This window comes from Cucurbita maxima, unplaced genomic scaffold, assembly GCF_002738345.1.
Source record: "Cucurbita maxima cultivar Rimu unplaced genomic scaffold, Cmax_1.0 Cma_Scf00001, whole genome shotgun sequence".
In the NCBI taxonomy this organism is placed as follows: Eukaryota; Viridiplantae; Streptophyta; class Magnoliopsida; order Cucurbitales; family Cucurbitaceae; genus Cucurbita; species Cucurbita maxima.
This window is the reverse complement of record NW_019272017.1, coordinates 2,237,265-2,505,868: the sequence shown is the minus strand read 5'-3', so window position 1 is coordinate 2,505,868 and position 268,604 is coordinate 2,237,265. Positions and strand designations below refer to the sequence as shown.

The window sequence follows — 268,604 nt, the reverse complement described above, 5'->3', positions numbered from 1 at the left end:
GAGCAATTAAAAGATGAATTTAGCTGGCTTTGTGACTACAACATACAATTCAACAATATTCAAGAAATGTGAAAGAAATCATTTGGCGGAGGAAGGGAATAGAATTTTATTCGAAAAAGGTCAGCAAAGGATTTGAAATTACTTGAGTGTAGTTTGAGACAAGGACAATGCGGTCATCAGTTCTCTGGCGTAAATGGCCTAGTAACCTAGCTAGAACGTGCATTTTCCCTGACAACTCAACCCAAGCCCCATCTCCACCAGTCCATGCACCCGATCTAACAAGATTAGAAACTACTCAGTCAGTGATAACACTTTGAAACCTAAGTCAGCATCTAATATATTTGTACGCATACAGTAGAGAGAGAGATAGTGAAACATAGCTTACCTTCCAGAGAACATCTCTGGAGGGAAAAAGCGAATACAACTCTCTAATCCTGAAGTTCCGGGACTTCCACTTTTTATAGTATCGTATATAAGCTGCAATAACAGATCATCCACTGAGGTTGATAATTATTTTATTTATAATGAAATAAAATGGAAGACGAGGAGAGAAGATTGGATAAGATACTCTCAATCCAAAACATATCTAAGTAAATAGCTTATGGTATCAAACCCGAAGACCTTTTACAAGTTTAATTTGCCAAACCGCCTCCTCAATCTCGAGAATGAAAAAGGTGAAAGTCTTAGAGAAATGAACAGGATTATCATCTAATTAACCAACCAGAAAGATCTACCGTGTACCAGAGTCTGATAAAAGAAATCTCTCTTAGAACTCAAGTACATCATACCTTTGGATGATTACAAAGTTTCTTAAGTGCAGTTATATAGGCCAAAATCTTAGATTGCTTTAGTTCTTCGGTAATTGCTCGCTTAACCTGTATTGACGCCACAAAATATAACCCTAGTATAGTTAGACGCAACAACCAATAAGAATAACTACTTCGATAAATAAATAAACAAAACAGGCGCTGAGCTGACATTTTTTGACTGTACAAAATGGTTATATAGGTCTGCTTGGAGAGGAGTCAATTTGCAGCAAATGACTTCAACAATCTGCAGAAAAAAGTAAAAGCTTACATAACACAGCTTTTGGTTTACCAAATGAAGGTAAGTTCATTTAATAAGAAACAAATATTTCGTCAATAGAAGTGAAATGTAAAACTTCCAAGGGACTACCAACAGAAGAAGAACTCCAAAGGAGAAACCAAAAGAAACATAGCCCTGAACAACTTCCTAATCTCTAGTTTCCTTGTGGAAAACTCTTCTACTCCTTTCCAACCAAAAATACCACGAATAACAGCTTTGATTGCATCCAAACAAAGAACCATAGCATCCCATTTTTCTCTAAACAGAAACCAACACTTTCATTAATGAGAGAACTTTTCCTAGAGACAATGATAAAGTTGATAGCAATTAACACCAATCACTAATAATCTATGATACATTACAGAAAAGAATGGTCTTCCTATTCATAAATATGTTTAAATAATGAATACACATGGATCTCTTTAATAGAAAAGAAATTAAACAAGCTTTTGTAGTGAGCTTTGCTTCTTTTTTATAAATACAAGGAACTCTAGACCAATCAGACTAGATAAAGATTGTTCAGATGAAGAAAATTATAAATTAGAAGGAAAAGATCAAAATAAGCAATACCAAGATTCACCTTGGTTATAGATAATATTATGGCGTACCTTTGGTGGCAAGTGATTTGATAAAAGTGCATTGGTCCTCCGTAGTATAAACTGCCAAGAATATTTTGGAATGCAATTAAGTGAACACGAAGTGTGTAAAAGTCAAGTGAACAAGTATGTGTATATCTAATTGCTTAGATTTTCGCATGGCTCCTCTGACAAAGGAGATTACCTGATTAACTTTTTCACTTAGTTCGGTAGAGCGTTGAGCACCCAGCATTTTCTCGTCCTCTGTAGCGGTAGGTTCTCTTCCACAAATAATTGGTGCCTTCACAAAATGTCGGTGAAAGTTTTTTACCATAAAAAATTATAAGCTTCAAGAGAGTAAACATCAAGAACGCCTCCATTACAAGAAGAAATTCCAACACTGGACTCATATGAATTGGCCTAGCAAAACTTGATATTTATCCTCGTTAAAAGGAGCTTTCCACTTCTGTCATCCTTAAAGTTCACAATGTCATATTGAAACAAGTACACGCACTTGATTGGCTAATTTATTGTTTTTTTTTTTTCTCGCTTGTCACTTCAACGAAAGGATTAACTCATAAAAATAAAAAGACCACATAAATCAGGATTCACAAGTCCCATTGCTTAACCCTCAAACCCATCCACCCCCCCCCCCCCCCCCCCCCCCCCCCCCCCCCCCCCCCCCCCCCCCCCCCCCCCCCCCCCCCCCCCCCCCCCCCCCCCCCCCCCCCCCCCCCCNAAAAAAAAAAAAAAAAAAAAAGTAAGCTCACCTCATAATATCGACGGAAATATGTAACATCACCCAAAATTCCTGGGTTGGTAAAGTTAACCATGGCAAAGAACTCTTCTAGATCATTCTGTAGATGAGAGAAGGGCATATTAAAAAAATGAAAAAGTTTAAAGCCTTAGAAGAAGAACAGTACATAAAATTAAGGATTCAAAAGGATTTGAGGCAAATGAGTATTGCCTATATTGCCTACATAAGGAAATTGGTTTCTTAATTCTTTTGGAAAGAAGAAAAAAAATACCTGCATTGGAGTTCCTGATAACAAAATCCTACGCCTGCACAACAAAGAAGCCAGTGCCTAAAGAGGAGATATAGAAACAATTCTAAGTAAAAAAGAACTGAATAGAATAATGAGGGCACACATGTTATACCCGATTTGTCAATGTTTGATCATTCTTCAATCGGTGAGCTTCATCACATATGATTAAATCACATGATTCACTTTGGCTGAACTTCGATGAATGCATACGAAATTTCTCATATGAAATAATCAGCACCTACGAATGTATGAATCATAATTTATTTTAACGAGTCCAGCTAAAACATTGTTTGTAGATATCCCAGAATAAGCACATAAATATACCTGTGAAGTACTCTTGGGATGTACAAAATTGTCGATGCTAGTGACAACATCCTCTCTGGAACTTTCACAGAGAGCAATAAGGTGAACCCTTTCTCCAACCCACTTCTTAATTTCAGCCTCCCAATTACTCACAAGACTGGTAGGTGTAACAATGATAGCCTTTTTAACCATTGGCTTTCCATCGAACCCTTGACAAAGAAGGGTATAAAGTAAGGTGATCGACTGCAATGTCTTTCCCAAACTGCAGAATCATTACGGACACGCCTTTAAAGATGTGAGAGAAAATGATTGCAGATAATTGATTTTGTGTTTTGATCATATGTTTGAGAGAGAGGAAGACTAACCCCATATCATCTGCCAGAATGCACCCAAATATGTCTGTCCCCTTATGTAGCCCTGAAACACATTCAAACATGAACTGTACACCTTCTCTGCAAAAAGAGTTAAATATGTTCATCCCGTCAATACAGTCAATAAAACTGCATGATACATTTTCCAAGAAATTTCTAGGTTCAATTCATCTTTTCTTTCTATTTAATTGTTTTGGTTGCTTTACGCGATTAAAGACTGAACCACAATGAGAAAGACAGATGGCGTCCTGCTCGACTAGATCTGTGTTTTGGTCGTGAGAATTTTAAACACTATTGATTAGGACCATCTACTGAAACATACTGCAAAATAAATCAGAAATGATACCTCTGATGAGGGCGGAGGAAACGAACTAGCACTGGATCTACTATGATTGATGTTAAATTAGTGACATCGAGCTCGGAGTCTTCAGGTTGCCACAAGATCAAAGGATCGATCCCAGGTGGTAGGGTCACATTCTCCTCCACTACATCTTTCTCAGCAATTTTTGGGACAAATAAGTTATAAGAAATTACAGGTGACACTGGTCTTGACGAGCCCCAAGGGACAAATCGTTTTCGTGCCCACAGTCGATGTGCAAGCTGGTTGTTTCTTTCATCATAGCCACTTGAGCATGGAGGCTTAAAAGGTTTTCTACAGACTGCTGCGCCTTCTGCCACTGAGAGAACTCTTGGGAGTAGCGATTGTCTTCTCACGACCAGGTTACCTCTGGTAGGATATAATCACAAGACTGATTTGTAATTTTCAAATTAATAGAAGTTCAAAATGGAAAAGAGCCACTAAATGTGTGGCCAGTGTCCAAGAACCCTAACCCAAAAATAAAAAGGCAATAAAAGTGCAGTACTGAATCTGTAGAAATAGAAGTTGTTAGATGGAGCCTTATTTTTTGCTCTATCATACTTCATCCTGAAGAACTCTGCAGCTTAGAACTCAGCTCCTCGAATATTTCATTATTGAAGTTTTCATCTAATGTAATAAGAAGTTTAATATTTAGAATCATTGATTTCCAAATATCGAAATTTCATAATTCAGGAGACAGCATACCGGGGAACAAAGAAATTAGACATTGGGTATATCATGATCGACCACTATGTGAATGTGGAAACAAAATCAACCAGTTTCCGAGAGCAAAAACTCTCAAGTTCTTTTCTCTTTCCCTTCTTCTGAAACCAATTAATCTAGTTCAATCGGAGCCCTGCAGGCTAATTATTTAGCTTACTTTGAACCATAAGGAATCTTTAGCATTCGCAGTAACTTAAAATCAATAGTTGAAAGGGGGGGGGNGGGGAAGCGCCCTAGAATTCTAAAAAGATGGATTAGGGAGTTATACCTCAAGAGAGCATCGACGTTTTTCGATTTTAGATCCTCATCGGATGAAGGAGAAAGGCTGGAAGATTGTTCCTCTTCCTCTTCGCCGTCCTCGTTCCCGTCTTCAGACCCTTCATCATTCATGTCGGTGTAGTCATCGCCTGAATCGCTAATATCAGAGGCTGGGACAATCTCATCTTCGTCTTCCATGAGAAAAAATTCCTCAATTAGTTTGCTCAACAAACCAACGCCGAGATTGTACTTCACAATCTCGAAATGTAGAAAGTTTCTCCCGGCGACGGAGCAGCAATTGGTATCGGTTCAAAATCCTGATTTTGGCGCCAAAAGGCGGCGGCTTTATATTGCAGTCGAGCTTGATTTGACTCAAGGAATTACCGAATATATCCCTGAACTGCGGTCAATTGTCTGGATTACCCTTTTGATGCTTTCTTTCTTTCTTTAAGGTTAAAACAATAGAGGGGTGAATGATTGAAATGATCAACATTGATAAGGGACAAAATAGGAAAGATATTCCATTTGGTGATTCCAGCAAAGTTGTCGAAAACATCACTCGAACACACCTATATCTTATCCAATTAGTTTTGTTCAAATTCGAAACTAAGGTGTTTCACTCCGATCTCAAAGAAGATTGTACATATTAATTATTGCTCAGTTATATTCATTTTGACCTGTACACATATATTCTCGTAGTTACAAGTGTCTCGTAGAATCAACCAAACTCAATTCTAAATTCGGTCTGAAAATAGATTATTTTGAAAAAATAGTTGTCAATAGAACATGTAAGAGTATCTTTTACCTACAAAAGGAATAATTACCGATTATTCACTTATAACTTCTAAGTAACTTCAAAGATTAAAAGTAAAAACCAACTTGAGTTTGACCGTTAAAGCATTAGTAACCTTCTCTCGAGGTTGAATCTCTAACCGTAACATACATAAATATAAGTTCACTTGAAAAATAGTATCTAGAACAAACTCTTTGCAGGATTGTAACAGAGAATCAAGACTTAACAATGCTAAAGATAGTGAAGAACAAGGCCGAAGCTCACTGCCAAATTTGCAGTACTTTTATTTCGCCAGTGTTTGCTTAGCAGTCCAACATTCTCTCAGTTGTGTATGTTGCCTATTATCAATACAAAGGATAATCTGTGTGTGAAAAATTACAACTCCTCAGGGGTGAAGAAGTTAGAGAGGTACTATTTTCCAAAAAAGAGAGTAAATAATGCAATGAATCACATCACAATGGTTTTCCATTATCCAAATCCTCCATTAGTTCAATGTCCTTTCGAGCTGTTATCTTCTGCACATACCCTGCAGAATTGCAAACAACCAGAAGAGGCAAATTTGAACCAAGATTTAGGTTCTGAAAATCAGCACGAATAACCGAACTTTTAACGAGCAAAAATGAAAGAACACAAGGACATATAAAAGGAGCGAGCGCCCACAAAAATGGGAGAACTATCCATTAGGTCCATTTCTTTTGATTGGAAAGGCAGCCATCATGTCATGTCCTCAAAGTTACTACACAACATTGTCAAGATGTTGTTTTGGTAAGCATCAAGAGGTTGGAGAAATTGTATTGATATAAGGGGAGAAAATGCATTGAAATGAAAAACAAGAATCAGCATACAATGAAAACTTGTTGGAAGTATCAGTGAATCCGACATTAGTTACGAGGAAAATGTTTTTGTGTTGTAAAAAACATGAACTTTTCATTAGAAGTGTAAAAGAGTTTCTAGTTGGTGAAGAAGAAGCATCATTTGTAACAGAAGTTCCTATTGTCTGAGACAAATTTAAAACCAGAATGATAAAAGCCCTTGATCGATACAGAAAGTAGACCATTGAAGCTACCTATTTATCAAAGAAATTCAATGATGAGCAGAAATTCCTAGGATTTTCATTTGTACTCCTTCCTACCCGTCATTCTCATAGTTTTCAATGCCAAAAGTACGTCATTGAAGATAACAAGTCATAACAGTTGATTGACAAAACGTGACATTAGCGTCAACCTGAGCCTAACTCAGACTGATTAGGGTATATCATTCTCATAATTATCGATACCAAAAGTACGTCAATGAAGATAGCAAGCAATAATGGTTGGTTGACAAATAAGGACTCAACTGATTAGGGTATATCATGCTCATAGTTGTCAATGTCAAAAGCACGTCAGTGAAGATAGCAAGCAATAACTATTGATAGACAAAATGCCGATTTAAATAAGAACATTAGCATCAACCTAAGCATAACTCAACTGATTAGGGTATATCATGCTCATAGTTGTCAATGCTAAAAGCACGTCAATGAAGATAGCAAGCAATAACTAATGATTGACAAAACGCCGATTTAAATAAGAACATTAACATCAATCTAAGCATAACTCAACTGGTTAGGGTATATCATGCTCATAGTTGACAATGCCAAAAGCACATCAATGAAGATAGCAAACAATAACTATTGATCGACAAAACACCGATTTAAATAAGGACATTAGCATCAACTTAAGCATAACTCAACTGATTAGGGTATATCATGCTCATAGCTGTCAATGCCAAAAGCACATCAATGAAGATAGCAAGCAATAACTCTTGATTAACAAAACGCCAATCTAAATAAGAACGTTAGCATAACTCAAATGGTTAGGATATATATCCTCGATCCAGAGATTAGAGGATCCAATCTCTCACCCTACATGTGGTTGAACTCGAGAAGAATATTAACAAGTGTTTCGTTTTCATGATAAGAAGCAGTAAAACTCCAACAATACAATATTGCAAGACACTAATATTTGCATTATGTGTTCGTTCCCTTAGGAAAAATGGAACATGAAGAAGAAGAAGAAGAAGAAGAAGAAGGAATACCAACTCCAAGGCAAGGAATACATTTGCAAGTGATCTCTCTTCCCCTTTTGCTATAATAGCTAACAAATCCAGACCCCTGGCAACTGCGACACTTCCCGGTCCATTCATACACCACTTCTTTACAATCCTACAATTTACAAGAATGGCTTCAAATCCAAAACTCCAAAACGGAGATAACTGGCATATTTGTGAGGTTGGAAAGGGCATTAAACCCACCAATGCAGCCTAATTTTGAGGAGATAAACTCAGCTAAAGCATGCTAGGGTCGTTGATAATATCAATGCTTTAACTGTAACAAGTAAATCTCCAGTTTCCAGATAATTGAATCAATGAACAAGTCGTTTTCTAAAGCAATTCAAAGTAACCTCTCAAATGAGTCAAGAACATACGTTTTAGGGCACATAACAGGGAAGCCACTGCAAATCGCTTTCCACGATATGCAGAATTAGGAAAAGTAAAAGCACCAGAAGCGCAAGTTCGAATTCAGAAGAACTATATCAAAAGTTATGATGCGAATTACTGACCTCCACTTGGGGATCGCACTGAAGCCGTCGATCAATCTCCTCAGGCGGGACAGGGGAAGAATCCGGATAAGTCATAGGAAGAGGAAGAACCTCGCTACTATCGACCAAGTAACTCTCTCTATCCCGCGACCATTTTTTCTCCATGGCGTTTGCTTTGACGCGACCATTTCCGCTACCCGACCTCCCCACTCCATCAACAGTGCCGGAGGAAGCTCCGCCGTCGTACTCTTGTCCGAGTCGAAAGCCGCCGGTTGCGTCGGTGGCAGAAACAGACGGAAAATTGAACAGCCGAGAAAATGAAGGGCCGACCGAGGCGTCTCCAGCAGTGGCACAGCTGCGGCGGAAGGAGGGGGAGAGAGAGATGGATTGTTGACGTGTAGCGGTGGGATTGGAAGGGAAGAAAAGGGAAGTGGGGTTTACGGCGAACATTACCCGAACGTTGAAGTCAATCGGATAGTTTAGCTTTATCAATGAACGGAACTGTCTGACGGCGGAGGGAAATTATGGAATGTGGCCACCGGCGTGTTCATAGGCAGTGAAGTGGGCAGGTGGTGATGGAGGATTGCATTCGAGGTGAAGACCAACTGGGGACCACAAACCAGAGGTTTTATTGGCTTTGATAAACCTTCCACCTTCGCTAATACTCTTCCATTTTTTAAAATTGTTAAAATTTTTAAAAATACTTTTAATTTTTTTTATAAAAAAAATAAAACAGGCCTCTAATTCTTTTTTTTTTTTTTTATCAAAATAAAAAAAATATGTTGATTCACATTTTAAAAAAATATTTATGAATTTTTAAAAATACTTTTTAATATATAACCCTCAAATGAGGGGATAAATAGTTTTGTCCATANAATTTTTTTTAATTTTTATTATTAGACGATTAAATATACTTTTAAAATTTTATACATACTTAAAAGAATATTTTTGAATTTTTTTAAAAAATTGAAGAATATTAATAAAAAAAATATTATTTTGAAATATTGAAAATAAGTTTACTCATATTTTTATTAATTTAGCCGAATTTTAATTAAAGATAGGGTCGAACAAAATTTTGGTCGGTCTTAATTTTCTTTTTTTTTTTAAAAAAAAAAAGCCCAAAATCCCGGATCCAAATTACCGGGTCGGTTATTGAATCGGATCAAAAGAAGTATTTGTTTCTTCTCCGCCCTTCTGTGCTGATTCGAGTTCCTCCGGTCAGAATTGCGCACGCCACAATCAGCCACTGCTGCATCGTCGCTGCAGCCTCTTCTTTTTTTCTCTCGACTTTCGATTTCTTCATCATCATCGATTTGTGAGCTTATTTCTCCGAACTTTATATCTAGCTTCTTCGTCAACATTGCCTTCCAGCTTCCAGTTTGCTGCGGTAACCATTTCCCTCGTTCATCCTTACTTCATTTGTAATTTTGTATGCCTACGTACTCGTTTGCTACGGAGATTTCCACCGCCTCATAGTATCACCGATTCACTGTTTTTAACGAAAGATTTCGTGGCTTACATTATTCTAGTCTGGAGCTTTTTCCCCCTTTCCTTTTGGAATTCACTTTTTTTTTGGGGGGGATGCAGGTGGTGGGTTATGGTTATGGGCATATTATCGTTCATATATCCAGGGTTTAGATAGGCAAAATTAATCATCTAATTTTTTTTATTTGTTCTTAGCACGAGCTTCGTTTTAATTTTGAATTCAGTCTGTTTCTCTTCTCATATTTAACAATTGGAAGTTGGAACTCTTGCTCATTCTTTACTTGCTTGAACTGATGCCTAATGCTTTCCTAAATTTAGCTTTAGTGGTTGACATAGTTTGCTCCAATTATCTATTCTGTATATCATCTTTCCGTATAACTTATTCTTTTTAGGTGTTAACTGAGATTTAGAGGCAAGCTATTAAATAATTGCAAATGGACGCGGATGGATCATCTGTACCTGAACATGATGAGAGAAATGGTCATGAGGCAAGAGATCGTGGGGAAGGACAGGATGACTTTGGTTATAGTGGAGCAGAAAAGTCAAGCAAGCATCGGAGTGAGGATCATCGGAAGAGTAGTCGAGGGGAGGAAAAAGACCATAGAAGTAAAGATCGAGATCGATCTAAGAGACGTAGTGATGATGCATCAAAGGAAAAGGAGAAAGAGGTAAAAGATTCAGAAAGGGATCGAGTTCATATTCGTGAAAGGAGGAAGGAAGACAGGGATGAGCATGATAAAGAAAGGACTAGGGAGAAGAAAGTTAAAGACAAAGATTATGACAGAGAGGTTTACAAGGAGAAAGAATATGACAGAGAGAGAGATAGAAAAGATCGAGGAAAGGATAAAGAGCGGGGGAGGGAGAGAGAATTGGAGAAGGATAATGTTCGAGGACAAGACAAAGAGAGGGGAAAGGAGAAAGACAGGGATAGGGAAAGGGAAAGGGAAAGAGATAGGGATAGGAAGAAGAAAGAGAAGGACAAGGACCGATCAAATGAAAATGAAAGGGAGAAGGGGAGAGAGAAACGCAGAGATCAAGAGGAGAAAGAAAGCTATCGGAACATTGATAAGGACAGAGGAAAAGAGAAAAATTTGGTGGATGATAAGAAAGGAGATCAAAACAAGGAGAAATTACGAGATAAAGAAGGAATTGGAGGCAAAAATGATGAAGAAAGAATTGATTGGCTTGCACATGGGGAAAGTGATGGTGAGGATAACAGGGACAGAGGTGTTGATCAAGGGAATGCAGTCCAGCATTTGGGAGGTGAAGATAATTCTGATGGGTTGAAAGTTGGAGCTCAGTCTTCTTCAGCTATGCTTGAGGAGCGCATTCGGACGTGAGTAGATACTCACCCTTTTGTTTTCTATAAATATGTTTTTTTTTTGTGTATATGTATTTGAATATGAAGCATGTGCATAGATTAGGTTATAATGAATCATGAAGTGTGTTCCTGCAAAATTTGATTGTGATACCTTCTGGATTTCACTCAGTTTTTCTTTATTTCTTTATAATCTGATAATAATATTTTCCTTAGGTTGCTTAAACTTATACTCACCTTTTTTTTTTTTTTTTTGCTACGAATATGATTTTTTTGTGTAAATGTATTTGAATATCAATTGTGTACACGAGTAGGTAATAACAAAAATGAAGTGGGCTCCTGCAAAATTTGACTGTGATGCCTTCTAGATTTCACTCAGTTATTGTAATCTGATAATAATATTTTCCTTGGGTAGATTAAACTTGAATGTATGCTATTGTATTTGATATTTGTTTTATTCGATTTAGAGAAATCTTTACCTTAGCTTGAAAAGTGTTTATGATGTAGTTACATTGCTTGTTGATTTGTTTGTAAGTAATGTCGATGGCCCAAGGCTTTTACTTCCTTCTACACTTTTGAGCCGGACCAAAATCATTTATTATTGAAAAGATGACCATAGGTAGTTATTTTAAAAGAAAATAAATGGCAAAGCTAGTGATGTAAATTCAGGCGGGGAAGACAAATCCCTCACCAAGGATATATATGAAATAGTCAGTCGTGGTTAATCTAGAATAGATTGTGAATACCAAAAAGGTCTTGTGATGGGCACACCAAAATACATATTGAGTTCAGGCATCTTCCATGATTAAATTCTAGCACATGTCAGCTTGAATCAAATTCTGGAGACAAGGGACATAAGTTATGGGTTTTTATGGTTTTGATCGGTTATTACACAACCTCCTATATAAAATAAAAGACCATGACACAACCAAACTTTTGTAATATTGCTGAATACAATTGAATGTATGTTGTACTTTATTTCATATATGATATATCAACTAATAAATCAAACACCACATATGGAAGGTGCATGTAACAATATGTATCCATTTATCAAGATTATCATATCACATTAGGCATATATATTGTTTCTGTAAAAGGCATCCTCTTCAAGAGAATAGTTTTTTTTTTTTTGGAGAGAAAAGGATAAACCGTTATATTATCAGCACATGGCCATTATTTCCAGTGTCATGTGTTTAAAACGATGGGCGAGTTGGCCATTTATCAAGAAATTAGCTTTCTAAGAGTTTTTCAGTGCCAAATTATGTAGGAGCAGGCAATGGTCATATGAGATTGATGAGTCGATTTCATTCCATTCTTATAGGTACCTACTTAAAAGGAAAGGATTCCTTTCAATGATTATGATATTCACTTTATGAATCTAGTAAAAAAGAATCAGTCCTGTTGANTTTAGTGACTGGCAGACTTTTTTGGTGTAGTTTTTTTTTTTTTTTTTTTTTTTTTTTTTGGAGGGTACTCTCTATCCAGGCTCAGGCCCTTAGTTTATTCTTGTTTGTTTTGTAGAATAAATTTCCTTGATGTTTCTTATAAAAAAGAATCCAGCCAAAAAATGTAACTGATTCCATTCATATCCTGTTTCTGTCCCATTTTGATTCCACACCCTATTCTCTCTTGAAACCAATGGGACACTACCTTTGCGTATTTTTTTTATAATTACCGCTTGCTCAATTTCACATCACTCTGATGTTTGCGATGTATGTTGTTTTCCTTGCAAATTCATAGTTTTCTGTCCCCATTCAGTTGGTGAAGTTCAAGAATTCAAGAATTGGATCTCTCTTCCTAATCCTTCAAGGACATGCAGTTCTGTTGTTTCATTCTGTTCTGGGTACCTCGTCCTTGCATTGATCATTGTGATTGCATCTAGCAAACTGGCCACATACTATGCTCACTTGGACATAGGGTTGTATGATTATCTTAGATGCTATGATGCTCTGTGGATATTTCTTTCCTTATAAATTTATAATGTGTGGTTTAGAGTTTTTTTTTTTTTTTTTTTCCTCTCTTTTTTCTGCTACAAGTGAAAACTTCTGACCTTATGTTGTGACTGTCAATTTGCATGTATATGTACTTTCTGTTTTACTGATATGTCGATAGATTTAAAAGTTCGTTATCAATCAAATTCTTGATGCAGCATGAAAGAAGACAGGCTAAAGAAGCAAACTGAAGAATCAGAGGTTTTAGACTGGGTTAAAAGGAGTCGTAAACTTGAGGAGAAGAAACTTACTGAAAAAGAGAAAGCCTTGCAGCTCTCAAAGATTTTTGAGGAACAGGTTAGTTAACTGCATAATCCAGTGTCATTTGCAATTGTAGTCCTTTCATAACGACAACTTTCATGTGTGATTGTGATCGTGGCATTTTGGAATTTTTCAGGACAATATTGATCAAGGTGCAAGCGATGATGATATTGCAGCTGAAGATATAACTAGTATGGGTTCATACTTTGTGTTTCTTCTTATAAGTTATGAGTTATATTTTTAAATTTTTTTTTGCACGACTATATTTTGTGGTTACATAGGTGTTGGAATAAGAATATAAGAGAATTTGTATCCAGTATTTCACTTAATATGTTTGTACAATAACGATGGTTAGGATGCAATTAATGTATACAATGGACTGAGACATATGAGACGTCCTTTACTTCTAGAGCATGGAAGCACAGTGATATGCGACTTTAAAGCAGCAGTTTTTTTATTCCTCCTTTTCTTGAGCTTTTTCTTTTCTTTTTATACCTCTTCTATGTCTGATTAAAACCCAACATTGTTTTAAAATTTCGAGGACACATGTATGCTTCTAGGCAGCAAGGGAGGATGTCTAGAAGTGAGAGAGATATCACTTGATGTTTCTGTATGGGCAGCTTATTTAATTCTGTATGCAATTTTTAGGTAATTTAGCTGGAGTTAAAGTACTTCATGGCATAGACAAAGTACTAGGAGGTGGTGCAGTTGTGCTAACCCTTAAAGATCAGAATATCTTAGCTGATGGTGACGTTAATGAAGGTAAAATACGTTGGTTCTTTTCCTTTAATTTCAGGGCCGAAGTTCTGAAGTACTTATATATTTTAATGCATCAGATATGGATGTACTTGAGAATGTGGAAATTGGAGAACAGAAGCAGAGAGACATGGCCTATAAAGCAGCAAAAAAGAAAACCGGGATTTATGATGACAAGTAAGTCACTTATTTAAGTGCTCTATGAACTGTTTTATAGGCTGCCTCAGTTCTCATCCATTCTTCTATTATAGGTTTAATGATGAAAATGATGGTGAGAAGAAGATGCTGCCACAGTATGATGATCCAGCAGCTGCAGACGAGGTGGGCTTCTTTCCTTTTGAGCTTCTGTTTCTGTAATCTTATATAAGGAGCTCTATATCTTATTCATGTTCTTTACTTGAATCATTTCTAAACTTGGAGCATAAGCATTCTCTGAGGACAATTTGTGTTGTAGGGCCTAACTCTAGATGGAACTGGACGCTTTAGTAATGACGCAGAAAAGAAGCTTGAGGAGGTAATTGTATTCTACGTTCTACCCTACCCATGAAGATCGGTAATGGTTCAGTATATTATAGTGCTTCTTTTTGAGCTTCCTACTGTAAACTTTTTGCTCTTTGCCAGCTTCGGAAAAGATTACAGGGAGCTTCTTCAGTCAAACACTTTGAAGATCTTAATGCATCAGTGAAAGTCTCGCATGATTATTACACTCAAGATGAAATGCTTCGATTTAAGAAGCCCAAGAAAAAGAAATCTCTTCGAAAGAAGGAAAAGCTAGATATTGATGCCCTTGAAGCAGAAGCAATCTCCTCTGGATTGGGTGTTGGAGATCTTGGTTCCCGAAATGATTCTAGCAGGCAAGCACGAAAAACAGAACAAGAGAGATCTGAAGCAGAAATGCGACAAAATGCGTACCAGTCAGCCTATGCTAAAGCAGACGAGGCATCAAGATCTCTACAATTAGTTCAAAGCTCAGTCAGATTAGATGGCAATGAAGATACTCTCATTGAAGATGATGATGAAGACCTCTATAAGTCGCTGGAGAGAGCAAGAAAATTAGCTCTTAAGAAGCAGGAGGCAGCATCTGGACCCGAAGCAGTTGCTCTTCTTGCTACAACAACAACCAGCGGGCAGACAACTGATGATCAAAACACAAAAGCAGGAGAGTTGCAGGAAAATAAGGTTGTTTTTACAGAAATGGAAGAATTTGTCTGGGGTCTCCAGCTTGATGAAGGTATCATCTTCCTTATTCTCTCTTTTTGGTGTACCATTTATTGCTATTCACATTGACTGCCCCTATAAGTCCCTAGTCAATCTTGAGCACGGTGTACTTGTTGGTCTTTATTCTCTCTCTCTCTCCCCCCCCCCCCCCCCCCCCCCCCCCCCCCCCCCCCCCCCCCCCCCCCCCCCCCCCCCCCCCCCCCCCCCCCCCCCCCCCCCCCCCCCCCCCCCCCCCCCCCCCCCCCCCCCCCCCCCCCCCCCCCCCCCCCCCCCCCCCCCCCCCTCCCGCCTCATTGGGCTTTGTTAGCGGTTCTCACAGGCTTCCTGTCGACCCATCAAACTGTGCTGATCTTTAGGATTTTCAATGAACACTAATCATCTATAAGACCTGTTTTTTCGTGTGCTTGCTAAATCTGAACTACGACGTCTATTTGCTTGACTCAAGTAAAACAGAAATTCTGGCATGCTATTTTCTGTTCTAAATGGATATGTCATAATTAAAAGCTTTATAATCGCGAATAGAAGGTTTAAAAATGAGATAAATGAGGAAAACCAGGGAGAGTGAACTGGTTTTTTTTTTCTTTTTCTTTCAGAATCTCATAAACCTGAAGAAGAAGATGTCTTTATGGATGACGATGAAGCACCAAAAGAAGAATATCATGAAGATGAGAAGGATAAAGATGGTGGGTGGACTGAGGTCAAAGATACTGCCAAAGAAGAACCCGCTCCTGAGGATAATGAAACTATAGCTCCGGATGAAACAATCCATGAAGTTCCTGTTGGAAAGGGATTATCCAGTGTACTGAAGCTGCTTAAGGATCGTGGGACTCTGAAGGAAAGCATTGAATGGGGTGGCAGAAACATGGACAAGAGAAAGAGCAAACTTGTTGGTATAATAGATGAAGATGAACCGAAGGAAGCTAAGTCAAAGGATTCCCGTTTATCTTCTTTGGTGGATTACAAAAAGGAGATTCACATTGAGAGGACTGATGAATTTGGGCGAATTGTAAGTTAGCTTCGACTCTATAATTTACTTAGCCAAGTAGTTCATATCTAGTTTACTTGCACCACATATTCACTTACTGGTTTTTAAATGCCTACTGGTAGTGTATTGAGGAGCTAGGTGCCAAGTTAAAGTAGGATTTCTTTTTTAAATGCGTAAAATTACATTTAGGAAATTGTGTTCGTTTACTTCTCAAATTGCCATACTTTAAGTCATGTTTGCTCTTCTTCTTTGTATTTTATTCCAACAATGAAATGCACTCACTACCAGAAGACAAATAATACACAGACATTCAAGTTGCGCTAAATATGAGTCTCTCATCTCTGAATTGTTGGCAGTCCTACATGTTTATGCCAACTGCACAGGGCTTTTGCTTAGAGGTGTCAATTTTGTTCTCTTGTTCCAAGGGAGTTTGATTATAATTTCTGGTCTATCTTGTCTATGGGCATGATATTACTCCTATGCTTACCATTAAGGAGTTTTCTATTCTCACTTGTGCCTTTCTACTGTACCAGATGACTCCAAAGGAGTCATTTCGCCAACTTTCTCACAAGTTCCATGGCAAGGGACCTGGGAAAATGAAACAAGAAAAGCGCATGAAGCAATACCAAGAAGAGTTGAAGTTGAAGCAGATGAAGAATGCAGACACACCTTCGTTATCAGTGGAGAGAATGAGGGAAGCTCAAGCACAATTAAAAACACCTTACCTTGTTCTCAGCGGTCACGTTAAACCTGGGTATGCTTGGTTTTCATTGGAACAAGTATTTTGCCTCTTGTTTTTGCATTTAGCCATTCAGTTTCAAACTGTTTTCTGGTTGTCTTTAATGTTTGTAGCCAAACAAGTGATCCAAGAAGTGGTTTTGCTACCGTCGAAAAGGATCTCCCCGGCGGCTTGACACCCATGCTTGGTGACAGAAAAGTGAGTATTCTTTCCTTGTTCTTCTAAGTATTTATTACTCAACGAGATTATAGTATCGAGGAAGTTCTTTAAGAATTGGTGGCAGCTATAGATAAGTTAGGAACATATGCAATACGGGAGATTTCTAGTAATATGCGTACCCGAATTTCATTTTTGTACACACTAAGCATATAGTCATTCACATTTTCATTTTTGTTTCAATGTAAGTTCAATTTTTAAATCAATAAATCAACTGCCTTATTACCAAACTTCTCATTTTCAGACTCTCAGCATATAGAATTCGTCATTTCGAGACTTGCTGTTAATTTATATAATTTGGTCATCTTATTTTCAGGTCGAGCATTTCTTGGGGATAAAGCGTAAAGGTGATCCATTGAATACAGGCACAAAGAAGCCAAAAATTTGAGATATGCAACTTTTTACCAGAATTAGTACCAAGAAATAGAAACCCATGATTAGTTTAGTTTAGTTTATTTTTCTTCACCAACAAGATGAACTTCGTATATTCAATTTCACATCCTCATCAAATAACAGTGTGCTTGAATTGTTTGTTTGTTGTATGATAATCGACAACTGATGAGGGATTACTCTTATAAATTATGGAAATTCATATTACAAAAATACATTATAATATTGGATAGCTTAGGTAGTCGCCTCGTTAGAACAGTCGTAGTAACGTGTCAATTGGTTTAACTATTCTGTCCTTTCCGTCACTTTGGCATGTATAAAAAAAATATTGTGTCATTTTAGTTCTAACAGCATTTTCTAATCTGTTATTTTTTATATATCGAAGTGGACGATTCCATCGTTTATAGTCGAAAAGAATAGTCACAAGAGGTTTTTCAAACCATAACATATCTTTTTCGTCTGTATCTAAATCTAACAGCATTTTGTAATTTTCTTTATTTCCATCTGGAGGGTAAAAAGTTTCATAAACAGGTCTTTTTATCTTTTGATAGCGTGTCCTTTTAAAGTGGAATTCATCATTTGTTTTTTCCTTTCCATTCACTTGGATCTCTTCCATTTCATCGATTTTGTCCAGATCCTCCTTTTCTTCCGAAAAAAGGGATACTAATTGGTGTAAATATATATTTATTATTATTAGAGTTACATATTTTGTAAATATAAATAATATAACTCATTATTTATAGACAGATGAAATAATAAATCATGGGTTCTAAAAATTTTAAAAATGATATTTATTTTCATTTTTTTAATGATAGTTTATCATGATATTTTAATTACTAAATTTCTTGAAATTAAACTATAAATTTATATTAAAGAATTTTGATAATTTGTGTTTAAATTTTGTAAATATAGACTAAATTGAATCTAGCAGGTTAGCTACCTGTACATGATCTTTGAATAGGCTAACATAATACTAAATATTTCAATCCTTTCAAGAATTTTGGTTTGGCACAAACCATCAATGTGGAAATGAAAGAAGTTCCAATCTCTCTGTTCTCTTTTAAATTTTTGTTTTCTAAAACAATTGATCTGTGACAGAGAAAATATTGGGAGGAGATTGTGGTGAACCGGTTTCAAGCAAAAAGCTTCTACTACAATATGACTTTGTTGTGCTTGATGAAGATGCAAGATACCTTCCTTCTCCACTGTGAAAAATCACATCACTTCTATGCCCTTTTCTCCTGCTGCTCATGCTCTGCCTTCCTTCACTCCCTCCATATTCTTCTTCTTCATCAACAGCTTCCACCAGCTCTTGATGCACCGGGTCCGAACTCTCGTACAATACTCGAAGCACCTGTTTAATTGACGGCCTTACCCTGCCTTCTCCCTCGGTGCACCATCTCACAATTGACACGACTGTGTGGAGTTGTTCTAAGTCGAAACAACTCTTGATCCTTGGATCTACTAGTTCCGATATCCTTGAATCTGGAACCATGTACACCTGAGACCATTCTACTAAATTCTTACCATCTTGTATAGCACGCCTGCCCGTAACTATTTCCAGGAGCAGCACGCCATAGCTGTATATATCACTTTTCTCGGTAAGCTCTTGCGTGATAACATACTCGGGATCCATATAACCTGAAATTCATTAGCATTGAGATATTGCTAGCATAAGAATCGACGATATTCAAACATAAGTTGAAGAACTCATCTTCTTCCAAACCTGGCGTTCCACAGATGTCGGTGTTTACGGGTTCAAAGAAAATAGAACCGCCCTCTGAAGCATGCGCAAGGCCGAAATCTGCAATCTGAAAGAAGAAACAGAATAACAAGAAGTTAAGGGCATTTGTGTCTGCAGTTTGTTACCAAATGAACTTGCCAAGTTACCTTAGCAACAAAGTTCTCATCCAGCAAAATGTTGCTGGACTTAATGTCTCTATGGCATAATGGGGGATCACAATAATAATGAAGGTACTCCTGCAGAGGACAAGTTCAAGTCACTAAAAAAGTTGCAAAAAGACAGCTTTTGATGGTTAAGCTAGTAGTTCATTAGCTCTTGATGGGAACAAGAGTATCAGCACACTACCAGAGCATTGGCGACGTCGATGGCAATTTGTATTCTCGTCTGCCAACTTAGAGGTGTCTTGCCAGGACCTGCACGAGCGTAAGAATGCGTTTACTTATACACTGATTCAAGGGAAGATGATAAAAAGAAGCTCTTTCATTTAACCCAAAAACTTGACTGAGCATAAAGGGCTATAAAAATCATATTAACCCAAAATTTCTCTGTAAGAGCTTCTAAATGTTTTAAGTTTCCACCGCTTCTTTCCAACACTTTGAAACAAAAAATGGCCGGGGAGCCGGGGAGCATATAAGTATCAATACACTCGAATCCAAAAGTTAGTGAAGTATAAGGGGGGAAAAGTGTAACAGCCCAAGCCCACTGCTAGCAGATATTGTCCGCTTTAGCCCATTACATATCACCGTCAACTTTACGATTTTAAAACGCATCTGCTAGGGAGAGGTTTCCACACCCTTATAAATGAAGAGTTTCTCTAGCAAATATGGTCCTTATAAGGGTGTGAAAACCTCTCCCTAGCATACGTGTTTTAAAACTGTGAGGTTGATGACGATATATAACAGGTTAAAGCAGACAATATCTACTAGCGGTGAGCTTGAGTTGTTACAAATGATATCAGAACCAGACACCGAGGAGTGTGTCAGCGAGGATGTTGGGCTCCTAAGAGGGTGGACTACAAGATCTCATATTGGTTGGAGAGGAGAACGAAACATTCCTTATAACGGTGTAGAAACCTCTTCCTAGTAGACACGTTTTAAAACCGTGAAGTTCACTGCGATACGTAACAGGCTAAAGTAGACAATATTAGCAAGAAGTGGGCTTGAGTGAAATGAAGAAACTAACATACCATGAAGATGATCCTTCAAGCTTCCATTAGTCATATACTCGTACACAAGAAACCTGCCAAGGAAAAAACAAGTAGCATTTCATGTTGTTGGCACATGATCTTAAACGCCCGGAAAAAAGTTACACTTCGTGAATTACCGTTCATGCTTATCAACACAAAAGCCTCTTAAAGCAACCAGGTGTCTGTGATGTAATCTTGCGAGCAGCTCGATTTCTCGACCAAATTCATCCTCCCCCTGCTCGGAGACTTTGTTCATCCTCTTCACAGCTACCACTAAGTCATCACTGAATTGAGCTTTATAAACCGTTCCATATCCTCCTTGTCCAATTGTTGTACTAAATCCATCTGTTGCCTTCTTGATCTCTTTATAGCTGAACTTTTTAAACGTAGAAGGTCCTGCACGAGATGTCAAGTGCAACAAAGGGCATAAAATACAAAAGAGAAAGAACAGGAAGATTATTTGAACATGTATAAGCAAAGAACTTGAAAAACCTATAGAACTGCAGACAAATCACCCCACCTTCCTGATACTTTTTGATGGGACGAGAAGGCAAGAATTTCGATGATTTTCCATCTGCCATATCAGAATCCTTTAGCTCTCTGTTTTTCCTTCGAATCAGCACGATCAAGACGACCAGAATCAATATGGAAGACACGGTCACCGCAATGCCAATACCCGCCACTAATGTTAGATGGTAGGAATGACGTTTATGACTTTTATCGTCGGAAACACCTGGTATCGTTGGCCCCGGACTTGCAGCAGCTGATGGACTTGGGGCAATATCTGGGGGAGCAAAAGAAGGGGATGGAGCTGAAGAGAGCATGAAGTTTAAATCACTCTATAATCTAAGTTGGAGAAGAGGAACTTGAGAAAAAATAATTATTCATTCCATCTTCAGAGGTTGCTAAAAATATATGCTTACATAAACTTTAGAACTAACTGGTGCACAATCGTATCCCCATAACATTAGCAGATGGCATAGAATAACATACATTGTGCAAATGATAGTGTAATGGCCCAAGCCTAATGCTAACAGATACAGTCCTCTTTGAACTTTCCCTCCCGGGCTTCCCCTCAAGATTTTAAAACGTGTCTGCTAGGGAGAGGTTTCTACACCTTTGTAAGGAATGTTTCATTCCCCTCTCCAACCAATGTGGGATCTCACAATCCACCCCTTTTGGAGGCACACACTTATAAGGAATGTTTCGTTCCCCTCTCCAACCAACGTGGGATCTCACAATCCACCTTTTTTGGGGCCTAGCGTCCCTACTGGCTCATCATTCAATGTCTGGCTCTGATACCATTTGTAATGGTTGAAACCCACCGCTAGTAGATATTGTACTCTTTGGGTTTTCCCTTCCGTGCTTCCCCTCAAGGTTTTAAATCGCACCTTCTAGGGGGAGGTTTCCACACACCCTTATAAGGAATGTTTCGTTCCCCTTTCCAACCAATGTCGGATCTCACAATTCACCCCTCTTGGAGGCCAGTGTCCCCGTAGGCACACCATTTGGTGCTTGGCTCTGATATCATTCGTAATGGTCCAAGCCCACCACTAGCAGATATTGTCCTCTTTGGGCTTTCCCTTTCGAGCAACCTCTCAAGGTTTTAAAACGCGTCTTCTATGGAGAGGTTTCTACACCCTTATACGGAATATTTCGTTCCCCTCTCCAATCAATGTGGGATCTCACAGATCGTAAGAAATAGCAAAAAGAAACACCTAGCTGTGCAAACGAAGAAGTTTGACCCTTGCCTATGAGGCTCTACAAAAAGAAACTAATCCAATTTCCCATTTGCATTTTTTGTACATCCATACCTGGAGGCTTGTCAAGACCTTGAACTCCAAAGAAGCATGTTGCAAGATCAACGACTGAAGCAGTATCAAGATGGCTAGCAAGTGCAACAAACGTCGCGTCGCGACAAGTATTTAACGTTATATTGTCTTCTCTTCCAATCAGATTACGTAGATACAAAATCCCAGCATTGATACACTTCCTGCAAACACTTTCCTCCAAGAGAGGCAATTCACAATTGTCACTAACATTTGAGAAACTTGGAGATTCCAGCATTTGTTCGACAGTTTCTCGACCTCTACACGTGTAATTCACTGTAATCTTTGTCCCAACCCCACAGAAACCAGTGGCATTTCTAGGAACTCCATACAGTTCCATAGTTTCAAACAATGATTGCAGGCAAATGTTAGACAAGTTTGAAGAAACTCCTAGTTCACCAGTCACATTAGCAAGCTGAGCAACAGAAACTGCAACAAATGCATTGATATAGCGGCAGCATTTCCCTCTTTCATTGGGGTTAGAACAAATAGAAGCAGCTAAAGTAAAGTTTGATCCACTCAAGTTCAAGGGACAATCTGTGAAAGTTTCAGAACATTAAGGAATTATAATCCAACCATTTGAACATAACATTTGCTCCTGAAAAATCCTGAAATATGTTCATCTTAACACAAAGATCAACAAGAGAACCAAATCAAGCTCAGGCTCCAGCAAAGACAGTGGCGCATTTAAGAAGCAAAACGAGACCTACCCATTTAACCCTGAATCATTTTATCGCTGTTCATAGTGTTCTAAGAAGACTAAAAACCCATTTCCACAAACACCATTTCCACCAAAAACTCCCACTAGATCAGAGAAATAAACTCCAGAAAAGAAATCATAGAGAAAATGGAAGATCAATCAACAGAGACAGAGACGAGTTTCGTTTGAATATTCAATCAAATGCGACAAAGAGACTAACCCGCCATTGTTTCTTGAAGAAACAGAAGAAACCCCATTAGAAACAAAGCTCTACTCACTGCGATTGCCGCCATGGTGAAGGCAGAGATTCTTTGTCGTCGTCGGAGCTAGCGAAGAAGCCAATGGCGCCAAGGAACGGCGGCCGTTTTAGCACATTTTTAAGAAGCTTTAAAAGGGGAGAGAGTGAGGAACTAAGCAATGGTTCAAGCGCGTGGGCAAATGCCACTAACAATTATAAAAAGCAAAAGAAAAAAAATGGAAACCAAAATTTGGGTATAGCAAAAACAAGATTAGAGAAGCAAAGTTGAGTCAAAAAGACTGCGTTGAGTACCAAATTCATCATAGTTTGTTCAATTTATGATTGTTAACTTCAAAAGTCGCCAATTTAAGAACAATGACGCCAAAAAAACGCCAACCAAACAATCTTCTGAGTGCATTTATTAGCAAAATACGAAACTGTAGACATTATTTCGGTTTCATATTCAATTATTGAAACTTTACATTCAATTAGTGGCTTTAATAATCGTATGAAACTGTAGTTTAAAACCCAGATTTAGAATAATTAGAATCTTAAACATTCCAAGAGAAAAGTAGATAAAGACAAATTATCCTAAAGTTCTTTTTCTTCTTTTCTTTTCTTTTTTACACTCATGAATGTAAAGGAAAATCTAGAATTCTTAAAATCTTATCCGAAGAATCTCTTCAAAAAGGCTACTGTTAATTATTAAGTTCATCATTATTAATTATTGCGTCAAATTATTGGTTAATGCTTGATGTTGAAGTTAGAAGCTCAAAACATAAACACCTGAGAAGAAGAAGATAGAATAATTGAGGAACAGAGTATGCAGCACACAGACAAATCAAATGGGTCAAAAATAGTTTGATGATGTAAGACAAGAGAGAAAAAGAACCAACTTTGTATATCCCTTTCCTCTTTTCTCTCTCTCTCCTCATTATTCAACAACATTACCACAATCTTGTTCTTTCTCCAATTTGAAATTTAAAATTTTAAAAATTTGCCTAAACCTTAACCACTCTGGGATACAAAAACTAATTAGGTTAATAATTCAGGTGTGAGCAACTAAGTATATGCTAAAGAAGGGTATAGAAACTTTAAATTAGTACACACGTTTTAAAAAGTAATATGTAACGGGCTAAACTAGATAAAATCTACTAACAGTGGACTTGAACTATTACAAATAGTATCAGAGCCAGACACCAAACGATGTGTCAGCGGGGTAGATTGTGAGATCTCACATCGATTGAAGAGGGGAACAAAGTATTCCTAATAATGGTGTGGAAACCTCACTCTAATAGAAGCATTTTAAAATCGTGAGACTGATAGCGATACATAGCAATTAAAACAAACAATATTTAAAATCTTGTCTTGGCGAGAGTAAACCAAATATCAAACTAAAACATAAACTTCGCTCCTCAGTCTCTTAAATCTTATTCTGTTCCACTAGAGCATCCTAACAACTTTATATTGATTTATAATTAGAGATAGAACAAGTAAAATCAAATTGACAGAAAATTATTAGATTTCTTGTATAGATGTATTAATCGACAAATTTATATGCATTCTTGGACCTCGTAATATCTAATATTTTTGTAATATTTTTTTAAAAATGTTTAAATCGTCTGAGTGAATGGCCCAAACTTATGAGGCCCAGTAAACAAAAAGCCGAACTTACAAAGCCAATTAACAGAATTTCTACTTAAGGCCCATCAACTATAACTTAGCTAGAAACAGAAATCTTTCCCAATAACTCCAATCCAATAACTCAGATTGGTCGACGAGGATAATCTTGACTCCTAAAAGCGAGAAATAAGTACTAGCAAGAAATGGGTGCTCTTACCATGTTGCACGGGAATGACAGGGGTATTAGCTGCCGAATCTAAATTATGAATCTTAATCCAAATCATAAACATAGTAAGATATTCGAATATTTGTTAAATGAAAAAAAAAATGTATATAAAAAATAAACTTAAGTAGAATTAGGTAAAGAAATTAATAAATAAAATACTAATTATCATTTCAATAATTTAAAAAACAATAATCTAACAAACAATAGACAAACTCCAATAATTCATAAACAGAGTGCCGTTTGCTTACGGATAACAATTAATATTTCTTCCAAGGAAACTCTTTTAGTTTCATTTTCGGACATGAAATATATTGTTTTTAATAACTTTTTTCTGTTCTTTTCTATGGCCATATCTTTTTAGACTAAATGCACCGAATGTTTTTAAAATCCAAACCATTTAAAAACTCAAAAAGTTATTGAAATGCTTATTTTCATTTTTTGAATTTAACTCAAAAATTAAATATTTCTTTAATATATATGAAAACTGTTATAAACAAAGTAGGAGAAACTTATCATAATTAAAAAAAAAAAATCAAATAATTATCAAACGCACTATAAATAATTTATTAAAAAAACAAAAAACTTAACTACCGGCATTAAATATATATATATATATATATATATATATAGAATTTTAGTGTGTTAAGAAGTTCAATATTATTAGTTGGCACTACCACTCAACAAGGAAACATTTTATTTAAGGAATTATTTTTAAAAAGAAAATTAAATAAGGAAGTATTTTTCAATTTTTTAAAAAAATACTACGATAAATAAATTTCTTTATTAAAAAAAAATTGCAGGTAAGGCGTGACAGCGAGTGGAGTAAATACCTGTAAGCCTCTGCGCGCCATATTGAGTCCATTACATCGCAGCCTCAGCGTCCTCTGTTTACAGGAACTCGCCTTCCATCGCTCCAAACACCGGCCCCTGGCTCGCCTCCACCAAATGGCTCGTCCTGATTTCTCCCGGAGATTACTTCTGGCGGCGACTCTGTTTCTCTTTCTCTTTCTCTTCCACTCTTCTTCAGCTCGCAAGGTTCGAACACCCATTTCGTTTCTTTTCCTTTTTTCGAGACTCTGGGATTTTCAGCTGCAATTGTTTGGGTTTCTCTGTTTTTGCAGGAGGGTGGGACGTGTCTTTATAATGGTAACTGCGACGCCGGCTTGCATTGCCAGACTTGCATTGCCAACGGCAATATCCGGCCGCGTTGCACTCGAATCCAGCCAATCAGTCCAATTTCAAAGGTCTGTGTTAAAAATGAAAAGCTCTGATAACACGTTCTAAAGACTTTTATCCAACTTATGTTTCTCATTCTTAACACGATATCAAAGCTTATCACAGCTTTTCATTCTTAAACGTAGGTAGCTATAATGATTCCTTGGTTTTGGAATTGTGGGTTATTTTTTAACTTTTGGAGCAGGTGAATGATCTTCCATTTAATAAGTACACATGGTTGACGACCCACAATTCATTCGCCATATTAGGGGCGAAGTCTGAAACTGGGACTCCGATTCTTGCTCCTACCAATCAACAGGGCTCCATTACTAGCCAGCTCAATGTCCGTTACTGCCTTTCCGTTTCTGCTTATTGATTATTCATAACTTCTAAACCTCTATACAACGAAACCTTTTCATTTTGCAGAATGGAGTAAGAGGATTTATGCTTGATACGTATGACTTTCGAAATGATATATGGTTATGTCACTCATTCGAAGGCCAATGTCACGACTTTACAGCTTTCGTAAGTGTCCAATTTGTAGACTGCCATTCTGTGTTCTGAATATTGCCTCAATATGCCATTCTTTCTCCTTGTTTATGATATCTTGAACAAGTTCATGCAAAACTTTGAATGCCCAGCAACCAGCCATTGATGTTCTGAAAGAGTTCCAAGCATTTCTTGGAGCAAACCCTTCTGAAATCGTCACCATTATCATCGAAGACTATGTCACGACGCCAAACGGACTGACTAATGTGTTTGCTGCTGCTGGTCTGCAACAATTCTGGTTCCCAGTATCAAGTATGCCCAAGAATGGTGGAGATTGGCCCACTGTTAGTGACATGATCCAGAAAAACAAACGCTTGCTTGTTTTTACTTCCAAAGCGGCAAAAGAAGCCTCTGAAGGAATTGCATACGTATGGAATTACATGGTAGAGAACCAATGTAAGGTCATTTCTTAATTCACCAAACCGAATAAAGCTTCCTGAATCCAATAGTTTTTCTTATAGATTCAATCCTTATACAGATGGCGATGAAGGAATGAAAGCAGGTTCATGCCCAAACCGAGGAGAATCAACACCGATGAACACGACTTCAAGGTCACTCGTAATCGTAAATTTCTTCAGAAGTGCTTCAAATTTCCCTGCAGCTTGCAGGGACAACTCAGCACCATTACTCAACATGGTGAACACTTGCTATAATGCAGCAGGAAAAAGATGGCCTAACTTCATTGCTGTTGACTTCTACAAGGTAATCAAGCACAAAACTAAGCCAACAAAATCAGTTGCTTCAAATTCCTTTGAAACTTATCAATGATATAGACTAAACATAGTTCAATTTGGAATGTATATCTCAGAGAAGTGACGGGGGAGGAGCTCCAGAAGCCGTTGATGTATCAAACGGTCAGTCTATTTGTGGATGTCCAACCATTTCCAATTGCAAGGTTAGCCATTACTACTGAAAATCAGTATAGGAACTCATTCTTGCCATCGTAAGAGTATCTCTTTGACACAATCTATGAGCACATGCTGAAAGTGACTCTTTGTTTACTTCAACATCTACCCAATTCTTGCATATCCTATAAGAACAAAAGCCAAGATTCTGACAGATTAGATTGAATCTAAAATGGAAACAATGGCAATTATGACTAAAAAAATGGTCTGCATAACCAGAATGGGTGAGAAGAATTTATTTCTTTAGCACAGAAGCTGTCTAAAATTTTGATGAATGAACGATGCAGGGAAATATGACATTTGGGGCTTGTGAGTAACCTGAGGCGATTGGTGCAGCCGTAGAAATGGAAACAGTTGTGGTGAATCAAATTGCAGATGAGCTCAATTGTTTGGTTTGATAGGCGCACTACTTGCAGCATGAGCAGTCATTCTCCTCTCACTCAGGAATTTCATGAGTAGCATCTCTATTTAAGTCAGTATTGTACTTGATTGTGTTTTAAAGTGTGTAAATCCCAACTCCTTATACTAGGGCTGTAAGGAATCTCAGCGAACAAGAGAATTTGGTTCGTAACCTAATTTAAGGGATCTTTCAATCACTTTTTCTTTTCCATCAAGAACAGTTTATGAAACTTATAGAATCCCGAATTTAGAGTATCCTACTTTCATGCAATTTACAGGATTGAACAAGAAATCAATATTTCAGTACTATTTCTTGTAATGATCTTATATATCATATTAACAATCCATTCAGGTTGTTTTCAAACTTATCTCAGAGGATTTGAACCTATCGAAAAGGAAAGCTGGCCATAGTCGAGCCGAGGCATACCAGGAACATTTATAACTATCTTACCTTGCAGGATTTCGGCAATTCTGAGCGGTTCGAACCTGCCGACTGGTTCTCCATCTCTTCCTCCTCCTTGCAATGATCTACATTGTCGCCGGAAACTACACCGTTCTGAAGATCTGGAACGCCAGGAGCTACTCCATCGCACAAATTTCGAACGCCGGCAAACATTCCCCGCGTCCACAACAACCACTAGATTCCTTGCGCAGATCTAGAGCGACGATAGCATCTCCTCCCTCCAACAAATAATTTTTTTTCCCTTCAATTTTCGAAATACCACGTAAGATAATCATAACATAAAATTATTTATTATTATTATTATTATTTGCGTATAAATTAATTTTAAATTACAATCTCTATAAATTAATTTTTTTCTTTTATTTGCTACTCAATTAAATTGGTTTCGTGGCTTGACTAGCAGATATTGTTTTCTTTGGGCTTTCTTTTCGAGTTTCACCTCAATGCTCTAAAACGCGTCTAGTAGGAGAAGGTTTCCACACCTTTATAAATGGTGGTTTGTTTTCCTCTCCAACTAATATGGGACATCACAGAGATCGACCCTATTATGCAAACTTACTCTTCCGGTGTTTATTCAACAATCAAAAATGCATGAAAGCATCAAATAATTCAGCACCCATCCAAGCAATAAATTGGTCAATTGACAACCAAATCAAGCAAAATCGTGATCTCTTCATTATTGTTATTATTATTATAAATGAATCAAATTTCAAATAAATATTTATTTAGGATCTCGACATTAGAACAATTTGCTCCATAGCTTTATCAATGCTCCCATCATACGCCTTGTAAGTTCAAGTACCATATGAACAGAAAACAAATGTAGTATCATACTAGCAATGATATTTGTTTGTGTCAATCTTGTAAAACGAAACGTCTTGCAGTCCTCCAAGAACTAAAGTTTATCCCTATGAAAAACATTTCCGAACATTAATAATGATGCCTATGCATATCATTCCTAATATGATCAAGCAGTATCAAAAGTTAGCTAACAACTCTCTAGTATAGCTAAACATTCCCGTTAAAACTGAACCAATTATAATGTTAATATGGATCAATCCTACAAGACAACAACCTCGAACAAAACTAAGTCAATGCCACACGGGAAAAGATAAATGCCACGAGAATAAAACTTTCATTTGAATTTATGACATTAAACGTAAAAGCAGTGCCTTAATATTTTTAAGTTATGTTCATAGTAGCACGTTTCAAAAAATAAAAAACGTAAAAGTTATAATTTTTATTCATAGTTAAAATTTACAATAGAGAATAACGGAGTCTTTTTATTGCTTACCGAAATAGAAATAAAAACGTCACGGTATTTTAGTTGTGAATTCAATTTTTTTTTGGTATTTTTTCTTTTCTTCAAATAATACGACACGTCAATTATTTACTTTATTCGTAGCTACAAAATCGAACGAGTGGTAGGTGAAAGTAAAAATAGATTAAATAAAAAAAAATAAACCAATTAATTTGTGTTTAGCCCTCCATTGTTGACTTAATTTTTAATTAGTGCACAGCTCAAGAAACCTAAAAATGTAATTTTATTTCCCTCATAGTAATTAATTTTTATATTTTTATCTTATTTTATTTTACTAGGTTCAAAAGTGACTTAGGGAGGAATTATTTTTAGGACTATTTTAACCTTGTATTAAAATTTAAATTTACAAAGCATGCCACTAATAATTATGAATTTTAAATTTGTAATAGAATATATTTAAAACACATTTTGTCATATGTTTTAATAAATATTCATAAATTAATTAATATATATATTAATTTATGAAATATTGAATTAATGGATGAGGTGTCACCGCCAACTTTGGCGATGACAAAGATTGTCAAATCAAGTCAAACTATAATAATTTCTATAATAATTTAAAAGTGTGTTTTTTGTATTATTTAATATATTTTTAATTGTAAGGAATTGACGCCGACGTGTCGTCTTTCCGCCTCAGGGCCCCACCAAACTCTTTTATGATAAAAATCAAATCACCTTTTTTTTAAATAAATAAATAAATATTTATTTATTTATATTTAAATGTGTGCATGCCATCAATAATTTTGCAAGGCCAAAGCCACCTTTTTCCATTTTTATTTTTTACAAATAATAATAATAATAATAATAATATGAAAGGGAAAAAGTCGACGTGGACAACCCAAACTGCCAATAGAAAAATTCCAGCTGTTTTCTTGTAGATATTTGGACTTTAGCAAGGGACCACATGTACACGTGGTGCACATACGATGTCCCACGTGGAAAGTCAATTTCAATAATTGAAATTTGAATGAACAATTTTTTTTTTTCTTTTTTATGTGTTTTAAAAAATAATTCCTTCCATTTAAAAAAATTTAATGGGTTTTTTTTTCTCAATCATCCTAATTTAAATTATAATTTATAGATATTTGTGAATAATAATTATTTATAACGTCGATAAATTAGATTTGAAATAAAATTATTAAGTGAAAGTATGAATCACAGAGTCGAATGAGAATTTCTTCCTTTACGATCGCTTAAAAAAAAACTTTTAAAATTAAATTATTTAAGAAAATATCTTTAGAAGATTGATCTTTTTTGGACAATGGAAAGCAAACTAGATATCCAATTATAAAAGTCATTAATATATATAAATAATTTTATATATATATTAATATAATTAATTTAACGTTTCATGTCTAGGATTTGAATTGCACGTAATTTAACAGAATATATATATATATATATATATATATATATATATATATAAAAAGTGGGATATTTTTTTATTCACTATATGGTCTATTTGAATTAAATTTATTTAATGTGCAAAAGTGGAAGCTTATTCAAAAGAGGTGCACTCACCACTCAGAGAGATAAAGTTAACTAGAAAATTGATTGTTCTAATTTTAAATTTCATATTAAAATAAATCAATAATATTTTCAAATTAATAATTAATAATAATAATAATAATGTAATAGCCACCAATGGAATCTCAAAAAGAATTCATAAAAGATTATGTTAAAGATTAATATAATTATTTTTTTAAATGTGAATGAGTTGTGTCCGCTTGTGCCATTCACATGAAACCAATTTTTTAAGGTTGTAATTAAAATAACAAATATTTTAAGTTTTTCTCCTTAAAAAAAATTAAAAAATTAAATTGTTTATGAGAATAGGGCTTTTGGGGATAGAAAGAGAATGTATAAGAATATACGAAGGGTGTGGAAACCTCTTTTTAATAGATGCGTTTTAAAATCATGCGATACATAACGGGTCATAGCGAACAATATGTGCTAGTAAAGCCAGACATTGAGTGGTATGCCAGCGAGGACGGTGGCTTCAAAGAGGGGTGGATAGTGAATGTGAAACTATTTATAAAAGTGTAGAAACCTCTCCGGGGTTTTAAAACTTTGAGAGGAAGTCCAATAAGAAAAGTCTAAAGAGAATACTATCAATTAGGGGTTGACTTGAGTTATTAGAGTGAGATCTCACACTAATTTGAGAGGAAAACGAAACATTATTTATAAAAGTGTAAAAATATAATCTTAAGAGACGTGTTTTAAAATCGTGAGACGGAGGACAATATATAAATATTTAAACAATTTGGTAGCATTAAAAAAATATTTGAAGTTAGAGAATATTAGAGAGACATAAATGGGTGGGAGATGAGAAGTTAAATAAATGGAGGGAGGGGGAGAAATAAATGGAAGGAATAAAGTGGGGGCACACGTGTGAAGTGGGGAGGAACGAAAATTGGGGGAAGAGCAGGAGCACGTGCGGAAGTGGGGATTTTAGTGTAAGAGCTGTAGAACCAAATACTGCCGGGTTGACCGGAGACAACCGGGTCACGCTCAAGCGTGGCTCCTGCCGCCTCACGCTCTCAAACTAAATCCTCACGCCTTCTCCTTCTTATCACTTTCCTTTCAATTCTCCATTTTCCTCTTTTTTTTCCTATTCCTTTCTTTATTCCCAATTATATATATATATATATATATATATATATATATATATATATATATATATATATATATATATATATAATTTTCATCGTTAATAATTTGATTTTGATTACTAATACTATGAAGATTGGATTAGATTTTATCACAAAAGTTTTACTCTGCCTCTTTATCATTCTCGACAATGCTTCACTCACAAGTAAACCCTAAAGCGTAAGTTACCTCCTATCCCATTTTTATAAATCACCCACTTAAGAAATTAAAAACCCACGATATAACTTTAGTTAAGTCGATAATTTTACCTGAAAGAAAAATCGAAAACATAACTATTAGACTTTTAGTTCGAGAATTCAACCTCTAGTCTTGTAATCGATGGGTATATAGTTGAGTTAAATTCTGTTGGACGCCTCAAATTCATAAATGAATGATTAAAAGCTTTGAAAAGAAGGGAGTAAGTAGTGTTGGATAAGGAAGGTGGTTGATTATGTGGGGAGAGGGACCCAAGAAATTGAAGTGGTAAGCAAGCATTGAATAATATTGTTACCCACATGAGAAATAAATAAATAAATAAAGAAATAAATAAATAAATAAATAAATAAATAAAATGATGATAAATGATAGATAATAATGAAAATAAAAGATGGAAGAATTTAAAGGCGGTGTGAGACAAAGGTAGACCCCACATATTCTGTTCACTCTTTGACCTTTGACTGTCCTCTACTTTCACTCTAATAATAGCAAACACAATTCCCTTCACCTAAACAAAATCATGGTTTGCCCTACTTGCCTATAACTATTTTCTTTCCACAAAGCCCCCTCATATTTCCTTTATTTACCTTCTTATCCCTCTCTTCCTTCTTTTGCTACAAATATTGTCGGCTACCATATCAATGTTAGTCTTACAATTTTAAAATTATCTGTTAGATAGAGGTTTTCACGCTTTTACAAGAAATGTTTAATTATCATTTTCAACTAAGGTAAGATCTCACCATCCACTCCTTAAGTCGAGGGTTCTTGCTGACACTTAGGTCTAGGGTTCTTGCTGGTACCACCAATGTAGAATCTCACAATCCACTCCTTAGGTCTAGGGCTTTTGCTGGCACAAGGAATGTAGGATTTCACAATCCATCCGTTAGGTTTAGGGTCATTACTAGCACAACCAATATAAGATTTCACAATCTACCCTTAAGTCTAGGGTCCTTACTAGCACACCGTTCGATGTTCAGCTTTGATACCATTAGTAATAATTCAAACCCATCGCTTTGACCCATTATATATTGTTCGTCAATCTCACAGTTTTAAAATGCGTCTACTAGGGATAAGTTTTTACACTTTTGTAAAGAATGCTCTGTTTCCCTCCTCTCCCACCTCGAATGCTCCGTTTCCCTCTCCCACCGATGTAAGATCTTACATCTTTAGTAACAAATTTAATATTAGAGAAACTATTCTTTGTAATCGATTTTTGTTTTTATTTTCATATATTCTAAGTTATTCGAAAAGATATAGAGCTAGTCAATCTACAACTCATAAAGAGAAACTAATGCTTATCACTTAAGCTTTGGTGATGTAGACAATATAAATGGTTGAAGCATCTCCACTCTTTCAAAAAGATAGAAGGTTTGAATTCTTTGCTACATACGGTGATGTAATAATCTAAAAGAAAGATCATCAATTTATTAAGAAAAATATCATCCGTCAAAGATAACCCATTTATTCATATCCCTCTAAAAGGTCTCCCGTTTGAATTCCCTACTTCATGTGATGTAATATTCTTTTTAAAAAATGATCCGTCAAAGATAAGCATTTAATTCGGCATATAAATCTAACATGAACGAGAGGATTTTAATTACTGCTAAAAAGAGTAAACACGATAGAAACAAACCCGCTAGGAAATAGTTGGATTAAAGGAGGCAAAAAAAACTGGTAAATTTTCCCAAAGATGAAGAAATATGGATTGAAGAACCTATAAAAGGAAAGGAAATGAATGTTAGATGAACACGACTCTCCACACTGGTATAATATTGTCCACTTTGAGCATAAGCTCTCACGACTTTGCTTTGGACTTCTCCAAAAGGCCTAGTACCAATACCAATGGAGAGAGAGTATTCTTTGTTTATAAACCCATGATCATTCCCTAAATCAGCCGACGTGGACTTTCATCATCCAACCGTGTGAAATGCACCATTAATGAGAAGAGAAGAGCAGGATTGATGTAAACAGGGAGAAGAATATGATCTTCCAAGGACAGGGAAATGGTGGAACCCACATCCAAACACTCCTACTTCTTTCACTTTTGACCAAAATTGCTACACACACCCACCGGTCTATCTAACTAAACCCAGAACTAACCATGGTTAGGTCAGAGGGGAAAAAAAAAAAGAAAAAGAAATTCCTGCACCACACGTGTGGGGGCGAAGTCAGATAAGGGGCAAGTCGCAGAAGGGGCAGAAGAACAGAGTACGCAGAAAGCAGTCTTTGTTTCTCTCTAAACTCTCTCTTTCTTTTACCTGTTGGGCATGTCTCTCTGTTCCATTCAATTCTAGAGAGAAGAAGAACAAACACAGAGAGAAAAAAAGGAAAAAAGGGAGTGTAAAGGAAAAGCTAACACTGAAAATTTGCAGAGCGCTCAGATTTGTTAGTATTAGTATTTGTGGTTTCTGTGTTTGTTTGTGTACCGTCGTCCCCCACCTGTTTGTTTGTTTTTGACGAATTTTCTCTTTGAGTTAAAGAATCGAAGCAGAGAGTTTAGGAAAACATGCCTGGAAGTGTTGTTGTTGAGCCCTTGGATTTGAGCGTGCAGATTCCTTACCATTTCAGGTGCCCGATTTCTCTCGAGCTTATGCGCGATCCGGTTACGGTTAGCACTGGCCAGACCTATGACCGTTCTAGTATTGAGTCATGGGTGGCCACCGGCAACACTACGTGTCCGGTCACTAGGGCTCCGCTTACGGAGTTTACGCTCATCCCTAACCATACGTTGCGACGCCTCATCCAGGAGTGGTGTGTTGCGAATCGGTCTTATGGTGTTGAGCGGATTCCGACACCGAAGCAACCAGCGGATCCGTCTTTGGTTCGGTCTCTGCTTGGCCAAGCTTCGTCGAAATCGAGTGGTTCGAGTTCGAGAATCTCGGCTGTGCGGCGGTTGAAAGGACTTGCTCGTGACTCGGAGAAGAATCGGTCGTTGATTTCTTCTCTGAATGCTCGTGAAATTCTTATTGATGTTGTGTTTTCGAATTCGGATTCGGATTCGGTTTCTCCTGATTTGAGCCGCGAATCGCTCGCGTTGCTTGTGATGTTGCCGCTCACGGAATCTGAGTGCGTTCTCGTTGCGTCTGATCCGCAACGGATTGGTTACCTGTCACATCTTCTTTTTGATTCTTCGATTGAAGTCCGAATCAATGCCGCTGCGTTGATTGAAATCGTGATTGCAGGAACTCGAGCGTCCGAGCTTCGAGGACAAATTTGCGCTATCGACGAATTATTCGAAGGCGTGGTCGAAATTCTCAGAGATCCAACGGCGTATCCGCGAGCTGTGAAGGTCGGAGTTAAGGCCTTGTTCGCTCTCTGTTTAGTGAAACAAACCAGGCACAAGGCGGTTTCCGCCGGCGCCGCCGAGATTCTCATCGACCGGTTCCCCGATTTGGAGAAGTACGACGCAGAGAGAGCCCTAGCAACAATCGAACTCATTTGCAGAATTCCAACTGGTTACGACGCGTTTGCCGCTCACGCGCTCACGGTTCCGCTTTTGGTGAAAGTCATTCTGAAGATCTCAGACCGAGCGACGGAATCAGCAGTCGGAGCTCTGGTGTCGCTGTGCTCGGCGTCGGAGGAGAACCGACGGGAAGCGGTGGCAGCAGGGATTTTTACACAGTTGTTGTTGCTGGTGCAAAGCGATTGTACGGATCGAGTTAAACGGAAATCCCAAGTGCTGCTGAAGCTTCTTCGAGATTCATGGCCGCAGGATTCCGTTGGAAACTCGGACGACTACGGTTGCAGTGAAATTGTGATACCGTTTTATTAATTCCGATCTCTCACGTCCGTTCATTCATCCGTGAAGAACAAAGAAGAACAAAGAAAGTTTCAGTAGTTTCTGTATGTAATTTTTGTACGTAAACTTTTTTTTTTGTTCAATAGCTTTCAGAAAAAAAAAAAAAAAAAAATTGTTTTGAGTCTATTTTGTTACGTTTTTATTTGAATATTTTTGACATTTGTAACCTTATTTCCTTTTAATGATTTTTTAACCCCATTAATTTCCAAGGAATCTCTAATCTTTTTTTAGTAATTTAGACCTTCTTTTAATAATGTTAAAAAATGTTGAAGAAATGTCATTTTCTCGAAATTTGGTACCATAAATGTCTTAATTACCCTTTAGATAAAAATTACAAATTAGCCCACGACAAATCTAAATTACAATCCGAGCATGTTGTCTCATAATCTAATCCCCCGACCGTCGCTCTCTTTAGGTCAATGTCGTCGATTAGTAGTCTTACTGCAACCTTAACTATGGATTATAACTTTGTCGTACATAATTATAATATTTTTTTCCTTAAATAATTGGTCAAAGAAAATAATTGTGGAGAATGAGGGAGAATTATTGAAATAAGTGGAGTTTGAGGGTCCAAATCATAATTTCTTGTTGTTTTGGGTCCTTTGGAGAGAATTCAAAGATATTAATCAATTTTATTTTTATTTTGGATTTTAATTTTTGGGATTTGTGAAGGAAGCTTTTTTGGGTCACATTGTAACACTAGCATCAACATCTTATTATTATTAATATGATTATCAGAACCACATAATTAACAATATATTCTTTTTCTTTGTTTTCCTAAGTATATTCCCCAATAAAAGATTGACCAAGATTTTCATGCCTCCACTCATCAATAATGCTCTACTTCTTTATTATGAATGCTTATTATTAATTAATATTTTACAGTATTATACTTTATAAAATTTTAATAATTTTAATTTAACAAAAAAAAAAAAAAACATATTATGCAGATGCATATTCACTCCATTCAATTAATAATAATAATAAAAAACTCACCACTAGTAGATATTGTCTTCTTTGGACTTTCCCTTTCAGATTTTCTCTCAAGATTTCCACACCCTTATAAAGAATGTTTCGCTCCCCTCTTCAATCGATGTGGGATCTCACAATCCACTCCTCTTCGAGACCCAACTTCCCTGTTAACACTTGTTCAGGAACGATATGAATGAAATGTGTTGAAACTTAGATTGATTTCTGGAAATGTATTGAGAGACAAGAAGCTGATAAGAAACTGATAATAATATTGCAAAGGAAGATTCAAAAGTGAATGTCATTGTCAAAGAAGGTTTGACTCAAAGCAGCCAGAGGAGGTGAACCCCACATGTATTAGAAAGGCCTGCAGATAAGTTATGGGATGCAATGGATGTGGGGCTGTCCTAAAGTTGTAAGGTACAAAGTGGGAATAGTTTTGTGGCTTTCAGAATATGGAAGATAATGGTCACATGTTGGGTGGAATAGAAGAAACCATTGGGAATCACATGGCTTTGGTTCTTATTTTGGCCTTCACATGACCCTAAGTAATGGAACAAAATAAACAAATGCTTTTAACTTTACTTTCTTCCTATTCTTTTGTATAGTCTCAGTTGAAGTCTTGTAATTGGAGTTGGAATTGGAATTGGAACCACATCGCTTGGGACCCCCATGAAGTGATGTGTTGGTGTAGGAATCTTTTTTAAGTTCTATTGAATTGCTTCATAAAGCTTTGGTTTAGGATAGAATCCTCCATTTCGGTTCGGGTTCTATTTTGATGGGTGATTTCGTCTTCTAACGACCTATGATATGAATTTAAGATGAGTTTTCACCATTACAACATGCGTGTCAACTATGAACTCCATGATGACTTAGATGTCATTCTCAATTTCCATCAACATATCACTACCTATCAATTTAGAATTCCAACCTCATTGACAACCGAAAATGATGAGAATTCCAACCTCATTGACAACCGAAAATGATGGTGTAATAGCCTAAGCCCACCGCTAATATATATTATCTTCTTTGGGCTTTCCCTCAAGATTTTAAATGTGTCAACTAGGGAGAGGTTTTCGCACCCTTATAAAGAATGTTTTGTTTCCCTCTCTAACCGACGTGGGATCTTACAGAAGGGCGTGCTCTAGAGATGTTCATTTAACCCATGGAGCCGAGGATGGGGATTGAAATAGGAGGTGGGAACGGAGGCAGGAAAGCTACTTTACGAAGGTGTAACAGCCTAAGTCCACTGTTAGCAGATATTGTCCTATTTGAGTTTTCCCTTCTAGGATTTTCCTCAAGGTTTTAAAATGTGTCTGCTCGAGAGAGGTTTTCACACCCTTATAAAGAATGTTTTGTTCCTCTCTCCAACCGATGTGGAATCTCATAGAAGGGCATGCTCTAGAAATGTCCATTTAACCCATGGGGGGCGGGGGATGGAGATTGAAATAGGAGGTGGGACGGAGACAGGAAAACTATTTTATGGCTATTTTATGGCATCGTCATATATCGAAAACTCTCCTGACAGTATCAGAACTGTAATACCAAGAAACTTGTAAAGGAAGAAGAAATGACATGTGAACATAAAGCTAGAACAAATACTAATGATGTGAGGAGGGATAGTGACCAAAAGTTTCTTCAAGCACGAAGAGGTATTGAATAATATAACACAAATCATCTAAACAAAGTGTAGCAGAGAACACAAATTATACAGCTACTGAATAAATATGGCGAAGGGAGTTGAGTTCTTACTGCTGTTGCAGCCAATCTTCAAGCCTTCTTAGTTGAAATCTTTCAGCCTTTTCTTCAGAATGTCCATCGATTTCTTTCGAGAGCTTTGTTTCATATTTCTGTTCGAAAGGCTCCCAAAGATCCCATCAGGAGAATCTTTAAATTTCTCACATATAATACCCACCTTCTTATAATCCAACATGTTATATTTCTCCTCTCTTATTTCAGGATTCATGAAGTTTTCAGGTTGACTGCTCAGCAAAAGGTTAATAAGTTGCCTGGCTTCCACCAAGCCGTTTCGAAAGCTACCTCCTTCGTACATTTCACTCAATCCGCTGCTATGGAACTTCTCATCTGCAAAAGTTTCCAGCACCTTTAGATCGTTGTCGATGGCCATGACTGCGTTAGCATTGAACCTTTTGACGCTATCACTAAGAAAAGCTGCGAAGATAGAGTTCGATATGTGTTCGAACGCCCCACTTCCAACCTTATATAAGGCTTCTGAAGGTAAAATCTGCTGTACGGTGGATAATATAGTGTCGAGATAGATAAGCACTTCATTTATATAGTCATTTGCATTTGCAGAAACCTCCTCAGAAGTCCAACTAATATTCTCTGTTAGAGCCATAAACTCATCCAATTTGGTATTAACCAAATTCAACAATGCAAGATTAGCTGCATCTCTTGAAGTTTTGAGAACAATATTAGAATTAAGATTAGCTTGTGGCCTTTCAAGAAGAGGCACCCCGGATAGTTGAGCTGCATAGCTAAGGAAAAAGTCGCAGGCTCTTTCAAGAACAGTAATATTTGCAGCAATTTGCATTGGTTGAGAAACAGCAACAGAGCTGCTATGAATAGTATTGAGTATTGCTTCATTTAAAACATCTGTTAGGAGCCTATCCAAGTACTTCTTCACAGCATCGAACGGTCGAGAATGCACGCTGTACGACAAATAATCAACAGACCCTTTAATGAAGGACCTCACAATGCGGCAGACATCAGGAACCGTAGACGAAAATGGTGCTATATATGGAAATGCAGGAATTATATCCGACGACTGGAGATTAAAGGAGAGAACGTTGGTTTCGTAATCACTATCTTTTTTCATAACCATCTGCTTACCAGAGTCATTAGCAAGAGCATCCACAATCTGCTGCCGACACTCTTCCAAAAGAAGCTCGTGGTATTTGTCCCGGCTTTTATTGAAAGCCTCAAGTACCACGCCAATTTCGTAGCCATATTGCCTAAGAGCAGATGCCAAAAGAGTGACATAATCCTTCACCAGAAGAAGGTGGGTTGCAGAGTCCATGAGGGAAAACTGTTCTTCCAGCACTGATGTCAACTTGCTAACAACAGTTTCTAACATTGCATCGACCTGTTCAGCTGATAATAGCCCTCTAGAAGTTCTCATGACGCGATCCTCGACAATAAAATAACCTGCAATTTGAGCTAAAAATGTCTGATAGGATTCTATAAAAGGCTGACTAGAGGAGATCTGCAAGTCTGAATTAAGCTGCAGCATTCGGTTCCTATAGTAATATTCACGAAACTGCTCTAGGGTGCCAAGGCTTGCATGAATGTGATATGCCCGATAAACGGGTGTCAGGTCAAACTTTAGAGCCGAGTCCTCATCAATATCTTCAACATCTAAAGTATACGCAAAATCTCCCAGACCTGAAATGCTCTGTTCCTCAACTTTCCTCTGACGCTCTAACATTGCCTCGTCTTTTTGACGAGAAGTTGCTGCATGACCGATAGCTGTATGCCCAATAACCTTGGCAGAACTTCTTATGTGAACAAGCCATTCATTAAATTCATCAGAAACTTTCTTCGCAATGTGAGATTTAATCACAGGAATTCTTGTCTCAATGACCATTCTTAGTGACTTGACCGAAATCTTCTGCAAATAATTCTTCTCAATCAGATTGATAGTTTTCAATGCAGGGTAGAACTGGTCTTTAGATATATGAAAATTGCACTTGGCACAAAGATCCAACACTTGAACACAATTCTCAGACATGTTGATGGCTTTAGCCACATTCTTTTTAATAGAATAAGATCCAAGAAGTTCCTCGAGTCTGACCAAGAGAGCACTCCCTATCTCTTGCAATTTAGAATTATCACTAGATAGTTCACCCTTCAACTTTTCTGCATCGACCAATACGCCACGAAGTTCATCGACTGCACAAATAAATTCTTCATAGTGCGTCTTGCACAATTCCTCAATTTCAACTTCTTTCTTCTTCACAATGATCTTCAGCTGATGAAGGAGAGTTTCTGGCCACCTCATTTCAAATGCATGTCTCACAATTGGAGCAAGATCTTCGCCATTCCCAATCAATGAAGCAAGGTCTTCCGCAGTTTCCCCGTTCTCTGCAGCGTTTCTCCTTTTTGGCTTTACCTCCATTATTAAGATCAACTCTGCAAAAACATAAACATAAACAAGATTAATATAATATCTATACATTGCAAAAGTTAAGACTTGGTTTACTAAGCAATAAATGGCACAATGAAGATCAAGTATTCGCACTCAATCAATATTCATTTCAGAAACAAGCACTAACATTCTTAATATTCAACCTACTCCAACTCACTAGAGGAATATGGAGAAAACATCTTTCTTAGTTCATAGGACGAATCCTATATGAGTATTCCGATGACATTGTCTACATTCAGATACTAGAAAAAGGTTTACGTACCCCATAGCAATGGTGTGGTTAGTCAGTGGTTGCACACATGGGAGCCTTTTTCTACAATACAATAACAGTTTTCTTCTTTTCACCTCAAGGACAAGGGGAAACTGTGGGTGTTGGCAATATTTTCAAAGCAAAAGGTGTACTTCAAATGATGAACTCTTAAGCTAAGGAGGCCTTAAAATGGGAACCATAAGAAAAACTTTAAGACCGAGAAGGATCATTCTGGATCTCAGTAAAAAAAAGAAGCAAATGAAAGCAGAGGGGTCAACCCTCAATTACTAAGAAAATGGAAATGAAGGAGAGTCGAGCTTGAAGATGACCAGTTGTGTAACATCTCAAGCCCACCGCTAGCAAATATTGTCCTCTTTGGCTTTCCCTTCAGGGCTTCCCCTCAAGATTTTAAAACGAGTCTGCTAGGGAGAGGTTTCCACACCCTTATAAGGAATGTTTCGTTCTCCTCTCCAACCAACGTGGGATCTCACAAGTTGTTTGGCGGGATGGAAATGGAATAAAGTGTCAGGTTAAAGTACTAAAGCTGAATGAAGGAATTTAAACTAGGAAAAGTAAATGAAAAAACGTGAAGAAGATGAACTGGTTGCCTTGCTTAATGAGGCACCGCCATTGAAGTTATTGGCAACCATCGGGCAAGCCTTCATTGAAGGAGCATGGGATAGCAAAAAATGGGGCAATCCAGGCAAGACGTGTCTCGCCCCACCAAAGGCACACACCTCAGTGCGCCTAAAGAATGGGACAATCCATGATGAGCATAACCACTGTAGCCTGACCTTTTGGTCCAGAAATTTAACATGATATCAAAACAAGAAATCGAATTCTCCAGGAGACAAACACGGAGACAAGAAACAAAAACCTTAGCAAAAACTCTTACTGAGACAATTGAGAGGACGAACGACTGGAGAAAGAATTTCCAACTGAAAATTGGGAAATGGGAAAAATCCCAGCAGAGGACATCAATTGGAGAAAGTTCCCTCCAATAACCTAATAGTTATCCATATCAACACAAAACATTTGATATCCATCTCCAAAACCAGTCCAAATCACCCATAAAGCACAAACACACACGACGAAAGACAACTTCGTTTCATAACAATGATATCAGAATCAGCCATTAAACAGACCTTCAGCGGAGGGTTCGATCACGCATGGAGAGGTGAAGCCTGAATGACAAATGGAGAGATGAGTATCACACACGAACCGCGAATATGAACTCCGGCTGGATCAGCAGTGTCCGGAAACAAGAAAGGGAGACCAAGAAAGGCGATAACCACAAGGTCACCTTCCACTGAAAGAGAGGAATTCCAGCTTGAGAGAGGGAATCCCAGTAGGCTGAATCGAGCTCTAATTCGGGAGGGATGGAGCTTTTCCCTTCAATTAATGGAGACTGAAGTGAGGCCTCGACGAAAGAGGGTTTATGACGAAATGCAGAGGGGACTGGAAGGGTTCAGCTTCATGAGTGCCAGAGCAGCCAGCTTGAAGATGAACATGGGGCGGCAAGTGTTTTACTAGAAAAAGGTTCGTAAATTTCTCATCTTTTAAGGCTATATATGTAATTTCCTCCAAATATATACTTACATAAATATATATATATCATCACGTACCAACTAATCAAAAAAATGTACGAGCTAAATTTAACGGAATGTTCCATAAGGAGCTAATCGTGGAACAAATAAAAAGAGAAGAAAATGGGTCGAAGCCTAATTTCACGTGGTTAGCCCTAAAGATGGTCCTCACGAAGAGGTCGAGGTAGACCTAGAAGGAGACGTGTGCCGTGGGCACTCCTCGCTCGTATGATATACAAACTCTTCGATCACGAAGATAACATTTGTTCTTCATTCCAAAAAATTTTATATACTCAAACTCTTAATTAGCTTAAACATTGGAGTGGGTGCGGGAAGTATCATAACAGTGCGTAGGTTTCTCTTATTTTACTGATCATGTTCTTTCTCTCGAGCAAAACGAGGTCAAAAGCTTATCACAAAAAGACAAGAACGGGTCCAACTTGCATTATAATTTTTAAGACGGGATTTTAAGAAAATCTTAATCCAACTAACTGAAATTATATGGATTAGGACGGCGTTGGTTTGATTAAAAAGATAATTTAAATGAATAAAAACGCTGAATATTGAAAATATTAAAAAACTATTAGATACTAAATTTAATATTTTAACCAACATTAAACATAAAATTAAAAATTTTATAAAAAAAATTTATAATAATTACATTTTTTTTTAAGTTATTAGGATAAAAATATAGAACCACATGAGTGATCGTGATCGAGATCGTGAAGAGTAACATGTAGCACAGTCGTTTCGAGGGGAATTCTTCACCATGTCGAACGTTATACAATAATACTCAACGTCTCGACTTAAGTCGAGCCGAGATGGCTACACGAGGCCAAAGAAATCATTCCATAAATAAGGATATCGACACGATAACGTAAGAGATCGACGGAATAAAGTAAGAAATCCATGAAAATTTTCATTTAATTTTGTGAATTAATGGAGATTTGGGGAAAAAATGATGAACCCTAAATTGGAAGGATTGTGAAAGGGGGAGAGATTTGGAAGCATTTGGGATCCCAAATAAAGAACGAAATTGGAAAGCCACGTGAAACCAAAAAACAGAGTCGAGACTGGAGAGCGTAGTCCGAGCAAGCCGCCAGGTGTTCCTATGGCGTAATTTGTACAAGATTCACGCCTTCCACGTCCGGCGCTGACAAAACAACGAACACCAATCCCTTCCTCGCGCTCTGCTCGATTCCCGAGAGAATCGAATCCCAATTCCGACCCTCCACGCTGCAATTCTCTGTGACTGCGAACTGACAGTCACCCATTAATGGATTCCCGGCAATTGGCTGCTTTACTCTCTTCTTTGATCTCCCAACTACTCCTCCTGCTATTGCTTCTCTTCCCTTCCTCCAACCCACATTCTCTTTTGTCCAATTCTTCATCTGATTCCAATTTCTATGCTAATCTCTTTCCTCTCTTCAATCACTTCCTGTTTTCCCAGCAAATTGCTGCATCCCTTTCGTTTCTCTCCGTTTCGCGTAAGAGGAAGAGGACGCATTCGTCGGAGCTGCTTGAATTAGGGCCATCCGATAGCGGTGGTGAGGACGGCGGCCGTGGACGAGTTCATCTGTTGCGGACTCGGAGTCCTGATTCTTTCAGGAATCACTTTCGGATGACCTCCTCGACGTTTGAATGGCTCTCTGGTTTGCTCGAGCCGCTTCTCGAGTGTCGTGACCCGGTAGGTTCGCCTCTTGATCTCTCCGCTGAGATTCGACTCGGTGTTGGCTTGTCCCGGCTGGCCACAGGCTGCGATTTCTCGACGATTTCGGACCAATTTGGCGTCTCGGAGTCGGTAGCGAGGTTCTGTGCTAAGCAATTGTGTCGTGTTCTCTGCACTAATTTTCGCTTTTGGGTTGAATTCCCTTGCCCCAGTGAGCTCGAATTAACATCCTCAGCCTTTGAAGATATTGCTGGGCTTCCGAATTGCTGTGGCGTGATTTCTTGTACAAGGTTCAAGATCATTAGAAATACCAATTTTTATGAAGATAGCATCGCTACTCAACTTGTTGTTGATTCCTCGTCACGAATCCTTAGTATTGTTGCAGGATTTCGTGGCGATAAAGACGACTCCACGGTGCTTATGTCCACAACGCTGTTTAAAGACATTGAAGAAGAAAGGCTACTGGGTTCTCCTCCTGTTTACCTTCATGGGGTGGCTGTGAATCAATACTTGTTTGGACATGGCGACTATCCTTTGCTTCCATGGTTAATGGTGCCTTTTGCAGGAGCTGTTTCAGGGTCAACTGAAGAGAGTTTCAATGAAGCTCATCGCTTGATGTCCATTCCAGCTCTGAAAGCCATCATTAGTTTGAGAAATTGGGGAGTTTTGAGCCAACCAATGCATGAGGAATTCAAAACTGCTGTTGCATACATTGGTGCTTGCTCAATTCTTCACAATGCTTTGTTGATGAGGGAGGATTTTACTGCCATGGCTGATGAATGGGAGAGCTTAGCTTCACTCGATCATAGCTCTCAGTATGTTGGTATTGGATTGAATGAGGATTCACCTGATGAGAAGGCTTCTATGATACAGAAGGCCTTGGCTCTGAGAGCTAGAGAGCTTCACACTTAAAATTTCAAGCTCAAGAATCCAGTTGATTGGTGGAATAAGTACAGATCATTTGAAAGAGACTTCATCTCTTAGGATATTTATTGAAGGCAGCTCATCCAGCTTCATTCAACAATTACTATTGTAGGTAATTGACGATTCTTTTACAAATTATTATAACAACGCGTTCTTCTTCTAAGCTTTGGATGTTCTGCTTTTTATTTGTCATTTCCTTTCCCTTTTGACAAAACTGGTCTCATTTTTTGAGTTTTATGTCTAGAATTAGCTATTGCTCGTATGATTATCAAAAAAGAAAAAGTGGGCAAAAGTCTCTGATATTTGGAGACTGCAAGCCCTCTACCTGGCTCTCTATTTCCTATCACTGACCACAAAAGAAAAACCACAATGAGACATGGAATAGCCAAGTTCTCATTGTTGTGTATCTTGTACTGTGTGTTGTAGTTGAGGGATGTGAGATCCCACGTCGGTCGGGGGGAGAACGAATCATTTTTTTATAAAGGTGTGGAAACCTCTCCTTAACATACGCGTTTTAAAACCTTGAGGAGAAGCCCAAAAAGGACAATATCTGCTAGCAGTGGACTTGGACCGTTATAAATGGTATCAAAGCCAGACACCGAGCGATGTGCCAGCGAGGAGGCTGGGTCCCGAAGGGGGTGGATTGGGGGGTCCCACATCGATCGGAGAAAGGAACGAGTGCCAAGGAGGACGGTGGGCCTCGGAGGAGGTGGATTGTGAGATCCCACATTAGTTAGGGAGGAGACCGAAACATTCTTTATAAGGATGTGGAAACCTCTCTATAGCAGACGCGTTTTAAAACCTTGAGGGGAAATCCAAAAAGGAAAGTCCAAAGAGTACAATATTTGCTAGCGGCGGACTGGACCACCCCTTTTGTGTATGCTTCCTTACGAATCAGTGACATTTGATTGTACCTGAAAATTTCATTGTTCCTTCTTCACTGTAGGATTTTCCTTGGGTCCTTAATGAAGAATATTCATTCATTTGTTGTTTTTCTCAGCACAAAAATGCGTACTTTTTAGTCAGATTGCTGTTAAAAGCTCTGTGAAAGCTGAAATTTCATAGATGCTTGTCTCATGTTTGACTTAAAAGAAACCAAATACATCATCCTACATTGGGTTTAACTAGTTTTCTCTGTCACCATTTGAGAACATTGAATTCTCGACTCCTGACAATGACTGTTCATGGGGCTGGATTAGAAAGGTGGAGTATCATTTCTTCTGATGTGTTGTGCTCAATTCTTGTCACTTATCTGCTTTCTCATAGCCTATTGCTTGATTCTGAATTGAATTATGGTTGTGTCCTGTTAGGAAATGATCAAGATATTAGGGACAGCCATCTTTTGGAAATAGTTTTAAGAGACAATGAACCCTTTCCGGAATGCTTAGTATACCTTGGTTATGGTATTACATTCTCACCCCAAGTAAATTGGAGTTTACAACCGTCCAAGCCAACCGCTAGTAAATATTGTCTTCTTTGGACTTTCCCTTTCGGACTTCCCCTCTAAAAACGTGTTCGCTAGGAAGAGGTTTCCACACCTTTGTAAATAATATTTCGTTCTCCTCCTCAACCGATGTAGGATCTCACAATCCACCCCCTTCAGGGCCCAGACATCCTCGCGGGCACTTGTTTATCTCTTCCATCGACATGAGATCTCACCGTCCACCCTCCTTCGAGGCTCAGCCTCTTCACTGGCCCATCAGATATTGTCCTTGCTGAAATCTGCTTAGCAACTGTATAACTGCTGCTCTAAGAAAAATGGTGCTTTTGACTGCCGAAGCAAAAAAATCAGAGTATCTAAGCAGGTGTTTGCAGGAGATATAGACTGTATCGTTGAAAATGACACTGCCCAGGATGTTGAATAGGCAATGGAATGATAGAGTGATTACAGTTCACATTTTATCTTGTTGGTTTTCTTAGGAATTTGATGGAACAACTGAAAATAAGGCTTTTGGTAGAGCAGAGAAAGCAAGAGAAGATCAGTGCCAATAGTTTGAACTCAAGACCCAAGAAGTATTTTCATATTCCTAGTTCTTTTTTTTTTTTAGTTGAAATGGGACGTTTCAAACTTCTAACCTCTTGATCGAGGATATATATCTTAATCAGTTAAGTGTTGCTTAAACTATTCATGAACCGGGTTTTTGCATATATGATAGCTAACTATATTAGTTTTTGAAGTTTATTAGAGAGTTCATTTGGGTTTCTTGAGAAATTTGGTATTATAAATCTTTAATAGACATATAAGATGAACCGTTCGTTTCTTTCTCCCATCATTTCAATAGAAACCGTTCATTTCTATTGGTATGCTTTTATTAGTTTGTAGTTTTAATAGATCTCACATTTTATTTTGAAGATTGCTAGGACAGCAATTTTTTTATAATAAAAATCATCCAAACTTGTCAATTCAAGTGTAACTCAATTAGTCCTTATAATTTTTTTTCGTTAAAACTTGTCGATTCAAACATAACTTAACTAGCTTCTTTAATCATAATCCAGTTTAGGTTGAACCATTTAATTAATGTGTAAGAATTTCGTATTTTAGTAACTATGTTTGTTAATTGTAGTTTAAGATAAGTGAAAATAATCTAAATAGAACAATCAATTAAGATATTTATATCTACTCATAGATCATAGATTAAATGTTTGAATATATATAACACATTTGTTTTCAATTAAAATTGATTTCCATATATCAATAAAGATAACATAAACAAAATATATGAACAAATTTGTGACATATAGATTCATCAAATCCAACCACGGTTAGCTAGAGTAACTATGATGAAGGTCGAGCTGTGAAATTACCGAAAGAGATCACAACCACAGCAACCAATGAGCAACAAAATTAGGCAGGGAAGCATTAAGAAGTTGGCCATAAAAGCGTTTTACCAAATGATGCTCTTTACCCATTGAAAAGAGTTATCGTATCTACACTTAATTTTTTTTAATTAATTATTAGACACAAAATTAAAAGTCCAACAAGAAATTCAGACACTAAACGACGTAAGGTTTGTTCAAATAGACACTTTTTTGTTCTTTTGATTATGTAGATGAAGGGCAGTTCTTGAAGCCTTTTAGCAAAACCTAGAATAAGCAGCCTAGGGACTAAACACAAACTTCATAAACCTAAACTACACGATGAACTCATAAGTCAAGCACCTTTTAATGCTTATTATCATCAATCAGGCATTGGAAACATCAATTCCATCAATTATGGTGGAGTTCAGACCAATAAGCAATGCCAGACAAGATCCAGAACTTGTCCAAGTCAAACAACAGCCACTTGGGGAGCTAAGTTCACAGAGTTTAGCAGAGCAATTAGCACCAAGGTTTACAATTTTCAGCCACAGCAAAGGACAATGCATCAACAACCCATGTACTACAGGGAGACACTCATTGAAGATGAATGGAAATCAAGTGAATAATGAAGAAAAGGACTGATGATTTCAAGGAAAGTCTGCCGGAGTAGAATAAACTAATGCTAGATCACAATGTTTCGAGGGACTATCAAAGTCTAATAACTATTTCACCCAATAGCTAGATGATCATCTTGAACAAGAATCCATCGCGTAAAAATGATAATTAATCGTTTTCTGCACTACAATCTAACACAAACAGAAACAATTGGCGGATAATTCACGATGTTTCAAAAAGCATTTTGATTGCAATTATCGTAATAACAACGGAAAATCAAGTCTTACAAATTCAAAAACTTATAATTGAGAATAGACTGAACAATAATTTTGATGTCTTCGAAGCAATGCGAACTCAGAAACAAAAACAAATTATCATTACCGACTAACGCCTCTCCCCGACGCTTCCCTAGTACTCTTCGATCAACGGTATGATTTCTGGAACCTAGCACGAGCACCACGACCACCAAATTTCTTGGGCTCACAGCGCCTAGGATCAGCGACAAGCAAAGTCCTATCATACCTAACCAGAATGTCTTTAATCTCCTTCTTGCTCTGCTCGTCCACGTACTTCTGGTAGAAGGCAACAAGAGCCTTGGCAATACTCTGACGGATGGCGTAGATCTGCGAGGTGTGACCTCCACCCTTCACTCTGATGCGCATATCGACACCAGAGAAACGGTGACGTCCAAGGAGGAGGATTGGCTCGTAGGCCTTGAAGCGCAAGATCTCTGGCTCAACAAGCTCGATTGGACAGCCATTGATCTTAATCAAACCCCTGCCGCGTTTGCAGTAGGTGACGGCCACCGCCGTCTTCTTGCGTCCGAAACATTGCACCGATTCGATCGGAGCCGCCATTGCTAGGGGTTCAGAAAGCTGCCGGAGTGAAAGCCCCAAATTTAAATGCCTGGGGCAAAGCCTGCTAAAGCATTTATATATGATTAACTCGTTAGGGTTTTTAAGTTTCGAAATATACCCTCAGTTTATCACTAATTACAACAAAACCCCAAACATTCAAAACGCACCGTATTGTTTTTTTTTTTTTTTTTTTAGACCCCTTGAAAATTATACATTTTTTATTTTTAGGATTTTGTAGATTATAACTGCATCCAATTTGTTGAATTAATAAAATGCTTTTGATATTAATTTATAAAATGTTTTATTTATTATTTTACTTAAAATAATAATTCACTTTTTTGCTTGAGAATATGTTAACTTACTTAATTGAGTTATAATTAAAGTTGAGAATTTGCTTATTTATTAATTTGATTGATTACAATATGCTTGTATATCATGTCTGGATTTTTGTTAAATAATTGGATAAACATGTTACTAGGTATTACAAACATATTAAACATAATTATCTTAAGGATTAGCCTATCGATGGCATATACTTTTAATACATCATTTAAGTACTTTTAATAAATCTTAAACCGAAAAAAAGAGTTTGCCTCTAAACTTTGATGTAGTTTTCAATTTAATCCCTAAACTTTTCAAGTAAATTCAAGAGTGAATTTGAGCATGAGCCATCTACCGAGAGCGGTCGAAAGGCCTCGACATAGTAACATCATGATTGTGCATTCCAAATCAACAAAGAGATGATATAATGATACGAAAGAAAGCAACACGAGAAAGATGAATTAAAAAAATGACTATCCGGATTAATGTCAAAAGAGAAAAAAATAAACCTTCAACCTAAAGCAGAACAAAAAAGAAGGGGGGGGGGAAAAACAAAGAAACTGTCAGTAGTCTTCAGGAGTTTTGAGGGGAAAAAAAACAGAACACATTACCGTGGTCTCCACAAATAAGTCATCGTATCGCACATGGATACTACATGTTTTCATTCATTCATGAATCCGGAAGCTTTATGAACAACCCCAACCAAACCAAACCAAACCAAACCAACCAACTCACGACACGAGGTTCTCAGTGAGCGACAGAGAGGCTAGCTGATCAGCTGCTGCATTGCCTGCTTGCTGCTGCTGTGTTGCAGCAGCTACATTCCTCAAAACCTCCATAGCCTCAGCTACTTTTGCCTTCAAAGCCTCCGGGGACTCGAGTAAATGCAAGACCTCAGTCTGGTCCATCTCCAGAAGCATTCCAGTTACCTTGGCTGCGTTGTCTGGCTCCAATTGTTCCACTAGCGGGTAAAGATTCTCCCCCAGCATCTATACATTCAATCACAAGCAATCCAGTTAAGTAATGATTCATGTTCAAAATCATATGGATAGTACTGAAATCTTCCGTTTATAATATAGAAAATGCTTACTGTTCTCTGTTGGTCTGGAGTAGCATTTGCCAAAGCAGATGCCAGAGCACCTACAGGGACAGGTTGAGAGGAGAGGGATGCATCACGCAACGGCATACCACCCATGTCATATGGAACAGAAAACATGCCTCCAGCAACACCAGGCATAGGAACATCAGGCAGACCTCTTCCTGGGGGATAGCGATAGACACGTCCTCCTCTAGGCAACATCTATCATCCATTGAACCAACCAAAACAGACCATTTAAATAACACGAAAAGCCCACAGAGGAAGAAAGATGGAAAGAAAAATCATCAACCTGTTGTTGCATCATTGAAACAGGCTGCTGGGTTTGCTGGACAGCTCCTGCACGTCTGCCACCAGGACGCGGCCCTTGCTGACCCTGTTGAACCATTGGGACAAAGAAATTTGGCATTGGACCTCCACCGGGCCTTATACCAGGAACAAGCTGCTGCTGATAACCAAAGCCACCCTGGCAAAAATGATACGAGTAAAACAAACTGAACAATAATCGAAAATGTGGCTCTCATAATGACACTATGCCTTTCGGAATGCAAGATAGAATAAGGATGAACGTGTAAATAAGAACTTCAATACAATTTTACCACTGATTCACTACAACTAAAAGGTAAAGAATACGGAAATAAAATGCCAACAAAAAGTGTCTGGTAAAAGTAGTTACTTGGGAAGGAATCATTGTAGGAGGACCTTGACCATAAAACATTTGCTGTCCGATACCTGGACCACCAGGGGGATAGATTGGCATCCGAGGGGCAACTGAAGCAGCCATGGGAACCGGTCGTATTTGAGAGAACTGAGCCTATACAACATAGTCAAAATGATAATGTTTGACAAAATAAAAAAATAAAAATAAAAAAAAAAGGAAAGCAACCAAGCCTGGCGACTTAGAAGGTAGTATGTCCCCGAGGCCAAATTATGACAAATGATGTTACAATGGCAATGCCAAGTAAAAGTATGAAAACATAAGAAAAAGAACCTGCAATCTGGCCCTTCTATCTTCTTTCCTCTGTGCAAGTGCTACATACAATGGTTTGCTAACAACTATTTTGCCATTCATCTCCATAAGCTGTCAATTATACCAATGAACCATTACAATCCTTCCATATACATGCATCATTAATCACAGGCATATATGGAAAAAAGCACAGCAATTAAATCAATTGTGAGTAGGGATGTTTCTAAATAGATAATAAATCATATATAGAAAACAGCACATCAACTCACAGCTCTAGATGCCTCTTCAGGGGTTGAAAATGCAACAAATCCAGAACCTCTGCTCACACCATTGGGGTCACGCATGACCTGAAACACACAAAATAACCAAAATACTATACCCGATAAAGGCCTAAACCAAAAGAAAATGTAAATAATAACACTTGAATAAAATTACAACCTTGCACGAGGTGATAGTGCCAAACGGAGCAAAAACCTCCTTAAGCTTATCATCACTAATGCTATCATCTAAATTTTTAATGTACAAGTTTGCCCCCTGGAACTTGTCAGCTGCCTCTTTCATGGTTTGTTCAAACCGGTTCTTCAATTCTACTTCTCTTTCAGATTTTTTCTGTGCTCTCCCAACATACCACTCCTTATCATCAAATATATTTCCATTGAGGGCATCAACTGCCCTAGCAGCATCGTCAGTGTTTTCAAAATTCACAAATCCAAAGCATTTTGATTTGCCATCAGCATCCCTCATCACAACGATACTGGTGATTGTCCCAAATTCAGAAAAAACCTTGTTCAAATCTTCTTCCGTAGTTGTCTCAGAAAGATTCTTGACAAACACATTGTTAAATTTGGATTTGCCAACAGAACTATCTCTTTCTTGTTTACGAAGAAAGGGTCCTACATAAACTTGTTTATCATTCAACAGCATACCGTTCAACTTCTCAATAGCTTTCAGAGCAGACTCCTCATTGTCAAATTGCACAAAACCATAGCCTTTTGACTGGCCAGAGGAATCTAAAGCCACTTTGCAAGAAAGGATACTACCAAATGCCGAAAATGTATCATGTAGAGCTTTATGGTCAATTGCTTTGTCTAAATTCTGTAAAATTAAAATGTAAAAGTTAACTCATAACAAAATCGAGTAATCAATTTGAATAAATGAACATGTAATAAACAAAAAGGTATGAACAAAACATGAAAAACATGTAGAGCTTTATGGTCAATTGCTTTGTCTAAATTCTGTAAAATTAAAATGCAAAAGTTAACTCATAACAAAATCGAGTAATCAATTTGAATAAATGAACATGAAATAAACAAAAAGGTATGCATAAAACATGAAAAATATAGATACCTTGATAAATATATTTCCAGCCCCACTTTTGCGAATGCTTGGGTCACGGTGAGAATACATAACTCTAATAGGTTTTCCATTTAGTGGGGAAAAGTTCAGCACATCCAATGCTCTTGCAGCTGTTCAAGCAAAAAATGATTACATTAGCTAGAATGGTGTGCATTTAATGTTTAATGAGATCAAGATGAAGTTCTAGAATCTATGGAATATGAAGCAATAATGACTCTGATATCTTTGTTTGGATCACATGATAGTTTGTAATAAAACTTTGCATTCAAATGAAAAAGAACTAAAGTCCTAAAAATTTTGTTCCAATTGTTACGTCCCAAAATCTTACCCAAGAATTTACAAAATGTTTGTCTAAAAGAAGCAAACACTAGAACATAACAATCCGTTCAAATGCTGATATGTAGACATGTCCAACAACTCAACCTTCCAAGTTTTTGTAACTTAAAACATAAAATATGCATAGCAATGTAACATTCCAGACCTACCTAAGAATGCAATCATCAAATTAAGATACACATGCTACACAAGGCTAAATAACTAGCTTAAATCCAAGGATTATAATGTCTGTCGTAATGACATAAATCAGGGAGCACAAACTGAAATTAAGGACTATCAAGTATAAATACTCATGCAACATATTACACACACACACACATTAACAGTGAGATCGATAACTTATTTTGGAAGTGAAAAGAACTTAATAACTAATTTTAATCCAATATCGATAATTTAATCGTTGCCTAAATCATCATCTGTCCTTGCTGGTAGCTACCTTAATAAAATTGTTGGAACTAGAAGGCATATCTATAGAACATATGGTGTATTCATGCAATATTTTTAGTGGTCATTTTTCAACAGAAATACGTCATAGCCATAGAAAACAACCTTCATATTCTGAAGACCAAATATCATAATGCAATAAAATGATCTTCAGCATCTCTCAGTCCGACAGCCCATGCTCTAGTTCTCAAAATGATAAAACAAACAGGTTTTTTCACGTCATGTAGACAGAAATGGCCATCAGACAGTATGCATTATTTTAACCCCCAAAGCAACCACCCAATCTTTTATAATTGTTATTCTCCTAGGTGACACTAATTTCCCCGATTTGTATCAAATTGCTACAAGTTTTTCTTTTATGGGATTGGTAGGACTAAATTCTCTCGATACATCTATGAATTAATATGCATGAACCATCCTAAAATTTATAATTCATCTCAGCATTATACCAACCCAAGCAATCGGCCAAATCAGCTAAGAAATGTTCATCGCTCAAATTGAGCTTAAGAAAATAAACAAAGCACATTAAACACGAAATAGAAGCGAAAAAAAGTGAAGTCACACTGACCATCTTGTGGGTTGCTGTAGTTGACATAACCATAGCCGAGAGATCGCCGGGTCGTCAAGTCCCGGCAAACCCGAACCGAAACCACCTGACCCAACTGATTAAATATATCATAAAGCTGCGAATCCGTGACATTCTGGTCCAGATCTCCGACATACAAAGAAGTAGTCACAAAATTTGCACCACCATTTCCCGCCGGATTGATGCCGGAAATGGAATTTTGAGGCTGAGCTTGCACCTGAGCCGCCATACTCGAAATACTTTCTCTACTTTCCAAAAAAACTCTCAATAATTAGTTTTTTTGCCCTTTTTTCTCTCCTCACTTCCCTCTCCTTTTGTTATTCAGAAACAAACCCTAAGAAGGAATCAGTGAACGGCGATTCTTCAGACACTCAAAAAAGGCCAGCAAAACGCAACGAACAACCGGAGAAGATAACCAAAACCCTTAAGATATTAGATATTGAACCAAAAATAAACAGCCCCGACGGAAAAATCTCCCTACTCCTAAAACGAATAATTGTTTTGATTTTTCTGGAAGAGAATGATAGTGAAGGAAGAGGAGGAAGGACAAGGACCGGATAGATAATCGGAAAGATCCGAATGGAGGAATGAGTAAGCGCCGGAAAATGAGCGGCGCGTGACGTATGAACGACGGAGACAGAGTCGGAACAAAAAAGACGCGAGGGTTTGGAGGGCAGATAAAACTGCACTGAAAAAGGAGGAAGAAGAGGAAGGCGCGAGACCTTATATATGTAGGCAGTTATGGGTAAACCCTAGAGATAAATCTATACGCGAAATCTCAACCGTCCATCTTAACTTTCTGTGGGCCCATCTGACGAGGTCAAGTCGGGAATCCGTAGGTAACCGGTAACTGTAACTTTTTTCAGTTGGCACTGACGGTCTTCCGGAAGAATAAAGAATCAGTTTTTTTAAATAAAAATAAATAAATAATAAATAATAAATATCTGTAAATATTGTTTTCTTTTTCTTCCGTAATTATCCTATTTTTGTTTTTTTTTTTAATTAATTAATAACAAAGTTCACGCAACAAAACATTTGTGCATAATTATTTTTTTTTTTTAGTTTTATTAAGATATTAAAATCTTAAACTTCTTAATTCCAAATAAACACTGAATTTAATTATGCTTAACTCAATTAATATATTAGTTAGTTTCACAAGTGGTTTAAAAAATTATATTTGTAATAAAATAATAATGTCAAATGCATACATTACCAAAAAAAAAAAAAAAATTAAACCGAAATATTATAATTTTTATTTAATCTACTAATACTATTTTATATGCAAAAGAAATATAAAAAAAATAAGCGTATATTTATTTTAACGAAATAAATAAATTATTACATTGTTATCATCACTTTATAATTTTATTGATTAATAATCTAATTTCAATACATTGTTAAATTTAATATATTAATAGGTATTATCCTTAGTGTATATAAAACAAAAAATACAACAATAACTCATTATTTATAATAATCTTGTTATTAATAATTTAATCAAAATTTATAATTATAAAAAATGATCGAGTTTTTAGATTATATAAAAATAATTTTAAAAAAATGGATGAGAGTTTTTTAATTTAATTTAATTAATTCCTATCTGTTTTATTTATATTAAATTTATAAAAATATATTTGAACTTATTTAAAACTCTGAAAATTTAAGTCCAAAAATACCTTAGTTGAAACATTAATATTTTATTTAAAAAATAATTTAGTATTTTCAAAAGTTTAAAAAATAACATTTAATTTTAAAATATAAGGTTCAAAATGTGTCGATCAATATTTTTGAAATTATAAAAAAATTTAATAAACTTTTAAAAAAATATTGGAGGGAGAAATTATAAATTTAAGGATTATTTTAAATTAATTTATCCATTTGTTTATTTTTGTTTTTTTATTTACAAAATGTACATGTTAATCGGAGTTTTACCCAGTGGACGGAGTTGAAAGGCCCGACATCACACGTTCTTTGTCAATTAAAGTCGCACTAAGTCGTTAAATATCTCCGCCGCCCCAGACGGGGATTTTCCTCTCCCGCTATCCCGTTTCTTCTCGGGAAAGTGTTGCTTGCTCATACGGAAGTCGGAACGGAAGCTAATTACAACCTAACTCTCCGATTCCGCTTTGATTGTGAACTTTTCCGGTTGTAATTCTCTTCCGTTCGGTAGATCAGCTATTGATTCTTCCAACTATTCTCTTCCCAGGTTACTGTGTTCGTTTTTTCCATTGGCGAAAACGCAGTTACTCGACGAACAGTAAGCAAAATGAGCTCCATCTCTCTGTCTTGTGCGCTTGCTCTTGCGCCGGCTTATCCTCACCACCTTCCTAACTCTCAGCGCCAGCAATTGTGTCGCCGGCCTCTGCCTTCGTCTAATTCTCTCACTAGGTTGCAGAGGTTTGAGATCTCCGACCGAAACTCCGCCGGACCTCCCTTGCCTCTGGTTCTCGCTTCCGCTGGAGCTGGCGTCCTCAACTCCTTTCCGGTTTGTCATTTCTTTCTCGCTTTCTTTTGGCTGCAGTTGTTCTATTATTCATTTCCAGGGAGGCGTTTCTGTCTCTAGGTTATCTACTGGAAATGAAACTTTAATTGACGGTTTAATGTAATTTAGCATAATGTAATGAACGGGATGTCATCCTCTGGAATTCCTTCACGTATCTTCGCCTAATTATGATCTGTATGTTCGTCCAATATGAACAACTATGAACATAACCGCAAAAATTTGATGCCATTTTGGCTGAGAAGTAATCGAGAGATTAAACTTCTCCTTTATAACGATTCATCGAATCTCTTCGACTAAGCTTATGCTGCAAAATTTTAGAGTGGAACATCGAACGGAAGCCGACGCTCGTAAGTACTATTTACAATTATCAATCTCATCCTATTTTTGGCTAGATCTATGATATATGTTATGGCATTAATTTGTCTATGGCTATTTTTGCCTCGGTTTTATTCTTCTGCTTACTGCTTGGCCGTCTGTATCTCGCTCTTATTTTATCATGATGATTTTCAGATACGAGGAACATATACGGTTGGTGATTTTATGACTAGAAAGGAGGATCTGTTTGTTGTTAAACCTACAACAACAGTTGATGAAGGTGCGGTTGATTTAGGGCTTTTATTTTAATTATTTTCATTATAATTGCTAATGATAATTGTTTAATTCATCTGCTTTTGTGGTCACAGCATTAGAAACCCTTGTGGAAAAGAGAATAACTGGTTTTCCTGTTGTGGATGAAGATTGGAATTTGGTAGAGTTTTTCCTTCCATCTTTTTGTTCTTTCCGCTCGTAGTTTTATATTGAAACTGCCAACTTACTGTGGAAGTGAATTACCAAAGTCTGATGATATGGTTGTAGAGGGGACTGGGGAAGGGATCTTCTGTTTGTTGTCGCCGATAGTCATACAAAATAAATAAATAAACATATTATTGACATTTTTCAGTTTTTTTTTTTTTAGGGGTTGGAGTGTATGTCTATCTATGGTCGAAGTATTACCCTTAAGCCATGTCAGGAAGTTTAGTCCATTTATGTTAAGAGTACACTTGTTTTCAAGAATCCATACTGCTATTGAAGCTGATAACCTGCCTTACTTAGTCATAATAATTTGGTTTATAGGATTTTAGTGCCTTTACATTAATTGCTTTCTGTGGCAGGTTGGGGTTGTCTCAGATTATGACTTGTTGGCACTTGATTCGATTTCAGGTATTTTAACTTCTGATTATCACCATTACTTGAGGAATTATTCTCGCGCATTTTTCTGTTGAAATTGGGTTTCTGTCCTTTTTAGTTTTAATTAAATTACTAGTACTTTACTCATCCTTCTTATATTGATTCCTAAATGTTGAAGTGCTTCATTCAAATTGTTTTTGTTGGGTGGACTAGTAACAAAGTTTTGTGGTTTGTATGTGATCAATTATGGTGTTTTTTTATAGTGCTATTTTCATCTAGCTGTAGGTGATCAATTATAGTGGCCACTTAATATCTTATTATAAGCTCTATAAAAAACCAAATAAAGTACAATTTTACTGCTGTCTGGTAAGATTATTTGAGGTGCATGTAAATTGACATTAATGCTCACAACTTTTCTAAAAAGGTTCATTCACAATTCGCTGATCATTTTCTTTGTACTTTATTGTAACCATCTATTCTATTGCTTATCTTACCCAATAATGTTTCACCCTTTTTTTTGGAGATTAGGTGGCACTCAAAGTGATACTAATCTGTTTCCTGATGTGGACAGTTCGTGGAAAGTATGTAAGCAATGCCCTCATTTATCTTCAGGTTATTTGTTTTTGTTGTTATGGAGACATTTGATGTTAAAAAAAATGCTTCGACTCAGAAACCCAATAAATCCAACCAAACTGTCTGGGTTGGGTTTCTATTAGTTGAACCCAAATCATAAAAAATATTCCTTTTTATATATTTTTTTTTCCTCATAAAAATTACTGATTAATCTTTGGACTATTTGCTTTTAATAAAATAAAATATGTCGTTTTCACTACTTTTTATTTTTACATTCCATTACAACTCATTTGTGGTTTAAAAACTGATGAGATTTTCTATATATTTGATTGTAGCACTCTGCTGCTATTTTCTTTTGTAATGATCATGTAAGCAGCTCAAGTTCTTTACGGAACACCGATTTGCCGCGAACATGCTACAAGAAAACATATATACCTGCAAAATTATCTTTAGAACGTGATATGTATAGTTACTTGCATATTGTTATTGACATTATTTTGAGGAGAGTGCTTTAAAATTGAAGTAGCTATGTAGTCTCATAAATTAGCTCTCCCATCCCTTGTTAAGTCAAATCTTTTGAAGAAGAAAGAGTCACAGAAGTTAGCTCTGCCATTGACATCTCTTGATTAAGTAAAATTCTTTGGAGAAAGAAGAATCGCAGAAATTAGCTCTGCCATTGACATATCTTGATTAAGTAAAATTCTTTGGAGAAAGAAGAGTCACAGAAATTAGCTCTGCCATCGGCATCCCTTAATTGAGTAAATTTCTTTGGAGAAAGAATAGTCGCATGATCATGACCATGACTTATGTGGAGCGGTGGCTCACCACCATTTGCTTATTGAAATGAAAATAAATCTTTATTTTTGCTGAATATGGTGGCAGACATTCAATGAGATACAGAAACTTCTCAGTAAAACAAATGGTAAAGTTATCGGCGACCTGATGACACCTGCTCCACTAGTCGTTCGTGAAACTTCAAATTTAGAAGATGCTGCCAGGTAATCTTTTTATATCTCTCTCTTCTGCATTATCCTTCAATCGGAATCTATATATTCCATGGTTTCTTCAATGTCTCGACCAAGATATTTAATCAATTTCAATTTTAATTATATAATTTCATTTAATTGAACTTTTTATGTGCATTCTTCAAAAAAAAAAAAAAAAAAAAAAAAAAAAAAAAAAAAAAAAAAAAAAAAAAAAAAAAAAAAGACTATCTTTTCCATGTTACTCTGTGACTTTGTTCAATCATCATTTATTCCTCACAACCGTGTGTGGGGGTTGAGTAAACTTCATTCTTTTTGTGTTTCGTTTTATTTCAAACTTCTTCATTTTGTGTACATAAGCCGCGCGAAATTTGTCCACTTTCCCAAAAAGCATCGTTCAAATGACACATTTTGGAGAAAAGACTGCAGAATCAAGAGTTTACCCATTTTTACAAGTTAATCTGTGGCTATCGAAGTTTGAAACCATTGTTTTAACTAACTTGAATTTTCAATTGTTTAGGTTGTTGCTCGAAACAAAATATCGTCGATTGCCAGTAGTAAATGCAGATGGCAAGCTGGTAGGAATATTTCTTTTTCTTTTCCATTCTACTTTAAAAGTGTAATGTAATAACTTTTCAAAGCTCCCTCAGTCATGGCCGTCCATCTTATTTGTTTCTGTTTTCATGTTTCAGGTGGGTATCATTACTAGGGGAAATGTTGTTAGAGCAGCATTGCAGATAAAACGTGCTGCGGAAGGGTCGACATAATTCTAGAAACATTGGCTGGTGGTGCTCCGAGGTAAACATGTATCACAAAAGCTTAGCATTGTTTGTAGATCATGAATATAGTATCCTATAGTTTACACATGGTTGGGTTGTTCCTGAAGTTGTGGATTCCGTCCTCAAGCAAACTATAGCTTTAAAAATGGAAGTTCATTGATGCTCTAAGATTCTTCTTCCCAATCTCCCAACTACGAAATGTTGGTCCATGTCAATACTTGAGTATCCCCAGCATTTCAGGTCGACCCGCTATTAGATTTCATTATGAAGTTGGGTCATTTTTGTTGGAACCTCATTCTTTAGATTTCCCTGAACGTTTTGAATATGATCTGCGAGTATTTTTCTACTGCTTTAAGGATATCTTGTTCTGATGTAAGATGGCGTCTGTAAATGTGAGATTCAATTAGGAGTTACGATAACGAACTTGAGGCTTAAACGAGAGTGTCTAGTACTTGGAATAGCCCGTACCATAGAACCTATTTTAGTTTCTGAGCTTTCTTAGGTACTTGGAATAGCCCGTATCACAGAATCTATTTTAGTTCGTGAACTTTTTTAGATTTTGTTTAGGTTTTCAACTTCGAACGGATTTATCGAGTTAGAATTTGTATAAATTTAAGGCAAACCAAGTATTATAGGGGTAGGGTTGCTCTCTGGGTTAAGAAACAATGTCAAATGCTGCATCATTGAGGAATATGAACTTTTTCAAGGGAATATGAATATAAAATTGGTCATCACCATGGCGTGTGAAGTAAGGATTTTGCCAGAGTTTCAAAAACATGTGACGTGAGACGAGAAAAAATGGGTATATGGTTGACTCTGACCTGGACTTTGAAACCAAAGTTGTCTCGAGTCATTGAAGCACGCCACGTCACCCAAGTCGTCGGGAATCCAAGCCAAATGCAATCAACTTCTTTGACTCTTGCTTTGACTTTTATTTTCCATTTAAAATATTATGCCTATATGATTAAAAGAAAAAAAATATATTATTTCATTAGAATGTTGGACGAAAATAGATGTAATTTTTACGATAAAGATGTGACTAAGAATTTATCGTATGAAAAAAAGAAATTTAAATTTTTATTCAAGTAATATAAATGGATTTGTTTGTGGGTTTGTTACAAGATCCATTCATATTGGCTCTAGTTCAATTAGAAAAGTTAGAGGAACTATATTTGGTTGAATTTACTCCATTAACAACCACGATAAATCTTTTTTGGGATTGAGTTAATTAGTTTTTAATAAGGCAACTTTTGAAATAAAATCTAATTTTAAATCAACAAAATTATGTAAGAGTAACATTTAAAGAGGTTCTAGAAACAAAACATTTGAGTCAATTAAGAAACGGGTGGTGACCGTTGATTGGTACCAATTTTCAGCGCGAGACTTGACGAATCGGAGCGAAGGGGTCCAATTTTCTTCCACCTTCTTGACCAATTTGCAGTATTAAATTCCATGATCGTAGCAACAGAGTTCCTCAGATTTTCCCGCTTCTATCTCTGCGAATCCCTGTTTCTCCTCTCTAATGGATTCCAAATACACCCAACTCCGAATCTTCTTCTTCCCCTTCATGGCGCAGGGCCACTCGATCCCCGCCATAGACATGGCGAAACTATTCGCTTCTCGCGGTGTCAATGTCTCCATTATCACAACCCCTCTCAACGCTCCACGCCTAGCCAAATCGATCAACAACTCCGGTCATCCAGGCCGCGAAATCGAGCTTCTTATCATAAATTTCCCCTCAGCGACCGTTGGATTGCCGGACGGTTGCGAGAGTCTCGATTTGGCTAGGTCACCGGATATGTTCCAGAGTTTTTTTAGGGCAACCACCATGTTAGAGCCTGAAATTGATCGGATTCTCGAACAGCATCGCCCTCACTGCCTCGTTGCCGATACATTCTTTCCATGGACTACCGACGTAGCTGCAAAATACGGGATTCCTAGGGTTGTATTTCATGGAACTTGCTTCTTTTCTCTGAGCGCGGCGGCGAGTATAATCGCGAATCGGCCTTTCGATAAGGTATCCTCTGATTTAGAACCTTTTGTAATCCCTAATTTGCCTCATGAAATCAAATTAACTCGTAGTCAAGTGCCGGGATTCTTGAAAGAAGAGGTTGAAACGGATTTCATTAAGCTTTATCGAGCGAGTAAAGAAGTTGAATCCAGATGTTATGGATTTCTCATCAATAGTTTCTATGAGCTTGAACCAGCGTATGCTGATTATTACAGGAATGTTATGGGGAGAAGAGCATGGCATATTGGCCCCCTTTCTCTGTACAGTAATGTTAAGGAAGATAAAGCACAGAGGGGAGATTCTGTATCCATTGATGAACATGATTGCTTAAAATGGCTGGATTCGAAGAACCCTAATTCGGTTCTTTACGTAAGTTTTGGAAGTCTCGCTAATTTAACCAATTCCCAGCTGCTGGAAATTGCCAAGGGCCTTGAAGCTACAGGTCAAGACTTCATTTGGGTTGTGAGGAAGGAGATTCATGATCAAGAAGAGTGGCTGCCAGAAGGATTTGAGAAGAGAATAGAAGGGAAAGGGCTGATCATAAGAGGCTGGGCACCACAAGTGCTGATTCTCGATCACCGGTCGATCGGCGGGTTCGTGACTCACTGTGGCTGGAATTCAGCTCTGGAAGGAGTGACTGCTGGGTTGCCAATGGTCACATGGCCAAATTCTGCAGAACAATTCTACAATGAGAAGCTGATAACGGATGTTCTAAAGATCGGAGTCAGCGTCGGTGCTATGCATTGGGGAAGAGCTGGGAAGGATTTGATAACGAGTGAGGCGATCGAGAAGGCAGTGAACCGAGTTATGGTGGGGGAAGAAGCTGAAGGCATGAGAAGCAGAGCAGAAGCGCTTGGAATTCAGGCAAGGGAAGCCATTGAAGATGGTGGATCATCTTTCTCTGATTTGAAGGCCTTCTTTGATGATATCAGGTCTCGGATTTGAATGGTTTGTTCAAGAATAACCAGACAGAAAGGTACTGAATTTTCTTATCATATCACTATCTTATAACTCTCTGCTGTTCTAGTAATTGAAGGATTAGATGAATAAGTGGTGATTCCGTAACCAGAAATATGTATACATATGAAGAACACAATGAGCATTTGAGCATGCTGAGCTTGGGCTTGATATAACCATATATAACACAATATTAAATCTTTGTCCTCACGCACTTAAATTTATGTCAATATATGGGCTGATCTTGGGCTTGATTTGTACTTTCGTATGCATGCTATATATATATATATATATATATATATATATATATATATATATATATATATATATATATATATATATATATATATATATATACCTCTCCTGTTATACGCTTTTTAAAACTTTGAGGGAAAGCCCTGAAAACAATATCTATTAACAATAGGGTTGGGGTCTTACTTACACTTGGAACATTGGCAATGGAAACCGAGCTTTCTATAGACAGGTGCAGGCTTCTTACAAGGAACAAAGCCATAAGTGGTTAGAAGTCAATTTCTCTCTTAGCTTTGTTGTAACCTCTCTCTGTAGACGCTTTTTAAAACTTTGAGGGAAAGCCTAAATAAGAAAGCTCAGAAAACAATATCTATTAACAATAGGATTGGGGTCTTACTTACACTTGGAACATTGGCAATGGAAACTGAGCTTTCTATAGACAGGTGCAGGCTTATGGCTAGAAGTCAATTTCTCTCTCAACTTTAGCTTATAGGTTGGGCAAATTCTAACCCTTGCACTCGTCGAGGGTCTAATTTTATAATTACAAGTGTGACAGAAAAGTATTTTGAGGGTAACTTTTGTCTCTTTTATTTTATTTTTTAATTATAAAATAAAATTGCATTAAATAAACCAAAAACAATTGCCTTTTTGGGTCTTAAATTATGGAAAAGAAATATTGTGGTTGAAATTGGCTTTTACTACTTTTTATTTTCCTTATCCAAATAATAATAATAATAAATAAATGAATTTGTGGAAATGTGATCCATCTTTTTCATGTTGTTGGCCCATTTTGATCAGCATGACGAGGGAGTGATGACGTAATGCTTCCTCACATTACCTCATCATATTACGATTAAAACTATATATTAAAAAAAAACACCAACCTTATAATATTACAATTAAAAGGGCATATAACATTTTTTTTCCCCTTAATACAATTAAAAGTTTATTTATTAAATTAATTAAAACTATTGTGGGTCGGGAGCAAGAGCAGCATAGGTTCTCTTGGGCGACACATAGTTTACATTATCATTGGGCTTCGAAACGTGTGAATGAAGATAGTAATTATTTTTGCAAGGAATGTACGTGAACGACTTGTCGTTCCCACGGTATTTAGGTCTACAGGCAAACTCTTCACAGTCTTCTTTGCATTTCTGATTTGGAAGCCCGGGAATGCAGTTGTTCGAAACGTCTAAAATCTTTTTCTTTATCAATTGTTTGCACATAGGTCCCACCTAATATAAAATCATAAATATTTAAACATAATAGAAAATATATTTATAAATTTTTAATTTTGGGGGTAATATTTAAAAAATAATTAATTTGTTACTATTTAAAAATTTTAATTCTATTTTCAAAATTTTTTAAAAAAATAAAAAATAAATTATTAGAAGGAAAAGTCAGCGTTGTACCTTAGTGAAGAAATTATTCCTCAATGTGAAGTTGCCGAGTTTAGGCAATTTACAGATCTCCTCCGGCACTGGACCGTACAACTGGTTGTCCGCCAAGTACAACAGCTCCGCCTTAGCCAAGCAAGCAAACGACAGCGGAATCGGACCGGTGAGCCGATTCTTTCCGGCGTCAAACAGCACAGCATTCTCCAAGTTACCGATCTCGCACGGCAAGTACCCGTCCAATTTGTTGTTGAAGAACACGATTTCTTCCATTGTCTTCTTGGCGTCGCCTATGCTTCTCGGAATTTGGCCGGTGAACTGGTTGTTAGCAAAGGTCAGGTATCTGGCCGGAGTTTTGCCGAGATTGCTGGGCAGAGCTGAGCTGAATTGGTTGTTGTTTATGTAAATCGCACTAATTATATCTAAGTTGAAGAGTTGCTTTGGAATAGGGCCGCAGTAATTGTTGAATCGGAGGTCTAGGAATGTCAACAGTGAAGCTCCTAGAACGTTGTTCGGAAACCCGCCTGTAAATGTTGAGAATTGTTGGAAGAGAGTCCGACGTCGGTTAATTTAGAAAATGATCATGTGTTTATAAATAAAATCTCCATTGATACGAAGTCACAAGAACATATGCTCAAAATGGACAATATTATACCACTCTTGAAAATCATTATTCCATGGTATCAGGGTTAAACCCTCAATATCATACAATTGTGGAGAGTCATTATTCCTAACATGGTAACAAAGTCATGCCATGTCAATAGAGTCCTCAAACAATATCATACTATTTTGGAGAATCGTTATTACTAACATAGTAATAATGACATGCCCTTAATTTAACCGTGTCAACAAAGTCATTAGACAATATCATACCATTTTAGAGAATCGTTATTCCTAACACATAGTAACAGACATATCCTTAATTTAACCATGTCAAGAGAGTCATCAAGACAAAAGTTGTTATTTCTAACATGATATTTCTTAACTTAACCATGTCAATAGAATCCTCAACGGTAGAACAAAGAGTGTACTTTAATCTCGAGGACTCCAAAGAAGCAGTTGAGCCTCGATTAAGGAGAGACGGTTCAAGGGCTCTATAGGTCTCAGGGGAGGATGGTTGGCATTCCAAAGCCTCTTCGGAATATCATATCATTGTGGAGATCATTAATTCTAAGTTTTACTAGATTTGTTTGAGTTGTGGTTGATCGAATGGAACGGATTTGAGTGAAATTGAAAGAATTACGAACCTGGAAGCTTGTTGTTGCTGAGATCCATTTCATAGAAGAATCGTTGGCGATTGATTTTCTTTGGAATTGGGCCGAGGAAGAAATTGGAATTGGCGTGAAACACAGCGATATCGTCCAATTCGTCCATGAATCCTTCAAGACAGAGCTCTGGACCTTCAAATTTGAAGCCATTAAACATCACTGCAGAAACAGCCCTCTCTTTCTCCACCAGAAGAGGGTCGCATCGGAACCCTTTGTACCGGCACACGTCCTTCCCGTCCCATGTCTTCACCACGTCCATCCTCCCGCCGGTGATTTTCTTCTTCAGCCTCTGTATCACGAAATACGACTTTCTCAGCCGCTCATTCTCGAACTCTGGCGGCGCCGGACACTTCGGTGCTGGTGGTGGATACTTCGGTGTTGGCGGTGGATACTCCGGCGCTGGAGTTGGATATTTTGGATTCGGGTCCGGATTCTTGGTACCACCCCCGATGATGATTTCCAGTGACTCCCGGGAGGCGGACCGGGCAGCCGCCGGAGAAGGAGGATGAAGTAGGAGGAGGAGGAGGAGGAGGATTGAAAGAGAAGAGAAAGACGCCATGGCTGTTAATGGAAGAGGAGAAAGAAGGGGGAAAGTGTTAAATAGAGTTTTTTTTTACCATTTAAAAATTGTTTAGAGGTATTAAGTGTTAGACGAACACGACTCTCCACAATGGTATTAAGTCTTAGTCATTTTTGACTGCCTTCGTACATTCGAGGAGGCTTGATTCCTTTTGGAGTCCTTTGTTGGCGCCCTAAGTTTAGGGCATGGCTCTGATACCATGTTAGACGAACACGACTCTTGGCACGGCTAAGTTTAGGGCATGGCTCTGATACCATGTTAGACGAACACGACTCTCCACAATGGTATGATATTGTCCACTTTGAGCATAAGCTCTCATGGCTTTGCTTTGGGCTTCCCCAAAAGGCCTCATACCAATGGAGTTAGTATTCCTCACTTATAAACCCATGATCATTCCCTAAATTAGCCGACGTGCGACTTTCATCCTCCAACATTAAGAAATGCTTAAAATAATTAATAATTATTATTTATATTAATAAAATAATATTTTTTTTAAATAATAATAATTAAGTTTAAAAGATCATCCATTTATTTATTGAAGAGTGCTTAAAAAACGTCTATTTTGTAAGAATTGGAATATATAATACTAATAACAATGATTTGATGGTACGAGACAAAAGAAGTTCACGTGGTGAAGGTGCCAAGAAGTCACTATAGCTCTTGGGACGACTTGTCGTAATTTTTCCAAATTCCTAAGTGGACGTATATATATTATCTATAGTCTCGGAGGAGGAATAAGGGCCAATGATTACTAGTTAAGGACTTTTCAACGATATTTTCGTGGTCCCTTTTCCACCTTCTGCCCACTTAGCTCGGTGGTGTTGAAATATTTATTAATTTTCTAGGGATTCACTTTAACCAGATGAAGATTCTCTGTTAGCTAAATAGGGATGAAGACGAATATGAGGTTTTTCGTCCTCGACCCCACCTTGTTCCGATATACATACATATACATATATATATATAATAGGAAGAAATCTCTGTAGGGACCCAATGCGTGCAAAAATAAATGTAATAGTAGATGGCTATAAAGACATCTACCTCGAACATCCATGCACAAGAACTGTAAAAATGATATTTTCAAAACCTAGTTTAAGCTCGGTAATGGTAACAGTAACGATAACGGTACTTTTAAATTTTTATTGATATTTTTTTAATATGGTATTAACTATAAATATATTTAAATTTTTAAAATAAAATATTAACTTATATAGTGTGTTTTTTTTTATATGGTATAAAATTATTATTGAGATTTTAAATTTTGTTAATTATTTTTTAGATAAATTAGAAATATTTTTATTAATTTATGAAGGTAAGTCTCTTTTTTTTATTATTTTTTTTTATTTTTTTATTGTTTAATCTTTAATTGTAATAATTTTTCAATTAAACTTCATAGAATTTGAAATCAATAATTTATAAAATCTTGAAACAAATGGTTGGTCCAATGAAGAATCTTTGTTGAATCTGATCTCTGTATTTCGTAAAATCCTTGATGCGAATGCGTTGATCGAATCAAGTGACGGTGAAACCCGCGGTGGCGGCGTCCTCCGGGCGGTCTGGTGGTGCCAAATCCCTACGATCAGTGCAGTCGTTGAGGTACTGTAATTTCCTTCTCTTGGCGGTTTCAATGCTCTCTGCCTAGTTTAGGTTACCTGAAATTTCTGTTTCGAAATCCATTGTTTGTTCTGTTTTATGTAATGTAGTGTATGCGAATCGTTTCTTAGCATGAAATTTCGTATCATTTGGTTATTTTTCCGTCGGAAAAGTTGAGTTTCAACTCGCCTTCCTGCATTTGATTCATCGTGGGAAGGAGTAAATCTGTTTATTTCTTTTTCAACGGATAATTTCCAGTATCTTCACTTCCCCTCTCGATTCCAATAATTGTTAGCAGTTTAGCCGCAGGACTGAGCCTGTCAATATGCTATTTGTTCACAGCCTGCTTTGTTTCTTTTCTTGATTATGAAAAATTTGCAAGAGCTAGCTACATTTCAATCCAATGCAGTGTCGATTATCCATTGTTTGCTCCTTCATTCATTGTCTTAGATACCATAGCAGATTGTACGTTGTTTCAAATTCGAAGTCGATCCTTCTAAAGATATTTGTTTGCCATCCAAGCTGAAATTAGTTGTAATACTTGGGAATTTTTCTGCTATGTTTCTTTTACCATTGTTTTGTATGACTAAATACCACGTACTCTTCTGTAAGCTCCCAAGTCCCATTTCGATATTCTTCTAAGGAGTCACCCTGTATGCTAGATTTTGTACTCCGGGGTTTGTTTCCACTATGTTTGTTGAAATTCCAGGAGTTGTTTAGAGGATCAAAGCTAACTGACTCCTCTGCTATTTTCAGTTCGGAGTTTAATGGAAAGCTAACATTAGTTTGTTGATGATTGTTTAGACAATCATTTTTCCATTTAAATTCTTGTTGAGGAAATGATCATATCTCTTGCTGCATTATCTTTCATTAATCTTGTCACTTATTCTTTATTAAAATGAAGGTCTAATCGTTTTTTTTTTCCTGTTATTCTTCTTCCATTAGGTTTACTAAAAGATTTAATCAGCATGACTTCATTTCACGAACTAGGAATGCTAAGTGTAGAGATTGAACATCATTGTAGAGAATTTTAAATAGAATAATCTCCAATCTCCATTCATTAGAAAGCGCTGATGACCATTTCCCTTTGTCTTGGGGTAGGAAAGAAAAAGGGAAAAAAAGAACCAACCAAAACAAAAAAGTATTGGGGGGGTATGAGCATAGGTATAAAGCGTCATTCTTCTCCTTTTCCATCAAAGTTTGAACGATTAAACACTATATGCATTTTTAATCTTGTATTCACGACTGGAGTAGTTTTTTTTTTTAAGTTGGAGTGAGGATCAATCTCTTACCTTTTAGTTGAGGATTTAATACCTTAATTAGTTGATCTATACTCAGATTGACAATATATGTTGTCCATGATTGTTTTGGTAACAGGAAAAGAACATGTAATAGCAAAAAAAGAAGTATTCGGATGCATATTGGGATTTACTGCCTTCATTGATGTGGATGCATGTTGCTTGATCCTAATCCTCAGGTGCAAATGGATGCATGTAGTTTTTTTTGTTCTAACATTGTGGGATATTCAAACCTTTGACATTTTGGTCAAGAATATAGTACTATGTCAGTTAAGCTATACTCATGTTGATAATTGATACAAAACACTACAATGTTGTAAAGTCATGTTGATAATTGATACAAAACACTACAATGTTGTAAAGTCGTACAACTAGACTTTTATTTAAATTAAATTCTTTTCTTACTGGTTTACATCATAGTGCCGATGGCCTTCTTACTGCGAGTTTCTTTCCTTAGATGACTGATCATAGTGACTGAGTATGTTTACACCATTTTTGAGCTGTGTTCTGTTTGCTGAGGGTTACCACATTATTTATGTGACCTTTCAGTTATCCCACCCGGTCCCTTAAAAATCTGTGATCAATGTTTGATAATTTTACGTAATGCAATCTTTCTATCCAAACCATGTAGGCGATTTATTAACTTTTTCGAGATGTTTGACATGGCAAGAACATGAGAGAAGTAGACAGCAAAACTAGTTGAGCTGAAAGTATTTTATCAATTCAATTGATTCATTAGAATCCATTCCAGTTTTGTCCTTAAGAGTTACTTGCTAGTCAAACACTAAAGTGTATGGCGTTGTTCTTAGCTGCTCTATATTATAATTTGCTACCCAGGTGGATTGATTTGCCCCAAGTACTACCACTAATCAAATCTAAGAACGTCATTTATGTCACTTTTAGAGTTAAGTAGTAACTTTCGACAGCAAGTTCTAAGATGGTGTGCTGGCAGAAATCAAAAAAATTTCCCCCTCTTTGAAGGCAATGATAGCAAAGATGTTAATGCTAGGGTTGACTGTACGGTCTCATTTCATCATCTTGTTTTATTTATGTTTGGCAGTTGAAATCATTTGTTAAATGAAGGCTACTCATTGCTTACATGCTCCCCCCCTTCTGCTCCATCTTTTATCCTCCTCTTAAACTGAGTGGTTGAAGTTTTGTTTAAATTAGGGGAGTCAAAAGAAACAGAGCCCAGCTGGTCACTCTCATCCAGTTATTGGTGGTCAAAGGCCATGTGGGGCATGATTTCAAAAGGTACACAAAATTTTTCTTTTGGACGACAACTAATAGGCCATCAATGGCTGCCCATCTATTCACTTAAAGGCTCAGCATACAAATGAAATGGGGAAAATCAAACACAATTGCCATTTTTTGACCAAAAGGATGGTGGTTGAAGTAGCTTTGAAAGCTTTGCACCTCATTTTTTAAGGAATTGAAGGTTCTTCTTTATCACCGTGTTTAATTCGACGTTGATGGATCTGAGATGGTGTTTGGAGATTGAAATCGTTTTGAAGATATAGGAATTGCGGATTGGTAGTTCAACTGTTCCTATAAGTTTAGTATCTTGGGTTGTTGATTCTGCTGGATTGGGCTTTGAGCTGAGGTGACAAAAGGGTTAGCAGCGAGAGAGGGCGTAGGATGGCAGCAATCGCTAGTAAATATTGTTCTCTTTAGCCCATTATATATCGTCATCAACCTTTTGGTTTTAAAACGTGTCTATTAGGAAGAGGTTTTCATACTTTTATAAGGAATGTTTTGTTCTTCTCTTCAATTGAACGGTGGGTGGCAATGGCAGCCATGAGAAGACACATAGACACACATGTAGCTAAACATAAATCTAGTTAGTATCATTTTTTTTTTTTTTTTTTTTTTGTCTTAGGATGACTTGCTTAATTGTCAAACTCAGCTATATAATCTCGACATGTATTTCATCAAGAGGTCAGATATTTCAAATTCTTCTTTCCCTCTAAATGTCGTTGAACTAAAAATAAAATTTGAGTAATTTTAATAGAGTTATCAAATATGTATGTATTTATAAGGTTAGATTATAAATTTAATACACAAACTTTGACATACGTTCTTGAATTATGCTTTTCGTACCTAGGATCCTCAATCTGGTAGTACACTTGACCTCGAGAAATCAGAGAGATATAAAGGAGGGTTCTTCCTGTTAGCTAAAAAAATACAAACAAACGTTGTTCGTTCTTTCAAAAGTTGTAATATTATCCTTAACCGTTCATGAACCTTTCAAAACTATCCTTAGAATAGAGAAATCTGCTAAAACGATGAATAAAAAATGACCATTCTAGTCACCGTGACTGTGATGGATGAATTAATTTTAAAAAAACGGGCCTAAAAAGAGAGGGTAACGTATAAAATGAAGGGGGAAGGCCCCTAATTGAAAGCGTGAGTTTGGTATAACAACTTTCTTGGGTCAAAGTAAAGCATTGTCCTGTCTGCACCTTCCTTTGTCCTTTTTTGATTTTCCAATCCCCGCGTGAGGAACCCTTTTCTTTCCCATTTTTATTTTTAAATCTTAATTTACTTTTTTTTTTTTTTTAATCTCGTGTTTAAACATTCCTTATAAAGGATGTAAGCATCAGACACATTTTAAAATCGTAAGGATGATGACGAACAATATCTGCCAGAAATGGTTTGAGCTATTATAGTTAAAAAAAAAGTCAAAAGAAGTGAAACGTTTCGAGCCTATAATATTAATATTAAAACATTAGATAGACATAGAAAGAAGGCGAACCTCAAAAAAAACTTTCAAAAAGAAAAAGGGAGTGTTTTATAATAACACCCAAATGAAGGAATCCATAAAGAAAAGGGGAAAAAAAGAGTCTTATTTGAAAGTAAAACCCTAGAAATCCTCTCTCTGTCATATTGAATTGGCAGCCATTGGCATTTATTTAGGTTTCTTAGGAGGTTGTTTTCATGGGGTCCGGCTTGGTGTGTGTGCCGTTGCGTTTCTGCCCGCCAACGGGACACACCGAAAGCACAAACATTTTCAAACCCCAATGCATATATAACATAAAGACAATCTCCACCAATACAACCCACCGCTCCCCCTTTCTCTCTCTCTCTCTTTCTCCTCTCCTCTGGTTCTTCTTCAATCCCCTTTTTCTCAGTTCCGCCGGACATGGATGGCCCTTTGAGCTCCTCCTTTTTCCTCTTTTGAGTCCTCTAATCCAAGCTTCATTCGATGGCAATGCATCGCTATGAGCCAGCCGACGATGAAGCCCAAACCCATTTGATTTCGCTCGATTCTCTGTTTTGCGAGGAGGAGAAATGGGAGGAGGAGGAGGAGGATGAAGATGAGCTAGAACAGACCCATCAAGCCCATGTTTTTTCTTTGGATGTTTTGGAGGAAGATCTATTTGGGGAAGATGAACGCCTTCTCTCCTTGTTGTCTAAGGAAACAGAGCAGCTGAAACAGAGCAATCTCAAGCTTGAACCTCTGTTAATGGATCCTTCTGTCTCTGCTGCTCGTTCTTCATCTGTGGAGTGGATGCTTAAAGTTAAATCCCATTATGGGTTCTCGTCTCTCACTGCAATTTTGGCCGTTGCTTATTTCGACAGGTTCCTCTCGAGCTTTCATTTTAGAAGTGACAAGCCATGGATGAACCAGCTTGTGGCTGTCACTTGCCTCTCGTTGGCGGCTAAAGTGGAGGAGGTTGAAGTTCCTCTGCTACTTGACCTTCAAGTATGTTGATAAAATGCAATACCCATCATTTCAAATTGTGTTCTTGAAAGGCTTTGGTTATAATTGAGCTTTGTTCTTGTAGATAACATGTTTGATTAAATGTCTGTTCAGGTGGAGGATGCGAAATTTGTGTTTGAGGCCAAAACCATTCAGCGAATGGAGCTTTTAGTGCTGTCAACTCTTCAATGGAGGATGCATTTGGTTACTTCGTATTCATATCTTGACAACATTGTAAGAAGGCTTGGGTTAAAGACCAATCTTCATTTGGAGTTCTTCAAGCGTTCTGAGAATCTCCTCCTTTCTCTTCTCTCAGGTTAGAACATGAAACCACTTAAAAGTAGAGTTGATTTAGTGCTGTTCTAATGGAAATGAACTCGAAAATGTTAAAATTTGGATCTTTTTTTCTTGAATTCTCATGTTCAGAGTTGAAACTTCTTCTGGGTTTTGTTAGATTCAAGATTTGTGGGTTATCTTCCATCTGTCTTGGCAAGTGCAACAATGATGAACATTATAGAACAGATTGAACCCCATAAGTCAATGGAGCACCAAGATCATCTTCTGGGTGTTCTTAAAATGAGCAAGGTTTGTTCAAGAACAAATCTCATTTCCATGTTGATTTCATTCAAAACCAGTTTATCTTAACTTTTGAAAGTCCATTTAAACAGGACAAAGTGCTAGGCTGTTACAATCTTGTAGTGGAGCATTCAAAGGCATGTAGCAATGGCTTATATCATTCCAACAATCCCCACAAGCGGAAGTACGAACATCATCAAGCTCCTGATAGCCCAAATGGTGTGATTGATGCTGGTTTCAGTTCAGACAGCTCCAATGATTCATGGGCATTGAGAGCAGCAGCATCAGTTTGTTCTTCACCTGAACCATCTTTCAAGAAGAACAAAACTGAAGAGCCAAGAATGTTATATCATTCTCTGAACAGGAGGGTCTGTTTGGACATTGTTGGCAGCCCTTCTTAGTTCATAATCCGCCCCCCTTTCCCCTCCAAAGAACTAGGAAATGATTATGTATGTGTTATAATGCTCTGCTCCATTTCTCACTTTTGATATCAAATTGCTTGCCCATAATGTTCTTGGCATTAGAATTGGAAGGTGGAAGGAAGAGCAGTGATGGGGATTTGATGGGAATGTTCACAAGAACAGAAGTGACCAGAAAAAAATGGCATTGCAGAGGAGAAGACAAAAAGTATGCATTTCTACTTGATTTCAAATCAGATCACTTTCCTTTTTGTTTTGGAGGAAACTCTCATTATTATTAAATAAAGCACAGCAGTTCTTGGTTTCTTGTTCTGTTCATCACTGTTTTTACTTTTTTCGATTCATGATTTGAATATTGTCTTTGTTCATCACTGTTTTTACTTTTTTCGATTCATGATTTGAATATTGTCTTTGTTTGATTCATTATTGAGCTGCTGGAAACTGGTTTAAAGGGAAAACAGAGCAGACCCACATGGTTTCAGGGAGAGATGGGTGTGTCTTAAAACGAGCTATGGAGTGATCGGAGAAGCCAAGGTTGTCTTGTCTGTAGGAAAATGGTGTTTGAGTCATTGTCCTGTCCGATCTTCTCTGAACAATGTTCTTATTAAAGCTGCATTTTCTTTGCACAATATCAGTGCCTTTCAGCCATTCAATCCCAATCTGAATTCTCTTGAATTTCCTTTGCATTTTGATCTTCTCACCAAATTAAGTACAACCGGTTTATCTTATAGATATATCTTTTTTTAAGAACCCTTTTCAATTATAGGCCAAAAACGAAGTTCAAATGAGATTTGACAAATCCCCATTTACAAAAAGTTTAACCTTGTTCGGTGTCAAGTTCCACTGACAAAAAAAACAATGGTTCAATCCTGACCTAGGTAAACTTTGGTGTCATGTCCCTCGGACAAAAAAACAACGGTTTAATCTCGACTCAAGTAAACTTTGGTGTCATGAGCCTCTCATAAAAAAAAAAAACAACAATTCAATCTTGACCAAGGTAAACTTTGACGTCATGTCCTTCTAACAAAAAAAAGCAACGGATTAATCCTGACCCAGGTAAAATAATTAGCTAACCTCGACGATACAATTAAAATAAAAGATGTAGCATTTGAAAAAAGAAGTCTTAGTCGAAGTCGAGTCCAATCAATTTCCGTATTTACCCATCTCATCCTTGTTGTTGTATTAAGGTTGGGTAGAGTGGTGCAAATAGAAGGTAGACGTGTGCCATAGTTATAATAATTTACCATTGAGGAAAAGAGCTTTGTTGCTACAAACCTAAAGAAAAGAAAAACAAAGGACTAAATGTTGAATCAATATTTGTCCCCACCCTAATAATAATGCTACAATTGCAATTATCAAGAAATTGGGGGTTCTTTTTGTAAAAAATAAAATTCTATTTTTGACCAAATATTTTGCTCCTAATTAACCCATCTTTGTCTCTTGCTTCTTTAATACAATCAAAAGGGTTTCAATTTTGAACCAAAACCCATATTTTTTTTACATTTTCTTATTCATAAATAATTAAATATCTTTGGTAAACAGCTGTAAAGTTTTTTTATTTTATTTTTTTAAATTATTATTAACCAAATATATATATATATATATATATATCACTCTAGTGATGAGTGAAGGGATGAGAGTCTTTCAAACTTTAGGTCCAATAATGTGGACCCCACTCTATTATTTTAAAATTTTACGGTCGTATTTTTAATAAATTCTTGTGCGTTCAAATAAATCTAATCGAATCAGCTATGTTCAACACTAGGTCTAATGAATATCATTGTGTGACATAAAATTTTCCACGTCCAATGACATACTGTATTTTAATGCTAAAACAAGACTTTTGAAAGTTCGAACAACAAAATAATTAAAACTATGACGGTTCCAAATTATGTTTCGGAGTGTTTTGCAAGTAAAGTGAAACAAAAAAAAATGGTTGAGAAAAGTAGTAATATCATGTAAAAAGTATTAAACCCGACCCCATTTCTTTACCTAAACTTGTCAAACGCTTAAACTCGTCTAAAATCAACTTACTTAAATGAAGATCATAGTCTATATGGACAGTTTACGTCTTTTTTTTTTCTGAACTCAAAGAATAGGAAACCGAACATCGACCTTTAAAATAATAAATAATATCTTATTTATTAAATTTCAATGAAATTAATAGTTTTTTTATTTTTTAAATTCACATAATGCATTTAATATCCAAATAGTGAATAATTTGAAAACAATATATTGGGGAAATTAATATTATGAGAATCCTCAAAGTTTGCATCCAAAATTAATGCATCAATAATTTTGGAAGAATAATAAGAATAAATAAATAAATAAATAAATAAATATTTTAATTTTAATTTTAATTTTAATTTATTTTTAGAGAGAGAAAGAGATAATCATGAACAGATGGTTTTGTTTTGTGGAAACTTCTGCTTTCACTCTTTATGCATGACCCAACTTAATGCTCATGACTTTTTATATTTATTTTATTTATTATTTATTTTTTAATTAATATATATATATATATTATATTTTTTTTTATTATTATTTATTTAAAATTTTAAAAAATTAAATTAAAAAAAAAAAAACATATCCTGAGTGTGTGTCTGTGGTGAGTAAATGTTTGATGTTATGCAAATGAGGATCCAATGTGTGTAGGATCAAGTTTTCGTGGAATTGTCCCTTTCTTCTCTCTCAACTTTCATTCCTATTTCTCAATTATTACCGCTCCGTTTTGGGTTTATCTCGGTATCTAATCTTTTGTATTTACTCTATTTTTCGTCATCGCCTTTCAAAAACGTTGTTCGAACGTTATTTAACTTAGAATTAATCATCGTGAAACGATTTGTCTGTTAGTTCAATGAATTATAAAATAGCTGTCATCGTTCAAAGTTGATAGAGAAAAATAGTTAATTCGTGTATTAATTGTAGTTAAATTATTCATAATTTCACCTACCTTAGATAAAAATGCTAACCATGGTAATTATGTTTTTGAAAAATTAACCTTTATGAGTCAGTAAAAATGAAGAGTTTGAAGGGGTGAAAGAGAAAGTGATGTGGTTGGACTAGTAACTCCCATGAATTTACCATATGAATCTACCATATCTCAGTGAAAGGAACAACACTTAATAAATGAACCAAAACGGATAAAAGTTTTGGTTTGGTTTGGTTTGGTTGTCGGATGATTTTAAATTCTCTTTTTACCGTCTCAACATGTTTCATACCAAGTTATTTCTTTAACTTAATGTCGTGATATTCATACTCGAGATATCTGTGAGGTTAGAGTGTATACGTTTTTTTTAATTTTATTTAGTGTAAGAGGTGGTTGATTCAACCGTGCGAAAAGACTCTTTGTCTAGGTTGTAGTGTGACGCTCCGTCTATCATCAGGTTGAAGACGATGTTAAATTTGTAATAAGTGAAGAGTTGAATTGAGAATTTGAAACGTATGGTTTATTGAAAAAGAAAAAAAGAAAAGGGTTACCTATAAAGGCTGTGGCGCTACAAGGAAATAGACAAACATCATTAACTCCACAAACACAGTCCCAAGTTTGGTGGTCCATTTGGGTGAGCTGAGACAGCCTGGTTTTTACCCCCACCCACAGTAAAAGAAACAAATGGTAAAAAAAAAAACAGGATTTAGAGGGTTAATTTTGGAAGGTGGTATGGTCTAAATTTGGGGTATCTTTGAGAGGCTACACTGTGAGGCTACCCTACTACTACTACTACTACTGCCCACCCTTTCAATTTCTCATATCTCTCATTTATTATTTTTTTTTTATTTTTTATTTTTAATATTTTGAACCACAAAACATTTATCTCTTCTTTCAATTCCCTCTTCAAATGTCCCCATCATTGGTTGTTTGTAAGTTTTTGTTTTTTTGGGCTACCAATGGATTAGCTACCCGAACAATCCAAGATGCCCATATTTCTCCTTTTACACGAGAATGATATGTTCGGGTAAATACATATATATGTGATATGGATCGAAAATATCGGAATCTGAGGAGGCAATTTGAAATACGAAAATTACGAAATTGGGTTTTGATGTGGGTTGGTGGCAAGGGTTTTAAAATTTATCAACTCAAGTATAGTCCGTTGGTTGATTTGATGATGTAATTAGAAATATTGGAAATCTATGTTTTGGACATAGAAATGAGAATTAAAAACTTGCGTGAATTTGAAGATAATGTTGTGAAAATATCTACAGAACGTTTTAATGAGTATTTTGAATTACTTAATGGGCCATAGGCCCAAATATGATATCTACGGCTCGTTCCGGCCCATTTTGAAATCATTTGGATTTGATCCATCATATTATGGGCCATTAAACTCCGACCAAGAATCCATTTAAAAGGGATCCCGTTCACAGTGAATAAAGACTCGTTCTTCAAACAACTTAGTAAAGAAAACAAACCAACCAGCTTATTTAAACGAAAACTGTCAAAATTGGGGCCAAACATGTAGGAATGTAATGTATCCAAATACCCAGGTAGGGGTGGGGGCCTTCAAGTTCATGACCACCACCATCCTACAACTTGAGGAAAACAAACTCTTCAATTGCTGGAATGTCACCAATCCTCTTCAAAGCTTGTTTGCTGGGCTGTTCATCGACACCGATCGCCATGACTGCCTGCTTTCGAGGAGCAATCCTCCCGACACTCATGAAGCTCACATTAACATTTTCTTCTCCCAGAACGCTTCCAACTCTTCCAATCATACCTGGCTGGTCAACCTGCCTGCACAGTATGATGCTACCTTCCAGACTAACGTCGACTTCAAAAGAACCGACCTTCGTCAGGTGAGGGATTCCATCTTTCACAAGTCCTTCCACCTTAATTTCCCCGGTGTCTGATATTGCACTGGCAAATCTGGATTCCACGTTGGCAATCTGGACCTGAATGTATTCTAATGGTTTCTCAGGTGATCCATCCAGAACGACTCTCTCCTCACTTATCCTTAGTCCTCTCTGTTTGGCAGTAAAGTCAGCATTCACCAAGTTCACAAAAACACTCGAAATCGGCTCAATTAGACCCTTGGTTATCATGGCACGAAGAAGTCTGGTGTCAAGATCATCAGGAGCTCTAGAGGATGCATATGTCACTTTCACAGTTTTCACACCACTACCTCCAGCTACCAATTGGACAGCTAGTCTTCCCAATTTCTCAGCGAGTTCAACAAATGGTTTCAGCTCGGTTAACACCTGTAGGGAAGAAATAATACTTCCTTAGAATCCTTATATACCAGAAACTTGAGAAATTAGTTAACAGAAAATAAGATGTACATGAATAATGATGCAAATCACAATTGTCACCCAGCAAATCTTGATAACAAGTACGCAAAAAGTAATGAATTAAAAGAAACAACAAAGTAATCCATTTATAGTGGCACTGTTATATCGTTGGAATTGGAAGAAAGGTTTTGATAGCTTAAGAACCATTTACATTTAACAGGTTTCTGAAAATCATCTCAAGACCTAGAAAAATGTCAAAAGTAATCTCTATTCTCTCCCACTGTTGAAGGATTACTATTTAGCCTTTTTTTTTTTTTTTTTCCTTTTATACAACACCATATTCAGCGTCGAGAAATGGGGAGATATGTCAAAGGTTTCTAAGTCATATAAATGATAAGCGTTCAAAAGAAGATTCTTACTCTATCTATAGCATAATGAATCAGAAAACCAAGGATATAGCCGCTTGGAAGGCAAGAGAATCAAGAAAACAAATGACGATTTGAAGTAAAGAGGTCAACATGAACAGAACTAGAAGGCAAACGATTCTTCTTTTTTTTTTTTTTACAAAAATAAACTACATTCAGATTAACATTTAAGTGACCATGAAATACGAAACATGAGAGATAGAAGATTCCAAAACTAAGGGCTTATACCTCTGCAGGAACCATCGGAGCATTGACGGCAGTAGCTGCAAGCTCCCCTTTGAGGGCTCCAACAACAGCTTCAGCTATTTCAACAGCAACTCCTTCCTGCACACCAAATTCAAAGATCATGAAAACTTGTAAAAAGAAAAACACAAGCTTTAAGTCCTTTGATTTAAAAGAATACACACCTGAGCCTCCATTGTGCTGGCACCGAGATGAGGAGTTACAGTGACATTCTCATGCTGAATCAACTTGCTATCCTTAGGAGGCGGTTCCACAGTAAAAACATCAAGTGCAGCCTATCAGAAAAAGAACATATTACAATCCTTGCATTGTAAATAATAATAGCAAACTTCAGTTTCAAGTTGTAGGAAGGAAAGGAACCTGAGCAACAATTCCAGCATCCAGCGCCCTCACAAGAGCTTCTTCATCAATTACTCCTCCACGAGCAACATTCACAATCCTAACTCCTTTCTTCATTTTCGCAAAATTTTCATCGTTAAGAATCTTTGACGTGGATGGAGTTAAAGGCATATGTAAAGAGATGAAATCCGCAGTTCCAATGGCTTCATCAAAGCTCACAAGTTCTACGCCTATCGCACGAGCACGATCAGCTGGGGCATATGGGTCATGGGCAATTACATGCATGCCAAGACCCTTTGCACGACGAGCAACTTCAGATCCAACTTTGCCGAATCCCATTACAGCCAGTGTTTTCCCCACAAGTGATACACCGACATATTTGTTGCGTTGCCACTTCCCTAGGGTGGAGGAGAAAATGTAAAATCATAAGTAGTTCTTTTAACAAACGCATCTTGTATACAAAATCATACCAATAAACTATAAAATCATCGACTATTTCGTGTCAACTGGCTGATATGGGAAAGAGAACGTCTCATGCAGAAAAAAGTTACTTAAATCTATGTTACAGAGAAAAATTATTAATCGTAAAAAGTCCGGTAAAATCCAGGCCAGGCAAGCATGGGAATAATTCTGAACTTACAAATTCCCGACAGGTTCCCACCTTTTACAGTGCATCTCAATGAATTTTTTTTTTTTTTTTTAAATGACGTATTCCCAGAACCACCACGATCGGGCAACGAATTTCTTTAGAGCGCAATCAGCTTTAAACATTAAAAATGATTTTAAAAAATGATTCAAACAAAATGTTCGTCCAATATTACGACAAAAGGTCGAGATCTTTCCGAACTTTTCGCCCATTCGATGGTTTCGAGCAGATCCAAAGCAAACAAGATGTTACAGAACACGAAGATTCCGTAAAATGTTTTGTATAAACGTACCGGCTTTGACAGACGCATCGGCTTGGGCAACATTTCTGGCCATTGCAGTTAAAAGCGCGATTCCGTGCTCAGCGGCAGCCACCGTGTTCGCAGTCGGAGCATTCACCACCAAGCAACCATGCTCAGTGGCGGCCGCCAGATCCACATTATCAATGCCAACACCAGCCCTCCCAACAACCTTCAATCTCCCTCCAGAGGATTCAAACACTTCACGGCTGACCTTAGTCCCACTCCGCACAATAAGCGCATCACAGAGCGAGATCTTGGTGCAGAGCTCCTCAGGAGTCAAATTATAGGAGCAATCCACATTAGCAAACTCCTTAAGGAGATCAACACCCGCTTCACCAAGCTTCTCCGCAACAAGAACCGTCGGTTTCGCATTCAACGACGCAGAAACCAACACAACAAACCGCGGCACGCCAACACTCCGAGGACGAAAATTAACAGAAAAAGCCGAAGAAAGAGGAAGCTTAGAAGAGAGAGAAGAAAGTACCGAGCTCCGAAGCTTCGACGTACGGAGCGAAGGTGAAGCAGAGGCAGCCATTTACTCGTCGGAAGTCAGAAATGTAAAGCACCGGCGGAGCGAAAAGGAGAGACGACGAGGAAGATCTAGGGTTTAATAGGGAAGGTGAGAGAAAGGTTTAGTCTATGATGAAAACAGAGCGAGTGCCAAAGGAAGATATGTGCGTTTGGCGGGGAGCGTGAAATACACGCGCATGTGATGCGAGTGAGATTCCAGAAATGGAATGTTGTTTGTTTTTTATTAGTTTAGAAGTGTTGGCTTTAATTGGAAGCCAAGTCCCGAATTTTATTTAACGCAAAACCGGGTAAAAATCTAAAATGAACCGCGGTAACTCTTGGGTTAACTTAAAAGTAGGGTTAAATGTCCCAACACCATTAAACTATCCCCTTATTTTCTTTTAGAAAATTATTATTCATTCAATTTAATTGTAAAAATTTATAATTTATTAAGACTAAAAATAAATTTTAAATACTGAATATAGTGCATGTATTGATAAAAAAAAAAAAAAAAAAAAAAGCTTTATTTATTTATTTATTTATGTGTAATTAAAGGGAAAGAATCTATTATAAACTAATTATTTTATCACTATTTTCAAGACGTTTTTTTATAATCGTTTGACTAAAATATTTTTTTTAATTCTTTTTAAATATTTGAGGTGACGTCGTAAATAGCAAAAAGGGTTGAAATCTATTGTAAAAGCTGTTTTCCACCACTAAATATTAAATATAAATTTGAATATTATATATATATTACATCATCATACAATTTATTAATCTTTTTTATCTTAATTTTGCAGTATAAATTTTCATATTTTTTATTATTTCGATCCCATAATTCATAAACAAGAAAATGCTTATTATGACATGATTACGACACTAGAGGTTTGCATAAAACAAAAAATAATTATGAAAATATCATAATAATTTATTTTAAAAATAAAAAAAATGGAAATAATTTAAATAAAGTAATATTCCATTTAATATAATAAAGTCGAGTTTACCGAATTTTGTATTTTAAATATATATAGTATTACTTTTTTAAAAAAATATATTAAAAGTAATAAGGTTGGAATTGACTATCAAAAGTTATTTAAATTTAAAAAAAATAAATAAGATAATGACATTTAAATGTGTACTAAAAATTAATTCGTAAATGTATACGAGGCAAAGTACCCACCCAAAAGTGTTACCCTATAGGTACATATATAACTATTATTAATTACTCATTTTTAAATAAAAAGTACTATTCATCTTTCAGAACACACCCTCACACAAACAGAGAGATATAACTGTTCCACTGTTCGCCGACTCCGATGAAAGTTGAGATGGTCATCGGAGACTAGATCATGCTTTTGGAGTGGGGCACCTGCGGTATGACGTATCTCTAGTGACCTTCCCTATCTCTATTCAGTTATTTATTTCATGATTTACGATTTTATTATTATTGGTCTAATTAGCATAATGTCAAAAACATTTGACATTACGCAAATCGAACAAATGAAACCAGGACATTAGACCCATTAGAACTCGTGAGACATACGGAAATGGAACTTTCTTTCTTTGAAGTGAGGCAAGGCGGGTAGAAGAATTGAGTGGGATTTTCTTCACCAAATGACCCAATGTCCCGACCTCCACTTATATAACAAGAAGAAATCTCTCTAGCCCCTAATCAAATGAGGATCTACACTCCACCGATTAAATTGACATCTGTACTGTCAACTCATTTGTTACAAATGGTAAACGACTTCTCGAACTTAGTCGAGGTCAAACTTAGATTGATAGCGTCGGTATCTGAGGTTAATTAGGTTTGGATCACACACTTTACATCCAAAACTAAATTTTACCTAAAAAAAACCATAAATTAAAAAACAAAACACATGAATAAAGAGGAAAATCAAAACTCCATGATGAAATGAATTAGCGTGAAGAAGAAATGGAGGAAGAAATTCTATCAAGTTGTTGCAGAGCTTCTTTCATGGTTGGTCTCTTCTGAGGCACGAAACAAACGCACCTAAACCCTAATCTAAAAATCCCCATCATCGCTTCCTCTTTCCCTTCCACTTCCTCTCTGATCACCAAATCGATCATCTTCTTCATCCGTACTTCATCATCACCGCCGCTCCATTGACTCGCCTCCCTCTCCGTCACGATTCTCCCGCTCAGAATCTCCAGCAAGATCACTCCGAACGAGTACACGTCCCATTTAGGGCTCGGTTTCAGATTCCTCAGCGATTCCGGCGCCTGGTATGCCGATCCCAAGCTCACGCCCGGGCTTCCGCCGCTAATTGCGCTACCGACGTTGCTCTCTTGTTGCTCGCGATTGGGTGTAGATCTGTGGCTGCCGAAGTTTCGGGTGGAGGCGGAGGTAAGAGCGATTTTGGAGCCGCTAATGAGGAGCTTGTCGAGGCCGAGATCGGTGATTAACGGCTCCATATCGGCGTTGAGGAGGATGTTGGACGGCTTGAGATTGCCATGGACGTGCTTCTTGTCGTGGATGAAGGTCAGTCCTCGAGCGATTCCTCTTGCGATTTTTAGTCGGGTTTCGAATGATAAATGGCTCTGGGAAGAAGACGATGAACTCGGTTTTCCTGAATCGATTAAATTATTTCGTTTAATTTTATTACATTAAATTAGGAAAAATTGATGAAATATGCGCATGTTAGAGGAATGGATGAGTGGAAGCTAAAATGTGCGGGAAACTTACTGTGGATGGAGGATGCAAGGCAGCCATTGGAGACATAGTCGTAGATGATGAGCTTCTCGTCTTCTCCCCAGAAGAATCCTCGGATTTTTACTAAATTTTGATGTCGAAGCTTTGCAATGGCTCTCACTTGGGTCTCGAAATCCTTGAAACTTTCAATGCCGCTGTCGCCGATTCTTCGAACGGCGAATGCCGTGCCGTCCTCGAGCACTGCCTTGTACACAATGCTTCCGCCGCTCGCTCCGAGTATATACGCTGATGCCTTTAACAGAGTCTCCAATTCGAGCTCTGTTTCTACGTCTACTGTAACGAGAACACCGTTTTTCTTACTCTCTCTGTTCTCTCCGTCGTGGGTTGTGCTTGGTTTGTCTCTTTGTTCTTCGCCGTCGGAGGAACTCGTTGCCTCTGATGTCTCTTCGCCTTTGGTGGGTAAACAGAACAACACTGATGAGGGTTTTTTCTGATTAGTTTGGAGGGTTTGTTGTGACCCAATCGGCGGCTTCTTCTCGGTGGATTTAGGGGTTTTGGAATTGGGGTTTTTTTGTTTCTGGTGATGGTAGACGTAGAGAATCACGACGGCAAGAATGGCGACTCCGGCGAGGTCTCCAACGGCGATTGCGGCTATTGTGATGGGTTTCATGGTGTTACGGGGCGGAGGAGTTTGTGTGCCGTTTGGACCTCCGAGGGACTGTGTTGCCGGAATGGCGCCGATTGTTTTGGGTATGGCGGCGATAGCTGGAGAAGAAGATGAAGAATCAGAAACATTTGGGGGAGTTGTGAGTGAAGAAGGAATCGAACAGAGATGCTTCAATGGCTTCCCGCAGAGATCTTCATTTCCGGCGAACGCCTCTGTTTTCTGGTTGAGCAGAGCAGTCGACTGAGGAATTACTCCGGTGAGATTGTTGAAAGAGAGATCCATTGTCGCATTCGCCGGAATCTTCTTGGCGAACTCCAGCGGAATCGAACTTGAAATTTTATTGTAAGAGAAGTTCAAATACCGCAGTTTCTCCCCACCAAAATCCGCCGGCAGAGACCCATTAAGCAAATTAGACGACAGATCCAAAACCTCCGTCGAACTGAAATTCCCCGGAATCTCTCCGGTGAAGTAATTACTCCTCAAAGAAACCACAGTGAGATTCCTCAGAGCAGTGAGATTTCCGGGCACTTTCCCAGCCAACGCATTATCAGACAGATTCAAAACCTGAAGACTCCTCAAACCCCCAATAGCCACCGGCAACTCCCCGGAGATGACATTATTCGACAGAGAAAGAATCTGAAGCTCCGAAGCATTGAAAATGGAAACCGGCAAAGACCCATTAAAGAAATTACCGGAAAGATCGAGAAGACGAAGATGTTCAATCATTCCAAGCTCATCCGGAATGGAACCCAGAAGCTGACTGTCGGGGAGGGACAGGGCAGTGACTCTGAGGAAATCCGTCCAGCCACCACCGTCGGTTTGAAGGTCAGTACAGGTGACTCCACGCCAAGAACAGGGGGTGTCATCATTGAAATTCCAATTAGCCAAAACATTCAAAGGATCTCCGAGAATGGAGCGCTTGAGAGAAATCAAGAGGGTGGCATCGCCGTTGAGAGCCAGAGAAGGAGAACGAAGAAGAAAGTGAAAGAAGAAAGCGAAGCTCCAAAACAGAGCAAGATTTGTGGTAATGGAGTTCATGGCTTCAACAGATGCTGCATCTTTTAGAGTTCTAAAACAAGTTCATTGGAAGGATTGAGGAAGAAGAAGAAGGAGAAAGAGACTGAAGTGAAGTCCTTGGATTTACCAAATGTGGAGAGAGAGAGAGAGAGAGAGAGAGAGAGAATGAAGGAATCGGAAGATGGCAGTCAGGTCAGGGAAAGTGGGAGTGAAATGAGCAGTAATAAGAGAGAATCTTGCGAATTGGAAGCCATGGAACTGCAAGGTTGGAGCAGAGGGGGAAGGGAAGGGCTCACTCAGCTGTCGTCTTCTTCTTCTTCAATGGCTTCTGTCTAAGAGTTAAAGAAAGAGACCCATCAACTTCTCATTAGCAAACAAACCTAGGGGTGGAGCCATGTATTCTCAAGGATGGAGGGACAAAATTTTACCCTTTTTCTTCAAATAATAATTAGGTTTACATAACAACTCCATTTTTCAATCCATGATACATATCTTGATTAAGCTTGTTTAAAAATTATAATCATTTGAAATGCATCTTTATCATTGAAAAGCTTGATGTGAGGGCAGGTGGACGATTGAAGCATTAGTTGTTGACACCAATAGACGCAAACAGTTAACTTCGTGAAAAGAGGCAAGGCGTTGTGCACGACTAGACAAATGTTGTTCGTGAGAGGAGGGAAGGGAAAGAAAGGGGTGGTGCGACTCGTGGGCAGTCGGGCTCGAGTACGAATGGATATGGCTCTGACTATTTAGCCGTTATATCTATTTTTCTTCAAACAATGATTTAGTAATATATATGTGTGTGTTAATTTTGTGAAGTTAAGAATGCATGACAAGTTATGGGCATTAATTCTCAAACAAGAACAGACCCCATTGGGAGGTGGGATGTTTGTAATAATTTAGGATATGAAATAAATAAATAAATAAAAAAAGTGGAGGGACTGAAAAGAAAATAATAAAAAACGAAGGCCTTAAAAGAAATTTGTTTTTAAAAAAAATAGATATCGAATTTCAAGACAAAATTGTGATCGCACCCACGAGACAGTGTTGTTTAATTTAGATGCCCTTTTGGTACAGTTTCAATGATATTCAGACAAAAGTATTTTTCTTATAAAAAAGAAAAAACCTCAAAAAGCCTCCACATTTCACACCAACCATTTTTTTTTTTTTTTTTGTATAGATTTGGTGAAAGGATTTGAGAAAAAGCTCTAAAGTTTACCTTACTAGGACCCATTTTGGCAGCTATGCACAAGTACGTCGTGCACCTCGGGCTCGACCCCTATTTAAGTATTAAATAAAACTTTAAACTTAAACACGAGAGGTAATATATATTTATTTTTGTCAAAAAATACTAAATACTTACATACCCGAAAAGGGTTTAAAAAGTGAAATAAAATAACAAAAAGAAAAAAGAGGCATAATTTGGTATAATATTAATGGCATAAAGCTAGTATGTTTGGGGGTGTAAGATGCTCTAATTGTGGAACCATAAACATATCTGTAAAATAATATGTTTTAAAACATATGCTTGTGATTCAAATAAATAAAGTATTTATCCTAAGAAAAAGGAAAAAAGAAGTTATGGACCTTAGAAAGATGATAAATATGGGATGGTCCTATAAGCATTTAAAGGACCACCCCACCACCAACACCAACAAAAGCCCTGATTCCCACACTGCACTGTCAAAGATTCCATCCCTAAAATCTTGTCTTTTTCACTATCAAATTTTCAAATCCCATACAGAAATGGTAAGAACATAAGCATGCTCTTGAAAAATGGTGATCAAATGGGCAAAAAACAAATGAAAAGCATGGAATTTGCGAAGCATTCATCATAATCAAACTGAGATTCATTGAATAAGTTTGTTGATCAGAAAAGAGAGTGATTTTGAAAGGGATGAAATTGATATAATGGGTCTGTAAGGCCAACCTGTTGTCCAGAAAGTGTTGTTGGTCTCCCTAAGAGACGCATGCATGCATGCTCTTTGCCTTCACCCTTCGTCCTTTGGATCTGAAAAGAGTTTGGACCAATCAAAACAAAACATGAATGATGTTTCCGTCTACTTGAAGCATTATTTATCTCTCTATCCCCATCAATCAGCAGCTTCAAATTCACTTCTCCGTAACAATTATGAACACCAGAAAGAATTTGCTGCAAAAAGCTTCCTAAATGGAAATCTGAATCTGTGTTGTCTTAGTCAGGAATTGGAAAATCTAAATTTGTAGCAAAAGCTTTTGATGTGATTCTTAGTGTGATATCCACATTGGTTGGAGAGTAGAACGAAACATCTTTTATAAAGTTGTAGAAACTTTTCCCTACGTTTTAAAACCTTAAGGGTATCAGAGCCAGACACTGGGTGATGTGCCAGTGAGGAGGCTGTTCCCTGAAGGGGGTGGATTTGGTGGTGGTCCCACATCGACCGGAGAAAGGAACGAGTGCTAACGAGGACGCTGGGCCCTAAAGGGGGGTGGATTATGATATCCCACGTTGGTTGGGGAGGAGAACGAAGCACCCTTTACAAGGGCGTGGAAACCTTTCCCTACCAAACACGTTTTAAAGCCTTAAGGGGAAGCCCAAAAGGAAAAGCCCAAAGAGGACAATATCTGCTAGAGGTGGGGTTGGGCCGTTACAAATGGTATCAGAGCCAGCGAGGAGGTTGTTCCCCGAAGGGAGGTAGACACGAGGCGGTGTCCCAGTAGGACGCTGAGCCCTGAAGGGGGTGGATTTGGCGGTGGTCCCATATCGATTGGAGAAAGGAACTGAGTGCCAGCGAGGACGCTAGACCCTGAAAAGGGGTGGATTGTTGGTTGGGGAGGAGAACGAAACACCTTTATAAGGATGCGGAAACCTTTTTTTAACAGGCGCGTTTTAAAGTCTTGAGGAGAAGCTCGAAGGGAAAGCCCAAAGAAGACAATATCTACTAGCGGTTTATGAGTTTGTGATCTATGAAAGGTATTATGCTTTGATGTAAGATTATCAAATCCAAAACTTGGAACAAGTATACCCCTAATTCATTAATCTAATACAAAAAAACCAAACACCCTTAAAAAGTGCAATAAATTCTCCATCCTTTTGGCCTTTTTCTGCTACCTTTTGTGCGTCCTATGGTTTAGCACACAGACCATGTGCCCATTACTTACAACTTTCCAGAGAAATATATATATATAATTCAGGATGTGCCAAACTCAAAGGTTATAACTAAGATACTGATTTTATAAAGAACCGTAAATGACTTGGACAGCTTAAATAAATATATATGAACAGTTGCGTCCTTTGCAGAACCCCATCAAAACCAGGAGACAAAAATACATGTGCTTTGGTGCAGGAGTGCCCCAGTAATAATAATTTCCCTATTCCATGCGAGTCTTTGATAAATTTTTTTATTGTCTACTAGATGCGAGACGTTTTACCTTAAAAGTGAGGTTCAGGAGGAACTTACATGTGTGTCGCATGAGATGGGTCATTTTTCTTTGTCCTTACACCTGAAAGGCAAAGGAACTAGTCAGCCTTAGCAACATGTTAAGATAAATAAATTTTCAGTCTTCTACTGATCAAGGTGCTGCTAATTGAACATCGAGTTTAAGTGGCTTTAGTTTCCATCGGTTACGAGATGCTATGTTCGAGTATCTGCACCGAAGTGTACGCAGAACTCGAAAGCAAACCAAAAAACTACATCACAAAATCATTTAGCTGAAACAACAAAGTACAATCCTAAACCAAACACTAATGATTACAGAACCCAGACTAGGAAACCAGGATAGCCAAGACACCATACCATTTCGATCCAAAACCGAACACTAATGCTTTTAGTTTTCAGCCCAAAGTCAGAGTCAGGATACATTTATGTTAAGTTATATACCACAACTTTCTAAAAGATCTAGAAAGCTGAAGTACATCTCATTCAAAAGCAATCTCAATGTCTCTGATCGAAAATTTCAAATCTACTGATCGTCCTCTGTTGAAAGCCAATGTGCCTCTGCGTACTTCAAAGTAGCAACAAGTAAAACCAAAGCAAATCAGATGTAAATTTGAAAACCTAACACTTGACAAACAAAGAAACTAAACTAATGTTTTTCAGCAACCAGGTCCTCTGAAAACAAAAATCAAGGTATAACAAGTCATATTTGCCCCAGAAATAAATCTCAATATGGAAATTTTCTTACCAAACACAAACTTATCATCATCTTAAATTGCCAGTGAAGCAATGATTAGTTGAACTAAATTGGAAAAACCATTGCAGTATAGAACACACTCAAGCATCAGGTCAGTCCATCTAAGACTTGTATGAACAGTATAATATCACCCACTTAAATCTTTTACTACGAGATAGATTGGTTACTTTGGCCTAGAAAATAAATTTCAAACCAAGAATTCAACTTCATCAACAAGTTCAGTTAATCATAATTAGTTAACCAATGGTTAAGGATGACTCAGATGGGTGGTTTTGCTAAAAAAAAAAAAAAAAGGTAATAATGAGATCCCCATTTTAATAAATGATATGGAAAGGCTACTATGCAAGAACGTTGATCTCCAAGAAGATTGGCAAACTCTTAAAATAGCGGAAGCTAACTTGATTAAAGCAAAGACAAGAGACAAACAATCGAGGTAAATCTATTTCTATTTCTCAAACAAGCCAGGGCAAGAGGAGAGGAAATCGATTTAGTAACTAGTTAATAATGCATCTAAATAATCAAGCGAAATGAAATCGTCGTGTAAAAGAAAATTTACTATTAACTAAATCATTAGCCATTATATTTCTAAAAAGTTGAAAACTAGATACGAATTTTGTGAAATCTTCTAAGATATTAATATGCAGGACATTAATATGCAGGACATGTAAACTTAGGAGTTAGTAATCTAATCTCACAAGCTACCAGAACTTATTCACGAGTTTCAAGATCTAACGATCCTTGATAAAGGAATAGATGGTATTTAAATTACAACAGAAAGAAATCAGCCGATGCTCAAATTGAAGGAAGGAAACACACACAACAAAGGAATAAATAAGAGATTTTTTACAAGCCATCAGAATAAAAGTACATAATACTCACTCTATGTTGATCTGAAATAATATTTATCGGACACATCAGAATACAAAAATGGCGTTAAGAGTATTATGAAAAAGGTAGATCCAGCTCACTTCTTTTGAAGTTACTGATCATCACGCGAGTGCTGTGCCTATTGCATCTTCTTCTCCTTGTTTAAGGGTAATGGTAACTTCCTTAAGACATTCTCATCAAGCTTCCTGTATTGCATTTGTACATATCTATGTGTTACACACAACTTTTCATCAATGGGATCCTGGTACTTATCGTACACTAGCGGAGCTGAAAGACTGAGAAGGACCCCTGAAAAAAATATATTGATAGAATGCATAAATTGTTAAAGATAGCAACAGCAATGATTTTTGAACCGCTGATTACAAAGAAATAAGAGCCCCAAAGAACTCACCAAAATAGACCAGTGTAAGAAAATTGAAGAAACTGCCAATGAAGGATGAAATCCATAGTCCAAGAGCAACCTGAGGACGTGAATAAATTAACTCACAAGTCGCGGTCATCACAGACGATAAGACAAGTGATTACCCTAACCTGAAGAAAGAGCTTAAGGTTTCTTCCTATCGCAATATCACGTGCAATTGACAGTGCAAAATTGACCCACAATCGTAGTTCATCAGCAACTATCGAAACAGATTCCTCAGAAATTTCCAGATCTGGAAGCGGAGGTAGAGGTCTGAATCACAAAAGAAGGTAACTTTTAGTTTACCGTACTAAATTATAATTTACCATATATATCATATTTGATATTTTATTATAGACAAACATTTAGATATTTGTCTTCTTACCATAGGTATCTTTCCATTTATTGCTTTTTGCATTTATTACTCTTCTCGTATCCTTGTAATTTATTTGATTATAAATAGAGTACTTTCACACCATTTAGGTGGGGTGGTTTTAGCAAATATTCTCATGGTATAAGAGTCATACCCTAAACTTAGCCATGACAATAGAATCCTCAAATATCGAACAAAGAATTGTGAGTCTCAAAGTTGTAGTCAAAAGTGACTAAGTGTCGAACAAAGGGTGTACTTTGTTCGAGGGCTCCAGAGAAAGGAGTCGAGCCTCGATTAAGGGGAGGCTGTTCGAGAGCTCCATAAGCCTCAGGGGAAGCTTATAGTGTACTTTGTTTGAGGGGAGGATTGTTGGGAGTGAATCTCATATTGGCTAATTTAGGGAATGATTGTGGGTTTATAAGAAATACATCTCCATTGGTATGAGGCCTTTCAAGTGTGGTGGTTTTAGCAAATATTCTTATACTCTACATCCATCTCAAGCAAAGCCTTGCGAATGTATACATTTCATCTCAATCTAAGTCATATTATCTCAAAAAACCTACACGATTACTTCTCCAACGAAAAATTTGAAAATGTTCTTCTCTTACACTAATGGTTCAACAAAAAGGAGTCCAAGTTTGTACAGAACTGTATGTGGGCTGCAGATTCAAACCCTGAACTTTTGGTCAAGGTCGTAATCCCTTGACCAAACAAACTATTCTCAAAATTTTGCACAATAACCGGTTCTCTTTTACAATGTATGTTATTTTCTTTTGATTCATCGTCCCTAAAACAACCATAACGCATCCACAAACTTCTACCCAAGAAGTGGAGATTAGAAAATAAAACTATGTAAAGCACTAAAAGCTGGGAGAAGGAAGAGTCAAATTACCTATTGAGAAGAGAAGCAGATTTGGCCCAGACGAAAAGAATGAGGACAAGAAGCAATAGAACATTGGCAACAAAAGATAAGAAGTTGTAATCGGCTCTTTCAAACAGGTACCACAAAGCTGTTGTAGACGTGAGTATGACAGCCCCACCACACCATTTCTTCCATAAGAGCATATCAGCCACTGTCATCAATAGCTAAATTAGCGAACCAACAACAAATTTAATAGAATTGAACAAAATCTGCCAATTCGAGAAAAAAAAAATTCGGAACACTTAATAAAAACTCAGCCAAATGAAACACATAATTCAGACAAAGATTGCGAGAAAACCACATTAGACCAAAACAATTCATTATCGAAACATGAAAAGGTAAACCCAGATCGAGGAGGGAATTCTAAAGCATCAATGTAAGTTCCAATTCGAAAATAGAAAGATCGCAAAAGAGCAGAACAGAGAAGAGAAGTACCAGGACCACCGCCGAGCATTTGATGAACAGAAATGCGACGAGTAGAATTGGATCCCATGGACATGATTAGGGTTTCAGAGAAAACAAGAATTGAAAGCAGAGAGAAAGATGAAGATTTAAGAACTGAAGGGAAAAACGGAGAATTCCAACACCCAAAAATTTCAACAACCCTCTGAATTAGAACTTTATTTATTTATTTACTGATTATTAATTTCTTATTTTAATTTTGGGTTGGACCCCATTCTAATCTATACTTCATTTTTGTACTTCTTAACATGAACAAATTCAATTTTAAATCAAATAAAAAAAGAGATTTTTTTTATAAAAAAAATTCAAACTTCAAAATTTGTTTATTGAAATTATAATGTTATAACTAATTAAATTAATTGTGCAGGAACTTTATAGGAATTTTTTTAGAAGATGCTTAAAAACTTTTAGTAATAATAATACTAAATATTTGAGAAAAGCATTATAAGATTAGTCAGTATGAGATACTTATAGGGAGGAAAATCCAGATTATCGTTCTCCTACAGAGGGATTGTGCACGGGTACACTAAACCCGTATGAGCACCTAAGAGATGTGTTTCGTGCTATGTTAGGCCCACGAGAGCATCTAAGCGACAGGATATGAGCGTAATGAGTTTTCAATATGAATGATATAGTCAGTGTTTCTTCGAGCATGTCAGGGTTGACTGATCGTAGATCAACGTCCCCTCTGTTCATACATCATAAGCAACGAATCATTATAACACAATCATGAGTATCCATCGGACTCGACTAATATTATGTCAATCTGTTCTACATGTAATAATGTTATAGATATTCTGCTAACACATTTCAGCGCCATGCAATTGAGAGAAAGATAGAGGTCCTGTGGGAAGATGGGAGAATTGTGTATTCAATCCAACATTCTTCCAATCCCACCTGCAATAAAAACACAAAAGCCAGATTCCAGGTACTACAATTTATATAAGGAATTACGGACCCGTAAAATGTCAAGTAGGCAAACTGGTGGCTGTCTCCGGTTAGATGGCTCGTCTGAAATCTCGAGGCTAAGAGTTCAAACTTCGATTCCAGGTGGAGAATAACGAATCATGTAGCTTCATCCTCGCCATTATCGGTATCCCCTTCTTCGCCAGAGGATGCATCTTTCTGATTCTCATCTCCTCCACCTGAATTCAATTTGCTCTTCTTTTCTTTTCTTCTTTGCCTTTTCTTTTGACGCTTTAGTCGCTTCTTTGAAGTGCGTTCCTCGGCAGCTTTCAACCGTTCTTCCCTTCGCATATTGAATTCGGCTATTTCTTTCTTTTTCTGATAATCAACGTCCATTCTAGCAAGTCTGTCTTGTTCTTTTCGCCTCATTTGCCTATACTGTCATTCGAAAATTTAATGGGCAGGCCCGTATTAGTATATATATAACGATTGAAACAGACTCCACAAACTCGCAAACAGTTGCTCATTATCAAGGATGGAGAGGAAAATAAATAGATCAAACAAAAAGGCCTGATGCATTTACAATCTGAAATGAAAATTGTCGGCTTAACAACACAAGTGGAGACTTTCTTTCCTAAACACATATCAGAATCATCAGATGAGGTTGAGTAGGTAAAAACTTTCGATTCCCCATTGTAATACATTGCCTTTCTTAACTACATCAAGATTCGAAATATGAAAGACCCATTTAACACCAGACTAAAAATAATTTCTTTCACGTCGAACAGTATTTTTATAAACCACTTCCTTTGACTTCTATTAAATGACATTAACCCTTCTTAGATGACACCAAAAACCAACAAAAGCAAGCGCTGCATTTTCACGAGCTAAGATTTCAGAGCATGCTTGCAAACAGAGTACTTGTCAACCCTCTACTGCTACTCCACGATCATTACTTCCTAATGATATCCACAACGACCTAACTTTGATAGGTCATACGTAAATTCGAGTGCGTGGAACAAATCATCGCTCCAATCCATTTCAAACTCTCCAATAAATCAAATTCTGCTTGGCAGCAGTCAGCTTTGAATCTCAGACTAGCACACCATAATTTTAAACTTTCTTCACTGTGAAAATCTAAAAGGTGAAGCCACTAAGTCTTAGCTTCAGCATAGACATTATCTGATCGTAAAGAAAGTACTACCAACTAGCATATAGTTAATGCTAAGTTGCTATGCTACTCCCGAGTGAGCATACGATTAATAACAACATTTTAATCAAATATAAGATATTTCACTCGCATAATAACAACATTTTAAGATGGTAAATGAAAAAAGCTTCATCCAGTTAAAAAGAACACCGACTATCCTGTATCCGACTGTGAGCCAAATACACAATTCGAGATCCACAACAATAAGCTAGTTAAGTGTTCTGATTTCACAATTATCTACAAACATCCAATCTCATAAATCTAAAAGTTGTACTCCTACAAGGTACGTTCTCTCTTTTTGCCAGGTTTGGATTCTACCTTTTCCAACTCGCTTATGAACATTTTTGTAATCATCCCACCAACCCTATGTCTCCCCTTCGTCGGTATATTCAAAGAAAAAAAAATCATCCACGAGCTAAACCCAATCTAGGAATTTGTTTACTCAAATTTCCATCAAAGAAAGGGGCAACTTCCTTATTCAATAATAGTCTGGATTTTCACACCTTTGGTAAGGGAAATATTGTTGTTCACACCCAGCCTAATTCCCCCAATAATCAGTTCTTCCACTCATTACCATCTAACAGTCGCAAGAATTTAAAGAACCTGTAATATACGGAAACCAGTTTGTTTCATATCATAAGACCTAAGATAGGAATCACACTCGTTGCTAACCACTCCCAGTAATGCAATGGTACAATTTTATATCCATTCATCATGAAAACACGCCCACGAGAGAATAAAACGAAGACAGAAGTCACTAATAAAATTTACGCAATATAAAACAACATAAATCACTCAAGTACCTGGTGAAAATCACCGGAACCAGAACCAGCAGAGCTTCCAGACGTGTTGCTGACACGAACAGGAACATTATCGATGATTCTTCGGAGCTTGACCTCCAAATCCTCATCCTCCTCCTTCACCGGCGGCGTATATGCCACAAGCGCGTTCGACTCGGTTGTCGCCAACTGGGTATCAGATTTCGGTTTGGGGGGCATCGGAATCACCAGCCGACGGTCCCCATCCTTCAGCTTGCCGGTTGACATGGTATTCCAGAAACCCTAAAACCCTAATTGTGAAAATTTCCTCTAACAATCAACAAAAATTTCTGGTTGTTACCCTAACAGCAATGTTTCTTCGACCTTCCAGTGAACTACCGATTCTTTATCTCTGTCGGTCGTCGAAGAGCTGTGGATTTTCGCCGCCTCCGTTCCACGCCCTACGAATTCGATTAAACTGACAGTTTTTGTGTTGAACAACAGGTCCATTTTAAATTTGATAATTTTGAATGTGAAATTACTTTTATTTCCCCGAAATTACAGGATATTACAGAAATCCACAAAACTTCGGGAAATTATAATACTTGCCCTATATTTTCTTATTTTCGCATAATTAACCTTTTCTTTTTACCATTTCAATTTTTGATGATGTGGCTATTTTGATCGTGACGTGGCAAACACTTAGAAAACTTGAGGGAATTGTATTGAGCATTTGCTTGATGTCGCTGTGTGAGGTGGCAACGACAATATGGATATGACAGTTGAGATGCCAAAATATGCAACGACGATGTGGTGCCATGGTCCTAGAACACAATATGCAAATATTCATTATAAAAAAATATATGAACTCATATTACGAGTTATAAACGACATCCTGATAAACGTTGATTCGACTCAAAAGCATGACTGAAGCAAACTAAGAGGCCCAAATGGTCGTAGCAAAAATATTCTCCCAATGCTCGAAAACCAAGTTGAGGGACACGTCGACTATCGAGAGGGGAAAGACTTTGTTTACAAAACTAGCACGATAGTCAAAGCAACCGAGTATCGTAAACACCTAGAACATATTCATACAAAAGATACCATATAACAACTAAAACTCACTGTTAGCAAATATTGTCTGCTTTTACCCATTACATATTAATGTCAGTCTCACGGTTCTTAAACGCGTATGTTAGGGAGAGGTTTTCATACTCTTATAAAAAATGTTTCGTTCGCATGTAACTAACTTATAGCACCTAAGACTGACGATAGTATGTAACAAGTCAAAGTGTACAATATCTACTAGTAGTGAGTTTGAGCTGTTACATATTTAACCTACATAATCTCATAGTATGTAACTAACTCGAGTATCAGAAAGTGTCGAGCCACGACAACAATACTGGGTGTCCTTTTTTTATGCAGAAGCCAATCAATTTCGTTATGAACTTTTGAACGCTTCCTCCAATACCTCAAATTTAATTTATACTACGGATAAAAACATTAATTTGATATAAAATATTAAAATAGTAAACTAACCTTTTAATTCCAATAAAAAGCAATAATCATAAAATAAAATTTTAAATTTTAAAAATTTAAAAGAAGCAAATATGGAAATAAATATAAAAATTGAAAGCCAAAATGCAAAAAGAAATAAATAAAGGAAACCGTCGGTTTGCATGTAACGGATTTTTAACGGTAGATTCGTCGGCCCCTATTTTCCGGCACACAACGCACCACCCATTTTAACATCTCTGCCAGCCTGGATTCTCCAGCTTTCCTTATACATTACCCTTTAAAAAATCACCAAGTTTATTTTTTAAAAGAATAAATAAAAAAAATAAAATTTTATATTATAGTCTGACCCGAGCATGCCGTGAAAGAAGCACGTTAAAAGTGCTATCATGAACACGAGGTGTAGGATACCCGACCGAAAAATTTAGGTTAATTAGACCCCAAATAAATCATATAAAAAATTTAATTAATAAAAGTTTATACTAAAATTAAATGCATATTATTTAGTTATGACAATTTACATTTGGATATCCGCGCTCACGTGGCAGCCACGTGGTCGTTACCTGGCCATACACGATGGACTGTAACTGGAAGTACCGGTTGACATTACTCTAAGAACAAAGCCGGTTAACCGGTTCTATCAGTTAGCCTAACCCTTAGCTTTATAAACCCTCTTCTGTTCTATTCCGCAATCCCACTACCGCCTCGCCGGAGGAACCATTCTCCCTCCGCCACACACGACGGTCGATTCATATCTCTTTGTCTTCCACCATCCTTGACTCGACGGTTGATTTTGTCGTTGTGTCGGAAGAATCGAATCGGTGATGACGTCTGAAGAGTGGGACATCGATCGGGTCAAGGGCCAATGGAGCCCGGAGGAAGACCAGTTGCTAAGGATTCTAGTGCAGCGCTACGGCGCTCGGAACTGGTCCGTTATCGGTCAGTCGATTCACGGCCGGTCGGGGAAATCCTGCCGTCTGCGGTGGTTTAATCAGCTCTGTCCTGACGTGGAGCGCCAGGCGTTCACTGCGGAGGAGGACGAGGTCATCGTCGAAGCACACGCTAAGCACGGGAACAAGTGGGCGACAATCGCGAGACTACTCAACGGACGCACAGACAACGCGATTAAGAATCACTGGAATTCAACATTGAAGCGTAAGTTCTCTTCGATTGCTGAGATAAAAACTGAGTGTACGAGTCATGGATCGACGATTTCGATTGGAAATCAGTGTTTGAGTTCATCAAGATCGGATACGAACGATTCGATTCCGAGTCAGAACAAAAGGCCTTCGACTCGTCTAAGCCTATCTCTTCCAGGAACAGAATCATCGCCTCCGCGACAGCAGCAGCAGAGTATTTCATCATTGCCGGAGGAGGCGAAAGCGAAATCGGCGCGTTGTGGTAAGGAATTTCTGTCTGTAATGCAATTGATGATTAAAGAAGAGGTGAGGAATTACATAGCGGAATATAGAAAACGGCAACGAATGAGTGAGAAAGAAGATAGAAAGGCAGGGTAAAAAGGAATCAGAAATTAAGGAAGAAGATGATGATAATTAGGGTTTGAAACTTTGAATTTCTGTGATTCTGTATAAACCATTGGAGCCATTAGTCATGTGTTGAATTTGTTTTGAACAGGAAGGAATGCACACACTTCCTTTGTTTCAGAAATTTGAGACAATTTTCACTTTCTGATTATTCCTTTGTGGGTTTCGGTCATTCTTGTTGTGTTCATATTTGTTTGATCTTTTTCTGTATATTACGTAATTGGGTTATCTTGATGCTCATTATGGCCCCTCATATATTGGGCTCCTTAGCATACGCATAGCAGCCATGGTGAGTATTAGATTTGGCCAGCATGTTTGTTTTAGCTCGGTACCGCCATTAATCACATGGTTTTTAAAATGCATACTTTTTCACACCCTTTAATAAATCCACTCTCTTTGGGGCCAACTTCCTTATTGACACATTACTCGGTGTTTGACTCTGATACTATTTGTAATAGTTCAATCTCACTGCTAACCAATAATATCCACTTTGCTCTGTTACACATCACCGTCAACCTCACAATTTTGAAATGCATCCACTAGGAAGATGTTTTCACACACTTATAAGGAATATTCCGCAAATTTAACACTTTGATTTTGATTAAATAATTGTTTGATGAAATTAGTAACTAAGATTTAAAGTGAATCTCTCCCCCACGGTAAGTTTTACTCATATCAAATTTAATTATAAGCTTTATTCATATCGCTTAGATTGTTGTCACTCCTTCCTCACTCGAACATTTATTATTTTTGTATAATAATTATAGATAATGTGTTAAGTTGTAAACACTTTCATTTATTATGAAACAATCCCATAAAACTACAAGAACATGTTCAAAACAATTTCATGAAACCAATAAAAAGACATGTTCGTTCAAGTTCATAGTACACGAAGCATACAGAATTTCTCCGACCACCCAAAGTAAATCATAACTCCGTTCTTCTCTCCCGAGATTCTCCGCCTGGTTCCGATCAGCTTCACTGAGGCAACTTGCTTCCGGCGACATCGACGACGAACCTGTATCTGACGTCATTCTTCTCCAACCTCTCCAACGCCTTGTTAATGTAATCAAGCTTTATCACTTCAATTATGGAGGTCAGCTCCTTCTCTTTGAAGAAATCCAACACTTCTTGTGTCTCCGTCATGCTTCCGATGAAGCTCCCTGTAATCGTCTTCCTCCCTGTTCATCCCCAAATAAACAGAGTTTAAAACAGAGTTAAAAACAGAGCACCATTGCCGGCGAGATTAACTTTGTGAAATTTACCGAGCATAAGAACAGGGGAAACGAATTGCAATGGCTTATTAATAACGCCCATCAAGATCAATTTGCCGTCGAGTTTCAGAAGTGACAGATACGGCTCGAGAGGATGAAAAACAGGGATTGTGTCGATGATGTAATCCAGCGAATCAATGGCTCTTTCCATTTGAGTACTGTCGGAGCTGACCAAGTACTCATCGGCGCCGAGATCTTCCAGAGCCTCCACCCTCTTCTTCTCCGACGAGCTTATCACCGTCACGTGGTGACCCAGAGCCTTCGCCACTTTCACACCCATATGCCCCACGCCGCCTAGCCCCAAAATTCCGCCTCTGAGTCCACTCTGTTTCAGCCCAAAGTGACTCAACGGGCTGTACACTGTCACTCCAGCGCACAATAGCGGCGCCGCCTGCTCCGGCGACATCCCTTCTGGGATTTTCACCACAAATCTAAAAAAACCCACAAAACCCATCAAACAAACAACCTCGAAATTCGCAAAATTAACAAAAACAGAGGATTTCAAATGGAGAAACAGGGGAATTTACTTTTGGTGAACGACCATGGCGGAGGAGAACCCGCCTTGGGTGGGACGGCCATCATGATACACATCATTATAACTCCAGATTCTCCTGTTACAATACTGCTCCTTATCGGAATTGCAGGGATTACAACTCGAACAAGATCCAACAATACACCCAACTCCGACCAACTCCCCTGTTCTGAACCGACCAACATCCGACCCAACCTCCACCACTTCTCCGACCACCTCATGCCTGTTCCAAAAAACAAATTAAATCCAAAACAAAACCAGTAAATCCCACAAGAACAGCGAAGTTAATTACCCAGGAACCATCGGATAATTGGACATGCCGAGGTCATTTTTTATTTGGTGAAGATCAGAGTGGCATACTCCACAGCAAATCACTTTAATGAAAACATCTTCAGGGCCGGTGTCTCTGCAACAGAGTATCCAAAATCAGAGAATTAAAACGAGAAACTCAAAGAAGAACGAAGATCCAGAAACAGAGTATAACCTGAGAGAATAAGTGTAGGGAGAGAGAATCCCGGATGGGTCTTTGGCGGCGAACCCTGTTACAGTTCTCTGTTCTTCAATGCTTCTCATTTTCTTGGAACAGAGGAAGAATATGGATGAAGAAAATGGAAGGGAGAGAGAAACAGAGTTGGTGAAATGGGAATGAATCGGAAGCAAATAAATAGAGAATTTGAGGAAAGAAAGTAAAGGAAAGGAAACTTAAAGTCACAGATGAAGAAGACGTCTCGACCATGGAAGGTGGAGAGCATTAGGGGTTGGTGAAGGCGGAGTGGTTTTGATCACCTACGTCGCACTTCACCATTGGTCCACTTCTATTTCAAATCATACTACGCCGCGTGGCATCGATCGCTGTCCATTTAAATTTAGGAATTGGGGTATACGTCATATTTACGTCATTTAAGTGGTTTAAATTATTTTCTAACAACTATACGATCCAAATATTATATATTTTAATTAATTATAATAATAAAAAACAATTAAAATGTAGTTTTCTCTCTCTTTCCTATTTATTTTTATTTTTGGAGAATAATTTATTTGGTTTTAAAGAGTAAATATTAATAAATCAATAACTCAATCTATTTTTGTTAAATTATAAATATATTATCAATTATATGATATGGTAAAACAATAACATAAAATTTATAATAAAAAACATGTTCTTTGATTAATTAATAATGTCGTGTACTCAACCTAACTGATAATTAGTTCTATCATCTATAGATATAAAGTCCTGAATTATTGAATCATTTAATGTTAGTATAGGTTAGTTATTTGTGGGATTGAGATTTGAACCAAACTTTGAAATACATTATTTTAGTTCTACAATAAAATACGAGAGCTAGAAGTCAAATTTTGAATATTTTAATTCTTGATATATACTTTTATTTTCAGTGTTTTATGGACTCTGGATTAGTGATTTGACGAATACATCTACTTCAATCTTGGAATTGGCAAAAGGGGCGTCCACTCACATAAAAAATGCTTATTATTTAAATCGGGAGATATCCAATGAAGGTTTACAAGCTATGGTGGGCTAGTACCAAAAAAAATTCTCATTTTTCAAATGTTACATGAACATGCTGACATAACTAAGTGATTGTTTAGCCAATGAGGGATATCACGCCACGGAATGGATATGAGTGAGTTGTATTATGGAGCTTAATCATATGAACTAAGTAGGAGCCCTAAGGCCTCTATAAAGTATTTGCAACAAAGTTATGAGAGATATCACTAAACCACCAACGTCTCCAAGTCATTTATGAAAAAAATAACAAATTTCCCGCAAAAATTTAGGGAGGAAACAAGAACACGAAGAAGGTGTCCCCTACACGGGATCGAAATCTCTTCTCTCACACTTTAAAATATTTACATTTTTGTCCTCCTTGAAATTGTCAAAACTTTTAGTTAAATAAATGAGTTAATTATTTCTTCCCTTTTTCTACCTAAACCTTTGGAAGGTCACATCATATTTCCCACTCCATAGTTGTTAATACCAAAATCGATCTCCTAAATAACTCTAGTGGAAAATAATTAATAATTTGACTTTTTTTGAGATGGAATAGCTCGAGAAACTTATCAAAGTCAATGCTTTATATATTGTTTGTATTTTCCACGCATAGAATAAAGTGAAAAAATAAAAAGTCCATAATGGACTTATTTATCGACGACCAAATCTAGAATGAGCAACTTGTTCAACTTGGTTGGTGAGAAAATTCATATTAGAGAAAACTATCGAACAATTTCACATAATATAATCAATAAGAAATAAAATTCCAAGTATAAAAGTCACAAAAATGTTAGTATATAGTCATTTCACATTGACATTGACATTTTAAGCTCCGGTTTATAAATTGATGGTAATTTATTTAATTATTTTTAGAAATAAAAGTTTATTAAATCAACTAACAATATATTTACTAAAATTATTAATTAATTAGCCAATAATTAACTTGTTTGTTCATATATCATAAATTTAAAATATAATTTATTAATTAAATTTCAATATATAATTAATAATAACGAACTACAATTAATTAAAATTAGTTAAAGATTCTACTTTAGTAAATAGTTTATACTTTGTATATAATTTTGAAATATAATTATTTATAATTAAAAGTTTATATATTTATATAGAAATTATTTGTTCGAGGATAATTATTAAAATGGATTGTTACATAAATTAAAAATCCAAAAATTTAAAGTTTATTAAAATTACGTTAATATTTTAATTTAATGAAAAAAAATAACTAACCAATTTATAAGAATTAAATAAAATATTATTTATTTATATAAACAATTATCTGATTAAATAGACAACTTAGTCTCAATTATCCTATAAACATAATTTGCAAACCTTATTTTTCAACGTGAATAACATAAAAATATTTTTAATTCAATAATCCTCCAAAAGCGTACCGGCAACGAATTCGCCAGAATCCACGGCGGCAGTAGTAGCCGGAGTTGCAAGGGCAAAAGCCAACGCCGATCCCTTTGAGGCATTATTTCAAACAAATGACGGAAATCGCACACTAACTAGGAGCTATTACAAATCTCCTTCAGCTTGTCCGCCGCAGATCCATTCACCGAATACTGCCAATCACCGGAAACGCTCAAAACGGATCGGACCGATGCAATCAACGCGAATCGATACAGAAACAATTAAGAAACTGAAAGATTAATTGAAGGATTAGAGTGTAACCTTGTTGAGAACCCAAACGGAGTGGTTGTAAGCTCTGTTGAAGAGTTCTTCTAGGGATTTGGCATCGTTCGCATCGACTTCTCTGTAGTTGACGAAATTCTCTCGAGCGTATTTAGCGTAGTAAGGCCTCGAATCCTTCGGCAACCGCCTCACCAGCCTCAGAACCTCGGCGTATATTCGCAGGGCCTTCTCCATTTCTCTCCGATCGAAATTCTCCGCCGTCTGGTTCTCGATTTCGATCGCTTCAGTTTCTAGGGCTTTTGAGTGCTGTTTGGGCCAGGTAAGTCCCTTTTCCACGTTTATTACTTCACGATAATGAGGCCCAGTTTTGTTCGTATGGGCCACAGCCCAGTATTGTTCGTATGGGCCACTTGGCCCAATATAGTTTAGGGATATTTTATTTTAAAAAACATAAATATATCTATAAATAAATATTTACCACCAGGGAAACAATTTCATCGTCATCATCCTCAGAGATATCTGCGTTGGGCTACAGTATCTAACTCACGCGCCGGTTGTGGGTATGTGGTCACACGCGCTACTAGCTACCAAGAGTATATTTTCCGACCTCTCCGCCCTTGCATGGAACAAAAAGGAAAGACATATTGTATCTTGGGTTCGGGTATGAGTCAAGCTATAATTTGGGGCAGTGAGTTTGGGCTGATCGACAAAGTGCCAGCAATGAAGACAACAACAAAGACGAATACGATGAACTAATTGCTAGGCCAGGAGGCAAATTGGAATGGTAGTATTGTGCAAGAGTGGTACAAGGAGTGAGGTGTCGATGGTGAATAATTTCGACAGGATCGACAAGCTTTCATCATCCGTATAAAAAACCTTCACGAAACTTTCTTTTAACACAATCCTAAACTACACATACATTATTTTTATCATTCAATATAAATTAACAAATCATTACGAAACTTCGTGACATAAATATTAACAACCGATACTCGTAGCTGTATGATTGAATTAGAATCGAAATGTTAGGTGATCAAAATTAATGTGGAGTCAACATTTCTCCATATTCACCATACCTACAACGTAGATATAATTATTATTCTTCCTACTACGTCACATTGACCATGACTCATAAAAACTTATATACAATTAAATTATAGATACTTAAATATTGTAATTTTACGTCATAAAAAAACATTTTTATTAATGAATTATAAATCAAAAAGCAATTATTTACTGTAAAAACATTAAAATATTTGTTAATAATTATTATATTATCCTTAACTATATTTAGCTGTTTTTAATAATTATTTGATGTTATATTAGTTGGGGGACATGCCCCCGTGCCTTTTGGATTTGTTAGTTTAAATGAGATTATTTAGTTCCCATAATAATGTTTATGTCTAAACGTGATTATTTGAAAATAATTTAATGTTTATATATATATATATATATATATATATATTATTAGTGAAAATAATTATTTAATTATTTAATTAAATGATAACATTGAATTTTATTTTCAAATGAAATTAATAAAATATATTCACAACATTATTTCATCTATAAAAATCAGAGTTATTGATATTAAAATTATATATATATATATATATATAAAAGAAATATATATTAATTTAGGAATTAAAATGAAGTAATGAAAATTTGAAGAATTTAGACTAAAATTAGGGGCTATAAACATAAACATGACATGGAAAGACCACCAACAGAACAGCACATGAAGGTGTTGGGAAAATAAAAATTAAAAAAGAAAGCACCGCCTTTGCTTGGCAAGATTATTTCCTTGATACTATAAAATATGAATCAAAGATTATTGATCTGATATCAACTTGGGGTCTCTCGTGAGCCATCGCTCTGTCACCACTCCTAGTACCGCGTGCACTGTAGCCTTTTTAGCCTCTGCGCGTTTGTTTAAATGATGAAAATGGCACTCTAGAACAGTAGAAATTCCCCATTTTCTTCGATTTTCAAGCTCACCCCTTCGATTTTTTCTCACTTTCATTCTTCATGTTGCTTCCAATGCTGAAAACCCATTTCCATGGTAATGGGTTTCTTCTTGCTGTGCTTTTTATTCCTCTCTGTTTCCCCTTTTCCATGGCGGACAGCTCCGACCCTTTGAAGCTTACGTTCAATGGCCCTGCTAAACACTGGACTGATGCCATTCCTATTGGGAATGGGCGGCTTGGCGCGATGGTTTGGGGCGGTGTTGACACTGAGATTCTTCAGCTCAATGGTTTGCCCCTTTTCACTCATTATACCTCTGTTCTTCCTTGTTTTAACTAATTTGGAAGAAATCAAGGTGTATTTGGCTGTAATATGCTGAGAAATCAAATGGGTTTGTGTGATTTTATGGCATTTATTTGGGTTTCTTTAAATGGGAAAACCCTTTATATTGAATTTTCGCGATTGATATGCATTTTTTCAAGATTTCTTCGCTATTGGTAGTGTTTAGGCGGTTGATTCAGTCAGATTTGTTTGAATTATAGCTTGTTCTTCTACTGCGGAGCTTGAATGGATGGATCTGGTGTCATAAATCATTTGGTTTCCAAGTTTTTGGGAATATGTTTTTATGTAATGAACAGAACTCTACTGATTCATGTCAACTTAGTAATGCATTGCTTTACTTTTAGTTTCAATTATGCACTCTGAAGCTATTCATGTAGAGGATACTCTTTGGACGGGAATTCCTGCGGACTATACCAATTCGGATGCGCCCGTTGCGTTACGAGAGGTTAGAAAGCTCGTCGACGATGGAAAATATGCTGAAGCTACCGAAGCTGCGGTCAAGCTATCAGGAAAGCCGTCTGATGTAATTCTCAACCCCCTATGAATGTTGTTTGTTATCTTGTTGTTTTAATCGCTGGTAAGCTAATCTTGTGTTACTCGTATGCCTTCCACGCTCTCTTAAACGGCTTGCATTGATTAGATCTACTCACTAGGCATCGATTATCGTTGTCTTCATTGGCTTATCATACTGAAAACCGTATAGAGCGTTAAGTTTGAAGCAGTTTGCATGAGTATTATGCTATACTAACAATCTTGTGATCATGAAGGTTTATCAACTCCTGGGTGATATCAAGCTCGAGTTTGATGATTCGCATCAGTCGTATATTTCGGAGACTTATCGTCGAGAATTGGACTTGAATACAGCCACAGCACGAGTGAAGTACTCTGTGGGTGATGTAGAATTTACAAGGGAGCATTTTGCGTCTAGTCCGGATCAAGCGATTATAACCAAGATCTCTGCGAGCAAACCAGGGTCTTTGTCGTTCATAGTGTCGATGGATAGCAAGTTACATCATAGCTCGCATGTAAACGATGGTCAAAATCTGATCATGCTTCAAGGAAGCTGTCGAGGCGTGAGGATCCCTCCGAAAATGGATTTGGACGAACATCCCAAGGGAATTCAATATTCTGCAGTTCTTAGTTTACAGGTCAGTGATGGCAGCGGAGTAATACACGATTTAAACGAAAAGAAGTTAAAGGTTAATGGCTCGGATTGGGCTATCTTGCATCTGGTGGCTTCGTCTTCGTTTCAAGGGCCATTTACAGACCCTTCATTATCCGGGAAGGATCCTTCTTCGGAGTCGCTTGCTACAATGAAGAAGATTAAAAACATGTCGTATCAGGATCTTTACACCCGACATTTGAATGACTACCAGAGTCTTTTTCACCGTGTTTCGTTGCATCTTTCAAAGAGCTCTAAGAATGGATCTTCTTCAACTAGCTCTGGAGGAAAGGAAGTTCGAGTAGCGTCTACTGCAGCGAGGGTAAAATCTTTTAAGATCGATGAAGATCCATCCATGGTAGAACTGCTATTCCAATATAGTCGATATCTACTTATCTCTTGTTCACGACCTGGAACTCAGGTGGCTAACCTTCAGGGTATATGGAACAAGAACATCGAACCAGCATGGGAGTAAGTGAATCGAGTGAACCGTAACTCATTCTCTACGTACCGTTCTCATACGTTAGATGCTTATATGGTTCCGTTTTTCTTTTCTATCAGTGGTGCTCCACACTTGAACATTAATCTCCAAATGAACTATTGGCCAGCCCTTCCCTGCAACCTTAGGGAGTGCCAGGAGCCATTGTTTGATTTCACTTCCTTCTTGTCTGTCAATGGACGCAAGACTGCTAAAGTAAGCATCTGTACCTTCTCAGCTTCATATGTCGTGTATTGAAGATCGATAGCCTAAGGCCGTTTCGGGGCTGTTACTATCCATTATGGGCGAACATTCTCGACCTTGTCTGTGTTATTGTCCTCACGTGTTCTTGAATCTTGTAGGTGAACTATGAAGCTAGTGGTTGGGTGGCTCATCAAGTGTCGGATATTTGGGCGAAAAGCTCTCCCGATCGAGGACAGGCTGTTTGGGCTCTATGGCCAATGGGTGGAGCATGGCTTTGTACCCATCTGTGGGAGCATTACACTTACACAATGGACAAAGTAAGTTCCTGCTTGCAATTGTGTGGCTGTCCTTTGTTTAGTGCTTAGTTTGAGCAGATGGACTTCGGTTGGAGAGGAGAACAAAACATTCCTTATAAGGGTGTGGAAACTTCTCCCTAGCATACGCGTTTTAAAACCGTAAGGTGAGGTGATATGTAACGGGCCAAAATGGACAATATCTGCTAGGGGTGGGCTTGGACTGTTACAAATGGTATCAGAGCTAGACACTGAGCGGTATACCAGCGAGGACGCTGGGCCTCCAAGGGGGTGGATTGTGAGATCCCATGGAAACCTCTCCCTAGCATACGCGTTTTTAAAACCATGAGGCTGACAACGATACGTAACGGGCAAAAGCGGACAATATCTGCTAGCGGTGGGCTTGGACTGTTACAAATGGTATCAGAGGCAGACAGACACAGAGTGGTGTGCCAGCGAGGACGCTGGCCCCTAAGTGGGGTGGATTGTGAGATATCACATTAGTTGGAAAAGAGAACGAAACTTTCCTTACAAGGTTGTGGAAACCTCTCCCTAACATACGCGTTTTAAAATCATGAGGTTGACGATAATGTGTAACGAACCAAAACGGACAATATCCGCTAGCAGTGGGCTTGAGCTATTACAAAATTGCTCTTCATTATCTTATATAATTCAATCATGTTCAGAATTTCTTAAAAAACAAGGCATATCCTCTGATGGAAGGATGCACGTCGTTTCTGTTGGATTGGCTAATCGAAGGCAAGGACGGATATTTGGAAACGAACCCATCAACATCCCCCGAGCACATGTTTATAGCTCCTGATGGCAAACCTGCAAGTGTAAGCTATTCAACAACAATGGATATCGCTATCATAAAAGAGGTTTTCTCATCCATCGTATCTGCTGCAGAGGTGAAATTTTTTTCATCGTGCTCGTAAACTGTAAAACTTTTTTACTTCACCTACTGGCCGTGTTTGTTTACGGTTTTTCGAAGTTTTACCTGTTTAACAGATTCTGGGTAAAAGCAAGGATGCTATTATCAACAAGGTCCGGATGGCTCAATCTAGGCTCTTACCTTACAAGATAGCTAGAGATGGTTCACTTATGGAATGGGTATGTAAGTATCACGTCTCTTTACCAGAAACATCCTAGAATTACGTAGACCGCCCTAACTCGACATGGCTTGGATTAGGCTCTTGACTTTGAGGACCGAGAAGTGCATCATCGACATGTATCGCACCTGTTCGGGCTGTATCCAGGACACACTATAACTGTCGAGAAAACTCCCAACGTCTCGAAAGCTGCGGATAATACTCTTCATAAAAGAGGTACCTGTCAATCATCTTCTTGAAATTATCTTTTACTTTAGGCTGTCGAGTCCTTTGGGCGATTGTGTCGTGCCAATGTCGATGATTAACCGAATCCAAGAGCAACAGTCCTCATAGCCTTCTAATATGAAACAGGAGAGGAAGGTCCAGGATGGTCCACTGCCTGGAAAATAGCTCTATGGGCTCGTCTTCAGAACAGCGAGCACGCATACCGAATGGTCAAGCATTTGTTCGATCTCGTGGACCCAGATCACGAAAGTGATTACGAAGGCGGTCTATACAGCAACTTGTTCACTGCTCACCCTCCTTTCCAAATAGACGCCAACTTTGGGTAAGAAGTTATCAACACCCTTTTCATTTGATAATCTACCAGCAATCTAAACATATCTTGGTTGCTACGGTCGTATCAGATTCTCGGCCGCCATTGCCGAAATGCTAGTCCAGAGCACCATGAACGATCTGTACTTGCTTCCCGCTCTTCCCCGTGACGTCTGGCCCTATGGTTGCGTTAAAGGATTGAAGGCACGGGGTGGCTTGACAGTGAACATCTGCTGGACGGGGGGAGATCTGAACGAAGTCGGTGTTTGGACGTCGGAGCAAATTTCGGTTACAACATTACATTACAGAGGGACTAAAGTAGCAGCAAATTTAACATCTGGGAAAGTTTACACTTTCAATAAGCTGTTGAAATGTGTTGGAACATACTCTCTACCAAAATGATGAGATACTCAGCCACAGAAAAGCTTCTTCTGCTCACCATTTCATTTTGTTATTCATACAATGATTGTTAATCAATTATTTATTACCACTTCTTTATACTATGTTTTTGATAATACAATGTATTTGATAAATATTTTGATCAATTTATATAGTTTGTTCTGCACTCGTTGTGTGCTGTTGCAGCGAATGAGGTTCCACCCGAGAATCTGTTCATGTTGATTGAGCCCGACCTATCCACCACTTTAAAACTGCACTGTGCTAGTCCTGTATTTGAAGAATAGGTAGAGGTCCGTTTTTCATTAGCTTTTGTAGAATTGGCAAAAGAGACTATTATTAGCTTGGGATTGGGTAGACCCACGAGACTCCTTAAGAAAGGAGCCCACTACTATAGGAAACAGAAACCACGGAGGACATTGAAGATGAAGTCAGTATAGGAAACGGAAACCACTGAGGACATTGAAGATGAAGTCAGTTCGGGGTTGGTTAGACCTACGAGCCTCCATAAGAAAGGAGCCCACTACTATAGGAAAGGGAAACCACTGAGGATGAAGACAGCTCGGGGTTGGTTAGACCTACGAGCCTCCATAAGAAAGGAGCCCACTACTATAGAAAAGGGAAACCACTACTATTGAAGTCAACTCGGAGTTGTTTAGACCTACGAGCCTCCATAAGAAAGGAATAGGAAAGGGAAACCAGTGAGGATGGAGTTAGCTCGGGGTTGGTTAGACCCACGAGCCTCCATAAGAAAGGAGCCCACTACTATAGACAGAGTATTAAAGCCGATTATCGGCTATTGTGAGAGGGTCACTAGAATGGTAACGAACGATAGTTGTGCACGGTCGTTAGAGGTGCACTGTGGAAGTAAAAGCCAACGGTGGACGATGGAGGTTGTGTAAGTGAAGTGGTCCCCAACAATTGTATGTTTTTTTGAGGAATTTTTTTTATTTTATTTGAATAATTTGGTTTTATTTGTGTTATTTAAACTAACTTATTTCTTTAAACTATTTTTTTTTTAAAAAAAAGATCATTAAATTTACAGAAATCAGATCGGGCCGTCTGATTTCAATCATGCGGTGTGTTATGCATAAGCCACATCTAAGTCCATAGAATGCAACCCACCATAGCATTTTTCTCGTAGGCATCCGTACCCTCGTAAAACCCTTGCTGAGTGCTGCTCATTGTGTGCTAAACCTCGACATCGGTTCGTCTTGCTGAATTTTGATCGAACGAAGAGCTGAACTGCTAAAATGGCTTGGCGCCCTTCTGGATCTCTATCTCGCTCCCTGATTTCTACTGTTAGGGCTTCTTCTCTCCGATCGGCTCCTTCTCTTCCTCGACTCCGCCCGCCACCTCTCGCCGCTCGACCTCGTCTTCAATCTCGTCGGCTTTCATTTTCAACTTCCAGGTACTTCACAAGTTTTTCAGTGCGAAACGAATTGTTGAATGGATTAGAAGTGTTGTTGAATTCTGAATTGTTTGATGCCAGATGGCTGTTATGTCGTTTTGATCTCTTTCTTTGCCCTGCCCCTACAGTATTGAAAAGTGGGTAGCTTTACTATTCTTAGTATGTAGTTTCCCACACATCTAAATATGAGAGAATTTGTTAGTAATAGTTAGTTTAAGTTGCTATTGTTTACCGTTGTAAGTAGTTATTTTTAGCTTGTGAGTTGTGATTGAATGAAATTGTAGACTTTCCCAATTCTCCCCCCTCTCTTGAGCAATAATGGAAATACTTAGTCGTGTTAGTAGAATTTTCCGATGCTCAAAGAATCGGTGAGTCTCAATGATTTAGTTATGTAGTGTTGTGGACGAACACTCAAATGTCGAACAAGTGTGGTATGGAGAAGAGGACTTATCCTCAATAAGAGAAAACTCTTGGTGAAGCTAAAGGGCTGGACAAATGAAATGATTATTTGAGGTTTAGTGGCACTTTGTTCGAAGAAAGGATTGTTGTAACTATGACAAAAGTCCCGCATTGGGTAAACAAGGGGGAGATCATGGCTATAGCTCTAAGAGATGACTAGAGATGCTCATTTTTCCATAGGGATGCCCTAACGCGGCAGAGAATAGGGGTGGGAGTAGGATGTTCTCTGTCCTTAGCCCATTCCCCGTCCATACCTTGTTTCTTTATTTTTTTAGTATATATATTTATATATATAATAAACCCTCCATATAAACTTTACAAAATATTATTTTGTTTTTCCTAAGGAAATTTTAAAAAATCTATTGTTGTGATACCTTTTGGGTGAGACAAAAAAACAAAGTCATGAGAGCTTATGTCGAAGGTGAATAATACCATATCAATGTGGATATATACGGAAGGTTTTGTTGTCCCTAACAATTTGTTTCAGAGCCTTAAATTCTTAAGGGGCCTATGAGTAAGAATTAGTGAGATGTCCCCGAGGGAATTGAGTGATACACTTGTGAGAATTAAGTGAGATGCACTCAGGATCAAGCAACCTTTTTTCGCTGGCTCCACCTGTGTTTGATGGTGAAAACTACCAAGCCTATAAGAATGGAAGTCTGCATGGAAGGTTACTACTGGTTGGAAGCAATTGAGGAGGACTATGATGTTGCTCCACTTTTTAATAACTCATCAATAAACTGAATTGAAACTTACAAGGAAAAGGTCACCATGAAGGCAAAGGCTCGCTTGCCTACATGCAGTTTTGCCTTTTGCCATATTCAGCAGAATTATGGCCTTGAAGCCATCAAAGGAGATCTGGGAGTTCTAAAAAATGAGTATGAAAGAGAGGAGAGAATTAAGGGCATGAAAGTGTCGAACCTGGTGAGTTGGTGAGTTGAATTCGAGAGAATGCAAATGAAGGATCCTGAGTTCATTAAAATGAATTGAGAAAATCTACAATTTCATTCAATCACAACTCATAATAAATGAACTTTAATGTTACAATTAGCAATTTAATATAACTAAAATAGCTAGAGTAGCTTGATTATCCACAAACACTTTCACATTTTCCTCTTGCTTTAAATTCAAGTTGTGCATCAACTTTTTCCACCATACTACTTAGTTCACTACTGCTATTTTCGCAATGCTTCTGCAGTTGACTGGGATACTATATCTTACTTTTTTGAACACCATGAAAAACACCGTGAACAAATTGAAACAATACCAGAGGTGCTTTTCATCCAATGTCCTAATCCAATCAGTATATGAATAACACTGCAAACTCAAAGCTCTCAACTTTGTTGAATTTGATGCCAAAAGACAATGTGTCTTTCAAATATCTCAAAACCCTCTTTGCAACAACCATATGATTCTTGCTTGCATAATGAAGAAATCTGGATAAGAAACTTATAGTCTATATGATGTCAAACACTTTAGGAGCTTACTGAAAGGAGGTTAATGTAGGTTCAAAATGATTTTGAGCTTCGAGCTCCAGAGAGAAACAAACAGACAAGTATTCTCAATAATTAAATAGACCCTTTTTTGGAACATCTCTGTTTTTTGTAGATAGGGGTGTAAGGAAAAATTGAAAAATAAAAAAACCAATTAAACCAACCAAAAATTGCCACTGATTCAGTTTGGCAGTTCAACTTTTCATTTATGAAAAATTGGTATGATCGGCACTGGGTTTGGCATGGTCTGATCGTTTATACCCAAATCGATCGATAATATATGTATAAACTACAAATTGCAACTTTAACATACAATATATTCGATCAATTTGGCTTCAATGCAAGATTAGTATTTCTGAGGGAGAAATTTTAAACCTCTTTATGCACCAAAATTTTTATGATAAGTTAATTACATGCACTCCTTTAATGCGGAGGCTTTAGGCCCATAATGAATGCATCGAATCGACTAAATCGCTGGCTAACTGGTTAGGATCGGTTTGTTATGAACCATGGTGGTTTGGCTCAATTTTTATTTTTTTCTTCACATTTTTAGCGGTTCTACTTTGGTTTGGTGCTGAAATCAAACTGAACTGTACCTTTACACCCATACTTTCCAACAATAGTTACCACATATTACTCTAGAAGGGAGTAGCCACTTCTTACTCTACCATTGTTAGCCGGAGCTTCTACCGACTCTACCATTATTATAGGGGTAGGGTGTTCATGACAAAGAAAGATCTTGAGATAGAACCACAAGACAGTTTGTAAAATGTATCCTTACCATAGAGATTCCTCACCAATTGTTTCAAAATATACCAAAGAGGAAAAAAGAACCCATCATATTTTCTTTGTGATTAGCTGGTGAAAAAAGGCCGGTTAGCCTTTTCAATTTGCTTCTTGCCCAATGCACTTGAGAACCCAAGGAATTCGAGCCCTAGCTTTAGCCTTTTTGAACTTCCAAAGTCGCATGTACTATATTTTCTTCTAACAACCATGCCTTAAACAATTATCCACTATGTCACCATATTGAAGACTTGAACCTCCTAAAGAAAAAAATGAATCTTCCAATTTATGAGGCGACACACTCGGTCCCAGTGTGCCCCTTCTGGAAAAAATCTCTTAAGGGCTTTTGCTATATCTCTAGCTACACTTTCAACCAATGACTCTTGGCAGTTGTTAATTTTGTGAGGAACATATTTCACCAGCTTGGTCTTGAGAGTTGGTGTCTGGTGATATCACAGTCTTTTGTCAATACAGTGGACTTGGGCTCCTCCATGGCGCCTTCAATGGCCCAACCAAAGAAGGTTTCAGTGGCTATTTTATCATTGGTTCATTTCAAGAACAAGAAGTCTTTCTCTTAAATGAATGGTTACTTCTCATTCTCAACTCTGCTGGTCTCCAAGTTCTTAATCACATGAAAGGGAAGCCCACAAACATCTCCATTCCATTCCAGTCTTCCCTATTCCATCTGTTGATCGACAAATTTCTCACATTATTCTCGCTCATGACCAACCTTGATTGGAAGGCTCTTTTTTGTTTTCCTTTTAGGCAGTGGTTTCCTCTTCTCCACACTTTGATGTCTTTTTTTTTTTTTTTTTTTTTTTTTTTTTTTTTTTTTTTTTTTTTTTTTTTTTTTTTTTTTGCTTTTTTGTTTATAATTCAGTTTCTTATTAAGAAGGGAATCTTTCTAATATTCTCTCTATGGTGCTTGATTTCAATTTTCTGGATTGCTTTCATGAGTTACAGGCATGATTGACTTTTATTTATTTATTATGAATTGCCCTTTCCAGGAATTTGGGAGAACTGGGATGCACGCAGTCTCTTCTGTCCATGCACATCGTGGGTGCTACCTGCCTCACATCACACCTATGTGTTAGCGTACGGGCTTTTTGCGAGCTGTCTCACGGTACATTCTGCCGTACTTTGTCAGGATCGCTAGTATCCTCTTTGTGAGTCTTGCTTATGGGAAACATGAAAAACATATAGTAAATGTTTCTTCGTGACATTGTTCACCATGGCCATCTTTATAGTCATGATCTCGTAATGTTTCAGCTAATTTTTGTGTTTGGATCATATGGTGTGGTATAACTGAAGCAGTTATTTTTATACCATTAAAATGTTATTTAATAAGAAGAAATTGGGATTGGGATTGATAGGAATGAATGGAAAAGATGGGTGATGCACGTGGACATTCTATCATTCGAAAGCAGGAGACTATCGCAACATTTGTAGGTCCCTTTTTTTTTTGCTTTTTGATTCTTTCCCCCTTTCTTTTCACTTTTAGCAGTATTCTATGTGCACTTTTCTAAACTTCATAAAAATTTTAGATATATGCATTGGAGGTGGGTGAAGAGGAAAGATTTATCCATATGGGAAGACAGAAGGGAATGTTTGGTCCTGTTTGATCAACTTAACTTCTTTTAGTTGTATATTTATTTAGTTCCTTCAATGGAGGAAATGAAGAAATATTGAGGTGTGATAATTAGTGAGTCAAATAAGTCGCTCACTTAAATTCTCTTAGAAAAATGTATTTGAGGTTGATGTGGGCAAACATCTTCTAAGATTATTATCAAGGATGATGTTCAAACCTTCTGCCATGATGGATGATACTTCAATTCAGTCATGCATAAAGATTTTGTGCTGACCCTCCTCGTTATACTTCCCTAGAAATTCTGGTCGTTGTTTTTTGCTAAGTGTACTGTTTAGCTGGAAATAAATGTACGAGAGGGTTCAGGAGCTTGATAACTTGCATACTCCGTTGTTTATTATTTCTGGGTCTCGTAAGTTGAACTGAAATTAATACAAGCTTCTCTCTTCATCATGTAAATCGTATCAATTACTATTCATTAGTACTGCATGATTTTACCCCTCTAGGTTTTCCTGGTTGAGGGAACTTCGGTTGGTAATTATGTCATATCTTGTAGCAGTTACTATTATTTACTGGTAGCGGTAGTCTATGTGATACAATATAATGAAAGAAACAAGGCTTTCATTAGATATGGAACCGTAGCGCATAACATTTTCGGTGGATGATATTTTTGTGATATCTTTCAGAGTCATGAAGCATTTCATCATTGAACAAGTGTTCTTTTCTTACAAAGAACATGAATTAAAATTGTAAAATGTTCACGTCTTATCTAGTTCTTATTGCTTTTCCTTTTGCTTTACATTGCAGGTACTTGAGCGATCTCCAGTAGAAGCACACATGTGAGCAATTCTATGGGGGTGAAGTTCAGTAGGGAGAGAGAATTTCTGGGTACTTTAGTAGGTTGGTAGATACAATAAAAAAATTCCTAGCTGTTCAGGGAACCATCCTATTTTTCCACATAGTACCCGGTTGTCCTTTGGATTTCCCAAAATTATCAATTGTTGATTTGACCTGCTTTGTTTCTTTATTACCTTCAATTACTTTCATTACAGTTACTGGATTATGAATCACGTTATGATATTCTTGTTTCTATTAGCTTTCTCAGTACCTTAAGCCGAAGAATTATAGATCTGGACACAGCCCAACAGAGAGAAATAATAATCCATCCACCTGTAAGTTTCCCACACAAAAATGACACGTTTTATTAATTTAGGCCTTTTGCATAAAGTTTTATTAATATATGCCTCTTACATAAAGTTATGTATATCTTAACACACTAATGCTTTCATATAATGAAAAACATATGTGGAGAGCTAGGATATAAACTTGCATTTTCATTTTTCGTATCTTCCAAGTGAATTATGTTTGTTCGCGGGACACGAACTTTTCAACAACCAATTAGAGTTGAGTGTGTCACAGTTTGAATGGAACAGTTCAAACCCCATATTCAACATTAGACACAAAATTGAATCAGGTATGCTTTCTAAATGCTTGTCTGTATTCAGCTTTCAAGGGCTTAAAAATGAGATTGGTGTTGAGTGGCTGTTGTAGCTCAGCTCTTATTTGAAATCCAATCCATGTAGGTGGGAACGCAATAGCAACAGCCACATGGGGTGCCAATGCCGATTTGATTGACACTAACATGTCAATGTTTCTAAAGCCAGGTTTATGGTTTGTGGTTTCATTTGGTCCACAATGCAATGCCACTCGTGGCTTGCTGCAGGAGCATTTGGAGATCGTTGTTGATTTTCATGGCCCATAGCCTTAAGCTTAGCTGGTGTTGTTCCCTACAACCGGACTGGCCCTCCTGCTTCCCTCTGATAAAAACTTGTTAGGGAAACCCAAAAGACACCTTCAAGCCCCATGACTTATTCCTTCCTACCCCCACAAGGAACTTGATTGAAAATGGTAACAGGGTGAGGACAGAGATTGTCTCTCGGGTCTCAATGGCTGACCCGTCCAAGTTTAATCTCCGTCTGTACCAGCTAGTTTTATAGAATGTGGGGATGAGTTTGAAGATTTCTCCCTTAGGATTTGAATTTTTCTTTATTGTGAAGTAGGAAAACCTCTGATCTCTCGATTAAGAATAATTAGATGAATTATGTTCTAGTTCAAATTCTTTGAACGGTAGAATTCGAACACTTTTAGCTACTATTCAAACAGTTTACATCCTTTAGACTAAAAAGTGGTTGATTTTCTTAGTGGAGGGCTTAGATCAATGGTTGGAAGGATGGAGAGATATTTCCAACCTCAAAATATAAAAACTCTCTCCCTCTCTCTCACTTATTGGATGTCCAATATACAGAAAAGGACTGTTGAGAACCCCAGTTAGAAAGTAAGTGCACTTATAAAGCTGAGAAGATCCACTGTCCACTAGACTGACTATTTTTTGATCATCATCCCCATCATCTACAAACCTTTGTTCAAAGCTTAGCTACTTCCATCGTCATCAAATAGTAATTCATATTTTTTTTTATCATGATTTAGTTTCATTTCCTCTGTACTTTAGTATTGTCTCATATTAATATAATATGAATTTGTGTTGTTATCAAGCTTTCTTTAATTATAAAAACTATGATTTAATGTGACTTAAAGTAAAGTAGATGTCGTCAATTACTGGACAAACTAATTGGTTCTATCCATTTGCTAATTAACTAATATTAACATCTATCTATGACTTTTATGATTGTTGAATATGGGTGACTTGAATATTGTATGCCATGACTTGAGAAGTTTATGACCTTTATTAACACTTATTGTCTATATGGCTTATTTTGAAGAAGGTCATGCTTCGTTGTGCAACATTCGACGTGAGCAGAGTTTAGTAGATACGACATCAATTACCATTCCAAAGTTGATGGTTAGATCCCTCACTCTGTTGTTGTTGAACTCAAACAAATTTTTCTCGAGACCGTAACTTCAAGTTTTTTGGTCAAGATTACGTGTCTTCATTGAATTCCAATTTCACGTAGAAAGATTTTAGAAAGGTTTCATTTACATTTGGTTAAGAATATCTCATACTTCATTTCAGTTTGCAGTAAACATCATCATCCATAGAGAACATCTAACCCAAGTTCTAGTTAGTTTACTGTTAAAGACTCTAAATAAAGCAAAAAGAATCAAACAGAATTAGGCACCATTGGTAAGTCCCTGATGGGTAAAGATTCCAATGTTACCTTCCTCTCTAAGAAAGAGAGAGATAGAGAAAGAAAGATCCTGTCTTCTCAACTAATAAGTCTTGCAGATGAGGACATGAACAAGTACTTCAAATTTCCTGTCCAAGTTAATCAACTAACTTGTAATACAAAAGAAGTCAAGCAAATCTCTACGTAGAAGACAAACCACTTGAATTGAGGCTATCCATATTGAAAAATTATGGAAGAGAGAGAATAATACACAACGGTAACTCTAACCGTTCAAACTCACTGCTAGCTGATATTGTCTACTTTGGCACCTTACATATTGCCATCAGCCTCACAATCTTAAAATACGTCTACTAGGGAGAAGTTTCCACTTTTATAAGGAATGTTTTATTTCCCCTCCAACCGTCGTGGGATTTCACAGTAACCCATCAAATCAAATATTATTTTGAAACATCTTCCCTAGCCAAACAACTATCTTTTTCTTGGTGGGGTTCCATTTTTTCATGAGATTATAATGGAAAGAAAGAACTTATTACCAATGCATACAGTACATAATGGTTCTTGAGTGGTTTTCCTCTACAAAAGAGTTGGGCTGACTGCTTAAATGAAAAGGAAAAAAAAAAAAAGTGTGAATAATGTGTTATGATTATCCCAATCATGTACAATTAGGTCAGAATGCAAAGCCATCTTTCTAATAAAGATGTTTAAACCACTACTATCTGCTTTCTGTGATGCTTCTTCTTACAGCTTTTCTACTTATTCTCTTTTTCCAAACAGAATGAAAACCCAAAAGAAAATCACTCAGTTGTAGATATGTGTTGGAAACATCAGCCTTGGAAAGAATCCCACAAAAGTAGTTTCAAAAGTGATTCGTTGGATACGAAGCATTCCTTCGTTACGCTGGGAGACACTTCAAATAATGTGTAACAGCCTAGACCCACCACTAGTAGATATTGTCTGCTTTAGCCCGCTATGTGTCGCCGTCAACCTCACGGTTTTAAACGCGTCTACTAAGGAGAGGTTTCCACACCTTTATAAGGAATGTTTCGTTCCCTTCAACTGAAGTGGAATTTCACAGATTGTGACTTTCAATCACATTGATTTTGGTTTTTCTCAAAATTTCCCAAAATAAGCCTTGTGTAGTGTTGGTATATGGCTCCTAAAGATGTGGCCAAGAAGAAAGTAGCAAACAAAAGAAAACCGACATTATGTGAAGTTTGAATATTGACCAATCTTTTTATAATGTCAATTATTTTTGTGGGGTCTAAGCAAATAATTGAAGCGATCTTGAATTCAAACTTCGGTTGTCCATGTGAGTTTACACATTTACATAACGTTCTATAAGTACTTTTTTCATAACCATTATGGTTGAAGAATTACACATATTACATTTAATCTCATGAGACAATTATCGAACGTCTAGAATAGGTAGCCATCTTGATGTTTGCTCACCTTTAACGATATCAAGATGTTCAACTTATTTGATCATTAGTCAACCGATAACAATTCAGTTGAGACGAATAATTGAAGATCTTGATTTCTGAATGCATATCCAACGTAAAAAGTGGTGTCTTAAACCAGGGAGTGTTAAGAAATAGGGATTGGAAAGATTGATGGAAGTGGGGAATCCTTTGGTTTGAAAGGGAAACAGTATACATGACATAAGCATGTCAACTGGACCACTAATGGTCGGGTTGAAAATGAAGATAAAAGAATAATCAAAGCCTGCTTCCATTACCACAGCTTCAGTTTCAGGGTTAGATTATAGAATCAGCAATCAATCCATCCAAATTTATAGCTCAAAATTCACCACTTTTAGTTTGGAATCTGGGTTTGCAATGATTTTTCAAGGACAACAAATTGAAAAGTCGATATACAGTAACGGACGAGCTGATTCGAGTGAAGAAGAACAAGAAGCAACAGACCAACCTGATGGCGTAGCAGCTTTGGAGTGGCTGGACTTGAGCTTGGGAAGGAAGAACAAGCAGCTTTTAGCTGAATCACAAAGCTCTGCAGCAGCTTCAACCAAGACCTTTTCATGCAACTTCTGTAAGAGGGTGTTCTTCAGTTCACAGGCATTGGGAGGCCATCAAAATGCCCACAAGAGAGAGAGGAGTGCAGCCAGAAGGCACCAAGCCCACAAGATGATGACCCTGTTTGGTCTGCCAATTCATAATTCTATGATTAGATCACTTGGTGTTCAGCCACATTCACTTGTGCACAAACCAGGCAGGGAAGATACTGTTCTAGCAGCAAGATTTAATAATGTCAAAACTGGTTCATGGGCTCCTTTCATGTTGGGGGATGCCATGGACTTGATGTGGCCAGGGAGCTTCCGCTTCACTCAACATCGAAATCTCGAAAAGCCACCACCAATCGAATTGTTCCAGCTCGATCTGAACCTTCGACTTTAATTCTTGTGTTTATCAGTCTTAGTACTACTCCGGAGTTGTCGTCTTCATTCCTGTAGTGCCAAGTAGCTCTTTCGTATATCAAGTGCATGACTAACTTTAAGGGATGTGCTAGAAAGAAGATGCACCATTATTGTTGCATCTCTTCTGCTTGTTAAAACAAAAGAGGCATAATTTGTTTCAACTTTGGGGCATTGAGTATATCAATTACATCATACTGAGTAGGGTGTAAGGGGGGAAGAGAAAAACAGATCAATAATTATTTGAAACTTTAATATTCTTGCTTCTGTCAACTCTTCCTGTGGTTTCCCATTTCAGTGCTCAATCACAGGTTGCCAGAACTAGCGAACATCCCGAATGCTTGGAAGTAAGCTCGATCGATATGGATGAGGATACCGTGCTAATTCAAGTTAACATTTTTACTTGTTCAAAACTGATAAACATAGGACCCAAACGCAGGAGGACATGAGTACTTTCAATGTGTAAAAGAACTACATTTGATATTATGTCAACTACATTTCGATTTTGCAGAACCTAGCTTCACATTTCATTACAAGATTAATTGCAAAACATTTCAATAAGCATGATGAAATTGAAATCAGTTGTTTGAAGAGTGCTGGATCGAAGAGCGAAGAGCAATGTTACATTCATAAGTGATCTATCGCTGCAAAACTTCACGTTGTCGAGAAAGGATACTCTGAGGCTGAAGGGTGCCTCGTAACAATCTTGTTCAAGACGGCCCTGCAGAGCATTGAAGCAAGACTACTACTGCCAGCTAAAATGTTTTTACATGTGACCTCAAACTGAACAAAGCCAAGTTGTTTAACAGAACAATCTCTGCTACTAAATGGATAGCTAAATATTGATTGTTTAACACACATCAAGACAAGGGTCTGATGAGAGCATTCGTTTGAAAATTCATATAAATATCTAACAACAAGCTCTACATTTACGTTACTCAGACAAGGATTTATGTGAAAGCGATTAGAAAGAGGAATTTTAATGTGACCGCAAAGAACTACAAACAATTGGAATTACCTCCCTTCACCAGCATCTGATGTAATGTGGTTCTTGGAAGAGGATAAATTACCGAATAATTTTCCAGGATCGATCAAAACTTCAGAATCTACATGGATTTCCTCCTCCTCTTCTTAACCTTATCAGCTGTTTGAATTTCATCAACTTTGGATGACTTAGCTGGAGGCTTCCGTGATTTCTTTCTGTTCTTTGAACGGGATGCCACTTGATCTGACCTGCCCTTCCGTTTTCTGGATTTTGTAGCAGTAGATTCTGGCCTTTTAGTTTTGTGATACGCTAATTTGTCATCCCCTGTAACTCCACTCTGACATGGGGCCACAACAGTAATTGCCTTTGGTGATTCTTGATGCTGAGCACCATTGCTACAGGTGTCTCTGAAACATGCACCAGATTCTTGCTCAGGCTTGGGAGATTTTCTACTTGTCTGAGATGATTGAGTGCCCATTCTTGAAGCACTCTTTGCTTTATTAGCTTCACTGGAGGGATGGCGTGTGCTCCAACGTGTATTCTCAAACCATTTACTAACCTGACAATGTAATAAACAGTTGAGACTTGCAGTAGAATAAAATGTTAGCTAGAACTTCCCAAGAAACCCAATGCATAACCTGCTTCAGACTGAGCCCTAGTTCTCGTGCCAAACTCTCCTTTGTAGCTCGTTCAGGATACTGATTTTCTTGGAATGATGCAAGGAGTCTCTGGAACATTAGGAACAAGAAATGGCATTAATTTCATTTTTAACAGTACTGATATGTGAAAAGATCCTCAAGAACATCAAATCAAATCATATGTACGATTCAGTTCACTCCAGAATAAATGGAAAAAGATCCTGAAGTAACTCAATCCATCCAATCATGAAACTCCATGCTCGTTCGCCAAAAATAGAAAAATACATTGTGTCTTTGTTGTCTTCTTCCACTCTTTCTTCCATTTGTGATCAACAAAAAAAATTCCTTAGAAAATTCAGGGGCTTCTGATAATATGACCAGTTGTCTAGCCTGTTCTATTCCTATAAACCTGGTGCAGGAAATAAAAACGTAAGAATAGCAGGTGATTCTTAGTCCACACCATAGTCGGTATTTGGTAACATTAAAATCTCATTGTTTTTGGTCCTATCTAATGTTTTGCATGTTCCAAGGTTGTCTTATAACCTCATATCCATAGGCAAACTCACAAAAGAATTTCATGCCAGGCTAATTTTTCATCCTCACTTCGTGATTTCAGGAACCGGTCTCAGGGGGATGATTGGAAGTGCTAGGGAGAGCAAGGGTCTCTAAATCCTATTTATATAAGGAGTCAAGTTCTAACAAAGAAGCCCCAAGAAATTCGTGTCTTCAAACAACCTCTATCTGTAGTAATGATGAGATTTATTTATGGCATTTTAGACTAAGATATCCTTTTTTTTCTTATTTTTTTGTTTATAGAAGGTGTTTCCAAATATATTTCAAATAAAGATCCATCTATTGTCCAGTGTGAATTTGTGCCCTTGTCAAGCATCATCAAAGCACATATAATCCTCGTCCATATCAAGTATCACGACCATTTAATTTAATTCATTCACATATATGGGGTATAGGGTTAAACATGTCATGGTAAAAAGGGTTCATACCTATGATAAATGATCATACTAGAGTAAGCTAGGTATACTTGTCAAAAGAAAAATCAGAAGTTGAAAAAAAATTCAAAAGATTTCATCATATGGTTCACACCCAGTTCAATGCCAAAATCCAAGTTGTTGGAAGTGATAGAGGTTATAGAGTACTTTGCTCATGGTCTAGGAGATTTCTTTAAGGAAAAGGGGAGATAGTCCAACAAAGTTCAACTCGTAATACACCCCCAACAAAATCGTAGGGTTGGAATGACAAATAAGCACTTGTAAGAGGTAGCTAGAGCCCTCATGTTTTATATGAACATACCCAAATATCATTCAGGTGAAGCAATTTACACTCTACAAACCTGATCAATAGAATGCCATCTAGGGTCTTAAATTTTAGAACACCGTTCAAGTGCTCCCTATTTCCACAATCTTGGTTAAAAAGTCCATGGCTCTAAAAATATTTGGATGTACTGTGTTTATTAAAAACACTGATAGGGGTGCTAGCAAGTTAGACCCAAGAGCAAGAAAATGTGACCAAAGTATATACACATCTATGGAATTGCACTACAGAAATGTTTGCATCTGTTGCGAAGCTTAATACTATTGAGATTTTGTTATCTACTGCCGCTAATCAATTGAATCACTTTGAGGTGAAGAAAGCATTCTTAAATGGTTATCTTGAAGAGGAGTGTAAGCCCTCATAATAAAGTATCCGAGTTGACACCAAGAATATTTGCTCAATAAATAGCTCAAAATTGTGACTGGCAGTTGCAAGAAAAGAGAAGAGAAGAATTCAGGTAACATAAAAGGGTTAAAATCCTAAAAAAGTATTCGTAAAATTGTGGTTACAAATACAAAAGGGAATAACATTTCAATTTCTTTTATGTAACTGGCTTAATGAGAGTATGAATTCATAACGTAGGATTCAGTTTGAATTTCACTTTAATTTTCTTAGAGAGGAATAACGACAGAAAGACGGATGAAAACTGCTTTGAATGAGTGTCTCAACTATTATTGATAAGAAAATTTGAAACAACAAATATAATAGATCACATGGCTGACATTATGTAACTCCAATATTGAGTTCGTCTGACTCTTTAGGCATCAGTATGCATTCTAAATAAGGTTGCAAGAAGGAATCAATAGAAAAATCTTCAAATAAAACCTCATTTCCCAACCCCACCCAATAAAAGGGAAGAAAAAGGGGGGGGGGGGGGGAANCATTTCCCAACCCCACCCAAAAAAAGGGAAGAAAAAGGGGGGGGGGGGTGGAATAGATATATGAATGAAAAAGGAAATCCCAGCTCAAACAAAACGGTACAAGAAAATAACATCTTGTTAAGGATAATGTTTTGGAACCAGAACAGAGCTGCAAAGAAAAAAGAAAAAAAAAAACTAAGAAGAAAAAAAATTACCTCCAATGTAGGTTGACTGAGCCTTCTATGTGATGATGAAGTGGTTCGTCTAACAGAAGAACTAGATTTCAAAGTGCCTTCAGGAGTTTTAGTCACAGAATTATCCATATTTTCAGCAGCTGGCTTTTGACGAGTTCTCCTAGAACTGCATTTAGTTTTTATATTTTTCGAATCATCAGTTCCATTTCTTGACAATGCAGGAACCAGGTTTTTAGGACTTCCCTTCCTTGTACTCCTACCACGACCTCTGTCATCACTTGAATCTATAGAATCACTGCCATATGTGTCATCGCTCGAGTTGGAAGGAACATTCCCGAATGTCTCCTTCAATAATGTAATAGGGAAATAGTATAAAGGAATAGAAACTCACTAAACGAGGTTTAGTCTAAGCAAGCAAGAGCTATGTTAAATATCTAGATTCATCTTATAAAACATTTGATGCATAAGTACATTCAATTTATCCACACAAGACACAGAACATGTACGAAGGCTACATAAACACATTTTACGGGGACAATGCAACTTGAAAATTTTTCCATTTTATTTTATCTTTTTGATGAAGAAAAAAGAAATAAGTAATTGAAAGATAATTCTCAAGAATGAGAAACCCTTTTCTACTGATTTTATATTCTACAGTCTAGCAAAACACATGGAACGTGCTCCCAAAGTGAATATCTTGAAACTTCAACGACCAAATAGATACCAGCCCCAAACTTTTGGACAGAGAGTGTATTTTGCCCTGTTAATCATGACAACATTCAGAAGAAATTCAAGCTTTGGTGTTCAATTAATGCTCATTTAGGATTTTTTTTTTAAGTTAATTGTTTTGGAGTTTATGTATATTAATTTTTTTGCCACAAGGAAATTTTGTAGCACCACATAAAAGTTTTTAACTAATATAATAAATTTAAATTTAAAAGTGTCTTGGTCAACTTTTCATTTCTTAGCTAACAAAAAACATTAGGCACAGAAAATTTTGACCTATTTCTGAAAATTTGCGGTCTAAATTGTAAAATTTGAAAGTGAACTCGATGAAGTACCAAAAATTTGAAGGAATATCATTCTACCACAACGAAAATCCCAAGTAGTGCACACTGAAAATAATCAAGGTAAGAATATTAATATGAGCCTGTGATTAAGACACTAGTAACCTTCCCATCAAAGTTTTGAATTCCCACGTGCAATGCTATATTCTTATTATTAAAAAAAAAAACATATGACCAGTCAACTATGTTTGACAGAGAGTCGTCCATATACTTTAATGAATAAACTGGAAAATAGAAATATAAAATTTTATTCTATAAGAATATAGTGTAATATGATTTATAAGAGAATACTCACATCATGAAGCTTCTTGTAATCCAATCGCTCCACATGTCTTCTTCCCGAAACTAGTTCAAGACCACCCTCGTCAGGACCTGACCCTACTAGACTTGATAACTTGTTATGTTGTGCATTCTTGTTAGGACCGCGTCCAGAACTTTGCCCATTAGAGTTTCTTACAGGCGCAGTATTATTTAATGGAGAAGACGCTATGTTATCATCTTTAGACGACCCGTTATCAACAAGTGCAGCTAGATCCTCAGAATCAGATGTAAAGTCAGAACTTGAACTTTCCTGTCCAACACCTTCATCACGCACTGGAGCACCAGGATCATAATCATCATCCTCCGAGTCATCTGAAGGGAGACCCAAGTACTGGTCATCATTGGGTGGAGCCTCCAATTCCTCAGAAGCAGAAGCAGAAGCATACCCAGATTTATCAGAACTTGATTGATCAGAGCTTGAGTGATCAGAACTCGATTCACCATCCTGGTCAATAGCATCTGGAACATCAGGATCATAATCACCATCATCAGAATCATCTGAAGGGAGACTCATGGTGTGATCAGAACTCCGGCCAGCTGCTGCTGCCGCTGCCTCGGGAAAGACTTTCTGCACAGAGTTAGAAGAATATAATAAAATAACAACCAACCAAAAGCACCTTTTGAGCATATGTTGGAAAATTATAATTACCTCCCAACCATCAGTAATAGAAAGATTTGATCCTTGAAATTCATTAAGAAGATCAATGCAATCATCTTTGCAATCACATCCAGGGCATAGCCATCCCTCATCATCTGGTGGGACTGTGAGAGGAAACGAGGGAGCGTGAATGAAAAGTTACTGGAAACAAAATGACCTAATTTCTAGTTGGTAGTGAGAATATTACTGTCTGAGTTTAGCAAAGGTGGTTCTAAACAGAACTGGTGGAACCCACGATCACAGACACCATCACATAGTATGATGTCATTCTCAAGGGAAAGTTCCTTGGATCCACATTTTCCACAGAATATCTGATACAAGGACAGAAGTTCACAATTTATCACAAAAAGTAGATGCAACAGAGGCAAAATTTAGGAATAATGAATCAAAAGATAACATCTAGTCAAAATTAATCTTAAGACAATATCCCCCTACATCCTCACTATCTATCTGGCCTTCAGAATCGAATAAAGCTTCAGAAAACCTTCCTTCAGAACAAAGTGCATCAATACGTTGAAATAGATCTCTTATTTTCAATTTGCGTCGCATTATTTCATTTGATGCACGTTGAAGTTCCTTTTCAGGCTTCAATTTATCTGAGCTGCATGGTTATAGTGATGATTAGTAGACGCCATGCATTTCATTAAGACCCATATGATATATGAAATGAATAGATAAGTAATAGTAGGAAACATTGATGACTGAAACAAAGATCAAATTAAAACTTCAATATTGATCTGTACATATGGTGCATAGAAATTGCTATTCACTTCGTATCAGAATGAATTAACAATGTATATAACTTCTAGGTTTATTATCATTAGAATCATCTGTAAGTTAGGAATTCTAGAAGCCTGGCTTGGTTAATGTCATAAATCTTGAAAGCATCGAATAATACAGGTGAGCACTTGCAAGTAATCGCAGCTAAAAATGAAACAATAAACAAGGGTACTAAATCCAAGACCTAGTCACTCTGTAAACCTTTAACAAGCGTTTAATTAGATCCATTCTAAACCATGGAGTAGGGACCTGCGAGCTTTTAATTTGTGTTCCATTGCTTTATTGAGGAGATTTACTATCCAACCTTTGTTTTTGTATTCTTTGTTTCTCAATTAGCTTTCACAATGCGCTGGAAATAATACTAGATGCCATTCAAACAGAAATCATTGGAATCAGTGGAGTGTACGCAATGAGAAAATGACCATCTATCAAAATCACAAAAACAGAGTAATACAAAAAAGTATCAGGACGCAGTCAATGTAAGACTGATTAAAGGTGAAAATACATACCTGAACCCTTTCCAGCCTTCGCTAGAATAAGCTTCAATCAAGCTCTGTTCATATTTGATGCGGTTCACTAAATATCTCAAATGATTCCTGATTGATGAAAACTCGTCAACTCTTGCTCCCTTTCCCTTTATCTTTCTATTCTTCTTCCTCTTCTTCCCTTTTCCCTCCTCTCCAGCAGTAACATTACTCAAGTCATTACTTGGTTCAGGAGCTTTAGCTTTATCTTGGGTCCTTGAACGCAAAACTCTGTCACTACTTACAAGGGACCTTAAAATATAATTTTTCTTTTTTGATTTTAAAACTCTCTTATCCTTGCAACCCAACTCTGGAGAATTATCGGGGACCATATTTAAATTTTTTATAGAAGTATTTTGGATTGAAGCTTCTATAGGAGGGTTTGCCTGTTCGATATAATTTTTGTTGTCATCTTCAGTTGGAGGTTCCGAGCACTCATTAAGAAGAGCCGTTGTCTCAACTTCAATAGGTAATATTAAATTTTCAGTATCTTTATCACTGGATAATAAATTGCCAGCTTCACCTTGATCATTTTCAGCAAGTTTAGAGATAGTCTGACTGCTTTTTTCTGGTAATTCACTGTGGGCTTCTCCCAAACAAAGTTCCTTACTATCTTCCTCCATATTCTGTTTGACACCTGGTTTTTCTTCATCTGGACTGCCAGTTTTACTGGTCCAGTCTCGAATTGTTCCCAATTCCAGATAGTTAGGAGCTGAATCAATTTGCTCATTTGCAAGACTAGTTAGCACTTCAACTTCAACACTGGCCTTGGCTTCTTGTACGGCTGCAGATTTACTAATAGTTCTTGATTCTGTATATTCATCTCTTTCTTCCATATTGTCCCCTAAGAATACCAACTTACCTCCTTGACTACTCCTATTCCTGCTTACTTCAACTAGAGGTTGCTCAGACTTTAAGACTAAAGAATCAACCACTAAGATAATATACACTCTTGCTTACCACTTCTGGCGACTAAGTAGCCTATTCCTAATCAATCATTTTCGAAGTGCTTGGCCGAAGATGTTTGAATGAAATTAATACACAATTATTGAAAGTTCCTAATGACAACTCCGGAAGGTTGTTTCAATTGTCCACTATGAATTTTTTTCTTACTTTTCTGATACCGTTTTCGAATTCTCATTAGCAGGATGCTGCACTGGAGTTAATTTTATCAACTTCTGCAACTGCCAGGGAATGGGAGTTTTCTTCCTTTGCACCCCAAAGATTTATCTACACACGTATATGGACAACCTCAAGCACTCTCTTCAAAGAGCTTCTGGACATTTATCAGTCTTGATTATCTGGCAAAGGAGAGACACCATGGTTACCGCCATCAGCCATCCTGAGGGATGTAAGGCTACTAATGACAAATAATAAAATTTTTTTCATGGGCACACTGGAGAATCACATCCACTAATCTCTCNGGGGGGGGGGGGGGGGGGGGGGGGGGGGGGGGGGGGGGGGGGGGGGGGGGGGGGGGGGGGGCGATATTTGGGTTTTTAAGTCCACTTTGATTTTAGCTAAAATTAGTTATAGGAATTTTTCAATCAAGATTGAATACAAAAGTATGTTACATGAGAGTCTGAGCAACTTTGCAAGCACTTCCTTCTGTACTATCGATATTGTGGCAATGAAATTGGAAGATATCACCATAAAAATAATCGTAAACCCCATGAACTGTGGACTTTAAAAACCACCACTTAAAACAAAGACCAAAAGATGTTCAAGGGTTAAAACATTTAGTGGGTCTGTAATTGAAAAACAGAACAAGCATATTAACATAAGCATAATCCTAACACGAAATTTCGTACACTCCTAAAAAATTGAAACCCATTATTCAAAAATATTACATTGCACAAAAGCGCGGGTGAGTGTCGAGGGGAGTAACAAATGCCTAACCATAAGCTCAGCTCAGGTTGGCCGGTACTCCAACTCCTACCTCAGAAATATATACGTCCGAGCTCCTATTGGACTTCAATTACTTGGAAATAAACTTCCAAGGGGGAAAAGAATGAAGCTCGAGTTTACGAAATCGAGATTGTAGCAATAAATTTCTTCCAGATAGAAGGGCAGTAAGTAAAACTCTTCTAGCTACAATTGAAGTAAAACTCCAGCAATCATTACGCTTATTTCTCCGCCGATTAAGCTAAGAAAACAGTGAAGTATGAAAAAGGGAAGTAAAGAAACAAATGCAATTAACGAGCTAAGCATTTGAATAGAAGAACAAAGCAATGCATTAGCCTCGGAAACTTCATTTTCCTTTTAGCAGGAATCAATCAGAATCTAGCAGAAACACAAGAACGCGAAAAAAAAAAAAAAAAAAACTATTGGAAAGAGGTACCTAGTGTTGGTGAAAAAGAGGATAGTATTGCCCGTGAAAGAAGGCGGTTTTGGATCTTGTTGGCGGTTGTCAAGGGAGTTTAGTGAGACGAGTAAAGATTTTTTTGGCGATGGTGGCGGTGGTTCTTGTTCTTCTTCTCAGCGCGAAGAAAGAATACAGCGGCTTCGTCTCAGTCTCGAAGTCCTCCAAATCTGGGCCACCGTTTCTATCTGAACTTCTTGCCCAGCCTCCACGCGCACCGTCTCCGTTCCGCTACCGCCGCTCATATTGCGCGGGCACCCTCTGGTTCTGGGCTCTATTCTCCATATCTTGGCCCATTTTTTATTTACCTGGACTTTGGGCCCACCCTTTCTTTCTATGGGCCTTAGGCCCAGTTCAATACTAGCTTCTTTTTTTTCTTTTTTTTTTTCTTTTTTTTTTTTTTTTTAGCTTCTTTTTTTTCTTTTTTTTTTTTTTTTTTTTTTTTTTTTAGATTTTAGTGAATTTGTTCACAATTTTATGCATAATGTGTAGCCCAACCAAGGGTTATTAAGATTATTCGAGGTCGGTTATAATATTAAAATCAAGAAAAGACGTAAGTAAAGCAAAAACAGTGCTCGAGGTCGATAAACTTTTGAGAATATACTTCATGACCTTTTAAGTTATGTTCGAGTTATAGATTCATGGTCACAACCGTGTTAGAGGTCAATTATAACAACCCAAATCCACCACTAGTAGACATTGTTCTCTTTGGGTTTTCTCTTTCAAGCTTCCCCTCAAGGTTTTTAAAACGCGACTACTAGGGAGAGATTTCCACACCCTTATAAAGAATGTTTCATTTTCCTTCTCAACCGATATGGGATCTCACATCAGTATCTTTTACAAGCAAGAAAGAAGCATGCATCATTGCATAAACTCACAACATAATCGTCCTCCAAAGGGCATCGTCGGCTACGTGCCATGATACAAGCCTACAAGTACAAATAACATGAATGGTAAAGCTTTTGGTAAGAATTTAAGGTTTAAGAGATGGTATAGGATACCCTAATCATTTTCAGAAGAAGACGAGACAAGCAGTTCTATTAAAAGAGTAACCCTAAATAACTTCTCAAATCGTTCCTCTTTTGTTCGTAGCACGATTAAAAGAGTAACCCTAAATAAATTTTCGAACCATTTCTCTTTTGTTTATAGCTCGATTAAAAGAGTAACCCTAAATAAATTTTCGAACCATTTCTCTTTTCTTCGTAGCTCGATTAAAAGAGTAACCCTAAATAACTTCTCGAACCGTTCCTCTTTTGTTCGTAGCACGATTAAAAGAGTAACCCTAAATAACTTCTTGAACTGTTCCTCTTTTGTTCTAGCACGATTAAAAGAGTAACCCTAAATAAATTTTCAAACCATTTGTCTTTTGTTTGTAGCTCGATTAAAAGAGTAACCCTAAATAACTTCTCGAATTGTTCCTCTTTTACTCGTAGCTCAATTAACAGAGTAACCCTAAATAACTTCTCAAACCGTTCCTCTTTTGTTCGTAGCACGATTAAAAGAGTAACCCTAAATAAATTTTCAAACCATTTGTCTTTTGTTTGTACCTCGATTAAAAGAGTAACCCTAAATAACTTCTCGAATTGTTCCTCTTTTACTCGTAGCTCAATTAACAGAGTAACCCTAAATAACTTCTCAAACCGTTCCTCTTTTGTTCGTAGCACGATTAAAAGAGTAACCCTAAATAAATTTTCAAACCATTTGTCTTTTGTTTGTACCTCGATTAAAAGAGTAACCCTAAATAACTTCTCGAATTGTTCCTCTTTTACTCGTAGCTCAATTAACAGAGTAACCCTAAATAACTTCTCAAACCGTTCCTCTTTTGTTCGTAGCACGATTAAAAGAGTAACCCTAAATAACTTCTCGAACCATTTCTCTTTTGTTCGTAGCTCTATTAACAGAGTAGCCTTAAATAACTTCTCGAACCGTTCCTCTTTTGTTCGTAGTTCGATTAACAGAATAACCCTAAATAACTTCTCGAACTATCTTTCTTTTATTTGACGTTAATAACGACCCATCAAATCTCGAGCTAAATCGAGGAGCAAAGGGAAAGATAGTAAGAAAGAAAGTAAAATGTTTGGCATTGAAAAGGACATGCATCCAAATGATGCCGACAATGAAGGCTTTTAAAATAGCTTTAAGAAGTGTTAATGATGCCAAACCAGCAAGCAAAGATTTCTACTTCCATTACCTAAAATCATTCAATTTGGGAAATATTTGGACTTAGTTTTCCAAATTGAATGTATCCAACCATGCTCTCTTTCTTTACCTTTATAACTCTTTCCACAACTTCAATACCAAATTATTAGAAACCAATGCATTTGTTTACTTCCTTTTTGTCTTCTAAAGTCAATAGCTAATTATTCTATCTTTTAAACAATATCACACTCACACCGATACCGACACCGACACCGACACGCTTAATACTTATAACTAATGTATCTTGTTATACTATTCTACCCGTGTATTCGGCTTAAAAAGTATGGTGTTCTTGTTTGTTTCTGCCTGTTATGCAGGGTCTGTTAGATGAACACGACTCTCCACAATAGTATGATATGAGATCTCACCCTTGTAAGAAATGTTTCATTTCCCTCTCCAACCAATGTGAGATCTCACAATCCACCCTTTTGGGGGCCAACGTGCTTGCTAACACACCCTCCAGTGTCTGGATCTAATACCATTTATAACAACTCAAACCCACTACTAGTATACAAACTCATTTTCTCCTAGCGTTATATGAATCAAAGACATAACTAATGAATTCGAGTTCAATGGACCAACGAAAATGTTTGAATCATAGTACACGAACTCATCTCGTACACGACACGTAGTTATGGAATTGAATCTAAAAACGTTAATAACGAACAAGACCCATATAAGTCAACCTTAAACCCTAGATATTCTTAAGCATTTGTCTTTTATTATTTAATTTGTTTTTTTTTTTCTTTTGTGGGTGAAAATAAATATGTTAAATAAAAAAAAAAAAAAAAAAGGACAGTCCACGAGAGTGGCTAGCGAGGAATTCTTTCACGTGCAAATTATTTATTTATTTATTTATTATTATTATTACTTACTTGAAAAACTTGTGGGGGCAAATTTGTAAATTGCAATTATTTTTCACCTTCCTCCTACCTTCCTCATCCCCCCACGTTTCTACCACTCTTCCAATCCTCTTATATATTATTTTTATTTCTTTTTTAGTCCTTTCTTTTACAATATTTACGCTTGTGTCCTCCTGCTTTCTTTTTTAATTGCAAATTACCCATTTTTAATCGATATACGTTAAAAAACGATACTTTATTGCTAAATTATTATTTATATTATTAAATTATAAAATAATCATTAATAGTCAAACTAATTAAATTAAATTAAATTAATTAATATGTTAATAAATAATGTAAGTACCCCTTGGCCACAACATGGCCATTTAATTAGCCTTAATACAAGCTAATTAATGATGGGGACAATTCATGTGCAAGGCTAATTTTGTAAATTAAAATGAAAAGTCGGTTAATTTATTTGTAATTTAAAAAAAAAAATATTGCTTTGTGACCCACATGTTAATTATAAAAATATTTTTTTCGTACAATTTATTTTATTGCAAAAAAAAATTAATTTTATTTTTTTAAAAAAACATTCTCTGAGTTTGTGTACTTCCTTAATAAATAATTAAACCTAACCAAGTTGTTTGTAGTACTTTGTTGTTGACCTCTATTTATTTTTAAAATATTATTATTACTCTAATAATTCCCGTTCAATTAATTAAAATATATATAACAAAGTATCGTGGGGTCTACAAAAAGTCGAAAAAATATGGTACTCTCGTATTACCCGTAACTTTTTACCGTCCGAAATTATATTTTAAGAAACAAATAGAAATAATTTGTCGGGTTGTATTGTTGGTTAAATAAAGAGTTATTGGGTATTAAATTAAGTAATTAAGCATAGAAGACAAAAGCTTCCAAAAGAGCAAAGTTAAATTATTTTGTTCCATTTAGTAATGGAAATAAAAAAAATAAAATAAAAAGAAAACATTGTGGACCATAATATTATTAATTTATTTATAAAGGAAAGTTAGGTGTGTATGTAGGAGGGGAAGACGAAGGGGACAAGGAAAGTGAGATTTGTTTTGGACATGCCTTTTTCACTTTTATTTTTATTTGCTTTTTTGGACCACAGAAAATGTTTACATATTTTTTTAATATCTTTTTTTAGTGGGTCTCACATATATCCCAATAATAATAGTATTCATCAATTATTTTTATTTTTTATTTCAATAATTTTACCAAAAAAACAAAAGGGTGGGGAAAAGGCAGGATGGATTTGGATGTATTATTGAAAGTTGGGGGTTTTATTTTTTGTGTTCTTCTTTTTGTTTGTGTGTTTATGGGATGGGATTGAGCGGGTGATGGGTCGATATCTATCTGATCATGGTGTAGAAATAACGAGCTTTTGTTTGTCTATGACGAAACCTAATATGGAATTGATAGAAAGAATAAGATCGTGACTGTATTTTCGATATTTATATTATAGATAGATGTTTTCGAAATTGGGTTAGAACAAAAAAGGGCAAATGGAAGGCTGCAGTTGCGTCATAAGAAATGAAACATAGCAGCACTAGCTGCGGCGGTGGGGAGTGCCGTGGCATTGGGTGCACGCCACCGCATGCTTACTACTCTCTTGTTTGGTTCAAATTTGCCTAAACCATTGTCAAACTAATCTTGTCTTCACTTCCTTTTTAAAATAAAAGTCCTTTTAATTTCCTTATTTTTTTTAGTGAAAATCCCATGATGGTTATGAAATGGGGATGGGCGGCTGCTTGCAGGCGAAGTGTTTGATGAAATGCCTGAGAGAAAATGAAGGCGAAAATTGAGGGGAAACGAGATGGGAAGTTGGGGTTATGGGTCAAATAAAAGATGAGGGAGTGAGGTCAGAAGTTTGAAGGGATAATGGTGTGTGTGTCGGCTGGTGTTTGCTATTCTTTGACTGCGATGGTCTGCGATGGTCTGCGCTGCGCAGCTGCCTGCCTGCCTGCCCCTTCCCCCTCTGACTCTCTAATGGCCGCCTCACTCTTTTTGTTTGTTCTTCTCAACAAATCAATATATTATTAAGCTATTTAACGGAATTCACGCATCATTTTGGACGTAATGGAATTAATTATTTTAATTTCTAATATTATTTATTTTGAACCAAATGGGGTTGTTATTTTTTAATTCAAATATATTGAGAGAGAGGAGGATAAAATTTGTGGCAAGTGTGGCACGTGCGAAACGAGTTACAGGGAATTGCCGGGAGATTCCACTGCCCATCGCCATCTGTGCCCAACACTTTACCTGAAAGCAGTAGCTTTGGTTGGTTGACGCCTAAACAATTACTGTGGGAAAACCCCATCCATTTCTATGCCTACTATTCAGGTTTACTTAAATATTGTTTTCTGGTCAAACAAACGCCTTTGACCACTTTTTTCTTCCATTATAATAATATCTCATCATTTTAATCCCGCTTTAATTAACCTAATTTAATGGTTAGTTTAAACTTTTTTTTAGATTTGATCCAACGGTTAGGATTACAATTTTTATTTAGGAATCAATGGTCAAGTAAGTCCACCACTAATGAATATTGTTTTCCAAACTTTCTTCTTTAAACTTACTCAACGTTTCAGGGAGAGGGAGAAAGAGAAATCACGTAACCTAACCTTCACGTGCTCGTCTCACTAGCTGCAATGTCTACGTGTTGTGGGCCCATCTCGGTCTCCTTTTCTCCCTACATTTCCACAGACAAAATTCGTCTCTTCTTTCTCTCTCTACGCCTCCGTATAATTCCGTAAGCTTCCTCCCAACTCCTTCTCTCTCTTCCCCTCCCAGCTGGGTCCGACCCGGTCAACCTTCCTACGTGGCACTCTCCTCCCCTATATATAATCAATAATCCCCTGCCCCCCATCTCACTCATCCACCACACCCCCTTCTTCTTCTTCTTCTTCTTCTTCTTCTTCTTCTTCTTCTTCTTCTTCTTCTTCTTCTCCAATGGCTGTCGATTCTTCTCTCTCTTCACCTCTCGGTCCTCCTGCCTGCGAAAAAGACGCAAAGGCTCTTCAATTCATCGAACAAATGACTCGAAACGCCGACGCCGTCCAGCGCACTGTCCTCGCCGAAATCTTGACTAGAAACGCCTCCACCGAGTACCTCCGTCGCTACTTCCTTGCCGGCGCCACAGATCCTAACACCTTCAAAGACAAGCTTCCTGTCATCACTTACGAAGATCTCCAGCCCGAAATCCAACGGATTGCCAGTGGAGATCGCTCTCCTATCCTCTCCTCCCATCCCATCTCCGAGTTCCTCACCAGGTAAATTACACTGAAATCTCTTCATCGGAGGAATTAGGAATTTCAAATAGTTGAATCGATTTTCTGATGCGGTGGTTTTTGCAGTTCTGGTACTTCTGCCGGTGAGAGGAAGCTTATGCCGACGATTAAGGAGGAACTGGATCGTCGTCAACTTCTGTACAGTCTTCTCATGCCAGTTATGAACCTGTAAGTATAAGCAAAGCAAGGTTCATCAAAATCAAGGCTAATTTGAAAATGAATTATTGTTTGTTATTTTATTGAAAATTATAAGCGCGTAAAATTTAATTTCTTATTGCTTTCTGACAGCTATGTGCCTGGGTTGGATAAAGGCAAGGGGCTTTACTTCTTGTTTGTGAAATCGGAGACGAGGACTCCGGGTGGGCTATTGGCCCGACCCGTTTTAACCAGTTACTATAAGAGCGAACACTTCAAGACCCGACCCTACGACCCGTATATGGTCTATACGAGCCCTAATGAAGCCATCCTCTGTCCCGATTCCTTCCAGAGCATGTATACGCAGATGCTCTGCGGCCTTCTCGAGCGCCACCAAGTCCTCCGCCTCGGCGCCGTCTTCGCCTCCGGCCTACTCCGCGCGATCCGGTTCCTACAGTTGAACTGGTCCGATCTTGCCAACGATATCCGGACTGGAAAATTGAGTTCGAAGATCACCGATCCGTCGTTGAGAGATTGCATCGAGAAGATCCTGAAACCAGACGAGGAATCGGCGGATTTCATTTCGGAGGAATGTTCGAAGGAGAATTGGGAGGGAATCGTCACGAGGATTTGGCCGAAAACGAAATACCTAGACGTGATCGTCACTGGAGCGATGGCGCAATACATTCCAACGCTCGATTACTACAGCGGCGGATTGCCTCTGGCGTGCACGATGTACGCCTCATCCGAATGTTATTTCGGACTGAATCTGAACCCTATGTGCAAGCCATCAGAGGTTTCCTACACAATAATGCCAAACATGGCCTATTTCGAGTTCCTCCCTCACGAGCCGAATTCCGGAAGCGATTCAGCGCCGAAACTCGTCGACCTAGTCGACGTGGAGGTCGGAAAAGAATACGAACTCGTAATCACTACATACGCCGGACTATACCGTTACCGAGTCGGCGACATACTCCGAGTAACCGGATTCCACAACGCAGCGCCGCAGTTCCACTTCGTGAGGAGGAAGAACGTGGTGCTGAGCATCGACTCAGACAAAACAGACGAAGCAGAGTTGCAGAAAGCTGTGGAGAACGCATCGAAGCTCCTGAAGGAAGTTAAAACAAGCGTGGTGGAGTACACAAGTTACGCCGATACAACGACGATTCCAGGGCACTACGTGATATACTGGGAACTAATGGTGAAAGAAACAGAAGGGAAATGGCCAAGCAAGGAGACGATGGAACAGTGCTGCTTGGCAATGGAAGAATCACTAAACTCCGTTTACCGGCAAGGACGAGTCGCAGACAATTCGATCGGAGCTTTAGAAATCAGAGTGGTGAAGAGCGGAACATTCGAAGAATTGATGGATTACGCAATCTCCCGAGGAGCGTCCATCAACCAGTACAAGGTGCCAAGGTGCGTGAATTTTACTCCCATAATGGAACTTCTCGATTCTAGAGTAGTATCGGCGCATTTTAGTCCCGCTCTGCCACATTGGACTCCAGCTAGGAGACGCTGATTTATTTATTTATTTTCTTTTAAATTAATTAATTTGAGAAAGAAAATGTAAGTGGGAAGAATTTAGGATGGCATTAGAAGTCTGTATTGTATCTGGTTCTCATAACTAAATGAATTAATCACATTTATTTACTTTATCCCAACATTTGATTATTAAACAAAAATTAGAATCTATAATTTAAAATGAAAAGGTGGTGTCCAATAAGTGCTGTTTTAGTACCAAAAAGTTTTAATAGTGAATATTTATTTATTCAATGAACCCAACAACGAACTTTTCACACCTTTTCCATTCTTATCCACTCAATTTCTCTCTCCTCCACCAATATTAATATTTAAAATGCTCATCATTTATTTATGAAAAAAATATATATATATTTGAGAATTTTGATTATATTTTGAAAATAATATTATTTAAGAAAAGTATTTGTTAATTTGTTTATATATTTAAAATGCAAAAAGAATTGGATAATGTTTCTTACTTTTTCATCCCATTGCCCACTCACTCAAAGGTGCTGATAACTCTCCTACTTTTACCGACATTTTTATTATCATTATTATTATTATTATTATTATTTTCCATCTCAACTCATTATATTATTATTTTTTCATTAATAATAATTTATTTTATTTTCCTCAACATATCCAAATATAAATTTTCTGTCTAAAATATATAAATTTTAAAATATTAATAAAATAATAATAAATTAAATTTGGACAACTTTAAGAACACATGTTAAAAAAAAAAAAAAAAAGTAAAAAAGAAGGCCCACCTTCTGAGTTGTAACATTAATTACATTATTGCACCTTTATCATCTTATTCTAATCTATAAATATTAATTTCAATTAAAGTTTTTATTTATGAAATTATTATGAGCTATGTTTTTATAATCGGAACCCAAAAGCTTTTCAACGACGTGACTCAACTAAATCAAATCAAAATGTATATTATTGGACTTAATTTTGGCCTCGATGCAAAGAACCCAATCATCTGCCTGTATATTTACCGACATATCTATATTGACATCGAAGTCGTTCGTTTTCATTCAAAAGGTATGGATGACTTAATCCAACCTGGTTTAATGAATATTCTAACTAATTACCACAAAGATTACTAGTTCAGATATGACGTTGGATGAACAATGTATAATTTTTTTATTTTTGTTGAATATTTATGGGACCCGCCACTAATATATACTCTATATTACTTCGTATACATCATTTTATTTTGCTTTTCGAACCGTGCATGCATTAGAATCTAAGAGAAATTTGAATTTTCTATCTTTTTAAGTCTAGTTTTATTAAAGTGAGGCTTTTTTATTTATTAATTTTTATTTTCATTTTATTTTATTAATTATTTTTTTAGTGAATTAAATAAATATATTTTTTTATGTTCAATTATAATAGTCTTGTTTTGAAAATGAAAGATTTTAAAGTTAATTTAATATACGATAGGAATATGGTAATTTATATTTTTAGATTTGTTAATTTAAGCGAATATATATATATAAATAAAGAGTATCATTAGTAATATAGTAATTAAAAAAATGAAAAATTAAAAGAGATTATATCTTTAAAGTTTGAAAATTAAAAAAAAAAAAAAAGAGATAAATGGCAAAAAGGAAAGATTTTAAGGGAAATCAAAGATTCAATTCATTCATATTTATGTCGCAATTCAAATTGGCGGGAAGAACGCTTAGCTCTTGAATACCTCATCTTCATCTACAACAATATCTTCAATTCTTGAGTTCTCTGAATCTTCGTCAAAAGATGGAAAGAAAATGGAAGTACAATCAGAATCAGAGGTACAACAATAATTCTAACGATTTCAACTCCTTCTCCACCGTTTTTCTTGATTCCAGCTTCTCCATCATCGATTCTTTTGATTTCAACTCCTACATTTTCAGTGAATATGGTTATATATCTTTGTACATGAACAAATCGCCGGCCATTGGTGCCGTCCAACGAAGATTCCCTATATCATCAACGCCATTGTTCTGGGACCGCTGTCCTGAAACGTTGTTTAGCCTCAACAGACTACCGACAACTGACGGCGGCAGGGATTTGAGAATTTTTGCGAAGAATCGATGGCTGAATGTCGAGAATCAAGAAAACCTAATTAGGAGTGCAACTACATATCGAAGTGTACGATCACGATTGTAGGATGCAATGAACTTAGAAGAGTGCTGGTGGTGAAGAATCGCAGTGTTAAAGAGATGATCATTAGGAAAGTGATGGCGAACTTCCGATTCTAATGGTACATCAGATTGGATATGAATTTGCGAAGACGGTGTTCAATTCGTGCGATGAAATGCAAATGAGCAAAGTGTTGGCGTTGGTTGTCATTGAAAACTAATTGAGATTCGTTCATATTTGCAACGATAACTACGGGTATCAACATTTACTCTTAATTTGTTTGACTATTCTTTTTCGTTTTTTGGCTTCTGATTGAATCAGCGGTGAATCTTCTTTGCTTCTTTGAGTTTATTCATAATGTTCTTGCTTCTTTGGTAATTGTTTATTTATTAGAAAAAGATAGAAACAGGAAGAATGTTACTAAATTTCAGTAATAGTTTTAGTTTGATAGTTTCAATATAATTGATCAGCAAGCCTGTTTGATCTTCAAAAACTATATAAATCGAAAACAAAATTGTTCATAACTAATACTATATCAAATTACTATTACTCATTTTCAATTTATTTTGACAGAATGGAGGCCGTGAAGACATTGATCGAGAATCTCAAAGTTGAAAACCACCTGCTCACTATCACAAATGTTCTAGAGGATTGTATTTGCTGCTTCACCAACAATAAAAACACTCAACATATCCTGGAATTCTTCATCCAAGCTTGCAAGGCTGATTGGGGGAGAAGGGTACGTAATCATTCACCGCTTAATCCGATCGATTATGGTACGAGATCATACATCCTTTTCATGTTTGTGTTTGAAACTGCAGTGAATTTTCTGTGAAGTGTTAAGAAAGTGTGTAGAGATTGCAACAAATCGATTAGGATGCATAGCTCTTCAACAATGTATCCGTCCAATGTATATGCAAACCAATTCATTACCATATTTACTCGACGGGATCATAAGAAACTCAGCTGTTCTAGCAGAGGACAGATACGGGTTAGTTAGTTTGTGAGTCTAATTAAGAACTTGTGGTGGAGACAAAGAGTGTCTGGTTTACTGTTCTGTTGTGGAATTTTGGGTAGGAACTATGTGGTTCAGCATGTAATTGAGGCTGGCATTGAAGGCGTAATAAAATGCATAGTGAGGCGGTTGGCGGGAGATTTAGCAGACTGGCGAAGAGTAAGATAGACAGCAATGTGGTGGAGAGGTGCTTGGAGAAGGGTGAACAGAGGGAAGTTGTGAAGATTGTTGTGGAATTGACATACTAAACTGAGTTTCTTAGTATTTCTCAAGATCCTTATGGCAATTACGTTCTTCAAACTGCTCTTGAATAAGCCCTTACCCAGGTAAGATAAGAGGTTAAGAATGATGCTTTGATACCATGTTAAGTATAAAAAACAAAAAGTGGGATTGAAAATCCGAGAAACATAGGTGGACCGATCCCACCTATGTTTCTCGGACTTTCAATCCCACTTTTGTTTCTCATTTTTAACATAACAACATGAATGCTGTTTCGATTCTGATTTCGAATGGAAAGTGCATCATTATACGAAATTTAGATCATGTTTTTGTTTTGTTTTCAATGCCAGGGGTCTGGAGATGTTTATCAGAACTTGGTCAAGAGTATCAATGTTCATTCTTCAATTCTTAAAACCCACCTATTTGGAAGAACAGTTATGCAGAAAATCCGTAAACTTGATAACAGGTGCTCATTCATGAACAAATTCTCCAGGTCGAAGTGACCATTTCTTCCTTTAAATCTATTTATATAGCTCTGCTTGTTTGTGAATTTATCTATGAATTTGTTTGTTCTCCTTGTAAGAACATTCAATAGCCAGTGTATTGCACATGAATGTTCAGTCTTATCATTGTTAATATTAATTTTAGTGTCGAAGAGTATGTTTTGTTCTAAATTTGATTCGATTATCGTTCGAGTTTGGCTCATCGATATTCGACTAAAGAATAATGGTTTGAATCTGCTACCAAATGTTATTTGATTGGGATTACATTATTTATTATTGTTCATAACGATGTGTTTTTGTTGAAGTACTTTTGTATAGTTGAGAATCTTAAAAGTAAGATTTCTCAAAGCTTTAAATAAATTGTTTATTATGAAATAGGCCCAGGTCTTATCGTGGGCCTTAATTATAGGCCCAGTTTTCTAAACTTTATGGATTGTACAAAGAGAGGCCCATTTCCCACTAATCTTTTTGTGAAAAGATTTATTTCCCTATTGATTTAGTTTCTCAAAGACTGCAACTTCATGCTTATTTTTACAAGTTCCCTACTAAATATATTGTTTTTCACTATCCCAAAAGCACTTACTTACCTACGTAGCATCGAGAATTGAGTAAAAGGGAGCACGTGCCTTGACTGACTCTATTTCGAGCTTGGTAGACTTCTTATCCATCCAATTCTTCCACCGTCCTTCCTTGAATTGATTAGCTCTTCCGAATTCAAATCTTCCTTTAAAAGCTACCTGAAATCTTGAATCAACTCAATCCAAAAATTCGTCAACCAACATGTGAATCTCATCGATCAAAGTATTGAACAAGTTAGAAACTTAACTCGGCCTCGATGAGAAATTAGGTGAATATAAAGTAAAACATAATAAATAAATAGAGTTATGGACGATTCTTAAATGTGGAAACTTGCTTTCCGCCAAAGCCCCTAATTGTTGAAAATGGTGCACTAAACAAAAAGTTGGCCTTTAGAAAACTATTAAAAATGCACATTTAATCCCAATTGCTAATTTAAAAAGTCTCCACTTTTATCTCATTTAATCCCTTTTTCTTAGTGCCCTCATCATTTAAAGCTTGCCTTTTTGGTCCCATCTAATATTTCATCATAAAATGAAAATGAAAAATTAATTAAGGTTATTTTTATTTTTTTTTCTCTTTAAAACATGATATAAATATTACAAATTTACAGCTCATTATCTGAAATATCTTATTTATTTAATAAAAAAAATATTATCTTCATTTATAAATTCATAATATTTCTCATTTCTCAATCTCAACATTAAAATGTAATTTTCATAATAAAAAACGTCGCCGTTTTAAAACAAAGTTTAAAAAGAAAAGAAATTTCAAATTTCTAATCGTTAAAACCATCGATGAGCTTGGCAATCGCAAATAAAATGGACGGTCAAGATTTTGCACTATTCTCCAACAACAACGGAAGTTTTTCAAACATTTGAAACCCCAACTTTTATTATTATTATATTCTTATTATTTGATACTCAAAATTTTAAATGTTAATTAAAGTCAAATTTTCTAATTGTTATTATAATAATGATATATTTAATTCCCAGTGTTGGAATTAAAACCACTCTCTCTCAAGCTCACCCAAAGCCCAAATGCACAAAAATAAAATAAAATAAAATTAAATTAAATAATTAATTAATTAATTTGGTCAAACCAAGCCAAACAAAGAAACAAAGTTGTCCCACATGCATGGTGACAAATATAAAAAAAATACATTTTTATATCATATTGGATTAAAATAAAGTTGTATTTTTTTATTTTTTTTCATTTCGTATAATATATTTTTATTTATTTAAACCTAAATAAGTTAATAACCCAACTCAAATCGTATGAGTTAAGCGGTATAATCACGTTCTTCGGGTCACCACGTAATTTTAACATCCCTAACTTTCTTGTTTCAACTTCTATATCAAAATATCTCGTCAGGGTCCGGTTCAGGTTCAGGAGTGAAAGAAGGGGCAGGAGAAAGACTACTACTTACTATCTATTTACCGAGTGAAAGAAAAGAGAGGTGAACAAGAACTTCCTGAATAACGAACACAGAACAAGGAGTTAAGTCAAATGAATGAATCTTGTTTTCGTTTCGTCTTTCTTTACAGGAAAAATAATATTTATAATATAAAATTTACGCTTTTCAAACAACGTGATTTATCAAATCTCGATACTATTATAATCAAATGTCGTGTTACGAAACTTAATTTTCAAGTAATTTATTATATTTTTGTTTTTTTTAAATCATATGATTTAAATTTTAAAAGTAACTAAAAAATAATAATAAAATATATTTTTGGATGTTGAGACTCAAAAAGACATTATAATTTTGAATCATAATGATAATAATACAAATAAATAAATAAATAAATGAAAATTCAAATGAATTATTGAGTCTCGATGCCAATATATAAAAGAAACACAATCTTATCATATAGATATGGTGACGCAATTTGATTTTGATATGAGCTTAACATATATATTATACATACCCATCAACAAAAATTCACATATTCCTTTACATCTCGTTTCTTTCGTTTAATGATTCAAAATATTGACCGACCCACCGAAAACCAGTTCGTTTATGTGAGATCCCACGTTGGTTAGAGAAGAGAACGCAACATTCTTCATAAGATATGAAAATCTTCCCCTAATAGACGTGTTTTAAAACTGTGAGGCTGACGACGATACCAGCGTCCTCGTTGGCGTACTACCTCATGTCTGACTCTGATATCATTTCTAGCAACTCAAGCCTACTGCTAACCGATATTCTTTATTTGGTCTGTTACAATTTTAAAACATGTCTATCGAGAAAAGGTATCTACAGTTTTATAATAAAGAATTAATTAGTTAATTAAATAGGGATTTAAATTATAATTAGACAAAATTAAAAGGGTTTGAATGAATGATGGAGAGTGTCCTGTCACATGGGAGTGGCTTTGGGTTTGGTTCCGTACATTGTGTAGCCCACTCATATGGCATCTATTGGTGGTGGACTCCATTTTCCCTTTCCACAAAACAGCCCCACTCTCCTCCCTAGCGCGTTCTCTCCACTCCTACTTTCCCGAGCCGAATTACAAGTTCGATCACGAAACTATTACGACCATGTCTAGTACCGTCCTTGAATTCTCAATGTCATAATTAATATGTCATAAACATATACCAATTTAAACATAGTTCAACTAATTTTATATCTTTAGTATCAGGAGTATTTAGACTTGGAAGGTAGTCATTGTTGATTCACACGGGATTTCACATGCCCTATACTACTCGGGTTAGAGCGTAAGTTAGTGATGTTTTCGGCTACTGAACTCTCGCCATATAAGGTGTAGCACTCCACCACTTCGCCTAGCAACACAACGCTTGTGTTGTGTTGCTCGACCCGAACTCCGTTTTCATGCCATTAGTAATATTTTCCAATAAACATCAAAATTTGGATATGATTATTAAAATTATGATTTTTTTTTTTTTGTTTTGTTTTGTTTGATTGAGAAGAGAAGAATGGAAATAGGGTCAAAGTTGGTCTGTAGTCTTTGTAGTATTTGTAATTGCCTTTCTACGCCTTTGCTCCAATGGCGGAAATAAAGAGAGAGAAAACAATTCACTTTCCTTTCTCTCTCATCCTATGAAAGCTGCTGCACCGCCATTGCCTTACACACTCTAAACCTCTTCAATTTCTTCTTCACTCTTCTGGGTTTCGTCTTCTTCATCCAATTTGCCCATTTAAACTTCTGGGTTCTTCCAATTCCTTCTCATCTTCTCTCTAATGGAGAAGAAACCCAGCTTCTTCTCTGTTCTGAAAGAGGAGGTCATTCGTGGCCTTTCGCCGTCGCGTTCTCGCGCCAAAAACCCGGCCAGAACTGCCTCGCCATTCTCTAATCTAATGCGTAGAAAGAAGAATCACTACGGCGGCTATGGCGGGACTCAGCAGCAGTTAATTGATCGATCCGGTAGTTTTCGGCCAGTGGGGGAGGCGCTTACGCCGTTGGTTGAGGGTCCTGATCCCGACGGCGGCGAAATTGGCGATTCGAAGAGAATCAGTTTAGGGTTAGGGCAATGGATGAAAGGGCAAATTTCTCGAACTCCTTCCATTGCTTCTTCCATAGCGAATAAGAGGTCCGATTTGAGGCTTTTGGTTGGTGTTATGGGTGCTCCTCTTGCTCCTATGCATGTTAGCACCTCCGATCCTCTGCCCCATCTCAGTATAAAAGATACCCCCATTGTTAGTCTCTGCTTCTCCTCTGTTTTTCTTCTCCTCTGTTTTGAGTTCTTGAGCAATGAACACTATGAATGGATCATGAATTTAGCTTTTCAACTTTGATTTGTATGGATATTGGAACAATAGTTGAACAAATCTTGGGATCTGCTTCTGTTTCTATAAGGAATTGAATGCAAAATTAGGATCAAAGCATAGAAATCTCTTGATCTTTAGTGGGTTTGTCATTATTTTTCAGGAAACTTCATCAGCTCAGTACATATTGCAGCAATACACAGCAGCTTCTGGTGGGGAGAAGCTTCAAAGCTCCATTAGAAATGCATATGCAATGGGGAAGCTTAGAATGGTAGCTGCTGAGTTTGAAACTGCTACAAAGGTAACGAAGAACAGAAATCCCTCAACCCAAGCCGAACCGGGTGGCTTCGTGCTATGGCAGATGAATCCAGATATGTGGTATGTTGAGCTTGCTGTTGGAGGTAGTAAAGTTCATGCTGGCTGCAATGGGAAACTGGTTTGGAGGCACACGCCATGGCTTGGGGCTCACACTGCGAAAGGGCCGGTTCGACCTCTACGCCGTGTGCTTCAGGTAAGATTTTGGCACATCGAGTTTTGTTAACTCTACTGGCTTTTGTCTGAGATAATGTCTTGTGTCTTTGCAGGGTCTTGATCCTAGAACAATAGCCAGGATGTTTGCTGATGCAAGATGCATTGGGGAGAAGACAATGAATGGTGAGGATTGCTTCATTCTCAAGCTCTGTGCCGATGCTCAAACGTTGAAGTCGAGAAGCGAAGGACCGGCCGAAATCATACGACATGTCTTGTTTGGCTACTTCAGCCAGAAAACAGGATTGCTGGTGTACATGGAAGATTCTCATCTGACCCGGATTCAGTCCAACGGTGGCGATGCAGTATATTGGGAAACCACAATCAATTCGTTCCTTGACGATTACAGGCCCGTTGAAGGTATCATGATAGCGCACGCTGGCCGCTCCGTGGTCACCCTCTTCAGGTTCGGCGAGATGGCCATGAGTCATTCGAAAACGAAGATGGAAGAAGCCTGGACGATCGAAGAGGTTGCGTTCAACATCCCGGGCCTGTCGATGGACTGTTTCATTCCCCCAGCTGACTTGAGATCATGTTCCATCAGTGAAGTCAGTGAGCTCCCTCAGGATGGAAGGGAAAGAAGTGCAATTGCGTTAGCAGCCTACCGAGCTAAAGTTTCGGCACTGGAAAACCCCGACAACGACAGTTTCGATAACATGTTATGGAAGTCAGAATTCTAACCACGGGAAGAGTATGCATTTAGATCAGTTGTTTATAATCTTAGGAAGCTTATAGATATCTTTACAAGTCATGTCATGCCTCTGTTAATCTGTAAATAGAGATAAAATTCACGGGCTTCAAAAACAAGCCAGCCTGAATGAATCTTTATACTCGGTAGCAGAATCCAACAATGGCGTTGGAGCTCGGGTTTCCAGTTCGGGATAGAGCGAATGGAGGTCCATTTTTTTCGGTTCACATTCGATGCAAACTTAGGGATGGAACAACAGCCTTTTACCCTTATTTAATCTTTACTAATTTGCTTCCCGAAACGAAAACACTGTTCGTGGGAACGTTGAGGAAACACCCACCTGCTCGGTCGAGATCGACACACCCGAAGTCCCGTTACTGAATCCCTTCCATTGCTGTTTCTGTGTTATTATTGTAATGATTTTGTTAAGTTTAGGGAGCAGAGGGTGCAGCTTTAAGAGGCAATGTCTGATAATGTTCAAGATGTTTAGAATATCAGTGTTTTCTGACCCTTTTGTTCTTTAAATCTGCTACCCACTTGTGTTCCTTCATCTTTAACTCTTTTCAGCTACTTTTGTCGAGTAAAGCCCACAACTTCTTGAATATACCGAACCGTTCTTCGTTCGAGCATTCAAATTCGTCCATGGTTCGAGTTTAATCCATTTCTGTCACGAAGGAAAAGTCTAAGAAAAACAACATCTACTAGCTGTGAGCTTTTTGTCATAAAATAGAGACAACCCGAGTTAGCTAAGTTTATCCTCTCACGAGATTTAAGTTCTAGGACGTCTCTATTCTCGATAGATATTTAAGCAAATTACATTTGGCTCGTTTCTCCAAAAAGCTCTATGGAAGGCCACACCATCATTGCAGGTTGCACGAGTTTAAAGTTTATTTATTTATTTAAAATTTAAAATTGAATAATAAATACATAAAACCTCCCATTTAATTGGTTATTTTTAATTAAATGATAAAAATATAAAAATTAAAAGTTGTTGGCAATCGTTTTCGATTTGACAAAGAAATTAAATGGTGTAAAAAGTGTGGGATAAATGAATGAATATGACTTTACATTAGCTTTATTTATGACTTACACCAAATTAATTCCAATTATGAAAAACATTAATATTTAAAAAGGGACCATTATCATTTATGAATTACTACATCAACAAGCTTTTGTCTCTTCTAAAATACACCCAAATTTGAAGTTTTGAGGTAAAAAAACATATTTTTAACCGTCTTTTTTTACTATGGTTAAACCATCTTTTCTCGAGTGGGAATCTGTGAAATCCCACATCGGTTGAAGAGGAGAACGAAACATTCTTTATAAGGGTGTGAAAACCTTTCTTCCTTTATTGATTCTATGGCTGCTAACACTGATAATAGATCCAGTCAAAGATGAAACATTCTTTATAAGGGTGTGAAAACCTTTCTTCCTTTATTGATTCTATGGCTGCTAACACTGATAATAGATCCAGTCAAAGATGAAACATTCTTTATAAGGGTGTGAAAACCTTTCTTCCTTTATTGATTCTATGGCTGCTAACACTGATAATAGATCCAGTCAAAGATGAAACATTCTTTATAAGGGTGTGAAAACCTTTCTTCCTTTATTGATTCTATGGCTGCTAACACTGATAATAGATCCAGTCAAAGATGAAACATTCTTTATAAGGGTGTGAAAACCTTTCTTCCTTTATTGATTCTATGGCTGCTAACACTGATAATAGATCCAGTCAAAGATGGAATTCACCTCGGAACGTAAGGTGTGACTTATAGAACGGTCTCGAAAGGAACGAATAGGAAATGTCGGCAAAGGAAGTTTCCAAGGGACTGCGTGGGACCTAAATGACCTAAAAAATGATGCACATTAATGAAGCTATGTTTCTACCAATGCATTCTTTATAAATATATATTGTATTGGTGACCATATTTGTTTATTTATTTGTTTATTTATTTGTTTATTTAGGGCTTTCAAAAGTGGGTGTCTCTCACACTATGCCCTACTCCCAATAAATGGGGTGTGTCCAAGAAGGCTTCAATTCTTTTGTACCCCTTAAGAGATTTAGATAGATTGTTTTGTTTCAATCTCGAGTTCAGATTCGGGTTCGGGTTCATACAACTAACCCGAGTATAACTCTTAATGGTCTAACAATTTACGTTTCTTTTAAAAAGTTGGTGTATCCGTATGTCTACCCTACTCTTAATAAATGTTGTGTGTCTAAGAAGGTTCAACTTTTTTATTCAATTCAAAAAAATACATGCTTTAATTGTTCGAGTTAGTAAGCTCTATCAAAATTGGGCTCTTTAAAGTTGTCGTCAAAATTCATACTGGGTAATGCAAGTGACGTTCATGTGACAACATCGATAAAATTGGTATGGCTCTTACCACACGGGCTCTAATGCTTAAATTAGCTTAGGAGAATATTAATATAGCTGGAGTTTAGGATTTAGGAATAGTTTACGTTCTTCTAGTTGAAGAAGAAGAGTATTTATTATTAGGATTTAGGATATAAAGTCTCGTAATTAATATTTCACGGGATGATCATATACAACTCAATCTTAATCTTAGGAGAGTCAGACCGACCTTCATAGTTAATTCAATAATCTTTGTAATTTTGAGACTCCACCCTTTCACAAGCCCATGATTGGATTGTAAATAAATTATTTATTGAAAGATCAACGGTACTTAAGGTGTTGGTAACCGTCTCGAGCTGCACAACCATGATTTTTAGGAAAGAGACAATACTTGCTTGTTTTTTTTTTCCCTAAAGGAGTTCACGTTTTTTCTCAATTGTCATCATCCTACTCGGTTTTACTGAATAATTCCATTTTATATCAAACTTTTGAATTTCATCCGTCTTTCGAACTCTTGTAATTTTTGTCAACCTGAGTATAGCTCAACTATTTCAGACAAGTACTTTTGGTTCAAATATCCAATGCCCCGAAACAAATATATCATACAAGGAACCCAATCACAAATCCCGACTCTTAAACTATACAGATAAATAATGTATTTGAACTGGATGTTAATAGTAACGGCAGACTTGACATATGGTAATGGCCAAAACTTTCCTTGTACAAAATCTGTTTGCAAGAGAAAAACTGTCGTCCAAATAGCACTGCCAGTGTTCTAGAATAATAATTGACATCCATGGGTCAATATCCATCTATCATGAAAACTTAATATGCAAGCATGTATTAGACTATGGTTATAATTTGCAAGCATGTTCATAGATATGAATCAATGATATATCTTACAGAAATGAAACACAATCATTAATAACTATCATATTCATGTAGATCAATGATTAACCTTAACAGAAACTTGCAACGTTTTATATGATCCCAATCTGGAAAGTATAAGGTATAGACCTTTTGTAAGTCCTGCTTAGAGTTTTCTACTCCATGTTTATGGTTTCACCTCAAATATTATGGAACCTGAAGAAAAAGGAACGAGGAAGAGGGGATATTGGTTGGTTTGTTCTAATTTAATGAAATAAATACAGAACATGGTAGTTTATAACAGTTCAAGCTCACCGGTAACAGGTACTATCATCTTTGGACTTTCCCTCAAGGTTTTAAAATGCGTCTACTAAGGGGAAGTTTCCACACCCAAGGAATATTTCGTTCCGCTCTCCAACTGATGTGAGATCTCACAATCCACCCCCTTGAGGCTTGGCGTCCTCGTTGGCACACTGTGTCCGGCTCTAATAACATTTGTAATAATCCCCCTACTAGCAAATATTGTCTTTTTTGGACTTTCCCTCAAGGTTTTAAAACGCATCTACTAGCGAGAGGTTTCCATACCCTTATAAGGAATGCTTTGTTCCCCTTTCCAACTGATGTGGGATGTCATAATTTACCCCATTGGGGCTCAGCATCCTCGTTGACACACCGTCCGGTGTCTAACTTTAATACCATTTGTAACAGTTCAAGCCCACCACTAGCAAATATTGTCCTCATTGGGCTCTCCCTTCTGGGCTTCCCCTCAGGTTTTAAAACGCGTCTACTGGGGAGAGGTTTCCACACTCTTATAAAGAATGTTTCGTTCGCCTCTCCAACTGATGCGGGATCTCACAGTGCGTGACGTGACAAAGTGAGACTTACCAGCTCACCAATGAAACCTAGGACGTTGTGATGGTTATAATTATGCAACTTTCATTATGTGCTCAACAGGATACAAAAGCTGCTCAAGTACAGAAGGAAAAAGTTGGTAAAATACAACAATGTGTTTGATTACCTCTCAAACTTTGAGTACTGAGAGCTTTGGCTTTGATAAAGTCACTAAAGATTGGACAATAATATCGCTAGCTCTTCATCAGATACTTTAACTTCAACACAAGCCCCCAGTGAAGCAGCAAGCCTTGCAGCTAACTGATGCTTGCACTACGAAATAAAGAACGACAAATAAAGATGATTGGGAAGTGGAAGTAATAGGATTTTCTTAAAGCTTTCAACTCAGCTACACTTAACAAGAAAGAAGTGATCCTTACGCAAAGCTGTTCTCCTCTGTTCACAATGTCATAGAAGAAGGAATAACAGGCACAAAAGTTTTCTGGGAAACAGAAATACTCCTCTTTCCTTCGAGATTCTCCCACAACCTAGCATTGAAAGAAAGCAGAATTCATTCTGTGAACGATTCTCAAGAATGTTACTTGTTCTAAACAAACAATTTGGCTGGTTTTGAATCTGGCAACCAAAGATTTGGGGAAAGTCTTGTAGAAACATGTACAAATGACTAAATAACCACACTCCGTCATCTTGAGTATGAATGTAATAGCTCAACCCCACCACTAGCAGATATTGTTCTCTTTGAACTTTCCCTTTCGGGCTTCCCCTCAAGGATTTTAAAACGTGTCTGCTAGGGAGAGGTTTCCACACTCTTATAAAAAATGTTTTGTTCCCCTCTCCAACTAATATGAGATCTGAGCTAGACATCGGAGGTGTGACAACGAGGACGTTGGCCCCGAAGGGGGAGTGGATTGTGGGATCCCACAACTTTTGGAGAGAGGCACAAATCATTCTTTATAAGAGTGTGGAAACCTCTCTCTCTAGCAAACACGTTTTAAAAACCTTAGGGGAAGTCTAAAAGAGAAAACCCAAAGAGAACAATATCTAATAGCAGTGGGCTTGAGCTTGGGCTGTTACTGTAGCTCTTGGTTTTCTCGATGTTGATTTATATGGCCAAGCAAACTTAAACCATAATGAGGGTTCAACTTTGAATAATGTTGCTACGACTCAAAAGGGTCGACTCTAATACTATGTTAAAGATTTAATCATAGGTTAAAGATTTAATCTTATATTCATATTCCAGAATATAGTTTGCAGGTTCAGTAATACATAACATAGTACATGATATCAAACCAGCAACATTCTACAATGTAGATGATATCAAACCAGCAGCATTATACAAGTACATGACAATATCAAACCAGCAACATTCTACAATGCACATGATTATCAAACCAGCAACATTCTACAATGCACATGATTATCAAACCAGCAACATTCTACAATGCACATGATTATCAAACCAGCAACATTCTACAATGCACATGATATCAAACCAACAGCATTCTGCAATGTAATTCCTTCTCCAATCATTCCCAAAGTGTCGGGTAAATCCTTCTCTACCACTAGAGAGATGGAGAAAAAACCGTGGTTTAATTCAAGAACATTCATTCACAAGGCTTCAAACAAAAGCAGAATGTAACTACGATCTGTTCTAGGGCAGTTTAAGCAAACCCTAATGGAAACCGTGAACTTAAAATCGATATTTGATCGAATTTTCAACAAGAATAAGATGAAAAATACTGTAATGACCTGAAAGATGGACCGTCCGCTTGGCTCGCCTGAAATTTTCTTCACTCCACTTTGATCCACAATCCGAGTAGCTCGCTCGAAGTTCTTCCCAAACAAGAAATGCAATCTGGAACCAACGCCGACACAGTCAACTTCGAAGTTTCATAACAAGATGAAGAACTTCTCCTAATGGAAGGAATCGAGAATACTCACATTGAAAGCTGATCGTCAGTCACTGCGAAATCAGTACAGTTTAATTACAACTTTTTGAGGACGAAAATCCGAAAATTAGGGAAGAAAACAATCGATAAACGCAACCTGATCGAGTCGACTCGATCTGCTTCCACACTGCTTCGGCGACAAGGGTACTCGCACTCATTTTGGAGGAAATTCCTCGTCCGAACTTAGCGAATTTTTTCTGGGTGTGATTTTAAATTTTGTTTATAGAAATATTAGATAATCTAAATCCATTTCTCCCCCAAATTATTCAACAAAATTTTATTTTTCTTTTTTGGGTCTGATTATTGAATGAATCCACCACAAAATTAATATCAATAAGATGTAATTATACAAATATGTCGATTCTCTAATAACTTTTAGGCACAAAAGCTAAATACTTCAACATTTTGACAATTTTTCTCCCCCACGTTCAAATGAGCAAAAATTGTTCATCTTCACATTTTGAAGTTTCAATTTGTTAAAAAAAAAAATAATAAATTTGTTCTAAATAATATGAATTTTATTTATTATTTATTTATTTATTTTTGACAATCTTACCATTTTATTTTTATTTTTTATTTTTTATTATAAACTCAAGAACAAAATATGCCTTCCCTGATCTAGGCTCAGACTCTTACTCTATTTTTTTTGGTCCTTTGTTAGACATGTGAGGATTCTATTGGCATGACTCTGATACCATGAGCCTAGATCCTACTCTATTTTTTTTGGTCCTTTGTTAGACATGTGAGGATTCTATTGGCATGACTCTGATACCATGATATCATGTTAGAATGAACACGGCTCTCCACAATGGTTTGATATTGTCCCCTTTGAATGTAAGCTTTCATGGCTTTGATTTGAGTTTCCCAGATAAACACATGATAATTTCCTAAATTAGCTCAAACTTTCATAGAACAGTTTTTTTTGAACTACATTTTTCTTTTATTCAACAACATGTGCACATGTGTTAATTTAAACTACGGGTCGAGTATATAATTATATCAATCGAGATATATTCAAATTCGCAACTACCTTATAATTTAAAATTCTAGTAAATGTGATATATTTTGGGCGAAAAAAAAAGAAGGAAGAATTTGATTTTAATTGTTTTTTTTTTCATTCGAATAAAAATTTGAAAATGATTTTAAATCCATTATAATTTGAAATTCTTTCCAAATTATTTGGAGATCTCAAATAGAAAGTTAATAGTGCAATGATTTAATTTAATTTATAATGGAAACTTATTTTTTTAGTTAATTGGGGATAATTTATTTATTTATTTTGTATTAGTCAATTTTAATTATTTCATACAAATATATAATATTAAGATTTTTTTAATTAATTAGTTTATTTTGTATGAAAAATAAACCAAACTCATGAATTCTTAGAAGTCTACGTGTAATTCGTTTACTGGTTCGAGAGCAATAAAAAATGTGTACAGAAACGCAGAGGATAACTTCAACTTTTTTTTAAATGACCGTTGGGAATTTCTAAAGAAGCGTCCTTTTAAGACGTAACGGCTAGTTTTCATTTTCATAAGAAAAGAAAATTAAACAAAATTCTCTCTCATTGATCCAGAGGAATTTTGCTACGCAAGAAGTGAAATTAATGCGAAATTTCTCTCCGGAATACGTAGAAGTCTCGCAAGTGATTCACACACTGAATCTGTTGCATCAAATCTGTTTGATTTCTGAAAGTTGATCGTATTCCATTTGCATTTCTGAGAAGATCGACCATGGATTCGGCTTGTTCGAACTTGGACTCAGTCTCAGCGTCGGAAGATCGAGGTAACAATTTCATTGCTATCGATTCGGAGAGTAAGAAGGACGAATCTGGCGAGACTGTTTCTGCAAGCTCAAAAAGTGGAAGAGTAAATTTTCTTACTCAGAAAAATTTTTCGTTTGAATTTCCGTTTTACGTTTCTTGATTCGAATTCAGTATGTCTTGATTCTGTTTCGTTTCTTGCAAATGATTCGTATCTAGAATTGAGAAGTGAAGTAGTTCAGTTTACTGCTGATTGTTTCCGAGTTTGAATTTCAAATCCGTTGTCGACTTGTATAGAACTAAATCGGAATTTCGGAAGCCCTAGCGGCTCAAGTTAGATTCAAGTTCTTGATCCACTTTCTTTTGGTTCAATTATATAAAATCTGTTCCATTGTTATTCTAGAAAATGTTAAACCTAAACCTCCATTGCATCGAATTTGATCGAGGCCATGTTTTGGAAGCCCTAACAACACTACCGGTTGTCGTGGATTTTTGCTGTTTATGTTAAAATTTGTTTATCTTTATACAATGATTACAGAGTAAGTTTTTGAAAGAGACAAACCAATCCTCAATGCACGGTGTTAACAAGTTTACATCGCAAATCAAGAAGCCTCCTCATAGGAAGGTTTCCCCTATCAATTGGTTCCCTCGCAAGAAAGTGGACTCTTACTTGAAGAGGAAGATCAAAATGCTGCAGGTGTAGTACGTTTGTCCATTCTGTATGGCATTACAGTTCATGTTATCCTTCTGTACCCAACTAAAACTAGAAATTTATGAACTGCAGGAAGTAGATGGCCTGAATTTAACACTAGATGAGACTCTAGGTGATTCTAATCCACATTACTCGAGAGTATTGAAAGAAAAGATGGCAGCAAGAGAGGCAGCACATAAAGCCCTGGAAGCTAGAAAAGCAGCATTGGTCGAAACCTCTTGGTGTAGAATACTCCAAGCGGCTAGGTATGTATATCGTATACTCTTTTTCTTCACCTATGGAGGATTGTTGAGCTTATTTGATTTCTCATATTTTGAATTGTTCTCTGTTCTTCAGAATTCAATGTAAAGAAGCTTTAGAACAGATGTACCGAGCTGAGAAAACTGCAGCTGAAGCTTTTGAAGAAGCTGCGGTTATGGGAGTGATCATGTTTGATACACCAAATTGTCCACAGAAGACTTACAAAATGGAAACCTCATCTTCTAGTGGTGCTGGGTCTACAACTCACACCATCACAGCCTCTTTTGAGACAGAATTTGAGGTTGATAAGGAAGTGGCTGCAGCAGTAAAAACAGCATTGGTTAGGCTTGCGAATTGTTCTTTGAAAGAAGATGACTTTAAAGAGCTTTTACGAAAAATCTCTCAGAACCCAGATAGTGATAATAATGTAGACTCATCTGAACTTTCTACTGAATGTGAATCAGAGAATGACTTGGATCTTGATAAAGCGCCTCGAAAGGATGATTTAAGCTCTCACAACTTGGATTTACATTTGAAACATAAAACTTTTGAGAAGGAGACCAAGATTGAGGACTTGATGTATGAAAGGCTTAGGCGTTTGAAAGAAGATGAACTTTCTTCTCTTGCCACCATAGTAGCTACTTGTGGTTTGAATGCCGCCTTGACCGAGGTAGAAAGTGGAAAGCTTCATGATGCAGGTTCCTCTGCAGTTCAGTCCTCTGTTTCAGCTCTTAACCTTCCTTGGAGAATGCCCTCTGCCGGTTCTGGAAATTACTTCAATAATTTGCACAATGGGAGAAAGCAAGCTGAGTCCGAACTTCCCAGTCTAGACAAGTTCTTGGTGAAGCGTGTGACTAAATTGGAAAGAGAGGTGCTTGAAGCAAAGAATAGCAGAAAGAACGAAGAAAAGGAATTGACCTCGGAGAACTCGGAAACAACGATGGAAGGGAAGATCGACTTAGATGCGTCGCAAAACCTTCAAAAATTGAGCAGTGTTCATGACAAGAAAGTTGTTCCTAACTTGGAAATTATACTGACAAAGCCACCTTCAGAACTTGAGAAGGAAGTTAAAGAGACTAATTGCAGGGGTGGAGAAGAACTCAAGATCCATAGCAACAAGTTGCAGGCAAGGCGTAAAGAAGTTGTTTCAGCAGTTCCTAGTCTTGATAAGTATCTCGTGAAACATGTCTCACGACTTGAAAAAGAAGTACAAGAAGCAAAAAATAGAAGAAAAGTTGAGCGGATCGAAGAAAATCGGGACATAGACACAGAGGAAAAGGAAAATGTTAGTATGCCGAAGTCTTCACTGAAGATGGGAAGGGAAAGGGAAGACAGCCTAGATAAGATCTTAGTGAAGCCGGTGCGAAGGCTGGAAAGGGAAAAGATGCTGGCCGTGTTGGCTGAAAGTAACCATGATCAGCAAAGACAAAATAAGAAACAGGTGGTTAATAACCGCACACCTGATTGCCAGAGCTTGGACAAAATTTTAGTAAAGCACGTCTCAAGACTGGAGAAAGAGAAAATGAAATGCAAACCAGAGAACTTAAAGAGAAGTGAAAAAAGTAAGCATTCAGAGATCAATGTTGAAGGTGGTGGAGGTTTGGGAGATATTCTGGTTAAACATAAATCAAGACTCGAACGAGAGAAGACGATGTCGTCTTCTCAGGAACCAGAAAATCAGAAGAGAAACTTTCTATCGCGTCGTGAAGCTAGGGAGAGAGATCTTCAGTCAGCCTGGGGAGGCTTAAGTTTGGGAGATTCCATGAGACCACATCTCTCCAAACTTGAACGAGACAAGGTAGTTACATAATATTGCAGTTCATAAATATTTGCAGGTCTCCAAACTTATACAATGAAGCTGTTTTTGCTTATTGTTTTTTCATGTCGTGTAGGCTGCCTGGATCAAAGCTGAAGAGGAGGAAAGGAAGCAAGTTTTGAACCAAGTGTAGTCACCTCGACCCAACAAAGTGAGTAATTTATTGCCTGCCTGCCTTGAATCACTGGCACTAACGGATGTGCCTGAGTTCTTTATCTTTAGATATGATGATAGCACTTTGCTATTCTGAGTTGCAATGTCCACAGATTACTTTTAAACACTATATTAAGTAAGCCCCATTATAACCATTGGTTTTTAGTTCTTAAAAATTAAACTTTACAAACCCTTCTTTGTGTTTTCTTATCAACTCTTTACGAACATTGTTAGAATCCGAACTAAAAAAAGTATGCCCTACTCGATTACCAATTCGAATTTCAATTTTGTTTTTGTTACTCGAAAATTAAGCTTAATTTCCACACTCATGGGCTTCCTTCTTTTGTTATCTTACTCAGCCTTCAATGATCAAGCCTATTGCTGCTACTAAACCTTTATTTTTAACTTATTTTTAACTCATAAGAAAGATTCTCTGTTTGAACGAAAAAAAGTGTTTGATTGATTATTTACCTTACTGTTCCCACTTTGGTTAGTTGATCCTCACTTTGGTTATGAAAGCTTTTTAGCTGCCTCCATAAAATCCCGAGCATGTCTCTCCACGTCAACTGAAGCAATTACAAAAACAGGATGACATTGTCTCATATCAGTTCAACACCCAGCCTCCCTGGTTCTACATCGAGCCATTAGAGTAGTGGGGATTGTTGATGCTCATGCTACTTCTGCATCTAAATGTCCTTCCACTCTAATGGCTCGATGATCTAGAGTGACGACTGATCAATGACTAAAGATCAGTCAGCCATTAGATCCAAATACACCTGTAGACCTCCCTATATAAAATGGAGCACGATGCAGTCGTTAAACGAAGATTTACTGTCAAGCATGTTACTTTACAGAGTGTCATGCTTGTAAGAGCAAAGAAAGCTAATCAAAAAAAGCAAATGAAACACTAAAAGCTCCCTTGTATTTAGACAACCAAAAACAACACTAGCATATAACTTTTCGGATAGGAAAAAATTGACAATTCCCCTATAGTACATTTTGAGACGATTAAGGTATGGTAGGTGCATATGTGATTTCGTCGAACGGTTATACAAAATTTAAGTGGAAGGAGTTGACGACTAGTCACACCTCCCTCTAATTTAAAATTGAACATGAATCTTTCGTTTCATTCGACTCTTTTATGGAAGATAGATAAATTCTTACATGTAAGATGTAAAAAAAAAAAAAAAATGCTACTCACGCATAACAACTATGTCAGCCTTTTCGTCTAAATGCATTCAAAAGAACAAGCTTTATAGATGATCCCTATACTAAAGGAGAAATCTTTAGAGTTATTTATTTCGTTCCCTATTTCTATTTAATATAATCCTTAGTAAGAGTAGTTTGTTTCCGCCGAGTTAAAAAACGATGTCGACATCACTGTTTAATAACTATTTATAGTACATATTGAGACGATTAAGTCGGTTTAGACATAATTTTATTGAATAGTCATACAAACAGAAAATACAATAGTAAAACCGTACCACATGAAACTTAATAAAGGGTTGGATGTAGCATGAGTATGTAACCACGGTTAACACACTTTGGACAAATAACCGTGACATAGAGCGAAAGAACACGATCAACCCTAGATTGAAATGGAAGATGGTTCGAGGGATTATGTGGATTAAATCACAATATTTTTTAACTTAAAAAAAAATTTAAAAAAAAAATTTATTTAAAAATTAAATTTTGGTTTAAAAAATATTATTTAACTTTTGAAAAGTTTGATTGATAATTATTAAAAAGTATTTAAAAAAAAAAAAAAAACATTTATCGTATTCAATTCATGCTCAGAGTGCATTCCGCGTTAGCAGTGGAAAAAAACTTTTTTGGTGGTCTCCTCTGTTTCCTTTCAACGCAGAAGCGATCGATTCCGCCATGGGAGGGGGCAACGGGCAGAAGGCCAAGATGGCTCGCGAGAAAAACTTGGAGAAACAAAAAGGCTCCAAGGGTACTTTCTTTCTCTTCACCAACTTCTTTTGCCTCCTCAATCCCTCGCGTTTCCCAATTTTCGCGATCTTTATTTAGGGTTTATTAAATCTCGATCTCGCTGTTGATCCGATCCTGTGCAGGAAGCCAGCTTGATTCCAACAAGAAAGCTATGACTATTCAGGTAACTCTCATTGATTGTAGTGCTTACTCCTCTTTTCTTTTGTTCTTGGGTTTCGATTATGCACTTGATCTGTTCACTTTTTACCGCAATTCTGTTCTTCAATGAGCCGTGAACGAGAAAAGGGTTTGATCGTAATAGTTTCCGTGATTGAACCGTAATTTCATTTGATTTCGGCGTCTTATTAGTTTTAGGCATGGAAACTAACAGTATCTTTTCCCCCAAGGAAACAATAAACTATTTTAGAGCTGCTACTACAAATTTTCCAACCTCGAACCCAAGGAGATTACATAATCTTGTTTCAATTAAGCCAAAACACTGTTAGTACTGTCATTGTTAAAAAAAGAAGAGGTTTACACTATGAGAGAGCCATAAAGGACAATTAGTCTATAGACCAATCTACAATTCAACCTTTTCCCGATCAGAATCTGACCCCACGAGAAATTGAGCAAAAGGCTGCCGAATTGGCCTATTTTTTGCATGTACCGATTTCCGAGGTTTAGCTCAAGACCCCACTACTCGTCGTATTTGGTTTGGTATTGGGCCTGTAGCTCAGAGGATTAGAGCACGTGGCTACGAACCACAACGACAAAAACAATTTTCAAGAACTTGTTGATCCCTATCCTTCTCTTCCCCATATTTCAAAATTTATTGTTTTTTGAATTTCTTGGCTTAGTGTGAGATCGAAATATAGTTGGGCTCAGGGACTGCAGTCAGCTGTTTTCCCTGTAATCGTCGGCTTGTTTTTGATAGATTCGATCGGGCGTTCATAATCTGAAGTAAAAGTTTACAGACTTCAGTTACAGGGTTAACCTAAGAACCTTGGAGTGTGGATATATAGGAAAACTTACCATGTATCTTATATTCATATTCCTTTTCTCTCAACTGGTGGCGGCTTTATACACGTCGTCCTTGTGTTCCTCATCACCTGAGCATTTTACAAGGCTCAATTCAACCATATAGCATCTGGGAGTATAGACCAATAAACTCAGTGCGCCTGTCATCACCGAGTGTATTACTGGGTTCTGAGTTTAGTGAACCTAGTGTCCGTGTAATAGCCGAAACCCACTGCTAACAGATATTGTCATCTTTGAGTTTTTCCTTTTGGGCTCCTCCTCGAGGTTTTAAAACACGTCTACCAGAGAGAAGTTTACACACCTCTATAAGGAATGCTTCGTTCCCTTCTCCAACCGATGTGGGATAATCTCACAGTCAATGTTTCCACAACAAGTACCATATCTAAAATATTTTAGTGATACCTTGATTTTTTGGTCAGCTGTCTTTTTCTAAGCCATTAATGGTGTTATTAGGCTGGAATTCTATAATTCTTTAATCATTAAGGAAGCATTTAAAAACTTTCAACACATTTTCAGGAGAGAGTCGAACATTATACTTCTAAGCAAATTTAACCATGGATCAGAAATAAGACGGCCATTTGCCTTATATTCTTTTTTTGTATGCTGATTATGAATTACACTAGACAGATATTATAAAGGTCTTGGATATCAGTTTGTATCTATCCTGGCTACTTACGGGAAAACGATATAGAAACTATATGTTGGCCGTAGGATCTATGAAAGATTGTTGGTCTCTCTCTGACTCTCCCTCTCTCTTGTTCCTACATCTATGATATTATGATGAAAGTTACCTACATCTTTGACTCTGAATGTTGGATCTCTCTTTTTGTGCAAGAAGTAGTTCAATCTTGAACCATGTACTAAGTTTTATTGATGGCATGATTCTATATTTCACCATTTAGAGAAATGGAAACTTAATAAACTTATGTTCATCAGTCTAAGAAACAAAAACATTAACATGCATACACCTTAGTTTTTCAAAAAGTAAAAAAAGAGAGACAAGCATGTCAAGGACAATCCATAAAAAATACATTATGGTCCAACGTTGTCAGACAAAAAATATCGTATAATGTAAGAATTAGATTGTGCATACTTGTCTTTTCAATGCAATTCATCATCCTTTCCACGGAGGTAAATCTAGGATAGCAAGTAGTAGGAGTTAGAATTCCCAATGTGATACATTTTTGAAGAGCCCGATATTCTTCTTGTTGATCAACGATTATTACATTTATAGGGGCCTTTTTGAATGAATATGTCTATGGAAAAATCAAATCTATATCACTGAACGGTCATTTAGGAGCCTTAGCTGGTGATTCGGGCCTCTTTTAAGTTTGATGAAGACCACTGGCTTATATATAGATTTAGTAGATTGGTTATTGTTGTGAAGAATGATGAATGAATTGATATTTGGATGTTGCAGTGCAAGGTATGCATGCAGACATTCATGTGTACGACCTCAGAGGTGAAATGTAGGGAGCATGCTGAAGCAAAACACCCAAAATCTGATGTTTTCGCCTGCTTCCCCCATCTTCAAAAGTGAAAAATTCTACATCAAACTGCATTACTGAAGGGTGGGTGTTTATATATAGAACAAAATTTATGAAATCTGTAGTTAAAGAGTGTTGGTTCTGATCTCTGCTCATACAACTGTGACTTCCTTTAGCTCTGCTGCAATGTTCTACCTGTTTAGTCTCTGTATGTCCCTCTTAACCTTTGAAAGCTCTATCAATGAAGTGGTGCAATGTGAATGAGTAGGTCTGTTTGGTTGGATCCTTTTCTATTACACATAACCCATCTCTTAGGATATTCAAATAGATCGTTTTTTAGTTCAACAAATATAGAGTGAGAGGTTAAATTATTTGATACCTTGAAAACGACAATGGATATTATATTGTTTACTACAATATAAGTATGTTTGAGTTGTTTTTGGTTTGTTTGGTATCGAACTCGCTAAGTATATATATGTATATGTATATAATTCACAATTTTCAATTTTAGGAAACAAAGAAAGGGCTAGAAACTACCAAGTTTGGTGCCCAAGTTTCTTTTTTTAATTCAAGAGACCGACTGCTTCAAAAAGTCACCAACCCACGTGTCAGTTCCCCAGACACGTGTCAAAAAAGCTATGGTCCCTAATCAGACGTGTCCAGAAACTGACGTCTCCCCTATTAACTGGAACAAAGCCCTTCCCCACCTGTAATCCAATCCCACTCGCAGTTCTTAACCAAAACATTATTGTTATTTTAATATTTATAAGAGTGATGTGACATATGTATTGAATTGAGGGACGGGTTCAAAAATATTTTTTTTAATTTAATTCATTTAACACTTTCGTCCAAATCTAATATCTATATTTTGTATACATTTTAAAATTAGTTATTAGAGTTAAAAGTTAGATAAATGATAATAATAAATTTTATACATATAAAAAAAAACTATTATTAAAATTTACATAAACTAAGTTTCAGAAAATTTAATAATAAATTAAAAATAATAAGACCGACTTTAAATTTTATTAAAAAAATAAAATAGGATAGTTGTCTCTTAGGCGGCAAAATTTGAAGGTAATATTTTTTTTATCGGTTTATTTCTTATAATCGAGAGAAAGACAATAAATAATTTTTTGTGAACAAGATGGCGAGTACAGCAATTTCATAGTCGAGCAAGTAGGCAAAGAAAACAAATTATACTTGACTGCTTATTTTGGTACAATTGCAATATAAAAACCTCGTGGCGAATGGGACCGAGAAACGCAAATTTTGCCAAATTTTCTCTGTTTCGTCTTTTGTTTCGCTTCAAACTTCAAAACCCTCTTCTCATTTTCAGCCCTAAACCCTAAAAAGATGCTCGGCGCTTTCCGGAGGAGCTCCGGGCTTTCTGGATTGTTGCATTTTCGCCGTTCTTCTCAGTTGAAAGGTTCTAAGGCTTTTGAAGCTACTGCGATCGCGAGGAAGCAATCTCAGCCCATTCGGCCGTATTTCCGTTTGCCGGATTCTTTCAGGAAGACGAAGGAGGTTGGTGTTTTTCCATCGTTGCAGCACTCGTCTGTGTGGTCGGTTATTTCGTTTGCGAAGGTTGAGTTTCTCGAATGGTATTTGACTATGGTGAAATGTCGCCCTGTTCTTACGAAGAGTATCACTTCTGCGCTTATTTACACGGCTGCTGATTTGTCGTCTCAGGTGAATTGTTTTGGAGCTTGAATCTGCTCGTGATGTGTTTGATGATTTGAAACCTCTGTTTTTAGGTTTTTTTTATAGTCATTTTCTCTGTTCTTTGATTGTTCTTCATAGAATAGTTTTCTTCTCGATCAAGGCTTTTGAACATCTGCATTCGTTAGAGATCCCCACTCTGTTTTTGACTGTTCATCGTGCAACTTATTGTTCTCGTCTACTACTATTAATCCGTTGCTCTCATTGGAGATTGTAATTGTAAATGTTGCTCTGATTTTGGAATAAAATGTTCTTTCAGACCATTGCTCTGTCATCTTCAGAGCCATATGATTTAGTTCGAACACTACGTATGGCTGGATATGGCCTGCTGATTCTAGGGCCATCTCTCCATTACTGGTTCAACTTCATGTCAAGACTCTTCCCCAAGAAGGACATCTTCTCCACCTTAAAGAAAATGGCCTTGGGCCAGAGCCTCTATGGCCCTTCCATGACAGTCATTTTCTTCTCCATGAATGCATTTCTCCAAGGTACGCCATTTTCCACAACCTGCTTCATTTTTCAACCTTTAGATTACTAAGAATGATGTGCCTGAAAATAGGTGAAAATGGTTCTGAAATCATTGGCCGATTGAAACGAGATTTACTTCCTACAATGCTCAATGGTGTTATGTACTGGCCAGCTTGTGACTTCATCACATTCAGATTCGTCCCTGTTCATCTTCAAGTATGCCCTGTTCTCTAATCTTTGTCCATCTGATTCTCTTCCCTTCTCTTGTGGTTTTGAGTGTATGTTTGGTTTTGCAGCCGTTGGTCAGCAATTCGTTTTCATACGCGTGGACTGTTTACATGACATACATGGCAAGCCTCGAGAAAGCTGCCCCATGATCCGATCCCAATGGCCGAGCAATTTGGGATTTTGACAGTCCCTTTTGCAGGCTGATGCAGAAACTGGCAGCTTATTAGCAGAGGAGGGAGAAAAATAGAGAGATTCTTTGTTCAGTTCATATAATTGTACAGAATTTCATGAGGGAACTTTCTGGGATTCTGTTTAGCAGCTACTTAGTGTATATTCTTCTTGTTTTTATTTAGTAATGAAGAACCATGCATTATCATTTATGTTATCATATAGCCTTTCAGATAATTGAGATTCTTGTTCGATCTTAAAGAGACTGACTTACCATTTCTAACTTTCTTTCGACTTACAGGGACTAAATTCTAAATTTCATCTATGAATTATAGATGCTTAATTTGTGGATTTACCGTATTACGATGAGCTATCCTAGGTAACTCAGACAGAGAAGAACATAGACCCAAGAGTATCTGAAGTTGTAAGCTTTTATTAGATCATAAACATATTCCTCAGGACAATGACCGTTGGAGCCTTTATCTACATATAACCTAATAAACATGATTTAAGGCTCAAAATGGATCTCAAAACCTTTCATTGCAAGAATCACAAAAATAAGCGTGGAACTTTAAAATGACACAAAACCATCAAATTATTCACAATATATGATCACCTTTTGAATATATTCAGCTACTATCACTCTTCTAAAGCTCGTAAACTAATTTTCTCGAGCTGTATTGTTCGGTCTTTTCCGAGTACTTCAGGATTCAGTTGCATTGCAACACTGAAGTCCAACAAGGATGCGTTGTTCAACCGTTGAGATCTATGCCAATGTTGTTCCAGGGATCTGGTTCTTGAGTTAGTGATCGGTTGATTCCCCTCTCGTTCGCACCTTGATCGAGAGAAATTCAAACATGGCTCGATTAACCTCTTTAAATAAACATCGAGCGCATTGTTGAGAAGGTTTACACCATCCACAGATATATCAATCTGCTCCGTTTCCAACTTCTGCTTCAAATGAGTTCTTAGCAACCTTGTGTCGGGTAGCTTGCCACCATTTTGACATGTTGTTACATGGTAATTTCTTCCTACAGATACATTAGACAGAGTTTTACCAGATCCAATGAAGTTCATGGATATACCAAATGGAGCAGTAACCGGGCTTCTGCTCTGAACTCCTGGACTCACAGCCACCTGCTCGACCTCTTCTCCGTCTTCTACAGATGCCATTTCGACAGGAGGACGACTACCAAGCGAATGCAACTCAGTTGCACTCTGCTGTTCTTGTGCCTTGAAAGCAAGTTCAAGTTCAATATTCTGAGGCTTCCCACATGGACCTAAAGGACTCGGGCGATCTCGAATCTTGCGGTCTCTACTAGCCGGAGACCTGCCCTTACGAGGGGAAGAGAGAAATGCATCTCCATTAAGCGATTGAAGACAACTCTTCTGATATCCATGCACAACCTTGACACTGAGATTGGCTCCTACTTTCCTAGAACTGCTAAGAACAGGGGGAATTTTAGCAACACAGGCATTTCGAAGAATCGCTCTGATAAGCCGATTATGAAGAGGTATAACCTCCCTTCCAATGATCTGAATACAAAACTTGTCGAATTCCCTCTTGTTGATCTTTAAACTTAACAATTTTTTGAGCTGATCAAAGTATTTCTCCGACCTCTGATGTCCAAGCTTTTGGTAGATCATCGCTTTCAGCTCTGAAGTGTCTATACGAGAACTATCTTTCCTCGGAATCATTTTCAGAGCTGTAATTTCAACAATGGCTGAATCCGAGATAAAGCCCTAAGAATCCCCCTTCAACAAGTAGACTAATAGGGCAAGAACTTTTCATCAGAAATCCAGAAACCTAAATTTCACAGCTAAGTATCAAATCTTTTCCAATATCGCAACTAAACGATTGATTATCAATACCCGAACTTATGAATCACATCGAAGAAACCAAACTGGAGAACAGCTCGAAACGAACCAAATTTGATTCAAAACAAAACATCGATCGCAGCAAAATCGCGCTCAAACAAGGGTTTTCATCAGCGTCGAAAACATAAAAACTAACAGCCTAAAGCATCGTAAACGTAAAAAAATCATTCAATGCCAACTTCAAATTTGAAGGTGAAGTGCAAACCCTAAGAAGCAGGCAATCAATTCAGAAACTCACCGAAAAGAAATGACGGAATTGTGTATGAATGATGGATGATTTTGGCGGCGTCTTCTGAATCGAAAATTTGCAAGTTTTTGCCGCTTCTTTAAATTGTTTAATCTTGAATCGATCGCTTTTGGTGATTTGCAGATTGGAGACCGAAATCAAAACAGCGATCATCGACCAGAGTTCTTGCGAATGCGTTTGTCCCTCGGCCAATCGTATCGCATTTCAATTACGCACGTGCGCATTTTCCTTTTTTCTTTTCCTCCCACTATAATTCCAAACATGTTTTTCTTTTATTTTTATTTTGTTTATAGTTCCCATTTATTCGGAGTGGATAAAAAGAAACATAACTCAATACATTTTCAATAAATAAATAATATAATTAGGCTACGCCATTCCATTAAATAATTTAAAGATATCTAAGTGAGTAAACAAAATCTCATTAATTCTTAATTTCTTCTTAATTCATCTCATTTTCAGAACTTTAAATTTTAAATAAAATAAATATGTTAAATTAATAAAAATTTCCGAGTCATAATATCCATAAATTAATAAAAATTATTAGTAATTTCTTTAAAAAAATACCTTTAAATTTTCAATTATATTTAAAAAATACCTTAAATTTTTTTAAAAAAAACCATTAATATTCTATAAAAATTTTTGAAAAATAAAAAATATTTTTATTTTTATTTAAAAAATTACTTCCATAAAAAGTTTAAAGCTATTGTTGAATTTTTTTTTTTTTTTTTAAGGTATTAATGAAACTTTTGAATATTCTATAATTTATTTAAAAAATAAAATGTATTTTAAAACTATTTTAAAATAAAATATTAAAAAATTTAAAATATTAATCAAAGTTTTAAAAGTTTTAAAGCTATTTAAGTCGAAGAAGATTTACGAACATTTCCGATTAAGCGTATCTGATAACATCCGCAGAGCTTTTTCCCGCTCAGATTTCCGAACATGCCTGAGTTTCCCTTGCAAACTCTCTTTGAAACTGCTCAAAAGATTTCAACTTCCATTCAAACCCATCTCTCTAATCTTCTTCCGCAGCCGCCCCACCATTCACGCCCTTACCATAAACCCCTTTCTTCCCCATCTTCATCATCATATGCTTCTCCTTCATACACTGATGCCACTTATCTGCAATCTGATGAAGTTTTCAAAAAGGTAATTTTAATTTTCTTTTCACTTCTTTCCTTCTCTAGCCTGCGATTGAGCTGTTATGTTCAAATTTTGGTTGCTGTAGCTGTATTTTTCGTGAATTGACTCGTATGCTCTGTAAGTGTTTGATAAAAGTCCTGAAAGAAAAGTAATCTGCTTTTCATTTGTCTTTTTGAGATTGTTGAATTTGTGATTCATAGCATGTGCATCTAATTTCTGAAATCTTGAGGCCATTTTGGGTTGCGTGTTTTTACTTGGTAGCTTCTTGAGAATTTGTCCCAGGTTAAGAAATGGGTTTTGTATCAAATAAAACAGTTTAATGGATTTCTTGAACTGAATCAGAGAACACGATAGGATTTAATATCTCATGATCATAACTAAGCTGATGCCAGTTTCCATTGTAATCTAAAAATGGAGCTTGGGTTGGTATTAAAAAAGACTGCTTGAAGAAACAAAATGAAATCCATCTACGCAAAGTTACTTACCATTGAGAAAATTTTGAACTCGTTCAGTTGCAATGATCATTCGGCTGTGTTATGTATCAGCTTCTTTGTGTAATTCCTATAGAGCTGATTTTGAAATTCTCATACTGGTTTGGTTTTGATTTGAAATTTTTTATTGAGGAAAGCCTGCTGCACCTGTAACTAAGGAAGCGCTTGGAAGGGCTACGTGGACTTTTCTTCACATCCTTGCTGCTCAGGTTTTCTCAGCAATGTTACCTTTTTAATTTTGTTCTCCACCATTGACGTGTGAAATCTCTCTTTATATGTGTATATATAAACATGCAATGCACCCCAAGTATAATTATCTAGTTCCCCAAGAACCTTGAGGAATTATTGGATCAACTCCTTTGTCCTCATCCTTTCAAATCCACAGCTAGTTTTTTTTTATTTAAAAAAAATGGTAAAGGCTTTGATTTGGGAAATTTGGTTATGAGGACATAGAAGAACCGTCAAGGATAGCGTTGAGAAAGGACAGTGGTTTTCAAAAACCAGTGAGATTTTTGGCCTCTTTATGGTGTAACTTTTGAGAGAACCCTGTAATTCTTCCTTCCTTCATGCTCTTCTCAGACTGCAGCTTTTTTTGTAATCTCTTTGGCTTTCTTCTGTCTTCCCCTTTTTTGTGTATTTTTCTTTATAAATTAAATGTCTTTCTCTAATTAGAAGAAACAACCTCCCACCCCATTCAAGCATGAAGAGATAACAATTCAATATATATTCCATGCCTTTCATTCAAATCTATTGAATTGTTGGCCTTTAATTTTGTCAGTACCCAGATCACCCGACGAGGCAGCAGAAGAAGGATGTAAAAGAATTGGTAGGGTATCCTTTTTAAACCATGTGTAGGTCTCTTGTTCCACTCTATTAGCCTTTTCAAAGATGTAAAGCTTCATTTTGAGTGCTATGATTAATTTGTCTTTAACTTAGACAAACGGATCCTTGAGCTTGGACATTGGCTATATGTAATAACTTGTGTTTTGTGTGCAGATGGCAATATTATCTCGCATGTATCCCTGTGGAGAATGTGCAGACCACTTTAAAGAAGTTTTGAGGTATATCGTTTATCCTCTCTTCAAATTGAGTATGCCTGGAAGCCCTTCCACTAGACCTTAATATTTGTCCATTTCTAAAAATACAATGACCTTTTATAATTCTTTTTAAGAAAATGGAAAGGGGACTAATAATAATTTTTTAAAGAAAATGTAAACTCATCTTTTACCCTTTTTTTTTCTAACATTTTATGTATCATTGAAGTAAATGGTTTTGTTCAGAAAAAATGTTTTATAAATGAGTATTAATGTAACATCCCTAGCAGATATTGTTCGCTTTAGTCCGTTACATATCGCTCACAGTCTCACGATTTTTAAAACGCGTCTATTAGGAAGAGGTTTCCATACCCTTATAAGAAATGTTTTGTCTCCTCTCCAACCAACGTGGCTTCTCAAAATCCACCTTCTTTGGGGGCTAGCGTCCTTTCTAGCACACCATCTAGTGTTTGGCTCTGATACCATTTGTAACATCTCAAACCCTCATTGCTAGTAGATATTGTCCGCTTTGGCCCGTTACGTATTGTTGTCAGTTTCATGATTTTTAAAACGCGTCTATTAGGGAGAGGTTTTCACATCTTTATAAAGAATGTTCCGTTCCCCTCTTCAATCGATGTAAGATCTCACAATAATCTTATTTTTTTCCCAAAATCTTCGAGTAGTAATTTTTTGGTGATTGTTTTACAGAGCAAACCCTGTCGAGGCAGGATCTCATGCTGAGTTCTCCGGATGGCTGTGCCGTGTGCATAATGTTGTCAATCGAAGGTTATTTCTCAAACTAAGTATTAAATGTAACTTCTGATTCATTTCATCAGTTCCAAATTAATTAATTTGTCTTCAACCTTATAATTTCTATATCATAACTCTTTAGGTTTCACTTAGTTGACTCACAAGACATACTTTGTTTGAACCAGAGTGTTTTATATCGTATTAATTTGGTTATCTCCATTTCAATGGTTACTACTGCAGTCTTGGAAAACCAAAATTCCCATGCGAACGTGTCGACGCAAGATGGGGCAAATTGGAATGCGAGCAACGTGCCTGTGATGTGCTTGGAAGCTTGCCAAATTTTGGGCACGAAGATAGACGTTGATACTGGCTACAGCCTACAACTATCACAGCGAGGTCTACATTCTCATAGTAATTACAGTTGCAACGATGTTTATTTGTCATACTTAAACATTGCATCTTCATCATACTAATTCTTATGCAATGCTGCAACGTCAATGGCCCGATATAGGTTTCTACTGCATTCGAATTGAATGTCTCTGTTTCACATCTTCTTCTGTCTTCTTTTCTAAATTTTCTTCAATGATGAGTGAAGCTGGATTGACGAAAATGACTTGAAAAGAGAAATATTTTGCTAGATAGTTGAAACTGTGAGAACCAATTTGATTTATCATCAAGATTTGTATCAGTCACTAAAATTTTCCAGAACAAGATAGGAGATTCCAACTTTTTGTCCCTCATATCTCTGTAAAAGCAACAATCAGCAACCCTCATGAACATCTAACAAGTTCAACCCAATTCATGTGAAGAAGATCACATTTTGAAATGCTCACTTCCTCAAACTAAGAGACCAGGACACCTAAGATATCAAGACTATAAAAATTACAACACAAGCCTCAAATTTAAGTCTCCCTGCAGGAAGATTAAGCCTATCGAAATGGCGGGACCTCGCCAAATTTCAGTATATAGGCAACTTCGTGTACTGGTCGTAATTCCTGGATCAATTGTGCATCTAAATATGCATCGCAGGAAAAACACCAAACTGACAAATCACTGTTTCCAAATGCAAATTGTTAATAAACAAGGCATCGAGGAACCTTAAGAGCAGAAAGTAAAGTATCATTAAGGAACCATTTTACATTTACCTGTAGCTGAGTGCAAGACTGTGATTTGATTGCTGATAATGTTGAAGCATGTGCTTGTTCACAAAACGACTACAGAAGACATTCTTACAGCATAAACACAACCAGTTCTCCTTGGGATTCTGACATCTTGCATAAGTAGATTGTTCCATGGATTAATAAACCAAATAAATAGGTGTTTTCCAAATCATGAAACTGAAACCAAACAGAAACATAAAAATGGGTCTGAAGGCACCTACAGACCGAAAATTATGCACCACTTGTAAAGTTAAGATACCAAAACATCTACTTATATTAGACTCGTACAGACCACCTAAAAGAGATGTCCAGCTGAAATGGATTTACTTGAATCATTTATATATGATATCGATGGAATACTAACTTCCAATGGTGGCCGCCTTAGTGGTAAATGCTTGAAATTTTGAAATATATCCTTCAAGATCCTTTGGGAATGACATGAAGAACTTAAACCTTTAATGTATGGCAGCAATGGAATACTAGCTTCCGATGGTGACCTTAGTGGTAAAGGCTCGCTTTAAGAGATAATAGGAAGTAAGGGGGAAAAGAGGCTATAAGAAGGCTGTTTGCTATTGCTAGTTGGGCTGCTCGCCTTTATCAGGCTTTGCTTTACTATCGCTTATGATATTTATTGTGGTTGGCCTAAAAAGTCGTATTCCTACCATAGAAGAATGCTGATTATCTAGTGTGTTAAGTTTCGCTAGAAGCAAGCAAGATGAGGTCAACCCTCTCCCTATCGGTCGAGCTGCTTCGCCCCTATTTCTAAAGTTCGTAGACAAGGCTCATTCCGTACTTGACTTACGAGCTGGTGTAGTACTCGCCCCTATCTCTAAAGGGGCTTATGCACTCCACTTGCTGTCATATAAACGACGAGATCTTGGTTTTAATGCCTCCATGTAGACAATAAATTTAAAATCTTTATTGTCTCTTGGAGTGGGTGTTGGCGTGGAGGTGACTATGAACATAATGGCAGGGAGGGGAGCCTCCAGATATCTAAGATTCGTCAAAAATAATTTAGATAAGAAAACAGTTCTCTGATAAACCAAATCTAAGCCAGCATAAGAGGAAGGTCCAGGATACATTAAAGGCATTACTATATTTTCACGTAGTGCCCTAATCACAATAGCCTCATTGAGATGAAAATCTAGTAAGCTGTTAATGCAAGGTATGAGGAAATCTAATCTACTCACGATTGGATGAAACACAACAGATGGAGGAAAACAATGTAATGGTTCAAGTCTACCGCTAGCAGATATGGTTCTTTTTTAGTTTTCTCCTCAAGGTTGTTTCCACACCCTTATAGAGGATTCTTTTTGGGCTTTCTCTTCAAGGTGGTTTCCACACCCTTATAAAGGGTTCTTTTTGGGCTTTCTCCTCAAGGTTCTTATAAAGAATGCTTCGTTTTCTTCCTCAACCGATGTGGATCCCACAATATAGCATACACAAACAAATAGCTTAACGTATCCCATATTTCTACCCTATTTTGTTCCTTAAGAATAGCAAAACCTTAAAAGAAAGGAAATTCAGTTCTGATTTCCTATTTGAATCCAGGAAGAAGAACATGGCCAGAGCCAGCCATGGCCACTTTTTCTAGACCTTAACCTAAAACTTTGGGGTGGATACCATATTTGAGATTCTTCATAGATACCCAATGAGATTCAAACCCACAATCCACAAAAAAGACATCATTCTTAACTGTCTGACAAAGAAGTTCTCAAATCAAACAAAAATTAAGCACATAACCCTTCAGCAATCCCACTGAAAAAGGAACTACACACACGGTTTAGGGTATAGAAAAACTGACTCGCAGCAGGCAGTATCAGGGGGTGGAATATGAGCAAGGTCGGAACACAGCGAAGGGAGATGATCACAAGAAGTCAAAGCTTCGACCCATCCCGATTCAGCACCGTACAAGAACTCTTCTCCAACTTCCTCTTCGATTACGCATGGCTAGAGAAGATGAAAACAACATTTTAGCCAAGATCACCGATTCAATTCAACAGCGACAAAAGAGTTAACAGAAATCGATAAAGAAAAATAGGAACCAGGATATTTTCCGGCGACCCGAAGAGAACTGGCCGGAGTATTTTGATTACGATACCTCTGGGTTGGAAGAGGAGGAGCCGGCTTCGTTTGCCATTGATGAACGACGAACAGATTCCGTATTAATTTTTAACTAGTACATTTTTCTTAATTAGTCTCAATTTATTATTAAAATACTATATTATAGTATATTACAATTAATATTATTATACAAAATTTATAAAGAAAATGTTCCGAAATTAAACAATATGGATTTTCCATATATTTTGAACCATTATTTAAATTTAAATTTAAATTTTAAATTTGTTATTGCATATTTATGAATCCTAAGAATTTCGTGTCAATGGTAGAAATTAATTCATTTTTATTTTTATTATTTAAAAATGAGCGAAAATTATAATGGGACGGACTATCAAACCCGGCCCAAGCGGGTCGGGTATTTTTATAAGTGGATAAAATCGTAAATACGCTACAATTAGGGTTTTATTTCTCATATAAAAATCAATCCTTTAATCCGTCGTCTTCTTCCTCGCAAGAATTCTGCCTCACATTGTGATTTCGAAGCGTCTCAATACCTCACGATCATGGGGCACTCCAACGTGTGGAACTCTCATCCTAAGAGCTATGGGCCTGGTTCTCGCACCTGGTAAGAGAATATCTTCTCACTCCTCTGGAACGCTAGTTTTGTTTTCTGTTTTTGTTTGGTTTATTTGAAGGATTCGGGAGTTCGTCTACGAAGTAACAAAAATTTTAGTGTATATATCTCTCTTTAATGTCTGTTCTTGTGCGATTTGTAATCAAATCTGAAGAGTATTGCGGTTGAAGATGCATTATGTATTACTATTCTTGTTTTACCAGGAAGGATTGAATAGATAATCAGATGCCTAAGTTTCTGTTTCCAGTTTATATAACATGGCTTTAAGCTGTCCTCTTCTAGGTTTTGCCAACTTGGATGAGATTTTGAGATGCTTAAATTTTGTGCTGATGTGTGGGGTTTCTGTTGTTACTGCATCGTAAGAGTCGTTTCAATGGCAGATGAATTTCTAGTTTGACCTCGGATTTATATAGAAATCGTATCAAAGATCGAAAGTATGGGATGAAAAGTTATAACCGATTTTTATGATATATGGTATTTCGTTTTCTATGTTCTTAAGAGTACATTATTTATTTCATTGTACGCTGCCTATAATTTTAGCATTTTATCCGTTTCTGAACAATGATTGTTCTTCGTTTGGGGTAGTCATTTGAATTTCTAAGTTTTACTGGATGAATTATATATGAAGTGTGTTTAGATGGAAAAGCCCTAATATTCTAAGAGAATTCTCGAAGTTGGTTAACTTTAAAAGACAACCCATTAGATGCATGTTGGAGCGTGAGAGTGATTTTGAAATAGATGAAATCACTTCTATTTTATTCAATATCACTCTTAACATGTTTTTAATTATTCATAATCAATATTTTGGTATGAAAATCACCTTTTTAATATGTAAGATCAATGATTTTGAATGATTAAAGACATGTTTTGGTGTAGTTTTGAACGTAACAAAAACGGATTTTAAACATTTTAAAATCATGATTAAAATCACTTCTAGACATGCCCTATGGCTAGATTTTTTGTCTGTTGCCTATAAGCTATCAGGCTTATGGATGTCTAGGGTTTAATTTTGTCTCATGATCATTGACTGCTGAGAAAGTTGAATTTCATTAACCTTTTTCTGTCAATTCTATTTTCAGTCGTGTGTGCGGAAATCCTCATGGTTTGATCAGGAAGTATGGACTTATGTGTTGCAGACAATGCTTCCGTAGCAATGCCAAGGAAATTGGCTTCATTAAGGCAAGTCATTTCTTTGGTCTATACTGTTCAGTATTTGTAGTGACACTCCTTTATCTTCTGCATTATTTGAACTTTGAACTTTGAACTTCCCGTTTTTGCAGTACCGCTAAGAAGCTTATATCAGAGACGATGGGTTGAATTTTTTTTTTTTTTTTGTAGATTTCCCCATGTTTTGCGATGTTCTTGCTCTTATTTACTTGGCCTGAGAAATGGTTGTTATTAGAAGACGATTGTGACACTTTGCTATGAACTACCATATTTAACGTTTCTTAAATGAGCTTGCCCTTCGATATATTTTGACAAATATTCCTTCTATTGTTTTTCCAGTCTTTAAGCGTATTCATTACGTGATGTCTCTTTTTGGTGCATCTAGAGCAGCGATTAATTCGTTAATCCATCACGTTTTTAATTGAAAAATTGTACGGTTACAAATTTTATTCATGTGATTTACCAATTTCTTCTATATGTTTTTTCTATTGGTACGAAATTTTTTGCATAAAACCTCATTTGGGATGCCTAGGGAAAAAGATCAAGTTGGCTCTTGTGAATAGCTTGATGCACAAATCTCCTTCGACCTTTGAGCAATCTCATCATCTCCACCTTATGGGAGTCGGGAGCTACGAGATCACTCCAAGGACATCTTCGTATCTAGAGGTCACAAATTGAGTTGGGAGTTACGAGATCGCTCCAAGGACATTTTCAGTATCTAGAGGTCACAGAACAATCATAAAACAACCTTGTTCGATAGTTATTAGTGAGATGTATTAATGGGTGACCATAAGTTCATAATTTCTAAATCATATGGTTGCTTCGAAATTACTAAAAGATATGAATATAGGATGAAAAGGCATTGGCATTATCATTTTATTTGAAATATGCTCTCAAATGTTATTTCAGGGGTTGAAGTTGAAACATGAACAAACGCTTGACACTTGGCATCTGAATGCATATTTTTGTGATTCCTCCTCTCAAAGCAAATGGGAAGGCTTTGAATTCTGAATCAATTCTTTGCACCCAATAAGCCTAACCTAAGACACCTTCTTTAGGAGACAAGAGAACGATACACTAATTCAAAATGCTCTCAAAAGCAAAGACAATGCCTTATTCCATTCACCTGAACAATATTACAGAATCATTCTCATCCTTCTTTCATCAAATCTCTGCTAGACTTCATAACCTCCCCATACATACTAATACTGTTGCCCTTAAATGCTATACTCTACACACTCTTAGCCTATATATACTTCCATTCTTTCCTCATATTAGCCACTAATGGTCACCCAAAACTCTTCTCATCTGAACCTCCAGAACCTCCAAAAGCTCACTGCTAAGAAACTGAATGCCTTCTGTTCCTCGATGGTGTCGACTTAGCTTCCTCTTGATTACCAGAACCGAGGCTCTCCGATGAATCCGAGCCGCTGTTCTCGCCATATCCTCCTTTGCTTGACCATAGCTTTGTGAAAAGCTTCTTTGACTTGAGCAAGCCTTTCATTTTACTAAGAGCTGCTTTCTCACTGCCTCCTCCTCCTCCTCCTCCTCCTCCTCCCCCACCAGCAGCTAGCCTCAAGGAAGCTAGCTCCCCTTTGAGGGCCTTCAGCTCCTCAGCCATGGTAACAGCATCCCACTCTTCCTCTGGGGTTGTACCTGATCTCGAACTTCCGTGAGACCCACTCGTTAGATCCTTGACGCCTTTAGGTAGCTCGGGTGTGCTGCTGCCCGATGATGTCGATGCCCTGACTTGCTCAAAAAATAGTACCTGCACAACCATCCGTAAAGGGAGTCGTTCGTTTTGTACAGCGTGAATGCACGCCTCAGCAGATAGTTTCTTACAGTCTATCAATTTGCAGATTCTTTTTCTATCACTCTTGCTGATCCCCGGATGTTCCTATAAATCAAGTACTGAACTTTTATTTGAAATTTGGTTGGAAAAATGAACATAACTTATGATGCAAACTACTACGCTATAAGAACATAACATTCTAATGAATCGAAAGCTAGAAACTTCGAACTGGTACCTTCAGAAACATGTCGATACCTCGGTAAAGCCCGTCGTGTGAAGGCCGAGCAATGCCAGACACCATTTCTGCAAGATTAATGAACTTTACTGATGGTAGATTAGAATCCTTAGCAATTTCAACAAGGTAACCATCTATCAATTTTGCCACCATCAACTTGGTAGCATCTGATAAAATCCCTGGCCCTCTTGCCTCCTGAAGCTCACTTCCCTCTTCAAGTGACTCGATTTCAGTATTATGATCTTGCAAAAGAAACACTTCCACGATTTTCTGCACGGTATTAACATCATACATAGCTTCACCTTCCGGTGCTCGTAACAAAAGATCGTTCACTGAAGCCTCCTCTAGCTGCTGCCCGATTCGTCGAATGAGCTCTTCTTTGGTCTCGTCTCCAGAAGCTAGGACAATGCAAGCCTTCAGCAATTTGGACAGAAAACTACTCGAGACGCTGCCTTTCTCGGCAGGTAACAGCCAGACAATCGTGGCCACTGCCGATTGGTACTTCGGCAGATCCCCACATTGAAGCACGCCTTTGCTAAAACCCGGAAGGTATCGGTAAGCATAAGCTTTCAACGCTTCGCCAATCACATTATTAGGAACTATTCCTTTGATCTTTATACTCGCTATAACACGTTTATATAGATCAATTTCAAGCTCACACAGATCCTCAACCCACCAATCTTTCGGCACACTGCGATTCCTGATACCGTTCCAGTTAGGATCATTCCCGTTTTCCTCCGGTAGTTTCTTACGGTTGTACGTGTAAGACCAATCAACTTTAGCAACATCAGAAGAGGCCTTCACAGCAATAGATTCTATGCAATTGCTTACTAGTTTCAGTTCCTCAGGCAATGGCATTAATGCCTTTGAAGTCTGAAGAACAATGATCGAATCCTTCCAGCTCCGAAAGATGCTCGAACTAAGGAAAACATCGATCTTGTACGTGAGGTTTCCCTTCTCCATTGTCTCGTGCATTCCTAGGTATTCAGCAGCACAACGAGCTGCGACTACGTTATAGGCATTAAGAGTTACGGTCATGCCATAGCAGAATTTGGCACATATCTCAAATGCCACAGAACCACCTGGAATGTCTGGAATGTAAATTTCATCATTGTGGTCTGTGACCAACTTCTGCAAGTGAGCACTCTTTGACAGAAGGGGAAACTGCAAAAAATCCGATATCACTAACTTCCTAATACCGTTCCCACGGAGTTTGTCACGATCTATGAATATCTGTGAAGGGTAAGAATCAGCATACCTTATGGAGGTAAAACTTGACGTCCCCAACGATAACAGTGATGTCGGTGGCTAATTCACTTACAACATACCTGCAACATAAACGTGAAATGAGAAAGTTTCCTATTGTTTAATTTGAATATATAACAGAGCAAGCCCACTGCTAACAGATATTGTCCGCTTTGGCCTGTTATGTATTGTTGTCAGCCTCACGGTTTTAAAACACGTATGTTAGGGAGAGGGGAACGACACACCCTTTATAAGGATGTGGAAACCTCTCCCTAACAGACGCGTTTTGAAATCGTGAGACTGACGAGAATACGTAACGAGCCAAAGCGGACAATATCTGCTAGCGGTGGGCTAAGGCTGTTATAGAATATCACTTCCCCGTTAGCACATATTTCAACCAAATAAGATGCTCGTAAGTCTAAATTGTTAGTACCATTAACGCATTAAGCGTTAAAGCATATAAATAACAGTTATCCACTAATATACATCAGAGTGAGCCATCCACTAAAGAAAATTCTCATGCATTGGGGCTTGGACAATGGTACCAAGAACATACACAACCATTCAGCATTTCCTTGTGACAAGATTCTTAATGTTCCCAAAACAGACAGAGACAGACAGAGACAGAAAGGTGATTCTTGAGTTTAAAAAAATTCAAACGTGGAATCTCTCTACTATCATACTCGTGCTCTCGACTGTTTCGACAGCAACGAAATATGCTATTGGCTCATGATTCCAGTTCTTGTCTCAAAGCATCTTTCTAATGTGTGGTCATTTGAGCGTGTTCGAAGTGTCGCGAACTTAATTCCATAGCATATGATTCGATCCTTTCCCCAAATACGGGTAGGCATAGCGGCATAGATGTGTAGGAAACATTCTAACGCTACTTGAAAATTTGATGCACATGTAATGGACATTAGAACATATACAAGTGATGTTAGCTCTCCAATTTCAGCATAGTTTCGAAGCTCAAAATACTATATTCACTTTCCAACACTTGAATGATCCAATGAAGCAGTCGATAAACGAAAGTATAATCTATGAAACTCGAGAATGATTATTGATCTGTAGAACAGGTAATATCATTTACTAGAAAAGAGTTGATATTTGGTAATTTGGATTGTGTTTAATATACAATCTTAATCCTATGAATCATAAATGATTTTAGCTTCTTACATTGTTCTTTTCTTTTTCCCAAGTTAGTCGGGTCTTGTCTATCTTTCACAAGACCCTAGACCCTACTGTAACAGCCCAAGTCCAGCCCTAGTCGGGTCTTGATTTTAGCTTCTCCTCAAGGTTTTAAAACACGTTTGCTAGGGAGAGGTTTCCACACCCTTATAAAGAGCGTTTTGTTCCTCTTTCTAAACCGATGTGGGATCTCATAATCCACTCATTCGGAGCCCAGCGTCCTCGCGGACACTTGTTCCCATCTTCAATCGATATAGGACACCCCAATCCACCCCCCTTCGGCATCCAGTGTCCTCGCTGACACATTGCCTGTTGTCTAGCTCTAATACCATTTGTAACAGCCTAAAGCCCACCGCTAGCAAATATTGTCCTCTTTGGACTTTCCTTTCCAGGCTTCCACTCAAGGTTTTAAAACGTATTTTCTAGGGAGAGGTTTCCACACCCTTATAAAAAGTATTTTGTTCCCCTCTCCAACCGATGTGGGACCTCACAATCCACCCCCTTCGGAGCCCAACATCCTCGTTGGGACTCATTCCCTTCTTCAATCGATGTGGAGACCCCCCAATCTACCTCTTTCAGGACCCAGCGTCCTCATTGGCACATCGTCCGATATCTGGCTCTAATACCATTTGTAACATCCCAAACCCACCACTAACAAATATTGTCCTCTTTGTGCTTTCCCTTCAAAGCTTCCTATCAAGGTTTTAAAACACGTATGCTAGGAAGAGGTTTCCACACCCTTATAAAGATTGTTTTATCCCTCTCTCCAATCGATGTCGGGACCCCCCAATCTACCTCCTTCGGGACCCGGCGTCCTTGTTGGCACATCGTCCAATATCTGGCTCTAATACCATTTGTAACAGCCCAAGCCCACCCCTAACAGATATTGTTCTCTTTGTGCTTTCCCTTCCAGGCTTCCTCTCAAAGTTTTAAAACATGTATGCTAGGAAGAGGTTTCCACATCCAAAGACTCCTTTATCCCTCTCTCCAACCGACGCGGGATTTCACACCTACAAATCGATACTTAACCCAACAACTCGTACTATGTTCAAAACATCACTCTCATACAAAGAACAACATTTTGTCAAGCTCATATTGCTTCCATAGCTACTCCTTTCATGGTTTATTCAGTTCAAATAGATAGACACAATGTTAAATAACTTCAATATCTTCTGAAACCACCTTAGAGTCATGAAACAGTTCACATCTAAACCCAAGTGAATAAAAGAAAATGAGGAGCCCCAATGATGAAGCCACTTAGTGGACACCCAAAGTAAAGATTTGAACCAACAAAACCATCATAGAAAAGAGTGAAAAAGAAACGAACTTCAAAGCTTTTGCCAGTCATTCTGAAAAAACAAAAAGTGAATAACAACCAAAGCTTCAACACACTGACCCTTTACCCCCACACACACACCTTTTCAAACAGACCATTCTTTCAAGAACATAAGAACAGCTACACAGCTGGTTGTAAACCCCCAGCTCACCGCCGGAGAGCGGCGGATTGGGTGGTGGAAGTGAAGTATAAAATGCATGAAGCCAAGAACAGTAATAATAATAAATGAGAATCAGCTAAAGCAAAGTGAATGAAGAAGGCAGAGGAGATCTCACCTAACATTGGTCCCATCAGTCTGAAACGAATCAGGTTTTGATCCAAGTTTCATGAACTTCATCTTCAAAATCAAGCAATCAATGAATGAACTTCAAGTTTTCACAATCGAAACCACAAAAAAAACACCCCTTTTTCTCAGAACCCCACAACGAAAATGACACCAAAATGAACTCAAAACGTCAACAAACAGCAACACTCCAATGCACAACCTTGCAAAAACCCCACAAGAGAGAGAGAGATTTAGCGATCAAGACTCTAAAAATGACCAAATTTGTAAAGAAAAACAGAGGATTTGTGGATATATGGACGTGGGGTGGACGGAATCTTGACAAAAACCGAGGCAAAAAGGTAAGAAAGAGAGAAAAAAATGGGGGAAGGAAGGGTTTTGTGAAGTTTTTTAAAAATAAAAAGGGTAAGAAAGTGGGTGTTTCCTCGGTCGGCGGCAAAGCCCATGGAGCCCGGGTCAGCTAGTCAGCTCTGGAGACATGGCTAACCCAACAGCCTTCTAAAACACTAAAAATAAAAAGAATTCATATCTGTGGTGACTCTGTTTCTCTGTTTTCTCCTCTTTTTAAACCCCTTTTCTTAAAGCCTTTCAATTTGCAAGCCCCAACATATGCTATGCTATTCTATGCTATGCTATGCTTCAAATGATAATGTAGATATCAATACTAATACTTTTGGGCTTCCATTTTGGTATCACTTAAATTATGCTATTCTCCTTTTGTTTAGGCTAAGTAATGAGAGAATCAATGATGAACTACCCAACAACCAAATCTGCATAGAAATTGGAGTGAATATCTAAAGAATCTATCCGAATATATCATAGGGAAAAGGCTATGGTCAAGAATCATCAAGATCAAGTTTTTAATTGTGTATACTCTGTAATTCAATAAACCCACATGAACAAATGGCAATTTGTGGGCTTTTGAAACACATGAAAATTTTCTTCTAAGCTTACCATTTTGAATTTCAGAACCCAACAGAACAGAGGAAAGGACACAAATGTTGTTTCAATGAAGCTGTGTTGAAATAAAATATGTTGGCAGAACATGTTGTGTTGGTTGTCTCTCGTTTGTGTTTTTCTCTGCAATTTTCCCGAGAAAGTTAGAGGTTTTGAGGTGATATTGAAGCATTTTCACCACGCCATGAAAGAAAGCCAAAACAATGCTTATGGTAAAGAAGGAAACTTTGAAGTCATTCAAGTTTTCCTAAAAACGTGTACGTTAAGTAGAGATTTTTACATAGAATGTTTCGTTCCCTTCGACAATTAAGGCGGGATCACAATCCACTACTCTTCCGGCCCAGTGTCTTCGTTGGCACTAGTTTCCCTCTCTATTTATTGTGGGATCCACTAATCACTGATTCCCTCTCATATTTTTCTTAACCTAATTAATTAGCCTATGGGTGCCATTCTTTTCTACTCATCAATTTGAACTTCATTTTTATACCGTTTGATGATGTTACGGGTCAGCTCCACTCTTCAGGTCAACAATTTTGCTCAACATTGTGAGTCGATTATCAGCCTATTCAGCTAATCTCATAAGATTCCAATCACCCGAGACAACATGTTTCTTCTTGTCGATGGCGGACGAAAGTCACACCCATGTGTTTATGGTAAAGGTTAGGTTTTTATTAATGCATTTAGAGGAGTGGAATGGGAAAGGTAAGGTAATTGAGGACCCCAAAAGATCTAAACAGCTGAAGCACATGGTGCTGACTGTACCAACATTGCTCTCTCTCATATTAATATTATAACCTAAAGATTCCTCAACCCTTCAATCTCTCTCTCTCTCTCTCTGTTCAAACTGAAAAAGATGTGATTTTTAGGGTAATGAGAGAGAGAGAGAGTCAACGGCTTAGGTTATCAAAAGGACCATATTATATATATATATATATATAATATTAAAGCTTGGGATATTCTCAGGAATATTTCAATATTATATGTTCGTCCCTACATTTTTTTTTCTTCGTCTTCTTAGATTATATGTTCATGTTTGTGTTCTGTATGTATGCTTTTAATTCTCTTAATCTAAGTTTTTATTTTTAAAGTTGGATAGATTTATTATGAATTACGAGAATGACAATGATACGAACGAGTGTAGAAGGTTCAACTTTTGAACGTTTCTATTTAAAAATGTAAACTTTTTTAATCTAACACGTTAAGAAATGACAATATTATTATTATTAAAAAAAAAAAACATAATCCAAAAGTTCATAATTTTATTGAGTGAAAAGTTGGGATATTAACTCTATCAAATAGGGATATTCAAAAGAATCGGTGACCTGAAATACTTGATCAAAGTAATAATTTAATGAAAATTTTTATGGATTGAGTTAGGACAAGCTTAATTAAATTGAATTGATTTTTAGATTGAGTCACATTCATTATTTAAAAGGGTAGGGTTGTTCGAGTTAAAAAATTTACAACTCAAATAAATGAATCAAGTCTAAAAAAGTTTTAATCCGACCCAATCTAACCCAACTTACGAACACCCCTATCATTAAACGTGGCCAATATAACCCTAATTTAGGGGTAATTGACATATAATTCATCCCTTATTTGAAGGGGAATCACATCACATCTAGTAGTAATTGCTCATTGTCTGGCACTGCAAGGTCAGGGAAGCTGAGGCAAATTCATGGGAGACAAGCTAACAATCTCAGATCAATTTGGAGCCTGAAATCCAAAATATTCTTCTTTAATTTTCATCAAACTCAGTACACATTTTCATATATATTATATTATATTCAACTTCAAATTCATAACAATAACAAAAAGCACATGGCCACTTAAGGCTGAATCAAAATTGACATTTGCAGTACTTCTAATAATGTTTTTCCCTGCATAATTAACACAAATTTCTGAATCCACAACTTTATTTTGAATCATGACAGCCATTGCCTGTGTGGTACGTTCACTACATAATCCAGAACAATCACATGAGCTTATCCATAATATTAAACCCATACCATTAATGGCACTACTCTAGATTTATAGTTCTACAACACCAGAAAAAATATTTCGAAGAACAAGTTTGAAGATTCCAAAAACTAGTCAAGATACGATTCTACGCTTAGTTTGAGCTTATCTGTTTCTTTTCTAACCATTCGAATTCTTGTGAATAGTTTAAGCCAAACTTGATTCATTTTACACCATAGAGATTAGAAAGTATGAGATCCAAGAAGAAGCTTGTAGCATATTGAAGCTAGTGTGATTTTGGGTCTGTCTAAGGTGGGGAGTTTTCAAGGACTCCATGATGCCTGTGATTTCATTGTGAACTGTCTAAGGAGAGGGGAGGAAAGTTGAGGTGGGGAGGTTTGTGAGTTCCTACTTTGTTTGGATAGAGGAACAAAATATTCTTTATAAGAGTGTGAAAATCTCTCCATAACAAATACGTTTTAAAACTATGAGGCTGACAACGATACGTAATGGGTCAAAGCAGATAATATCTGCTAGTGGTGGACTTGGGTTGTTACAAATGATATCAGAGTCAGTCACCAAACGGTGCAAGGACTCATTGGAGTGGGGCTATATCCTTTCCATAGAGACGGAGGTTGACAACGATACGTAATAGACCAAAAAGGACAATATCTGAAAGCGGTGAACTTAAACTGTTACAAATGGTATCAAAACCAGACACCAAACGGTGTGCCAACGAGAACATCGGGTCTCAAGAGGAGTGGATTGTGAGATCCTACATTGATTGGAGAGAGGAACGAAGCATTCCTTATAAGAGTGTGAAAACTTCTCTCTAACAGATGTGTTTTAAAATTATGAGACTGACGCCGATACGTAACGGACCAAAACAAATAATATCTATTAACGGTAAACTTGAACTGGACTTGTAATAATGATTAAAAGGGGCTATGAGACAATCATGCAAAAATCTAAGCTAACCTTTTGGGTATGCCCAATTATTGTCGAAGTATGTTGTTTGTGCATGCTTTAAAAGCTTCTTGGCCACATTCATGCTTGGATCTTTGCCCAGCTCACATCCTCCACTTTCTCTCTTATCTATTAAAAAACACACATAATGATAGCAAGACTAAGCATTACAAAGCTGAATCATTCATGGGTAGCCTAATCTTTCTTCGTATTCTCTTTAGAACTTAGTGGTGGGATAGAATTCTAAGAAGGCATATTGTAGTAGCATTAGAAATTATTCATCATGGGATTGAAAATAGAATTAAAGTCATTCTATACAAATTTGTTTTAAATCAAACTTTAAATCATATAATTGCTTACAATATTTTAGTCTTTAAACTTTCAAAATTTGTACTTTAGAAATTAATTTCTAAAGAATAGTATTGAATGATTTTAGTCTCTAAATTTTAAAATGTCTACATGAACGAATAAACATGTCATGCAATGCATGTATAGCTAATAATAAACAACACCTAAAATATAATCAACTTATAGTTGTTCAAGTTGATTTTATAGTATAACATCACCTAAATATTATTTGGATACATTAAGAGTAATATTCCTATCATGAAGGAAATCTTTTACAAAGGAGATACCTAAGCTAATGTATGAAAAATCACGATCTCAAACATTAGATAATTTAACGCCAAAATGGGACATGAACCAAAAAATTAATATGATGGATCAAAATCGAAAAGGGTCGCATTATTATCTAATGCACTTTCAAGATAGTTGAGGTAAATCAACTAGTATTGTAGGAAGGACAAAAATAGATGAAAAATCCAAGTGTTATCCATATCCTTAAAAACAATAGAGGAAATAAGTTTATAGAAACACAGCATCTGTACACGTTTAGCATACTACTGATGGGTCCATCCCAAAATCTAAGTCTCTGTCTCTCTCACCTCACCAAGAACAAACAGAAGTTTGAAAAGAAAGAAANATACAAAAAAAAAAAAAAAAAAAAAAAAAAAAAAAAAAAAAAAAAAAAAAAAAAAAAAAAAAAAAAAAAAAAAAAAAAAATCAAAAAGCCTGCCTGGTGGACTCTGGAAGTCACTCGGGACCTTGGCTCTAACACCATCATGTAACTCTAGCAAGAAAAACAATGGAGGGCTACAGAACGACAAGCATGGACCACAGGGTGAGATGTCTGTGATGTTAATCATGTGGGAGGATTTGGGTATACTTTAGGCTTTGGCTTAACTTCTATTTCATTTACACTGCGGACATATATGGCATCTGGCTCATGGCTACAAAATAAAACAACAAAAAAGAAAGAGCGATAAGAACGTCGTCAATGCGTCGTGTGTGAGAGTGTCAAAGAGAGGAAAGAGAACATACGATTTATCTCCCTCTTCGAATGTGTAACTTGATGCTACGGCTAATAGGCGCCCATCTCTACTAAATGATAGTGCTGCAATACTTGTTGGGTATTTTGAATACTGAAATATGGGAGTTATAAAATGGTAAGCTTTTGAAAACCGTAATAGTCATGGACAGAAGCCAAACTATTAGCTCACTGGTGGAAAATCCTTACCTGATATAGCCTCTTCTTGTTGTTCCCATCCCAAACATTCACGAATCCATCACAGCCTCCAGTTGCAAAAGTACCATAGCTGTAGCATGAAAATAACAAATGCCAAACAGATCAATATGGAAGCAGGGTAGAAGGTTGTTTGCATTACAACTTTAAGATATAATTTACTGATTGCCAGCACAATGTTAACATAGTTAATCATTGACTGGTCAAAATACGTAGCAAAGTACATCATTTTCTAGCTTCTGTCTGTAGCGTAGATGTGACAATGTTTGCTAGTTCGATTTTGGAAGACTGCAATGCGGTGCCTACATATGTTCTCACTCAAGCTAAATCAAAATCTTGAATAAACCATAAACTCACATGGGATGGAATGCAATTGCATTGACCGGATAGACTATGTCCCTTCCAGCCTCCAGTTTTCTGTGACATTTGAATGCATATCTACAAAAGGAAAAAGGAAAAAATCACGTACAGGGAATTACAGCTCAAAGTCTATAAATAAAAAACAAATATCATCTTGTTGAAGGAAAGCATATAGCGATCTGTTTATGCTTTAGAACCTGTGTAACCTTTACATGGTTTACACTCTAAAATGCAGAATATAACCAGAGAAGTTGAGAGCTAACATGTACAATAAAGATCAATTTACACTAGCTTTTCGAGCTGTCCTCCTTAGGTTCATACTATTTAATGAATGTTTTCTATCAAAAGAAGCAAAAAGAAAAAAAGAATTATTATACAACATGATCGCTAAAATACATCAAAAGAAGATAGCCTCAAGACTCTGAGCCAAGAACTAAGAGCAGCAATATATCAAAATCTCTGTGTCTCTAGATATTCATTCCAATCAAGCATATAGAAGATATGAGGAATTCACATATTGCAGAGAACACAATGAATAAAAAAGAATAAAAGGTACAATTTCTTGTTATTGTTTAACTACCAACAGCACCTACTTTTTGGCTTGACTGGCCTCCGAGGGATCAAAAAATTCCATAGCAACTCGCCCTTCAACTGAACTAAGGGCATATCCTGCAAATAGAGAAGAAAACTTATAAATATATAAATAATTGCAGTATTAAAGGCATGATAGTAATTCCTTGCAGTTTAGTTTATAGAAATTATAATTTTTTTTTTAGTGAAACCAAGCTTTCATTGAGAAAATGAAAGAATACAAGGGTATACAAAAAAAAAAGGCCAAAAAAAATGGTGTACAGCCTAACTAGAAAAAATGACTCCGATTGAAAAGAACAATATCAGGAATCACTGAGGAGTAAGGGAACAAAGTATGTACTAGCAGGGAATCGACCAAAATTCCATACATATGAATAACTCAGAGGATTACATTGTCATTTATCAAGAGGAAGGCAATTCATGCATCAGCAATTTCATTTTAAAGGTTAGATTAATACCTGTTCCATTAGGATAACATCACATGCATCAAGTGTAGTTTCATTTTAAAGGTTAGATGAATACCTGTTCCATTAGGATAACATCGCACGCTTCGAGTCTGATATTTCAATGAGGATTCCCTCCTTTGCTCAGGTTGAGACATATTTCTCAAGTCATAGACGTTAACATGCCTTCCAGCAGTTGCTACAACTAAACGATTTCCCACAAGAGAAAGTGAGTAAACACGTTCAGGCTGAGGATATGTTCCCACGAGAGTATGTTCCTGCCCACTTGCGCCTCTAGGATCCCAACACTTCAGTGTTTTATCCCAACTGCCAGTAATTAATTGCCCTGGAAAACCATTGACCTACGTTGTCAAATTTCCTGCATTAAGATAACAATAATAGAGCTGATATCTAAAATGCAGTGACACCGTACATATTTCCATTAAAAGAAGTTCGGCACCATAGAGATTCCAGAGCATGACAGAGAATGAGAGAACTATTATTCAACACTTATTTTAATTCACCATGTTCAAATAGACAAAAAAAAAAAAACATAAATATGAGTTCACCTCATATTTTGTAGAGGCTAATATATTTGTATTCAAGTTGTAGACTCTATAAGTATATAATTCTATCAACTAGAAACAGCAATGGGCACACAAATCCCTTCCTCTTGCATTTTCAACTTTACACATTTTTCAAGATGCTAGCAGGTGCAATAATTTAAAAGTAACCAAGTTTTACAAGGGAAGGGAAAAAAAGACGCCAAGGGTTCATCCACTTAAAAGTGAATTAGGACCACTTAAAAGTATCACTAGATTTTCCATTGATACAATTTGTTGACGTTTCTATTCATTCCCTTTTGAGTGAGATAGAAAAGGATCCCATCGACTAGTGCAAACTGTTAATTTACTAAACCACTATCCAATTTATATGCTCTCATTTTAATAAGATTCTCAACAGAAACATGCTACAGGTACAGAAAGTAATGTCCTTCTCCCAGGGTTTCTCAGAGCAACCATTTCTTGAAATCTTCCCTCTAATTTAAAATCATAATGTGTATGAGTGTATCCCCTCCTATTTTGGGAATTCTTAATTTTGAAAAGATTGCAAAATCGACCCCAAATACAGGTAAGTTACAATATAGAACTCGAACTTTAATTTCATCAATTTCAATCACTAACAAGTTAGTGGAAAAAATTAACCGTAACGACTTTCTTAATGTTTAAGGAATAAATGATCACATTAAAAGTCTGAGGATTACATTGTAACTATCTTAATAGCTCGAAATTTTATAATAATTATCAATGAATAAGCTTATAGCGAGTAAGGTCATAGAGAATCATCTCTAGTTTTGTTTAGTTCTAGTTCATGACAAGTTCTAATTCGACCATCTCTTACTATTTTGGAACTATACCAATTGTACAAAACCAAATCTCAGATTAACTTCCTAAATGAAATGACTATGTAAGTAAAACTTCAATTTTCCATTAGAAAATAAAAATATACCTGCCGCGTAAGAATACTCAACGCATCGCACAGGTGCGTCATGCTTCCCCAATATATCCTCCTTATTATGGTTAAAAACAAGCCTGAAAGCATTCAAAAAGAAAATTAAACTTGTTGCCGAAATTCACAAGCTCCTAACGTTTCAAAATAAGAAGCACTCACCTCCTGACGGTGTTGTCAACACTCACACTGAATCCCGAAGAATCATCGTGGAAACAACAGTCGAGCACAGGACCACCGTGTACGAACTCACCTCGGAGCACGTTGTCACTGGCGTCGTACAAGCGCACAGTCTGAGAAGAGAAGAAACAGTAAGATGAGCTCGGAAATGAAGTAGAGATAGAGAGAGTTATAAGTAATTTACCTTGTCCCAAGAAGAAACAAGCAGGTGATCACTGTGGTTGGAGAATCGGAGATTAGAAATGCCGTCGGAGGGAGGATTTGAAAGCTCCCGGCCAGTAGCCGGAGAAGGAACCGCTGTCATGGCCCAAATTGCTTTGCTGCTGCCAGATGAGATGGAGAATTAGGGATCTTCTCTGTGAATCTCCCGAGTACTAGGGAGAGGAGGAGGGAAGCAGATTTCGAAATTTGATTTTGAATTTGTGAGTGGCGTGAGAAAATGAGTGAGGGGTTTTTATGATCCGAATTCAAAATTCAAAATGTTATTATTATTTTCTCTTTTAATAAAAATTAATAAAAATACCTTTTTCCTTTATTTCAAAAATATTTATATTAAAAAAAATTTAAAATACTTTTATAAACAACATAATTCAATAGTATTTTTTAATTATTTTAAAATTTCAAACATATTATTAAAAATTTTGAAAATTTCTTAATTTTCACCCTTTAGTTTGTTAATCCATAACAAGTTTAGCTATCCAACCTTTAAAAAGGAATCAATTTTATTTTTTATTTTATTTTAATTTGAATTTTTTTTTATTACAGACCCATAAATTTAAATTATACTCTACACCCATCTAATTTTTATGATACTAATCCATAAAAGGTCCATTTAATTTGATTTTTTTAATCTTTAACTTTTATTCATTTTTTGTTCGTATGTTCTTGTATTTTAAAAAATTTTAAATTTTATCATGATTCAATGGTAAGAATTATGATCAATTATTTGAATCTGATTCAAAAGTTGAAATTTGATGTGAAAGTCTGAATAAAAAAAACAGAGTTCAGTCATTCGATCTGGTATTTATCATTTTCTAAATAAAACACACGAATCAGTAACATAAAAATAAATAAATAAATAAAATTTAGCTTAAAATATATTAATAAAATTGGGTTAATCTAAATTTTAATTATTCATAAAATAAAAAAATAAAAAAAATTGCAACCAAAGCCCGATTTGAGGTATTCTCTTGAAAAATTCACAAAAATTCTTCGATGTGAATCTCGGCCCAACCCAATAGGAATTTAGGGAAAAAAATCAAATAACGTATTTTAATATAGGTGTATATTTACTTATTTAAATATCATAAAATCTCTTAACCATCTCATTCAAATTATAAATATATATTTTCTTTTTAAGGGTTTAATATACCCAAATTCTTTTAATATTTAATGCATAAAAAATAATTATTTTATTTTATTTTTCTTCTCGGTTTAATAAATATATTAAATTAAAAATACATTTTCTTTTATATTTAATATATTAAATATTGATTTGAATATTTGAAAATAAAAATTCAACTAAATTGTATTGTATATACATATCTCAACTAAAATAGAAAATATTGGTTAAAAACAAGTACACTAGAATTTCTGGAAAATAATAATATAATAATAATAATAAATATTTCATTATCGCGTCACCACATTCACTCAAAATTTTAATTATCAAGAAAATCAAATTTTGTTATTAATAAAAGATCCATTACTTTTATGTTCTAGCCATTATTATTTTTAAATAATTAAATATTATTATTTAATTCCATCCCCTTTTCATTCCCATAAAACCAAATCTTAAATAAATAAAAAAAGAGAGGCATTCTCAAGAAGAAAGATAATTGCACTAAAATAATAATAATTATTATTATTATCACATCTAAATAATTGTATTGATTTTCTTTTTCTCTTATTTTATTATTCTAAATAATTATTTATATGAAAAACATTTAATTATTTTGTCATAAATAATTGATTATATTATATGTCTGCGAAATTCAATTAGATTATTATACCTATTATCTATCCAATTAAGTTATCTTTTTCTATTTTTTTCGAAAATAAATAGATTTTAATAAAAAAAAAAATATACTAATGGTAAATAAGTGGTTGGGGAGGGTAACAAAACATTCTTATAACGGTATAAAAACTTATCTCCAGTAGACACGTTTTGAAACTTTGAGGGGAAGTCATGAAAGAAAAAACCTGAAGCAAACAATATTTGTTAGCGGTGGGTTTAGTCTATTACAAATGGTATCAGAGAGCTCGATACCAACTAGAATTAAATCATTACAAATCGATCTTAAACGCTAAATACGAGATTGTTGCAATTATGCCCTTAAACTAGTAAATAATTGCAATTAAAACCTTGGAAGTGTGATTACAAATATAATCACAATAGTTCATAGATTTTATATATAAATCGTTACATCTTCATTCAAGAGATTTCTAATCCAATTATATTGGGAGATTGTGTCCTCCACACATAAATTATGAATTAAAATATAAACAACATGCACATTCAATGAAAAAAAAAAACAAAAATGATAATTATTTAATAAATTATTATTTTTAAAAAAACATTTTTTTAATGATGTCGAATTAATTAAAATTTTAATTTCTATATTTATAATAATAACAATAATAAAGTAAATTAACGCGTTTTCAAACCTGGTCGGGTTGATGACGCTGCCAGCTCTTCCCAAGAAGGCCGTTGAAATCAGCTCCAACGATCGTGATGGCATGCACATAATTCATATAATTTTAAATAAATAAATAAATAAAACACAAGGATTTTATGAGTAATAAACAAAATTTAATTCATATAATAATTATTTTTAAATTTATGTTAAATTAATGGAGAAATGCGGGCATATTTTAGTTATTTTATTGGGAATTTGAATTAATTGTTTTTTTTACAAGAATATTTATAATTATTTTTTAAAAAAAGATATTGATTTTGTTCATTCTTTTATAGCAACCGTGTATTTTTATTTTATTTTATGCGATATTATTTATTCTTTGCCCAATTTTTTATTTGATTATAATTATTTATCAATTATTTAGTTTTTGCTAAATTAATAAAAAAAATATTAATGTATAGTTAAAAATATTCTTATTTTTTAAAAAATGTTAAAAAAAATACCTTTATTATTATTTTTTAGATAATTTTTTCTATATAAAATATTTCTATTAATTTACCTTTTAATATATATACATACATATACATACACACATCCCTTTGTTATTATTATTATTTTAATTCTAATTTATGACTTTATGGTTAAATTTGATTTATTGAATTAAATTTACAAATTTGACACTCTTATAATATATCAAGTTTACACTCTTATAAATTATTTATTTTAAAAAATAAATTATCCAAACATCGTTTAATTCTTACAAGAACTATTCCTCACGAACAACGTTGGAAGAGGATTTAATTTGGATTTTGATATTTAATTTAATAATTTTTTTATTAAATGGTAAAATAATAATAATAACATTTTTTTTTCTTGACGTCGTCTAAATCTAACCCGAGAATTAAACGCTTTTTAAATTTGCCTTGAAATCCATGGACCACTCATAAAATAAAGTGAATTTTTTTTTAAAAATTTGTCATCCCATTCCAGCTTATGTTTTTATTTTTTAATTTTATTTTTAAAATATGAATATCTTCAAAAACAGCATATATTCCAAACAGGAAAATCTGAATTTGTTTAATATTCAGAATGAAATCTTTCTTGTCTGGGTTAACACGAGGCTAGACTTTGAAATTATATATCGTAGGTCGGTCAAATAAAACCAATAATGCCAAAATAGTTGTTATAATATTTATATAAAATTGCATAATTATGAAAATTATAATTTAACCTAAGTTAGATTCAAATCTAGTGTAACATTCCATTTTAAATTTTTAAAATTTAATTAAAATTTTAGATGTTGTTTTTTCTAGAATAATACAAAAAAAAATAAGAATAGTTTTTATACGGAGCTGAAATTAATAATTTATGATAAATTTAAACGTGATTAATTGTCGTTGTCCCTTAATCGAGGTCTTATTTACTTATTAATTGAGTTAAAAGTTTTTGAATGAATGGAAAAGACACTTATTTATGGTATTTATGCCCTAAGAGTAGTTCCAAAGGGCATACTCTTCAATTTTAAACTCAAAGCATTCCACTCTTTAGAGATTAAAATAGGGTCACAAAGGTCATTATCACCACAACCCACAAAATTATTGTAGTTTTTTTTTGGGAAGGGTCCTTTCTTCTCGTAGAGCGGTAAAAGATCGAACTTACGGTTGAACAAAAAAAGGTCAATCTAAATCGGAGTTAGTATAGAATGAAGGGGGTGACCCTGATGTTATGTAGACATAAAACTAACTTCTTAAGCTGTGGATGGAGAAGAGTGTACATGAGGGTTCGGGTAGAATTTCTATGCCGACCGAGAACCTAGATAAAAAAAAAGTATAAAAAGAGAGATTGTGTATGTGAGATCCTGCATTAGTTGGAGAGAAGAACGAAACCTTCCGTGTAAAAGTGTGGAAACCTCTACTAACGGTGGACTTGAATTACTACAATTGGTATCAGAGCGAATCATCGTGCAGTGTGCCAGTAAGGACGTTGGACCCCAAGGGGGTAGATTGTGAGATCTCACATTAGTTGGAGAGGAAAACTAAGAGTGAAAACCTCTTCCTAATAGACCTGTTTTAAAACTGTGAGACTGATAGCGTTATGTAACAGGCCAAAGTTGACAATATCTACTAACAATAGCCTTCTAGGTCCTTAAGGGGGTGGATTGTGAGATCTCACCTCGGTTGGAGAGGGAAACTAAAGGTGTAGATACTTCTCCCTAGTAGACAGTGTTTTAAAATCATGAGGTAGATGACGATACATAACAGACCAAAGCTGACAATATCTGCGAGCGGTGGATCCTTCTTGTATCTAAGACTCTTCTAGATATCACAGGTCATTTTGTCAACAACAACCTTCATTCTATCTAAAACCTATTTTATTCTTTGCAACATATAAAATTCTGGACTCATTCTCCCAAGTACCACCAACCAAGTTCATCATTTTCCTTTTGTTCTTGTCTTATCTCCATTTTGATACTCCTAATCATGATCAACAAGCCTAAACTGATATCTCTTGAACTAAAAAACAAAAAGAATCCCTCTTTTTTCAGGTGATTGAGTATTAAATTTAAGTTCATACTTTGGATGAACTGAAAAGCTGCATTTTTTAATCCATCCATGACAGTTGGTTAATCATTTGAGTTGGCTTCTGGGCCCATTTATAAACTGTGATGATTTCCTTTATTAATTCAAGTGAAGTCAACTTCATTTTGTTGCTATCACATTATAAATATGAGCTTGTTCATCAATTATCTTCTCAAGAATCAAAGAACAAACCAAAATCTTCTGTTCTTAAGATAGAACAATGGAGCCTATAGCAGAAAGAGAATGGATCTCTGAGGAATCTGATTTCATGGCTAATTTTCTCAGTAATTACTGTCTCCCAAATGAGCTAAGCTCAGATTTGAGCTTGGAAATCCCTTGTGCTTATTGGGAATCCAATGAACCACCATCACTGTCCATGGCAGCCATGGATGAGCCATCTTATTATTCATCAGATTCCCTCCCTCTTTGGCTGCCTAATGGTGCTTCTTTGTCCTTGGATTTCTCGATGGAGGACGATCGTTTGGACGACAACAGTTCGAGTCGAAAAACAAGGCAATGTAGGCTGCAACACTCCCTTGCTGACCCTGCTGCTGCTGCTGTTGCTGTCAATGGGAAAAAGAGGAAAGCTGAGATACATGAGAAAGTTGCATCGATGTCGGTCGTCGAGAACTCGAAGAAGAGGAACACCAGGCCACCGAAGATCATGAAGCTTTGTTCGGCTAGCTGCAATGAAGAGGATCACATTGGTCAGTGCACAAGTAGCTTCAGCTCTGAGGAGTCTCAAGAAATCAATGGTGGAATTAGTTCAAGTTCAAGCTCAAAAGGGTCTGCCTCTTTGACCTCAAATGGGAAGCCAAGAGCTAGTAGAGGCTCAGCCACTGACCCTCAAAGCCTTTATGCAAGGGTAACCCTTTAAACTCTAGACCACTCCCCTGATTCTTTCATTTCCCTACACTTTGATATCAAAAATCTTAAACGAATTTTCATTCAGAAAAGAAGAGAAAGAATCAATGAAAGGTTGAAGATCTTACAAAGCCTCGTCCCGAATGGCACGAAGGTAAGTCGATATCGATATCCAACGATCATATCTCAAACGATATCAGTGTTTAATCGCTGATATAAGTCTCATTCGATCTGGCTTGCAGGTTGATATCAGTACAATGCTTGAAGAAGCTGTTGAATATGTGAAGTTCTTGCAGCTTCAAATCAAGGTAAATGATGATTCAAGAGATCGGGGGATATGTTCTTGAATCAAGGCTTGATTCTTGTGTTGAATTTAATCTTTGCAGCTGTTGAGCTCTGATGATCTATGGATGTATGCGCCAATTGCTTACAATGGAATGGATATTGGACTTAACTTGAAGCTCATGAAGCAAGACAATGCATCACAGTAGATATTGTTTCTTGTTGTAGGAACAAAGGTGATAGAGGTCCCATTTTAATTAGCAGATTTTAAGGTTAAGACTCTCATTCATTTTGGATTCAAGAGGGTATAATCATGAGAAGGGATGTGTAATTTTGCTCCTTTTAAGCTATGTAATTTGGGAAGTTCAAGTTGTTTAGTTTGATCTTTCTAATGCTAATTATCCAATTTGATAACTTTATATGTTTATAATATTTGAATGACTAGTTAAAATATATACTTCCGATCAAGAGGTTAGAGATTTGATATGTAACAGCTCAAGCCCATCGATAATAGATATTATCTGCTTTAGCCTGCTACGTATCACCGTTAGTGTGAGATCCCATATCAATTGGGGAGGAGAACGAAGCATTCTTTATAAGGATGTGAAAACCTCTCCCTAGTAGGCGCGTTTTAAAAACCTTGAGGGGAATCCCGAAAGAGAAAGCTCGGAAAAATCCAAAGAGAGCAATATCTGTTAGCGCTGGGTTTGGGCTGTTACAAATGATATCAGAGACAGATACTGAGCAATGTGCCAGCGAGGAGGCTGAGCCCTAAAAAGGGGTGGACACGAGGCGGTGAGCTAGTAAGGACGCTGGGCAGGTAATGTGCCAGCAAGGAGGCTGAGCCCTGAAGAGGGGTGGACACAAGGCGGTGAGCCATCAAGGACGCTGGGCAGGCAATGTGCCAGCGAGGAGGCTGAGCCCTGAAGAGGGGTGGACACGAGGCGGTGAGCCAACAAGGACGCTGGGCAGGTAATGTGCCAGTGAGGAGGCTGAGCCCTGAAGAGAGGTGGACACGAGGCAGTGAGCCAGCAAGAACACTGAGCGGGCAATGTGCTAGTGAGAAGGCTGAGCCCTAAAGAGGGGTGGACATGAGGCAAGAAGCCAACACGAGGCTGAGCCCTGAAGAGAGGTGGACACGATGCAGTGAGCCAACATGAGGTTGAGCCTTGAAGAAGGATGGACACGAGGTGGTGAGCTAGCAAGGACGCTGGGCCCCAAAAGGGGGTGGATCGAGAGATCCCACATCGATTGGAGAGAAGAACGAGATAAGAATACAAGATAAAGAAAAAAAAAAGACGAGAATTTTTCTTTTCTATTGTCTCAACACCGACTTTATTCTCATTTTGCTTCAAGGCCACGGCTCGAAGTTATTCAACTGTATGTACAATCATCTCTATTGGTACAAAGATACACAGACAAAGACGAGAAGAAAAAAAACGTGTTTTATCCAACATGAACAGAGAGCAATGTCATGAAGCTAAGTTATGTTGTTGGCAGATTTCTCATATTCTTCAAGCTAAATTCCTAGTCAAACATATAACCTAAAACCTACAAGTATCTTCATCTGTCAACAAGTTCACAGCCTCTAACCAATGAACGCTTTCAAGTTTACAGCCACAGCATAACATAACACAACACGACATGAGATCTATGTCCAAAAATTTGACGATTGGATTCAAAAGCACAATGAACGACGTTAATCGATTTCACATATGGTCCTCGTGGACATGGTTTGGCACTTCTCCTTGGCTGTCCAGGGGCATATACTGTGCCATAATAGCTCTGATCTCAGAATCCATATATGCCTGCACAAACAAAATCAAAGACAGTCTATTCATAGCCTGATATATCGTGTAACGTGTCGGTATAATCTCGGACACCTCTAGTCCAGGCATGAGGTTGGGTCCTTCTATATATGGATATTCCGATTCTAGAAGTCGGGTCTGCCTAGGTTTTTCGAAATTAGAGAGGATGTCGATAAAAACATCTGTCCTGTCTGTTTTAGTAATAGAAGCATGTTATCAAGTACGGTCGTTTCTTTGGTTCGGAAAAGAAAAGCTTATTTTAGAGATCGATAATACTCGAACACGAACAATACGGTAGCAGCCGCCAAGCAGAAAATAGCTTACCCTTAATCTGTATTTGTATACCATATATGCTCCACCAGCAGCAATAGCCAGGCCTATCAAGATAACCCAAAAGAAACTCCAAGATGATTTCACTGCACCAGCATGCTTACCTGCACAGGATGACGGAGAGATGAGAAAATAGTTGCATCTTTCGAGGGTTCTTGGCTATATTTTTCGTTTATTACTCGATAAGCAAACTTCGAGAGCTTATTTCATTCGTATGAACAATTCATATACATTCCAAATGAAGTATCACAATTCACGCATTCGTGAAAGAGATCGGGAGTGATTGGACTTCCTTCACTAATATTGTGAGATCTCACATTGGTTGAAGAGGGGAACGAAGCGTTCATTATAAGGATGTAGAGACCTCTCCCTAACAGACGCGTTTTAAAATTGTGAGGCTGATGGTGATATGTAACGGGCTAAAATGAACAATATTTGTTAGCGGTGGGCTTTGCCTATTACAAATGGTATCAGATGCAGACACCAGACAGTGTGTCAGTGAGTACACTAGGCCCCCAAGAGGGGTGGATTGTGAAATCCCATATCGATTGAAGAGGGGAACGAAGCGTTCGTTATAATGATGTGGAGACCTCTCCCTAGCAAACGCGTTTTAAAACTATGAGGCTGACGGTGATACGTAACAGGCAAAAGTGGACAATATTTGTTAGCGGTGGGCTTGGACTGTTTACTTATATGACCTGAGAATAGGTCGTAGACCTATGGCATACGGCGCCTTATAACAATTTCCGAGGGATGGAACATGAACAAGTATAGAAGTTAGACGACACTAATTAAATCGTGTTGAAATTTATACTTACTTATGCATGTATCATGGTCCCTCATGTATAAAAGATCACCACTACAACTGCAGTCATAGCTTCCCCACGTATTCGTGCAGCTACACTCGGGACATTGACAAGCCTTCCTCTCTTTGCATTCATTAATATCTGTTTAACGAAAAGGACAAACAAAATACAAGAAATTCAAAAGTTGTAAGTTACGATATGCTCGAGGCTTACTCCGCACTAACCCGAAGAGAAGCGTCAAAAGACAACTAGAGACATAAGTTATTATGTTTTCAACTTAAAGACTTAAACCCGGACGTCGGAATGTTTCACCAGCCATCCTACCCTTACACTAAGGCACCCCATGGTGTAGACCTTATAGTTGAATATTATAGAAAGAAGATAGTAATTACACAAAAGTCCAATCAATGGAAGACTAAAAGGAAGCTTAGAAAGGTCTCGCTCCCACCAAACCCAAACTATACTCGTGCTAGCAATGATTTAAATGAGAAAGCACAGAGACTATAAGATCCCACATTGATTGGAGAGGAGAACGAGTGCCAGTGAGAACGCTGGCCTCGAAGGGGGTGAATTGTGAGATCTCACATTGGTTGGAGAGAGGAATAAAGCATTTTTTATAAGAGTGTGGAAACCTCTCCCTAGTAGACGTGTTTTAAAAACCTTGAGGGGATGTCCAAAAGGGAAAGCCTAAAGAGGACAATATCTATTAGTAGTAGGCCTAGTAGGGCCCCCCACTTACGGCTCTTTACCCCAACCCAACAGGATCTAGAAAACCATGAACGGAGCGTTCCAACAATCAAAGTGTGCTTACCTTCACAACTTTTGACACCATCACCTCTAAATCCTGGAGGACATTTACACTTGGCCTCCCCATTATCCTGTTTCAACAATAAGAAAAATTTATAATCAACAAACCTAATGAGAAGGCAACAGAAAAGCTTTTAAAGAACTAACCACACAAGCAGACATTGAACGTCCATTACGACTTTCTTGCCAACAACCGCCATTATTGACGTTACACCTTCCAGGCCCTCTAGCTGCCAGTCCAAGAGAGACAATATTAGCTGTTGTGTCGTAACGTACTTAACAGCTTGAAGTCCACCGACGGAGTGGCAATAAATTGTTGCACAAAATGATATTTTCATATCTTGTAAGTGATTTAAGCAGAGGTCTTGACCCCTCTGTGGCATAATGTTCTATCTTACAGAAAAAGGAAATGATGAAGCTAATTGTGCCTACCTTCACAGATGGTGTAACCATCTCCTTTAAGCTGCACCCCGTCTACCAACGGGCACTCACAAACCCTCCCACGGTAAGTATCCTGAATAAACGTGCGAAATAATCACTGAAAGCTAAAACAATCAAATAGTTATATAGAAACTCGATACGAGTCGAACGATTTGTTTCCTACCTTGCAAGCTGTAAGATTGGTGTCTGCTTTATCCTGCCAGCAACCACCATTATTCTCCAAGCATTCATTTGTCTCAATATCTGCAATGAATCATACGCCGCTTGAGAGTTTTTCATCTATAGACTTGTAGATTTATTGTAACCGTCCATGTCCACCGTTAACAAATATTGTCTTCTTTGGGCTTCCCCTCAAGGTTTTAAAACGCATATGCTAGGAAGAGGCATATCTACCCCCCTTCGAGGCATAGTCTCCTCACTGGCACACCACTCGGTGTCTGGCTTTGATACTATTTGCAACAACCCAAGCCCACAGTTAGCAGATATTGTCCTCTTTGGGTTTTTCCTTTCAAGCTTCCCCTCAAGGTTTTTAAAACGGGTTTGCTAAGGAGAGGTTTCCACACAAGGTAAGGAATGTTTTGTTCTCCTTTCAACCGATGTGGGATCTCACATTCCACCCCCCTTGGGAGCCCAGCGTTCTCGCTAACACACCGCTCGATGTCTAGCTCTGATACTATTTCTAACAGCCCAAGCCCACCGCTAGCAGATATTGTCCTCTTTGGGCTTTCCCCTTCAGACTTCCCCTCAAAGTTTTTAAAACGCGTCTGCTAAGGAGAGGTTTCCACACCCTTATAAAGAATGTTTCGTTCTCCTCTCCAACCGATGTGGGATCTCACAATCTACCCCCTTGGAGGCACAACCTCCTCACTGGCACGTGTGTGACGTGCCTGGCTTTGATACTATTTGTAACAACCCAAGCCCACCGCTAGCAGATATTGTCCACTTTGGGTTTTCCCTTTCAGACTTCCCCTCAAGGTTTTTAAAACGGGTTTGCTACGGAGAGGTTTCCACGCCCTTATAAGGAACGTTTCGTTCTCCTCTCCAACCGACGTGGGATCTCACATATATCAACTAAAAAAACTTATCCATGTGAAGAGAAAAGGCAACTTACCACTACTCAAACAAATAGATGGTTCAGTAGCTTCCTCAAAACCTGCACAAATGGCCTTCAAAACAGCACCCTTAGCCAGCTTTCCTGCATGGACAAAACTATGTTAAGGAAACAGCCAACATTTTATCCAAGGACAACAAGCGCAAGAACAAACCTCGATACTGCCGATTATTGACCACGAGAGTTGGCAATATGGTTACATCGCCCCGTGATCCCTTCCCAATCTAAAACCAATAAATTTTCAGGCACGATGTTGCTGTTAGTATTAGATTAATAGTTTTCAACAAAGAACTCGAAACAATTGCTTTAAATAATAGCAAGCTTCCTCCTAAAGGAACAACCTGAGCTTGTTGCTCTTCTTTGAGGACAGGATTTTCAGAATCAGCATTTGGGTCTCCCATGCACTTTTCTATTGCGTCGATATCGAGCCCTGGGAAAAAGGTCAGAAAAATACTAAGGGACCATTCACCGTGATAAACGACCGACCACTATCCTTCACGACAAAAAAAAAAAAAAAAAAAAAAAAAAAAAAAAAAAAAAAAAAAGAGTACAAAACACTAATCACAAACCGAGTGACTTGATTACAGAGTGAGCACAGTCCTGGTTGTACTTCTTCTCCTTCATGGGACATCGAATTTGAAAATCAGTCACATAGTCCCACCAAACCCAGGGCTTTCCACTATCATTTGCAGCTCGATAAACACATAGCTGTCTCAGGTTTTCAATTACTACATCTTTTCCATCATATCCCGACCTAAAATCCTGCTCGGGATCAGGAGCACAATATCTTCCATGATTGATGCACTGTGATTTGCATTGTCTGCTTAAGGTGAACGCCTCGGGACAGAACCAAGTTATATAGTGTGGCGTAAACTGAGTATAGTGACGCCTCTCAAGTATCTGTGCAGCACCCTTGAATTCTTTCAAAAATTCCATTAACATGTCACACTTAAACCCACATTCATCGTTACTATTAGTCCAAAGCTCGTATTCCACACGGTCATCAGGATGCGGAACAGCTTCTCGCCAGTCAAGACTCAGGCTGACCATTTCACCAGCATTGATTTCTTTCTTTAACTGTTCGCTGAAACTCTTTCTTATAAGCGCAGATGGTATGGTTATATTCTGTACGTATGTCGCAGTCGAACCATCCTCTTCAGGTGAGTCCATAGTAATTAATGGCTCATCGAGATGGTCTGCAACAAGAACTGCAGAAGCACCGACCTTTTGGGCGTTCCAAACCTTAAGAGCAAATAAACAGTCTGGAAAACGGGCAACAAAATAAGATATCAGACAAATTGCTAAAATCATTGAAAGGGCATTGTCATAGGGTTCATAAGGAAATCTTATAGTGAAACCAAAGTACATCAAAACCTACATAAAATGGTTCTGAACTGATAAGTTACTTCCATGGTATGTGCAAGAATTATCGAGCATAGAAAGAAAAGCGTTAAACCAAGTAAGATTGCAAAGACATAACGATAGTAAGGTAGGGATATTCCCGCCCTCCGAACTGGACGTGAAGGTCTCCCTTCATCGGGCTGCTCTTGCTGAAATCATTACCGTTCAGCCACAAAAGCCTTCAGCACATCAGCCTCTACAAAACCCAATGTGCAAGAGCAACGAAACCACAACTACAGAACTAGTTTCTAAAAGTGTGAGATCTGACATCGGTTGGAGAGGGGAACGAAATATTCTCTCTGACTGGCTGACACGTTTTAAAACCTTAAGGGAAAACTCAAAGAGCGCAATAAGTGCTAGCGGCGGTTTGGGCGTTTACAAAAAGTGAAGAACAAAAGGAAGTTTGAACAAAATTCTCAGAAGAAACACCCCATCAATCAGCCATTAGAAGCCAGCAGACCTTCAACCAAGCTAAAAACCCAGTTCATCATCAACTAGAAGTATGAAAAAACAAGAATTAACAAACCAAAAAGATATCATCAAACCACCAGAAGGGTGTTCATCAAAAGCTAAATCAAACCATTCACGTATTACTTCCTAGATCAACAAAAGGGTAACCCAAAATCACCAAAACCAAATCAATTTAACCTTAAAAAACACGAAAAAAAAAAAAAAAAAAACAACCACAAGAACAAAGTTACCTCCACGGTCAACCATGACGAACAGAGGAAGAGACCCTGGTTTCGACTGGAACGAAACATGGAAATCACTGAACTCTTTACACCCTTTTTGATTCTCCTTAGGATAAACCAACATACCCGCCAAGCTACCTCCATACTGAGGAATCCCAAAATTTCCAATGGCAGAATCGTAAGTTCCCCTGATTCTCTCAGGAGAAGTAACCCTCAAGCTATTTTTCTCCACCACAAACTTCGCCGCAGACAGGGAAACCAGACATAGCAGCAGAAGCCATGGAAATGGAAAAACCCCCAAATTATGGTGCCCCATTAAGTTAAAAACTCGTGGGTTTTGCTCAATCCCTAGATTTGATTCTAAATCTGTCAAGAAATGGCGAATCGCACAGCTCGAAGCTTCCCAGTTACTTGAATTTTCAGTTCTTGGAAGCTTTAGTCTCTCAAAAAGATTCCATGGCGCGTTGGGTTTAGACTTTATGAAAAGGAAAGAGGAAGATGATATCTATCTTTATTGTTCCTATATTTGGTTGAATTTAATTAGAATTAATTACTTTATCTTAATCCTTATTTTAATACAATAATCTTACTAATCTCCAATAATCAAGCTTGTTGGACCCAATCTGGGAAGTAGTTCATATTTTAATCCAAAATTTAAAGAAAAATAATTATAACATGAAAAGTTTCAAATAATTTTTTAAAAGGAAAAATTTTATAATATTTTTTTCAGATGAAACAAAACGTGTTTGGTTATTGCAGTCTGCATTCATGCTAATTTGTATTTTCCTTTGCATTTGAATAATTGCTGTCCTTTTTTATTTATTTAAAAAATGGTATTTCACTTTTAACCTTTTTGAATTTTAGCAATAAATAAATAAAACAATTATATATATATATATATATATATATATATATATATATATATTTTTTTTTTTTTTTTTTTTTTTTTTTTTTTTTTTTTTTTTTTTTTTTTTTTTTTTTTTTTTTTTTTTTTTTTTTTTTTTTTTTTTTTTTTTTTTTTTGTGATATAATGTAAACTCTAATGAAAGAAACAATAATTTTAAAGCATAATAAAGTTATATTTAAAACTTAATAATTACCTCGCCTAATAAACGCTAATAGCTATCTCAACTAATAATCGTCTCATTATTTAATAATTTTTTAAAATGTTTAAATTGAGGAGATAGTTTATGAAGTTATCATCTTTCCTAAACGGCATTAACCGTCCTAAAAAATTAAAGGTTAGGTTACTATCTGGCTGCCTCTTACAAGAGAGGTTAACTTACTACATTTTCTAACCGGATAGCGAACGATCACTTAGCCTATTTATTCTTTCACTGTATAGTCGGTAAAGCGACTGGATGATTCAGATCCTCTTCTTTACGGTCGAGCTATTTCACTCCTCGATTGTTTTTACCGGGAGAGGCCGCCAAAACTCTTTTTTAATTTTTAGTCAAATTTTAAAAATAATTTTTGTTTATTTAGTTTAAATTTTGACCCAAAAATATTAAATAAAGATTTGAAAATGGTGAAATTCTAGTAAAAAGAAATTGAATTAATAAAAAAAGTAAGGGCAGTAGCCCTACAATTAAGAAGCATCCACATCAAAGGACAAGGACGTGTCCTACAATACAATACAATACAATAGGGTTCCCACGAGCAAAACGTTACCTGGGAATGATTGAAGATATTATTGGTGGAGGACCTTTCTTTTCTATTTGAACCATAGATTTTTATAGGAATGCACAACCATACACATGGACGCCTCATTTGAGGTTAACATAATCGGTTTAAAGAAACCTTCTCGTTGTCTCTTAGCTCTACTCGTTTCCTTCTCTCTATTTTCTTCTCTTTTGGTCGTTGCTCGTCGTAGTCATGGACAATAACTCAAACGAGTTTCACAACTGACTTTGACGACAGGTGAGCGTTGTGCTGAAGCAGTGTTTTTGAGCGTATGACAATAAGGGGTTTTCCAATCTTACATAAGATTGGAAAACCCCTTATTGTCCGCTTTGACCCATTGCAAATCGTCATCATAGAGAGATGTTTCCACACGTTATAAGGAATGTGAGATCTCACAATCCATCCCTTTGGAGGCCCAACGTCCTTGCTGGCACACTGACCCGTGTCTAGTTCCGATACCATTTTAACAACTCAAGCCAATATTGTCCGTTTTGGCTTGTTACGTATCGTTGTCAGTTTTACGGTTTTAAAACGTGTCAACAAAGAATGTTTTGTTCCCCTCTTCAATCGATGTGAAACCTCACATTCTTTATGCGACACTGACAAACAACCCTCCTGAATATTTATAGTTTTGCATCGTGTCCTTCATCTAAAGTTTCTTAGGATTAATCAACTCAATCATTACCATTGATCATTTGAGCTGGACTAGCAATAGTCACCTCAACACTAGTACTTTTGGCAACCTCATATATCATGGTAGGAGCGGTTTCGAGTTATTCTCTTAATTTTTTCTTTAGCAAGAAATTATGCATCCTTGCCGGGTATCTCTTTTGGGTGTCGTAAATCATTTTGGCTTCAAAAGCAAATTCCAAAATGTGTTCTTATGTCTATAATTCAACTAAATTGACAAAATTGTTCTTAGAATTGAAAAGTCAAACCAACCAATATTGACTTTGGAGTCTTATCATTTAATAGCCTCACATTAATTAATAAGGGGGGAGAGAGAGAGAGATTAAAAGGGAAGTTTTTATTCTGCAGAAAACATTAAAAGGAAAAGAAAAAAAACTGCATAGCTGAAGAGATCATCATCATCCATGGGGACATGTTTGATTGTTCATGTTCCTCTGTTTTCAACGCAGGAGCCATTAACACAGAAGCATGGAGAGCAGATGGAGTCAGTTTTACATGGCACAAACGTAGCAGGACAGATAATCGGCGTTGACGACAGCTGAATCGCCTCATCCCCGGCGGCGCCCACGGTGGCGGATTGAGCTATAACCACCACCAAAACCACCATTGCCACAAAACCCACCACCCTTTTCGTCTCCATTTCTCTCTTTTCCGAGTTCTACTTGCTTTTCCATGGCTTTATTTATAGCAGATTTAAGCCGCCAATCAATGAATTTCATCCATATTCATACCCATCTTGTTTGACATTCATGGATCGAAGACAACTTATTAATATGATTTTGATTCAATGTACCACCAACTTTCTCCAATAATATCTCTAAATTATGACACATATTAGAGAGAGTTTTTCGGTATTTGTGAGCACTCACATCAATTATCCACACCCAAATAGGTTTACAAGACAATCGTCTGACCCTACAATATTTGACAGAAATGTTCCCAAAATAAGCCACCGTAACTTATCAGCGCTCAGAATTCGCATGTTATTGAGTTTCAGTCTAGATTATTCACCTGCAACATGGAAATAAGATCGATTTACCACATAATATTGAGTTTCAAGATCTTCAACCGAACCTCGAATGAGATGGGTTCTTATGAAATGCAGTAGTTTGGGTCGAACAGAATCAGGAAATTCAATTACATTGAGTTGTGACAAACAAGAAGAAGCAGGAGAACAAACAGGAAAGGATGTTTTAGAAGAACACAAGCTACATCATTTCAAATGCTTCAATATTTTTGTCAAACCATATTCACTAAAGACTCAACAAAATCAGATGGCATCAAATTATTCCATATCCTATGAAGCAAGAAGAGCTTCAACCTTGGCGATTTGGGCCTCTTCATTCTTCGGGGTTGGACTCCGGTTAGCCTCGTGAAACAGATCGTGCTTCCATTTCTCTACACGGGTACCACCACTGGCTGGATATCCTTGCCTCCCACCAAATCTGTCTCTTCCCCTGTAATTCCCACCACCACCTCCATTGCCATACCTTTCCCTCACCGAGTACCCTCCTCTCTTCATCTCATCCCTTTTGGAAGCCATATCTCCAGTAACGTGCTTACTAAGTTTATCGGAGTAACGGGTGTCACGGCCTCTTTCTTCTCTCCGCTCTCTTCCATCCTGAGGCGGGTGTGGATCACTCAGTTTCTTACTCTCTGATGCCATACCTGCCTTCTCAAAATTTTCATTGTCGGGTGTAATCTTCTTCTCCCTAAATGCAGGCCTTTTCCGAGCAGGAGCTGATGAATCAACCTCCAGTTTTGAGGACCCGTCACGAGTCCTTGTGTGATTATCCTCTTTCACGGTTTGTGGTATCTCATCTCTTCGCTGTGAATTGTAAGTTGCTGTCTTTCCAGATGCCCTGTCACTATTCTTATCCTGTTCCTTTGAATCCTTCCACCAACCCCGTCCTAAAAAGGAAAAAAAGATAATGAAAAGAAATATTCTAAATCATGAGAGGAGAAGCAAGAATGACAACGTTGAAGAGATGTTCTAAATTTTCCCATGCAAGACACTGTCATTATATAAGTCCAGAAAAAAGAAATGTAACCTCTAAAAGATTGTATATATAACAATTGGGCAACAGTGAAAAAATAAGAACGCATCCCCCATTTAAGATGAAAGGCAAAAGAACACATATCAAAACTGCACTAGTTTCTCTCCCTAAATTTAAATTTGACACTAGAATTGTGTTGACATGCCAATGCCTATATTACCACTGATCAATGAGTGCGAGGGAACAAAAGGGTAAATGCATTTACTACAAAAACAATAGTATCTATTTAAGAGGGTCGATATAATAAGAATAATAAAACATGCTTAATTGCTATGATTAGTAATTGAGGAAGATACTAAAACAGTGTTATAATATAAACACGACCGTTGCACAAGAGAAAAAAATAAGGAAAAGAACTCAAAATAAGTTGAAATTTGGGCTTAAAAAGGGAGTAAAGAAACCCACCACTAGATGAACTCCGACCAAAGCTTCGACCAACTTGCCCGGCACTACCACGTTTGTCGTGCTGTTATAAGACATGCACAGGCAAGCCTAAGAAGTTATATACACGGATGCACTTGAAGGCACAGGGCTGAACAAGATTCCAATTACATCAGCCCGGCAAAAATGTTGGGTAATCTAAATTGCAACAAAGAATAGAAAAGGCAGGAGAAGGGAGGAGAGAGAAATAGAGAATTATTACTTGCTAAGCTATTTAATGTTATCGATATGGATGAGGAAATTCCACAGCCATCTAAATATAAGGTAACAAAAGAATATATTAATATTTGTTTGACCTGACAAACATCCTTCCTAAGCCATAAAAACATGCTAAAACATAGTTTTAAAAAGTGTGAAGAGTGTCGCTGAAGCATCTCGCCTTGCACCTTACTGAGGCGGCTTACATCAAAGTGCATGCCTTAGACTTTATTTTATCAAGGAAGAAAATGCTCTGGGGGGATGTCTACCTTAAACAATCTCTTCTAAAAAACCCTTATTTCACTTCGAAACAACATCGACTGAAACCAAATTAGAATCATGCTAATTTTATTTTTAAAACTAAATAAGAAAGAAATTATCAAAATTAATGTAGCACAAACCTGAAAATAAGATCGTGATCGTGGTACTTCAGTGGGATTCAATGCACGTTTAGTCCCTCCCTCTCTCTCATCACTGTTCCTGTTTGCTCCTTTGCTAACCCCACCTTCTGGATGAGAATCAAGTGCTAATGAAGACTCATGGGGTGTCACATCTTGTCCCTCATGTCGCAGCTCGTGTTTCTGATCCCGATCTTTATTATCTTCAACATGAGAACTAGAGTTTCTAGATAACTTCTCCTCTAATGGTTTCCTGTCCCTCCTTGACCTCTTTGGACTAGTAACAATAAGTAACATATTTAAGTCATATTAGAGTTCCATGATTAAGTATCAGATGGTACTTACATGCATTAATCCCTTATTCAATCTGAAGTATTATTTTGAATTAAATAAGCAAAAAAAAAAAAAAAAAAAAAAAAAAAAAAAAAAAAAAAAAAAAAAAAAAAAAAAAAAAATGGAGCCATATTTTTGCCGCAATATCCAAATATATTTCTATTCAGAGCCCTCACTTTTGACTTGGAAATATTTGTTTTGACCATTTTGGAACTGGGGAAATTTAATTGGCATGATGCAGGGCCGATAACAACGACATACTACCAACTAGCCATAAAAAACCATGAATTAATTTGAAACTATTACTATTACACATAAGCAACTACGAGACTGAGCATTGCCAAAGCAATTGTCCGATCATTTCTTTGGTAACAATCAAAATATATGTTCTTCGTAGCTTGGAGCTAGAAATATACATATATGCAAGCAACCTTTTTCTAAGAATACGCAGGTCCTCTCCACTGAATGCTCATTCAATCAACAAAAAGAAACTATAAAAGAAATGTGCGTTCTAAATTGATTGGCAAACTACAATTTTCACTCATACATTCAACATTCAGCATCCAACAATCAACATTCAACCATCAATCACTTCGACTACACATTAGCAGACACTTCAGAGCCTAAGCACTTCAAAAGCCATGTGAGCACTCGAGCGCATAACATGGAAATAAACAAGGTAAGATAAAAAAACAATATATAAGGAACTTTCACCAGTGACCACCAACGTCAATACTTACATTCACACCTATGAACTTCACAAGCACAGATGCAGACAAAGGGGCATAGATACAACAAAAGAGATGATACGAACACAGCAACACGTTAATTTCTATACAATATGCCATGGGCATCACATTTTTTCTTATAGAAGATGTGTACATATTGATATATTTAATATTTCAAACTAGATAAAAACACAAAGTTGACATTCAAAAAGCAAAAATATGTTTCACCAAGAACACAAAAAGCCAGGTCAGTTGACCATAATATACACACACACACACTCTAGAATTTGGTGTGTCGGATACCATCACATGTCAATACATATCCATGTCAAACATGTGTCCATGCTTCCTATCTAAGAACAAACATTAAGCTTTCAAAATACAATTTCCAATCTCACTATTACAGCTTTGTTTATGAATAACCTCACATCATTAGAGAGAACAATAATGGAGCATAAAAAAAGAAATAAGATGGGAACTTGTAGATTATAATTCTCCATCATAAAATAAAATAAAAAAAAAAAACAAAAAAAAAAAAACAAGAATAAATGAACTAGTTCGTCATTCCATACAAAAGAAATACTGAACTAATACTATTTACAGCTCAAATTTACAAACTTCGTTAAACAAATAAAACCACCTCTCACGTCATTAGTGAGAAAATAGCGGAGCAAGGCTCAAAGACAGTACAACCAACATAAGGAGGGAATGAGTTGATTTCTATTCCATCTTCCAAAAAAAAAAAAAAAAAGATCTCCAAAATTAATGAACTAGTTCATCCTATCACACACAAGAGCTCCATAAAACCCAATTCCCCGAGACCCATTTAAACATATCATATCAATCAACACTGTAACAATAGACAAATCAAATTGAACAAATTTACTTTCCAAACAAAAATGAAAGAGCCATAATCGAATATGAATAAGAACGCCAAATGCACAGTGTTCCTTCCCATCAAGATACCATCAAACAAACTAAACCATACGCGGCGTCACTCAAGCATATTGGGGGAAAATCATGGAAATTCCAGAATCTGAACTGAAGCAGACACAACGACAATCCATTTAAACCAAACAAATTCTTATAGATGAGGAGGAGGGGATGCAATCGGAAAGGGGTATGAGGAGGGTACCTGGGTTCTCTATCGAATCTGGAACGGTAGCGCTTGGAGTCGGATTCCCGAGCTTCACGGCGTGACATTTGCTTTCCCGCTCTTGATTATGTCGAAGAAAATGGAGCAAGAAAGTGAAACACAGAGAGAATGGGAAGTTAGGGCTTCGTCTCGCGGGAATCTGGAGAAGTGATGATGATATCGCAAGTAATCCTCCAAATTGCATTTTTTTCTTTCCTTTTATTTAATACATAAAATGTTTATTATTATTACTAATTTTTAAATATTTTCTATAAAATTTTAAATTTTATTGTACTTTCTCACAACAATAAAATTTTAATTAGATCAATCAATTTACTTATTTTGTTAAATATATTTTAAATTGTTTGAAATAAATCTTTTATGTTAGTAATGTGTTTGTGACGATGAATATTTAATATTTAAATTTTATTAAATTTTTATTTTAACAAAAAAAATTAATTATCAAATTAGGATATTTGTGAGTCATCATAAATATTAAAAAAAAATTAAGAGTTTTTTACGTCATATTATATAAAGTAATTTAATAATTTTAAATTTTCATCGACATAAAAAAAATTAATAATAAATTCCACCGTCGTGTCGGGTGCATTCAGCGACAGCTTTCACATATTTATTGCGTTATTGCACCAGTTGTTTTTCGCGGGACCCTAAACGACGTCGCTCTTTTTTCTTCCTCTCCGGACGGCTCGCCGTTTCGCACGCTCCGCGGCTTCGGCTCTGGTTCCGTATATTTCTTGTACAGTTCATAAATTTCAGGGAAGAAGAAGAAGAAGAATAAAAATCAAAGGTTCAAAACGAGGGTTGACGCCAAAAGGGGTCGTGAATTTTTTTTCCACCGGTCATTAATTATTATGGCGGACAAGAACAGGAGAGCCTCTCCGCCATTCGACCAATTATGGCATCCCATTTGCCCTTGATTTCCTTAATCGATTTGTTTTTACCCTTTTCTATTTATTTTTGAGTCTATGGTGTTTCCGTTTTGAAATGCATGTGAGATATGGTTTCGACTGGGGGAATTTCGTTTCCGGGATGTGTGCCGCCGCCGCTCCGCCACAAATCATTCTCGCCGCCATCGGCGTTTGGGTTTGCAAGGTTTTCCAATGGGATTAGCTTCAAATCAACGGTGGTTGTTTGTGATTGGGCTGAGAAAAAGGGTTCGAGGGCGGTGATTGTTAATGGGAAGGTCGATGGTTTGGGTAAGAGTGAATGCGAGATTGATTTAGATGCTACCTTGGGCAATGGACATGCTGGGAACTCTGGTATTGCTTCAATTTTGATGTCTGTTGTCGGTATAATCTTGATTCAGGGACTTGATTTTGGTTGAATCAGAATATTTGTCTTGTTTTCTGAATCATCTCATTGATGTTTCTGGTGTTATGGCTGTCTTGCTTGATTCATTGGAATAGCAAGAACCTTATGTTTGTATTTACATCGATGTTAGCTATACATTTTCTATACAAAATGATGTCGAACTCTTTGAATTATTGAAACGCTGATTTAGTTGCAGAATGTTTGAATTGTTTCTATGTGGATACAAGCTCATATAGTGGTGGTGTCTGATGATGTTCTTGTTTGTGTGAGTTTCTTGTCTTTAGTTTAAGCTGTCAAGATTACTAAGATGCTTTTCAATCAGGGAAAAATGCTGGAGTGTTGTCGACAGTAGGAAATTCTACCAATATCAAGTGGCATGAATGTTCAATTGGAAATGTTGAAAGACAGAGCCTTCTTAACCAGAAAGGATGTGTCATATGGATCACAGGGCTCAGTGGCTCAGGTTTGTGTAACCTTTTCCTTCTGCTTTTACACCTTAGTTATTACTATCTATTAATCATGTTTTTGATAACCTATAGTTTAGATTGTCTTCAAATGAGATTAGTCTTGGAGTTTTGGGTATCCATCGATTTGGCTGGGTTTGTTCTCTGATAGATTTTTTGGGTTGTACGTTTGTTCTGATGTAACAACCCAAGCCCACCGCTAATAGATATTGTCCGCTCATGGTTTTAAAATGCGTCTACTAGGGAGAGGTTTCCATGCCCTTATAAGGAATGATTCGTTTCCCTCTTCAACCGATGTGGGATCTCATAATCCACCTCCTTTGGGGTCAGCGTCCTCACTGGCACACCGTCTGGTGTCTGGCTCTGATATCATTTGTAATAGCCTAAGCCCACCGCTAACAGATATTGTTTGATTTAGCTCATTACGTATAGTCGTCAGCCTCACGGTTTTAAAACGTGTATGCTAGGGAGAGGTTTCTACGCCCTTGTAAGGAATGTTTCGTTTCTCTCTCCAACTGATGTGGGATCTCACATCTCACCAAAATTATCGTTGTTCCTTCTAGATAATAGACGAAAACCCACCATGAAATATATGAGTCCGATTGATTTTGATTTTTCAGGTTATGTTTGAAAAGATTTAGTGAAATAGATAGTAAAAAATGTTGGCTTGAAATATATAAATTGGGTGTGAGACTTTTTCAACCTGACCCAATTTTAGCTAACTTGCAGGGAAGAGCTCTGTGGCTTGTGCCTTGACTAAAAGCTTATACAAAATGGGAAAGTTGGCTTATATTCTTGATGGGGATAATGTTAGGCATGGCTTGAATCGTGACCTTGGCTTTAAAGCCGAAGATCGTGCAGAGAACATAAGGAGGGTTGGTAAGTCCTGCTCGGGAAGTTCTGTTCATTTACAACACTTTGGATTGGGCTGTTCATGATTCCTAATTATACCTCTTCCATAAACTAGGTGAGGTTGCGAAACTGTTCGCAGATGCTGGAGTTATTTGTATTGCTAGTTTGATATCTCCATATCGAAGGGATCGAGATGCCTGTCGTGCCATTTTACCTGATGGATATTTTATTGAGGTATTTCTAAATTTATGCATATCATCGATTTTGAGTGGACTTCTATTCTACCCGGACTCGGAAACATATATGACAAAAATGTACTAAAAATATACAGGTGTTCATGGATGTTCCTCTTGAAATTTGTGAAGCAAGAGATACAAAGGGACTGTATAAGCTTGCACGGGCGGGAAAGATCAAAGGTTACTGCGATTTGTTATCATCTTACTTAGAGTTAATTGATGTCAAATAGGCTTAAATATGCTCAGAATTATCATAGTTCATCCATTGACTGAAACAAAATCTCATATGTTTGCAGGCTTTACCGGTATTGATGATCCATATGAAGTACCATTGAATTGTGAGGTAATTACACTTTCTAGTGGAAAATGGAACAGTTTAGAACAACTTGCAAAAGATAAATGCTTCTACTACTTGGCGAATGATTCTCGGGTTAAGTTATTACAAGTTTAGTACTGATCTTTAAGTTTAGTTCTTATAGGCCCCGGATCTTCAAAAAGTTCATAATTAATCGCTGAACTTTCAACTTTGCAACTAATGGATATCTGATTGTTTGGTAGATCAAAACTTACTCAACATTCTTTAGAATTCATTGTTAACTAAGTTGGAAGTTTAAGATTCTATTAGACACGGAATTAGAAGTTTTTAGAAATCTTAAGAACCTTTTAGATATTTGAAAATTTAGATACAAACCTGAAAGTTGATGTACTAATGAACTTGTTGGGTTTCAGATTGTACTGAAACACAATGGAGGTTCCCCATGCGACATGGCAGATAAAGTGATGAGTTACCTTGAGCAGAAGGGCTTCCTGAAGGCTTAACTCTGAACACAATGAATAAGGGGCCTTAACAACTGAAGTTTTGGTTCAAATTTTCACTCTGTTTTAGAGTCAAATCCACTTTAACTAAAGTTTTGGCTTTGCTTCTTGTCTTGTTACGTCTAATTTGCTACTCCTTTGACCTCTTCTTTCTCTGAATACAGATAGGAATGAAGGTTTGACATAGAACGTTGTCTGAAAAAGGTTGTATGTGATGATAGATCAATTCATTTTGCTATTTTGCTATTTTTTCTCTTTGGTTTGTGTGATGTGGAGTTGTTTGAAACGTGGTTGAATGTTCTATACAAATGAGTATACGATGAGTGCACGGGTCAGTTTGTGCGCACTTCGACTGATAACAGATATTAAGGATATCGAACCTATAAAGATAGGTCATGCCTAATATAAACTTGTAAGTGGAGTGATTGCCATCACCACTCACTCACTCTCAATGTTGTACCACTTTTCCAACCAAAATGAGTATTGTGTTAAGAGATTGGAATGGGATAGTGCCCTTAGTTGGAAGTCACCCATCTCTCCACACATCAATGCTAATGCATGTGATTCTCCTCTATGCTTCTTTGATTGCACCTTCTCCATCTTTGAACCTAATTATTTGATCCTCGAGATAAGTGGGATTATGCGTCGATCATATGGAAGGGGGAGTTAACGATTGTTTGGGTACGTAAGCACTTGAAGCGATAATTTTATTTCTATAATAGAACTAAGACTAATTTTGTATAGAGTTCAACAACGACATTCAAGAGTGAAGAAATTTAAACCTCCAATCTCTATATTGAAAATATTTGACTCATACTTTATTTAAAAAAAAGTAATACGAAAAATATTGAAGTGCGGCTTAAAATAACATTTCTAAAATGACTTTTTAATCTAAATGGCAAATGAATTTTTAAAAAAACATGTATTTTTAGATAAACAAATCCTGTATACTAACAAACAATTGAATGTTCATGTGACAAATTGACTAAATATGTAATTTAATTAAGATTAATTAGAAACACAAAAACATTTTATTTACAATAATGTTCAAATTATATTACAAATAATGATATGTTTTTGTAATTTTTTTTTTTTTTTTTTTGGTACAACAAATATAAAACATTGTATTTGAATCAGCAAAAGATGAGCTATCTCAAGTTGGCAATAAAAACTTCTCCTATGCACAACGTGGACTACATGGAATAAAATTCTCAACTGAATCATCAACGTTTCTATCAATATTTTCATAAAATTGAGAACTCTTAAAAAATGTATTTTTTTTCATCATTCCTATAAAATCTACTACACCAAAATCATATAACACAAGATTTTTCCTTAATGAGTATCAAAGTTTATTAGAAATTACCACACTCTAACAATCATACAAACAACAATGTAAAAGGATGATAATGTAATTCATCTGAAGAAACTTAAAATGGTTAACCAAACATAATTTAGAAAAATCTGAGCAAAGAAAGATACCAAAAATTCTAAAAAGTCAAATATTTCCATAAGATAATAATAAATCCAAATATTGAATTTAATATATAATATGAGGAATTTGTTAGTACAGTCACCAAAACAAACATTGCTTTCAAAGGCAACTTTGTTCTTCATTTGTCATCTCAAAGTGATGAACATTTCCAGAGCTCTCAGCCTCTTTTTTCTTCCCTTCATTTTGATATTTTCAGGTTTTTTTTCCCTCTTTATTGTTACATAAGATTTTCTTTTATCATTAATTTGAGTTAACAAAATTGGTTTTGTGAGCAATTCAGGAAAGTTCATAGCCATCCAAAGTTTTTCCTATGATTATTATGCAACAACTGAGGTAAGTGTAACTCAAGATCCTAGAATTTGAAGTTGGTTTCGCTTTTGAATTCTATAATTAAACGTTCTGTGGCGATTTTATGGTTACAAATATGAACAAAATTTGCTAACATAAGTATATAATGATAATGATACATTTTTTTTTTTTGCTAAAGTTGAGAAATATCTATTAAAACAGTGTCTGGTGAAGCCAAGAGGAGTTCGTAATGGAGGAGGGATCATATTGAATCCAGAGTTCAACAATGGAATTGAAGGGTGGAAAGTGTTTGGAGGAGGCGAAATAAAGCAAGGGTCTTTGAAACAAGACAACCACATCAATAACTTCATTGTAGCTCACAAGAGGGCTCACCCAAGGGATAGTCTCTATCAGTTGGTTCATCTCCAACATGGAAAGCTCTATAGTTTCTCTGGTATGGGTCGAACTTTCTTTCCTTCTCTCGTGTTCTTTATTACAGCTAGTTATTGATCTACATGTAATTTATCAGCTTAAGCTTTTAGATCTATGTGCAATTTCTGAATATAAAATTTAATGCTCTTAAATCATACACCGTCTAATCAGAAACATGCTATAAAATAAACAGCTTGGGTTCGACTAAGTGAAGGAAGCGCACCTGTGGCTGTTCTATTCAGAAACAGTAAAGATGGTCAGATTCTTCATGGTGGTGAAACCATAGCCAAACAGGGCTGCTGGAGTTTGCTCAAAGGTGGCATTGTCTCTGATTTCACAGACCATGCGGAGGTCTTTTTTGAGGTGAATAACTTTTGCTTTCACCAACTTGGCTTGATTTAGTAGAGTACGTGGTTGGCCACTAGAGTATGCTGCAACATTCAAGCAAATCTTTTTCAAATTCATGCTCCATTCAGAATTCAATGTACTAAATGCCTATAACTTGTTTTGCTTTTGTTTATACAGAGTGAAAATACATCAGCAGAAATTTGGCTCGATAATGTCTCACTGCAACCATTTACAAAGGAGCAATGGCGATCCCACCAAGACAGTAGCATTAACGAGGTAATATAAAGAAAGAAAGAAACTGGTATAACCTTTGAATGTGCCTCCATATTGTTGGGACGATCGGCTCTTCATTAGTATGATATCATCTACTTTGAACTTAAAATCAGACGAATTTACTTTTAAGATTGATGCAAGAGTCTGGAAATGCTGACCTTACAAACTCTTGATCTTCTTCCTACTTAGCCAATGTAAGATCTTAGTCACACCCTTCATAATCTTCTCAATAAACCACCATAGAGATCTTCATGAGTTATCACCTCTAGCCAAGGTGGGACTTCAGTCCCAGAATTAACACGTACACGGAATGATGGAAACGCGTTTTGCAGGTGAGGAAAAGCAAGGTGAGGCTGCAAATAACTCAAGCAGACAACAGTAAACTAGCAGGTGCAAAAGTCTTCCTCGACCAGAAAAAACCAAACTTCCCATTTGGGGCAGGAATGAACCACCACATTCTCTCCAGCAAAGAATACCAAGATTGGTTTGCATCAAGATTTTCTTATGCCACTTTTACAAATGAACTTAAGTGGTACAGCACTGAGATAGAACCAGGCAAAGAGAACTACACCATCCCTGATGCGATGCTTGAGTTTTCCAATCAACATGGTATTTCAGTAAGAGGACACAACATTTTCTGGGACAATCCCAAGTTTCAGCCACAATGGGTCAAGTCACTCTCCCCTGCAGATTTGAAGATAGCAGCAGAAAAAAGAATCAACTCCGTGGTTAAGAGATATTCTGGAAAGTTTATCCATTGGGACGTCATGAATGAAAATGTACACTTCAGATACTTTGAGGACAAACTCGGTGAAAATGCCTCAGCAGAGTACTTCAACACAGCACATAAACTTGACAGTAAGACACTTCTTTTCGTGAATGAATACAATACCATGGAACATGCTAGTGAAACGACAGCAAGCCCAGCTAACGTAAGAAAGAAACTCTTCCAAATCCTATCATATCCCGGGAACGAAAATATTCCAGCAGGAATCGGCTTGCAGGGCAACTTCGGCCCTGATCCGCCAAACCTACCATACATGAGATCCGCATTGGACTATCTAGGATCAACAGGCTACCCCATATGGATCACAGAAGTGTTTTATTACAAAACTCCAAATCAGGTACAAAGCAATTTCTTTCAAGCATTTCATCAAACACCTTCCAGACATAACTAACAAAACTTGGTATCTTCCCCTAACAGGCACAATACTATGAGGACGTTCTAAGAGAAGGATACGCACATCCTGCAGTGAAGGGGATAATCACATTTGCAGGCCCATTATCGGCGAATTTCACTACCCTGCCGCTTGTGGATCTGAATTTCAAGAACACCCCAGCAGGAGACGTTGTCGATAAGCTTCTTGCTGAATGGAAATCGCCCAGCTTGGAAATTACAGCCGATGGTGAAGGTTTTGTTGAAGCTTTGTTGTTCCATGGAGATTACAATGTAACAGTGCAGCACCCTGGAACCAAATCCGCCACTTCTGTTAGCATTAGAGTGTCTGAAGATGCCGCTTATCAGACCTTCAATGTCCAACTCAGCCATAATTGAACCAATTGTAGTTAAATAATAATTTAACTAATAAAAATACACATGTCTATTTTCGTCTATATATTAATAAAAAAAATTAAAAGTTAATATATTTTAAATAGTTAAAAACTATTTTTAAAAATTTATAGAGAATAAATAATAAAAAATAATTAAAATAAATATATATTTACATCAATTTTATTTTATGAAATTCATGAACAAATAAACCACCTAAGTTTTAGTTTATTTAAATCCAAACCATATGAATTGGGTTGTATTGATTGGATTTTTCGGATCATCGAAATTTTTTTGAACACTCCTTATTTTAATAAACAAAATAATAAATTAATTTTTATTTATTTATTTATTTATTTTTGTTAAAATATAATTAATACAAATATGCCAAGGGTTAATTGTGAATCGTCAATGCATATTTATTTACTTTTTAATCACGTTATTATTATTTATTAATTGCAATATTCATTTAAGGACAAAGTTGGAAATATATATGTAATTAAAGTTAATTAACAGATAGAATTTTAAATAACAAAATACCGATTATCATAAAATAATTACTTTAAATATAAATATAAATAATTCCTTTTTACCTTACATGGGTGCTCCATCAAAATTAAGAAAGGGATGCATGACTAATTATTCAAAAGTATATATTTCATAATATATCATAAATTGTCACCTTTACGAGTAGATTTGAATCATCTAACTATCTCGAGATGAAAGGATCGACATAAGCATGGAGACTTAAAGTAGAAATAGGCCTAAGGAAAAATTGGCTTGAGTCGAGCTTGGTTGAGGCCGAACTAGCTCTTGCTAACTAGACTACGCATAAGGCCATTTGGACCTTTAATAAACGAAAATTTTGGCCAATCACATCACTCCAAACATAAGTAGAGATGTCGATGGATGGGACGAGGGCAAAGAAGTTTTTCTTATCCTCGCAAAATTCCACCCGGAGAATCTCCTCTTGGTTCTATAAAAATAAATGAAAAAATTTATGGGACGAAAAAAAAAAATATAGATATATATATATATATATATATATATTCTATTTCAAGTAATTTTTTACTAAATATTTTTATTTTTCAATATAATTCTATTAAAAAAGAAAAATATCTTAAAAAATTTTAAAAATATTTCACAAAAAAATAATATAGTAATGTGTATCGAGATTGGGGGCAAATGGGAAATGTAATCTCTGTCCCCAAACCCGTTTAGCTAATTGGGAAAGTTTCTCACTACTTCTTCCACCATTCCCTACCTCGTTTGGGGTGGATCTCTACGATCCCATCCTTGCGAGTTATATGAACTAACTCTTGAACTCAAGCATGGTTAGATGTCCCTCTCTGACCCGTAATAATCCAAAAGGTCAATTTGATCCTCTCTCAGTCTAACTATTAAAAGAATGGGAACAAACATCACACTAATACGAAAATAAGCTCTTTTTTCATCGAACAAATGGTGTCGGTTAAGCATATACAAGTCAAGTACATACGTTATATTCAAATTTGTGAATCAATAACTACAATTAATCAGTACTGTAAATAACGATGTAAGTAGATAAGAACAATACAATTTAAGAAACGATGCTTAACAAAGAAAATACACTATTTCTAAAAAAGGCAACGAATCAAATCTCCATAAATTATTTAACAAAATACAAGGTTATATGATCAATATCAAGGGGGATTTTTCATTAGAGTGACCAAAACAAACATTTCTTCTCATACCCAACTTTTGTTCTTCAGTTCATTTCTCAAAGAGATGAATATTTTCAGAGCTCTCACCCTCTTTTTTCTTCCCTTCATTTTGATATTTTCAGGTTTTTTCCTCTTTATTGTGTAATATAACACTAACAAGTTCGTTTTTTCATCAATTTGAGTTAACAAAATTAATTTTCTGAACAATTCAGGAAAGTTCATAACCATCCAAGGTGTCTCTTATGACTATTCTGCCACAACTGAAGTAAGTGTAGCTTAAGATTTACAAAACCTTTTGTAGGAGTTGGTCGATGAGAAAACGAGTTTTTTTTCTGCTAAATATGAACAAAACGTGCTAACCTACGTATACAATTAACATATATTTTTTTTCGAAATGATGAGAAATATCATATGAACAGTGTCTAGCTAAGCCATGGAGGGTTCATCATGGAGGAGGGATCATAGTGAATCCAGAGTTCAACAATGGAACTGAAGGATGGAAAGTATATGGAGGAGGAGAAATAAAGCTAGGGTGGTTGAAACAAGGCAACGACACCAATACCTTCATTGTAGCTCACAAGAGGACTCAACCAAGGGATAGTCTCTATCAGTTGGTTCATCTCCAATATGAAAAGCTCTATAGTTTCTCTGGTATGTGTTGATCTTTCTTTCGTTATTCCTCGTGTTTTTCAGATCTACACTCGTTGAATGTACCTTCAGTTCACTAAATTCTCGAAAATCTCTAGCTTGGGTTCGACTAAGTGAAGGGAACGCACCTGTGGCTGTTCTATACAGAAATAGTGAATGGGGTGAGGTTCGTAATGGTGGTGAAACCATAGCCCAGCAGGGCTGCTGGAGTTTGATCAAAGGTGGCTTTGTCTCTAATTTTACAGGCCAGGCTGAGCTTTTTTTTGAGGTAAATAAGTTTTGGTCTAACCAACTTGGTTTGATTTAGTTGAGAACATATGGTTGGCCTCTATTCAAAAGGTTATTTCACAGCAATGTACTATATGTTCATATGTTTATACAGAGTACAAATACGACAGCAGATATTTGGATTGATAATGTCTCACTGCAACCATTTACAAAGGAACAATGGCGATCCCACCAAGAAGAAAGTATTAATAAGGTAGTATAAAGAAACATTTAATTCAATGCAAAAGTTTCACTAGTTGTGAGATCTCAGATCGGTTGGAGAGGGGGACGAAACATTCTTTACAAGGGTGTGGAAACCTCTTAGTAGTAGACATATTTTAAAACCGTGAGGCTGATTTATGTGCCAGTAAGGATGCTAGCCCCTAGGGGGTGGATTGTAAGATCCAATATCGATTGAAGAAAGGAACGAAACATTCCTTATTAGAGTGTAGAGACCTCTCCCTAGCAGACGCGTTTTAAAACTGTGAGGCTAAACAATATGCCAGCGAGGATACTGACCCTTAGGGGATGGATTGTGAGATATCATGTCAGTTGGAGAGGGGAACGAAACATTCCTTATAAGGGTGTGGAGACCTCTCCCTAACAGACGCGTTTTAAAATTGTGAGGCTAAACAATATGCCAGCGAGGACACTGACCCTTAGGGGGATGGATTGTGAGATCGCATGTCAGTTGTAGAGGGGAACGAAACATTCCTTATAAGGGCGTGGAAACCTCTTAGTAGTAGACATGTTTTAAAACCGTGAGGTTGAGCGACGTGCCAGTAAGGACGCTAGGGGTGGATTGTGAGATCCCATATCGGTTGAAGAGGGGAACGAAACATTCCTTATAAGGGTGTGGAGACCTCTCCCTAGCAGACGCGTTTTAAAACTGTGAGGCTAAACAATATGCCAGCGAGAACACTGACCCCAAGGGGATGGATTGTGAGATCTCATGTCAATTGAAGAGGGGAACGAAACATTCCTTATAAGGGTGTGAAGACCTCTCCTTAGCAGACGCATTTTAAAATTGTGAGGTTCACGGCGATAGGAGTGATAGGATGTGGAGACCTCTACCTGAGCGAAAGTTGATCAATCAACCTAGAGGCAGATCATTCTAGATGATTGGCAACGAGTTACCATAGAAGAGAGACAACTTCTTTCTCCCTCGCCGTGCTCCCTCGTCCTCCTCTCTAACCAAGATGGGACTTCGGTCCCGCTAATAACACTTACAACATGGAATGATGGAACCAAGTTTTGCAGGTGAGGAAAAGCAAGGTGAGGCTGCAAATAACTCAACCAGACAACTGTACACTAGCAGGTGCAAAAGTCTTCCTCGACCAGAAAAAAAGAAACTTCCCATTTGGGGCAGGAATGAACAGCCATATCCTTTCCAGCAAAAGATACCAACAATGGTTTGCATCAAGATTTGATTATGCCACTTTCACCAATGAACTTAAGTGGTATAGCAATGAGAAAGTACAAGGCCAAGAAAACTATACCATCCCTGATGCAATGCTTAAGTTTGCCCGTCGTAATGGTATTAAAGTCAGAGGACACAACATTTTCTGGGCCGATCCCATTTATCAGCCAGAATGGGTCAAGTCACTCAGCCCTAAAGATTTGATGAAAGCAGCCAATAGAAGAATCAAGTCCGTGCTTAAGAGATACTCCGGAAAGTTTATTCACTGGGATGTCATGAACGAAAACGTGCACCACAGATTCTTCGAGGACAAACTTGGTGAAAATGCCTCTGCAATGTACTTCAAGATAGCACATAAACTAGATAAGAAACCGCTTCTTTTCCTCAACGAATTCAATACCATGGAACATGATTACGAAAAGAAATCAACCCCAGCTAACTACAGAAACAGACTCTTCCAAATCCTATCGTATCCCGGGAACGAAAATATTCCAGCAGGAATCGGCTTGCAGGGCAACTTCGGCCCTGATCTGCCAAACCTACCATACATGAGATCCGCATTGGACTTTCTAGGATCAACAGGCTACCCCATATGGATCACAGAAGTGTATTATCAAAAAGTCCCAAATCAGGTACAATGCAATTTCATTCAGCCATTTCATCAAACACCTTCTAGACATAACTAACAAAACTTGGTATCTTCCCCTAACAGGCACAATTCTATGAAGAAGTTTTAAGAGAAGGATACGCACATCCTGCCGTGAAGGGGATAATCACATTCGGAGGCCCATTATCGGCGAATTTCATTACCTTGCCGCTTGTGGATCTGAATTTCAAGAACACCCCAGCAGGAGACGTTGTCGATAAGCTTCTGGCTGAATGGAAATCGCCCTGTTTGGAAATGACAGCCGACGGTGAAGGTTTGGTTGAAGCTTTGTTGTTCCATGGAGATTACAATGTAACAGTGCAACACCCTGTAACCAAATCCGCCGCTTCTGTTAGCATTAAAGTGTTGGAAGATGCCGCTTGTCAGACCTTCAACGTCCAGCTCCCTGATAATTGAACCAATAATAAACAACATATTGCTGATTTTTGTTAGAAATAAGGTAACCCAAATGCAAAGTAAGCTAAATCAGTGTCTATTTTTAAAACAAGATATACTAAGTGTTATCTAATATTAATTATTTCGTTAATAAGTAATTATTTTTTCATGTTTATATTGTTTTGTGTTGTTATCGGTAAAATTAGATTAAGAGAACAAACTCAGGTTACACGAGCAATCAGAGACAAAACTAAGAGGAAAAATTCAAATGCGGGACAAAATTTAGGTCTATATAGAACAACTGGGTCACGAGGCAAACAAGAATAAAAGATTTTGTGTTGAAGCTAAAATTCTACCCTCGACCACGACATGAGACCGAGGTTGACCCTATAGTTGGCCTCTCAAGAGCACATGTCATGCATCCCCTATGTCTCATGTTGAGGATTCTGACCAGAATTTAGAATACAGATTTTGCACCGAATTGCCTCAACATTCTTTCAACATCTCCTGCAACATGATCATGTTACTTACAGTCTTGAATTGTTTCTAAATAGTGAAAACTATCATCACAGATCAACATGAGTCCTTTAAGCATGTTTTGTCTTCACTCACATACTTTCCGGTAATATTCCTAAGAGGTCATCCATCGCTCCATCTCGTGAGATTATATTATCAGTTCTATATTTGGATTAAGTTTCCAAAATGATAAATATATTGAATCAGCTGCAAAATTCATTCTCACTCAAGCAAATCAAAGAACAAACCTTTAGAGAGACGTAAGCTTATAATTCATTCAAGATTGAAACCGCATAGCATATAATCATTTTATAAAATATTAATTTTTTCAATAAACAAATTTATAAAGATTAATTAAATATTTTGTAAAATACTCTTATACAAACTCAGTGTAGTGGATATCATTGCTCACATATCTGCACATGAACGATTTGAATCAAATAATTTGTAACAATAGCAAAGTGGGTCGTATTAAAAGTGTTGTCAAGATAAGCCACCAAACGTTATCTATACATATATGTCAATTTTCAAAATTACCTAATTTAAATTTTTTATACAATAAATAATAATAATCATAGGTTTAAGTCATAGAATTCAAATTTTTGGTATTTTATTAATTTATTTTCAGTTTTAGGACATTTTATTTCCTTTTTAGCTATATTTACGTAATAGATAATTAAAGTTATAATTTTTCCACCCACTCAAAAGCTGGGCCTAAATGGGCCGAATCAATAGTGGGCCACAAAATTGGGCCTGAGATATTATTATCAAGCCCACGAAATAGCACCAGAATCACAGTGGCTCTTTACTTATTAACAGCTCTGCTCCGTTCGCCACAATTTTCCCGGGGTTGTTTGGTTGTCGAGAAAATGCAGGAAAACATTTGTCAATATAAGCTCAGAGAAGGTGAAGCGCGCTGTATTTCTTTCAGAAGAAACGCATGCAAGCTTCAAGCTAGCAGACAGGAAGAACTATCAGTTATGTGTGAAGGTTGCTGATCAAAATGACCAGGTGAAGTTACTTAAGCTCTCTGCGTTTATGTCGATTATGTTTAGTTGCTTTCTTTTTACTACGCTTGATCTTCACTTGTCCTATTGATTGAATTCACCGTCGGGAAGAGTGTGGCAGTCTGTGACGTATATCGTTCTATGTTTTTGATTGTAGAAATTTGGCTTCTATTCAAATTAGTTGATGATCAGGTTACTTGCTAATTGCTGTATCCGGTAGTTTCGTTTTGTGGCTGTAGGATGAACGAAATGTCGAAGAACGAACGATTTAATGAAGTTGTGTGTGTGTGTGTAGATTAAGAGTGATACTACACTAACTAAAACGAGCGATTGCTTACTGAACCTTTGCTATGTGATTTTACAGAATATTTTCACTTAGAAAGTTGTTAAAGAGAGCTCACTGATTATACTCTTCTCTGTTATTATCATTTCTCTTATTTCTCCCTAATTGAGGTTAAGTCTGTTTAACTCAATATGATATCAGAGCCTTCAGTCTAACGACGTCAAGGCCTTCTTCTATTTCAAGTATTGAACTCAGATTCTCTATCCCCTTTAGCAAGAGTTATATCATTAGAGACCAAGGAACTATGTGTTTCAAACAATTATTGTATTAACAACTAGAGCCTTTCGTTTGTAATATGGTAATTACCAAAACAAGAATATATTGCTCGATCAAATGCCCTATTTTTGCATATATCAAGCACAATATTTCAATTCTTAATTAGAAGATAGGATGATGTAGATCTAATCCCCATGCTGTATAAACATCAATTATTTGGTGTACTCGGCAAAGTTACTTTACTTTTGAATGGTTGATGTATTAAGATAGAATGCTTGGTTACCTCCCTTGATATGATGACAGAATGTAGGAGAGCTTCCTGGTGTGGATCCTGGCTAGCTGCATCAGGCTTCAAGCATCCATCCTTCATATCTGGTATTCATATACACCTAATCTTTTATTTAGGTTGTTTGCGTATATTCCTCTCTTGAAGAGTAAATAAAGATCTCATGGATAATTGAACGGAATTTGGTAGTTCTAATTTAAAAACGGTAAAAGTAATTTGGGTCATTATAGGAATCAAAATTGGGACCTCTCTCACACAAAGCAAGAATCATACCACTAAACCAAATGTCGGGCTTGTATATACATAGTTATTTTATTATTCTTTATTGTAATGTAGATGATACCTTCTTGATTTGGATCCATGGTACCACTTACTTGGTTTTTGGTTGATATGAAAATTATGAAAGAAAAGTCAATGAGCACATGCCAGATGAGGCGTTCTAAGAACTAAACTCAAAACCTTCCATACTGTCTTTTTTTCCCCCTTTATCAAATACGGATTTTCAATTTTTTAATCAAGAATGTCTTTTGAAAAAACAAAATTTTAGTTATAGACTTTAAATTATAACTCCTGTCTTGTGTTATAGACACAAACATGGTGTATTTAGCAAAGTTTCTTTGAATGGTTGACAAAATGAGGATACATAGTTATCTCCCTTGATTTATGAATTATCTTGTGCTTGTCTCTATGAAACATTATCAAATATTTTTAGTTGAAACATGTTGGTATACATGATAGATATACTTTCAGGTGGGATCCTGGCACAGCTGGCTGCTTATTCAATCACTCATCCTCCATTTGGTATCTCGTTTATATGAAAATTCGTAGTCTTTTATTTAGGTTGCTTGCTTACATTCTTCATATGAACTGTAAAATTTAAGGATCTCACGAATAATAGAAAGAAATTAGTAAGTTCAATTATGAAAATTAAAAAAACAAAAAAACAAAAATGAATGGGGCATTCCGAGAATCGAACTCGGGACCTCTCGCACCCAAAGCGAGAATCATACCACTAGACCAAATGCCCTTTTTGGAAATTGAATACATTTAATATATTTTATCTAGAAATGTCTTCTTGATGTTGGGTCCATGTAGTTGACCAATGTGTAATTGGCCGAGCTGATTCTTCTCGACGGTGGTTGGCAGATTTAGAGATAAAATAACGGTGGCCTGTAGAGTTTATTTCATTGCCTAGTAGCCCGTCATTTTTTAGGAATAAAAAATAAATATATGAATAACTTTTGAAAATATTGTGCAACAAAAAGCAAGAAATAATTTTATGGTTTATCTGAAAATTATGAATAGAAAGTCAATGGGCTCATGTCACCTGCGGCATTCTAAGAATTGAACTGAACTCAGAACCTCTAATACCATTGAGAATCTACCACTAGATCAAATGCCCAATTGTTAGCCTTTATCAAAAACAAGATTTTAATTTTTAATTAAGACACATTAAGATGTATATTTGATCTTTTTGTTGTGTACGCATCAATGACAATGTTCATGAGATAGGATATTTAGGTTTTTTCTTTTGATTTATGAATTATTTGGTGCTCTCTCTCTGAAATCATGATCAATTTTTATTTATTAGAATTATGAAGTTCTTACATGCTAGATGAGCTTTCCAGTTGATGGTATCAGTGCATATACACTCCTAGTCATTTTATTAGGTTGTTTACTTTCATTCCTCTCTTAAACAATGAAATATGAAGATCTTATGAATAATTGAAGGGAATTTGGAAGCTCACAGTTTTAAATATTAAAGATTGTTTGGGGCATTCCAAGAATCATACATCTAGACCAAATGCACTGTTTCAATGAATGGAATTCATCATATATATATATATATATATATATGATTAAGATTTATCTTCTTGATGTTAGATCCATGGTAAAATTGACTAATGTGTTGTTGGTAGAGTTGCTTTTTCGTGGTGGTTGGTAAGCTTATAGTTAGAATGATAGTCGACTTATGCCACATTTCATTGTCTGAACCAAACAGAATTGAGTTAGAAATAAATATATAAACATATTTCCATACCCTTATTCCACAAAAATGTTGAAAATACTGTGAGAAAGATGTTTCTTGTTGAAATGAAAATTATGAATAGAAAGTCGATGAACACAGGCCAAATGGGGCTGAGGCATTGAAAAAATGAACTCATAACCTTCTACTAGAAGATGTAGATCTAATGTTCGTATGGTATAAACATCAATTATTTGATGTACTCAGTTGTTTTTGAAGGGTTGATGAAATAAGATAGAATACTGGGTTACTTCCCTTGATTTATGAATTATCCTGCTCTCGTTTCTTTGAAACTCATGATCAAATTTTCTTGTCCTATATACATTATGACAGTGAATATAGAAGAGTTTCCTAGTGGTGATCTTGGCTGGCTGCATTCAGGTGTTCAAGCATCCATCCTTCATATCTGGTATCCATATACACTCCTAATCTTTTATTTAGGTTGTTTTATACTCTTCTCTTGAATAATAAAATATAAAAATCTTATGGATAATTGAATGGATGTAAAAGTAAATTGGATCATTCTAAGAATCAAACATGGGACCTGAAACTAGGCCAAATGTTCTGCCTGAATATATATAATTCAATTTCTTGTTCTTTATTGTAATTCAGATGATACCTTCTTGATTTTTGGATTTATGGTACAATTGACTTGGTTTTTGGTTGAAATGAAATTTTGTGAAAGGAAAGTCATGAGCACATGCCACATGAGGCATTCTGAGAATTGAACTCAGAACCTTCCATACCAAATTAAGAGTTTACCACTACAACTATTTTTTTTTTTTCAATTATTGAAACATTATCAAATAATTTTACAGGTTTACATGATTGATATGCTTTCGAGTGGGGATCCTAGCACTATTGGCTGCCTATTCAAGCATTCATCCTCCATCATTTGGTATCTCATTTATATGTAAAAATTTTCTTAGTCTTTTATTTAGGTTGCATGTCTACATTCTTCATATGAACGGTAAAATATAAACATCTCATGAATAATAGAAAAAAAAATTGGTAAGTTCCCTTATGAAAAATGATTTAGAAAAAAAAAAGATGAATGGGGCATTCCGAGAATCGAACTCGGGACCCCTCGCACCCAAAGCGAGAATCATACCACTAGACCAAATGCCCTCTTTGATTAATGTGTAGTCGGTGAATTTACATTTTCAATAATGGTTAGCAAGTTAAGAGGTAGAATAATAGTTGTAGTGTTTATCTCATTGTCTAGTAGACAGTCATTATTGAGGAATACCAATAAAGTAGGAAGATCTTATGAACAATTGAATGGAATTTGGAAGTTCACTGTTTAAAATAGTAAAAATTATTTGGGGCATTCCAAGCATCAAACTAGGAACCTCACAAATCCAAAGCGAGAATCACACAATTAAATTAAATACATTGTTATGATGAATAGAATTCATTTAAATAATTTTTATTGTAATGAACTTGATGTTGAATCTATAGTAAAAATTAAAAATTTGTAGTTGATAGAGCTGCTTTTTCAGTGGTGGTTGGTAAGCTTATGGGTAGAATGATGGTCAAATGTCCTTTAAATGATTGATGAAATAAGATAGTAGGATACTTAGGTACTTTCCTTGATTAATGACTCATCCTCTCGTCTTTTCGGAACTCATGATCAAATTTTCTTGTTCAAGTTATAATGTTTACATTACATGAGGACAGAATATAGAAGAATTTGCTAGTGGGGATCTTGGTTGCTGCATTTAGGTGCTCAAGCATTCATACTTCATATTCGGTATCCATATATACTCCCATTCTTTTATTTAGGTTGTTTGCTTTTATTTTAGAATCAAACTTGAGACCTCAAAGGAATATCACTACGCCAAATGTTCTTCTTGAATATACATAATTCATTTTAATTCTTTATTGTAATTGAGGTGATACCTTCTTGATTTTGGATTTGTGGTACAATTATCTTGGTTTCTGGTTGAAATGAAAATTACGAAAGAGAAGTTAATGAATACAGAATTTTAGTTTTTTAGTCATTACTTTTTTAAAGACAAAGTTTTAGTTTGACTTAATAAATTACAGATCTAGTCTTGTGTTGTATGCACATCAACAACAGATCTCAGGAATAAAAGAAAGGAGCTGGAAAGTTCATCAATGGAAATGATGTAAAAGCATGGATGGGGCATTCCGAGAATCGAACTCGGGACCTCTCGCACCCAAAGCGAGAATCATACCACTAGACCAAATGCCCTGTTTGTTTTAATATGCTTAAAAGTTAAAATTTATTCTTGACTTAAATGTTGTTGGTTGCGCAACTTTAGAATAGCGTTTATTTCATTGCCTGGCAGCCAGTCATTATTGTTGAATAACAAATAATTGTATAAAAAAAAAGCTTGTTTACACTAATTTCAACTTCAAAGTTGGAGGACAAGCTTAGCCTATCAAAATAAACAATGGTAATAATTGATCAACACCAGAAAGAGCATTAGATGAAGCCCACAGATTTGCTATACTACAAGAAATATACATTTTTTACATGCAACTAACTAAGCCCATGGCAACTTCCCTTGTTTAGATATCCAAGTCTGACCCTGTTGCTCGAGTTGCCCAAAAAGTGGTTGAAAATGATGGGCGAGGAGTTGCTTATAATGCTCTACTGATAGCAAATGCAGAACATGTCCGATCAAATTAAGAACAGCGCCATAACTCCTCCAAATCAGGTCTTGCTTTCCATCAACTCGAACCATCTGCTAAGATGTACCAAAAGGAGAAGCATATAAGAATAGAGTTCTGAGATGTTCGTTAAACTCGAAACAGTCATAAAAATCATCTTTTTGTTTTAACAAATTTAAAATTATTCGTTTTTAGTATTCAAAACTCGACGTAGTTGTTTCGTTCCTTGAATTACTTCCCGTATTTTACACTATGGTCCCTTCAAGTAGTCAACTCAATGGTAAAGATAATAATGTGGATTCTATAAATTGTCACATCCCTCTTGTATAATCATATTAGAAAAGGATCAAAATTATTTGACTCATGAAATTAAGAAACGAAGAAATAGATATTAATGCATTTTCAAGTTTTCAACAGTACGTATTATGCAGTTTTACCATCTTCGGAAGATTTCTTCCTTTCAGTGTCTTCATTGCAGCTTCTGCAAATGATTGTGCTGCTGCAGCATCTGCTTCAGCTGCCTCGGTTTCCCTTGCAGCCTCTTCGGCCTCTGCTATTGCTGCTTCGGCTTCTGCAACTGCTCGAGCAGCAACAGCAGCTGCCTCTTGTGATGTCATGGTCCTCATCTTCGCCAATTTGAGATCCATTTGAGCTTTTGCCAGTGTACACATTTCATCTCTGTTATTTCTCATAGAGGCTCTATGCTGGTCGTCCAACAATAACATAGAGCCCCTTCTCTCGCAAGAAGACACCGTCGGAGCAAGCCTGTATCTCCGTTAAACCTGGACAAAAAGAAACTCAACTAAGAAGCAATCATGCTAGGTACCCATGAAATCTAGCATATGAAAGAAAGTACAAAGATTCACAACAATATTTATAACAAAAAATGTGGAAGATTAAAGTCGAACAAAATTTGTCATCCCCTCAAGTGTTTCTACAATGAAAATTAAGATGCATGCTCTCGAGAATACAGCCATAAAACAAGAGATTTTTCAGAACTCCAGTCCAGCCTACCCGATTGGTATAATCTAGAATACACTCTCTGTCTTTACCTAACTTAGTAGTAGGCGATTAGTGACCCTATTTGTATGCGCATTCAGATGGCACGTTCCAAGTTCTCCTGCAACGAGAACTTAAGACATGGTTGATTGATAGTAAGTTGAAAGAATAAAGGAATCAATCACAGGTTGGTTGAATATTGAGTTCCGCTTAGGCTACATATTCTGTTTACGCGCTACTAAGCCGGCACACAGGATCTTATATGGATTTCGTTCCCTTTTGAGAACACCTTCTTTCTTACTAGTACAGTAAAAGCCTGATGCAAATAGACCGAAAAAAGAAGATTTATTTGTAGATGAGTTGTAGTCGATTCGCCCCTTATGTTATGGCGTGTCTCACGCTTAGTCACTTGTGGGATTTGAATAAAAATTACCATACTAACGCAGTTACAAATAAAAACCTCACAATTACCGACAACAAAACAAATCAAAGCATTGAGATCTTCTACATGTCCAGCTCTATCACTCATTAAACTTAATGTAAAATTCGTCCTCGTCTTGGGCGAAATAGTCCAAAAGGATAACTAAAATTCCAACCAGCCTCACAACTCCACCAAAGGAAGTTGATATATATCATCACATAATATAGGAGTACAGTACAGAAACTAAAGCATTCCACAATAAGAAACCAAAAATTAAGAACAAAGAGCTCAAATCAGAATAACTTCAGAGTTCTTTTTTTTTAAAGAAAGAAATCAACAATGAAATGTCAGATTAGCTTACCTTAACCAGTTTACCACTAGCTGTTAAGAACTTCAATTTCGATGATAACAACCGCTTGAAGTCTGGAGGAGCCCAGTACTGATCCTATTGATGCAAGGGGAAAAAAAAAATAAATAAATAAAGGAACTCATCAATAGCAGCAATTTAAAAAACAACCAAACAAACAAACTTCTACTGAGGATGATGAGTTAATTGTGAAGATTAACTAAACAGAGCATGGCTAGTCTTTCTGTTTCTGCTTCACCTTTGGTGAATAACAGAACACTTGTATTCGTGGCAAACTCACGAAACTCGGGTATAGGAAGTGTGTGTTAGTATTTCTTCGCCACAAAAGCTTTACGTGCTTCAACGCTAATATCATCCATTTAATTATCGATCCCACTGGTTTTTAACTTCTTTTTCAATGTTCTGTAATGGTTAAGCCATGGAGAGGTTTGACTAATTCCTAAATTGGGGGTATAATTTTATTTCTGAAAGTTTGGGATGCTAGCATAAATGAACATTTGCCTTTGATTTTCTCCTTGAATTGATAAGAAATTGAAGAAAAACTACCTCTATATATGCTATTCTTAATAGAGCCACTACGTTCTCTCAAGGTAGAAATTGCCTCAATTATAAGATTGTCTAACCTGTAAAATGAAAAACAAGTTAAACGCCTTTCTTCTACCAAATGTGTATCACATCAATGCATGTTTCAGATATCCCACCTATGACAATCTACATTGCATCTCTTTCTGTTCTTTCTACTTCTTTTTCTTCTTCTTCTTCTTCTTCTTCTTCTTCTTCATCTTCCTCTTCTTTTCTGTTCAAAAGAGGGCATAAGATACATTTATTTAGACTAGGAAGATAAGATTTCTTCTTCGAGTTAGCAGGCATAGCCCTTTTGATTCTTGAAATAAATAATGCTCATCAGATGTTCTTAACTCCCAAGTTCCAAGTAATACGACGGAGTCCATGGCTTAAGATTGGATCATTCAATAGAATATTAAAAAAAAAAAACCAATCCCGCTATTCATAATACATAATACCAAAATCATAATTGTAATAGCTACTATCCCTAGCATGACTCAACAAATTAAGACATTCTACAATTGTCCTAAAGATAAAAAATTTTGTGATATCCCGCATTGGTTGGGGAGGAAAACGAAACACCCTTTATAAGGGCGTGGAAACCTTTCCCTAGCAAACGTGTTTTAAAGCCTTGAGGGGAAGACGAAAGGGAAAGTCCAATCTGCTAACGGTGGGTTTGGGCCGTTACAAATGGTATCAGAGTCAGACACCGGGCGATGTGCCAGCGAGGAGGTTGTTCCCCGAAGGGTGTAGACACGAGGCGGTGTGTCAATAAGGACGAGGGAGTGGATTTGGTAAGGATCCCACATTGATTGAAGAAAGGAACGAGAGCCAGCGAGGATGCTGGTCCCTGAAGGGGGGTGGATTGTGATATCCCACATTGGTTGGGGAGGAGAACGAAACACCCTTTATAAGGGTGTGGAAACCTTTCCCTAGCAGACGCATTTTAAAGCCTTGAGGGGAAGCCTGAAAGGGAAATCCCAAAAAAGACAATATCTGCTAGCAGTGGGCTTGGGCCGTTACAAATTCAAATTTCAACTTCGACATTGTTGAACTCAATAAAAGTATATCTACTAAGTTGTGGGAAAACAAAATTCAAAATGTTCAAGAATAATCAAATGATAAGTTACAAAGCACTTGTCCACAGAAATAAGAACTCAAATAAACGCGACAGAAAAACAATGAAGAATTTGACCAACCTTACATTTGATAGCTTTGGACCAGCTATCTGCTTGATGTCCAAGGAAAGGGAAACAGTCTTAGCTTCCGGAAATTCATCTTCGCTTTGGACAGCAATACCTTGAGCCACAGTACTCTCATCTTTTTTAGGAGCATGCGATCTCTTAAGTGCCAACCTCGCCTTCTCTCGGGATCCCCAGCCATTAGCCATGACGCTCGTGTTTATCCACTTATCCTTTTTCATTATTGACGCACGTATTAATCTATCTATCAGTTAAATTTACGCGCAAAACAATTTCTCTTTCAACAGATTCTAAGAAAAACTAGAACTTAACATAAAGAGTTGCGGAATAATATGCTCTAGACTACTAAAACACCATTATTTACCTTGAGATCAACATTTGAACGAAGATACAGTACATCACTGAATTCAGGATCCTTAAGTATTGTTTGCCACTTTCCAGCTCCATGTTTAACAACTCCAGCCTTCAGGGCTGTTTCTTCTTGGTTAGTCCATTTCTGTTTCGGAGCACCCATCAAAAGCAGCAGAAAGAAGGCTCACACCAAGGGCCAACTACATTTTTTCACATCAGAAAATAATTATTTAGAAACAAAAAGGAACAGATTTGTTTTCATATCCAAAACATCCAAAGAGAACACATGAAGAGAGTCTAAGCTTTCATCCAAGGTCAAATGTGAAGATTAACTAATTACTTCGCATCAAAGTTGAGGATAACAAAAACTTGAAAAGAAAAACATCCAAAACCTGGCCACAATCTCAAAAATATATATTCAAAAGATTGAAAAAAAAAATCAACCTAAACTGACTGAGACATTGCAACCTCCACCCAGACGGACAAAGGTTCATATCTCCAGCTCCGCAAGTTGTTGCACTAAAAAGACAAAAAAAAAATGAGAGAACTACTAACGTGATAAGAAGTCTACCAGTGTTTAAGCCAATCAGCCGGAAGTAGAGTATGTCCTAGAATTCATAGGATCAATACCACATATAAAAAGAAGAAACATCGGCTCAAACGGAAGGACCACGCCATTGAATCGTCAAATCTCCTAATTGGTCGCGAATCGCAAAAACAAAGACCGTTCAATCAAAGTCCGGATAATCCAATCCGGCCGGAACCGAAATCCTGTGTTTCAACTTTCAAACAATTTATCGATTTTCAACGTTTTTCCTTTCGTCTTCAACAATCAAATCAAATTCGATCAGAAGCAAGGCCAAAACCCTATTCTCCAAAGTAAGGTCATTCGAATTTAAATAACCATTTTGCATCAATTTCCACATGCTTGCTCCGATTGCGAAAACGATCAAATCAGAGCAAACACTTTCAAACTCCAAGGAGACAGACGAATACCTCAGTTAGGTTTTCCGAGCACGGAACATTCAAAGTTCAGTTGAAATTTGCAGCAATGGCCGTAAAATTCACCCACTCAAATTCTCTCAATTGCTCGTCTCGATTCATATATTTATATATTTTCCTGAGCCTCCCTGTAATTTTTCCGGGAAAACCACTTTTATCATGCGCAGATTCAGCTTCCAGACGCAATCCTAATTTTGTTTTTCAAAACCCTATTTGTATTAATTTTTTGTTTAAATTATGTGTTTAATTATTTTCTTTACAAAAAGAGTTAAAAAAAATATATCAATTTTCATCCTACTAAAATTATAACAATTTAATTTATTTACTTTCAATTTATAACCATACTTAAAATTTTATTTTATTATATGATTTTAAAAATTAATGGTAATTAAAAACTAAAGGTCAAAATTATTTAATAATAAATTTGTATATTTAATTTTGATAGATTTTTTTTTTTCTTTTACAGCAATATCTAAAACGTTAAAAATTTGATCATATTGCAACAAGTGAATTACGCCAATTCATTCTTGCGTCGCCTACCGCCAAACAATGTATGCTCAAGCCTTTGGCCCAATACAAAAAGAAAGTTTTAGAAAACGGGATCGCCTATAGTCAAGCAATGTATGCTCGAGCCTCTGACCCCAATATAAAAAGAAAGTTTTAGAAAACAGGGGTCGCTTACAGCCAAGCAATGTATGTTCGAGCCTCTGGCTCCAATACAAAAAGAAATTTTAGAAAACGGAGGCAGATAGATGTCAAAATAGAGTTTTGAAGGATTGAAATTTATGCTATATAATGCAAGCAAAAATGCAACCATTTACATTTACACTGCATATAACTATCTAAATAAAAATCTAATTCAAAATTAAGGGGATATACATACCAAAATTCAAAAATTAAACCACCACAAATTTCAAATTTTCAAAATTTGGAAGCTAAATTTATAAGGTAATTAAACTTTTTGTTTTAAAAATGGTACAACGTTTATTTGTCAACTCCCATATTTTTTTGTTATGAATTATTAGCAATTTTTCTAAAAATATCGGGGCCATCAACTATAATCATTTAAAACGTTGGGGGCATTGAAGGCATCATGAAGAATCGTGGTGTTATGATGCGATGGCGCCCGCATGCGACACCAACATGCCGTGGGTGGGCGGGACAAGGACGGGGCAGGGGCACCCATTGCGCTACTCACCATATATTCTCCTGCTTCGCTGGCCACCACATCTCTAAAAGGCAATCTGGTTTGAAGGTCTAATTTTTCAAGGGTGTAGTCCAATCGAAATGATGCGATTCACATGAAAACCCAAAAACTTCACCAACATAACAAGGTATATCAATGGAGTTAGTCCAATATCATGAACTGTAAAATTTGGAATCATATCTGAAGAACACAGATGATCCAAAAAGAAACCCATCAATCATAGGAAACCGTGAGAGAGAGAGAGAGAGAGAACAGAGAATCGGGGAGAGATGGTATTATTTATTATGAAAAATGTAGAGAGTTGAAGAGAAGGAAACGAAGAACAAGCACTAAACTAGAATATTATAATAAAACGCAAGTAATTAAATCATCAACTCGATTGTTTTTCCATTTTTTTTTTCTTTGCATTCAGAGAAAAGCTTACTGAGAGATCGATCTTCTTAAGACTTGGAAGCACAGCATAATATAATAGTAAATGGATGATTCTGTTTAGAAGCAGGCGTCAAGCAGGCAGCAACAGCACAGCGCAGCTAAACTGCAGAGTTCATATTAGACACAAAATTAGTTATAACAATCTAATATGAAGGATTCAATTGTACCAAATGTCTAGCGTAGTTTGAGCATTTTTGTAATCAATGAAAGCTCAATGGAAAATGTTAATGGATTTAAGAAGGTGAACGATGAGATTTGAAAAGTTTGAATGACTTTACTTGGGAGGCTAATTGGGGGTTAATTTGGGGATTTCAACTGGCGATAATTCCAAGAAAAACGTCTCCGATGAGAGGAGGCTAAACTCTTTACCGATGAAACTCAGTTTCCGATACCAAATCATCGGAATCCGATTCAGATCAGATCCGAGTTCAGCCGCCATGAACAAAAAGATAGAGAAATCAAAGAGAGAGAGAGAGAGAGAGGGATTTACCAGCCTTCCATGCAACCAGGGCCGCTGTTCTGCTGTTGTTGAGGAGGAGGTTGCGCGTACTGAGGAGCGTAAGGCGGAGGGTATCCCTGCGGCGGATAAGATCCGGGAGGAGGATATCCCTGTGGCGGATAAGCATCCTTTGGATAACCTTCTGGCGGATAACCTGAAAAACCACCACCAAAACCCTAAATCAACACAAAAGAACATCCAGATCTACAATCGCACACCACAAACCCCCTTGTTTCAACTCCAAAACTCCAAACCACCAGAACACCAAAAAAAAAACAATAGAAACGACGAAATACCTTGAGGCGGAGGCACTCCAACCGGAGGCTGACCTTGATTATAATAACTCATCCCTTCTTCCTCTTGAAATCAACCACAGACGATGAATCCCCCGACGAACACAACGAAACCAGACAGTACCCTTCTCCGCCGGACGACGACGACGACAATAACAAAAGCGGCCGGATTCACAGAATGAGAAACGAATAAAGGAGAAAGAGTTAAATGAGAAGATAGCGTTGGTCGGATTTATATATACAATCAAGAAAGTAGAGTTGAGATTACCGAGAGAAAGGGTTTTGTTTGTTCGCTGCGAATCCGGGGAGGCTTATCTCTAATCAGTCTTCTCAACTCAACTTAATTTTTTAATTAATTAAGGAGTTGACAAAGGGGTCTATGATTTTGACACGTAATGACATTGGAGGTTGAGGATGGTGACAATTGACGGTGTGGATCTTTTCCTTCAACATTAAGGAATTTTTTTATTAAAAAATTAGTTTTTCTTGTGGGAGTTTTAAATGGAAAGTAAGGTAAAGAGCCGCGTGTGGAACGCGTACATGGATGAAGAATCTCCTCGCTAGACTTCGAGTCTTCAACTCTGTCGTTTTGACCAATTATTATTTTCTCGCCTTTTTTATTTATTTTTTCTTTTTGCTCTTCCTAATATTATTATATTTAACCGAAAAAATCAAACGTCAAATATTCTTAATTTTTATACTAATTTAAAAAATAGGATATGACTAAGTTGGACTACTAACCCTCTTTTTCAAATCGATGAAATTGACCCGATTTTCTAAAAATTCAGTCGAATCCAAATTGAAAAAAAAAATTAACTGTACACGACTAGTTTGGATTGGGTATATAAGATCTCACATCAGTCGAGAAGAGAACTAAACATTCTTTATAAGAGTGTGGAAACTTCTCTTAAAACCCGTTTTAAAAATCTTGAGAGAAACCCCAAAATGGAGAGTCCAAAGAGGATAATATCGGTTAGCAATGGGCTATGCCCGTTACAAGGTAACCCAAGTTGATTAGGTTCTCGATAAGTTATATGAACATCCCTAAAAATTACTCCCATTTCAAATTTTAATTTTAATTAAATTAATATTAAAAAATTAGTATCTCAATTCCAAAATTATCGTTGAATTCCAAAAATTACATTAATACCCTTGAATCTCTCTACACCATATTTCACCTCATTCTTCCATGATCAAGGCACTCCAAAATTACTCCTAAATGCAAAATTACTTGTAACTAACAAAAGAAAAGTTTATTTAAATATAATATTTTATGTACAAAATCTAATAAATTTAATTTAGAGGTCAAATGTCAAATATAAATTAATTTTAGTGATGTCATCCTCTCAAATTCAATACTTTAACTTAAAAAAATAAAATAAATTTAAAAATATTATAGACGCCAAAATTTTCGGATTAAAATATACATTTACTATATTTAACCGTATATAATAATATTAATTAATTCATAAAGGACTCATCAATTTGATTACGACAATTCACTTAAATCGACTCCAAAAATAATAAAAGGAAAGAGAGAGAAACAATTTTATATATAAAATAGAGAATAATTGAGGAATATTAAATCATTATTCTTTCTAATTTTAAATTCAAATTTTGACTTTTATTTTTTGATCGTCCTATTAAATATAATATTAATGCGAAAATATAACGAAAAAAATAAAAATAAGAAGGAAAATATGATTAAATTTAAATTTAGCTCTATTTAATTTTTAAATTTGATATTTATTGTATTTTTTTATCTCAACTTCTTGAATTAAAATTTTAATTTATCATCGACTATAAAAATCAATTTAAAAAGTAATAAAAAAATCAAATAACAATTAAATTTAAATTTAGTTAGAAATTTTAGGAATGAGAATTGAATTTTACCAAAATAAATAAAAAGGAAAGAATTTGAATGATATTCCAAATTGGGTTACTTCTAGACAAATTCAGATAAAGCCCAGAAGTTTCCGGGAACCCAGGCAGCACGTGGTGGTTCGCACGTGCGAGCCTCTTTCTTTTTGTCTACTTTATTTAGAAGACCATAACGAATTTGGTATTGGGAAAGTGGACCCGGTCCAACCATTAAATCCACCTCAACTTTTAATAAAGTAAGGGCTAAATTTGTAATTCACCATTAAAAATTTAAATAATTATAATTTATTTAATCTGCTCATAAAACATTTATTGTCATTATATAAAAAAAGATTGTTATTTGGATTAATTTTTTTAGATGGGGCAATTTTGTAATATGACTACAAATAAGAGAAAATGTGTAAATAACGGAGAAATTGGGTACAAATTTTAAAAATAAGCATCACTTTATCAAATGTTATTCCTTTTCATATAATGTAATGTGACAGCTAAGCTTCCCACCAAACTTTGGATTACATGGAGAATAAAAGGAATGTGGACCAAACTTTTCCATGATGCCCCACACATAATCATATAATTACATGGACTTTAAATTAATTCAAGTTGTCAATACTATATATTATATACAATTTATTTATTTTATGATTTTTTAAAATAAAATTTTAAAGATTGTCGAGAGAAGATATTTTAATAAAAGTTTGGTAATTACCTTGGGATAATCGAAGAATTACATCGCTAACACTGACACTGATATGGGCTCATATATGGGCCTAAAGGGTTGGGCTTGGATCTTGTTACTTTTGGGCTTAATCCATTGAGTCTTGATTCACAAATCTATTGATTATACACTAAATCCAAGCCGATATTATCCGGTAACATCCCAAGTTCACTGCTAGAAGATATTGTCTTTCTTGGGCTCTAATAACTTTGACACTCTCCGAAATTATCTTGTTGTCCTGTAACATCCCATGCTCACTGCTAACCGATTTTGTCTTTTTTGGGCTTTCCCTCAAGTTAATAGCTCAAGCTCACTGCTAACATATATATATTCTCTTTGGGTTTTCTTTCAAGGTTTTAAAACGGGTCTACTAGGGATAGGTTTCCACATTCTTATAAGAAATACTTCATTCTCCTCTTCAACCAATATGAGATCTCTTAATCCACCCCCTTGGAGCCCAAAGTTCTTGTAGGCACACCACCCAATGTCTAACTATGATACCATATGTAACAACTTAAGCTCACCACTAACAAATATCATTCACTTAAGCCCATTACCTATCACTGCTGATCTCACCATTTTTAAAACTCATTTATTAGGAGAGAGATTTTCACACACTTATAAGGAATGTTTCGTTCTCCTCTCCAACAATGTGTGATCTCACATATCCCTTATATATATGTTCAACTTGGACGTGCTAATATATATATATATATATTTTAGTAAGAAATAAAAATTTGACTTTCTAATATTTTGATCGAGAATCACACGAGATTTATTCTTCTTTGTGTCGAGGAAAGAGCGTGGGAGTGGGTGATTTTTTTTTTTTTTTTTTTTTAATGTTAATTTGAAGAGCTAATTAAGAAGAATTAGTGTATGGTTGTTGAAGAAACCAATGCTTGCTTTCTAGATTTAGGTTTAGGTAGGTGATCCATGCCCATGGCTTCTCTTATATTTAGGTTAAAATTAATTAATCTCATTTGACTTTGTAATCAAAACTAAATAAACCTAAAAACTTTATTTGGTTTGACATACGTGCATGTCGGTTTTAGATATTTCATCTATTTTAATTGATTAGATAAAAAATTTCAAACAATTTTCTATCGACGTTTTTTCCATATCTAGCTTTAGAAGCTATTAATATTTTTCAAGAGAGTTAAAAGATTCATATTACGACCACGATATTCGAGCTTATAACATCATGGTTCAAGATTGAAATGAACCATGGTTAGTTCAACTTCTATGAAGAATTCTTCGACCTCCCTAAGATATAATAATATAGTTAAATTATTATATCCTCGTCTCACTTTTTGACTCCGTCTCGACTTGATCTTAGTAAATAGAGAGTTTTTATCTTTGATGTCGAACAGTACTTCAAAGCCACAATGACTTGTACTGACGACAAGAAGGTGACCGTAGCCTCGATATATCTCATAGACGACGCAAAACTATGGTGGCGTACGAAGGTGCAAGACATCGAGGATGAATTGTGCACCATTGACTCGTGGGAGAACTTTAAGAAAGAGTTTGAGAAATGGAGATGAAATAGGTAATACAAACTGACTTATTTTTTATTTTTTTTACATTTAATAAAAAAAAATAATAAAAAAAAACTTAAAAAATGTAAATTATGCATTCCATCCATAATTTAAACAAGAAAAATAATAAATTATGCGAAATAATATATTTTTTATCACTTATTTACTAAAATTATGAAATTGCATTTTTTATTTTATTTTAATGAGCAAAACAACCAGTTTACAATGGTAAATATATAATATATATTTTCTTAAAAAATGCATATAAATATTTTTAAAAACAACATAAGCTATAGACATAATCATAATAATTTTCTTTTAAGTAATGGATTATTAATATAATTAATAATTAACTTGTATATTAATTAAAGAAGAAATCACTAATTGACACGTGTTCATCAAATTGTTATTATGACACTACACTCATACTCTGTCCAATTAAAACCCAACATGTTATCATTTTCACTGAAATTATTTTTAATAATTGATTCGAAATAATTTTTTTTAGTCAATTAAAATGTTCGATGAAGAATAATAAATTTTCTTTAATACAAAGTCATAAATATATATAATATTATATAGTATTTTCATTTTTATGTTACATTAATTTTATTTTATTAACCTTTTCAACTTTTTCTTTAACTATTTTTTTTTTTTTAATTTAAAGGGCCATTCTGGAATAAATATAAGGTTTAAGGGCAAAATTTTCGCGGTATAATTATATATATATATATATATATATATTAATTATAACCTAAAATATATTTTAGTTTTATGTATTTTAAGTTATAATTTTGTGTATTTTTTTTATCTAATTTGTTATAATAATTTGTAATTTGAAATAGATAAAATTATGTGAGACAATATTTATTGACCTAATAAAAAAAAAATTGAGTAAAAATATATCATATAGGAATTAAAATTTTAATTCACGTTATAAATTTTCAAAAAAAATTGATATAAATTTATAAATTTTTATACATGATAAATAAATTTTTAACACCTGAGATTAAATTAATTTTTTAAAATATTAAAAATTAAAGAGATATATTTAGTTAATATTTATTTTTTAAAAGTGATTAAAAAATCCAAAAATTAATTAAAAAAAAAAAAAAATGAGAAGAGAGCCAAGGCCGCCGTCAGTTTCATGCATAGACTCTGTTGTCGTCAGTGCCATCTTTTCCAGGAAGCTGAAATCTGTACCAACAGAAACCCAACAAAAAGGAAGAAAATAAGATCAACCATTCTCAAACCAACTCTCCTTCTCCATTTCTCTCAATCTTCCACATTCTGCCATTCAAATTCCCCTCAGCATTCTACCATTGAAACAGAGCAAACACAGAGAAGGAGAAATGGTCGCCGGTGGTGCCGGAGGAGCCCAGAAAGTGGATGAGTTTCAGCCTCATCCAATCAGAGAGCAACTTCCCGGCATCGATTTCTGCATTTCCAGTTCTCCCACATGGCGTATTTTATTCCCTTCCCCTCTCTCTGTTCTGCTCTGTGTTTATTCACAGTTTAAGTTCTAGTTCATCGCTTCCTCTTTATCCTTCTTTTTGTGATTGTGCTTCATTTCTCCCATTAATGATTTACATCCATAGGTTACTTTGATATGAACAATCTACTGTACATTCATCACTGTTCTAATTCCGTTCTAGACTTCTAGCATTGTTTATTTGGTAACTGTGCTGTTTGCCTACCGAGAAGCGTTACGATTAGGAAATGTTGAGGAAGGATTTTGTCGATTGCGACAGCCTTTTTTCTTAATTTGTTTGTAGCGAAGAATAAGTAGGAGATGAACAAACAGGTGCATAAATTTTTCGATATCGATTAGAGTGTCGCAATCTAGTTTCATAAAAGTGAAGTAGCTTGATCGATGGCCGGAATACTACGGTTTCTGTATTTTCTTGTATTCCAAGCAATGGGGATTCATTTTTCCCTTCTAATTCTTCTCTGTTTTGCTTCATTTCACCTCGATTGTTCATGTAAATCGATTAAAAATTACTTAAAACGAGAAGGGGAATTGACATAATTACCAAAAATTGTAGCCGAAGTCATACTTCTGGGATTTCAACACTACTTATTGATGCTCGGAACTACTGTTGCAATCTCCACTATAATCGTTCCTTTGATGGGAGGTGGAAATGTAAGAACATTTTCTCAGAAAACTTTTCGGTTTTCCCGAATCATTTCTCCTTCATTTTCTCTTCAACCAAACAGTTTTCTCATATGAATAGGTGGAGAAGGCCGAAATGATAAACACTTTGTTGTTTGTTGCTGGAATTAATACATTATTACAAACCTGGTTTGGAACCCGGTTGCCTGTGGTGATTGGTGGGTCGTATGCCTTCATCATTCCAGCTATCTCCATAGCTTTGTCTCGAAGATTCAATTTCTACATTGATCCTCATCAGGTCTGGCTAATGTGTTGAGTGCGCCCAATTTGTTTTTAAGACATAATCTAGCCTTGTGTTGCTTTTCTTTCATTGTTATTTTCAATTGTGCCTTATTTTTCCTCCTTCCCGCTTCCTTTAGAGGTTCAAAGAATCAATGAAGGCTTTACAAGGAGCATTGATAGTTGCATCTTTCCTGCCAATGATACTTGGCTTTTTGGGGTTTTGGAGGATTGTTGCTAGGTAAGATACTGAGTTGAAGGCTTGGCAATGAATTAATATGCTATTTGAGTAAGGATTTCTAATAAACAGTATGTTTGAATGGTGTGTTATGCAGGTTTCTCAGCCCTTTATCTGCAGTTCCTCTTGTAACTCTCACTGGACTTGGCCTCTTTGCACTGGGTTTCCCTCAAGTAAGAAGATTTTTCATTGAACCAAAGTAAAATGTTAATTATAAGAACTACATAAATGCAACAAAGTCAAAATGAACTAAAATCCGTCGGGACATCTCAAACAATCTGAATTGAATTTACCTTGTAAAGAACAAGAGTTTTATCTGAATTCATTTGATGGTTGCAGCTTGCCAATTGCGTTGAAATTGGACTTCCAGAATTGATCATAGTGGTTATATTATCTCAGGTGCGTAGTTTAACTGTTCCTTGGACTTGCTAGTTTTCAGTTAAACAAAGTTCATATTTCTTAATACTCAACCATGATGCATTACAAGTCAGATTACCTAATATATATAGCCAATATACTGCAGTATATTCCACCCCTGATGCAAGGCAGACGAGCCATATTTGATCGATTTGCAGTTATTTTCTCCATTGCAATTGTTTGGGCATATGCTGAGATATTGACTGCAGCTGGTGCATATAAAAATAGATCTCCCAGTACTCAATTCAGTTGCCGCACTGACCGTTCTGGGCTAATCCGTGCTGCCTCCTGGTATGCTTTTCTTTACCTACTGAAATCTGAAGTGTTATAATTGATAATGACCGAGGCTTTTGGCTGGAGAACTCTGAAGAACAAAATGAGTTCTCCTTTATCAGGCATTGAGACTTAAGAATGTAAGAAATTTCACGTGAATTATGATTTCTGAACCCTTTTCTTGACAATGCTGGTTTTAGCCAAAAGATATAGAAGTGCATTTAACAGCTTCAGCTGTCATTTTTTCTCATTGGAATGCTGTTAGGATAAAATTAGAGGTATTTTAAGGTACACTAGTAATTAGATAGGAAAGTTATTGTGGGGATTTGTTATTAGTAGAATGAGTGACTGGATGAAGGGATTAAGAACTGAAGAAGGAGACTATCTTAGCCGTGAGATAGGCCTCACCTAAGGTGGGTGCACGGAAGGGTGAAGGAAAAATTCCAAATGGTTCCTATCTGCTCCACGGCTTCTGTGAATTCCAAATTCGCTCCTAAAAAGTGGATTCTTGAGTGTGAACAATTTCATCAATACTAAACTATTTTGAAAAGATTAGTTTTGTACAACCCTCTTCATTGAACATCAAATCTTGCATGTCGTTTGTGAAATTATTTTAACAAGTACTGTGTGATTTGAATCAAAGGTTCTGTTAGGCCAGAGTCTTGTTGATTATTTTTGTGTTTCAGTGCCTCTAGAATCTTGTCTCTTACCTTGAACAATACTCATTTAACTACAGGATAAAGGTTCCTTATCCATTTCAATGGGGGCGTCCTAGTTTTGATGCTGGAGATATATTTTCAATGATGGCTTCTGCCCTTGTTGCTCTCATTGAGGTCAATTTATTTCTTACACGTCTCTTTGTTTCTCGACCAGCTTTGTCTTGATGATGAATTTTCCTCATGGCCCAACGAGATTAAGAACAAGCTACCCTATTGATATCATCTCTTTCTGCTGTTAGTCTACAGGAACATTCATTGCAGCTGCAAGATATGGGAGTGCCACACATATACCGCCATCTGTTCTAAGCCGTGGAGTTGGTTGGCTGGTAGTTTAGCAATCCTCCAATATTTGTATTTATTTTCCTTTTTCTTGCACATCTTCTGATAGAACAAACACTGTCTGATCCTTAGGGGGTAGGGACTTTGCTGGATGGATTATTTGGCACTGGCGTTGGCTCCACTGCATCTGTGTAAGAACAAACCTTATTAAGCATTTTTGGACAATCCTTGAAAAAGAACCCTTCTCTATTGCTCAATATAATGTCTAAAGAAATCCCTTTGCTCTTAAGGTAGTGAATAGTGTATACTCTGATCAACTTTCATTAAGATAATGCAAGAATACAAGTGAGCAATATAAGAAAAGATAGATAGAGACTGGAGATGTGAGATCCCACGTCGGTTCTTTATGAGTATGTCGAAACTTCTCTCTAGCAGATACGTTTTAAAAACCTTGTGGGAAAACCTGAAAAGAAAATATCTGCTAGTGGTGGACTTGGGTTGTTACCGGAGAAAAATAGACGCCTATACGGAGGAAACTGACTAGAAAACTTAGAAGGGGATAAAAAATGGCTATAACTCTTTAGAATAATAATAAGTACTGCCCTTTTCACAGTTGTGTTGGGATATCACTGGAATCTGATTCTATGGGAATTTCAAATGGCTAACAAATTTCAATTTCTATGTTCAAATGGCCATCAACTACTTTACATGTTGAATGCTTGGATGTTCTTATTAGAATCCATCTCTACAGTGAAAATGCAGGTCTTTTGGGTTTGACCCGAGTCGGAAGCCGAAGAGCTGTTCAAATTTCTGCTGGGTTTATGCTGTTCTTCTCTGTGCTAGGTAATCTTGGACAAAGCCTTTTAACTTACGAATACATGACATGTTTACTGCCTCCACAACTATACAATTATGCTTCGCAATATCTTAAACTACCAATGAAATGATTGTTCAACTTGGCCTTTGATATTACTTTTATAATTTTACTTAACCAATAGTTTTTTAAGTTCATCTTATCCAATGATAACAGGCAAATTTGGTGCTGTCCTTGCTTCTGTACCCTTACCAATAATGGCAGCCTTGTACTGTGTCCTCTTTGCCTATGTTGGTAAGTTTCTTCGTATTGTAAAATCTTCAATGCTCTGTGATCAATCCTGTTCAGTAAAACCCAAAAGAATCAAAATGTAAAAATAGTCGACTGGCAGCTAAAGATTCGTAAAGATAGTGAATTTTGTCTTCTATTTACTTTTCTGTTCATAAAAACCATCTTTATTCCTTTCCTTTCCTTTCCACCTTTTTGTTAGCTTTCCACACTTAGAAAACCTTGAGAACTGCTTTAATTTAGATAACCTTCTAAAAGATTATTAGAAAGTATTTCACAGAATCAAGAAACTAATGTTAACACCCGAAACATTTGAATTCTTAATCAAATTCTAGAAACAAAAACGAAGAACGATGGCCTATAAAGAACATGAATTAATGATAGGGTGGTTGTCAGACGTAACCATAATTAATATCGAATTCGAAATCATCTTATTATATGATACTCAAATTCTAATCATGAAACCATTTATAGCCACCTGCTACAAACCATGAACCACCCTATACTTAGGACTACTGAAATAGGATGGTTAGTATTAACTTTATACTGTACACTGCTCTTATCTGTAACAGTTAGGCTATAAATTCTCAGCTGCTTTTAACTTAACCACCAACAACTTAAGAGTGTGAGCCACCAAAAAAGTAACAAATAATTGCTTGAGCTTTATCATCTTTATTCTAGCTATCATAACTTTTAGTAAACAGCTCTTCAGCCTCAACCTTAGCCTCCTAAACCGAATCGGACCTGGCCACGAATTAACTTTGAGTGAAATACTACTACTAACAAGACAACCAAACAGAAAAACAAGAGACAAATTAAGAATGTGAACCCATTTTCAATAACATGTCTATAAGATCCCACGTCGGTTGGAGAGGGGAACAAAGCACTCTTTATAAAGGTGTGGAAACCTCTCTCTAGAATACGTATTTTAAAACCTCGAGGAGAAGCCCGAAAAGGAAGGCCAAAGAGGACAATATTTGCTAGCGGTGGGCTTGGGCTGTTACAAATGGCATCAGAGCCAGACGCCGGGCAGTGTGCCAGCAAGGACAATGGATCCCAACATGGTGGATTGTGAAATCCCACATCAGTTGAAGAGGGGAACGAAGTATTCCTTATAATGATGTGGAAACCTCTCCCAAGTAGATGCATTTTAAAACCTTGAGAGAAAGTCTGGAAAGGAAGGTCTAAAGAGGACAATATTTGTTAACGGTAGACTTGGACGGTTACAATCTCTATCCTAAATGACGACCCCAAAAGAAAGGAACTTTTCTCTTTCGACCTGCTAAGGAGTGCTTAAGCTTTTTGTTCATGCATCACTTTTTGCCGCTTGATTTGAAGTTTGATTCTTCTATGAACATTTACAACTTGTTATGCAAAAATATTATGGCCCTATAATCTTACACAGGACCTTACCCCATGAATGCTATAAGTGAATGTTGTCAGTGTGGTGGGGACAAAATGTTAGATTAGCATTGTCAGTTACAATTCATCTCATCTTTCAGAGAATTAAACTCTATGCTTTTATTGTGATATCTCATTGGACAAACAGCTTCTGCTGGTCTTGGTTTACTTCAATTCTGCAACCTCAACAGCTTTCGGTCAAAATTCGTACTCGGATTCTCTCTGTTCTTGGGCCTCTCTGTGCCCCAGTACTTCAATGAGTATCATTTCATTTCTGGGCATGGTCCTGTTCATACTAAAGCCAGATGGGTGAGCTCTTAAATTTAATTACACAAAGAAACAAACACTATTGTTAATGCTGGCCGTTTAGCAGATGACTATACTAGCTGAATTCTTACATGAATACTGTCTAAATGCTTTGTCATTGCAGTTCAACAACATTATGCAAGTGATATTCTCCTCACCAGCCACAGTGGCTGCAGTGGTTGCTTTCTTCTTGGACACCACACTGATGAGGAACCATAGCTCAACTCGTCGAGACAGCGGGCGCCATTGGTGGGAGAAGTTTTGGTCGTTCAACGTCGATACGAGAAGCGAAGAGTTCTACTCTCTTCCATGGAACCTCAGCAGGTTCTTCCCCTCATTCTAACTTCATAATCCTAAGGAAAAAGGAGAGGAAATGTTTGACATTGTTTTGAGTTAAAATGCTTGTTCTTTCCTGACAGATAAGATGTTGAAGTATATATATATATGAACACAGAACTGTGATTTGCTTGCTATGTGACTGCCTTTATGCTTTAAAAATGTTTATAAATTTTTTATTTTATGTTTAATATGTTTATTAACTTTTAAGCTTGGGTTTAATAACGAATTTAAAAATTGTAAAAAATAATTAATTTATTAGATATTAATATTATTTAGAGCTACTATTTTGTAAAGAAAGAAAATGAGAGAAAAACTAATAAATATAAGAAATTAAAAAAAAGCAGGTTTTAAAAGTACTTTAATAAACTTAAGCTACACTCAAAGCTATATACAACTTCTTTTACATCTATTTTAATTCAATTTTATTCCAATATTCAAAAAGAAAATAAAAAATAATAAGTGTGGTCAAGAACATATAATCATAAAAAAATGGAAATTAAATGTGATTTTTTAATTAAAAAATTATACTTTCATCAATAATGGAAATTCCATATTTATTATATTATTAATTTATTTATTTTGTATCTTAATAAATTTACTCAAATTATTTATCACTTTTTTTATTCTTTTAAATTGAAATAAAAACCCAACCTCAAAATTAAATAATAATAATAATAAAGTAATTAAACATTCTATTTTGAAATTAAAATGAATTAAATAAAGTGAAAAAAAAAGAGGAGTTATCCAGTGTGGAGGTGGATTATAAACCCATTAAGAAACTAACCAATAATGAATTGACAACTCAGCTACAGTAATCTACTTGATCCTTGCCAAACGCGCCCCCACAAATACTCTCACTGTCTCACTCGCTCGCTCACTCAGCACTTCATTTTAAAAAATAAAAAAATTAAAATAATAAGAGAGAGAAAGAGACCCAAACACTCTCTCTCTCACTGAGTGCAGATTATTGACTATGTTCCATCTAAACCCATAAAGCTATGGCCTTCCCTCCCAACAATCTCACCGCCACTCCCCATCGCCGTTTCACCTTCCTCCTCCTTTCCAATGCCGTCGCCGTTTCTTTTCCGGTGACCTTTCTTCTCTTCAATGTCTCTCTCTCCTCGTCATTCTGCCGCTTCTTCCTCCGATGACTCTGCCATTTTCAGCCTTCTTCAGTCGGAACTCGACCACATGCCTCGCCGTGACTACGTTCTCCGGTGTCGTGACCGGTCCATCGACGTCACCGCTCGCCATGACTCCATCAACTGGATCTTGAAGGTTTACTGCTAATCGTTACTCCATGAGCGTTCTTCGCATTGTTGTTCTTGTTTTTTAAAAGCGATTAGGGTTTCGCAGGTGCACGCTCACTACAACTTCAAACCGGTCACTGCGAGTCTCTCCGTTAATTACTTCGATCGCTTCCTCTCCTCCAATTTCCTTCCGGTTAAGAATCTATTTCGATTTCCCCCTTGTTTTTGTCTCGATTGTTCAAGAATCGAATCGGAATTTTGAGGCTGATGATTTTAGGGCTTTGTTTTTTGCAGCGGCGGAATGGATGGCCGTTTCAGCTGCTATCGGTGGCGTGTTTGTCATTAGCAGCGAAAATGGAGGAGCCTCAGGTCCCATTGCTTTTGGACCTCCAAATCTTCGAGCCTCAATACGTCTTCGAGCCCAAAACGGTCCAGAGAATGGAGCTTTGGGTCATGTCTATTCTCAATTGGAGATTACGCGCCGTCACGCCTTTCGATTTCCTCCACCACTTCATCTCCGATCTTCCTTCTTCTTCCGCCGCAGACGGCGGCGATTGCGATAGTGACGGCGACGACTGCCATCTTCTCTTCTCAATTTCTTCCGATCTCATTCTTAGCACTACACGCGGTACTTACGACAAAAAAAACCTAAAACCACTCTGTTATCATATTTAATCGGTTTTCTCTTTTTCTTTTTTTGTCTTCTTCGTTCTTAGTTCGATTTATCCATTTCGTTTTTTTAAACAAAATTGGAATGATTTTCAGTGATCGATTTCTTGGGGTTCCGGCCGTCCGCCATTGCTGCCGCCGCCGTTCTCTGCGCTGCTGGTGAGCGATTGGATTCTCCAGCGGTTTGTGGCCATTTCCTTACGGCGGACAGAGTCGTAAGTACTAATTCAATGTGTTTGAAAACGAATTTCATAATTCTGTAGGGACTAGTATGCAAAAACAAAATCCTCTTTTTTCTTATTTAATAAAACATAATGTATATTATTTTTAATATTGTACGAATCTTGATCTTTGTGTGAATAATAATTTGTAAAAACATATATAAACAATTAAAACGGGACTAAATTGAAACAAACCGAAATTTATAGGGACCAAAATGAAATTAAAATCCATATTAGGGACCAAATTCGAAATTTAAGTAGTTATTTATTTTATTTTCGAAGGCGAAAAATAAAAAAAGGAGCGTTTGGCGTTTGGGGTTAAAATATTTTTGCTGTCGAAATAATTTTAAAAAATTTATTGAGGGTAGGAAATGGTGAGAAGCTGTCACCAACTAATGGAGGAGTACGTGATTGACACGTGTCCGTTAGGTCTCCGAAAACAACGGAATGAAGAAGCCGAGCAGCCGGCTCCCCCGAGTCCAGTCGGTGTGCTCGACGCGGCTGCATGCGGTAGCTGTGACACGCGCTTGGACAATCTCGGCTCTACTAGCCATGAACCCGCCGCTCCCTCAGCCGAACCTCAGACTAAACGGCTGCGATCCTCTGCGCCGGATGTACAGGAGCAGTGATAAGACCTTCGTGTCATTTGTTATAGGGAGGGTGAAAGAAAGAGAGCTTTTTTTTATTTTTATATATATATATTTATTTAATTTTAGTTTTTAACTTTTTCTTTTTCAAAATCAGTGGTCATTCTCTTTCTCTTTTTCTTTGGTCGCCATTCTCTTTGTCGTTGACCATATAAATTGAACGGTTGAGATTGCATGGATCTCCAGAAGACAAAAGTGGAAGATTTTTATTTTTATTTTTTTATTTATATCCAATAAAGTTTATAAAAAATACCTTACTTTTGTAATTTCTGTTATTCGGAGGGTAAAATGGGAAAATAATGAGGTTTCAGTCATGATGGGGAAACTCTAGAAGTCAATAATTTATGAATTATTCCATACTGTGATTTTCATTGGATTAGATTATGACGAGAGGCCCTTTTCGGAAGTGTTCTTATTTTGTATTGACGATTTTACCCTTTACTTTTCTTCGTTGGTCCACGTGGTGTGTAATTTCAATCATGTGGTTGATAATTTTTCTTCAAAAATCCATTAACATAATATTTATTTATTCTTAGTGGAGAAATTATTTGATTATGTAATAAAAAAATATATAAAACGACCTCGATTTTCCATCTCATATAATAATTTGTTGTTTGTTCTAAACTTTAAAAAAACAAAATTACCATTCTATTTAAAGAGTTTTCTTATTTTATATAATAAAATACGAGGGTAAATGAATATTTTTTACAAAGACAAATATAAAAGTACTATAATTAAAAATCCACAAAATCAAAATGCAATAATAATGAAAGTTGACAAATAAAATTAATTTAATCTCTAAATTATTTCTCAGAAAAAAAAAAAAGTATAGTTTCAAAAAATTGTCACATCAGTTAAAAGAAATGCAATAAACATATATTAATAATTAAAGCAATGAATTCAATCTATAAATAAAATTCAACTATATCTCAAATTGATAAATTTAATTTCAATGTACTTTCCAACATTTTTGTTACATTATTTCTCCAAATATCATGTCAAAATCCTCTTTTATTTATAAAAAATTAAACATTTTAGACATTAATAGGAGATTAAATTTTAAAAGCAATAATAAATAAATAAAAGGAGAGAATGACGTAGGCGTGAGGTGGAATGCCACGTAAGCGAAAAGGATGAGGGTGGAGGGGAGGGAGTGTGGGAGATAGAGAGAATGGACCAATGAGACAATGCCAGGTGTCAATAATCTGATTTGATGGGGTAAGAGGCCGGACATGTCACATCAACTTGAGGTTCTTAGAGGGAACCACTTAAAAAAATAACCTAAAACATCTCTCTCTTTCTGTTCTTCCTTCCTTTTTAGGCCAACACTTATTTATTTATTCATTTTTATTTCAATATATTTAAATTAAAAATTATAAAATATATGTTTTTAACCACAAAATTTTAATTTAACATTTAATAGACTTATATTATAATCCATGTAGATTGAGAGGTGTAAAAATTAATACTCTTTCAACTTTTAACCGTGTATTTTAAAATTTTCATTAATATCCTTAAATTTTTTAAAAAGTTCAAAAATACCCTTATTAAGTTACCATTAATATCATATTTTAAAATTACTTATGAAATTTCAAAAGTAAAATTAACTATTTTTATTTTACAGAAGAAAGGTTAAAAAAGTTATTACTAACGAAAATCCGTTACCTCATAATTTATATTATTCTTTTAAAAATAATGCAAAAAGAAATAGAGTGGTTTTTTTTAAAAAAAATAGTCCCAAATAAATCCTTAATGGTTTTTAATAAATTTTGTTTTTGGTTATATGTAGGCATCTTAGTTTATTAATTAATTAAATCACATTTTAATCATTATAGTATACTTTTAATATAGTTAATATTTTAGTTAAAAATGAATGGAGATCATCTTGTACTCCAAAATATTATCTCAACTTTATTTTTTTGTTTTTTCTAATAAATACAACCTTAGGCATATTTTTTTAATTAATGACAAATCATTAAGACAAAATGTCACGTCATATGATCGTACTAAATTAAATTTTGTTACTAATTTAAATAATAAAAATGTTCGATCACAACAAAACTTTATAATAAAATTTGAGTTGTAATTTTCTTAATAATAACTATAAAGAAACCTGACCATACTAAAAATATTAATAAAAGTTTGTTACTTTATTTTTTTTTAATAATTATTTTAGAAATAATTTGAATATATAAATAAAACAAAAGAGGAGTAAAAATAAAAATTAACCGAGGTAAATACGACTCTAAGAAAGATTTGAACCAACAAAATTTAAATTACATTATCAAAATATTTTCAAACTTTATACTAAAAATTGAAAAGAGTCAAAATTGAATTGAAAAATAAAATATTTTCTTTTGATTCATGTGAAGGGCTTGAGCTAAGGACAAAGCTGACACACTTTGAAATATATGTTACAAACCTGACTCACTCACCCACCCACCCTCTTTCTCTAATAGCACGTTTTAAAACTATGAGGTTGATATCAAACGCGTTTTAAAACTATGAGGTTGATATCAAGCATAATGAGCTAAAGTAATCAATATTTGTTACTGGTGAACTTAGGCTGTTACTAATGATATCATAGCTACACACTGGGCAGTGCTTCAACGCGAACACTAGCCTCTAAAAAAGTGGAATGTGAGATCCCATATCAGTTTGAGATAATAATAAATCATACCTTATAAGGGTGTGAAATCTCTTCCTAATAGACGCGTTTTAAAACTGTGAGTCTAACAACGATAAGTAACTGATTAAAACGGACAATATTTGCAAGCGATGATCTTGAACACAAAAAAATTAGATATATCTATTACGTGTTTGAATATGCACATGCATGAATAATATTTCCATGTGTATAATTTTTTATTTTTTTTATTTTTTTAGTTTAATAACACGTGAAGATAATAATTTGAATTTCTGACCTTTTGAGTTATACTCAAATGAATAGTTATATACATATTTATATTCATATATGATCTAATAAATTCAAACTTATGTTTGAATTCAAGGGGGATAAATTCAAATCGATCTCTTAATCGAGTATATATATTTTAATTAATTGAGCTATGTTCATATTGACATTTACTTAGTACATATTTTTTAAATAATAATAATTATGCGTTTTTATTTTCTTAACATTAAAAAAAAGGTTAGGTTTTTGGATTTCAAAAGTTAGCATATATATAAATATAATATTATTGGATTTTTTTTTTTTAATTTCAATATATATATAAAGTTGGAGAGAGAGAAAATCAAATTGAAAACACAATTATTAATAATTAAGGAAAGAACACCAACGGCGAAAGCACTCTGCTGGGCCGACACTGACACTGAGAGACGAAAGCTAGGGGAGCGAATGGGATTAGATACCCCAGTAGTCCTAGCCGTAAACGATGGATTAGAAAAGAACAAAAAACAAAATATATATGATTTTATTTAATTTTCAATGATAAATAGAAAATGCAAACTTTTCTATGACCCTATCAAAATTTCTATATATAAATTGACATTGACACCCACCTAAAGGAATGCCTAAGATGAAGCTTAAAATACCTAAGTTATTTTAAATAATATCGATACCGTATAAATATTAAAATATCGTTTTTTTTTTTTCCGATTTGAAGATTAAAATTTGTACCTCGATATTTATACGGGTGTAATTTTTAATTTTAGATATAAGTCATTTAAAAATACTTTTAAATTTTTTAGATTTAAAAAAAAAAATTATTAATATCCTCAAAATATAAAAATAACTTTAAAAAAAATCATAAATATCTTAACCATTTAACGACAAATGCTAAAATGAATTACTGAAGTTCTAATATTTATTTTTGGTACTGTGGAAATTAATAATGATTTGAAAAATAAGTCAATTGCCGACAAGTTCACATCAAAATGTCCATAATTTTGATTTATATAGAAACATTAATTTAATTTAATTTAAAAATTTAAAAAACCATATTTGACTATAAATTGGTATTATATACACGTTGGCAATTACGTGTCAGCAGCCACAATAATTAAATACAATAGATTTAGACACCCTTCCACCAAGGGTACCATTCAAACCTACAAATTAATATCATCCTCTGTTGTCTCTACATTTTATCGGTGCAATAAATATTTACTTACGTGGATAACAGCCCCTTTAAAATTTAGGTTAAATTAGTGAAATTATTTCTCAACTTTACATTTTTTTTCCAAATATATTCTTCTATTTTTAAATAATTAAAAAAATGAAATAAAAAGTTGAAAAATAATTTATCAAAAAATATTCTTAATTTTCAAAATCATTCTAAAATAACATTAAAATCCATAATTTATTTTAATTTTTAAAATTAAAAAATACATTTGTAGTCGGCCTACAATATTCATGAATTTATACTAAAAGAAAATAACACTAATAACCACAAAATTTTTATTTTTTTATAAATATTAAAGGTGTTAATGATATTTTTAAAACTTTGTGTATTTGTACAAATAAATACTTTTAGAGTTTTAAGAATATTTTTTTAAATAATATTAAAATTTTAGGGGTGATTTTTAAATAAATTACTAATTTTTGAGTTATTATTTAAATAGAAAAGATGAAATAATTGAATTGGAGTATTCTCATTTTTTAATTATTGGGGAGACATTAATGAACATTCATAGATTAGGGTGGCGGTAGGGCAGCCTAGTGATAACATTTGGATAAAAAAAACTGACCGTATTTATTACAGTTTTCGTGATGAATTATGGGCTGGGCCAATTCTCCACCTAGTTTGGGCCCACAGCCTTAATTCATGGTCCAGAATTTAAGCCCATTTGCATTTAATTGGCCATGGGCTGTAGATTGCATGGCCCAGTTCCAAAATGGATCCTTTCCTAATTTTAGAAGTTTTTAAAAGTAAAAAAAAAAAACAAAAATATTATAATCCAAAGTTAAAAAAATATATTATTATTTAAACTTATTTTGAAAAATTACAAAAATCTTTTGCGTTTTTTCAAATAAGTTTAAAAAATAATTTATTAATATTATTATTTTATCTCGATTTTTTCATGAAAAAGGTGTAACTCACACGTGCTACATAAATACACGTGTAGAATGTCGGGTCGGGTCGGGTCGGGTATGAAACAGAACCATGTTGAGCTGAGGCGATGTGTTGGTTTTGTGGGCGACGATGAACCGTCGGTGCAATGACGCCCTCGTACGGCCGTCCGTACAACGTTCCCGCTTACAGCAAGTTTCGCTACACGACAAAAAATGACTAGGATGATTTTTTAAAATTTTGTTCTCAATTTGATGTGGTCCCCACAGTTCGAACCCCATTTATTTATCTGACAGGTGTCTACCACCCATATCCTGCTGGCATTATTTTACACCTTGGTCCCCCATATCCCTCGGTTCAAAAATTAAAATCTTACCCCTCTCAGCTATGCATTATATAATTGAAATTAAAAGTAAATTCAATTCTTTTTTCTTTTTCTAACCCTAATAACATTTTTGTTGGCTTAATTTCCCCTCTAATTTGGTCCCAACATTGAGGTGAAAATTTTATAGGCGTGGCTAAATATTAAAATCAAAAACATCAAAATTCATAATATAACTTAAAATAAATAAATAAAAATATATATACATATACACGTACAGTTATCGAATCATTTGAACGAAGAACAATTTAAAATTGATAAAAAAATAATGAAATAATTACGCGCATTAAATTTATCCTCCAACCCAATAATATCACAAACGAGATCAACAAAAATGTCCCCACGAGATTTAAATGAAAGGGGTATATAAAATATTGGAAGCAAGGTTTTAATTTGAAGCTCCTAGCATGAGGCTGTTCATATGGGTGTATCAATAATGAGGGATCCAAGAGAGAAAATTGCACATGGCCTCTATTTAAAGTTATTTTTGTGCTAACTTCTTTCTTTTATTTATAATCCATGCCTAAGCCCTCTTCATTTCTTTCCCCTTTGTGTTTCACATTACTATTCTAATGTGTATTCATCTCTGTTATGTCACACTTTTTGACCATTCTATGCAATTTATTGTTTTTCATTTAATGTCAAAATATCACGTCAATAATGAGTCAGTCATTTCTAGATGTCCCCATTATATAATTGACTCATGGGTCGATTTTTTATAAGCGTGCTTGAAAGGCAGTGAAGGTCGATGATATCACGAAGCTTGAATGTGCCGTTGAGAATTAGAATAGCGAGATGAGATGTAACGTTGCATTTGAAGGATGCACGCTTTGATGACGTGTATGACCAAACAAGCTTAGTTTTTACACGAATAACGAGAATTTCACTTAGAGTCGGGCGAGTATTATTATTAAAAATATCAAATTCTAGATATTACAAAAAAAGAATGGTGTAACATATGGGCAATGAATGTTGAGGTGTGGAAATTACATCTATTCTTTATTTTTTTTATTTAAAAAAAAAAGAAAATAGAAAAAACATTGGAATTAGGACCCATGGTTCACAAGTGTGAATTTTTTTTATTAATTAAAAAAAAAAAAAAAAAAGAGATTTGGGGGAAAAATAGAAAGAAGGGGGAAATGAGGTTGAAAATCGTGCGCACGTGGGAGCATGTGTGTGAATATTTGGGGAATTCAGATATGAAAAAAAAGAAGGAAAAAAAAGCACACGTGCGCACATGTGTGTGTTAGTCGTTAGAGGCAAAACCACAGCTGAGCGTATTTCTTGAAAAGGGTAGAGACGACGGTGTGTTTTCTTTCATGTTTTAGAGAGAGAGAGAGAGAGATACACGTGACATTCTTACGAGCAAACCTAGTCGATGGACCCACTTGATTGAAACACAGCTCGGTGGTTAAAATATTTTTACGAGCAAACCTAATCGATGGGCTTGCTCGGTTGAAACATAGCTTGGTGATTAAGACATTTTTACGTTTTTTAATAGATCATAAATTCAAATCTACACGTTCGTGTTTGTGATAGCTATATTATAAACCGAACTAAGGTTTTTACGATATAATTCGATGACATCTGTCCTTCCAGATTCTTTGTATTTTTAGCAATGCCGACCTCTTTATCGGTCAACAAATCTAAGTAATGAATGAGTTGGTTTGTGGAGATAAGATTGATGTTTAGCATATGGGGTCGTGATAATTTTATTCTACCTATACTCGTTGATATTTCATTTATATGCCACCACAAACGTCGTTTTCTTGTTATGTCGTTCTCTTTAATTGAACTTGAGCACTTCGACCGACACTGAGTCTATGTTTTCTAAGGGGTAAATATGTCTTTTTTTTAGCTCGAACTCTTTCATGGAAAATATAGTTGAATTTTTGGACAGATGAAGTAATTAATTAAAATACCTAATTAAATAAACTATAAACTATATTAAGATGAATTTTTAATTTAATGGATTTAACTAATAACATGGGAATTAAGAGCCCAAAACCCCTTTTTCTCCCACAAACAAAAACGGCCGCCAAAATTCTCCTCCAAAGCACAAAACTAACGGAAAGAAACCCTAATCGGAACGAGAAATTGTGGATTTCCATCCGAATTTGAACACGAAATCAACGAACAATTAGGCATTTCATTGCGAAATTTTGATTCGGCAATGAAAGAGAATGGAAGAAAGAAGAACAGCGCAAACAGAAAAGGAATTAAGAGGTGGTGGTGGAGATTTGATTTGTCTCGTACGGTACGCAAAGCCAAATCGTTTCTATTTCTGGACACTAAAACCAAAACAATCGCTTCTCCCGTAGCGTTTTCAGGCGAGTACCGCACGTTTCCAGATATCATTTTTTAACCGAACCAGCTTGATTAGACCAAACAATGTCACAAACTGAAGAGATAGAGAGATAGAGAGAGAGAGAGAGAGAGAGAGAGGAATTGAATGAGTGAATAGATATCCATTTTACTGTAGAAGGAGATATGGACGTGTACCTGGTTTTGGTTTTAAGAGCGTACTAATGCCTCGCTGTCTTGCATGTGAAGAGGTTGTGGCCTTTCTCTCTGTTACGTGCATCATCAACACTATAAACCCACCACACCCCAACTGGCACTTTTTTTTCATTTTGATTCATTCATTTCACTCCAGGAGAATCCTCAGGACAAAATCCTGTTTTTTGTTGGGATTTCTGTTCATTAGATTTCTTACACCCCACTTTGGTTGCTGAAATTTTGTTTGTGGGAATTGGAATCTCATTTTGATTTAGTCTCTGTTTTCATCTTGAATTGGGTTGTTGCACACAACCTGTTTGATAAAAGTCCTGAGAGGAAAAAAGGGTTGGGATTATGGATTTGTTGGATTCTGAGTGTAGCAGTGGGTGTGAGTCTGGTTGGACTCTGTATTTGGAGCAATCATTTCTTTCTCATGGCGGCTCTGATCGCATTGTTGACCGAGAAAGTGGGTTCTGTGATGGATATTGGAAAGCTGAAGCTACTGAAGAACATGAGGTTGAGGAGGATCTTTCTATGGTCTCTGATGCATCTTCTGGCCCTCCACATTTCTTTGAAGACGAGGCTTGCTCTCATGAAGATGATGGCCATTTCTCTCATGCTTCTAAGTCAGTAACACCGGAGAAGAACAAGGGAAAGAAGCAGAAAATTACAGAATATCAATGCCATGATCAGCCATCTTCCTTCCTAGATGACACTGCTAGTTCCCCTGCTCACAACTTCACTGCTGTAAGTTTCTTGAACAATCTCTTTAAGCTTTGTCTATAATGATTATCCATCAATTGGGTACTCATTAAAAGTTGCTTCCTTCAAATCTTCAGAATAACTTCCCCAATCAAGGCTCAATGGAAAGCTTCTTGGGCTTGTCTCAAACCAGTCATTTTGAGGTACTTAGCAGCCTGTTCTTCCCTCCCTCCCTCCCTAAAAAGAAAGGTCTAATATTCATATCACTTGACTTTGTGTTCTTGCTGGTTTATACAGGAAAGATCATCATTTACAGAGCATTTTGGGTTCCTTCAATCTTCTCTATCAGGAAATAGATTGCAAAAGAACCAGTTGAGTTATTTGATTGTGTTCTTGGCAATTCATGATTAATCAATCACTGGGTTTGATTTGAGTATTGGAATTTATGAACTGAAAGTTTCCAGTCTGCTTCTTTCACAGGTGGTTTGAAGGGAAAGGAATAGGGATGAGATGAGCAAATGTAGAGGGAAATGGATCTCTGAAGAGATGGGTTTTGATTCCCTTTCTCTTCTTTTCATCTTCTTTTTATTTCCTTTTTGTGACTGTCAATGCAATGGGAAACAACATTAGAGCAAAAAAGTTGAGTTTCTAAGAACATCATGAACAGTGTGTCTGATTTATTTGCTCAACTCTTTCAACAATGACTACTTCCACAGCCATCCCTGTCCAATTTGACCTTGCCTCTTCTTGACTAACTTAAAACACAATTATTGTTCTTTTTCGGAGGAGAAAGGAATGAACATGATTGGCTGACAGAGAAAATTCAATTATTACTTTAAGGTTACTTATTCGACACAACAACAACTGGTTCTTAGTAGTTTGCAGTCGTAAGGCGAAGATCTATGGAGTTTTGTTTCAATTTAAACTTACTGTTTAGTTCATTTCTTTGTTGAAGTTCATTGTAGCTCGAAAATTGAGAGCCAAAATCTCTTTAAACATTGGAGGTGTAGGGATATTTTCTTTGTTTAAAATTGAAATATTGTTAGTGTGATACTGGAAACATGAATGAACCGTGACACACTGAACGAGAGCGATCTACAACTTATACTAATAAGGTGTACCTTCCTTTTCGGTGAACTTTATAGGTAAATATGTTTTACTTAGACCAATTCCTCGTTGAGTTTAGTGACCTCTTGAAGTGAGTGATAACAAGGTAATTTAAAAAGACTCGATTGGTTTGTAGAAATAGTTGTAATTTGACCACGTTTGAAAATATTGGGATCATGAAGTACTAAATCCAAATTTGAAATGTGAGTATAGGTCCAATTGTGTGAAGGAGCTCACAAAGTTGAGGATGGGTACAAAAAGGTAGGTTGAAAATGGTGGGTTAATCTCGTAACAGAGGAGGCAGAGGGAATGGGAACCAGCAAAGCAGCAGGTGGGCAAAAGTCAATAGGAAACAAAACAAATCAGATTAATTTAATGTAATTTAATTTAATTTAATTTAATTTAATTTAATTTGAGTGTGCTCTGAATATTCCTTAGGTCCTCACTCTATTTTTTCTCCACAAATCAGCACAAAATGACAAACACCCACAAAACTTTCATCCAAATAATAATATGCCTAAAAGTTTTAGATTTGATTAGGTGGGATTTTATCAAATCCACAAACAATACTCAAAACCTAAATTTTGGTTCCTTCCTTCCTTCCTTCAGTGCTCCACTTACCTTAACAAATTTATTTGAACTTCCTTGTTCGATATGTATCTAATAAACGTTACAGATACGAACACGTTCTTTGTTAGCCTAAGCATGTTAGATAAAGGTGTCTAGTAAATTAAAATTTTAAAGAAAAATGGTCTGATTTCTTCTTTAAAAAGACTGCAAAATACTGAATAAACAAATAGCAAATTGGGAATTTTGGATATCAAAATTCTAATGCTGCCCACATGCCCTCTCAAATTATTTTATTGCAGATTGATCCTTCCCTTCCATGTAGAGAGAGAAAGCAAATGAATTATTTGCATAAATAAATAAATAAATAAATAAAATAAAGTGCTTTTGCCTCACTGAATTCTATCAAATTGGGTAGAAGTGGATTTAAGAGCTATGGGAAAACCAGTCCCTGCCTTCCCAACCACAGCCAACACAAAACTCTTAAATTCCTTTTCTAAATTTATTATTATTATTATTATTATTATTATTATTATTATTTTGCTTCTTTAACTTGAATGTTCCCATTTCTTGGGACAAAGGCTATGATTTTAATCAGTTTGGATTTTTCAAGCTTTGAATTAATTAAGATATCTAGAAGCTTGTCTTCCACCTTAGTTTATGATGAATTTGTACAAGTATTTGGGCCCAATATTTAAGCAAATACAGGCCCAATTAGATCAGGCTTTATTTCCCTGCTGGACTCTTTAAGTCAGGCCCAAAAGGCCCAACTTCCAACTTCCAAGTTAAAAGGGAAATGTAACATGCCCAAAATTCAATGTTAATATGAATGGGAATTTTTTTCAAAATCGAATGATTCAGGGAATGGCCTTTATTTTATGTTGTTCTTTCGATCAAATCAGGCAACTGTTCTGTTTCAAAATCTTCTAATTTAGAAGAGTTGAAATGAATTGCAAGCAATAGAAATCTAATAAGGAAGATCGATTGGCGATTGAGATTTGTTGAGGATAATGAAGAAGAAACTCAGAATCGGAGCTATTCATGATTATCTGTTTGGTATCGGAGCTATTTATCCGAAACGGTTCCATATCTGAATCTGTAAGAGAAACTCAGAATCGGTAGCTACACGATCAAACCAAAACAAAATCATCACATACCAGAACATTCCGCGAAGACTACAGGGGAAAATAACGAGCGAGAGAGAGCGATTATAAACCTGAGAGTCGATAAGCGCAGAGATCACAACGAGACTAAGAAACTGTACGATCGCCAGGACGATCGGCGACCTTCAAGGTCTTATCAATTAACAATCAAGCTTTTCGGCTACGGATTTCAATCTTGACGTTCGCGCTCTTGTCAATTTTTATGTATGGCTTCTTCGATTTCTTCGACTTCCTCAGTGCCTTCACCTTGGATTTTATG

At 36.4% G+C, this 268,604-nt stretch overlaps 47 protein-coding genes, 2 long non-coding RNA genes, 3 other non-coding genes and 2 pseudogenes across 73 annotated transcripts in view; 27 read left to right on the top strand and 27 right to left on the bottom strand.

Moving 5' to 3' along the window:
* Nucleotides 1-5,083, bottom strand: part of LOC111478773 (protein CHROMATIN REMODELING 25) — a 7,939-nt gene extending 2,856 nt beyond the window's left edge. Inside the window, exons 1-13 of the mRNA XM_023123225.1 lie at nt 4,731-5,083; nt 3,728-4,108; nt 3,376-3,462; nt 3,032-3,272; nt 2,820-2,945; nt 2,690-2,746; nt 2,432-2,518; nt 1,867-1,962; nt 1,695-1,745; nt 979-1,053; nt 789-875; nt 386-477; nt 143-275 (exon numbers count right to left, since the gene is read on the bottom strand). Of these exons, the coding sequence (XP_022978993.1) occupies nt 143-275; nt 386-477; nt 789-875; nt 979-1,053; nt 1,695-1,745; nt 1,867-1,962; nt 2,432-2,518; nt 2,690-2,746; nt 2,820-2,945; nt 3,032-3,272; nt 3,376-3,462; nt 3,728-4,108; nt 4,731-4,918 (1,701 nt within the window). The 5' untranslated portion in view covers nt 4,919-5,083. The remainder of the gene's footprint in view (nt 1-142; nt 276-385; nt 478-788; nt 876-978; nt 1,054-1,694; nt 1,746-1,866; nt 1,963-2,431; nt 2,519-2,689; nt 2,747-2,819; nt 2,946-3,031; nt 3,273-3,375; nt 3,463-3,727; nt 4,109-4,730) is intronic.
* Nucleotides 5,084-5,751: 668 nt separating this feature from the next.
* LOC111481522 (protein disulfide-isomerase SCO2) lies at nt 5,752-8,691 on the bottom strand. Its single transcript, XM_023126978.1, has 3 exons — nt 8,111-8,691; nt 7,587-7,713; nt 5,752-6,039 (listed from the first exon to the last, which is right to left on the bottom strand). Exons 1-3 carry the CDS (start codon nt 8,537-8,539, stop codon nt 5,966-5,968), a joined length of 630 nt encoding a protein of 209 aa, XP_022982746.1. The 5' UTR covers nt 8,540-8,691; the 3' UTR covers nt 5,752-5,965.
* Nucleotides 8,692-9,210: 519 nt separating this feature from the next.
* LOC111478749 (SART-1 family protein DOT2) lies at nt 9,211-17,664 on the top strand. Of its 2 annotated transcripts, none has more exons than XM_023123183.1 (13): nt 9,211-9,476; nt 9,967-10,910; nt 13,045-13,183; nt 13,284-13,338; nt 13,796-13,909; nt 13,984-14,080; nt 14,155-14,224; nt 14,358-14,417; nt 14,525-15,134; nt 15,715-16,127; nt 16,640-16,860; nt 16,959-17,043; nt 17,378-17,664. In XM_023123183.1, the coding sequence occupies exons 2-13, from the start codon at nt 10,009-10,011 to the stop codon at nt 17,447-17,449; spliced, it is 2,838 nt and encodes a 945-aa protein (XP_022978951.1). In that variant the 5' UTR covers nt 9,211-9,476; nt 9,967-10,008; the 3' UTR covers nt 17,450-17,664. The 2 variants fall into 2 exon arrangements, with proteins under 2 accessions (XP_022978951.1, XP_022978961.1); XM_023123193.1 differs by having other exon boundaries at nt 9,272-9,476; nt 9,985-10,910.
* Nucleotides 17,665-18,398: 734 nt separating this feature from the next.
* Nucleotides 18,399-23,433, bottom strand: LOC111479136 (probable receptor-like protein kinase At1g49730). Of its 2 annotated transcripts, none has more exons than XM_023123634.1 (9): nt 23,131-23,433; nt 22,196-22,747; nt 20,902-21,192; nt 20,519-20,777; nt 20,382-20,434; nt 19,541-19,608; nt 19,342-19,431; nt 19,178-19,262; nt 18,399-19,092 (listed from the first exon to the last, which is right to left on the bottom strand). In XM_023123634.1, the coding sequence occupies exons 1-9, from the start codon at nt 23,201-23,203 to the stop codon at nt 18,527-18,529; spliced, it is 2,037 nt and encodes a 678-aa protein (XP_022979402.1). In that variant the 5' UTR covers nt 23,204-23,433; the 3' UTR covers nt 18,399-18,526. The 2 variants fall into 2 exon arrangements, with proteins under 2 accessions (XP_022979402.1, XP_022979411.1); XM_023123643.1 differs by having other exon boundaries at nt 20,902-21,165; nt 23,131-23,432.
* Nucleotides 23,434-24,974: 1,541 nt separating this feature from the next.
* LOC111485972 (PI-PLC X domain-containing protein At5g67130-like) lies at nt 24,975-28,508 on the top strand. Its single transcript, XM_023132954.1, has 8 exons — nt 24,975-25,011; nt 26,087-26,241; nt 26,418-26,555; nt 26,639-26,737; nt 26,854-27,157; nt 27,240-27,463; nt 27,570-27,656; nt 27,954-28,508. Exons 1-8 carry the CDS (start codon nt 24,975-24,977, stop codon nt 27,981-27,983), a joined length of 1,074 nt encoding a protein of 357 aa, XP_022988722.1. The 3' UTR covers nt 27,984-28,508.
* Nucleotides 28,509-34,897: 6,389 nt separating this feature from the next.
* On the top strand, nt 34,898-36,605 carry LOC111480329 (U-box domain-containing protein 26-like). The gene has a single exon (XM_023125307.1). The coding sequence runs from the start codon at nt 35,221-35,223 to the stop codon at nt 36,484-36,486; it is 1,266 nt and encodes a 421-aa protein (XP_022981075.1). The 5' UTR covers nt 34,898-35,220; the 3' UTR covers nt 36,487-36,605.
* Nucleotides 36,606-39,102: 2,497 nt separating this feature from the next.
* LOC111478886 (exocyst complex component SEC15A-like) lies at nt 39,103-43,470 on the bottom strand. Of its 3 annotated transcripts, none has more exons than XM_023123410.1 (2): nt 43,046-43,470; nt 39,103-41,637 (listed from the first exon to the last, which is right to left on the bottom strand). In XM_023123410.1, exon 2 carries the CDS (start codon nt 41,618-41,620, stop codon nt 39,263-39,265), a length of 2,358 nt encoding a protein of 785 aa, XP_022979178.1. In that variant the 5' UTR covers nt 41,621-41,637; nt 43,046-43,470; the 3' UTR covers nt 39,103-39,262. The 3 variants fall into 3 exon arrangements, with proteins under 3 accessions (XP_022979178.1, XP_022979171.1, XP_022979179.1); XM_023123403.1 differs by having other exon boundaries at nt 39,103-41,634; nt 43,046-43,468; XM_023123411.1 differs by lacking the exon at nt 43,046-43,470 and adding an exon at nt 41,913-42,266 and having other exon boundaries at nt 39,103-41,634.
* Nucleotides 43,471-44,443: 973 nt separating this feature from the next.
* Nucleotides 44,444-48,196, top strand: LOC111480245 (protein ALP1-like). 2 transcript variants are annotated; one of them, XR_002717774.1, is made up of 2 exons: nt 44,444-46,191; nt 48,000-48,196. XR_002717774.1 is itself a non-coding variant. In XM_023125186.1 (2 exons), the coding sequence occupies exons 1-2, from the start codon at nt 44,763-44,765 to the stop codon at nt 46,065-46,067; spliced, it is 1,221 nt and encodes a 406-aa protein (XP_022980954.1). In that variant the 5' UTR covers nt 44,444-44,762; the 3' UTR covers nt 46,068-46,242. The 2 variants fall into 2 exon arrangements, 1 of the variants encoding a protein (XP_022980954.1); XM_023125186.1 differs by lacking the exon at nt 48,000-48,196 and having other exon boundaries at nt 44,444-45,445; nt 45,530-46,242.
* A 1,525-nt stretch (nt 48,197-49,721) lies between these two features.
* On the bottom strand, nt 49,722-50,415 carry LOC111481879 (40S ribosomal protein S16-like). The gene has a single exon (XM_023127475.1). It carries the CDS (start codon nt 50,348-50,350, stop codon nt 49,916-49,918), a length of 435 nt encoding a protein of 144 aa, XP_022983243.1. The 5' UTR covers nt 50,351-50,415; the 3' UTR covers nt 49,722-49,915.
* Nucleotides 50,416-51,128: 713 nt separating this feature from the next.
* Nucleotides 51,129-55,688, bottom strand: LOC111479219 (polyadenylate-binding protein 2-like). The gene is made up of 9 exons (XM_023123773.1): nt 55,442-55,688; nt 54,085-54,203; nt 53,176-53,832; nt 53,007-53,084; nt 52,759-52,848; nt 52,444-52,581; nt 52,060-52,233; nt 51,762-51,971; nt 51,129-51,660 (listed from the first exon to the last, which is right to left on the bottom strand). The coding sequence occupies exons 1-9, from the start codon at nt 55,686-55,688 to the stop codon at nt 51,403-51,405; spliced, it is 1,971 nt and encodes a 656-aa protein (XP_022979541.1). The 3' UTR covers nt 51,129-51,402.
* A 1,765-nt stretch (nt 55,689-57,453) lies between these two features.
* Nucleotides 57,454-61,819, top strand: LOC111481297 (CBS domain-containing protein CBSX1, chloroplastic-like). Its single transcript, XM_023126728.1, has 8 exons — nt 57,454-57,944; nt 58,473-58,557; nt 58,646-58,710; nt 59,114-59,162; nt 59,658-59,710; nt 60,585-60,700; nt 61,206-61,263; nt 61,378-61,819. Exons 1-8 carry the CDS (start codon nt 57,726-57,728, stop codon nt 61,450-61,452), a joined length of 720 nt encoding a protein of 239 aa, XP_022982496.1. The 5' UTR covers nt 57,454-57,725; the 3' UTR covers nt 61,453-61,819.
* Nucleotides 61,820-62,719: 900 nt separating this feature from the next.
* Nucleotides 62,720-64,683, top strand: LOC111479995 (UDP-glucose flavonoid 3-O-glucosyltransferase 7-like). The gene has a single exon (XM_023124943.1). It carries the CDS (start codon nt 62,987-62,989, stop codon nt 64,418-64,420), a length of 1,434 nt encoding a protein of 477 aa, XP_022980711.1. The 5' UTR covers nt 62,720-62,986; the 3' UTR covers nt 64,421-64,683.
* An 867-nt stretch (nt 64,684-65,550) lies between these two features.
* LOC111480747 (uncharacterized protein At4g06744-like) lies at nt 65,551-67,902 on the bottom strand. The gene is made up of 3 exons (XM_023125910.1): nt 67,326-67,902; nt 66,097-66,602; nt 65,551-65,919 (listed from the first exon to the last, which is right to left on the bottom strand). The coding sequence occupies exons 1-3, from the start codon at nt 67,603-67,605 to the stop codon at nt 65,653-65,655; spliced, it is 1,053 nt and encodes a 350-aa protein (XP_022981678.1). The 5' UTR covers nt 67,606-67,902; the 3' UTR covers nt 65,551-65,652.
* A 1,460-nt stretch (nt 67,903-69,362) lies between these two features.
* Nucleotides 69,363-72,794, top strand: LOC111482234. Its single transcript, XR_002718165.1, has 3 exons — nt 69,363-69,522; nt 70,897-70,996; nt 71,988-72,794. It is a non-coding gene; the product is annotated as an uncharacterized LOC111482234 (long non-coding RNA).
* Nucleotides 72,795-73,779: 985 nt separating this feature from the next.
* Nucleotides 73,780-76,163, top strand: LOC111480525 (cyclin-D3-3-like). 3 transcript variants are annotated; one of them, XR_002717851.1, is made up of 5 exons: nt 73,780-74,523; nt 74,635-74,836; nt 74,975-75,105; nt 75,189-75,723; nt 75,968-76,163. XR_002717851.1 is itself a non-coding variant. In XM_023125636.1 (5 exons), the coding sequence occupies exons 1-4, from the start codon at nt 74,023-74,025 to the stop codon at nt 75,495-75,497; spliced, it is 1,143 nt and encodes a 380-aa protein (XP_022981404.1). In that variant the 5' UTR covers nt 73,780-74,022; the 3' UTR covers nt 75,498-75,545; nt 75,621-75,822. The 3 variants fall into 3 exon arrangements, 2 of the variants coding, with proteins under 2 accessions (XP_022981404.1, XP_022981393.1); XM_023125636.1 differs by lacking the exon at nt 75,968-76,163 and having other exon boundaries at nt 75,189-75,545; nt 75,621-75,822; XM_023125625.1 differs by lacking the exon at nt 75,968-76,163 and having other exon boundaries at nt 75,189-75,822.
* Nucleotides 76,164-79,882: 3,719 nt separating this feature from the next.
* LOC111479396 (D-3-phosphoglycerate dehydrogenase 1, chloroplastic-like) lies at nt 79,883-83,348 on the bottom strand. Its single transcript, XM_023124039.1, has 5 exons — nt 82,690-83,348; nt 81,773-82,149; nt 81,577-81,687; nt 81,398-81,493; nt 79,883-80,714 (listed from the first exon to the last, which is right to left on the bottom strand). The coding sequence occupies exons 1-5, from the start codon at nt 83,231-83,233 to the stop codon at nt 80,043-80,045; spliced, it is 1,800 nt and encodes a 599-aa protein (XP_022979807.1). The 5' UTR covers nt 83,234-83,348; the 3' UTR covers nt 79,883-80,042.
* Nucleotides 83,349-84,847: 1,499 nt separating this feature from the next.
* On the bottom strand, nt 84,848-87,992 carry LOC111478916 (probable LRR receptor-like serine/threonine-protein kinase At4g37250). The gene is made up of 2 exons (XM_023123412.1): nt 85,916-87,992; nt 84,848-85,799 (listed from the first exon to the last, which is right to left on the bottom strand). Exons 1-2 carry the CDS (start codon nt 87,585-87,587, stop codon nt 85,129-85,131), a joined length of 2,343 nt encoding a protein of 780 aa, XP_022979180.1. The 5' UTR covers nt 87,588-87,992; the 3' UTR covers nt 84,848-85,128.
* Nucleotides 87,993-89,113: 1,121 nt separating this feature from the next.
* On the bottom strand, nt 89,114-94,947 carry LOC111481527 (reticulon-like protein B11). 3 transcript variants are annotated; one of them, XR_002718067.1, is made up of 7 exons: nt 94,758-94,947; nt 94,293-94,473; nt 93,159-93,300; nt 93,019-93,088; nt 92,708-92,915; nt 91,007-91,049; nt 89,114-89,577 (listed from the first exon to the last, which is right to left on the bottom strand). XR_002718067.1 is itself a non-coding variant. In XM_023127004.1 (6 exons), exons 1-5 carry the CDS (start codon nt 94,819-94,821, stop codon nt 92,746-92,748), a joined length of 627 nt encoding a protein of 208 aa, XP_022982772.1. In that variant the 5' UTR covers nt 94,822-94,947; the 3' UTR covers nt 91,347-91,550; nt 92,708-92,745. The 3 variants fall into 3 exon arrangements, 2 of the variants coding, with proteins under 2 accessions (XP_022982772.1, XP_022982758.1); XM_023127004.1 differs by lacking the exons at nt 89,114-89,577; nt 91,007-91,049 and adding an exon at nt 91,347-91,550; XM_023126990.1 differs by lacking the exons at nt 89,114-89,577; nt 91,007-91,049 and having other exon boundaries at nt 92,484-92,915.
* Nucleotides 94,948-95,429: 482 nt separating this feature from the next.
* Nucleotides 95,430-98,176, bottom strand: LOC111481671 (PRKR-interacting protein 1). Its single transcript, XM_023127234.1, has 3 exons — nt 97,704-98,176; nt 95,766-96,128; nt 95,430-95,715 (listed from the first exon to the last, which is right to left on the bottom strand). Exons 1-2 carry the CDS (start codon nt 97,944-97,946, stop codon nt 95,850-95,852), a joined length of 522 nt encoding a protein of 173 aa, XP_022983002.1. The 5' UTR covers nt 97,947-98,176; the 3' UTR covers nt 95,430-95,715; nt 95,766-95,849.
* A 1,672-nt stretch (nt 98,177-99,848) lies between these two features.
* LOC111481371 (transcription factor MYB44-like) lies at nt 99,849-100,927 on the top strand. The gene has a single exon (XM_023126764.1). It carries the CDS (start codon nt 99,998-100,000, stop codon nt 100,688-100,690), a length of 693 nt encoding a protein of 230 aa, XP_022982532.1. The 5' UTR covers nt 99,849-99,997; the 3' UTR covers nt 100,691-100,927.
* A 562-nt stretch (nt 100,928-101,489) lies between these two features.
* Nucleotides 101,490-103,173, bottom strand: LOC111480679 (cinnamyl alcohol dehydrogenase 1-like). Its single transcript, XM_023125846.1, has 5 exons — nt 103,008-103,173; nt 102,816-102,929; nt 102,519-102,746; nt 101,983-102,422; nt 101,490-101,898 (listed from the first exon to the last, which is right to left on the bottom strand). Exons 1-5 carry the CDS (start codon nt 103,094-103,096, stop codon nt 101,696-101,698), a joined length of 1,074 nt encoding a protein of 357 aa, XP_022981614.1. The 5' UTR covers nt 103,097-103,173; the 3' UTR covers nt 101,490-101,695.
* Nucleotides 103,174-105,318: 2,145 nt separating this feature from the next.
* Nucleotides 105,319-105,995, bottom strand: LOC111482114 (LYR motif-containing protein At3g19508). Its single transcript, XM_023127777.1, has 2 exons — nt 105,726-105,995; nt 105,319-105,616 (listed from the first exon to the last, which is right to left on the bottom strand). Exons 1-2 carry the CDS (start codon nt 105,918-105,920, stop codon nt 105,560-105,562), a joined length of 252 nt encoding a protein of 83 aa, XP_022983545.1. The 5' UTR covers nt 105,921-105,995; the 3' UTR covers nt 105,319-105,559.
* Nucleotides 105,996-107,536: 1,541 nt separating this feature from the next.
* Nucleotides 107,537-112,333, top strand: LOC111478832 (alpha-L-fucosidase 2-like). Its single transcript, XM_023123325.1, has 10 exons — nt 107,537-107,937; nt 108,368-108,513; nt 108,758-109,623; nt 109,714-109,846; nt 109,993-110,151; nt 110,814-111,038; nt 111,139-111,240; nt 111,320-111,455; nt 111,591-111,786; nt 111,866-112,333. Exons 1-10 carry the CDS (start codon nt 107,712-107,714, stop codon nt 112,173-112,175), a joined length of 2,499 nt encoding a protein of 832 aa, XP_022979093.1. The 5' UTR covers nt 107,537-107,711; the 3' UTR covers nt 112,176-112,333.
* A 978-nt stretch (nt 112,334-113,311) lies between these two features.
* Nucleotides 113,312-118,995, top strand: LOC111482036. 3 transcript variants are annotated; one of them, XM_023127672.1, is made up of 4 exons: nt 113,318-113,580; nt 117,323-117,438; nt 117,689-117,760; nt 118,708-118,995. In XM_023127672.1, exons 1-3 carry the CDS (start codon nt 113,423-113,425, stop codon nt 117,709-117,711), a joined length of 297 nt encoding a protein of 98 aa, XP_022983440.1. In that variant the 5' UTR covers nt 113,318-113,422; the 3' UTR covers nt 117,712-117,760; nt 118,708-118,995. The 3 variants fall into 3 exon arrangements, with proteins under 3 accessions (XP_022983431.1, XP_022983440.1, XP_022983447.1); XM_023127663.1 differs by lacking the exon at nt 117,689-117,760 and having other exon boundaries at nt 113,312-113,580; nt 117,323-117,481; XM_023127679.1 differs by lacking the exon at nt 117,689-117,760 and having other exon boundaries at nt 113,319-113,580.
* Nucleotides 118,996-122,679: 3,684 nt separating this feature from the next.
* On the top strand, nt 122,680-123,729 carry LOC111481597 (zinc finger protein 4-like). The gene has a single exon (XM_023127118.1). It carries the CDS (start codon nt 122,882-122,884, stop codon nt 123,455-123,457), a length of 576 nt encoding a protein of 191 aa, XP_022982886.1. The 5' UTR covers nt 122,680-122,881; the 3' UTR covers nt 123,458-123,729.
* Nucleotides 123,730-124,272: 543 nt separating this feature from the next.
* Nucleotides 124,273-133,446, bottom strand: LOC111478790 (homeobox protein HAT3.1-like). 2 transcript variants are annotated; one of them, XM_023123260.1, is made up of 9 exons: nt 133,172-133,446; nt 130,816-132,131; nt 129,962-130,127; nt 129,714-129,837; nt 129,518-129,630; nt 128,843-129,436; nt 127,502-127,825; nt 125,098-125,187; nt 124,273-125,018 (listed from the first exon to the last, which is right to left on the bottom strand). In XM_023123260.1, exons 2-9 carry the CDS (start codon nt 131,664-131,666, stop codon nt 124,581-124,583), a joined length of 2,700 nt encoding a protein of 899 aa, XP_022979028.1. In that variant the 5' UTR covers nt 131,667-132,131; nt 133,172-133,446; the 3' UTR covers nt 124,273-124,580. The 2 variants fall into 2 exon arrangements, with proteins under 2 accessions (XP_022979028.1, XP_022979036.1); XM_023123268.1 differs by having other exon boundaries at nt 130,816-132,172; nt 133,172-133,444.
* A 5,705-nt stretch (nt 133,447-139,151) lies between these two features.
* On the top strand, nt 139,152-141,346 carry LOC111479427 (probable indole-3-acetic acid-amido synthetase GH3.1). Its single transcript, XM_023124097.1, has 3 exons — nt 139,152-139,535; nt 139,620-139,721; nt 139,842-141,346. The coding sequence occupies exons 1-3, from the start codon at nt 139,216-139,218 to the stop codon at nt 141,208-141,210; spliced, it is 1,791 nt and encodes a 596-aa protein (XP_022979865.1). The 5' UTR covers nt 139,152-139,215; the 3' UTR covers nt 141,211-141,346.
* A 7,302-nt stretch (nt 141,347-148,648) lies between these two features.
* Nucleotides 148,649-151,126, top strand: LOC111480026. Its single transcript, XM_023124987.1, has 3 exons — nt 148,649-149,316; nt 149,549-149,896; nt 149,970-151,126. The coding sequence occupies exons 1-3, from the start codon at nt 148,861-148,863 to the stop codon at nt 150,591-150,593; spliced, it is 1,428 nt and encodes a 475-aa protein (XP_022980755.1). The 5' UTR covers nt 148,649-148,860; the 3' UTR covers nt 150,594-151,126.
* A 2,338-nt stretch (nt 151,127-153,464) lies between these two features.
* LOC111481893 (zinc finger SWIM domain-containing protein 7) lies at nt 153,465-156,987 on the bottom strand. Of its 4 annotated transcripts, none has more exons than XM_023127511.1 (6): nt 156,721-156,976; nt 156,616-156,637; nt 156,424-156,529; nt 155,094-155,201; nt 154,841-154,986; nt 153,465-153,730 (listed from the first exon to the last, which is right to left on the bottom strand). In XM_023127511.1, exons 1-5 carry the CDS (start codon nt 156,779-156,781, stop codon nt 154,885-154,887), a joined length of 399 nt encoding a protein of 132 aa, XP_022983279.1. In that variant the 5' UTR covers nt 156,782-156,976; the 3' UTR covers nt 153,465-153,730; nt 154,841-154,884. The 4 variants fall into 4 exon arrangements, with proteins under 4 accessions (XP_022983279.1, XP_022983286.1, XP_022983272.1 ...); XM_023127518.1 differs by having other exon boundaries at nt 153,465-153,719; XM_023127504.1 differs by lacking the exon at nt 153,465-153,730 and having other exon boundaries at nt 154,719-154,986; nt 156,721-156,975.
* Nucleotides 156,988-158,171: 1,184 nt separating this feature from the next.
* Nucleotides 158,172-161,456, top strand: LOC111488980 (calponin homology domain-containing protein DDB_G0272472). Its single transcript, XM_023136961.1, has 5 exons — nt 158,172-158,491; nt 158,924-159,082; nt 159,170-159,342; nt 159,434-161,135; nt 161,230-161,456. The coding sequence occupies exons 1-5, from the start codon at nt 158,357-158,359 to the stop codon at nt 161,284-161,286; spliced, it is 2,226 nt and encodes a 741-aa protein (XP_022992729.1). The 5' UTR covers nt 158,172-158,356; the 3' UTR covers nt 161,287-161,456.
* A 1,628-nt stretch (nt 161,457-163,084) lies between these two features.
* On the top strand, nt 163,085-166,048 carry LOC111488221 (uncharacterized protein At2g23090-like). The gene is made up of 3 exons (XM_023135915.1): nt 163,085-163,260; nt 163,382-163,422; nt 165,697-166,048. Exons 1-3 carry the CDS (start codon nt 163,188-163,190, stop codon nt 165,814-165,816), a joined length of 234 nt encoding a protein of 77 aa, XP_022991683.1. The 5' UTR covers nt 163,085-163,187; the 3' UTR covers nt 165,817-166,048.
* Nucleotides 166,049-167,000: 952 nt separating this feature from the next.
* Nucleotides 167,001-168,586, top strand: LOC111488902 (PXMP2/4 family protein 4-like). Its single transcript, XM_023136842.1, has 4 exons — nt 167,001-167,455; nt 167,745-167,973; nt 168,045-168,169; nt 168,250-168,586. Exons 1-4 carry the CDS (start codon nt 167,120-167,122, stop codon nt 168,328-168,330), a joined length of 771 nt encoding a protein of 256 aa, XP_022992610.1. The 5' UTR covers nt 167,001-167,119; the 3' UTR covers nt 168,331-168,586.
* Nucleotides 168,587-168,762: 176 nt separating this feature from the next.
* LOC111488516 lies at nt 168,763-170,701 on the bottom strand. 2 transcript variants are annotated; one of them, XM_023136283.1, is made up of 2 exons: nt 170,466-170,701; nt 168,763-170,156 (listed from the first exon to the last, which is right to left on the bottom strand). In XM_023136283.1, exon 2 carries the CDS (start codon nt 170,045-170,047, stop codon nt 168,989-168,991), a length of 1,059 nt encoding a protein of 352 aa, XP_022992051.1. In that variant the 5' UTR covers nt 170,048-170,156; nt 170,466-170,701; the 3' UTR covers nt 168,763-168,988. The 2 variants fall into 2 exon arrangements, with proteins under 2 accessions (XP_022992051.1, XP_022992060.1); XM_023136292.1 differs by having other exon boundaries at nt 168,763-170,118.
* A 660-nt stretch (nt 170,702-171,361) lies between these two features.
* On the top strand, nt 171,362-174,444 carry LOC111482836 (FAD-linked sulfhydryl oxidase ERV1). Its single transcript, XM_023128823.1, has 6 exons — nt 171,362-171,623; nt 172,246-172,317; nt 172,887-172,934; nt 173,105-173,169; nt 173,851-173,928; nt 174,133-174,444. Exons 1-6 carry the CDS (start codon nt 171,417-171,419, stop codon nt 174,254-174,256), a joined length of 594 nt encoding a protein of 197 aa, XP_022984591.1. The 5' UTR covers nt 171,362-171,416; the 3' UTR covers nt 174,257-174,444.
* An 87-nt stretch (nt 174,445-174,531) lies between these two features.
* On the bottom strand, nt 174,532-185,538 carry LOC111482782 (BTB/POZ domain-containing protein NPY2-like). Of its 3 annotated transcripts, none has more exons than XR_002718262.1 (4): nt 177,154-177,220; nt 176,857-177,002; nt 175,038-175,156; nt 174,532-174,945 (listed from the first exon to the last, which is right to left on the bottom strand). XR_002718262.1 is itself a non-coding variant. In XM_023128743.1 (4 exons), exons 1-4 carry the CDS (start codon nt 185,048-185,050, stop codon nt 180,257-180,259), a joined length of 1,854 nt encoding a protein of 617 aa, XP_022984511.1. In that variant the 5' UTR covers nt 185,051-185,538; the 3' UTR covers nt 179,116-180,256. The 3 variants fall into 3 exon arrangements, 2 of the variants coding, with proteins under 2 accessions (XP_022984511.1, XP_022984519.1); XM_023128743.1 differs by lacking the exons at nt 174,532-174,945; nt 175,038-175,156; nt 176,857-177,002; nt 177,154-177,220 and adding exons at nt 179,116-180,814; nt 180,945-182,108; nt 182,203-182,272; nt 184,989-185,538; XM_023128751.1 differs by lacking the exons at nt 174,532-174,945; nt 175,038-175,156; nt 176,857-177,002; nt 177,154-177,220 and adding exons at nt 179,116-180,814; nt 180,945-182,108; nt 182,203-182,272; nt 184,795-184,922.
* LOC111482842 (40S ribosomal protein S29) lies at nt 177,572-179,242 on the top strand. The gene is made up of 3 exons (XM_023128836.1): nt 177,572-177,741; nt 178,830-178,929; nt 179,031-179,242. The coding sequence occupies exons 1-3, from the start codon at nt 177,680-177,682 to the stop codon at nt 179,037-179,039; spliced, it is 171 nt and encodes a 56-aa protein (XP_022984604.1). The 5' UTR covers nt 177,572-177,679; the 3' UTR covers nt 179,040-179,242.
* Nucleotides 185,539-189,689: 4,151 nt separating the features above from the next.
* Nucleotides 189,690-193,981, bottom strand: LOC111482796 (mitotic checkpoint protein BUB3.2-like). The gene is made up of 9 exons (XM_023128766.1): nt 193,728-193,981; nt 193,526-193,656; nt 193,364-193,446; nt 191,934-192,200; nt 191,414-191,489; nt 190,818-190,898; nt 190,455-190,533; nt 190,259-190,359; nt 189,690-190,167 (listed from the first exon to the last, which is right to left on the bottom strand). Exons 1-9 carry the CDS (start codon nt 193,845-193,847, stop codon nt 190,080-190,082), a joined length of 1,026 nt encoding a protein of 341 aa, XP_022984534.1. The 5' UTR covers nt 193,848-193,981; the 3' UTR covers nt 189,690-190,079.
* A 4,978-nt stretch (nt 193,982-198,959) lies between these two features.
* LOC111482830 (transcription factor bHLH54-like) lies at nt 198,960-200,318 on the top strand. The gene is made up of 4 exons (XM_023128808.1): nt 198,960-199,626; nt 199,714-199,779; nt 199,868-199,933; nt 200,012-200,318. The coding sequence occupies exons 1-4, from the start codon at nt 198,982-198,984 to the stop codon at nt 200,114-200,116; spliced, it is 882 nt and encodes a 293-aa protein (XP_022984576.1). The 5' UTR covers nt 198,960-198,981; the 3' UTR covers nt 200,117-200,318.
* A 1,010-nt stretch (nt 200,319-201,328) lies between these two features.
* Nucleotides 201,329-207,830, bottom strand: LOC111482776 (vacuolar-sorting receptor 4-like). The gene is made up of 12 exons (XM_023128731.1): nt 207,313-207,830; nt 205,780-206,472; nt 205,552-205,640; nt 205,365-205,434; nt 205,211-205,294; nt 204,263-204,342; nt 204,091-204,172; nt 203,806-203,888; nt 203,663-203,729; nt 202,864-202,992; nt 202,040-202,149; nt 201,329-201,715 (listed from the first exon to the last, which is right to left on the bottom strand). The coding sequence occupies exons 1-12, from the start codon at nt 207,617-207,619 to the stop codon at nt 201,617-201,619; spliced, it is 1,893 nt and encodes a 630-aa protein (XP_022984499.1). The 5' UTR covers nt 207,620-207,830; the 3' UTR covers nt 201,329-201,616.
* A 2,954-nt stretch (nt 207,831-210,784) lies between these two features.
* Nucleotides 210,785-215,169, bottom strand: LOC111482807 (pre-mRNA-splicing factor CWC25). 2 transcript variants are annotated; one of them, XM_023128786.1, is made up of 5 exons: nt 214,967-215,169; nt 212,774-213,047; nt 212,139-212,199; nt 211,189-211,587; nt 210,785-211,152 (listed from the first exon to the last, which is right to left on the bottom strand). In XM_023128786.1, exons 1-5 carry the CDS (start codon nt 215,032-215,034, stop codon nt 210,974-210,976), a joined length of 981 nt encoding a protein of 326 aa, XP_022984554.1. In that variant the 5' UTR covers nt 215,035-215,169; the 3' UTR covers nt 210,785-210,973. The 2 variants fall into 2 exon arrangements, with proteins under 2 accessions (XP_022984554.1, XP_022984546.1); XM_023128778.1 differs by having other exon boundaries at nt 210,785-211,587.
* A 437-nt stretch (nt 215,170-215,606) lies between these two features.
* On the top strand, nt 215,607-218,968 carry LOC111482821 (adenylyl-sulfate kinase 3-like). Its single transcript, XM_023128797.1, has 7 exons — nt 215,607-216,246; nt 216,621-216,761; nt 217,492-217,641; nt 217,730-217,848; nt 217,946-218,030; nt 218,147-218,193; nt 218,580-218,968. The coding sequence occupies exons 1-7, from the start codon at nt 215,985-215,987 to the stop codon at nt 218,667-218,669; spliced, it is 894 nt and encodes a 297-aa protein (XP_022984565.1). The 5' UTR covers nt 215,607-215,984; the 3' UTR covers nt 218,670-218,968.
* A 1,203-nt stretch (nt 218,969-220,171) lies between these two features.
* LOC111482849 (anti-sigma-I factor RsgI6-like) lies at nt 220,172-228,180 on the top strand. Of its 2 annotated transcripts, XM_023128849.1 has the most exons (7): nt 220,172-220,357; nt 224,967-225,019; nt 225,174-225,405; nt 225,501-225,670; nt 225,785-225,883; nt 226,930-227,721; nt 227,802-228,180. In XM_023128849.1, exons 1-7 carry the CDS (start codon nt 220,219-220,221, stop codon nt 228,150-228,152), a joined length of 1,836 nt encoding a protein of 611 aa, XP_022984617.1. In that variant the 5' UTR covers nt 220,172-220,218; the 3' UTR covers nt 228,153-228,180. The 2 variants fall into 2 exon arrangements, 1 of the variants encoding a protein (XP_022984617.1); XR_002718269.1 differs by lacking the exons at nt 224,967-225,019; nt 225,174-225,405; nt 225,501-225,670; ... (1 more) ...; nt 226,930-227,721; nt 227,802-228,180 and adding exons at nt 220,442-220,494; nt 220,672-220,805 and having other exon boundaries at nt 220,225-220,357.
* LOC111472552 (anti-sigma-I factor RsgI6-like) lies at nt 220,481-223,116 on the top strand. Its single transcript, XM_023118185.1, has 6 exons — nt 220,481-220,494; nt 220,689-220,903; nt 221,075-221,244; nt 221,407-221,505; nt 221,835-222,626; nt 222,707-223,116. Exons 1-6 carry the CDS (start codon nt 220,481-220,483, stop codon nt 223,055-223,057), a joined length of 1,641 nt encoding a protein of 546 aa, XP_022973953.1. The 3' UTR covers nt 223,058-223,116.
* Nucleotides 228,181-229,497: 1,317 nt separating the features above from the next.
* LOC111482864 lies at nt 229,498-233,569 on the top strand. The gene is made up of 5 exons (XR_002718273.1): nt 229,498-229,658; nt 230,517-230,588; nt 231,250-231,300; nt 232,859-232,934; nt 233,344-233,569. It is a non-coding gene; the product is annotated as an uncharacterized LOC111482864 (long non-coding RNA).
* Nucleotides 231,455-231,526, bottom strand: TRNAP-UGG. The gene has a single exon. It is a non-coding gene; the product is annotated as a tRNA-Pro (tRNA).
* A 12-nt stretch (nt 233,570-233,581) lies between the features above and the next one.
* Nucleotides 233,582-233,653, bottom strand: TRNAP-UGG. Its single transcript has one exon. It is a non-coding gene; the product is annotated as a tRNA-Pro (tRNA).
* A 1,018-nt stretch (nt 233,654-234,671) lies between these two features.
* On the bottom strand, nt 234,672-234,743 carry TRNAP-UGG. Its single transcript has one exon. It is a non-coding gene; the product is annotated as a tRNA-Pro (tRNA).
* A 91-nt stretch (nt 234,744-234,834) lies between these two features.
* Nucleotides 234,835-240,253, bottom strand: LOC111482858 (annotated as a pseudogene).
* Nucleotides 240,254-241,528: 1,275 nt separating this feature from the next.
* LOC111485962 (cysteine-rich and transmembrane domain-containing protein WIH2-like) lies at nt 241,529-242,844 on the bottom strand. Its single transcript, XM_023132943.1, has 3 exons — nt 242,506-242,844; nt 242,201-242,363; nt 241,529-241,813 (listed from the first exon to the last, which is right to left on the bottom strand). The coding sequence occupies exons 1-3, from the start codon at nt 242,555-242,557 to the stop codon at nt 241,768-241,770; spliced, it is 261 nt and encodes an 86-aa protein (XP_022988711.1). The 5' UTR covers nt 242,558-242,844; the 3' UTR covers nt 241,529-241,767.
* Nucleotides 242,845-247,784: 4,940 nt separating this feature from the next.
* On the top strand, nt 247,785-254,239 carry LOC111482756 (nucleobase-ascorbate transporter 4). Its single transcript, XM_023128689.1, has 14 exons — nt 247,785-248,103; nt 248,685-248,782; nt 248,874-249,050; nt 249,172-249,272; nt 249,367-249,442; nt 249,609-249,668; nt 249,793-249,977; nt 250,696-250,792; nt 250,918-251,004; nt 251,090-251,148; nt 251,709-251,800; nt 251,988-252,065; nt 253,609-253,769; nt 253,891-254,239. Exons 1-14 carry the CDS (start codon nt 247,992-247,994, stop codon nt 254,107-254,109), a joined length of 1,602 nt encoding a protein of 533 aa, XP_022984457.1. The 5' UTR covers nt 247,785-247,991; the 3' UTR covers nt 254,110-254,239.
* Nucleotides 254,240-255,008: 769 nt separating this feature from the next.
* On the top strand, nt 255,009-256,968 carry LOC111488456 (cyclin-D2-2-like). Its single transcript, XM_023136199.1, has 5 exons — nt 255,009-255,383; nt 255,462-255,548; nt 255,650-255,983; nt 256,121-256,239; nt 256,614-256,968. Exons 1-5 carry the CDS (start codon nt 255,213-255,215, stop codon nt 256,872-256,874), a joined length of 972 nt encoding a protein of 323 aa, XP_022991967.1. The 5' UTR covers nt 255,009-255,212; the 3' UTR covers nt 256,875-256,968.
* Nucleotides 256,969-264,370: 7,402 nt separating this feature from the next.
* Nucleotides 264,371-266,246, top strand: LOC111489443. Its single transcript, XM_023137661.1, has 4 exons — nt 264,371-265,553; nt 265,646-265,711; nt 265,806-265,879; nt 265,989-266,246. The coding sequence occupies exons 1-4, from the start codon at nt 265,161-265,163 to the stop codon at nt 266,020-266,022; spliced, it is 567 nt and encodes a 188-aa protein (XP_022993429.1). The 5' UTR covers nt 264,371-265,160; the 3' UTR covers nt 266,023-266,246.
* Nucleotides 266,247-267,981: 1,735 nt separating this feature from the next.
* LOC111489276 (thymocyte nuclear protein 1) overlaps nt 267,982-268,604 on the bottom strand; it is a 1,820-nt gene continuing 1,197 nt past the window's right edge. Inside the window, exons 2-3 of one of the 2 annotated variants that reach the window (XR_002719350.1) lie at nt 268,399-268,604; nt 267,982-268,304 (exon numbers count right to left, since the gene is read on the bottom strand). The exon at nt 268,399-268,604 is cut by the window's right edge and continues 40 nt beyond it. The gene's annotated coding sequence lies outside the window, so the exon portion shown is untranslated. The other variant, XM_023137414.1, reaches the window with a different exon arrangement.
* LOC111489293 overlaps nt 267,982-268,604 on the bottom strand; it is an 878-nt pseudogene continuing 255 nt past the window's right edge.

What these genes read in the sequence shown, in the direction of transcription:
- LOC111481522 (XM_023126978.1), bottom strand. Translation starts at nt 8,539, where the DNA reads ATGTTCGCCGTAAACCCCACTTCCCTTTTCTTCCCTTCCAATCCCACC. An exon ending in AGTGCGATCCCCAAGTGGAG is followed by an intron (nt 7,714 to 8,110) that starts GTCAGTAATTCG and finishes TGTAAATTGTAG; the next exon opens with GATTGTAAAGAAGTGGTGTA. An exon ending in TATTCCTTGCCTTGGAGTTG is followed by an intron (nt 6,040 to 7,586) that starts GTATTCCTTCTT and finishes GCAATTCTGCAG; the next exon opens with GGTATGTGCAGAAGATAACA.
- LOC111478749 (XM_023123183.1), top strand. Translation starts at nt 10,009, where the DNA reads ATGGACGCGGATGGATCATCTGTACCTGAACATGATGAGAGAAATGGT. An exon ending in CTTGAGGAGCGCATTCGGAC is followed by an intron (nt 10,911 to 13,044) that starts GTGAGTAGATAC and finishes TTCTTGATGCAG; the next exon opens with CATGAAAGAAGACAGGCTAA. An exon ending in GGGTCTCCAGCTTGATGAAG is followed by an intron (nt 15,135 to 15,714) that starts GTATCATCTTCC and finishes TTTTTCTTTCAG; the next exon opens with AATCTCATAAACCTGAAGAA.
- LOC111479136 (XM_023123634.1), bottom strand. Translation starts at nt 23,203, where the DNA reads ATGGCGGCAATCGCAGTGAGTAGAGCTTTGTTTCTAATGGGGTTTCTT. An exon ending in TCTTCAAGAAACAATGGCGG is followed by an intron (nt 22,748 to 23,130) that starts GTTAGTCTCTTT and finishes AAACTTTCACAG; the next exon opens with ATTGTCCCTTGAACTTGAGT. An exon ending in ATGAGAACTTTGTTGCTAAG is followed by an intron (nt 19,263 to 19,341) that starts GTAACTTGGCAA and finishes TTCTTCTTTCAG; the next exon opens with ATTGCAGATTTCGGCCTTGC.
- LOC111485972 (XM_023132954.1), top strand. Translation starts at nt 24,975, where the DNA reads ATGGGTGCTCTTACCATGTTGCACGGGAATGACAGGG. An exon ending in GTTGCACGGGAATGACAGGG is followed by an intron (nt 25,012 to 26,086) that starts GTATTAGCTGCC and finishes TGGGATTTTCAG; the next exon opens with CTGCAATTGTTTGGGTTTCT. An exon ending in GTCACGACTTTACAGCTTTC is followed by an intron (nt 26,738 to 26,853) that starts GTAAGTGTCCAA and finishes TTGAATGCCCAG; the next exon opens with CAACCAGCCATTGATGTTCT.
- LOC111480329 (XM_023125307.1), top strand. Translation starts at nt 35,221, where the DNA reads ATGCCTGGAAGTGTTGTTGTTGAGCCCTTGGATTTGAGCGTGCAGATT.
- LOC111478886 (XM_023123410.1), bottom strand. Translation starts at nt 41,620, where the DNA reads ATGGAGGTAAAGCCAAAAAGGAGAAACGCTGCAGAGAACGGGGAAACT.
- LOC111480245 (XM_023125186.1), top strand. Translation starts at nt 44,763, where the DNA reads ATGGATTCCCGGCAATTGGCTGCTTTACTCTCTTCTTTGATCTCCCAA. An exon ending in GGCGTGATTTCTTGTACAAG is followed by an intron (nt 45,446 to 45,529) that starts GTTCAAGATCAT and finishes ACGAATCCTTAG; the next exon opens with TATTGTTGCAGGATTTCGTG.
- LOC111481879 (XM_023127475.1), bottom strand. Translation starts at nt 50,350, where the DNA reads ATGGCGGCTCCGATCGAATCGGTGCAATGTTTCGGACGCAAGAAGACG.
- LOC111479219 (XM_023123773.1), bottom strand. Translation starts at nt 55,688, where the DNA reads ATGGCGGCTCAGGTGCAAGCTCAGCCTCAAAATTCCATTTCCGGCATC. An exon ending in CTACAATGATTCCTTCCCAA is followed by an intron (nt 52,234 to 52,443) that starts GTAACTACTTTT and finishes CATTTTTGCCAG; the next exon opens with GGTGGCTTTGGTTATCAGCA. An exon ending in TTTCAATGATGCAACAACAG is followed by an intron (nt 51,972 to 52,059) that starts GTTGATGATTTT and finishes AATGGATGATAG; the next exon opens with ATGTTGCCTAGAGGAGGACG.
- LOC111481297 (XM_023126728.1), top strand. Translation starts at nt 57,726, where the DNA reads ATGAGCTCCATCTCTCTGTCTTGTGCGCTTGCTCTTGCGCCGGCTTAT. An exon ending in TACAACAACAGTTGATGAAG is followed by an intron (nt 58,558 to 58,645) that starts GTGCGGTTGATT and finishes TTGTGGTCACAG; the next exon opens with CATTAGAAACCCTTGTGGAA. An exon ending in ATGTGGACAGTTCGTGGAAA is followed by an intron (nt 59,711 to 60,584) that starts GTATGTAAGCAA and finishes ATATGGTGGCAG; the next exon opens with ACATTCAATGAGATACAGAA.
- LOC111479995 (XM_023124943.1), top strand. Translation starts at nt 62,987, where the DNA reads ATGGATTCCAAATACACCCAACTCCGAATCTTCTTCTTCCCCTTCATG.
- LOC111480747 (XM_023125910.1), bottom strand. Translation starts at nt 67,605, where the DNA reads ATGGACGTGGTGAAGACATGGGACGGGAAGGACGTGTGCCGGTACAAA. An exon ending in CAGCAACAACAAGCTTCCAG is followed by an intron (nt 66,603 to 67,325) that starts GTTCGTAATTCT and finishes CAACATTTACAG; the next exon opens with GCGGGTTTCCGAACAACGTT. An exon ending in GGAATAATTTCTTCACTAAG is followed by an intron (nt 65,920 to 66,096) that starts GTACAACGCTGA and finishes ATTTTATATTAG; the next exon opens with GTGGGACCTATGTGCAAACA.
- LOC111480525 (XM_023125636.1), top strand. Translation starts at nt 74,023, where the DNA reads ATGGCAATGCATCGCTATGAGCCAGCCGACGATGAAGCCCAAACCCAT. An exon ending in CTCTGCTACTTGACCTTCAA is followed by an intron (nt 74,524 to 74,634) that starts GTATGTTGATAA and finishes ATGTCTGTTCAG; the next exon opens with GTGGAGGATGCGAAATTTGT. An exon ending in CCTCCTTTCTCTTCTCTCAG is followed by an intron (nt 74,837 to 74,974) that starts GTTAGAACATGA and finishes GGGTTTTGTTAG; the next exon opens with ATTCAAGATTTGTGGGTTAT.
- LOC111479396 (XM_023124039.1), bottom strand. Translation starts at nt 83,233, where the DNA reads ATGGCTGCCTCTGCTTCACCTTCGCTCCGTACGTCGAAGCTTCGGAGC. An exon ending in CCAGCACAATGGAGGCTCAG is followed by an intron (nt 81,494 to 81,576) that starts GTGTGTATTCTT and finishes TTTGGTGTGCAG; the next exon opens with GAAGGAGTTGCTGTTGAAAT. An exon ending in CTCCGATGGTTCCTGCAGAG is followed by an intron (nt 80,715 to 81,397) that starts GTATAAGCCCTT and finishes TCTTCCCTACAG; the next exon opens with GTGTTAACCGAGCTGAAACC.
- LOC111478916 (XM_023123412.1), bottom strand. Translation starts at nt 87,587, where the DNA reads ATGAACTCCATTACCACAAATCTTGCTCTGTTTTGGAGCTTCGCTTTC. An exon ending in CCTTGCATCCTCCATCCACA is followed by an intron (nt 85,800 to 85,915) that starts GTAAGTTTCCCG and finishes TAATCGATTCAG; the next exon opens with GAAAACCGAGTTCATCGTCT.
- LOC111481527 (XM_023127004.1), bottom strand. Translation starts at nt 94,821, where the DNA reads ATGTCCATGGGATCCAATTCTACTCGTCGCATTTCTGTTCATCAAATG. An exon ending in AATGCTCGGCGGTGGTCCTG is followed by an intron (nt 94,474 to 94,757) that starts GTACTTCTCTTC and finishes TATTGATGACAG; the next exon opens with TGGCTGATATGCTCTTATGG. An exon ending in TCTTACACTGGTCTATTTTG is followed by an intron (nt 92,916 to 93,018) that starts GTGAGTTCTTTG and finishes TATTTTTTTCAG; the next exon opens with GGGTCCTTCTCAGTCTTTCA.
- LOC111481671 (XM_023127234.1), bottom strand. Translation starts at nt 97,946, where the DNA reads ATGTCAACCGGCAAGCTGAAGGATGGGGACCGTCGGCTGGTGATTCCG. An exon ending in GTTCCGGTGATTTTCACCAG is followed by an intron (nt 96,129 to 97,703) that starts GTACTTGAGTGA and finishes TTCGAATGACAG; the next exon opens with TATAGGCAAATGAGGCGAAA.
- LOC111481371 (XM_023126764.1), top strand. Translation starts at nt 99,998, where the DNA reads ATGACGTCTGAAGAGTGGGACATCGATCGGGTCAAGGGCCAATGGAGC.
- LOC111480679 (XM_023125846.1), bottom strand. Translation starts at nt 103,096, where the DNA reads ATGAGAAGCATTGAAGAACAGAGAACTGTAACAGGGTTCGCCGCCAAA. An exon ending in CCCTACACTTATTCTCTCAG is followed by an intron (nt 102,930 to 103,007) that starts GTTATACTCTGT and finishes ACTCTGTTGCAG; the next exon opens with AGACACCGGCCCTGAAGATG. An exon ending in AATTATCCGATGGTTCCTGG is followed by an intron (nt 102,747 to 102,815) that starts GTAATTAACTTC and finishes TTTTTGGAACAG; the next exon opens with GCATGAGGTGGTCGGAGAAG.
- LOC111482114 (XM_023127777.1), bottom strand. Translation starts at nt 105,920, where the DNA reads ATGGAGAAGGCCCTGCGAATATACGCCGAGGTTCTGAGGCTGGTGAGG. An exon ending in CCGTTTGGGTTCTCAACAAG is followed by an intron (nt 105,617 to 105,725) that starts GTTACACTCTAA and finishes GGTGATTGGCAG; the next exon opens with TATTCGGTGAATGGATCTGC.
- LOC111478832 (XM_023123325.1), top strand. Translation starts at nt 107,712, where the DNA reads ATGTTGCTTCCAATGCTGAAAACCCATTTCCATGGTAATGGGTTTCTT. An exon ending in TGAGATTCTTCAGCTCAATG is followed by an intron (nt 107,938 to 108,367) that starts GTTTGCCCCTTT and finishes CTATTCATGTAG; the next exon opens with AGGATACTCTTTGGACGGGA. An exon ending in TAATACTCTTCATAAAAGAG is followed by an intron (nt 111,456 to 111,590) that starts GTACCTGTCAAT and finishes AATATGAAACAG; the next exon opens with GAGAGGAAGGTCCAGGATGG.
- LOC111482036 (XM_023127663.1), top strand. Translation starts at nt 113,423, where the DNA reads ATGGCTTGGCGCCCTTCTGGATCTCTATCTCGCTCCCTGATTTCTACT. An exon ending in CTTTCATTTTCAACTTCCAG is followed by an intron (nt 113,581 to 117,322) that starts GTACTTCACAAG and finishes TGCCCTTTCCAG; the next exon opens with GAATTTGGGAGAACTGGGAT. An exon ending in GGATCGCTAGTATCCTCTTT is followed by an intron (nt 117,482 to 118,707) that starts GTGAGTCTTGCT and finishes TTTACATTGCAG; the next exon opens with GTACTTGAGCGATCTCCAGT.
- LOC111481597 (XM_023127118.1), top strand. Translation starts at nt 122,882, where the DNA reads ATGATTTTTCAAGGACAACAAATTGAAAAGTCGATATACAGTAACGGA.
- LOC111478790 (XM_023123260.1), bottom strand. Translation starts at nt 131,666, where the DNA reads ATGGAAGAAAGAGATGAATATACAGAATCAAGAACTATTAGTAAATCT. An exon ending in GAAGGCTGGAAAGGGTTCAG is followed by an intron (nt 130,128 to 130,815) that starts GTATGTATTTTC and finishes ATAACCATGCAG; the next exon opens with CTCAGATAAATTGAAGCCTG. An exon ending in ATTACAAGAAGCTTCATGAT is followed by an intron (nt 127,826 to 128,842) that starts GTGAGTATTCTC and finishes ACATTATTGAAG; the next exon opens with GAGACATTCGGGAATGTTCC.
- LOC111479427 (XM_023124097.1), top strand. Translation starts at nt 139,216, where the DNA reads ATGGCTGTCGATTCTTCTCTCTCTTCACCTCTCGGTCCTCCTGCCTGC. An exon ending in ATCTCCGAGTTCCTCACCAG is followed by an intron (nt 139,536 to 139,619) that starts GTAAATTACACT and finishes TGGTTTTTGCAG; the next exon opens with TTCTGGTACTTCTGCCGGTG. An exon ending in CTCATGCCAGTTATGAACCT is followed by an intron (nt 139,722 to 139,841) that starts GTAAGTATAAGC and finishes GCTTTCTGACAG; the next exon opens with CTATGTGCCTGGGTTGGATA.
- LOC111480026 (XM_023124987.1), top strand. Translation starts at nt 148,861, where the DNA reads ATGGAGAAGAAACCCAGCTTCTTCTCTGTTCTGAAAGAGGAGGTCATT. An exon ending in GTATAAAAGATACCCCCATT is followed by an intron (nt 149,317 to 149,548) that starts GTTAGTCTCTGC and finishes ATTATTTTTCAG; the next exon opens with GAAACTTCATCAGCTCAGTA. An exon ending in CTCTACGCCGTGTGCTTCAG is followed by an intron (nt 149,897 to 149,969) that starts GTAAGATTTTGG and finishes GTGTCTTTGCAG; the next exon opens with GGTCTTGATCCTAGAACAAT.
- LOC111481893 (XM_023127495.1), bottom strand. Translation starts at nt 156,781, where the DNA reads ATGAGTGCGAGTACCCTTGTCGCCGAAGCAGTGTGGAAGCAGATCGAG. An exon ending in ACTGACGATCAGCTTTCAAT is followed by an intron (nt 156,530 to 156,615) that starts GTGAGTATTCTC and finishes CGTTGGTTCCAG; the next exon opens with ATTGCATTTCTTGTTTGGGA. An exon ending in GCGGACGGTCCATCTTTCAG is followed by an intron (nt 155,202 to 156,423) that starts GTCATTACAGTA and finishes TTTCAATGCTAG; the next exon opens with GTTGTGGGAGAATCTCGAAG.
- LOC111488980 (XM_023136961.1), top strand. Translation starts at nt 158,357, where the DNA reads ATGGATTCGGCTTGTTCGAACTTGGACTCAGTCTCAGCGTCGGAAGAT. An exon ending in CAAGCTCAAAAAGTGGAAGA is followed by an intron (nt 158,492 to 158,923) that starts GTAAATTTTCTT and finishes CAATGATTACAG; the next exon opens with AGTAAGTTTTTGAAAGAGAC. An exon ending in GGAAGATCAAAATGCTGCAG is followed by an intron (nt 159,083 to 159,169) that starts GTGTAGTACGTT and finishes TATGAACTGCAG; the next exon opens with GAAGTAGATGGCCTGAATTT.
- LOC111488221 (XM_023135915.1), top strand. Translation starts at nt 163,188, where the DNA reads ATGGGAGGGGGCAACGGGCAGAAGGCCAAGATGGCTCGCGAGAAAAAC. An exon ending in GAAACAAAAAGGCTCCAAGG is followed by an intron (nt 163,261 to 163,381) that starts GTACTTTCTTTC and finishes GATCCTGTGCAG; the next exon opens with GAAGCCAGCTTGATTCCAAC. An exon ending in AGAAAGCTATGACTATTCAG is followed by an intron (nt 163,423 to 165,696) that starts GTAACTCTCATT and finishes TGGATGTTGCAG; the next exon opens with TGCAAGGTATGCATGCAGAC.
- LOC111488902 (XM_023136842.1), top strand. Translation starts at nt 167,120, where the DNA reads ATGCTCGGCGCTTTCCGGAGGAGCTCCGGGCTTTCTGGATTGTTGCAT. An exon ending in CATGAATGCATTTCTCCAAG is followed by an intron (nt 167,974 to 168,044) that starts GTACGCCATTTT and finishes GCCTGAAAATAG; the next exon opens with GTGAAAATGGTTCTGAAATC. An exon ending in TCGTCCCTGTTCATCTTCAA is followed by an intron (nt 168,170 to 168,249) that starts GTATGCCCTGTT and finishes TTGGTTTTGCAG; the next exon opens with CCGTTGGTCAGCAATTCGTT.
- LOC111488516 (XM_023136283.1), bottom strand. Translation starts at nt 170,047, where the DNA reads ATGATTCCGAGGAAAGATAGTTCTCGTATAGACACTTCAGAGCTGAAA.
- LOC111482836 (XM_023128823.1), top strand. Translation starts at nt 171,417, where the DNA reads ATGCCTGAGTTTCCCTTGCAAACTCTCTTTGAAACTGCTCAAAAGATT. An exon ending in AGAAGGATGTAAAAGAATTG is followed by an intron (nt 172,935 to 173,104) that starts GTAGGGTATCCT and finishes TTTTGTGTGCAG; the next exon opens with ATGGCAATATTATCTCGCAT. An exon ending in CACTTTAAAGAAGTTTTGAG is followed by an intron (nt 173,170 to 173,850) that starts GTATATCGTTTA and finishes ATTGTTTTACAG; the next exon opens with AGCAAACCCTGTCGAGGCAG.
- LOC111482842 (XM_023128836.1), top strand. Translation starts at nt 177,680, where the DNA reads ATGGGGCACTCCAACGTGTGGAACTCTCATCCTAAGAGCTATGGGCCT. An exon ending in GGGCCTGGTTCTCGCACCTG is followed by an intron (nt 177,742 to 178,829) that starts GTAAGAGAATAT and finishes TTCTATTTTCAG; the next exon opens with TCGTGTGTGCGGAAATCCTC.
- LOC111482782 (XM_023128743.1), bottom strand. Translation starts at nt 185,050, where the DNA reads ATGAAGTTCATGAAACTTGGATCAAAACCTGATTCGTTTCAGACTGAT. An exon ending in ACTGATGGGACCAATGTTAG is followed by an intron (nt 182,273 to 184,988) that starts GTGAGATCTCCT and finishes TTTATGTTGCAG; the next exon opens with GTATGTTGTAAGTGAATTAG. An exon ending in TCAAGTTTTACCTCCATAAG is followed by an intron (nt 182,109 to 182,202) that starts GTATGCTGATTC and finishes GATTTTTTGCAG; the next exon opens with TTTCCCCTTCTGTCAAAGAG.
- LOC111482796 (XM_023128766.1), bottom strand. Translation starts at nt 193,847, where the DNA reads ATGACAGCGGTTCCTTCTCCGGCTACTGGCCGGGAGCTTTCAAATCCT. An exon ending in GAGGCCAGTCAAGCCAAAAA is followed by an intron (nt 190,899 to 191,413) that starts GTAGGTGCTGTT and finishes TTCCTTTTGTAG; the next exon opens with ATATGCATTCAAATGTCACA. An exon ending in ACAAGAAGAGGCTATATCAG is followed by an intron (nt 190,360 to 190,454) that starts GTAAGGATTTTC and finishes CCCATATTTCAG; the next exon opens with TATTCAAAATACCCAACAAG.
- LOC111482830 (XM_023128808.1), top strand. Translation starts at nt 198,982, where the DNA reads ATGGAGCCTATAGCAGAAAGAGAATGGATCTCTGAGGAATCTGATTTC. An exon ending in CTCAAAGCCTTTATGCAAGG is followed by an intron (nt 199,627 to 199,713) that starts GTAACCCTTTAA and finishes ATTTTCATTCAG; the next exon opens with AAAAGAAGAGAAAGAATCAA. An exon ending in TCTTGCAGCTTCAAATCAAG is followed by an intron (nt 199,934 to 200,011) that starts GTAAATGATGAT and finishes TAATCTTTGCAG; the next exon opens with CTGTTGAGCTCTGATGATCT.
- LOC111482776 (XM_023128731.1), bottom strand. Translation starts at nt 207,619, where the DNA reads ATGGGGCACCATAATTTGGGGGTTTTTCCATTTCCATGGCTTCTGCTG. An exon ending in CGTCATGGTTGACCGTGGAG is followed by an intron (nt 206,473 to 207,312) that starts GTAACTTTGTTC and finishes CCCGTTTTCCAG; the next exon opens with ACTGTTTATTTGCTCTTAAG. An exon ending in CTCTGTAATCAAGTCACTCG is followed by an intron (nt 205,641 to 205,779) that starts GTTTGTGATTAG and finishes CCTTTTTCCCAG; the next exon opens with GGCTCGATATCGACGCAATA.
- LOC111482807 (XM_023128778.1), bottom strand. Translation starts at nt 215,034, where the DNA reads ATGTCACGCCGTGAAGCTCGGGAATCCGACTCCAAGCGCTACCGTTCC. An exon ending in GATCACGATCTTATTTTCAG is followed by an intron (nt 212,200 to 212,773) that starts GTTTGTGCTACA and finishes GTCTTATAACAG; the next exon opens with CACGACAAACGTGGTAGTGC. An exon ending in TGGTCGGAGTTCATCTAGTG is followed by an intron (nt 211,588 to 212,138) that starts GTGGGTTTCTTT and finishes TTTCCTTTTTAG; the next exon opens with GACGGGGTTGGTGGAAGGAT.
- LOC111482821 (XM_023128797.1), top strand. Translation starts at nt 215,985, where the DNA reads ATGGTTTCGACTGGGGGAATTTCGTTTCCGGGATGTGTGCCGCCGCCG. An exon ending in CTGATGGATATTTTATTGAG is followed by an intron (nt 217,849 to 217,945) that starts GTATTTCTAAAT and finishes AAAAATATACAG; the next exon opens with GTGTTCATGGATGTTCCTCT. An exon ending in ACGGGCGGGAAAGATCAAAG is followed by an intron (nt 218,031 to 218,146) that starts GTTACTGCGATT and finishes ATATGTTTGCAG; the next exon opens with GCTTTACCGGTATTGATGAT.
- LOC111482849 (XM_023128849.1), top strand. Translation starts at nt 220,219, where the DNA reads ATGAGGAATTTGTTAGTACAGTCACCAAAACAAACATTGCTTTCAAAG. An exon ending in CTTCATTTTGATATTTTCAG is followed by an intron (nt 220,358 to 224,966) that starts GTTTTTTTTCCC and finishes TGAACAATTCAG; the next exon opens with GAAAGTTCATAACCATCCAA. An exon ending in ATCAAAAAGTCCCAAATCAG is followed by an intron (nt 227,722 to 227,801) that starts GTACAATGCAAT and finishes TTCCCCTAACAG; the next exon opens with GCACAATTCTATGAAGAAGT.
- LOC111472552 (XM_023118185.1), top strand. An exon ending in AAAGCTCTATAGTTTCTCTG is followed by an intron (nt 220,904 to 221,074) that starts GTATGGGTCGAA and finishes TAAAATAAACAG; the next exon opens with CTTGGGTTCGACTAAGTGAA. An exon ending in ATGCGGAGGTCTTTTTTGAG is followed by an intron (nt 221,245 to 221,406) that starts GTGAATAACTTT and finishes TTGTTTATACAG; the next exon opens with AGTGAAAATACATCAGCAGA.
- LOC111485962 (XM_023132943.1), bottom strand. Translation starts at nt 242,557, where the DNA reads ATGAGTTATTATAATCAAGGTCAGCCTCCGGTTGGAGTGCCTCCGCCT. An exon ending in TGGAGTGCCTCCGCCTCAAG is followed by an intron (nt 242,364 to 242,505) that starts GTATTTCGTCGT and finishes GTGGTTTTTCAG; the next exon opens with GTTATCCGCCAGAAGGTTAT. An exon ending in CCTGGTTGCATGGAAGGCTG is followed by an intron (nt 241,814 to 242,200) that starts GTAAATCCCTCT and finishes TGAACTCTGCAG; the next exon opens with TTTAGCTGCGCTGTGCTGTT.
- LOC111482756 (XM_023128689.1), top strand. Translation starts at nt 247,992, where the DNA reads ATGGTCGCCGGTGGTGCCGGAGGAGCCCAGAAAGTGGATGAGTTTCAG. An exon ending in TTTTGGAGGATTGTTGCTAG is followed by an intron (nt 249,273 to 249,366) that starts GTAAGATACTGA and finishes TGTGTTATGCAG; the next exon opens with GTTTCTCAGCCCTTTATCTG. An exon ending in GCTGTTCTTCTCTGTGCTAG is followed by an intron (nt 251,801 to 251,987) that starts GTAATCTTGGAC and finishes CAATGATAACAG; the next exon opens with GCAAATTTGGTGCTGTCCTT.
- LOC111488456 (XM_023136199.1), top strand. Translation starts at nt 255,213, where the DNA reads ATGTCTCTCTCTCCTCGTCATTCTGCCGCTTCTTCCTCCGATGACTCT. An exon ending in TCTCCTCCAATTTCCTTCCG is followed by an intron (nt 255,549 to 255,649) that starts GTTAAGAATCTA and finishes TGTTTTTTGCAG; the next exon opens with CGGCGGAATGGATGGCCGTT. An exon ending in CATTCTTAGCACTACACGCG is followed by an intron (nt 255,984 to 256,120) that starts GTACTTACGACA and finishes AATGATTTTCAG; the next exon opens with TGATCGATTTCTTGGGGTTC.
- LOC111489443 (XM_023137661.1), top strand. Translation starts at nt 265,161, where the DNA reads ATGGATTTGTTGGATTCTGAGTGTAGCAGTGGGTGTGAGTCTGGTTGG. An exon ending in CTGCTCACAACTTCACTGCT is followed by an intron (nt 265,554 to 265,645) that starts GTAAGTTTCTTG and finishes TCAAATCTTCAG; the next exon opens with AATAACTTCCCCAATCAAGG. An exon ending in AATAGATTGCAAAAGAACCA is followed by an intron (nt 265,880 to 265,988) that starts GTTGAGTTATTT and finishes CTTCTTTCACAG; the next exon opens with GTGGTTTGAAGGGAAAGGAA.